We start from the raw sequence: 253,528 nt of genomic DNA on the forward strand, positions 1-253,528 counted from the left end.
GTCAGCTGAATGGTAAGAACAAGGTCCGAGCCATCAACATGTACGCACTACCAGTCATCAGATACCCCGCTGGTATCATAAGCTGGCCAAAGGAGGAGATAGAAGCCACAGATATCAAGACTAGAAAGCTCCTCACCATGCACGGAGGGTTCCACCCCAAGTCCAGCACCCTGAGGCTATACACTAAGCGGAAAGAGGGAGGCCGAGGACTAGTGAGCGTCAAGGCCACGGTCCAGGATGAAACATCGAGTGAATGCCTCAGGCAGCAGAACCCTGAAGAGAGTGCAGAGGAGGAGGAGCAGACAACCTGGAGGGACTAGCCCCTACATGGTATGTACCACCGTCAGATAGAGGAAGTGGCTGATATCAAGAAATCCTACCAGTGGCTGGAAAATGCTGGACTGACAGACAGCACAGAGGCACTAATCATGGCAGCACAAGAACAGGCCATAAGCACAAGAGCCATAGAGGCCAGGATCTACCAGAGTAGATCAGACCCAAGATGCAGACTGTGCAAAGAAGCCCCTGAGACAGTCCAGCACATAGTAGCAGGGTGTAAGATGCTAGCTGGATCAGCGTACATGGAGAGGCACAACCAAGTGACTGGGATATTACACAGGAACATCTGCAACCAGTATGGAATAGAAGCACCCAAATCCCAATGGGCCATACCACAGAAGGTGGCTGAGAACAGCAGGGCCAAGGTTCAGCGTCATAACAGCGGCACACCACTCCGAGGAACGGTATAAGAGTCTGGGGATCGGTATAAGCCGCTGAGTAGCAATCGACATACCTTTGGCCACCACTCCGAGGAACGGCATAAGGCTCTAGGCATCGGTATAAGCCGCTGAGCAGCAATCGACATACCTTTGGCCACTTTTCGATCTCGGCGTCACTCGAATTTTCATTAGATAAGTAAGGTTTTATCTTAACTTAAAATCACCTGTGAGTGTTGATGTGCAATATCTGTTTAGAATATCAGCTCATGAGGTACAATCAGCATCAACACAGCAAAGAATAGGACATGCTGAATGTATATGCTGTATAATTCAATCAATAATAAACAAACCTACTGTTGCCATGATGGTTGTTTGTGAATTTCTTCTTCTACTTTCTCTCTTTTTTGTAACTATTTTTCTACATACTTACAGCCATGTCCTGCTGGGAAGTGTGAGTTTGTACATACTTGTTTAATTAGGACGGTGAGTAAAACCAGCTGGAACAATAGTGTGGAATTTTCCTGTCATGTCATTTCCTGGTTTTTAAACTGTGTCACACATAATAAGTGAATAGTCATTTGAAAAATCACCCTTAACCTCGTTTTTAAATGCAAAAGAATTCTAACAGCACTGAAAATCAATTTGTAGAAAAAAAACAAAAAACATTTGTCTTCTCTCTGATACACCTTTGATTGCATATTTTAACATGTTTGTTCATGAGGAGATTTATAACAATTCACTGGTTCATTTGTCAAATAATGGAGTTATTATAACTACAGTTCAGGAACTGGACCACGCCGCTCATCCTCTCCGATCTGCCACGCAGGCCCAGCCAATCAAACCACCTGTGTCTCATCAATCAAACCACCTGTGTCTCATCAACCCAACCACCTGTGTCTCATTAACTCAACCACCTGTCGCCCTGATTCAATCACCTGTGAAATCTATCCACCTTATCCCTGGGGTCGTTGCTGTAGAAACGATTATGGGTGCAACTTCCAGTTCTCACCGGAAGTAGCAGTGAGCCATTGTTTGCTAGCGTTTTTTGTTTCCTGTAGTGGTTTATTTGAAAGTTGTCTCTTACTGTTTTCTTTTCTAAACGATGATCAGCTCCGGTGGCATTTAAAAATGTCCTTGCGCAGCTCGGGAACATGTTGCGCTGTTCGCGGTTGTACTAATAACCACACGAAGTTAAATCTGTGGCTACAAGAGCAATGTTTTGAACATGCACCCCGGACTAAGAGAGAATGTTGCTGTGAGAATCGGTACAGTTTCCACCGCCTACCGAAGGATGAGGAACCCAGAAGGATGTGGCTGAAAAAACTTAACTTGAAAAGTCCACCTTAAACATTATACATGTGCTCTTTTCACTTTGTTGACAAAAAATATTACTACTTACTTACTTATAAAATTATTATAATATATATTATATTATAATATTATAGTATATATAATATAATATAATATATTGTATTATATTATATTGTATATATAATATTATTACGAATTATTAATACTTACTTATTACTGTGCAGGCACTGATACGCCTCAGAGCTTTTCAGATTAATCATTGCCTCCCCGTCCGAAGCGACAGAGTTAAGAAAGTAGCAAAAAATGCAACTGTATGTTATCTTAGGCCACTTCTTCATGTCATCCTCCCACCCCTCTATATGAATAGGCAACGGAATTGTAATGTTGTCTCGTTTAAGCTCTGACAGCTGATGTTCCCACGTTTTACCTCTCTAACCCTCATGAAAACCGGATTAGCGTCTACCGTTACCATGTAAACAAATGCGACCGGAAATCGCGCCCATAATTCACGCAAGGCATCATGGGGGCTAGGAATAAGGTGGATATAGGCAAGCCTAACCATTTCTCTCCCATTCGTCTCAAGTTCCCCCCAGACCCTCTCCTTCTCCACTATCCTCTCTCACAGGATCACCGGCAGCCCAGCCTTCGAAATCGCCATCCCATGGCAAGAAGATCCTCCAGAACAGGGACCCAGGCCATTCCAGCACAGGAACCACGGGGGGATGATGAAACCACACCAACCAAGACGTGCGCCCATCGAGACGTACCCCGACTCTGAGTCTCAACCTCCCTGGTTCCTAGACGGTCCAGCCAATCCGCAACCCTACTCAAGCCCCCTTTTCATCCACCAACCTCGAACCCTTTCCCTCATCCAACAAGCAAGCTAATATAGGGGACCAGCTTTATAATGTTATGGGTTTTGGTGACCGTCCAACGAGACAACGTCCTTAACTGGACTGTTGGGTGAGGAGTCCTTATAATCACGTAATTTCAGTCTTATATTTCATTAGTTTTATGACAAATTGTGACCTTCTCAAATTGTCTTTTAAATTGACAAACATCATATGTGTAATTCGCGGCACAGTCCAAATGTGATCAAAGGATTATTTGTCTCTCACCATTCACCACCATACATATTTCTTTTGTTTTGGTGTGAGCTGCTGAGTTTTGGAGATGTCTGCCTTCTCCTGACTATAATGAAACTAGATGCCACTTGGCTTGTGGGGTTCAAAATGCTAAAAAATATACATTTAAAAAATGCAACAGCAATGTCTCTTTCCAGAAATGACGACCCTGTTACTCAAGAAAATCCACATAACGTGTTGTGAGCAGTTTCAGGTTGGAACTATTTTATGTGCACATGCAGGCAGGTACTTTAAAGTCAGTTAGAAATGTCTCAGCTAAGGTCCTTTATTAGCTGTTCTTGAGCTTTGACAATTATGACACAATCTTTAGAGTTAAGAAAGTTAAAGAACTTCCTGTCCATGCTGTTTCCATAAACTAAGCCAACGTAGACAAGAAGTTCTTAAAGGGCTCAGAAAAAAAGAATAATAGTACATCTCATTTTAAAGTGAAAATCTCTTTTCGTTTTCAGGTCAAAATCATTTTCAAATGCGTGCTCTAGGGGCAACATTACGGTAGCATTAAAATCGCTATTTATAAAACACTAAGAAGACTCGACACAACATGAACATGACACAAGCATTGATAACATTGTTTGTGTACACAGTTTACTAAAAAAGAAGGTTTTTGAACAACTCACGCTAGCAGTAGCTTGCTCCGCGTTTTCTTAATGTTTTGATGCTACCGTAATGTTGCCCCTAGCACGCAATTCAAAATGATTTTGACCCGAAAATGAAAATACGGTAAATCTTAAAAGTGGCTTTTTTGTTGTGATTATGCTTTTACACAAGGTTTGACTCGGGTTCCTTCACAAAAAAGCCTAGGTTGCATTTTGGCGAGAGTTTCACTTTAACTTGTGAGAGACAGCATCATGAGAGATTAAGTGCATAAACTGGTTTGAATCAGATATGACTGCCTTTTCTGTAGGCACAGTGTAGAATATGTTCCTGAATTACATGAAGCTTTAATTACTTTTTTTTGTCTCTTCCTGATTCAACTTCAGATTCCAGGAAGCACACACCTGAGAGAGAAATAAAAACAGGTGTGCTATTGTTCAGCTGTTGGCAGCTGTCAAGAAGGAATGTTCTGATGGATGCAATGGGGAAGGGATATATCGCTATTTAAGGGCCATTGTCACAGTGTCAGGTCATACTCTGCTCAGGACTCTAGCTGACTCCAGGAGCTCCCGACTGCAGGTGAGTTTAAGCATCTGTAAGCTGCAGCTTTAAACAAAGTGGGTCGTAACTCTTTTTAACGCTGTATTTACACAGATTTTAGATCAGATTGTTGAGTTAATACTTCTAATAACAAATCTCAGATTGGTTTCATGTCTAAAGAAGTTCATAGAGCTGTTTATAATTATATGATGATGATGATGATGATGATGATGATGAAGATGTTTAATGAATTGGTTTCTGATTCCAGTGTTGTCTCTGGACTCCCTCACAAATCAGAATGTTTTTCTTCCTGATCTTTGCTGTGCTCTGCACCAGCTCCGTGGCAGCACGTAAGAAACTGACCCAACTGTTGAGACCTTTTGACACCAGTTATATACTTTATACTTTTATACACAACATCAAGCTTTGAAGAAGATCTTTGTACATGGGTTAGGGTAGTTAGTCCAGAAGCAGTAGCTTCCTCTTGACCATCACATAAAACATTTTTTAACCCCTCTAGCTGCCATGGTGCCCAACTCCTACTCTGTTGCTGTTGGAGGTGGTAGTGGCACGTCCTTCTCCACAGTGGGAACAGGAAGGATCACAGCGGTCAGGGTTTGGGAGATTCCCAACACTTACATCACTGGGTCAGTCGCATATCCTTCTCAGCCATAGGTGCTTCGGGACTGTACGAATATTATCAGTGGGTAGAAGGGCTCAAAGAAAGGGAGGGGAGTATGTATTTGTTTTAGCTGAAGGGAGGGTGGTCTGAAATTTTTGTAAGAGCAGGCATTAGTCTTTATTTTTGTTCTACCCCAACATTAATATTTTAGCCCTCTCTTGACCTACAGCAAGCCTGTATCTAGTAACTGATGGTAGTCAAGACTGTTCAGCTTGGTTCAAAACAGGAACTATGATTAAATGAGTCGTATCAGTTCAATGCTGTTATATTACTTTGAGATATTAGTGGGGATGGTGTTACAGATGATCTTGTAAGGGGAACGTTTGAATAAAGATGAGGAAGGCATTCATTTATTAAAAAGTGAACCATTAGGTTCAGCCACCCCTCTCGCCAAAATCATTTTCATACAGTCCCTGAATGCTTTGGACAGTTTCAGTGTTTATATCTGCTTTCTATGCATTTGCTGTGCTGTCTAATTGTTCTTGTTCATTACAGCAGTCACAGTATGTATGGCTGTTCCTGTTGTCTCTCCGATCATTCTTCATACATTTAGTGCCTTCACGTCTTGTTGTCTTCTTTGGTGGTTAACAGTTTCCTCTCTGTGTCTTGCAGTATCCAACTGCGCTACGAATACATTTGGTCTGCAAGGGTTGGTCGTGAACAAAGCAGAGTGCATGAGCTGATCCTCTTTGACGATGAGGTCATTGTTCAGGTGAGGGACTTCACTGATACTAAAATATAATTAGGTTATGAATTATGATAAAAACACTGCCTCAGAAAAGAAACTTCCATTGTTAAAATCTTTTTTCATTTATTTAATTATGTTCATTTATTATCAAACCATCTAAATGTAATATTTATTTAACTGATATACATTTACAAACATTTTTAATACAGGTTCAGTAAAATAATAGTTGTAGGGTTAGGGTCTTTTAAATTGGTCACACTGTAATTTGTATCAAACTGTATTCAGCCATCATTTTGTATAAAATACATTAGTTTACTTACTGAGGATGAACCACCCTAACAACTGTGTTTATGTGCTCGCACTGTCTGCCTCAGATCTCTGGTAAATACCACCCCTCCCACTACATCTATCAGGTGATCTTTGTGACCTCCAGAGGGCGCTCTCTGGTCGTTGGCCAGCCAACACAGGTCTTTACCTTCTACCCTGTCCATTTCTTTCATTTATTGACACTAATACTCATGGTCATGTATTAACTGTTGATGCTGTGTTACAGATATCCTTTAACATGTACACAAACCACACGGACTCAGAGCTCAGACTGCTGAGTGGCCGGTACAATGGCAATGGGATTACCTCACTGGCGGCTCACTGGGGGGTGCTCTACATGAATCAAGGCAACAGCAGCAGCACAGAATGAACGACTGAAATGATGTTTTCTACTTGATTAGGGCAACATGTGTTGACAAAGGTGCACTGGATCATATTATACCACTTTTTGGATCAATTTAAAAAATACATTTATCAGGGAACAATGATTTTTTAACAATGATGAAATAAAACAAATGATACGATTTGTCACACTTAATCAACATCACACATACTCTGAGGAATGCTGACTGAAGGATTGGACACGTAGACCAGATTCACATGGCGGCCACTTGTCTCTGACATCACATTCAGGGTGGGACGCTCAAATGTCGTACTGCTGTGTTCTCTGGTGCAAGTCATAGAAACATGACAATCATGACAAATTGTCATTTCACTGCTTCCTGATTGATTAACAACTGTAAAGCAAATGGATAGTTTAATCCGGAGGGACATCGGACCATATTTCAAGTTAAACAAGAGGTTTGGTAACAGATTAGCTCCATTAAGCAACAACTAATGTTAGTATTCAACCATATTCCAGCTAAAGTTACTGTTTGATACGATATTCAGAAATATCATCACACATCTTGGAGACATTTTTTGGAAATATAATCTTGGAAATGAACCATACAGGACATAATGAAATGATATGATTAGCGTGATGAGGGAAATGGCCACCATGTGAATAAGGTCAATTTAATTTTTTACTTTTCCTTCTGTGTAATGAATAAAGTAATTCTTTTTAAAAATGAACTTATGATTTTTATTTCCGCATATTTCAAATGGTTAGAGAAATTTTCAATCTGAATCATTAAATTCTGTTGCATGCAGCATACTCTTGTATTTGACTTTTTTGACCTTGTGACGATAACCTAAAATCATAAAACAAGAAAAAAAAATCAACTTGGTTGTAATAATATTGAAGCTAAACATTTCAAGCAAAACATTTTTTAAAAGACTGACTCTGGACTTCAGTCTCACAATGTGTATACTGAATTACTATGAATACAAGGACAATATTCATTCAGTCTGATTGAAATCATTCTGATTAGAGAGTCAACCTTAACTGTTTACATCGATACTTAAAAAGTGATTAAAAAAGGGCCTGGGGGCTCCATGTTTGAAAAAAGTGGGACAGTGCCCTCTTGGATGCCCAACGTGGTGAAGGGCCCTCTCTTCACTATGAATATGTCACAACTTTCTGTGCGCTGGTGCCCCACTGCATATATTGGCCAACCATACTGACCTAGTCCACCACTGGTGAATATACATGTGTCACATGGTCCTGCCTGCTGTGAAGTGCCTAATCTGCTACAAATATAATAGAAAAGGTTAGATTTTACCCGCTTTAGTTATTCATTCATTTATTCATTCTGCATTCAAAATGATACAGTTTATCTCTGTCAGATTTCTATGTATTTAAACTGACTTGTCCACAATGAACTCAGCTTTACGACTGTGTAGTAACTGTGAGTCCACAAAGTTTGTTGAGAACGAAACCCCCCTCTGCCTGCAGCAAAGATATTCCATCACGATCATATTTACAGTCAGGATACAAGTTTTAATTCGACAGAAGCCTTGTTCTGGTCTGAAGTCAGGTCTCAGTCAAGATGCCCGGAGAAAAGTCTGAACAATGTCTTGATTTTATTGTCCCTCTTCTGTGGTTTTCCAGGCACGGTAGCTCAGGAAACTACTTCCTGCATAGCACAGTGTGGTGAGAAATGCAAAGAACTGAAGGCATGAAAAGTGGAGAACAGATGAGAAGAGAAGAACAAGAGGAAGTAGAAAGGGACAAGGAAACAGTGAGAAGGAATAAAAGTGACTTTTAATATGTTAAAAAACATTTAATCATAATCTACTCTCTGCAAGTCAAAGCACTGGTTAAACTTAAATGTCCACATAACACACAGGTAATGCAATAACCGTACATGGTAGCCTAGTACAGAAGAGCTGACGTGGCAGGTAAATGTCACATGTTTGAACCACTTCAGTCAGAAATGACAAAGTGAACCCTGGAGCTACAGAAGTCATTTGTTATTAACCAGGTGGTAAACAGCTCCTTTTGGTACAATGACAGAATGAGGACATTCCCCTCACTTTAGTAATTTACTGCTATGATGACAAATGTCATGTTATGATATTCCTCTTTAAATGTCAATCTTGCTGTGGCATGACAACTTAAAGTTATTGACATTGTCACATCTGGCGTTTTGGGTGCCGTAAATAAAATGTTCCCATTTGTACTTCTTTATTGCTTTATTTGTTTAGTTTATTTCCAAGTGTTTGTGGACAATCTACACACTAAAAAGGAACAGAAAATGTGCCACAATCACAATACCTCAATGGTCATGACCCAGTGAGCAAAAAGTGGTCTAGATCACGTCTTTTAGACGTCATTTATGGACATCCAAGACGTCTAAAAGACGTCCTCTGGGGAGCCAGAATGAAGGTTTTTTATACGCCTCTTTTCTGGACGTTGTATAGACGTGTATACGTCTATTCTCAACTAATTCTGGATGTCAGTGGATGTCTAGATTATGGCCTGACTGGACGTCTTTTCTCAACGTCATTTATCGACTAATTCTGGCTGTCAATGGACGTCCAGATCATGGCCTGGCACAACGGACATGATATCAATCTGTTTTGGACGTCCACAGACGTTGCTTGCTCAGTGGGACCTGGCCAATCCACAAATACCCATTCATTGTCAATATCATGATACAATTCATGATTTGTGCCATCAGTAACATTCATTCCATCATAACAGGCCACTGACTCAGGTTTTAGTCCGCATCATCACGAGAACAAATTACAGCAGCAAAACCCCACCACTGTAAATTTTGTCTATGGCCAACCAAAGCAGTTGGTAAAAATGTTGGATTTTGTCTCACGTTTATTTATTTAACTGTGCCATCACATTATATTTTCTTCAAAACACTATCCAGGCTTTTAGTATTATAGTTCTTCTGCAGACTAACCATAAAAATCAGAATACTTTTTGTTGGTCCTAAAAACACTTACAAAGGGCCATTCCACCAAGTCCAGTTTACACTTGACAGGGAATACTGCTCAGCATGTGAAAGCTGCTACATAATGTTTTATGCGTCACATAACAGGGGTTTCCAAAGTGTGTAAGGTCAGCCTGAAGAGGTCATTATCAGTCAAATCACCTAGTAAAGATGCATTATGGGAAATGTAGAAGCTACATGTGGAGCTACGCCCATACAAGACTAGTTAAGGATATCTTTGCTTTTTATTAAAAACATAAGTCTCTTCTTAGTCCAAAAAATCTAATCAGCTCCAAAAGCCACCATGTCTCAGATCAGACTTTTCTGCTTTTGCACAGTGCAGTCACTTATATGCTAAAATCCCAGATTACACTGTGGTTGTTGTAACAATCCTCTTTTTTTTTCTTGTCTTGTCTTGTTGTGTGTTATGTGAACCCATAAAACCTCCTTTATATTATTGATACGTACACAGATAATGACAAAAACCTTCTTTTTAGATGAACATTTCCCTCCACACATCATATAAACAGGAGTGCTCTTACTGCAGATGCTGCCCAGCAGTTGTAGTTGTGTCGCCCCCTGATGGCCTGGTTGACTGAGAGAGCATCTACTACTGCTGTCACCAGATACAGAGCAGCGGCACTACAGTTCACACACAGTGACTGGGAGACAGAAGACATGAAGAGTGAAATACAGATAAACAGTACAAAGCAGTCAGACTTTTCTCTAAAGCATGAAGCAGAAAACTGATAACTCTGTGTGTGTGTGTGTGTGTGTGTGTGTGTGTGTGTGTGTGTGTGTGTGTGTGTGTGTGTGTGTGTGTGTGTGTGTGTGTGTTACCAGGGTAGTCCAGGGGAACTGTGGTATCCTGTTGTGGACTCCAGTGAGGTAAACTATGAACAGGCAAACGGTCAGAACCCAACACAGGACGGCAACAAACATCACCCAGCAGAGAGCAGACAGCAGGAAATACTCTGTACCCCCGACCAGAATCCACACCAACATACCACACACCTGGAGGACAATAGAGAAATTTAAGACCTTAAAATACCTTTCGATTTACTTCAGAGTGAAAGAAGGAAATGAAAAACAAACACAGGTAAAAGATAAAACTAGAAACATGAGGAGAAAGAGACAAATGTGGTGTGACAGGTTTTTTTTGGTGTATTTTTCCATTGACTGGAGCAGAAAATATTTGGCACAGTTGTTCTCTACAGTATATGTCTATGTATACAGGTCAAAGCTACAGCAGTTACTGTAGATCTTAGAAGGAGATAGATATGGGAAATTAAATAAATCATTTTGAGGCAGTTATAGTCAGTGGAGTTATTACAAGAGTTATTGCATGCGAGTTTTTTATATTGTTTAATTTTTTTTTTAGTTTTAGTATAGTTTAGTATAGTGTTGTAAAAAAGTACCCAAAAGTCATATTATATCTCACATTTAATGTACATAAGACTCAAAATGATACACTACATTGTATATATGTCGACCAATCATCAGCCTGGCCAATTATCAGTCAATACTCAGCATTTTTATGATCATCAGAATCAGTGTTGTGCAATTAGTTTTTTTTATCTGATTGCTAATCAAAATAATTCATTTTAATGTGCTACTTTGACTCTGATGATTTAAAAAGTCCAACATTTGCCTCCAAAATGTGGTAGAGTGGAAGAAGTAGCAGAAAATGGAAATACGTAAGTATAATGCACTGGACTTAAGAACATGTAGGACTGCTTATAATCGATCACTGGTCTTTATAGCTTCAGTGTTAGTTGTTTTGTTTTTGATAATATTGGGAAGAGGTGGGGTATTCATCAGGAGCCAGATTTAAGAAGTTCAGAATAGCTAGTACAATACAAACACAGCACTTTGTGAAGCACTTCATGCTTTATTTGACCAAATATGCTCTATACTTTAATTGTAGGTATTTTGCAAAGTATCAATATTGTTTCAGTTACTTTTTTTGTTTTATTTTGTTTTAATTCCTGTTCTCTAAAATGTTTGTGGCATCTCATTTTAGTTTTTAGGTCAGTCTTAGTTAACTATACTAACCTTGCGCCCAACATGCCTCCATCTCCTCTGAATCTGAAGTGTTGTGTGGAGGAACTAAATCTCTTTCCTCTTACGCTAAACCAAACCCACCCTTCCTGTTTCACAACAAAAGATTCCTGCTGGATGTTTCATATCCAAGAAGAAAACATTTTCTGGTGAAAAACACGAGTTTAATTTTGAGTTCTGTTTAAATGAAATCCCTCATGGGTTATCTGCCGAGTCATGAGACGTTTCGGTGCACCTGTCATATTAATTTAACCCTGAATTAGCAGTCAAATGTGGTATTTACAGGATGTAACTTTCATTTTACCATCTTCTAATTTATCTATGAATTGAAAGTTATGATCCCACAATCTGTTATATAAATAGACACGTTTAGAGTGTGTCTGCAATAAAATTTCACTTAAAACTTGTTGCAGTCGTTTCCAATCAGAATAGTCTGACTGTGGCCTGCCCAGCCTCTGCATGGCAGCCAGCCAGACTGTATTTACAGAAAAACTGTCCAGACTTTTTCCCGCAGCTGATTTAGAAAGGAAGAGAGACAATAAGAGGGAGAGAGGAGGAAGAGTCGATTTGCTTGGCATTTTTTGGTTAACTTCCTATTTTCTTAGAAAAAAAGGTTAATAGTTCTTCTGTAACTCCATTAAATACAGTCAAAGGAATACTACATAAATCCTTTCATGCCATTTTTACTCATGTGAATTTCAGATCTTTTTCATAGAAAAGGATTAAAAAATCTCTTTTTTTCTAACACACAACCTGCCTTCATACATGTACTGCTGTACTACCCTAACAGAAACAAGCTTGTCTTCTCTATTCTTTTATTGTCTCTCATAAACATTATATTTATTGCCACTTCCGGACACTGCTCCTTAAATGTACAATCACTTGTTCTAAAATGAACTTCTTGCCATCAAATCAGGCACCGAACATCTTAAAATCCATATTCACACTTACTATCTCAGCCAGGAAGAGTAATCCTGTGGTGGTTGTGGTGAAGTGATGGTCAAAGGCCAGGGTGGAGGTTGAGATGTTGCATTCTGGTACTGAGGGAGTCCTGCGGGCCGACACCACCGCAGCTCTGTCCATGGTGCACTGGCGCTGACAGTCTGAGTGCTTTCAGTCAGGCTGTCGCTGGTGGAGAGGAAGCTGTGTTCCTGTCCCGGACTCTGACAAGGACACCCCTCTTTGAGCTGATAAATACTGTATATCAGCTCACATATTAACAACAATTGCCTAAATAAACATTTGAATTGTGCCCTGTCACACTCACTTTTATTACAAAATTACTGACTGAAGAAAAATGACTTCTCTCTATTGGGTGCTTTAAAGTGAACAAATCTACACTGTAGAGCCAATTTGGCACAAAAACAGTAGAAACAATAGAATGACAGAAGCCGTGCTGCTACATCACATGTTTGAATTGGCACAGAGGTGGCAATAAATAGGAAGGAAATGGAGATGATAGTCGTATAGAAGCTGATGATGACACATCTGCTACTGATGATAATTGAGGCTGATTGGCCAGAGGAAGAGGTGGTGTCTGTTAGGGGCCACAGTAGTGCTTCTTCTAGCACCCCAACTACAATTATTGATTATTTAGGCTGTTATGTTGTTGTTGCTGTTTTCAGCAATACAGTGAAATTCAGCTTAGCTTGAGTTAGCTAATGCACAACAATGAATGATTTATTTTTGCGGTGCATTTAAGAGGGCAGTTAAAACAGAAGGACAACATAAAAATACTGAATACAAACAAGGAAAAATTTAAAGGATAATGTGAAAACAGCCCACTAATCTTACTATTAATACGCTCTCATATGTGAGCTGGTGAATGGTGAAGCATCCTTGAAGACACCAGCAGGGAACATTTTCCCTCACACCTGAATCACAATTAATAATAACGCGACTTTGAAAATAAGGGGCGACACACTGTGATGCATTACTTATCTCGGGGTTTAATGTGCAAATCCAGCAGTTTCAGTGAAATGAAATGAAACCAACCGAGATCAATTTAAAGATCCCCTCTGTGTTTTGACACAAGCACTCTTTAAATAACAATATGTGCCTGATGTGATTTCTACATCCCACTTAAAAGTTCAGTTTCTATGTTAAAGATTCTTGAAAAAACATTTCAAGTTTAACTATAGAATACATTAAGAAGAGAAGAGATGCCCACTCTTGGTGTATGTGCACTGACACTTGTGTAAGGCGCATATTGGACCACCGTTGGCTCCAAACTTGTGATCATGTTCAAACATACACATGTTAAACTCAGATTTAAGTTGAGCACAGTGAAGCTCAAACATCCATGTGAACAAACAAAAGCCCCCAAAAGAGTCAAATCAATTATATTTATATAGCCTATAATCACAACTAACATTGCCTTAGTGGGCCATACAATCTGCACAGTGCACAACACACTCTGTCCTAAGACCCTTGATTCAAGTCAGGCAATGAAAACCCTTGTAGCAGGAGAGAAAAAAAAAAAGGAATGGAAAAAAATGACGGACAAGCAATACATTTCACATGTACAGAACAGACCAACAACATCAAACAGTATAAAAATTACAATGAGCTAAAATGTCTGACATAAGTAGATTATAAGATATATGTGAAGAGAGTGTATATATTCAGGAGGATGAGTAGGCCAAGGTGTAGCCACACGACCTCCTCTCTACCATGGTGACTTGGAAGGGGACAGGATCAATAATTATTGACAAAATACGTGTACAGATGGAGATTTTTTTTTACCCTCTTCTTTCCTCTTTTTTTTAAAAACATGATTGTAAAACAGAAGCAAGCAATGATCCATGAGGGGACCCTGAAGGTATGACGTTCCACATCCAGCATGTATGTGAGGCAGGAGAGTGGGAGGTTCCTGGCCGTCTGAGTGGAGCATGAAACAGAAACAAAAACAGAAGTTAGAGAAATGCAGAGTTTCTCAGAAGCAACAGGTTGTTGTGTTCTAGTACATGTTAGAGGAGAAGCGGGAACTCCTCTTGCTCAGAGCTTGCTGCTGCATTAAGTTGTTTTTGACCGCTAAGAGAGAAGAAAGATATGTGGCCTAATTAAAACCCTGCTGCAGTGCAGCTATAGGGGTAGTGAATGTCCTTGACCACTGGGGGGCAGTAGTCACACATCATAAGAAACAAGAGGAAAAATGGGGACAAAAGATGCACGGTTGAGGCCAACAAGAGGCACCGTCATCACTGAGGGCGTGTAAATAGTGGTTTTATTTATTAATCATTTAGCAGTGTGGTTAAGATAACATGGCTACTACCACATACTCCCAACATAAGCAGGCGTACTTTGGGCTCGCCTGCTTTTAACTTGGGTGACCCAATACATAACTGTGCATGGGTCTGTGTTCTTCCAGGATAGAGTAGAAAAGGTTAGAACAGAGGGAAATAAAGTGTTCCAAGGTTTGTATTGATAAACACAAAATAACCTTATATGATGAAACAGATTTTCATTTCATTTGTATTTGAATTTAGTCAGTGAGATTATATTGTGTCAGCTCTGGCAGCAGATCCCCGCGGAGGCAAGTCGAGCTTTAACTCTGATTGGACAGCAGTGATTGAAACAACCAGGCGACTATAAACTATTATCATTAGTTTCATTACAACAAAATCAATTGTCATTGAAGCCACTAGAACTTTTTGGAGTATAATCAAAGCAGCTCCTCCTCCCCTTCAACACATGCAAACAAATAGACCAATAACCTTCACATTGAGATGGTGCAGTCAATAGCCAGGGCAGTGCATTATCTGACTGGATATTTTACATGCTTTATCTTATTCTACTCGATAGACTAATTCTGCCCTGATGAGCACATTCTGCTCTGAACAGCGATCCATCCACTGCAGCAATCTATACTCTCCATTACTCTCTCTCTCCATTTACTGAACCAACAGTTTTTTCTTGACTATCCTGTGCTGTTCAACAGCTACATGTAGCCAATACAGTAAAAATAAAATGGCCAATCAAGGCATTTCTGTCTATGGATAGGCAGCCTGCACCCCAAGACATTAGTCTTTCTTGAGACCAATAGATTTTCTATATAAGCTGTCTAACAACTAATTATCACAGCAGGACTGGGGTCATTTCACTTTCATTCAATTAATTAAAAATGGAAACACAATCTCAATGTCATTTACTAATGTCAGAGCATATTCTTAATTATTTCTTGACAGATTGAGTGTGGCCACCTTCAGAAAGTTTTTCGATTTTATTCGTTTAGGAATTCCCTTTGTCACATTGTGGTTGCAGTCTATGTTGTGTGTTATATTTGGAAGGTTAATTATAGGTGATTCCTTAATAAAAGATAATTAATAAAGCGAATGAAAAAAAGTTAGTTAATTATAGTAAATTTCACCCTTTTTTTTACATTTTTGTGTGTAATATTCTGGTGTAGCTGTTCAGTGGCTTTTATGATGAATTTTATATTTATAGGTAAATCTCCAATATATAGTTTGTAATATAGTGCTGTGGTCTGACATGAACACCTGCATGTGTTTGTGTTTCCACTCTGCAGAATGACACACACACACACACACACACACAAAGTGCTGCCAACACAGTATCTGTGCTGAACGTATGAATAATAGAAGCCACTTGTCGATGTGCTCACATTTAGAGTGGACTCTCTCTTCAGCCACACACACAGGAAAAGCTTGATTGATGACGCTGTTTGGGAGAGTTGCTGTAAAGTTATTTGAAAGCATTGAATACAAGGTTGGTTTGAGTCCTTGTCCTCCTTGTCTTCCTGCTCCAGCTACTATAAAGCTTAATGACTCTTCTTTTTTACGTCTCCAATCATCCGGTGCCATTATTTGTCTACACTGCAGCCTTTATAACAATCTAGTGGGACTTCAGTTTACCATTAATCACTTGTAGCTTGCTAAAATAAACTTGCAATGCAACCTGGCTGCATGAATTTGAGTTTCATGTTTAAAGATTTTAAGAGATAGTTCGAGTTCTGCAAAATGACAAAAATCTACAAAGATTTGATGTTTCTATTAAATCTTGAAGAAACATGTACAGTAGTTTGGAAATATATGGGTAAAGTGGAGGAAAACCTTTTTTAGTACCAGGAAATCCTCTCATCACCGCTGAACATACAGTTATTAGTGGGATGGATCATATCAGTAGATATCTGGCAGCCAGCATGATCTCCCATAGCCCTAATCATTATAAATGACGATACAGCATTAATAACGTACTAAGTAAATATCATGCTCTTTTGTCTCAGCAGTTCAATTAAAATCCCACCAATTAAGACCACAAAGGCTCAGAAGCACACAGGTGATCAATGGTTATTTCCTGGTTGTTGTTTTTTTGTAAGCTTTCTCTGTGTAGGTTTGCACACACACATGCTCATCTCCATGGCCTCATCTGAGATTTGTGATCATTATAATGATAACAATAATAATAATGTTTTGCCTATTAATGTCATTATTAACCATATGTCTTATTAGGCTTTAGCCGACTTTAGCTTAAATACAATCCAAGTAGGAAACAACAGCAAACATCATGATACAGTTTCCAGACTTACGAGTAAAACAGAATCAGAGTCATACCTGCAGTAGATTAAGTATGGGGCAGAAATTAATTTCCTTACAAAAGTTATATAAAGTGAAATGAGAGAAAATAAATAAATAAAATATTTCTTGAAGGAAACCATAAATTCATGACAATATGTACATGAACTCATTGCAGGTACGTGCACAAGGCCAGGCTGAAGAACGGCCCACTCGCCCTCTTTGGCTGCAGCTACCCTTCTGGTTTTATTTTTTGCTGTTGTGGCTGCATAAATACAAGTAGCCCTTGAATGCTGTGTGCTGTGGCCCTGAAGGTCCAAAAATCATTTCAGAAAACACAACAACATTTTTGTCAAAAACACGACATTTCTCATAAACACGACATTACAGAAAACACATTTCACAAAAAAACAACAGCACGTCACAAAAGGCGATGACATTTCAGAAAACTCAGCAACTTTACAGTGTGTGTTTTGTGACATGTTGTTGTGTTTTGACCTTCAGGGCCACTGTAGAAGTGAGACCCGGTCGGAAATGCCTCAGTGAGGCACAGATTAGCAGATATGGCTGCTAAACTCAGTATTGTTGCCATTGTGTAAGGGCTCTGGGTGAGTCTTTTGAAGCTGTGGAAATAATTAATAAGGAATGGTATAACCAATGGGATACCCTGTGAATAGTAATCGCCACATAGGCTTCTGAACAATTCACAGCCATATTTAAATAAAATGAAATTGGATTGCAAAGAATGACACACATCACTTCAGTTTCATTGGCAGAGATGTTTATTTTCCTATTTTTGCACCTACTTTCAGGTTTGAGCAACAGTTCCTTAAAATGTCTTTGCACGTCCCTGACTTAGTATTTCACTTCCTGTGTTGTTTCAATTCATTTAAATGGAATTAAAGTGAGCCCCAGACTACCAAGGACTCACAAGCATCCGACAATTATTCAACCAGCCAAGTAATCACACTTCTAATTAAAGAAGAGACGATAAAATGAATAGAATTAGTTTTCCACAGACTCCAGGGGGAATTATGCAATAGACTAAAAATGTTCAGTTGTACCTTTTGTTCGAGCGGTCGTATTTTCACTCTACACCTTCTTTCCAGAGTGTGTGGAGAGAAAACCAGCGATGTCTCACATCTCTGCTGGAAACGGCGGAGCTTTTGTTTTATTTTTCTCCCCTACCTCCCAACCTTAAACTGTGTCTTTTCCGTTCTCACCATTGTCTACTTTGCCACTCTGTATTTACTCTTCTATCTTTCTCTCTAATTCTCTCTCCTCTGTTCTGTATTCTTCTTCATGGCGTGTGTTTGGATTCTGCTGCTGTGACACAAAGCCTCACCACTGCCACACACACCATGCACCATTTACTGAAACTCTGCATGCTAAGATGTAAATAACCTGAACTCCGCCTGAACCTCCCCATCCCCATCCCCTCCACACACACAAACATACACACACACACACGCACGCACGCACACACACACACACACGCACGCACGCACACACACACACACACACACACACACACACACACACACACACACACACATACACACACACACACACACTAATAAATGTGTGCAAGCCCAGATGCTGCACTGTAATTGGCCACTGTGGCTTCCTGCTGTGGTGAAGATATTTTTAATGCACACACTTAAAGACACACACAGACTAATCCTTGCCCCTGCAACATCTGCCACATCCCCCAACACATGTGCTGGTTAAACCACATACACACACACACCCATCATGCACGAACCCAGTGTCACCGTGCAGGCAGCCCCTCCCTGTTTAACCACCAGCTCTGACATCAGTTCTAAATAAAATCATGTGGTCGTTCACCGAAAGGCACAACCTCGCCCTCAGAGACTTTTTTCATCCTCAGCAGTGTTTTCCTTGGATGGTTTTTCTTGGCTGTGTGGAAAACTTGTAGTGAAAGTAAATGAATATGATTAGAAGGATATTGTGACACCAACATCTACCAGAGCCAAGTAACTATTTCTTGAAATGTGTGGGATAGCAAATAAACATTGTTTTCAGTCTTATGTCAGTCTTCTTTAAATGTCTTTCTTACCTTGATTTTCTCTCCTCATACTTGTCTTCTACTGTTTCAGATGTAATGCCTACAAACAAATGCAGAGACACATCTTACTGGGACCTGTAAAAGGGGTCACCTGACAGGTTGTGTGACTAGAAAAATAAAAAAAGGAATGCATAAAATAGTGAGCCTTGCAATTGTGCAATGAATCGTGTATTATTCATATGTATTGTATGTACAATATATTCTAAACCACCTAAATATACCATTATATTTGCTGTCACGAAACCAGAATTTTAAACTGGTAAACAGAGTATTAAAAAAAAAAATGTGATACCTCTTTCAATACCACAGCAAAAAGAAGAAAAAAAGGATATATTTTTCGTTGCACATAGTGCTGAACAGAAAAGTCACTAAACTTATCAAATACATTTGTAAAAATGTTAATATCTCTGCAGCCCTGGGATGAAAATGTGACTTATTTTCCTCCTTTTTTAATAGCTTTGGTATTTTCGATAATATCAAATGCAGATATTTGATCATTTTAAACATGTGCTTTTAAAAAAGTGTCAATGTATCAATACTTTTGTCAATCTTGTTCCATAACAGGATCGTAAGGTTAAAATTAACCATCATCTTGTCATGGCATATTGAGGAGAAAATGTCACTACTTACTAGAATGTTAAATGAACATATACTGCATAGTAAAAAAATTACCAATTTTTCACATGTAACTTCGGTCCAGTATGGAAGCCCAAAGTATGGAAGCCAAAAGCAGACTTTATTAAAATGATAATGTTAAGTTGCGAATGAAAATGTAATTCCACAATAGCACTATAATTTTCCAGATATGAATCTTATGGGGGTAAATATTCAAATGAAAATAATCAAATTAGGGTTTTCATTTTCACCTAGCACCTAGTATTTATTGAGTTTACTTTTTTATTCTTTACAATATCGGCCTGCTCAACATCTTGCTGGTTTTTTGTCAAAAAGACACAATTTCCCTAAAGATCATACCGGTGATGATCAGACAGAAGGTACTCTTCACTTATCTTTTTCTGTTGACCTTGACTGTTTCTGCTTGTATGTGTTCGGCTGCAGGTAAAACAGGCTTTGACAGTTATAATTCAATAGAAAATAACTGTGATGTGATGTCGAACTTGCTGGTAGCTATATCAGGTTGCAGCTTAGAACCAAATAACAATTGAATGCCCCTAATTAGGAATAGTTGAGGAGAAGCGATGGCAGCTTTTACATTGTCAACTCTGAGTTAATGAATAATAGAGTGAGCTGATATTAATTAAAATGGGTTCAACTTTCCGTTCTTTTAATTAACATCATGAACAGGTATATAGATATTGTATAAAAACTTCTCACAGTAGACAACATAATATTTAGCAAATATCACTTTAACCTCCTAATTTTGTAATGCAGCTTATGTTTCTGAAATGTGACCAGAAATGACAGGATTTCGTTTCCATTTTTTTTGTTTGTTTGTTTGTTTGTTCTGATAATATAAAATAGAGAGCTGATAGAAGATTACATGCATAAAATCTCAATCAGTATATCAATATATGTCATAATATCATACATTCAAAATATGTTGAGAACCTCCTAATTGATAGATTGTCTGTTTCTGTCTAATCTAGTGAACTAGTAAATACCTGACAAATTAAGATATTCATCCCACTTGTGAAAAAAATCATTTAAAGATCCACTATCAACATACAGCTGTCCTGCTCATTGGTCAGCAAACACCTATACACTGAGACATATTAAAGCGATAGCCACCACGATATAAACGATAAGACAAAATCACTGAAGGGAGACATATTTATATCATCTCCTGGTTCCTGGTTCCTGGTTCCTGGTCCTATTAATTAGAAATTTGATTGGGCCAAAATATTAAACCAGGATGGGCCAGACATTTCAGCAGCTTATTTATAAACATTTGTTTTTTTATCTTTTGGTAATGACAATTTTTACCCAAACACAAATGAGGGAAGTAAAAAGAATAACAGTGTTATTATATGATGACTACTATGTACACATCTATAAGAATATGTGCATGAGACATATATACACTACTTTTATTGTTTGTTGTTTACATATTTAGTCATATATCAGATTTATATATGGTCGGCCACTCAGAGGTGGCCTCTGGGCTGGATGCGGCCCACAGGCTGCCAATTGCACCAGCCAGGCTCATAGCCTCAGTGTTGGTCATTTAAGAGACTTAATTAGTATGCAAGTGAGACACGTATGCAGAAGCTTTGAATTCTAAAAGATTTGTTATATTTTTGGTAATATTGTGGAACACGAGAAAGCGGCGGGGCAGCACTACTTTGCCCTGGTTAGGCTAGAGATCGGCCCTCCAGCTCTGCATGAGCATTTACTATCCACTAACCTGACTAGTTAAGAAGAGAGACAGAGGGAGGCAGGGAGGGGGAAGGGAGGGAGGGGGCGAGAAAAGAGAGAGAGAGAGAGAGAGAGAGAGAGGGAGGGAGGGAGAGAGAGCGATGGATGTATCAAACAGCAGCCCCCTGCTGAGCGGGGAATGGAAAAGCTGCTGGCACCAACATGAATATTTCAGCAGATAGCTGCAGCTCTCTGTACCTCTCCCTCTCCCCCTCTCTCTCTCTCTCTCCCTCGCTCTCTCTCTCTCTCTCTCTCTCTGTCTCTCACCTTTTCCTTCTCTCCACTTCCCTCCCTCTTAACCCTCCACCAACCCCCCCATCCCTTGCTTTTCTACCTTTACTCTCTTGTGGAGTGGACAGTGATAATGAAGGGAGTGATAGAGGTGGAGAGAGCGAGAGAGAGAGAGCTGCACAGACTGAATTCTGGGTAGCAGAATCAGAAAATGGCTCCTGAATGTAAATCTGGGAGAGCAGCAGCCGAGTGTTGCCTCAACTTGGCTGCCTCCCCAACCCCCTCAACCCCCCAGTTAGACACTTGTGATGGTTTGGCCTGGGGTAGTTAGACAATAAAAACAGAACGAATGGAGCAAAACAAATATCAGCAGGCGGGGAGTTTCTCCAGAGACCCTAATAGATTTTTAACAGTCTGTTGTTTTTTAATTATTTTTTTTTTAACAATCATCTGTTGTTTATTTTTAGCAATCATTTCAATTTAGGGTGTGCGTTTATCTATATGTGAGCCTATAGAGCTGGTCTGTTTACTGGGGCGATGATAAAGACTAATGATTGATCAGTAGAAATCCCTTGATCAGTAATAAAATAGATCTAATAATTGCATATAGCTGTGATATGAAATTTGGATGCTGAACACACAATGAAGGTGAGCTGTAGCCTGGAGGAGCAGTCTGTGTGATCTGAAGTGAGAAAAAAAAGTAAAAATTTGTCTAGAAAGTGTATGTTTTAAGTTTGAGTAAAACAAGTCACTTGAGATTGGGAAATGTATTTGAATAATATTCAGACTTAATCTGTGCAGCAGGATCTAACTCGTATTTTTGGCATCATACCCAAAATAAACAAAACCCTTGGGTTGCCAGGAGTTTGTCATCAGAAACTTTTGGGGAATGGGGGATTTAAAGTGTCTCATGCATGTCGTTTGAAAAGCTCCTGTCACTGATGCGCTCAGGTTTATGAGGTAAGCCGTCACATAAAAAAATAATAATAAGGGTTGTTAATGATGATGATAAACATGTTATATATTTTTTTATATTTGAGATCTTGTTAAAGGTGCCATATGGATCTTTTTTAGTAGCAATTTTGGTTACATAATTCTGTATTCTTGAACTTTAAAGGTGCAAAGTGCTGTTTTTCACCACACCCAACACATGGTTGCTCTTCCATGCATCAATGTTTGTTTACATGCCTTTAAAGAAAAGATGCACAGTGCACCTTTAATTCCTCAGGATGGGTATAACACCTGCAATGCCCTGATGCCTTTAGGCCATATTGGTTTCTAATGATGAATCTATTATTAGTTTGCTGTTGTTTTGTTGTATCAACCTAATGGATGAGCTAATTCACGCTGTTTCTGTTGGGACTGTAACAGAGGCCTCGCTGATAGTGCCAATATAAGGAGCCAGCCAAATAGCCTCCAACCTAAATATCCTGTACAGACGTGTTATTTGTTTATTTTGCTCCATCAGTGTTTGTGCCAAGGTATGTGAAGCTGGCTGACACTTAGTTGGATAGCAATAAGGGGATCCTACACTTCCCGTAATGCAAATAACAGCACCTTTTCCCTCCACGACCCTCCATGTGAAGAAATTACCTGTATCTTTCAAACTTTAAACCCCTCAAATCTGTCGTCTCAATGCCCGAGCCAAGGCAATACTGATGACGTCATCTTAAGCTCATGCCAGGTAAAGAATGCTTTCACAGGCTGAGTAGTACCTCTTATGATGAGTAAACTGATACAAACAGTATATCACTGAAGAAAGCATGATTAAACTATGTGTTGATTTGAAGGAAAACTGTTCCAATAAAGAAACTATCAGAGGTGAGAGTAGCTAATTACAGCTGCTAAAACCACTCTTATTAAGTCTTTTTCTTTCTTTTTCTTTTTCTTTTTCCTTTTTTTTTTTTTTTTTGGTACTTCAGTATTTTTTCAAGTCAGTCAATTACATTTACACCATGAAATCCACTATTTTTAAAAGAAAATTAGTATAAATGAGTACTGAGGACAATTTGAATCTGCATTTTTTTAGCCAGTAAGGCTATCTGATCACAGACAGGCTAATGACATACGGACACAAAACACAAACTGTGCAGCAGGCACAGGTTTGGAGAGGTGACCACGACCACTGAGCACAACAGTGCATGAAGTCATTTAGACTGAAGATTCAACAGAAAACCCCTTTGATCCATTGCCTGCTATTGATAATGCATTAAACATCAACGGTAAAAAAGTAACTAATGCTACTTGAGTAGCATTTCAAAAAGAATACTTTGAACTTTTGAGGTATTATTTAAATACAAGAGGGTTTATTTGTTAATGAGTGATATTTAAGTAATGTAACTGTACTCATACTGGAGTACAGATTTTCACAGTACTCTTTCCACCACTGGAAACTACAGCTATAAAATAATGATGAGACCGGTTCTTCCAAACGAATAAAACCAAAGGCTTCTAAATCCACTGTTGTTTGGCGGCTGACTCTCAACTGTCAGATTTTGGACCACAAATAAATTCTCAACCATCTTTTTAATGTTCCGAGTTTTAGTTGAAGGCAAACAATGACGATGATGGGCACTCACAAGCCTCATGCAGGTAGATAATTGTTGTCTAAATCTGAAGATGGTGATGTCATAAGTCACTTATAATGGGCAACAGCGAGGTCATGATAGTATAACAGTTTGACATCCACTGTCTGGAAATTAGTGGAAAAAAATCTGCGTTTTTGTGAATTATGTTCTTGAATTTGAACTCGTCTTTGGCCCTCCAACAAAACCCTTGTCAATAAAAAATGATTTGGTGTGTTTTTAAGCATGATCCAGGTTTTTTTTTCCCATTTTTAAAAACATGCACTTGCCCAACACACCCTACTTCACTCCCTCTTTTCATCTGCCTTTTTTTCAAACACCCACATGCGGGCACAATGACTTCAGATTTTAGCAGAATAGTAGTGTTTTTGCAGCCTCGCTGGCCTTGTTTTTGTTTGAATCCTGTGCCAGTTTGAATGAATATCGCTCAGACTGCTCTTGCTTGTGTTCTCGGTGCTGCTCTCTGATTCATAGTTAATAACATGTTGAGTTTGCATCATGCAAAATGAAAAGGCCCCCACTGCTTCTCACATTAATACTGAACAAAAACACTCAAAGGAATCTGCAGATGTGCTGCCGAACGAACGCTCAGTTTAAATAATTAGTGCAAAGGCAATAATTAACTTTTGATAGAAACTACTCCAAAATTAAGAAGAAATGACAGCAAACGATGGGATATGGAAAACAAAAATCCATATTCTTTGGCTTGATGCTGATTCCAGCTTCACAGTGCTGCCTGCAGTCAACCTTGCTCCCGACCTGCCTGTTGGAGGGTGTGTGTGTCTTCACAGATCCATCATTGGGCTCCGACCAAGTTTTGAGTGTGTAGCGTGTGAGGCTGAGTGGAGAGCCATTGGCTGGTTAGTTTTCCATCTGCAGATATGGCTGTCATCATACAGGCCCAAGTGCTCACCCCTGGCCAAGATATGGACCAATAGTGACCTCCGATAACACCACTGCTATATGAGTATGTGTGTGTGTGGTGTGCGTAATTTAACAGATAAGAGTGAAAGTGTGTGTGGCTGGAAAGGATGTATGTGGATGTTTCTGTGTGTGTGTGTGTGTGTGTGTGTGTGTGTGTGTGTGTGTGTGTGTGTGTGTGTGTGTGTGTGTATCTGTGTGTTTAATAGTCCGCTTAGTGTTTCATGGTGGTAAATCGTTCGTTCTGTCTCATCTCACACACCGCTGGACAGCAGAGTCTGCACTACCCTGATAACACACACATGCACGCACACATTACACACACACACAAAGTCTGATGTACAAGCAGTAGCTTTCTCTTTCGCACACACACACACACACGCACCAAGGCCGTGCACAGCCTCCCACCTTGACTTTACAGACCAGTAAATACTGCAGCCTGTAGAGCATCAGCCAGTCTATTTGTCTGTCGGTCTGCTCCCTGCCCTGCCTGTCTATCCCCCGCTGCCAAGGTCAGTATTGTCGGGAAAAGCTTTTACATCTGTTAGCCACTGAGGCTCTGCGCTGCAGTGGGGTTATGTTATGTAGTAGGGTCTTTACCTGGCACACATATACATAAATATGACGTATCTTGGTATTGATTCATTATTATAACACTTCTAAAAACACTTATTACATTAAGTTCTTTACACAAAACAATAGAAACTAAGATAAAGGGTACAGTTATAAGGCTGAAGGCCTAAAGGAAGCCAGATGTGCAGTGTAAAATAAGGAAAAGATGTCAGCATATAAGACAAAGACTTTTCAGAGGCTAAATGACTTTGAATTAATTTGTTAGAAGAACATTACAGAGGTAAAACATGACTATGAGCTTGCTGACATGAGTGTTAAAATGTCTTAATTATCTATCAATTGGTGATAATAAGAAACAACATGGCTGCCTGATTGGCTGTTTTTATCCAGGTGGGGCTTAAGAAAGGAAACTTTACTGAAGTTAAGGGGTCAACTTGGCAATAAGGTGTGTTTAACATTTAAACATTTGATGCCATCATTCTTATGTGGATATCCAAGAAAGAAAGAAAGAAAGAAAGAAAGAAAGAAAGAAAATATGTAGGATGGGAGAGGAAACAGATAAGCAAACAGGAGGATTGGAGGATTGATAAGAGCAGAGGAGGTGGAGAGCGGCCGGCTGCAGGGAGCAGAAAATGGAGGCAGGAGCAGATGAGGAAGGAATAGATAGGTGAGTGGAGGAGACAGAGAGACCAATCAAATCTTTCCAACACGGAGGTTGTTAAGCTATTGAACTCACATAGAGCAGTAATAAATGGCAATGAACCGTGTGTGTGTTGTGTGTGTGGGTGGGTGTGTAAGAGAAAGAGAGTGTGTTGTATATGTAATAGAGGGGTAATACTGCTGCCTCTTAATGGTAATTTTGGCCTGTCACTCTTCTAAAGGCCATCGCTGTGGGCTATCAGACAGCCGCACACAACCACTGGCACACTGCAAATGTCACCATTATCACAGAGGGCTGTGCATGAGCATGTGTGTGTGTCTTAGTGCGTGCAAGTTGTGTGAATTACTTTCCTGTTTTTCGTCCAATCAGTCCTTGTTTCTTGCTTTTTCCCTCCAAGTTTCTCCATGTGTCTGTCTGTCTGTCTGTCTGTCTGTCTGTCTTTCGCTTTGTCCTCACATTCCCTCGCTCTTCCTCTCATTGTATTGACGAGTCGGCTGTAAATATTTACATGCACTGAAGCCCCGTGGATCGATCTCTGTCCACTTCTGTCTCCTATTGACAGGGATCACTTTCCCAGCTCCCTTTGTAATTGGCTTCTTATTTTTTCCAGCCATTGTTTTATTATTTATATTGTCTGTGTTTCCAACAACCATATCTCCAATTTTAACATTTCTTTTAAGTAACTGACAGCCAACATCGTCTCTCATGTGTAGAAAATGTTTTATCACCATGGGGCCGGGCTAAACCATTGATAATGCATGGGAACATGGTTGTCAAGAGAGAATTCAGTTTTTTTTTTCAAGAGAGAATTCAGTTTTTCTCTCTGGAAAAACATTGTTGTTTCAGGGTATTTTGGGAAACTGGTGGTTTCTGCAGAAAATGTACATTACAGAGCTGTTTTAGATGGTTGTTTTCCAACTAGAGATTTATATATTTGCTGTTTTATGAGGCACTTGCAGTCACCTTGAACCAGATAATAAAAATACTCACATGGCAGACTAGAGAGTGAAGGTTTGTTCCCTTTAGGCCACTTGATTTTGTCCCATTTATCATTCACAGCCTCGCCGTATGTCACAAACTAAAACATTTAAAACAGTCTCATTTTGGTTGTGGTACAATGTCTGTATGTCTTATTATTGAGGCCTTTTCACTTGACTGTACTAATTCATTTCAAATTGTATTCAAGAACACACACCCACATAAGTGTTGAGATGTATCCTTAGACATTCAGCATTTCAGAAACATATGGCATACATAATATAACGCTTAATAAACCGATGTCTTAGGTGCATTATGGTGTCAGTTAATTGATTAAAATGTCAGTTTTAGATCAGTATTATGAAATTATTGTTTTGCACTTTTAAGACTGTCAGGCCGGTGCTTTCCTTTAGATCAGTGAAACAGGTAGAGACGTCTTAAAGATGCAGGTCACATTTATTCTGATCTTCCTTGCCATATGTAAAACAACTGTATTTACGACGTGGGTAAACCTTTCATTTCAGTGGCTACCACTCTTCTTGACTTATGTGAAAGTATGACTGTGGAAATGACATACACATTCAGTTTATTACTGAAAGTTCTCAGCTATGTTGTGTAAACTGGCTGCCAGACATGTGATTCAAACTATTTTATCCAAGTCACAAGAAAGTCTCAAGTCATTTTTTCTTGGCCAGGTCAAGTCGAGTCAGTTCGAGTCCTTAATTAAGTCGAGTCAAGTCCAGAGTCGAGTCACTTTATCCCACCTAAAATACTGCATCCTTACCTGCAGTATCTGGTCAGAGAACTGACAGGGTATTAGTAACTGTGTGATAATGATATTATCATCTAACCTGTTCAAAAAGCATGAAAATCAACTGGGTTGTCATTATTTGTCAATAATTGGCATTAAAAATCCTACAAACACAAACGCATCCTAATAACACATGAAAATGGCCAAAGAAATGCAAACTGAACAACCTTTGTGTTTACTCTGACTGACCTGTAACCTCTGCTTTCAACTTTGACCCCATGATAAAAGTATACTAGACGATGGAGGGGATGCTGACATCTTTTTCAAATGTGCAATTTAGGTTATGAAATAGTCATGAAAGAGAGCCAAAGGAATGCATGGTGGTTATGTAGCCTGATGTGCTGTGTGGCATGCTGGGTAATGCTTCCTGACAATGACTCTCTATAGACTTAGACAGCTTCCAACTGACTGAATAGGAATTAGACTCTATTCACCACCACACCCAAAAGGTCTGACCCCTGTGTGTGTGTGTGTGTGTGTGTGTGTGTGTGTGTGTGTGTGTGTGTGTGTGTGTGTGTGTGTGTGTGTGTGTGTGTGTGTAGGGCTGCTGGTAACATTGCAGAGGGCCCAGTATTGTATTGTCCTCTGGGAGATCAATGACATTCCCCTCCTTTGAGTCCACAGATTATCTGTCTGCCCGCCTGTCTGAAAATCTCTCTGTTTTTCTGTCTCTCTGCCGGCTAAGCTTTCACTCGTCTACACTCCCCTCCTCTGTCCTTCATTCTGCTTTTCTACATGCAGTATTTGTCTTCCTGTGTGCTTCAGTGACAACATGCCCATTTCAGACGACTTGCTGATTTTATGAGGATTTAAAAGAAGTTAAACAAGGCAATCTTTAAAGGGCAACTCCATCAATGTTACACATTAAAGTGTGTTTACAAGTCTTGGGGAGTATATATGTGAAAAAAGAAGTATAAAGCCTTTTGTGGCTCCAGAGAAAGCTGTGATCTGATAAATTGCCTCCAGTGATGTCACTCGGTGGCGAGGTTGGATTTTGGGCCTTATAGGCACCATGTTTTCAAAAAGCAACGACCCATTATAGATTCGTTATGGGCAATTTAAAAACAAATGATCAAAATCAATACAGCAGAACCACGGAGATCACCCTATTTTTTCCATGCATTCTTTATCTTTTTTAAAACCTGACTCCTACATTACCCACAATGCAATTAACCACTGAGTGGCATCACTGCAGTTAATATATCAGAATACATGCAGCTTCCACTGGAGCTTTTTTCACAGATGTAGTAGTACTCCTCAAGACCTGTAAACACACTTTAATGTGTAAAATTGGTAGAGTTACCCTTTGAGACAAAACTTTATATATTATGCTGATGATGCAAATGTTTGATTTGAGCAAACTATGTATTTTACTGCAAGTATTGCAGTCATATGAAGTGTAAACACTGGCCTGCTGTCAAGTACTTCTGCTTGATTTTTATTGTCTCTGAATTAAAGGTGTTCTGTTTGACTTTTTGTGTTCTGTTTGTGCCAAGGTGCACACGGTAAAAGATTCCCCTTGTGGCTCCACTGTAATAAGAAAAACAGACAAGAATGGCTTGACCTCCTTGGAATATCCAAATATAATCCAAAAGCCCTACAGACCTCAGGTCAGACCAGACTAAGTCTACATCATTTCTACAGCGCAAAGATTCATGGGTGAAAGAGAACTGAAGTGTTTCTCTTTTTCTTTTTTTCCATTTCCACTTTAGTTCCTGCTGAGGTGTTTGCCTTGTTTGACTTGTTTGCTGGTATAGGATCAGTAAATGATTGTAAAAGTTACTGACATGGGTGGTTATGACCCCTGTTTCTGCAACCACATGTGTTCTCTTCTAGCTCCGAGGATCAAATCATCCCTCTTGCCGACCCCCTCTTCCCTCCTGCTGCTAAAGTATAAAGGATACAAATACCAATCATGACAAGATAACCCAATCTTTTTTAAAATAAAACTTGAAAACAACGAGGTCTATAGATTTATTCATGATGTCAACAAACTGAGCTGCAATGAAGCTGAAATTAAATATTTAAGAATGTATGTCTGTGTTTGCACCTGCTGGTGTCTGTACAGAACAATATATACCTGTGTGTGTTGGTGTGGAGGTGAGGTGAGGTAAAGATATTCAGTGACATCCATTGGTTATACTGCATATTCTGTCTGTTCTAGTCTTTCTAAATTTCAGATAAATGTGATAATAACTGGTGGTTAAAAGCAGTTTAAATAACAGTTTAAAGGCTGACTTCATTTTTCTGTTTCTAGTGACTCTTGAATACAGAAAAAAGCATCCTCACCTCACCTTTTGGTAATGAAGGAAAGGGACTGTCCTTTAATAAATGTCAGGAGAGAAAAAGTAAGGTGTATAAATGGAGCCTTTACTGTTAATTTGATGGCAGTTTGCCATTTAGGGGTCTTGTGTGAATGTGGAGGTTGTGGTTTTAACAAAAGAAATCCTTTTCAACAATGTGTTTGCTCAAGATGTAGTATTTACCACTGACTAACAGGGATGCCCCAATTGTGAAACTCTGGACCAATACCAATCTTTAAAATAACAATTTGGCAAACAGCTGACGCTAATGTGTTTTTGTATTTGCTGTTTGTATGTGCCAGGGAAACAAAGAAATCTTCATTATAAAAACTAACTGACATGTTTTAAAGTCATTCAGGCCTTTATTACACTGTCTTTGACAGTGAGCACAAATGAAACAACCTTTAATGTAACCTTTCTTTCAAAAAGATTCATTTTGCTGGTTTGCTTGGTTGGCTAAACACATAATTCTGTGGTGTAATTTTTGAATTTGCAGTCAGAGTGAAAAGCAGCAACAAGATATTGATGATAGTATGATTTTGATCTTCACAATGGAAGTTCGATATGAGGTAAACACTGAATCAGCTCGTACTGCATTTACCAGGCGTCAAACGATGTAAACACGGTCCACCTCTTCTCGTGCTGATTTCCTGTTGCTTAGCCAGCTCGGGCCCCATTTTGTTCATTACATTTTCGTGCGATGTGACATTAGCCTGGAGTAGCCTTAAACCCAAGCTGGATTAGCATGACTGCTATTCTTTCTATCTTCCACTTCTCCCTGGGGTGGTCCGGCCGATCAGGTTGGATGGTCAAAAGATGCTGTGAGCAGTGATCGCTGCTCTTCATCCAAAACCAAATGTATTTCTGTCATAGTTTTTTCGTTGTCATAGATTTTCAGTGAGGGGACATTACTGCATAGTGCTTTCTTCCTTTTAAATATATGAAGTTTACCAAATTTACATTCCTCTGTGCCGTAGAGCTCCATTGTAGTCCAAGAACTATTAAAAATATCATATTTCATATCAATGAACATTCATCACAGTGTTCCAATGTTCCCTCATTTTGATGAATGCAAACACTGTAGTTTATTGTGAGTCAGTCCCACATACAACATCCTGGTGTTGTGAAGACTCACCAGTGCACCACATCCACAGCTGAAGATAGTCCCCAACAAATTCACAGTTCACTCTTGGGTGAGTAACATTTGCCAAAAACAGCGGTGCACAGCTGTTTTATGAAATTGTTTCACATTCTTTAAAAGTAAAATTTTGTTTCTGTGACTTATTTCTAATATTCACGTCTTGATTCGGAAAAAATGGGCTTTGGACAGCCCCAGACAGACTGTGGAAGTCAGGAAGTACTAAGTCTAACACGTTGTTGTTGTTAGGTTATTTTTTTTGTGGCATTTATCAATATACAATAATGTCAGCATTATCTTTTAAGATGTCGCTTGTGTAAACAATAGAATCAACTGGTTTGGCTGAAACATGCATGTATTGTTAATCTTATGCACATGTGAATGGGCTGAAAGTGAGACAAAAGTGAGCTGAAGACAGAAAGACAGAAAGAAAATGCGAAGAAGAAGAGACAGCGGAAAGGGAGGAAGGAGAAGAGGGCATCTGCAGCTGATGCTACTCTCAGCCAGAGGGTTCCAGAAAAACACACAAAGTAGCCTTAGCTATGCACATGTGCACACACACACACGTTCTCCACACAGACACACACATAAACACACAAACACACGCAGGTGGGACTAAGGAGTGTAGTGTGCCAATTTGTTGTGCCCCTGGTCCCCTCTCAGGAGGCTCACAGACAGGCATCCAGCCATGCCAGGACTGGCAGTGGTCCCACTAACACACACACACACACACACTTACACACACACACACCTCCACTCTTACTGCACCGTGGCTGCAGGCACTGCAGTATCAGGGGTGCGTGTGTGTGTGTGTTGGCTTCCACTTTTCTCCATTTTCATAGACCACAAGAGACAAATGCTGAAGAAATGGGAGCATGTGAAAGACACTGCAGCCCTTTTCACTCATGGAAAATGGAACATTGCTTACTTCAAATATCTGTGTAAGGTTGTGGTTCACACTCAAGTCTCCCATATGTAACAATTTCATTTTGACTCATTTCACACATGACTGTTGTGGATAGAGTAGATTTTTTTTTTCTCCAGTCCACGGTGGCAGCACTGCCAAAGAACTGCAGCGAGTTGGAAAATAACACCATGCAGAAAGACGAAGTTTGTCTTGATTCTTTCACATGCTGACCCAGGGGTACATTTTACAAATCATTTTGCTGTCAAATGACTGTTAATATCCTTGCATTTATCAGTACTGAGATAAGGCTCAACCTCATTTCAGTTAACGGGACGATTGGTCTGCTGTATAAATACTGTAAAAGTCCACAGAGTCAAGCACACAACCCGTGTTCAGAAACTTCGCCTTCAGTCAAGCTGTCCGGATTTCTGTAAGGTTGTGATGTCACAAATATACATCATCAACGTCATCGCCCTTAGCTATGCCTTCATCACAGCTTTGGTTGTAAATAAAAAACAAGACGGCAGAGCTGATGCAGAAACACACTGGGCGTTGCCTGCCCAGCCCTGTGAGAGCTGACCAATCAGAGCAGACTGGGCTTTTCAGGAGAGGGTATGAAAGAAAAGATAGAGGGTGACTAGACAGGCTACAGCATGAGAAATATGAGGGTGTTCTTAAACACTGAGGCACGTAAATAGGTAGACACCAAATATAAAGTATAAACCTGGATATGAACGTACTATGGGACGTTATCTGCTGTCTTTTTATCTTTTGTCCGGATGAAAACCTGGTCAACAGTAAAAATAAGGCATTCATATTAAGTAATCAAGCAGAAATGTGCTCTTGCACATAACTGATTGGCCAACTAAGGGATGTAAGCAACTGGTGCACAGATTGGTTTACTTACTGAACATGAAATCATATTTCACTATGACCTATAACCTGACCCATGAAGATGACATGTGATGTGCCACTCCCAGGCCACTCTGCTGCGTGTTCTTTAACAATCTTGTGTTAAATATGCATGATAATTGACCACATGACTGCCAAACCAGTTATCAAGATGATAAGGTAGACACTAATTCTGCCACATGTAATTGTAAGGGTGAGAGAATGTTTCTTTATAGACATTAATTAAGCGACAATATGTAGAAATTGGTATGTAGTGAGATTTGATGCGCCCCACTGTTTCTGGGCACAACACAGCCGTCATAAATACAAATCTCAGGTTAGTGTAACAATTTGTCAGGTGTGATGTAATGTAATTTGCTAACTACAAACAAAACACTACACATCATAACAATCATATGTCTTGAAAAAAGCATGTCAAATGCATGCTGAGGCATTTTTGCCATGCTGCAGTCAGTCTGACAAGTGTTGCACACGGCTGAGAACAGTCATACCAAGCTAACGAAACCCGAACCAGAGACATTAACACCTGGCTAACAGGTTACCAGCTACACCTCTGTCGAAATGGGCTGACTTGGCTTCTGATCAAATACTAGTGAGTTGACAAATTTGCTTACACAGCTAAGCTTCAAGCAAGTGCAACAACACAAGACGTATAACTTAGCAAGCTAGCTAAAGTTACTTACTAGTCCAACAGCAACAAGCCCAGGTCGGTGTCTGTCTTGTAGCCTTTTATTTAGCAAACGACTGACAGCCAGTCTGAGATTGTCTCTTCCCTCTTGCTCGGTCAGTGTCTGTTTTTCACTTCTTAGCTTCGTCCTCTTCCGTCTCTTCAACTCTGTCATGATGTCCAAAATGGCTGCTGAACCTGGCACCATTGCCTGTTTGCCCGGCTCTGGCTCTGTTGCCCAAAGATGCTGTGAGAGCCGCAGAAAACATCAACACTCCCTGGCAGCTCGAAGCAGAGTCAGGGAGTCAGTCAAGCTAGCAGAGCTAACTTGCAGCTGCAGTATGCAGAAGTTGCAGGTTGCTTTCAGGAAACTCAGATTTGACAGATATTGAACAGATATCCTGCTCGCTCACTCAAGTCACATAGTGCATAAACAAGCAGAAGGGGGCAGAGTAGCTGACACAGAGACACCATTACCTTATTACACTGAGCCATCAAGATAATTTTGTAGCTGTTACTTTAAGGTGAAATGGTTACATACTTTAATTAGCTCATTTCAAACGCGTTTAACTATTTAAATTACCCAGCACTTGCCTGCCGTATCGAGCTCGTCCTTCACGGCAGATCGAGACATGTTGAAAGATTTCAGTGGAAGAACACAGCTGGCTGCTAATTTCTCCAAGTTCCAACTACAGGTTCAGCTGCACACTTTGAAAAACATTTCATCAAGTCTTCTTCAGGGACACTTCAACCTCTGAGGACGTAGTTTGCTGATCCAACAAGACATGTTTCTGCTGTTCAAACCTAATTTCTGAAACAAAAACCGCGAGTCCTGCTCCTCTGTTCACTTCTCTCTGCCGCTAATGTCATTGTCACTGTCCTCTGGGCCAATTATGCAGCGTGTATTGTCTGATTGGACAACATATTGTTTCAGCAATCAGTACCCCCGTGTGAGGGATTGTGTGTAAGTGTGTATGCATGTAATTCGTTATCTGATGTGATAAGTATCTGTGCAGTGGAGAGGAGAGGAGAGCAGAGATTTGATGATAAAGCGGAAAGAAAGAAAGACCTGACTCCTGTCTTTCTGTCTTTTCAGGGGCCCAGTCTGGCTCTAATCAGGGAGACGCAGGGCCGAGCGTACTCAATTATTCCCTCATTAGTCAGCAAACAGGAGAGGCCACTGAAAGCTGTGTTCCCTGCATGCTACTGTTCACAGAGCACATGCCTCCTTTTGTCTACTCATTTCTCTGTCACTTTTTAGACATGCAGTGTACTTGTTACATTTTCTAGCCTTCGTTTCCACACCATTGCTCGCTGACTTGGACTTGAGCAGTACAATAGCTCAGGAGCCTCAGTGATTAAAATGCCCTGTATAACGGATGACACTGCCAGCTGAAAAAACAAATCGGAAAAAAACATTGTACCTTTTCTACAAGGAGCTGGGAGATTGCAAAAAAAAAAAAAAAAAAATGTAAGTGCTGTTTTTCTCCTTTTGTTTTTTTATTTGTTTGTTTATGTTGTGTGCATTTTTTTTTTTTCCCTCCTTGACACCATCACAACTATTCAAGGGAATATAGCGAGACAGTATTGCCCTCAGCAAGGATGGGATTGGCAACTCAGACAAAATCAATGTCTATAACACAGTGGGCTGTAAGGGAGCAAAGTATCACGGAAAAACACTGTTGGTCATAATCGTTGGCTAAATTGCCCGTCTACTTTGGCTCCAAATGTTGTCTGGGTGTCATAGCCTTGACTTACCGCCTGTGGAAATTGTTGCTGTTAAGTTGGCACCCCTTTTGAGCCTGCCACTCATTTAGTTGGCATGGTTTACTGAACCCCATAGAATTCAGTGGATAGATGGACAGAAGAGGATGTGTGCTGGGCCCTCTGATGGCGGCCTCTTGAACTATGGGCTTGAAAAAATATGTCAGTTATATATTTATTTATTTATCTGTTTTTTTTTTATTAACTGCAGAACCTAAAGATACAGCCATAGGGGCAGATAAACAGAGAACCAAACAAAAAGGCACAGATGGCTTTGTTTTCCAGTGGGTTTTTCCTGTAGCTATAAGTTCAGAACATGTTACCACTAAGTTGGATGTTCAAATTATTTTTTTAACATGCGCAAATGGATTGTCAACACAAGCATTTTCATGTTATTATTTTAAAGACCCTCACCCATTTTGAAGTACCAGAGCAATGAAAGAAGCTTTTGATCGATATGCTGCAAATTACAGCAATCATCCAGGACAAGCAGGAGAGATGCAGCCCATTAAAGGACACGCTATGCTTTGACCTAAGTTTGTCATGAGATGTGTTATCCAACCAAGCCTACAGGTAAAGGTGTTTCACCTGTTTCAAAGTAAAAAGTCTGCTGTCATAGCTTCCTCCTGGCTGCATCCTAATGCCTCCGCCATCTCTTGCTTCACATAAGGAATCATACAAAAGGGAGTGACAGTGCACTTTTGGACTTTCCTTCATGGTGTTGCACTCAGTCGTACGATGGATGTATTAAAAATGAGTACCGGACTACAAGATGGTACCCATTCAGTTAATGAGAATTGGTTACCCAGCACCATAGACTGCATAAAACTTAGATATTCTCCATGATGTCACCCATAAGTTTCTGAGGAGCCATTGTGAAGCCGAGTATGGTGGCTCGGACAAGCCACAGGACAAGTGCCAGGCTCTGAGGCCAACTTCATAGTGGCCAAACCGTGTAATTACAACGCCATGGCCCAAAAAGACCCATAAGCTTACAATGTGAAAGAAGCGTCTGTAAAACAATGGATACATTTTTTTGAGTATCACAACCCCTGTGAATGATTCAGAGCCACATGACTAGATTGTTTTATCCCCATTCAAGTTAGCAAGGGGCTAAGCTGAAAGTTAGCAGCTCCGCTGGCAGGAGTCTTGAGTGTGCACTCTCTATGGGCCTCGCAACGCAGAAGATCTGGGTAATTCTACACCCGCAAAGTCAAGCTTTTTTGGCTTCACACACCACTCAGCAGCTTTCACAGGAAGGAACGGGGCTCAGCCTCCGACGCTGTATCCGGACTTCCTTTGTCAGATCCATGGGCTCCAGCCGTCGCCATCTTGGCAGTGCCTGACTTGGCTTAATTTACAGATAACCCAACAAAAAAAGAGGTGGAGAGTGGGTGGAGCTGAGGTGGGCTGAATGAAGCCCGGCTGCTGACAGACACCTAGACAGCCAGCGCCCAGCTAGCATCCAAGCAACTTAACAGCTCTTCAAAGGACACTTTGAAGAGCTGTTATCTGGGGCATTTTAAAAAGGGGGTCTATGGAGATTGATTCACTTTTCAAGCCAGCCTCAAGTGGCCATTTGAGGAACTGCAGTTTTTTGGATCTTGTGTTGGCTTCATTTTTCATACCCAGAGGTTGCCACCTGCCCAGCACATACAGTCAGTGTTGTTCAGTATCACCAGACATGCACATTAGTGTTGTACTTTCTGGCTGTACCCACTCAGCACTGCTCAGCCAATAGGTTTTACAGTGGGATGATGTCTCACACATAAAATTAACTTTTCTAGAGAAGGAAACTTTTGCAAAAAAATGATTTATTTTTATAGTATTTATAGTATGTAAATTTTTCTTATTTAACACGGTGGTGCAGTGGCTAACACTCACAAGGTCCTGGGTCAGGGCCTTTCTGTGTGGACTTTGCTCTCTCTGTGCTTGTGTGGGTTTCCTCCACCAACAAAATATGCACATTAGGTTAATTCTCCAGTCAGAGCCCTTGACCCCCGGGCGCTGTTGGCTGCCCACTGCTTCCTTGGGATGGGTTAAATGCGGCGAACCAGTTCCACCTTGTTGTTCATTTTCAGATTGTATGTAATTAATACAGATTTTTCCTCTTCTTCTGTTTTAATAAAGTATACACAACATGCCTCTTGTTTACAGAAGGTCTGTGTGCAGAAGAGTATGTTCTTCAAGGTGGATATAGCTGCCTTCTTGAGCCAAATGCTGGCTATATGTATGACTTGTGGTCCCCAGTGTATTCATCTTTATTATTCATCTTCACTCACCTGTATGATCTGTCTTCACTGAGGTCGTCATGATATCATGAATTAATCTCAACTCTTACTGTCAAGACTCACTGTCTTTGTCTTTCCTGCTTTTCCATCTCTCCATCCAGCGTTCTCTCTACCCTCTGCTTATTCTCTCTGTCTCTCTCTCTCTCCTGTGCACAGCCGTCACAACAGAGCTGTCAGCCAGGTGCGTTTGAGTGTGTCTGTGCGTTCGTGTGTGTGTGCGTGTGTGTGTAAGTGTGTTAGTTTGTGTGTGTGTGTGTTAATGAAACTGACAAATCCACTCTTGCTACTCCACCCACTCAAAACCAGACCTGACAAACAAATGAAATATGCATGCTCAGCAATTTGTTTCATATTCTCCTGGCAGTGGCCTTCTGCAGGAACTCCTACAGAAAAGTGCACTTTTAGACTGACAAACAGCGCCCAGTGCTTCGCTGCATGCTTTTCACATGGCACGGTGCATAATCTGTGGTTTGCCTTTATTCCAAGGTAATGAAACAGTATTTGCGTGTCACGTTGCTCATTTTTCACAATTTAAATTTGGGGAGATAGTTACACTGTAACAAAACAGAGGAGGTCTCTGTGGTTTCCTGCTTATATCATTTTAATGTCTAGTAACACACATGTAATCCACATACAGTGCAACTGCAGGATAACATTGTTATATCAATATTGTTTTTTTTACTATCTAAAGTCAAAGTCAAAACTCTCAGGACCTACAGCTGACAGATCCATGTCACTTGTTGTACTGGAACAGTTACACACGTCCAGTTCAGAACTGACAGCAACTTTTCACAGCGTTGCACTTTCCTGCCTCTTCCAGACACATGCCAAATGATACAAACCGCTCCACTGATCATCTTAGCTGTTGTTTTTGTACCCATGGTGCATCCTTGTCAGGTTCATAGGCTTTCAGCTTCCCTTCTTCTCTTGTTTATATGCAAATATATTATATCTGCAGACTACTTTTATTAATTGAATTTAATCTGAATGTAATTATAGTGTATTTTTTGGGTTGGGTTGGGTGATGCCGACCAAATTTTTTATATGACATTGTCCTAATACATAGCAGTTGCACACATCCTAAAACTATTAAGGCAGGTGCTGGAACAATACATGATTAAAATATAGAAAACTTTAAAAAAGACTGTACACTGTAGCTTCTATTTGCGTGCAATTTATTTGCACATCCACAAGTTCACAAGTGACGTTTCGAGCTACTTCAGACTCAACAGACATACAGAAAAGCCATTTTTAAATACACCTGTTAGAGTCACATGATGGTCACAGGATGATACCAAATGAAATACCAATTTAATTTGGTATCATCACTTGTGAACTTGTGTATGTGCCAACAAGTTGCACCTAAATGGGAGCTACAGTGTGCAGACGATGCCCACGTCAAGATGGACAATAAAACATTTTTTTTCCATGTTTCTGTATATGAGTTAGTGTCACCCCTCAGAGTTGCTGTAAGGCTGAAGTTGCTGACCATCTCATCACTGTAGTCACCGCCGTTTTCCGCTGTCACTCTGACAGCGACCTCCAACTGTCTCACCCAGCCAAGAAAATTGTCAAAGGGAGTCAGACCAACCCACACGCCTGTTGTCCGACGTACATCCTTGTGCTGAATTTGATAGTGTCTTCATCTCAGCACCACCTCTATAACTTAGCTGGCTTTACTGAGGGAGCAAAGTTTTGGAAATGCAAACCAGGTGAAACTGTTGTGAATCTCTCAGTTGTGTGCTCAGGTCAGTGATAAAACTTTTGGGGGAAGGGGCTGGACTTGTGTCACCTCTGGTGTTATGAGATTTTCTATTCAAAATGCTTTAAATAGTGCGTGTCCTCCCTTATAAGGTCTCTGATGCAAATAACATCAGTACGACTGAAGCGAACATTCTAACAGCGACCTGCAGTAAAGAAAAAACGCTGCCACCAACGTAACTGAATGCCTTGGGTTAGATTAGATAATAAACAGGACATAGAGATGTAGTGCACTGACCAGCAACAACAGCTCCTTTTTTTTTCTCTCTCCCACATGTGACAAACGCAGACAACTCCTACCTTACGGCAACTCTGATGATGAGGGGACACACTACTTGCCTTGTGCTCTCTGGTGGGGTCCCTTTTAAGCCATGATGTTAAGATGGTAGAGAGCTCAAAGGTTGATGACTGTCAGCCATCGGTGATGGATGATGGCTTTGTCTATCAGCCCAACCTGACTGTAGAAGTAATATCAGATAGACCAATATTCACATATTCACACACTAGCCCATACAGTATAGATTGCACTATAGGTGTAACTGCCTTACCAATGCAATGGGTGATTTAACTTCTGATTTCAAATTAAATCTCCTGATATCTTCTGTCATAAATTTTCCGCAAAAACACTCACAGATGCACTATGCACACTCGTGCTCACAGTGTGAAGCCTCGTTTGTATCCAAACACACACTTTCTGCCCTCAGCTATGCACTGTCAAACACCTGTGTGTATTTGTGTGCATGTGTGAGTGTATGTGTGTGTGTATTTGTGTGTAGAGGCAATGCGGAGGTCATGTCTAGCCCCACGGCAGTTCATTAAAATGCATGTGTTTTGAGGAATGTGTGTGTGTGTGTGTGTTTGTGTGTGTGTATTTGTGTGTGTGTGCGTTACAACTGTGTTCACATAACTGTTTACATAATTGATGAATATGATAATGACACAAGCTGGCACTGTGCTCATATGGGCATTTGTGTGTACGCTCGGGTGTAGGTCTGTGTGTGTGTGTGTGTTTGCACATGTTTGTGTGTCTGCTGGATGTTCAGGGCTAAGGCAGTGGATGCCCCAGTCGCATCACACGCCCATCATCTTGGCACTGACAGTTTGACCATTGACAGCACTTTGTTGTGTTGGCAGACAGACAGGGAGACAGACAGACAGGTAGACAGACATGCTGACAGCATATGGTGCAAGACAGGAGACCTGTGGACCCATGTGGTAGTTAGAAAAACACTCATCTCTCTCTCTCTCTCTCTCTCTCTCTCTCTCCCTCTCTCTCCTCCCCCCCCTTGGCATATGTTGTGTGTGGTTGGCTGTGCGCCACATGCCGATCCGATGCCCTCGGCACTGCCGGGGCTCTGTGCCACCTGTGCCACTCTCTCCCATAGCAGCCCCCCAGCTCCCAGTTCACACACACACATACACACACAGATACACACACCCAAACACTAGCTCTCAGTTTGCACCTGTGTCTGTGGGAGAGGATTTCAGACAGGAGAAACACAGACATCATATTGTCCTCTTGGTGAGTTCAGCGGCCTATCTGATGGGTTTTTTGACCCAAGTCTTAAAGATCTCAGATGGAGTAGGTTCACTGTTGAACACTTTTAGGTTTTCATATTCAGTGTAAAGGAGGCACACACCTGGATTTTTTATATATATAAATAAAATAAAGCTAAAAAAGTGCATTGTCTTGGGCTAGAATATACAGTACAGGTTCTGCTCTTATGGCTTTTATTTTTGGTTATTTATCCATGTTTATCTTCAATACTAAAATGGTTAAAGAAATGGATACTCCTGATTAATACTGGATTAAATATATATGTATATATATATAATCTGCAATCCCATTTGTAGTTTTATCCTATTTTTTCTTTTCTACATATCCTGGTGAAAATTAGATTCAACTTATCTTTTTAAAAATATTGGTATTTTACAAGATACTTTGATTATATCCACAGATTTACTTCAATACAACATGTATCAGTGCCACTACATTGTTAGATATGAACCATATAACTCTCTTTCTGCTCTGGACCAGTATCTTTTGGTTATTCAAACACATGCTGCACATGTTTAGTGACGGCTATGCATGCTCCATCCACCACACGACCTGATATCGGTGTTGTTTGTGTAACATTGTAATAAATGTTGCTCCAGGGCCATCATTAAACCTTTTCAAACAGGTGTTTAACATTGTGAGAGGGTCTATTTTAACCCAAAAATATTCTATTTTGTTTTACACCCCTCTGTGCTGCCGCTCCACTTGGTCTGACCGATCATAGGACGGCTTGTCAGTCTCCAAATTCTGATGCAGGACATTATACCAGCACAAGACAAGTATGTCTGGCAGCGTGTTTCAGAACTCTAAAGACTTTTTGCTGGATAAGTGTAATGTCAACGTACGTGTGTGTGGTATATGTTGTGTGCATATGAGTGTGTGACTGCATACATTTTAAAGGATAAGTCCAGTAAAGACCCATAAACAGTAAAATTAAAGGTCGAAATAAAATCAACATACTGCCATTAATATCTTATCTTCATCAATTCTAATGGCATCATTTATATTTTATTGTCTGTGGGGACAATGAATAACCAGCATATCTGGCCTAGAGTTTCAGGGTGGATTGTCCCCTGGGTTTCTGTGTCAGTCCAGATGTGCTGCCAACCGTATAGTGAGAGAGTACAGTCAGATTAGAGGATTTAGTACACACACACACACACACATGCACGCGCACGCACACACACACACACACGCACACACACACACACACACACACACACACACGCACACGCGCGCACACACACACACACACACACACACACACAAACAAACACACACTGACAAATACACACATATTAGTGGGTTCAATTAAAATGCTATTTCGCAGGTCATGATTTCCCAACTCATATCATACAGACTAAAGCTGGTTTTATATTTTTAATTTATTTAATATTCGGGTGCTCCTCTTTTGTTTTACCTTATTCAGGTCAGAAAAGGGAACAACATGAGTGAGATTTAAAAAATGATTGTGTGTGTGCGTGAGTGCGTGTCAGAGAGAGAGAAAGAGATGTAAAGGGAGAGATAAAGAGATAAAGCAACAGAGCTGCAGGTTGCAAACTGGGCAGCTTAACAGAAGGAGGAACAAAAACACTGTTATCGTACAGGCACTGCGGTCTGTCAGACACACACATGTACACAGCATAACTGCAGGCTACACCTTTGTTCAATCACTGCACCGTGGAACAAACTCTGGTGGGCCCGCATACAGCGTCGTGTAGTCGGTCTTCAGTGGAAACATGATTCATCTGATGGGCCTCAAGCAAACACACACTTTAAGAGACACACAAAATATGGTTATCATCATCGGAGATGGTCTGACCTGCCATTTTGTCATCATCTGTCAACCCCACGCTGTAAACAGTAAGTGCTCCAGATAAATCCGAGCTAATCCCCACATTCTCAGGTCGGCTACCACAGCTGACCCACACACATATGCACACACATTTCCAGCCAGGTTAGCCAGCTAGGCGGGAAGCAGCACACCTGACCCTACTCTGCGGTTTCCCAGGCCGGGCAATGCCAAGACTATAGGTTAACTCTTTACACACGCTTGACCACCCACACATATACACACAGACACACACACATTTTTTACTCCCTTGGAATAAGTCAGAATCTATCAAAATGGCTTGGCTGGGCTGGCACAGCCACACCTGACACTCTCAAACACACTCAGGTGTCCCTGCGATAGTCTCAGTTGGCCGGAGGATTCTGTGGAGAGATAACTGCATCAGCTGTTAGGTGAGGAGACTGAATGTAAGATGGACACGAGCCAGGATAGAGTGAGTGAGGGCAATGAAAAGTGAATGAAAAATGAGGCTGTTGAGGGAAAAACAAGTTAATAAGGGACACACAACCTATGAAACTGAAACACATACAACATTCATTTTGGTTCAATACTTTAATGGAGTAGAGCTGATGAAAACATATTTCTTCACCAGTAGTGAACACTACCACAAAGGTGCCAAATCAATTTTTTGCAAGGAAAACATGAAACATGAATCTTTACATGAAGCTTACCAACTAAGACCACCATATCACCACAACACAATGTTTATACATACATTTTATTTAGACATTATACATAAGGAGTGATAGCTAGAAGACTGTTATTACAATAAGTGGCTACAGTACAGCGTCTTCATTAGGCCTAAAGGGACCTCAGCTCAATTATGTGTTTCAACATTGAATGATGTCATCCAGTATAAGATAAATCAGAACTGTATCATCTTGATAAATGTACCTTTAACTGTGGCGCGCCATCAGAACTGCTGACTCTTTATATAAAGCCAAAATTCATTTCAGTGTTAGTAAAAAAACACTCATCATCCAGAAGAAATCAATTCAAGTGTTGTCAGCATGTGGCTCACTCATTCTTTTGTAAGTTACCTACAATTACCTTGTTTAGACGACCTCCATTTTCTCTTCTAATGTTTAATTTTACGGTTGCTTGTTTCGTACCTCTCCTGCCTCGAGGCTGTACTGCATTCATTACAGTTCATGTAGAGAATAACTGGCTTTACATGTAGCCTGCTGCAGTAATGTGTGTGACTGTCAGTACGGACACAATGCACTAGTAGGTGAACAGAATTCAATTGTGTTTATTTTATTATTTACACCTTAGCTTTCCCTACTGTGACATGCCCTCTGTCTAAAAGTCTATATTGTGTAACAGAACAACCTCTGTCCTTAAGTCTTGCTGTTGTCTGTTGTTGTCTCTCTTATTTTATTTTTCTCTCACATCAGTCTGTCTCTACCTCTTTCTCTTCCTGATTCTTATCTGTCTCTAAAACACTATGTAGTGTGAAATACTCCTACATACACAGTTTAAACACCCATAAACAAATATGGACACGCATGGAGAGGCATCACAGCTTGTAGGCACCGTTCAGCCCCCGTGAGCCACCATCCAAATAAACCACCCCACTTCTGCAGCGGTGATTTATCAGCCAATTAGACAAGTGGACAGGAAAAACATTGCACTCATAAATAAGAAACTGGAAGTCTATTAAAATTGATCAATATAAAAAAATAAAATAATAAACTTTAAAAGTGGCAATAAAGTTTATAGATGAGACAAATCGGTAGCCCGCTCTAGGCTGAGATGGCACAAGGCGAAATGGAAATAGAGAGGAATTGTACTGCTACAAATATCCATATTTACAGCAGTGTTAATCAATGTTTTAACCACGAGGAGCAACAAAAAAAAAAACTCCAGCAACAACAACATAGTCTTGGTTAATCAAGACTTTGTAGGTAACATGATTGCACTCAACTCCCTTTGTATACAGTCAGAGACACAGAATAAAATAAGAGATAAATATTTATTTAACCCAAAAGGGAAACTGAAGCATTATAGCAGCCAGGTTACACACTGATCACAAAACAAAACAAACCTGGTCATATTCTGCACAAGTCCTCAGACATTATTATGCTGAATTGGAAGCTGCTCTCTTCAGGAAATATCTGAGTTTTAAGTTTGCTCAACTTTCACAATCAACCTGTTTTGTTGTGTTTTTGGCTCATTGAAATTTTTGCTCCTCTAGTAGTGTAGAACAGTTTTATTATTTAAAAACAGTACCCTCAGAAAAAGGCCTTCATTTGCAGCGTTGATTTGTTTTTTTGCAGTGATTATGTAGGCTTTGGAGAATGTAAATTCAGACTGCACCCATGCTTTTATGTTGAAGGGACAGGGAGAGCCGAAATAAATCTACTTCTAACTTCCTTTTTATTTTTATTTTTTTTACAGGAAGTCATTGCAGTCGGTTTAGAGAATATTGCTTAGTGGGGCATTAAAAATATCTGAAACAACTCAAAATAACACGAGTAAAGATTGGTAAGTACTTTTGTCTCTTTGTTTCATGATAAACTGAAAAAATTAACTGCCGTTGAGTTGACTAGCTTGTTAGCTCACGCTAGCTATAGGGAAATGTATGCTAGCATAATTAATTACGCACAACTGAGGGGCAAAAACACATTCACATCAGCCTCCTGCTTGTCATTTTGAGTTAGAGATATAGGAATTTCTAAAAGAATAACTACACTGGAAGTTATTTTAATAACAAATCCCATATTAATCCAATATTAAAATGTTCACAATAGGTTTTAGCTCATTAAAACGGAGCTGACGCCACACTGTATGATTTCACTTGTCAACGAAATGCAAGGTTAACTGCTAAATATGACTAAAAAACATGACTTAAAAAAGGAGCTAATTTAGGGTTAATATCCCTTTTCCAGTGTGACTACAAGGCTAACAACACCCCATTTTGGAAAAACAGGAGGTTTTCCTGTTCTCCCCATCCTGCCAACATGTTGTGAATACAGCATTTTTTCAGGTAATTGTCTTTTCTTGTCAACACATCGCCATCATTTCAGTGTTAAAGCTACAGGTGACTAGCTAGCTGAATAGGAGCTGACTCAACAGCCAACTCAACAGACTCTTGCTACAGCTCATTAACAGAAGCAGGGCAACAGGTGTATGTTACAATGTTAATTAGGGCTGTTTCATTTAGGTGTCAAAGTAAGTCATACTTCTGTGCCAGCATGAACAACACCAAAGATCCTGGGACTCAAACAACAAAATGCAATGCCTCCTTCATTAACGTTATTTGTTGCATCTCCTGTCAGAAAGGTCTATTCCTAAGTTCCTGAAAGGCAAATTGCACACTACACACAACAGCCAGCATTTCACCATATTGTGCAGTGAACATTTATTTCTGGATTAAATGATTTGTTCAGGTGGACAGTCTTTTAGACTTTTACAGTAAAGGAGGAGGTAGGGCCCATGGAAGAAAGAATAGATTGAAGACCGAAAACATAAAAGGGGAGGAAAGTGTTGGGGCAAAACTTGTTTATGTTGTACTGTTTTTTTTAGAAAACTACACTTCTACTTGGAACATGTGCTGAATCATGAAGATGCTGAGATCAGTGCAGGTTTTGTTGTCTGTCACTAGCAAACTTCCATGGACACAAACAACACAAAGATATGTGTCTAGAATAAATAAGTGCATGTTTTTTTTTCTGGTAACTGAGGATAATATCTGAAACAGGAAAACACATTTCTGCATTTTTCTTATAATTTACCCTAACTATCCCAAGAATTGCAAGTTTTTAATTGTGTTAACTTTGTCTTATTGTGTTAACAACTGAGTGTTATGCTTAATTTTGTGAAGCAGCCAATGGTCTGTTTTACTTGGCATTTAGCCAGAAATAACAATGCATTAAAAAAAACAACAACTAGAGGTACTTCTTCCTTCAGGAAGTTATTATTGTGACAATCATTTGTCTTTTGTTGTAAATTGGACTAGCATTATATACTACTTTACAACAACACTTATCTCATACAGCCATTCAACTACTGGTAGCAGAGGCTAGCATGCAAGGTGCCGACCTGCTCATCAGGAGTGGTACAGCGCTCCACCATCCAAAGTATGTTTTAGTTTGTGTAGTTTGCCCTTTTAACTGAGTCGTAACCATGCACTGCATTCAGCAGCACACTACTCTTTCACATGAACAGATAATTTTTCACCTTCCCATCAAATTTGAATTCAGCAAGGCTGTGACACTGCATGCACTGTGCGTTCTCCCTTTACATGTGCGGCCTACACTACTGCCAACACCACTGCACTGTCTGAGCCAAAGGACTACATGCTTTCAATCAAAACTGAATTACATTACTGGAGTGAATATATTTTATATTTTTTATTATATTTCAGTTAATCAGCGGGTAGTATCCCCACATTAAAGTGAAGTAAAGTCCACAGTAAATAACCCCTATATTTCCATTTTATTCCAGTTATTTTCCCATCATTTCCATAAATTCCTGTTAAATCCCATTGAAAGTTTGAATATTCCCAGAATTTTGCAACCAAATTTCCGAGGCACCAGCAAAATGGTCATTATGCCATCATATAATGCGGAGAATTAATTTTTTCATAGGGATCAGTTACAGTTTGTGAAAACAGAAAATAAAAATAAGTGGGGCGATTAAAGTATGACGGTGTTACATACCTAATTTATAATGGTCACATAACATGTCCGATAAGGCCCAGAAATCTCATGACGTTCTCATTACTCACACATATCTCACACTCCAGAGCCGTCACTACCCTCTCAGCATGCCTTCCTGTCTGCTCATGAGGTTTGGGTCTGTTTGTACCCATCACAGTTTCTCTTCTCCCTCTCTCTCTCTTTCCATACAACATACCAGTGGAGTCAAAGTATCATACCAACACCTCACACACTGAAGTCACACACATGCCACAGCACACACATGTACACACACGCTCACACACACACACACACACACACACACACACACACACACACACACACACACACACACACACACACACTCACACACACACCATTTTTTTCAAGTTAGTGATGGCTCTCTCTGAATGGCTAGCCCCTGGTGTTTAAATAGACACACCTCTTATGGCATATCAGCTGACAGCCAGCCAAGCTGACACTGAGCAGTAATTCACCATCACTAAACCAACACTATAGGCTTCGTGGTCTTCTTACAGCTGTAGAAGCAGTGAGGACAAGCTGTTGATATTTTTGTAAGCTGTGAATTAAACCTCTGCTAATTGCTATATAGTCTGAAATCTTTATGGGACTTTGAATTAACATACATTATTTGCTTACAAAATGCTTATTATCGCAGGGAGGTACAATAGAAGAGATGCACTGTTTTGGCACAAAGAAACGAATGAATGCGTCCCGTAAATTGCTGTTTGTCAGTGATATACCTCCTGCTGCAATTACCAGGTGTTGCTATCTACCCAGAATAGCCACCAGTGATGTTTCCCTGTTCCTCAGTGAGGAGCACCTGCTACACAAAGGGACTAACACAATCAGCCACCTGTTTGTTTTTATGACTTTTCTCTCCAGGAGAGGTGGATAACTACTAGAAATGCAAGGCCCTCATGTTGCAAGATACCAACTCAGTCGAGCAACTTTTCAAAAGAAGTAGGCTGCAGTGGTTACACAACATAATCATATTGTCAGAGATATTTCTGGATTCTGCCTTGTCTCAGTCCTACTCTCCTGTTGGAAAATGACAAGAAACCAAACATTTTCCACACTGAGGCTTATAATAAGTAATGACCTCAAGGTAGAGAGGAGAAGCATTTAATTATACAGTAAAAGTGTAGAAAACTGTCCATATCACTTTCAGACACTAACAAATGCTGATTCTAATAATTTCCGTACAGCAATTAAAACATTTTAATCTCTTTTGTCTAGTGCTGAATACAGTCATCTGTACAGCCCCAATAACCTTACTGTGCAGGTCAAGATCAACAGCTATCTTTTCCACTCATAGAGGAAGAGGGATCGGGATAAGGGTGGGAATCTCTAGCCACCTCATTATTTGTTTTGATTCCAGCTATGGAAGGAACGTTCTGCCTGGTCTTAAAAATAGTTACGGGTATTCATGATGTTGAGAATTGAATTTAAAATTTCTGATTATTGACTTTTCTACATTGAAGAGTGATCTTTCAAGAGAGAATCGTGATGCATGTAGGAATTGTTTTTTTCCTCCATCCCTAGTTAGAGAACTGACTGCCATGATCAAGGTATTTCTGTAGCATGTAATAGACCACTCTCTTCCTTAATAGAAATCAAAGCTCTCTTTAACATCACAATACATTTAGAATGGGACTCAAATAGTAATGGTGAATAAGTGTGAATCTACAAGGTGCACAATATGACTTCTGTTGAACTGCATTTGTTAATCATATCAGTGGTTCTCCTTGAGTGGGTGTTTGGTCAAATGATATTTGTCAGTTGGTTTCTTACAGCTAATACATTTATTCATAGTTCAGTGCAGAATTTAACCTCTTCTCTGTCCTACCACCTCTGCAACAGATTGATGTGTTATGCATGATCAGGCAGCATGCATTCATTATTATTCTCATTTACTTTGTAACAGAGAGCAAAAACGATCCATAAGCCTTGCACTGACTACGCAAGATCACAAATATCTAATTCTCTTAACACTGCTAAACGTTGTTGGTCTTCAGAATCAACAAACCTTTTTGACCCCAGAAAAATTGTAAGAAAAAGGCACCAAACAGACTCATCACTGTTCTTGCAGTTTCCACATTAACTCACAAGCAAAATGCCAAAATGATTGCGAGTCGCATTGCTATCCAGATAATCATCAAAATATGTTTGAAAATCTTAAAATGGCACTTACATACGTACAAACATACTGGATTCACTTGGCCTTACATTTAAGAAACACATATTATATTGCATCACTCATCCCCCTGCATTAATCAGGGATAGACAAATGGTGGGCACCTGTTCTGCCTGTTGTCCCATAGTATTTTCACACATCTGATTAATATATATTTTTATTTTTGTGTGTGTGTGCGGGATACAATGGGCGAGCCAAATCTTCAGCTACCACAAAACCAATTATTCAGCTCTTTAAATAAGTATGACGTAGGGCGATAACCATTTAGTGATATCATAGTATCACTGTGTTACACAATTATTGTTATTTATTTATTTGATCAGTTATAATTACCCTTAAAGGAATTGAAACAGAAGTTTTTTGGGGGGTGTACTAACATTTTCATTTCACAAAATATAATGTCCCATATTTTTAATAACACTAATATGATAGAATTCAATACTGTAGATAAGCAAATGGCCACGGTATGATAACTGTCAGGTTGAACTTAATAGTATAAGGCTGGAGGCCTAGTATGAAGTGTAACTATCTTTCAAGGTTGCTGAATAAGACTTTGCAAAAGTTTCAAGAGATTTGGCTGACCAGCCTTCACACAGTGTGTCAGCCACAACCTTGCCATTTTGCCTGTGTGTCATATTTGATGTTGTTTTGAATGTACTGTCAGCCTGAGCAGTATGTGTTTGTGCTCATACTACAATCAGAAGCTTCTGGCTCTGGAAAGTTGCCTGTTTGCAGGGTAAATAGTGGAATTTGCACAATGCTAGAAGCTACACTCTACAGGTTATCTACACGGGATGCTCGTATTTTAACTGGCTAAAGCATAGTGTTGCTGGAATCATTGCATTGCAATGCAGCAAAGGTTGAACCGAGATCAACTGTCAGAGCCCTGAGCAGCGTAACCTCTGCTGCTCTAAAGACGTGGTATCATAGAAATGAGTGAGGAGGCAGTGACGCAGTGCTGCTGCCAGTCTGAACGCGGCCTATAGAAAAACAGAACGGCTGGTTTGTGTTTAACCTTGGTCTCAATGTCACTCACCAGCCTCATGCTTCTCCACAACCCAGCAGCCCTCCCCTCTTCCTCCAGCCCACACCACCACCACCACCACCAGCCCCCGCCCTCAGTTGGTGTGTTTGAGCTTCTCAGCAGGGGGCCTGCAGTTCCAGAGATATGTGGGGGTGGTGTGTGTGTGTGTGTGTGTGTGTGTGTGTGTGTGTGTGTGTGTGTGTGTAGCCTTTCGGCTTCTCCCTGGATGTGCTAATGTGATAATTGAGTATTCCAAGTTCTGCCTGCAACTGTGTCATGATGCACACACACACACACACACACACATACATCACACAGCTAGTTTGTCTCAGAATAGCTTCCTCACTTCTTGATGACATTCTTCAGCCTGAGCTGTGTTGAATAGTTAGTGATAACACAAGCAGAGATTAGTCTGTTCTTTATTTGTTGCCTTTGTGTTGTAGACATGTATGTGGCATCATGTAGAATTAGCTATGTATTTTTTCTCATGTGTATTTGCATGCAAACCCTGTAGCCAAAAACATGCAACCAGATTATTTAACGGTCATTTTGAGCATTTCCTATGAATTTATGCAAATAAAACAGTTTAAAAATCCCATTTCAATCTCTAATTATATCATGATTTCTGTATCGTTAAATGTAATAATTAAGTCCAGAAAAACGCAAACTGAACAGACAAGTTTGGGAAGACCTCTTGCCTATAAATAGAACATAATGTGCTCTCTCCCGCTCTTTCTCCCATCTTCATGGACTGTCTCACTTGCAGGAAGATAAAGCAGAAAGGCGTCTCAAGAATCCCTTTCAAAGAGCCACCAGTGCGCCCGGGGACCGGTGAGCAGCATCCAGAGACCAGCACTCGTCCCCTGCCCAGAGTCTGAGGAGCAGCGAACTGAAGAGTTGATGCGTTCAGAAGCCAGTAGGTCATAGCTGTACTCTGAGGCTCCAGGCAAACACATCACAGACAAACCAGAAAGGCACTCTGGCTTTCAATATTGATCACTTCTCACACATTCACAAACACACACACACACCGAGACACACATCACACGTCAGAGAAATCAATGAACAGACAAATTTACACTGGCTGTGAACCAAGTAATTCTCGTATTATTTGTGATTTTTGAGTTTATGTGAGATGGAGTGTATATGCATGTCTGAAAAACAAGAGGAGAGAGTTGAAAAGTTGAATCCAGAAAGTTCTGTGAACATTTTCAACGAACGATTGTTTGGGGGGGGGGGGGGATGACTATATAGAGAGGAGGAGAGGAGGCGTAGAGGAGGCGTTGACGAGGCGTTGTCGGAAGGAGAAGAGAGGAGGGGATTAGGGTTGGCGGTTCGCTGTCGAACCAGCATCGATACAACGGCAGCATTTGCCTAATCCCCTGGTAATGGGAGCTTAGCAGCCTCCTCGGACACACAAACACTCCCACTGCCTCCACCTCCGCTCTGCTCCTCTCTTCTCCTTTCCTGCCCTCTTCCCTACTCATTTACATAACATTAGAAACATTAAGGCGGCTCCAACAAGGCCCCATTATGTGCGTGTTGGTTTTGGGTCCCATTGCGTCGGCCTCGAGGCTTTGGAGAGGAGAGGAGCAGAATGAGTCAGGACATCACAGAGGCTTGTCTACTGTTTTGTCTGCTGGAGATGGTTTGTGTGCCTCTAAAGGACTTATTGAAAGGAGAGAGAGAGAGAAAGAGAGGAGGAGAAAGTGATTAATGGTTTTCTGAGAGTGCAGAGCTAGTGATCCGATCGCAGATGTGTGTCCAAAACATCAGCTGCAACATCTCGAAAATACACAGGCTTCAGTTAAGATTGGTGCTGTCTGCTTTTCTGATAATTAATTAGGCTGGAGTAACATTAGAAGCACCGTGGCAATGATGTTTCATGGACGGCTCTTGGCACCAGAGTTGTTTTTCAGAGTTCAGACATCAAGGTGACAGAACTGACAAACAGAACTGCGCTTTTCACCTAACAAAGTCACTGTTAACACTCTTAACAAATGTATTACTGTGAAAATATTCAATTTACAATTAAAGGCAGTAGCTTTTACCGTAACTTTCTAGTTTTAAGTTTGATGCTGATAAATATGATGATATACTGTGTGAAAGTGCCGCAAAATAGCTGTCTGAAAATTAAGAAAGATCATAAAACTGTTGATGCAAAACTTTCAACATTCTGTGATAGAAAAATAAAAAATACCGACCCATAAAATTTGTATTTATGATCGTATAAAAAGAAATCTGATTACTGTCGTACTCCTTGGCCAATAAGAATTTTTAATATTCATAGCAATAAAAGTAATTATAGGATGGTGCCAATCAGACAGATGCTAGATAATAATGTATGCTATGATATTCGAAATGGAAATAAATAAATGAAGAATGTATTTTTAAAAAATATTTAATCCTGAATATCATTTTCTAAATTCTAATTTTAGTCTGAGGCCCTTCATATGAAGAATTGTGGCCCTCTGAGTCCAACATTTCCTTTATTTTATAGCCCAGATCTATAGATCAAACCTGGAGCTGCAGGAAGAGTTCCAGTAGAGCTGGACTCTCTACATCATGTTCCACAGTAATAACATTTCATAATAAATATACCATAAATAATAGAAATATACTCACGGCACAGACATCATCACAACAGCTTTGTTCCACTTTTTTTTTTATAGCTGCTCAGCCTGTATACATATTCTGATGCATGTAAATATCAGCCATGTAGCTAATCAGAAAATGATATGAATTAAACACAGTCCAGACAAAATTTATACTGCACAAATGTGCTCCCTCCTGGATCATCATCATACAATTCAAATAAAAATAGCAGCCACAGTTTTCCTCCTAATAGTTTTGCATAAAACATAACATATCTTACCGTAGAGATGTAGTGACTTGTGATTAAATTTCAGTGTTTTGAGGAAATTTTTAAAAAGATTTCTTAAAAATTGACTTGATGTTATTAAATGATACTATTAACAAGCAACTGGTTAAAAGCAACAATCAGTTGTGTCTGAGATTGAAAGCAAATATGCTTTAACACAGACGGACAAACTTCAGTGTCACAACACCAAAGACCTCACGTATATTTATGAAAGTGACAAACACAGCCTGCAATTAATCCTCAACAACACACAAGCTTATAACCAGTAGAGAACGAACAGCAACAGTGCTCGATGTTTCTCTGCTTTTTATAACTTTCCTCTCTTCCTCGCTTTCATTTAGTCCCATAAAGCAGAGTTTTCAGTCGGCTTCAAAGCTCTGTGCCGAGCTCGGTTGGGGGCCTTCAAAGCCCCCTGTCTGTCGGCAGGTTTAGGCACAGAGAAAGCTTCTTGTTCTTTAAGGATTTGGCTCACAAATAACGCCCAGCCAGGGCCAAGGCAGCTAGCTTGCACCCTGACAGGATAGTAGACAGACTTCTGCATTTAAGTGATGTGTTTTGGGGGCTATTCCTGCATCTAACTGAGTGAGTACCTGCACGGTTTAGTTTTGTTCTACGCTGTTCTGATGTTTTCTTTGCTGTCCTCTTAGAGATGTTGCTGCAGAACATTTTCTTGTGAATGTTTACAATTACTGAAAGCTGTTTGCTTGAGACTAAAGAAATACATCTAAAATTATTTCTAATTTCAAAATATAATTTTCTTATTGCATTATTACTTGATGTTATTGGTGCATAAGTACACTAATAATAAAAAGTAGCTGTTAGTGCATATTAACTAACAAAATTATCTTTGAGCTATAATGGATATTATTTTTATGAATCTGAATTTAATCTTTTTTTTTTTTGCATCGTGGAGTGCAGTGTATGGGCCAACATTTTAATTTTGAGAGCAGTGCTTGTTTGGCTTGATAGTTTGTATGGATATGAGGTTTCAGAATAACCCCCAGAGTAATTATAACACTTAAGAGATCCTTTCCTGACAACATAACAGTGTGGTTAATACTTTACACTCTGTCCTCCTGAGTTAACACGTGTAGCATTGTGATGATAGCTGATGTTAGATTATTGGCATCAGATAACTGAAACGATACATTAACACTTTCATTTGCTATGTATCAGAGTGTTTATATCTTTGCCTTTGACCTTTGATGCTTCAAGTCTCCATTAAATGGATACCTACATAGAAACAAAACAACAGGTTTCCTTGTTATATACCATGAGCAGGGAGGAGACAAACTTGCTGTGGCCAATCATTGTCGGATTCAAGTTTGGTTCGAGACATTATTTTTAAGAGGATGTTTTTCTACCAGGCAAACATGTAAATAATTAATGCAAAATATAAATATAAGATATAAAGATAAGTACAGATAATATCTATTTTTATGTTAACTCTGTGTATACTGGACTAATTTTAACATTAGAACATTATTTGCAGTTGTAATCTATTATTCTGGTACATTTGCATTTAGTCAGATTTGTAATACTTTGCAGGGTTTGTACATTTTTATCTCTTTTTGTTGGTAATGATAATATATTCCCCATATAGAAAATAATAAATAATCACATGTAAGTGCAGTACAGGAAGATAACTTAAGAAGCTGGCAATGAGTGTGTGTGTGTGTGTGGGTGTGATGCTGTCGATCTTAGTGCTGTGTTAGTTGTCTCTTATGTGCATTACTATACTGTGCCCTCTACTGCAGAGGTTAATGAAACAACACTGCATCTGTCCATGTTACCAAACCTATACTGTAGATATAAGGACAGGCAGTCATTTACACAACAATATTAAACAATTGAAAATTGACACCAATACACAACGATCACCAATTTTCTTTTTAGCGCAGTGAGAAGATTGATGGCATTTGATCAGATTTAATGAGTGAAAAGAGCTGTGAGTTTATAGAGTCAGACTGCAGAGAAGAATATTAGCAGGAGCAACAGGAGAAGTGATCTTAGGGATTAATAACCTACTGGTTGTGTTCTTGATGTTTAAAGGTGGATTGGAGGAAATGATGTGCAGGTTATGGTGAGTGCTCAGTGTTAATGCAGCTTGACCTTGACAAAACCTTCACACTGTGAGTGTCATTATTTTTTAAGTGGTAGCTTGAGAGAATAGGATGGTGTCCTTTGGCCTGTCCTGGACTCCCTCTCATGTTTCCTTAGCTTTTGGACCAATATTATTCTGCAAATCTCTGAAATGTGATCAGTGTGTTTTATTATGAATGCATATGCCGGTGTATTCTACATCATAATCATGGTCTGGACTTTGCTGTGTCTGTAAACATTTCTAAAAATACGTGAGGAATGAATGACTATAGCTGAAAAATATGAATGAATATCATCATTTACAATATCATGTAAGCAAACACAGGACAGTCTCTACTGTCAGTGTGAGCTGTTAGGTTACTGAAGCCTGGCTGTGGTGTTTTTAAGGTCAGTTCATTTGGAATTAAAAGACAGCATCACTGTGGTTCTTCTATTCATGGGACGTGTTGATACATACTTCAGTATTGTACTGTTGTCTTGTTGTCTTCTCCGTCTTCCTTTCACTTGGTTGGCACTGCACCTGTTGTGGAGTTCTTCACATTGTGGTGTTGTCCACCACTGTTGCTCTTTACCAGGCCGCTGAGGATCACAGGATTCACAGACACCATAGCCTTTTCTACTGCTGCTCTTATTGTTGCTCGCTTTGGATAAGGGCGTCAGCTAAATGCCTAAATTGGAATTGTAAATGGTAGGCCTGCCCACATGTTAGCCCGCTAGTCACAGCACTCTTAAGAAAGCAGTGCTGAGAGGCAGACGGGACGAGATCGAAACAGGCAGCCATTATAATCAGTCATTCAGCCTTTTGGAGTAGACATTCACTGTTTGTGGTTTGTTCTAAATTCAAAGGGAACCTCTGTGACCTGCTGGCTTTCACAACGGCCTAAAACCACTCCGCTCTCCCTCCTTCCCTCCCTCCCTCCCTCCCTCCCTCCCTCTCTCTCTCCCTTCCTGTCTCTCTCTCTCCCTCTCATCTTTTCCTGCATTCCCTCATTCTCTCTCTTTCTCTCCCTCGCTCCCTGCCACTCTTTCTTTCATAAAAAATCCTCAATCCACTTCTAAAGATGCAACTAATAACAAACTTTTCGCACGCTCAATTGATGTTACTTGAAGTCATGACTTGTGATTGCATCTTCAGTTGATAATATTGTTTATGAATTATTTTATTTGTTTTCTTTCATATCAAAAATAGTTTCTGAGTTTTGCTGTGTCAAAGATTCAGCAGTGGCATGATCAATCCTCCAATTAGCCTTTAATTTAATGTTAATTTAATTCTTCAATGGTCACTGAGCTGCTAATTCAATTTCAAGCCCTTTCTCTATCAATACTTGTGTGATGCCCTTTCCTCTTGGATGAAGAGTTGATTTACAACTTCGTAAATCTTGAAATTTTTTTATGGTTGTTTGTGTTGCTCCTTTTATTTTTCACTGCAATGCGTATGTCTGTTAAAAAACTGTGTGTGTGCAGCTGTGCTCACAATGTGTTCAAATTTAAACACGGACAGGGGTTATTTGAGGAGAATTGTGGGAGTGTGCATTGCGTGAACGTTAACCAATGATTGATGCCCGGTACTACAGTCACAGTATTTTAGGTGGAGCCATAAAAAAACCATAACAATGAAGTTCTTATGAAATATGATTGCAGTGTTTAATGTAAATGTTCATTATCATCAAAAATTAGAAACATTAAGCTATGTTTAGTTACTTTTATATCATTTTTGTACCTTGTATTATCTCCTAAAACGTATGTATATTGCAGGATTTGGTCTAACTTATTCCTATTCACAGTAACAGTGGAGGGGGGAAAGGACTAGTGCCTTTCCCAGCATGCACTTAACAGAAGATGGGGAAACTCCCAAAGCAGGTCGCCAGTGGCATCATATGGTGAATATGGATAAACAAACACTCACATTCAGAGGCAATTTAGCCTCTCCGATCCCCTTGTGTATGTTTGGGCTGATGGAGAAAACCCAGGCGAACAGAAGGGGGGGGTATCAGACAAACTCCACACCAAAACTCACTAAATTAGCTAACCACTGCGTCGCTGTGCTGCCCTGGAATTATTATAGTTACACTCTGTCTCTCTGTCTCACCTTTCCTCCCTCCCCCGTTTCTTTCTTTCTTTCTTTCTTTCTTTCTTTCTTTCTTTCTTTCTTTCTTTCTCAGCACTGTGCAGTTGGGGAATAACGCCTGTGTATGTGTGTGTGACTTCTGCAGCAGACTGTGGTTCTCAGCTCTCCGCTGTGCTAATCATACTTCTTCTGGCAAGTTGTTAGCTGTAGCAGGAGGGAGGGAGGCAGGGGAGAGAGGAGATGGGGATGAACGAATAAAACAGTAGAGGGGAGAAAAGCAGAGGCACATGTGAAACGAAGAAAGATGGGAGGATGGAGAGTGCTGTAATTAGTCAAGTTTTGCCGAGGTTTCTAACTCTGACACATTGTAGAGACACGTTGTTGAAGGATACCTGAATCTCTCTCCCCCTTCCCCTCTCTCTCTCTTCTTGTCCCCTCTCCCTCCCCTCCTGTCTGCGTCTCCCTCTCTATCTTAAATAATGCAGTGCGAGAGATGGTTCTTACATACTGAGGAGGTGTCAGCAGACAGTTATGGGAGCGCCATCGCACCTACCAAATGACACATACACATGAGCACATCCACACACGCTTCTGTCACCTCTGTTTAGTGTGTAGCTCGACTCTGCCACACTGAGTGGATAATTAGACGGGTTTATACTGTTAACGTATAGCATTAAGGCCCGAAAACATCAAATGAGTGGTAATGCCAAACATTTATACAGAAACACATGCTGAAGAACAGACTGGAAATGCCAAATAAATGCAAATGTATTGAATAAAAACTAGGACATTACTAAATGTGTTTGTATTATTTGACAATTTCAATATTAGCTTTAAAATGTGTTATGATTAATGGCACAGATCCATGCTATTGATGTATTTTAACAAGAATATTAAGGATATTACAGCATGGAAAATACACAGGATGCAGTGGTTTATTATCCAAAACAATGTATAAATAAATTACATCTTGAATAAACTACAGCGTGTAGTTTATACTATGTTTAAAATGTGGTGAGACTGAGCATTTATATACACTAAATATGATGGTAAAATTATTATGTATAGCATTACAGAAGAGCTTATGTTTAACTTAATTGGAGGGATTATGTAACAACTAATTTTCACATGTCATTGTAAATACTGAAAATATTTTGCACTTCAAAATAAATATTTCTGGTTTAATGTTCATATAATAAGACTTGACAATATGTATAAGAATGTAAATCAATGCGCCTACTCCTGTCATCCGTATACAGTAGCTGTATGTATTTCTTAAAATTTCCCATGTTCACAGACAGCATAGATGGAGCAATGATCCAGTCTGTGTAAATGTCAAGATATGATAAACTATACAGCTTACAGTAGTCAAACTGACTGTGCTGTGAAGCACAGGAAGGCCATTTTCTTCCTGATTTCTTCCTGATTTAAGATCAAAAAAGCGCAAACCTGAAAGTAACTCTCATCCAACCTGTGGAGAATTGACTGAAAATGACAGAAGCAGCACTTTATGTTGACGAGATATCAACAGTATTTTGATAAGTATGACAAGCAGCAGGAATCACAACCACAGTTTGAGGATATTTTAGAAGACAATGTGAATAATCGTTAGTAACATTAGATTATGTGTGATTAGATGGATTAGTTGCAGTAAAGAACAAATTATCTGATCTATTCATTCGATTAATTAGGAAAGACGGACTCTCTGTAATATGGTCATTTGTTTTGCTTCAGGGTGTCTGGGATAAAAATGTTAACATCAGCCAAAATTTAATGCGATTTATATTAAACCATTAGATTATGGCTGGATGCTGCCAGTGAAATAAAACAGCTTTTGTTGTTCCAGTCATTGTGAGCCATTTATTTGTACACAGACTGTTTTGCCCATTGGCTAACCTGATACCTGCTGTATAGAAACAGCGTGGAGCCATATTGTAACCTTACAGTCGACTCTGTTTAACACAGCATGTACAGTACAGATTCCCCATGTTTCAAAAGCCTCTTGTGTTTTTATTTTCACTTCCAGGAACTGCTTTTTTATATATATATATAGCCAGACACTTTTTTGTGTCCGCCTGTCAACACTGGATCTGTTGCTACTTCAATAATCTCAATGTCAAATTTGTATTAGGCAAATATCTAATAATAGCCAGTGTGTTAGATAGATGGCTCTTGCCAGGGTTTCGACGCAGAGAGCTGTTTCATACTGTCTCTCTGTCAGGATCCGAGCTGATGAAACGTCTGCCTATAATAAAATTTGGACTTAATTTAAATAAACAATAGACAACATATTGACATTGTATTACATTTTTGCATGCCTATTATGCTCTCTCTCTGTGGGGATGTTTAATTGCACTGTGACCTTGGAGTGACACACTGATGAACATTAAGAAAAGCAAAGTCAGCAAAATATAATTACATTCACCCCCACTGCTGAAACATTTTATTAAAGGGCAATATTGGAATTAGCTCTGTGTCGCTGTGATTAGACTTGGAATATGAATGCAATGTTTCATCACTTATGCTAATTTTAAACACACAATGCAGTGTTTTCTGAATTTAATTTGTTAATGGTTTCATGTTCCGTGTGTTAAATACGTTCAACACCTAACAAATCACAAATCTATGAGGCAGTAATACAGCAGAGAATAATGTGGTAGAATAGATTATTATATTATTAATACTAAGGGGATATTTCCCATATCATTTGAAAGGAGAATATCACAACACACGGCTTTGTACCCACAGCCGAGGCGAGGCTGCCTTTATGCATAATTCATATTTCCATATCGTCATGGTGATCATGTGCGATGAGTGTTTGCTGTCACAGCAGGGGAGCTGGTTGGTGTAGTGTGTGAGTGTGTGTGTATGTGAGGTGAGCTGCAGGGAGGGTGTGTGTGCAAAGGGGGGGAGCAAGGTGTCAGGAGGGACAGAAAATGTCCTGAAAGACAGAAGGAGTGGGGAATGGAGAGGAAAAGTGTGACTGGTAAAAACACCAGCGCCGTATTCGTCTTAATTATTCTCCGTCTCACAGCGGCCCATTTTCAGATTTTTCTAACTCCAGTTATTTTTACACAGTGGAGATAGACAGCGGGGATGGGATGGGGAGGCTTCAGAACAGATCGGAAATAGCTTATGAGTCAGACTTATACTCAGAAAGATACACACATCTGCCCTGTGATCCCCAAGGATTTTACTAGGCATATTAATTGATTGCAACCCGCTGCTTTCGAATCATATCAGAAAAAGTCACATGATTATTTTGACATCTTCCTGAGTAAATATTAGCTTTTAAAGCATTAGCTGTTTTAATGCCATAATAGTGACAATTAAATAATTTTAACGTAAAGACTTTTTAACATTAAGTAACACACACCCTAATAGCATTCAGTATATTAACATGTGTTTACATACATTACCGCCAAATTACAATTACACTAAGTTTCCTAAAATGTGATTTCTCCTGCAAAGATGCCACATAATATGATATTCCTACACTTTTAAATTCATAATATTCTCATACTATTATTTAATTGTTGATATAATTATCTGTATTCACTTGTTATCTACAGTCAACTTAACTGGTGCAATCATTTCTTTTAATTGTAGTCATTTTCTATGCTCGAAAATACATTTTGTAATACCATCAGCGGCTGTTGAGTTACTGAGGCACCCCTACACACGATGGGAATGGGAATCTGCAGTCTTATAAAAATGTAACAGCAGTATAAAAGTCGAAAATAACAAAAGAAGAATCACCTATGTTCTCCATAAGAATTAACCACAATACCCACAAGATATAAAGAGGAAGCGAAATAGTGGTGAGGCTTGACTTCCTTCTTGGTTTGTGGTTTTTCCCATCAACAACCAGCTAATGACCTTTGTTGCACAACACACTGCTCACTTCCTCGTGATTATTGCCTCCTGACGCTGTACAAAAATGCAGAAATACTGTACGAATAATGCTACTGAAAGCACTCATTGACCTTCAAATTGACCTCCTGAGTCCCATGAGCCATAAGTTTAGATAAACCACTTTAAAAACATCAGTCACTCTTTCTTTTCATTTGCTAAGGTCATGAGTGTTTTAAGTTAAAGATTTCTTGCCTGGAGGTTAAAAAAGTTTTATAGCTTGAGTTAAGGTAAACAGCTGTAATTCAGTCCCAGGATTTTGTGGGAATGTGTGCGAGAGAAAAGTGAACAAAAGTTGTCCTTCTATTAACAACTACTGGCCAGGTGCCTTTGAGCAGTGCGTTTAACCTTCAGCTGTTCACTGTAGCTACTCCAAGAGCAGACCACATTGCTGGATTGTGATCTTTAAACGTCTGCTTCATAAATAAATGTTAAAATGAAATGTTAATGCTAATAGAAACAAATAGTAGAGAAGTGAAAACAAGTGATTATTATTATTCTCGCTCTCTTATTGTGTTTTGCTCTTGTTCACCCCCCTCTTCTCTCTATCCTTGGTGAACTTGAATCGATCCGGTTGCTGCTCTGAATCCTCTTGAGACTTCCCTACACACACACAAGCACACACACAAACACTTACATCTCTTGCTCAATCTTGATATTCCACTCTCCCAGCAGACACGATGGTCTAGAATTAATTAGCCCCACCCGTTATGGACACACACACCCACAAATAAAAAAGCACACAAACAAACACACACATTCAACCTTTATGTGTATGTGTGTGTGCCTATGTGTGCACACTGTTTATGCACCAAGGAGGAGTGTGAAGTTGCTCATACTTAGTATTCCCTTGGTGTCTTATGAAAAGATATTGCAAGGCTGTACGTGTGTGTGTGTGTGTGTGTGTGTGTGTGTGTGTGTGTGTGTGTGTGTGTGTGTGTGTGTGTGTGTGTGTGTGCGTGCATGCACATGTGTGAAGGCTGGAATTCAGAATGGTATTGATTAAACACAGCAGGGGGTGAGTGTGTGAGCACTGCAGATAGCTCACTCACCTGCCACTCTGCAGACACACACACACACACACAAACACACACAAACATCAAACTGTCCGCTGGCTTCATTAGAAAGAGGCTGCCTGGCTTTCGATATGATGAATAAAATGAATCAAGGAATTTTAATTCAGCTTTGAGGTACAAAATATCACATTTGTATTGAAAATGTGTTTACGAACCATTTTCCGGCAATACTGTCGTGCTAGACAGCAAACACTGACAAAGGGTAAGTTTTTGCTTGCAATCAATACATAAAACACTAAATAGGCTATCAGCGAGCTGTTGAGAGGTCCACAACTAGTGAATGCTTGCCCAATTAGCTGTTAGTCAGAAAAACATTGTTCCTTTAGTTTTGGTGATTTAGATTTTTTGTTTTTTCGACTGACAAGGTCCATTTTAGGGATGAGCGACGTTTCTTTCCTCCAAAGCTTATGAAAACACACACAGTGAAGTTTAGAAATTTTGGGGCCTGAACAGTAAACATGTTGAAGATAAGAAAAGGCTTTTACTCAACAGCAACAGTCACTAGCCTGTAATGTCAACCAGACTGAGCAAGTATATCCTGCTGCAGCTGCAGCACAAACGTGAAGAAAGTTGAAGGAAGTTGAAATATGGTTTGGGCAGGGCTTATAGACTGATTTGGTCACAGAAGAGACTAAAAACTACTTTTGAAATGCTCACAATGTAGCCCAGGGTTATAAATTGCGCCTTCTGTATATTTATGAAGATAGAAATAATAAAAATAATACAAGGCGCCTAAACGCCTTAGACAGTATACACTGGGTAACAGCTTCCGTAGGGAACTTTATGTATAAATATGTTTTAAGGGGTTAGCCTAACACAATTATTAGTTTATCCTCATTATTTCTTTGTAAACCTACTACAATACTATATTTATATACTATATTTAAATGTATTTTACTAATTATTTAACTTTCCTCAGCCATCTTTTCTTTGGATTTATTCATTGATTAAGAAGAAGAAGCAGCAGAAGAAGAAAGCATACTTTATTAATCACCTTTGGGGAATTCATTTACTTTTTTTTAATTAAATCACATTATTTGCATTGAAAGTCATATATTGTTGTGCTTCAGATGCATAGGTTATCATTATATCTTTGTTGGTTTGGACCATGGACATATTACAACTGGACACAGCCTTTCTTATGAAAGCTGCTCAGTGGCGCATGAAGCCAAAAGCGCATAGCTTCCGTATTGTAGGGACCACAGAGTGTGCGCACTAGAGACTTCCGCAGACCAAGCCGGCTTACTTCCGGTTTAACGCCTAGCTAACTTGAATGGGGATGAAATAATTTCCAAATGTTATTGGACGGATGGCTCAAATTATAATAGTGAAACAAGTCATTTCCAAGGGGCTGTGACGCTCCAAAAAAATTATCCACCGTTTTACAGACCCTTCTTTCAGAATGCTGGTTTATGGGAATACGTCTTTTTGGGCCACAGTGCGTCACGTGACAGTGTAATTACACAGTTTGGTCACTACTTCCTTGGCCACTGAGAAAATGGCCGTGTTTTGTCAGGGGCGGAATTTGTACGGGTGTGGTTTGTACAGTCTGCAGTGCTGACGCTGGACCCTTCTCAAATTTAGCAGCAGTGACAAGAAGAATTGAAAGTAATGTGTTGATTGTGTTTATTTGAATACGTCAATACCTGAATAATAATAAAACAGTGTATTGTTAATTGTTATAATCTTGTCATCTGTTGCATAGCCCTCGTTGATTAATTGAGACTTTCACAAACAAATGTGACAACACATTCTGGAATGATTATGTCCAAGAAGGATTTGTAACATTAAGCATCTAAATACGTGTTCAACTTTTTTAGAATTTGAGTTTTCATTTGTTTTCAATTTTTATAGTCCACCAAACACACTTATAAGTCTCTAAGGTATGAGGATGAGTTGCATTTTACAGTGAATGTGAGTCGTAGTTTTAATCACTGCATAGTCAACATTAGAGGATTTATTTCAGTGTTTGCATCCCATGTCAACACACGTTTCCTAAGCCTACAAAAATACCACATCTCCTGAATTTAAGTACGCCAGGAGGCTGATGTAAAAGGTGCTTCTCAGTAGGGAGCTTGTATCATCTGACACGACACAAATGCGGCACATGACTTCACATCATGACTAGAGGAAATGCAGTGGTTTTGTCTGTCCAACCCTGCAGACATTACTAGTGATACATTTGTTTAATTAAAGTGCTTCAGCCACTGACTTCTTTAAAGGTCCAGTGTAGGGGCAGAAATTGAATATTATATTAAGAATTATGTATTCATTACTGTATAATCACCTAAAAATAAGAACCTTTGTGTTCTTGTTTCTTAAGAATTAGCCTTTTAAATCTACATAGGGAGCAGTTCCTCTTCTACTGAGTCCACCATGCACTGCAGAGGGCCTGCAGGGGGGACTGCCACTGTAGGGGAGACTAGGAGGAGGACTGCCCTCATTCAAATGAATGAGATTATGTGCATTGTTGCCAGATTGCTGGATTTGGTGTGAATGTAGCCTCTTTTAACCTGTGTTGTTATTGAGAAAAGACTTTACTATCGATAATGAATGAGAGATCATCCACACTAGTGATACTCATAAATGCAAAGACCAGTTCAGACACAGCTTATGTACACATTTGTAAGAAACTGGAAAGCTGTAAGAAAGTTTTTGAGTCTCATTCTCAACTCAAAATACTGATGCTTTGTGTTTCCTTACTCGTCAAACACTGACGCGGTGGCCGACCTGACCTACACTCCCAAGACATCAGTATTTGATAAATTGGGAATGAGACTTTACTACAATGAGCCTGCTATTAATGGCTTCAATAAATGTAATGGCTGCAATTAATGTATTGCTAATGACAATGAGAATTTGATTATCTAAGCAGTATTGCTAATTGCATAGCATCCATTGTACTGCTATGTTTTTTCTTACTTCCTTGTCACTCTTGTTATTGTCTTCAACATATATTTTTTTCTCATCTATTCCTCTTGAACCACCTTCTCGTCCAGTGCTCTAATGTACCTCTCCTCTTTTGCAGCCACAGGCTCTAGTTTATGTGGTGAAGGCATACAGTTCATCAGCGGAGAGATGCAGCTGCCCCTGCTCCTTGATGCAAACTGTGAAATATCTTATCGATCACCCAGTCCTGACAAAGGGAAAGATACATTGGTACCATTCCCTTGTTTGTCATTCTGCCCCTTCCTCTGTTCTTTCTCTCCATTCACTCTTCTGCCTGATTCATTGCGAGGGGTTTCCGCCTTTCTCTCTGCCATACATTTTCTACCGTTAAGGCTGGTCAGATGTGGGAAATGCATAGGACAAGAGGCTGCAATGTGACTTGGCCACAGCCAGTCACTGAATGTGTGGACTGTTAAATCCCATGTCATGTCTTCCTCTCAGTATGGCTCGACTAAGCTTCACAGACAAAATTTAAAATGTTGTGACACAGCTTTAACCACAGAGGTAGCAGGAGTGGCTGGCTTAGTCTGAGGAAATGCACTTTGGTTCTGATTATCTGTTATTATCCTCCTTACAATAATGATGCTGGTTATTTTGACACATGCACTCACCTTTACAGAGATCCTACTCAGGTTTCATACAGAAAATAGCCTGAATCTTTGACTCAGACTGTCCACAAATATCACAACTGCAATTCTGTTACATTTATGGAAAAAGCTGCATGTGTAGGAACATGTTTGTGTCCTTGTTCATTGTAGCTCTGTCTGTCTGTCTTTCCGTACCCCTTTCTTTTTCTTTCTGTCTTCCTTCCTCCCTCTCTCACTCCCTCTTTCCACAGTACCGGGTTTTAATCACTGCTGTAATTGGCAACTCCCTGCTGTGCACACACACACACACACACACACACACACACACACACACACACACACATACACTCTCTTGCGCTCTGCCTAGCTGCTGCAAATCCCTCTGGCAATATACAGTATGTGTGTGTGTGTGTGTGTGTGTGTGTGTGTGTGTGTGTGTGTGTGTGTGTGTGTGTGTGTGTGTGTGTGTGTTGTGGGGGCAGGAGAGAGAGAGATATGGAGAGATAAGGATAATGAAAGAAGGAGAGTTTCAGAACTGCAGGCCAACTCACCAACACACCAATCTGTCTGCTGTGAAGCACTGTGAGGAAGAGGAGCTGTGCAGCCAAATTGTAATTATCTGAGAGAAAAAAGACATGGCTCAAGATTTATTACAGAACACAACAGTGTGTTGGAGTTACTGGAGAACGTGATGCTGCCTCAACTTAGTCAAATTAATAATTGGCCTCGTCGTACTGAGAGTGTGCCTGTTTATATAGGAACATATACTTGCATGAATAGATCACTATAAGGACTGCATAGATGAACAAATGGATAGATTACTGGGGGCAGACAGATTTCTGAGTTTGTTTGCACCAAGGAAAATGTTCAGTGACTAATACCACATTGGAGGACTTACAAGTTAGCCTCACTGAGCACATACATGAACTTTGTCATCTATTAGGTTATGAAATACAGCAAGGGAACAACATAAAAGCAAAACAGACTTGGCCTATTACTTCATAGCTGTTACATAGAAGAAGACTCAGGTCTGGATTTGTTTCGCACAGTTCGTGGACAAAGATGGAAGGTTCATTAATAATCTGGACTACAGTATAGGGATAAAGGAAAATAGACTAATTTACACACTATGGACATGACAGGCTTCTCCTTAGCTTGCACAGATATTTAAATGCCACAGTTATTAATATTAAAGTGTCAACTTTAATTTAAAAAATGAAATGAAAAGCAAAAAACCCTCCATCCATGTTACATGTAATGTATTCCCAGTAGGTGTGTGGGGGGGGGATTGATTCTTAGATTCTCTCTTGAAAGATTATGCCTTGATGCAGAAAGTCAATAACCGGAAATTTAAAACCCAATAGGATGGGGAAACATAACAGACGTAAGCATGTGCATCATGTTTACGAGCTGAGCTAGGCTACTTCTTGAGTTTTAGTGAGGGTGGCTGAGCGTTAGTAAAGATAATGGAGGTTATGGAGGTTCATTTGTTTTTAATCAAATTATGGATCATTACAAATATGCTATGTTTTAAAAGTAGCAAGTATTCACACACGAGAAATAATTAATCATGTATAGAAATCAAAGGTTTTGATGCATCAAAATGTATCAAAATGCATTGTTAATCGCTTTATAAATGAAATGATTGTTGAGTTGATGATGAGTTTCCCAGTCCAACATCTCAGTAACACTGCTGGATGAAGTGTATTTGTAGTTCTAAACCTGTGTTTGGTAAATATTTGTTAAGGTCCATCTATTATATATTTGGGCATGTATGACTTTCTGAAATGGACAGTTTAAACAGTGGTATATTTGACATGGTTTACACATTGTTGTGCTTTACAGTCCTGTTGTGTCTTATGTTTTTTTACACAATATGCTGTATTGTCTGTCAAGTCTGACCGACACTCAACTTTTGGGGCCAGTGCTGATACCCATAATAATAGGGGGTAAAAATAAGGAGAAAAATTACGATATCGGTTTATCGGCCGATACTGACACATTTTTTGCACTTACCCTTGAAATGGGGTTATTAAACACTTTTGACAAAGATCTGTAATGGAGCCAGGTTATTTTAAAGTTTAACAATCAACTTCATTGTCGAAAATGTTTCAGTGCACTGACACAGTGAACTTCAGTAGGAATTTAATAATGGTAAATCACCCCAAGCATCTTTTTCTACATTATAATGTCTAAAAAAAGTTTTCATATCAGCGAATATTGGACATCATATGTGCTGATACCGATATATCTTTGATTGGCCAATACCAGCCAACGATATCTGCCAACAGATATATTGGTCTGGCTTTACTTTTAAGTAATGCTCAATGAAAAATACATATTTGAAGCCAGTTTGCAGTGATAACTGTAGTTATTAGAAGGTAAAATGAAAGATTACAGGAGAGATGGTATCTTATTTTGAGAAATATGTTGATGTTAAAAAATGCCTGCGACAATAATTTTAGAGAATCAAATCACTTACTGCACATGCACAAGGAAAAATAACTTTCTGACAGTTTTACTTGACTTTGAGATTAGTGCTTGTGTAGGGTTGTGTAATACAATGTAATATAAAGTAATCCAATCCAATGAGACTTTCTGTGTCAGACAGGCCTTAATTAGTGATTTTGTGGCCATAATTTGTTGTGTTATTGCTAGTTGTATGTGCTGGAATGAAGCCCATATTCCCAGCCCACCACATGCTGTTCCTCCCCATCATATCATCACAAGACAGTCAATAAATGCTGACAGAATTACAGAAATTAGCCCTTCATGGCACAAGTGTATGCAGTGTGTGTTGAGACTTAGTACAGAGAAATACAGCAGAGCATCCACTGTGAGAAGTTTTCACTCAGAAAATTGAGCAGGAAGAATGTGTTTCATTGATGAAAAGGGTTTGTTGGATTTGTGCTGAATATATTGAGGCTTATTGGACCAGCAGTTGCCCACCAAATCCTACACTGTGAGAACCCGAGAACCATGTGACAATGGCCATGCTAAACCCAATGCAAAAGAATCCCGGCTTTATGGTTATCATGGCACATTGGCCGCAAAAAGGAAAGTTTCATGGTTGTGTGTGTGTGCTTGTGTGTGTGTGTGTCTTTTATGTGGGTCACCCCACCATGTCTAATGGCCCCTTGCTGTGTGCAGCGTCCTGCGCTGAGCTGCTCCCTGCTGTCACACTCACACACACACAAACAAACGCATACACGCAGCGGGGGAGATTTTGGGGTGTCCCTCACCCTAATACCCTCCACAATACACCACCACTGCATCTGTTGCTCCTGTTCTCAAAGTTGAAAGTTGATCAGTGAAGTGCTAGCATGCCTCCGCTCTCTCTCTCTTTTTACATTTTTTTTCCTCTTTCCTCAACACCTCTTTTCTCTCTACTCTACTCTTATCACTTTTTGATTTCACACCACACCAAAGATAGGAGACCATTTTTTACTATTTTACTTTGTAGTAAGGTTTCTTTTCTTTCTTTCTTTTTTAACCCTTAGTTGATGGGATTTTAAGGGTTAGCTGATGGCCCATTCTATGTCTATTGTCTGGCTTGGCCCTCTGCAGGCCTCCATCACACAGGTGAGCATCTGCACCACACACTATGACTTGTCTTATGCATACGCCGCTTCAGATTCAGGTTTTATAATGGTGGATAATACTAACGTCATTTGGTATATGTGTATAGCTGTGTCAATACACGGCTGCTGGACAGAAAATGACTTAGTATCAGTATTTTCTCATGAAATAGCTAGCTAACATGATCATTAAGAAGCTAACACTAAGCTAACCAATCAAATCATCTTAACACTATGTCTCATAGAAACAGCCGAATCCGTTCAGCTTGTATTGTAATGGTATAGTTTTATTAGTAGTATCATTAATGATAGTATGGTGGAGATAGATTCTGAATATGTTCTGCATGAATGTGTGTTGTTATCCTCAGAAAACGCCTCTGTGTGTCTGTCTAGGCAGAAACCAGACAATAGGGAAGAAGAGACCGTCATTAAAATTCTAGCTCTGCAATTTTATTTACAACCGGCACTGTGGAATAGTCTGAGGATAGGATGGGAGAGGAGAGGAGAAGAGAGGAGAGGAGAGGTATCGAGTGAGAAAAGGGGAAGGAAAGAAGAGCGAACACTGAGATGCTGGGAATTCAGATTGCTACAGCTACAACATGCCCATCCCCACTGTGCTCCTGAAACACACATGAACACACAAGAGCATATCAACAAAACACATGAAGAAGACATACATGCATATACAATCAGAACAGTGAACATTCATGCATACACATATACATAAACTCGCTGCATATTCAAAAGTAAAGTCACATGAACCTCCTGCACATGTGCACCCACTCCAAAACATAGCATGCATATTTGCTTCAATCCTAAAAGCATGGACACACACTCCCGCTCACACACACACACACACACAGACACACACACACACACACACACACACACACACACACACACACAGACCGATCTCAGCCACAGAGAAGCCAGCTACGTCAGTATATTTTCACACTGCGGTAGTGTCTCTTTGTCTGCCTGTCGGCCAGCCAGCTGTAAGATGGAGGGCGAGAAATATGCTTTTAGCGGACGGCTTCGTAAGACAGAAGACACAGCTTTGTCATTTTTGTTTCTAAAAGCCATTGTTGTAATATTGATTTTTGTCACGCGATTCTTTTATTTTGGCATTTGGAGTTGTTTTGTGTTTTTCCGTCAACGCGTGTATGTCCGATTATTTGTTCACAAGTTAGGAGGGTGTACGGGTGTGCGTGTTTGTGTGCATGTCGAACAATGCATTAATTGGAGTTACCAGCTCTGCACTCTGCACAGTTATATATGCTTAGTATGGGAGATTTGTGTCGACGCAAACATGCTAACACATACCTGGTGTGTGTCAAATGCTCGTGTGCACATTAGTGGGGAAGGGCGACCTTCTGTCCACCTGTCCACAGCATCAGCTGTTGTTTGTGTTGCCACACACACACACCTATACACACACACACACAGAGCAGGGGTAATTTGTTCCAAATCTGTCCCTGTCGAAAAGGAGAACTGCAAGCAGCCTAGCGGTTGTTATGTAGGAAGCATGTACAGATATATTGTGTGTTGACAAAACACAAGGATATGATTTAAGTCCTGCTGCAATCCATGCAGGACTATGCAATATGTAAAGCATATGATATAGACTTATAATATTTGTTTCTTTTTGCTATTTTTTGACAACTTATAGTTGTCTGTGCCATCGCTTGCTGTCCTTCTATTTTAATTTTAAAGCTAGCCTCAACTACTTGACCCCCCCTCAACAAACATACAGCAATGTCACAGCACTGTTAAATGCAAATACAATATATACTTTCCCCCTTACCCTACTCTTAAACCAGCATGCCATTGTAAGAGGTTAAACATGCCTTTTTACCCTGCACGAGCCCTACAGTCATTTTTTGTGCAGTTGACAGTGATGCACAGCTTAAAAAGAAAGCCATTTCAAGGGGAACGCACCGATATGTAACACACAACACACAAAATAAAATCCTGGAAATGCATGGCGAGGCAGAGAAAGACACAGAGCCGTAGAGAACGATTCAGATGTATAGAGGGCCTCAGTGAGAGAAGGTTTGCCATTGTGTGATAAACATAAACACAGATGCATTTAGGCTTTGATTTCAGGTTGCTTTTCACTGCTCGCAGTGGGAGCTGTCCTAAAGAAGCAAACCTCACACACACATACACACACACACACACACACACACACACACACACCATGGACCGGACTGATAGGATTAGAGACTGGTGCTATAGTCGCTCTCTCTTTCTCTTCCTCTCTCACCCCCTCTCTCTCGAGTCTGCCAAGCCTTGATTATTCACAAGGTTAGTTTCTGATTGCCTATAGCAGTAGCAGACACAGGTTCATTATCTCTCCACCTCTCTGCCTCTCTCCTCTCGCTCTATCTCTGTCCTTCTTGCAGTATGTTTATGCATGATGGTTGAGAGAGAGGGGCTTGACTTGTGCAAAACAACAAAAATCTACAGGCTCACAAAAGACCCACCAAAACACAGTGTGGCTAAAATGTCATGTGTCTAATTATCTTTTATTATTATTATTATTATCATCTTTCATTTTTAACAATGCAAAATTAAGCTTCCATGTCTATTACTGTATTATATTGATGTTATTTCATAATTGGGGAATGGATTGAGGATGATTAGAATGATTTTATTGTTAAAAAAAATCTAACATTTATTATAACATTATTCACCCTACTTTAGAAACATATCTATCTATCTATCTATCTATCTATCTATCTATCTATCTATCTATCTATCTGTCTATCTATCTATCTATCTATCTCAATTTTTTTACTTTATATTTTCAATGGTCTGGGTTGACTCCAGATATACAGTATCAACAGAATATTATTTTTGTATTTGATGATACTGTCAGCTGTCAATTATATTAATAAAATACAGCAGAAGTGGAGACAAGCAGGATTTGTAGACTACTGATGACACTGTATGTGTACGTGTGGTGGTGGATATCAGTGTTGCTGCAGCAGGCTTCAAAAGGTAGCTGTCGGCCAGCCCTCCGCTGTCACGGAGGAGCCGTCGTTATAAAACCTCCTCCAGTTGCTTCGATTTAATACAGCATACGAGAAACGGTTTTAAAAATACATCAACTAAAATTAAATAAATTGGTGCTTTTCCCTCAAACATTTTCTTGTGAGAATAATTATCTTGATATTTTCGCTGCAGATATCCTGACAATGACTGAAGCTTTATTTATCTGCTCCACATTTGTTGTCAGGATATCGAAGGAGTGTTAGTTTTTCCTTCTGTCTGTTGGACAATGTCCCCTTTCTGAGGAGAGTGTGAGTGTAGTGTTGACACATGTTAGTGCTGGCTGATTAGTCGACACATAAAGGAACATGCAGCTCCTCCATCACCATTCAGCCATTTTGTCTCCCTGTCTGTCACACTGGTGGAGTGGATGTATGTGTGTGTGTGAGTCTTTTGTTAAGGTAATGCAGAGGAGAGAGGAAAGAGCGAGGGAGAAGACACCGTGAAAAATTACACAGACCACAGCCAGGTCCCGATGACCCAGGGATGCTGTTTTCCTTTAGTGTCTGGACTTCAAAATCATGCGATTTCAGTCATTTTTACCCCAAAAGTCATGATTTTATAACAGCAGGGGAACACCTGAAATGAAACGTTTTTAATGATAAGTTGTTGGGAAGATGTAGCATGGGTCTGTTGTGTATTGTGTCTTAAGTGGATTAACAGAGCGGTCAGTGAGACAGAGAGCCAAAGTGGCAACCATGGCTGTTGTTTACAAGCTTGTGTCGCCTCTGTCGCTTCAGATTTTCATCCGATACTGATTTGTTTTCTTCGACTTTCCTCACAATAGCAGGGTGGAGTTTGTGCAAAATCGTTGTGTAATCTTTTTGATAAAAGCATGAAAGTTGGCACAGTCACATCTCCACATGTTTACATTTATACATTTAAAACTTCCTCAATATTGCTGCATGTGGTCAGGAGGGATTCAGTAGATTTTATTATAATCTAATTTTAATTTAAGATTTTATAAAAAATACAAATTCATATTACAAAATTCTGGATATCTGATTATGGGCAAAATAAAATACCATGAAGCCTGTTGAATAAAAACTACTGTAAGCTACATTTCCTTTCTACAGAACACTGCATATATTTTAAGATACAATTATTATTGTCAAATTATGTTAAGTGTCACAATGTAATCTCACTTTGCAGTAGTTGTTTTGTTATATTTTGAATATCCGCATACCATTAAACTGAAGCTTCACAACCTCTATTAAATAAGCACATTTCCAGTAATGTACAGTATTCCTGTCATTTTATTATATTATCTATTATATGATAATGAGGTATGTGAAAACATGTAGATATTAGTCATCTTATATAACATTCAAGGTTATCCAGCACAGAAACAAGTTGTATCTTTGAAATGAACTCGGTGAGAACAACAGTTGATTCATATCAACGTAGTTTAATACCAAGTTAAGTCAAATTAAATGTTATGGAATAACTAATTTCTGTTAAAATAAATAAATAATTTACTTTTTCAAATATAATAATAATGTTTTATTTAAATTTGGTTTAACACTGAAATATGTTATATATTGTAAATACTTCCTTAGACGTATTTAGTCAATACACCAAAATACTCTAAATAATTGATGATCAACATTAATATATTGTTTTAAGCTCAAAATGTAAACAATGGATTTTAGGATCTCAATGTGTCAAAGCATGAATAAAATCTCCAACAAATGTACGAACCATGTTACAGTAATAAACAACTATTTTAGTTTCAACCAAATAAATCTTTAGAATGGGTTGATTTATTATTATTATTATTATTGTTGTTGTTATTATTATTATCGTTATTATTATTATTATTATTATTATTATTATTGTATTTGTATATTGTATATTATTGTTGTTGTTGTTGTTATTACTACCACTACTATAATTATTATTATATTTGCAAAGATATGTTAGGAAGATTAGTGAAGTTAATTAGGACACTGATTGTTTTTACAATTCTTGCAGAAAATACAAACTAATAGATTATATCTTATAAACAGACTTTACGTGTTTGAACAGCATAGCTCCCCCTCTGGCTTTCAGGTGGTTTGACATCTTAACACACCTTATTTAATGGATCAAGTTTGTCTGCAAAGCCAAAAAGTATTGTGACAGTAAAGTGTGAGGTTTGCACTTTTTTTTTTCAATTTGGGCTCCACTCTGAGATGATTCATTCAAAAGTTATCATCCAAAAAAGTGCATTGCATATAATCAGTTCAAGTAAAACATGCAATAGTGTTGATCTCTTGCTCTGTCCTGAAGTCGATTGTGTTCTTCACACATCATTTCCTAGAAAATCAACCACTGAGCAGTCACCTGAAACAAACAGCTCATAATTAAATAGCTCGTGTTGTGATGTGACTCCATGTTTGTCGATTGTGTGTATGTGTGTGTGTGCTGGATCACATCAGTGTATGGCTGTAGATATACTAATAGCCAGAAAGCCATATGTTGACGAGACTTGTGATTAAATAATACATATATTCTAAGGCTTTTGATCAGACTATTCGAAGAGATGAAAATCATTTTAAGTGAAGCTTCTTTCATATTTATCATCACGCTGCATATTTCTTATCTCTCCAGATAACAAATACTCACATCTTTCAGATTTATTATCATGCTGCGTATTTCTTATCTCACCAGGTAATATATACCTCTATGCCTATACACTTAACCTTGCCTTCAACAGACCAAAATGATAAGATTTCTATAGTTGCTTAAGTACTGTGAATCAGCTGATGCTGTGATTCACCTTCAAGGCCTTGAAATCAATTCAAGACCAAGAGTGTGTTTCATTCTTCTTATTTCTCACAGATTTCTCCTCTTTTTTCTTTTGAAACAGATTTCAATAGACACGAACTGCCCAAGGTTGCGTGTGACTACATATGATCGTGTATTCAATAGTTAGGTGATGTGTGTGTTATGTTGTTCAAGTGCATTTGTGTATTTAGTGTTAGGGAAGATCCTGTATAGTGCATGTTGGAAAAAAATATAGTTGATCTGTTGTGATAATTTACAAAATAATTTAATGTAAGATGACTTTCAGTAGTGATGCACCACAATTAAATTTTGTGTTGAGGCTCAGTAGATTTTAGAATCAATTCAGATGTATGGTGCCAACTTAAACACAGTAAGACAGAACATAAATAACATCCACCTCTCCACTGGTGTCTGGTGGCTGTCTTACTTTCTTTTTTTCAACAGAAATGTAAACACCACCTGCTTTTGTTTGTTTTGGAGTAGCACTGACTACTGAGTTGTAGATCAAGAGCTTAGTGTGAAGGTGTAGAAGTCTATTAAAGCATTATTATTAGCGTGTTAAGCCACATTATCGTTTAACATTTAAAAGGAGCATCTCCTCATCATTGAATGCATCAATTCAGTCCTGTTAGCTCTGATTGTGGCCTGTGCTATGGGCTGCTATTCAAGTCCAACGGTCTATGTAAACAGAGAAGTGCTGTCCTGATGGTGTGTGTGTGTGTGTGCCACAGCCTTTTAATCTGACATTTAACATCCACAATACTCCCTCTCTGTTGTCTATTTTTCTCTCTTTCTTTTTCTGTCTATGTCAAGATTCTCCAAATCATGAACACACACACTGACACACACACACACACACACACACACACACACACACACACACACACACACACACACAGAGCCAGGCAGAGCTACAGAGGATCAGTCATGCTAGAGGTCGTCTATGGGCCAACCTGACATTGTTGTCTATAAGCTGCTTTGGAGCAAGAGGAGAAGTTTAAAGGACAATTCCAAATAATTTGAACAAGAAAAGGATTTCTCACTCCACATATAGCTCGGTGGAGCAGGCTTTGTGCGGGAGGGGGAGGGCGTCGATTTATTCTCGGTTCAGCCTTTTCCACACGTGAATAGAAAGTGCAATTGATTTGCTAATGATAGAGTATTCACTCTTAATAAGATGGATATAACAACCTTGTCCTTCCCAGTATTGGAATGTTTGGAAGAAAATTGGCTTCCTAAATTGATTAAGCTGAAGGTGAAGTGGAGGCAGCCGTGCAGGATGTTGTTTTGTGCTGCGGAAAGATGGTTTCAGATAAATGTGATACAGCTGTTTATGTCGCTGTTATTGCTTGAAATTGTTTGGGCTAACCAAATTATAATTATTGAATGGGTGGAAATGTACGCTCAGTCGTGATTTATTAGATTAATTTGAATGTAATCAATGCTCTCAGGGAGCGCTCTCCCCAGCTCAGGAAGGATGTCAGGCTCAGGCAGCCAATATTAGTGTCATCTTTTCATGTGCAGACTTTAACATGATGTAGTTTTACAATTTAAATCTAAAAGCTTTAGTTATTCCACTAATTTTATTTTAGCATTCATAATTGTTAAATTCCTTTACACTTTTCTTTGTAAAAAAGTGTGTGATTGTGTTTTATGAGGGACTTTTTATTGTCAGTTTATATTCTTATTCTATTAATGAAAAGAAATCCACTTTTTTAAAATGTATTTTGCTTGATTTATCAGATTAAAGTGGTCTGATAATATTAATCAGTAATTGTTTTATTTAACACAATCAACAGTTAATCATTAATGTTTATTTCTCACATTTGATCTTTTATTACCCCCTTTCCATACATCCAACAGTGGCTGTAATATACAGCACTGGCTGGCGTCATTTTAGCTTTGCATGATTTATGTTTTCTAGTACATCTATCCAAAGTAAACTACATCGGCTATATCATGACTGAAAATCAATGTAGAGCTATATTTGAAAGTGCACTTCCCCTGCTATTTCCCATCAAACTCACATTCACACTCTCTTGTGGCTTGTTGAAATTATTTCTGAGTTCATAATTATATGACAATAATAATGACAGTCATTAGGACATGCTGTGTATGTGACACAAATGGCATATAAATCCAGATGTGACTGGCTCTAATGAGCAGCTGTTGACGATAATCCAGCTGATAAATGACTTTTAGAAGCTCTAAACCCCTCGGCTGCAGCATCTCTCCATGTGAAGTTTAATTTGAACATGACATCATGAGATGTAATAAAATATCAGGGAGCAGTGTTAGAGCACCAGCCACATAGTGTCATGTTGATGGAAATCCAGGGTATGGCCTCCCTCTGTCTCTCCCTCCGTCTGTCCTGTTAAATATAACAGAGACATGCCATTTAAATTATCTTAAAAATAAAGTGTTAAGAACAATAAAGCTGCAGATATCTGTGAACACACCCTGTGGCCTTCCCTGACCGTAGGCTTGCTGTGCTAGTCGCCATGTCGTTACTTTGCAGTGAACGTGTGATGGATACATTGCAAGAAATCGCAGCGTGATTTCTCTAGTATATCTCAGTGCTAGTACATCACACAGCTGTATGTGTAACTGTGAATAGCTGTCATCGGGTTTCAGCTGTTTCTGACTCTCAGACCCTCAATTTCCTCCAGCAGAAATCGGTATGAGTGTTGCCTCTCTGTCTGGGCAGGATAGATGCGGGATGGAGGACTTTTTACCATGGCAACCACTAATGCAGTATAGATGCAGGGACTGAGCCTTGGCTACCGCTGTAATAATACAGGATTCATAGAAGGCAGGTGAAATGTCATCCGGGCTGTTGTTTTAAATGAGCAGGGAGTGCTTTTGATGTCTAGTGTGGTCAACACTAAATCCCACTTGGCTCTGCTGTGGAAATGAGGTTTCTCTATTAGTTCAGCACCACAGCATCCTTTCTATTCATTTTCCCTTCAGCAGTTTGGAGATGACAAAGGACTCTTTCTCCTCAACATGGCTTCCCATATTGCATTATAGCGCCACTATATAGCACCACTCTGCCAATATTGTCAAGTGTCTCCTTCACATTGTTTCCTATATCGGCTTATGCTGGCCAATCCTCGTAATCCCACTGTAGCCTGAGTCAAATATCTGGTCCCTGCAGTGTCCTTTCACCTTCTTCTAGGATGTCATTTCTGTATCCTCCTCTTCACACACTGGATTACAACTTTGAAAAGTGACACCTAACAGGTTAGCACTTCGTTTTGATTGAAGTAACGTTGTGGGTAATGATCTTGTCGTGTTTTTGCTGTCAAAAAAAAGAAAGAAGTGGCGGATAAGGTAATGTTTAGATGATGCAATGTTTGCATGTTGTGTGTAAAACAAATTTTCAGTGAACCGAAACACATAGCAAACTATATAAATTAGGCCATTCACGATCTATTTTATATTTTATAAAGAATACACTCTGACTCATTTGTCTCATTTTCCACTTTCAAATTGGTGAAATTTCATATTATATTCATAACAAAAGTGGATTTATTACCTTGAGAAATAAATAGAGGACATGTTTGACATCAGACATCTCCAGCTGTACAATTTCTTTAAAATAATTGATATGTTTGGTTTGTCCTGCTGTGTGAGAGCTATTTTACAAGGAGGCCATAAGTCACAACCCTCTACAGGAGAGTGTCAGTCCAAAACAAACATTCCTTCCATGTTGCCGCTTCCTTGACCTGCGCTACTGTCGCCGCACGCACGTGTGTGTGTGTGTGTCCGTGTGTGTGTGTGGGGGTGTTTGTTTTGTCTGCCCCTATCTATAGCTGTGTCCTGCCCCTTTCTTTCACAGTTAAAGAAAGGAACCACACCCCTCAGGCCCTGGCCCAGTGTATGTGTGTGTGTGGCGCTTCGCTCTCTTAGGATCTTAGGATTCTTACCGCAGTCTCTGTTCCTCAGAAATACACAACATTGAACACATATGCTTATGCATAAAATCAAGAAAGGACATTCTAAGAAAGCTATATGCATCACATAAAGGTACGCAGGCTTACAAATGTATATATATGTGTGTATTTGTATCAAAAATACCCATATTTGGGCACACACACTACTGTATATCCTTTACTGCTCTTTCTACAAACAGCATACACAAATCCATATAGCAAGGGAAAGCGTTCACACTAAGTCGTACACGCATGCATATGTAAACAGCTCGAATGTGACCTGTGCTTCCCTCGTGAATATTAACCCCCAGGGAGACCAAAACCTCCCCGTTTTTTCACGTGTTTGTGTGTTATTTGTGTCATTCCGGGCTCTGTGTTATCATGGGCTCGTCCTCGGTTTACTGAGAGCAGGAGCCACATACACACATATGCAGTTTCGTGCATTAAGCCGGATGAGTGAACAAGTGAGGATAATTATTGGGTCTGCACAGGTGTGTGTGTGTAAAAATGTATGCAATCCCTTATATTGTTTGCATATGTGTGCTGGTCTGTATTATAATTTTTAATCTACTTTTATTTATTCAGTCAATATGTACGTGGGATTATTTTCAATATTTAGACCCTGATAGTATTTGAGTATGGCTGTGTTGTCAGACCAGCTCCATGGAGAAATTATTAAAAATGAAGGTTTCATCTCCACCCACTGAACAGATTTATACTATTAGCTGATTGCTTAAAGTGAATTGACCTCAGCCCAGCAAGGTGTATAACATTGGAGAGCAGCCAAATATTACCAGCAAAGATTCAAAATAATTCAATCTGTACGGAAAATCCATCTAGAAATCCATCTTAACATGTCTTGTTTGCATTTGAGACATTTCTGTCTACTTGTAATAAATATTCACTACTCCATCAATCATGTGCTTTAAATAAAGGCAAGCTTTTTATGTACCACATTTGTTTACGTACACACAAATCTTTCATAACAGTTACATTATGCTGTCTCTAAAATATGCTGTCTTGATGTCCATACCAATCTACATTTATCAATAAATTGCAGGTGTAAATGCTCATCCAGCGAGCGCCTCACGCTGCCACGATGGAAAATGAAACGGCCTCTCCAGCTGGAAGAACAAGTGCTGTGTGGGCTCCCTGAAGTGGTGCAACATTGGGTCATTGGAGAGCCACAGCGTGTTTGGGAACAGAACAGTCTGTGTTATTTCAGCACAGCCTGTTGGATGAAGGGCCATTTCACAGGCATTATGGATTAATCTTTGGCAGGATCTCTCCAGGATCAAACAAAACTGGATGTTTAACCTCATGTGTCCTAGAGCTGAGAGATCTCTTGTGATAAACCCGGATAGAGAGGATTGAATGTGACCCATATTGGGTTAAGCATCACATACGAAATATATTTAAACTGACTCCTGAATAAAAAGATGAAAATATAGTTAGTATACACATCCTTCTACAGGTGAGTGTAATCTAACCTTGAAAAAATAAATAAACTAAACAATCTGCTTTATTATCTTTGTCCTAAATAAAGTAATTTTGAATATACAGTAGTTTTGTACTCGCTTGATGTAAAACTACCCCTCCACAAGCAGAAAAAAAGAAAACGATTTTGAAACTTTTGAGCAAGCCATGCAAACACCTGATTGTGTTCCTGTTGAGGGAAAAAAAGAAAAGAAACATTTTTTGTATTGTATTTATTTCTCCACCTTGCTGTTTTTATTAGCCACACAGATTCTTCCCTCACATATTATAAACTGTTTGTTATATTGGGTTGAGTGTACAAATATCACCAAGTTCAGTTTGACAGGAGCAGTGATTGGCAGGTCTAAATTTAACAGACAGGGTCTATTTTCACATGCAGAAGGAGTTGTTGTATTGGCCTAGAGATGAGGATATAATAGATTTTTATGTAAACAATAAAATGCACACTGTCAACAGAAATACATGCATGTGATCTGTTTTATTGTGTTAACAGACACAAGCATACAAAGTGAAAAACTTTGACAAAGATATGCTGAATGCAGAGGCAGCGTGCTTGATGCAGAGTGAGTTTCATCAGAGATTAGACTTCAGTGGGATTTTCACAGACTGTAAATCAGATTGTTAACCCTGTGTTCTTAATCCAGACCCAGTGGTCACAGGAGGATATATGCTGACAATCTGCTTGTGATTAAAACTTTATTGTAACTAAAGCCTAACTGTCTAACCGCAGTGTTGCACCATCTCTTGAAACACTTTCAATCCTCAACTGTCAAAGTTTAAAGAAGACATTTTATTACTTTACTTATTCATTGGGCTTTTAGAATAAGTACAGGCATTGTGTGACAGAAATAACATACAGTTTTGATTAATAATAAATCTGTCACAGACATTTACATTTTGAAAGGTTTGTAAACAGTGATTTATGATGGGTTAACACAGTATACAATATAAATGCACTGGAGGGGGGAACAGACTGTATGACATTATCTCTTCAGCTCTCATATATACTCTTCTGATTTTTGTGTTGTACTTGTAAATGCAAGGTGGGAAACAATCAACTTGATTTATCTATATTCATTATAATAACCACAAAGATAAACAGCTGCATTTTGAGAATGTTTTTTGGAAGTGAAATACTTTGATTAGTGTTGGCTCTGTTTCACAAATAGAAAGGTGGGTATACCTTGTTATATAAAGAAACTGTACATGCATTTTACAAGAGAGTGCATCTGTGAGCAGGTGAACTGCTTTAAGGCTCACCATCTAACACCAGTGTGATTATGTCAGGATTGACATGTACCTGCCTCTCTGTTCAGAGACACTGTTTTCATTATGATATGTTTTAATGAATTTTATCCTTGATTCTTTTTTTAACATCAGCACCCACACCCACAGTCTGTAGCATGTAATATTAAAAATACATATTGGAGTAGTTGGAGGCTAAGAGCTCTGCTCAAGGACAATAAAGAGGAGTGTACATGTCTTATTCAACTCTCTTCAGCAATATTTGAAATGCAAACCAACAAACCTCACCTCGTAACCGTGAAACTACCTTTGCACTGATATGTGTTTTGGAATATAATCAAAATACCTGCAACCCAGAATGTCGTGTCATCCTGTTGAAATGTTGTCTCAGTCCTTGAAGTCACTGACTGTGCCATGATTTCGTACCTGTTTGCTCATATCAACGTGCTCCTGTGAAATCACGTGACTACATCAACTACGCCATCTGATTTCACAAATCACGGCTCTATATTAAACTGACTGACAGCAGTAATTCTCACTGTGGTTTGAAAGACCGTCAAAATAAAATCAATCATGCTCACTTACAGTAATTTTCCATGTTGCAATCTAATGACGCAGGGTGGACTCATGTGCTCACATATTGTGTATAGAGGCTGTGTTGGTATAATTCCCGTATATCCCATCCAGGGAATGCTGCATTGACTGTTTTGAATTAGAGTTTGGCTTTCGGTAACCTATTCCACCCACATACTGTAAATAACGGCAAATGAAATAGCCTGTAGGCAGATGACAAGAGAGGATTTTACCTTTGTTTGCCTATGACATTGTTGGATGTGAAATGAAGGGACAGTGTGAAGGTGGCACGTTACCTGATCTCCACTTTTTATAACGCGGAGATTAAGGGCCCAAATACCGACTAAAGGACTTGTAATGCATATTTAAATTTCCTACGTGGCCTCTCCACTAACTTACTTTTTATTTAGCCAAATAGAAAGTCATCTGAAAATTAACAGCTAAAACTGTGTGATCTGAGAATAAAGGGGAGATCACACTGTTCACTTGAAGGACCTTGGCTATGCCCACAGATCACTAATCATTTTAATGAATGAATCTGCTTTCTAATGGAGTCAGGAAATATGATTAATCTAATTCTACAATATTTTGAAGAAATAATCCTTTTAGCAATGCATGTATTGTTTGATCAATTAAGTCTATAATACAACTGCCTGACTGAACTCAGATTTTCTCCAACTCAAATTATGAAAACAATAGTAATGAGTCCCTTCATTAAAATGTTATCCTAATATGTGAGATTTGATTGAATTCACAGACCTAGCTTTGTCTATTTTAGTGATCAGCAGCTCTCCAGGGATCCAGGGATGTATCACTTAATTCATTACTTTGAACACAAGCAAGCAAGGTGCTCCAATCTGCTGACTATTGCTCTATTACCTGTCGGCCTAACAACAGTTTTGTTATGCAAGCTCACAGCTCGTGAACTGTTTGCTGAACCTAAATATGCAGGCTACAATAACAGTAAGAATATATCCAATGTCTATTGATTGACTGCCAGTGCAATAATAAAAACATCTATGTTGTTGATGAGTTGTTGTGTGTTGTCTTCATTATTGTGTTAGTTTTCATCACAGTTTGACCTTTGGCATCACCTAGATTTTATGAGAAGCAAACAACTATAGATACATGGAAGCTCATGAAAACCAACTTGTCTCTTGTTAAGGACTTTTCATTACTTTGTTTATAACTGTATTTTGTGGACTACCATAACTTGTGTTGTTTCATCTGTGAGGTTATTTATTTGCTCTTTCATGTTAGGGGACTTCTGGTGTTAGGAATGATGCTGTTGACATTGAAACTCTCACTGCCTCACCATGGACAGGCTAGGTGGGGGGAAATTATCTGTTTTTTCAGTCCAAGAGGTTTTAACTTGGGGAAAGGAATCGGATTTCCCTTTTCTAGTCCGCCGGAACTTCATTCAATTGTGTATTCATACTCATGCTGTAGACACTGATTTTGGCTGGCTTTTCTTTCCCTAATCAACTAAAACTCACAACAAAGGCATATAATCGCTATAGTAGGTAAATATATATGGAGAAGTGTGAGAGCGGCGCGAATTAAAGATTGGTCTTATTTTAGTTTCTATTTTATTCGAGCGCACGGCAGGATACGTGACCACTAGAGGTGTGCTCCGGTCTATATAAATGCGCCGCCATCTTACATTTTTCAGTCTCCACTGTTCCGGCCAAGTTACTACTGATTGACTGCGGAGGGAGTGGACGAGGGCTCCCCGCTGACGCTCGTCCTCACATTTTCCTCGACTTTTTCCATTTCTGAGTGGGCTTTACTCTCCAGGACCCGAGTGGACGGACTTTCTGTGTTGACAAGGGTAGGCTTCAACGTTCAAACTATCGGCTCCACTCAGTTTCTCCCTCTTTTCTTGTCGGGGTCTCCCTGAATGCCAGCAGGAATGGAGACGGTTGTTGTGTGCGGGCCGGTCGGGGATGCTGCTGCTGCTGCTGTTGCCGCAGCTAGCCAGCCAGCCAGCCAGCTGCTTTCACGGCAGATATTTGGGATATGTCAGCCACCGTCTAATGGGAACATGCCTATTTTACAGACGATACTCATTGACTTTATCATAGAACGAGGTTTGCGTTTACTTAAATAGGCAGTAGTTCGCTAACGTTAGATGTATCCGATGGATTTCATTGCCAGGCAATTTATTCGGAAACCTCTGGGAGTAAGCGCCGATGTCGTGTCCTCACTTGTTTGAATAGTTAGCTAACCAAGGTTAGTTAGCTTTACTTACTAGTAGCCCACTTGCTGCTGTTCACATTCCACTGTTCTGACTCATGTTTGCTCGGCTTGAGTTTCGCCTTTTGGTGGGTTGTTTTTGCAGCTGGTTTAGCTTAACAGACACTTAATATGGGGTGACGGGTACGCGTGTGAAGCTCGGTGGCCATGTGAACTGCTTTACATTGTAAAACTAAGTTAGCAATGTTAATTAACGCTAGCTTGCTTATGAAAACCGTTGAAGTGCGGTCACGTTAGCGTCAACGTTCCATCCAAAGTTTAGTTGGAACTTCGTAAAACTGAAAACCGCTGGAAAGTTCAGTGTTAAATCGAGCTCTTCGCTAGTAGCATCGTTTTAAACGAATGTTTGTAGCGTGTATTTAAGTTTATTTCAGGTAAAGAGCTAGTGAGAGTGTGTTTTCCTCTCGTCCTTTTAAACAAAGACCGACAAATTCCTCCCAGCCGTTGTGCTTTGGGAGGAAGACGAGGAGGAGCCAGAGTGTGAAATTTGAGTCAGTGGTGTTGGAGCAAGAAAGTCAGGGGCAGCCAGCAGCTGTGGGGGAGAGGAGAGGGGGTGCAGCGCACTATTATTTGGATAGTTTAGCGTGTGTAGATATGATTTTTTTGTGGTAAATGTCATGTAGGGTGTTTACTTTTCCGTATGCTCACATTGCACAGGGAAAGGTGTGCTTGTTTGCTGCTGTAGAGGGACAGGCGGGTACCTACGGGGGGGAAAAGTTGCCTGCCTCACTGCTTTTCGCCATCCTGCCGATACAGAGAACAAGCGATATGATGGCGTCGATTAAAACGCTGATTGTTGAACGTGGTTTAGATTTAAAGATATATTTTATATGTCATTATGTTCTGGCTGCATTGGAAAAAAGAGCGAGTTTGTAAGAAGAGATGGAGAGATTAAACCGCGGCTGGAGGATGTTGACATCCAGCGGCTCCACATTTTTTTTTCTCCATCAACGGTTATAAACAATTTAACAACAGGTTTATATTAAATGATAAAGACACGAGAGCATGGTCTAATTTTGTACAAACTTACTGAGCTGAGATTTTCAGTTTTGGGTGTTTTCGTGCCACGGAAATCACTGCAGCATCTTTGAGTCACGGTTTGTTTTTCTAATTGGTTCAAATATATATTTTTCTGTTCTTCTTGTGAAATCCCCCGAACATCAGATTACACAACGGAACATAAACGTGAAAAAAACAGTCCTCTCGTCAGCAACATTTTCTTCTAACGGTGCGTTACGATATTTGGGACGGAAGCGCGGGTGGAGGCTGCATCCGAGACCGGTAGTGGTTTGAGGTTGTTACATGAACCTTTTCTGTGTTATTGTCATTTCCTAAATCTCTACATTTTATCATTTGACCCATTGACGTGTACGCATTTCGACGGAAATTCGTATGCGCCCTACAGATCTTTTTTTTTTAATACAGCCGTGTTGATGGTCATTCAAATTTTATGATATGTCTGATAAAATCACCTCCATGAAGTAGTGAGGAAAGGATTCATCACCTTGTTTAATTACAGGCTCAGTTTAAGTTTGAAGTGTCTTCTTCTTGAAGGATTTCTGTGTGACTTTGTGCTAATCTCTGTCCAAGCGACCTTGTGTTTTTCCATTTTATATAGATCGATAAATAATGAGCAGAACAAGGGAGAAGTCATGATCATCATCATCATTGTGTGGAAGTTTCTTGGATGTTTCCTGGAGCTCCTGTGTCTCCACGGGCATCCATCACTTTGCTGTTGAGAGACACAGAGCAAACACTGCAGCGGCTACAGGCATTGAGCTCATTGTATTGTTGGCAGCCGGCAGTGAGTGCTGCTGACCCTGCACATTAGGTGGCTAGCACTGAAGCCTGTGGCAGCTCCTGTCTCTGTGTTTGTGCCGATAATGCAGCTTGTTTGGGTCATTTACTCATATGGATGTATTGAACTAGTGTTTTTTTTGTTTGTTTTTTTTTTTTTCGCTTGAGAGGAAATGGGCTGTGCAGGAGTTGAGATGGATTTAGCTCTTTTGAAGTCCTGTTCTCTATAAATACTTTCCCCCCCTCTAACCCACACACTGTATATTTCCTCTAACAAATTAATTTTGTTATTTAAATGCCACAGCATGCTCGGAAGAGACTGTAAAATTAAGCCACAGATGTCTGCAGGCCAAAAGGGTGAAATGTAATTTAGAGGAAGTGTGTTTCATACGCTGTATTTTTTTTTAATGGCAAAATGATGCTCTTCTTTACACAAAGTAAACCCCAAGGCTCACCTGAACTCACTTTGTGCCAGTCTGGCTCAAATTTGCTGACAGAATGGCTGTGTTTTCTACTTCATTGAGAGGAAATGGGATTGAAGAGTTTAGATGTGCTTAGCTACTTTGAATTCCAGCTATGAATAAATGCATACAATTCAGTCATCCTGTGATTGGGTTATTTAAAGTTTCCAGAAATTATTAAGGAAAGAGACAACATTCACACAGCAGGATTTTTTTCTGTCACTACATTCGTAATTAATATTTTCCTCTGCTTGAAGGTTTTTTGAGCTGAGTTTACAGGTTTTTTCACGCTTGCTTAGCTAGATGCAGATGGTTATATATAATTGGTTAAACTTAGGCATATTGGACTATGAGGACTAACTGTGTTTTTAATTGATTTGAAAACTATCAATTCAGTACAGAACTTCATTTCAAGTCCCACAGTCATCCGGCTTGTGTTGTTACAAAGAGCTAAGCTTCATGTCATGTATGTGATACATGTCAAGTCTTCCTCAGAACATTTTTATATATATATATATATATATATATATATTTATATTTATCAAAGCCATACCTCTGTGTGTCAAGTTGAGCTTCATCCAGCTCGGTCCATGGATGTTGGTTGTATTCTCTATGCCCTGAGTAGAGTCAGCCTAACCAACTAAATTAGTACCCTTGTCTGTTCTGTGAGGCAGTGTTAAACCAATCCTTCTCTTAACAGAAATCACCTCATCTTCTGGTGTTTGTGTTTATCATTCACACGTTAACAAACTCTAGCTCCCACTATGAACAGCTTGTTGTTCATTATATTCAGGGCAGAGAGACTAAAGTGCACTATTCCTGGACATCCTGCTCTGTGCTGGAACAGTAAGCCTATCATTTGAGTGCTGTCCTGGGACAGCGGCGCTGTGATTACACTGCACTTCATAGGGCTTTGTGTGCCTGCATGCACACGCATTACCTCGTCATCTACCTTCACATTTGTGTGTGCCAAGAGTATAAAATACCTATTTGATGAATAACTCAGAGCAGAGCTTCATGTGACTTCCTTTTTCTCCACAGCTCCCCATGGGGGCACATACCTTGACTCAGCCCACACACTGCAGCCAAGACAACCATCTGACTCCGGTGACTGGTGTGTCACTCATTAGTCATCTGGTTTCAGTTATATGGGTTTCAACTGAACTAGGCACAACTCTACATATAAGATTTCACATCTGGCTTCAAAGAAAGCTCTCGTTCAGATTTTTGTGGCCAGGCTGCGAGCCTCATAACAAGGAACTCTTACTGTGATGAGTTTTTTTGTTTAAACATTCAGAGTCTGACTTTATAGTAAAGCTGCCATTTGTGTCTCAATTGGAGAGCAGACTTTGCTTGTTTGCCCTTCAGAAAAACTATCATCAGCTCAGCTTCCAAAGCCAGATGTAAAGAGCCACATTTTCCACCAGTGTAAATGATAAATGGCTCCACTGTGCGCTTTGATTGAATGTTTGATTTGTATGCACCCTTGTATGGGACATATGGCTCCCATTAGGGCAGGGCTAGGTTATGTGAGGGCAGGCCTGGAAAGCTTGGGAGGATGGCGTGTGAACAGTGAGTTTGAGTTGGTGTGTTTGTGGTTAGAAACGGCAGTCTTGGAGCCTGACTCAAGATTGTGTTTTAATGACACAGCTGAGCTGGGGTGGTGTGGGTGTGAGAGGAGGAAAGTAGTCCAGAGCAGTAGTTTAGTTTAGCTCTCCTTGGGTGTATTTGCATTTTGGCCTCCCTTAACTCCATAAAACTCCTACACATTCATTGGTTATCCCGGCAGACAGTTTACCTCGATACAGTTTGCATGGCTGCTTTATATTTCTGTATCTCCACATCTGTTACTTGGCCATTAGTCTATTTGTGCTTTATCATTTTCATTTGGTTTTAATGATAATATTGTTTTTGACAATTCATAATATAGAGCCTTTTGCAGGCAGGATAGTTAAAGTCCCCCAAAAAAGCTTTTCTCCTGCAGTGATCATAAATATCTGTTTGTACGATTTCTGTGTTCAAAAATTGCACCCTGTCTTGTTTTGGGATGTGAAAACGTGGACTGTTTTTTGTATCTCAGAAACTGCTGAGGTGAGTCTTTACAGAAACAATCAAGGTGAACACATCACATAATAAGACAGCTTGTTGAGTAGGCAGCTATGGTTGATGTGTCTGAAGCAGGACCTTCAAGATCTTGTATTATGAGGTAGCATTTCCTCTCAGTATGTTAACCAAAAGTTGTCTCACACCTTGAGAAAGCGAATGTTTAATTGGATGTCACTCAGATTTCATTATCTAAAATCAAAATTCGGTGGGCCTCTCTGAATGATTACACAGGACCTTGAAATATCAAATGATTTTTTTTCATGGCCTTTTTTTAAAAAATACATTTCTTTCAAAACCCAAAATTGAAGTTGCCAATGTCGCTACATCATACCACAGCACTAGCGCTCATACCCATTGTGTCGAGCCTTGGGGCAAGAAGTTGCTATTCAGAATTTGAATCTTAACATATTAACTTTACATGGGGACAAATGAAAAGTCCACCATAACTGCTTTCATAAGAGAAAAGTTGATTTTGGTATGAGTAGCAATATTAGTTTATAAGTTGCTGTAGAGTCTTTGGGTTTCGGACTGTTGGTTGGACAAAAGAAGCAATCGAAGATGTTGCTTTGGGATATTGCGATAGGCTAAATGATTAATTGCAAACATAATGGGCAGATTAATCAACAATGAAAACGGTCGTTATTTGCAGCCCTATTTGCTGACACAATGTTGGAATTAAAAGTTTATAGTCTAACACATTTTAGCCCATCGTACTGCGATTTCTCTGTCAGGCATGAACAGCATGCTGATGTTTGAACAGCTTATTTTTCCTGAATGTCATAATAGAAACGCACAAAGTATAAACTTGTTTGTACTTTATTCAGTGTGACAGTGTGTTGTTTTAATGCGTTTTCTCAAACAAATGTGGGCACAACAATCTAAGTTCAGGTAAATTGTTTTTTTTGTACTTTAAGAACATGTAGTTTTGTATATTTTCGTATGTGCTGTAGATTATCTAGAACCAACATACTGTGTCAGCAGGTCTGTGGTTTTAACCTGGTTAGTTCACTGTAGGAAAGTCTGTCTTGTTGTGAGTCACCTCTACTTTCTCTACTGAGGTATGACTCAATTCACGGCTGTTTATTTTCCATACCATTGTTTTGCTTCAGTGTTTGTTTAGTATTAAAACGTGTCCAGACTGGTATGCCATGATTGAAAAGGATTTAGTCTGTTTTCCTGTTGGATCTATCGAGGAATTACCGCTGATGTCCTTTTTTAAAAGGGTTTGTCAAAAGGATTTCTGATTGTGTGGACACACAGCCCCTGTTTCTGTGTCTCATTTTAGCCAGGATTTTCTTCAGCATTTTCCCCATTTCCTGCCTTCATGCGTTACTGTCATAACATTTATCTTTGAATATGAATTGAAAATACCATTGTTTCAATTTTACTTGTTTTTTTTTTCTGAATTAATCCCCTCCCGTCCGCTCTACCTCTCTCCTGCCATCGCTAGTGTTTACTTTCCCGCAGAGTGTGGTTTCAGCTTCAAAGCCAGCGCAGGAATGCGTATGCCCTCCTCCCCCTCTTTTCTCTCCACCCAATGCTCCACTTCCCCTGTCCTTCCTCACCTAAATAGTGGCTAGCTGCTTCGCTTAATGGTGGCTTTGTGTGTGAACTGCTGCTGTTTGCACGTCTGGCTGTAACAGAAGAGGAAATCCAAGGAGGGGAGGAGGCAGGAAAGGGAAAAAGTCATTGGTCTGGACTGTTAGTTTTGAACCCACACTGCCGTTCATTTCCAATGGTCTGTTTTTCTACCTTTACCTCTGCTGTGATCTTTCTGTGTTAAAGTAAAATGGCTGATGTTGGACTGGCAGTGAGCAGGGTAGAGGGTAGGAATGATGGATGGTGAGATTCCACTAAGACAGTTTGACTGACTGCTTTTTTTCTGTTTCAGATCAGGAAGCTGTGTCGGCCGCGGTTTGAGAAAGGAACATGGCTTCCCAAGGTGAGTTAATAGTATTTAAGACACACACTCAAACTCCATACCTCACCGCTCACTGCAGCGTCTACATAATCTGTCTGCATCACTCTCTTTCTCACCGCACATGCATGAGTATTACATGGTGTGTTAAACTTTGCAGCAGCTCTTCTCCTGGTGTAGATTTATGTTCTCATTAGAGCAAAGTGAATTAGTTATTGATTTCAATTTGAAACTTGAAGTCAAACTTTATGCTTCACCAGACCTTCTCTGGTAAATCACACATATCACTGAACTATGACAATGTAGGAAAATAATGGAATGAGAAGCAGGTTAGAAATCCATTTGTTGCAGTGCTAAAAAAACATTGTTGAGGCAGTTTGTACTTTGTGCCACTCATAAAACATACAACAATAATAGGTGAGGAAATGTTCTAGTGTTGAAGGACTTATATTGTATAAAGGCATCCCTTTGTTCGACATAAAAATGGGACAGTTGTAATCAAATTTAGGATCCTTTTAAACTTTTGTAAGTGTCATTAAATCTGACTTAATACTTCGTTTTCATTCCTTGTCAGCTCATCTAAAATTAACTCCACACCCTTCCTTAGAAATGAGAAGTGGACAAACCTGTTTCTCTATATTATGATACTGACATTTCACAAAGCAGAAATTATAGAAGTAGTATTTTAAGTTTTGCCAAATTGCATATGTTGATCTCTTTTTATACTTGTCTACTGCAATGAAGATTAGACTGACTTTTCCCAGTTGTTTTTTTCCCTATTTTATAGATGTACTTTGTCTCTTTCCAGCTGATCTGATGGAACTCGACATGGCCATGGAGCCGGACCGTAAGGCAGCAGTCAGTCACTGGCAGCAACAGTCTTACCTGGATTCAGGCATCCATTCAGGGGCCACCACAACTGCTCCGTCCCTCAGTGGGAAGGGCAACCCTGAGGAAGATGATGTGGACAACCAGGTCATGTATGAGTGGGAACAGGGCTTCAACCAGAACTTCTCCCAGGAACAAGTACAGGGTATGTCAATTAGTCGATCTGTACTGCACAAAAACATCTTGGACATGCACGACCCAAATAGCATCTCAAGTCCCATATAATAAACAATTCTTTTGTCTCTGTTAGACATCGATGGTCAGTATGCCATGACTCGTGCACAGCGGGTGCGTGCAGCAATGTTCCCAGAGACTCTTGAGGAGGGCGTGCAGATCCCCTCCACACAGTATGACGCAGCGAACCCCACCAACGTTCAGAGGCTGGCAGAGCCCTCGCAAATGCTCAAACATGCTGTGGTCAATCTGATCAACTACCAAGACGATGCTGAGCTGGCGACCAGAGCCATACCAGAACTCACCAAACTACTCAACGATGAGGACCAGGTAGTTACCCATGAAACCTTTGGCTCAACATTAGCTCTGTATTGTTATCCTTTTAGTTTTTCCTACTATAATTCCCTAACATTTGTGCCTGTCTTGTCCAGGTTGTAGTAAACAAAGCAGCAGTGATGGTCCACCAGCTTTCAAAGAAAGAGGCTTCTCGCCACGCCATCATGCGCTCCCCTCAGATGGTGTCTGCTATTGTCAGGACCATGCAGAACACAAATGATGTGGAGACAGCTCGCTGCACCGCAGGAACACTCCACAACCTGTCCCACCACAGAGAGGGTCTGCTGGCTATTTTCAAGTCTGGAGGAATCCCAGCTCTAGTTAAAATGCTTGGGTATGTGAAAGGAGGATGAATAGATACTTCATGTGGAAGTCTTTATTTCTTTCTTGTACTGTAACTCATCAGTACAGGAAGCCAGAAATTACTATGGTAGGATGTTTTTGGTTGGCTACCCTTGACACACAGACCTACCTACTATGTTTAGAGAAACGTGAAAATTGTAATTGGCTGTTAATTCATCAAAGGCAGAGGATGTGGAGAGGAAGGACCTCTGAGAGACCTGATCTAATAAAAATATAGTTCTGGTTATTTCCCAGTGGGGAAATAATCTAATAAGCCTTTGTTTGTTCTGCAGTTCACCAGTGGACTCTGTCCTGTTCTACGCCATTACCACCCTCCACAACCTCCTCCTGCACCAGGAAGGAGCCAAGATGGCTGTCCGTTTAGCTGGGGGTTTACAGAAAATGGTGGCCCTGCTCAACAAGACAAATGTCAAGTTCCTGGCTATCACTACTGACTGTCTCCAGATTCTGGCCTATGGAAACCAGGAAAGCAAGGTGAGGAGTTGGATAATACTGTTAAAACACACACACGTGTTCTTTGTGGTTAATTGGTCTGTTTTTTATTGTTTGGCAAAGCTACTCCTAACCTAAGCCTTTACTTTTTTTTGTGATCTGTTCTTGTGTAGTTGATAATCCTGGCCAGCGGAGGCCCCCAGGCGTTGGTCAACATCATGAGGACTTACACCTACGAGAAACTGTTGTGGACCACAAGCCGCGTTCTCAAAGTTCTGTCAGTCTGCTCCAGTAACAAGCCTGCCATTGTAGAAGCTGGTACGTTTGGTCTAATATCATTTTACATACACCTTGTATTCATAGGTGAAGGTCTTTCTTTTGGCTTATTTGAAGTGCACTAATAATGGCAACCACTGCAATGAAAACAGACTTGTGTTTTGAAATGTCTTATGATTTGTTCACACAACATATGTAATGTTACCTTTTTTTTCTCCATATGTCCAGGAGGCATGCAGGCTCTGGGACTCCACCTGACAGACCCCAGCCAGAGACTGGTCCAGAATTGTCTCTGGACTCTCAGGAACTTATCTGATGCTGCCACCAAACAGGTGATGAACTGGCCCATGGACCAACATCGTGTTTTTGTCAGTAAAAGCCAGTGATAATATCGTTATAGACTCTGCAGCCGACCTCTTGTTGTGCTTTCTGAAATGCATTTCTCAGCAGAGTGACTAGACAGAAACTCATTTAAACGTTTTAGTTGAAATTAATCGTACATACTGTGGACCCATCGTTCATTTTTATACTAACTTCACCCTTGTCTTTCTCTCAGGAGGGAATGGAGGGTCTGCTAGGAACTCTGGTGCAGCTGCTCGGTAGTGACGACATTAATGTGGTGACCTGTGCTGCTGGCATCCTGTCTAACCTGACCTGTAACAACTACAAGAACAAGATGATGGTCTGCCAGGTGAGTGCACACACACAGTTCATGTACACTTAAATCAATGTTGAAATTAGTCACTTATTAAATTAGTTTCTGATTTCAATACTGTGGTTTCTTTTTGGTCTGTGGGTTTTTATAAAGACTCTCTAATGTTTTAACATTATCCACCCAGTAAAACTGACTAATGATCTGTAATGTCATCCGTCCTCTGCAGGTCGGCGGTATCGAGGCATTGGTTCGCACAGTGCTTCGGGCAGGAGACAGAGAAGACATCACCGAACCAGCTATCTGTGCCCTGCGTCACCTCACATCTCGACACCAGGACGCTGAGATGGCACAGAACGCTGTCAGACTGCACTACGGGCTGCCTGTGGTCGTCAAATTACTGCATCCGCCATCACACTGGCCACTCATTAAGGTACACTCACACACTGACTCACCAGCAGCAGTGAGCAAAATAAGCAGCTCTTCATGCTGGTGTTTTAGTGTTGAAAATCAGGTCACACTGACTGACTTGAATCTAAATAGTGGGCCAAACCTGGTTTTTAATGTGTATTTGGCTACTAATTTACAGGCAGCTCAACTCCTTCAGGTCTCTGAGGCCTGAATGTGTTGTCATGAGTTGAGAATACAATGTCTCACTACTAGAAATTGATTAAACCTGTAGCACATTGGGCTTGTTTTAGGCCCAGTTCAATGTAAAAGCTTCAAAATACACCTGGGTGAGTCCTGGCCTCCCTTTTTATATTGTAGCATATTTGTACCGATGGACACAGAAAATAAGCATTGGTACAGTTATGCTAAGGTCAGACAAAGCTTTGACAGGACTTGTCAAATTATAAAATGTCTTGTAACAATGCATTTTAAGATCTTTTGACCATAAATGTATACCCCGGGCAAACAGCTTTTGGTTGTGTTTCTTGATCAGATGTATTTGATGGCTACTTTAAGTTTTAAACTGGCATAACTGACATGTAAATATCTTCATCCATCAGGCTACAGTGGGTCTTATTCGTAACCTGGCTCTGTGTCCTGCAAACCACGCTCCTCTGAGGGAGCAGGGGGCCATCCCCAGACTGGTTCAGCTGCTGGTCAGGGCACATCAAGACACACAGAGACGCACCAGCATGGGAGGCACACAGCAGCAGTTTGTGGTGAGAGCAAACACACTGCCCAGTTACACTGTTGGTCACTTCAAAACAATGAGATCAACAATCTCAATCTACAACATTCTGAGGAAGAGCAGATAATGGTGAGTCCTAACATGGTTTTCTTTTGTCAATAGGAGGGAGTTCGTATGGAGGAGATTGTGGAGGGCTGCACAGGAGCACTCCACATCCTGGCCAGAGACGTCCACAACAGAATAGTCATCAGAGGACTCAACACCATTCCACTCTTTGTACAGGTCAGAAAAAAAGCTTCATTTTGCCTCTTGTGTTGTGCTTCTCATCATGCTGCAGTTAAAGTGAACCCAAATAATGGAGACTGTTGATTTTAAGTCATTCAGTTTCAGGTGTAATTTTTAATGTCATAGGGACTATAGATATTAAGTGTCTTCCAAAGTCACATTGAGGTAGTTTGGAAGAACACTGTCTACCTTGGTTGCTGCTTGGTGCTTAGAAGTTACATTTATTTTATCAGCTTGTGTGAGTGTGCTTGCACTCCTTGACTCTCACTGAAGGTTAAGATCATGTTTGTAAGCATATTGTCCGTGTTTGTGTGCAGCTGTTGTATTCTCCCATCGAGAACATCCAGCGTGTAGCAGCAGGCGTCCTGTGTGAGCTGGCTCAGGATAAAGAGGCTGCTGAGGCCATTGAGGCTGAGGGAGCCACCGCCCCACTCACAGAGCTATTGCACAGCCGCAACGAAGGAGTCGGTATGTTCACAAAATCACTCATTTACATACTGTCGTCATTCACATAATGACTACTCTTGGGCTATGCAGATGTTCAGAAGAGCCAGTCCAACAGAGAAATTAGTGTCTATGATTGGATAAAACACTGGCTCTTGAAAATGATCGTTTTTGTACAAGTTTCCAATGGTATACATTAATGTTGTAAGCGTAATCATGGCAGTATCTGACCTCTTATTTGTCTCTTCTCTGTGATAGCAGTAGGACTTTTTTGTAATAAGTTGTTTTTGACTAACACGTCAACTGTCCATCCTTCTTCAGCCACCTACGCTGCAGCAGTTTTGTTCCGTATGTCAGAGGACAAACCCCAAGACTACAAGAAACGCCTCTCTGTAGAGCTCACCAGCTCGCTCTTCAGGACGGAACCAATGGCCTGGAACGAGGTATGAAGCACTCTGCATCAACTGAAATTGTTAATCAGTATATTTGTACACAAAACACTCAGGTGCTTGTGCACTGATGTTAACTTTATAAGATGTAAATAAGGTTGTGGACTGCTGTCCCTTGCTCATCCTTGTGTGTGTGTGTGTGTTGCTTTGCAGACCGGAGACCTGGGTCTGGACATCGGAGCTCAGGGAGAGCCTCTGGGCTACAGACAGGAAGGTAAGTCACCTCTTCACCTCTGGCAGGCTGGGAGGCTCTCAGGAGAAACATGGGGCGATAAGGATGTTATAAATGTCAGCTGCAACAAAAAACATTTTTAGCTGATCAGTTTTTTCTTTTACTAATTGGGCATACAGTGAAACAGCCACCACCTCGACCCCGCCTTATTGATACACAACCAAATGTTATCACAGTCCAATAACTGAGCTCCATCTTTCCATTGTTATAACCGCTGATGACAGGATTGACTGTTAAACGGTTGAGATAGCAGGGAAATCAATCTCTATTCTAAACTTGAAAGCATTATTGCCCTTCACTGCGGTCTCAAGTTGCCTTTCTACTGCTGCTGTCACTCAGATTAACACAGAAATACAATCGAGCTCGATTTACTTATTGTCACAGTTGGCCATCTGAATGTTACGGGTGTAATAGGACCTTGGACTGTGTATTGATCAGTAGGCTAAGAGGTGACGGCTGGTGGGTGTTTTGTTATATTCACTGCTCTCCATTCCTCCAGCTCGAACAGCTTTAATTGGCTCTTGGCCAGCTAAAAGAAAGACTTGAAGCTGTTCACTGCACTGCAGATGAATCTGTTGTTGGAACCAAATTGAACAGTGAACTGAGTTCAGCAGAATCCAGTTCACAGACCTGAACAGCTGCAGTTTGAAGTGATTGTTCTGTGCGCTGGAGGATGGACAGTGTGCTGTGTTGCTGTGCAGTGTTCTGTTTGAATGATCATACTACCGTGTGACCGCTTGGTTTGTTAACATGCTTCTAACAACTGCTCTGCTTCCCCTGCCTCTCCTCCATCCACTCCTCCCTCCCCCCAGACCCAAGCTACCGTTCCTTCCATTCGGGAGGTTACGGAGGGGACACAATGGGTATGGAGCCCATGATGGACCACGACCTGGGCGGCCACCACCCCGGCCAGGACTACCCCCCTGTAGAGGGGCTGCCTGACCTGGGACATGCCCAGGAACTGATAGAGGGCCTGCCACCTGGTGACTCCAACCAACTGGCCTGGTTTGATACCGACCTGTAAATACCAAGACCAACATTACACTACACTTTCTACTAGGTAAGAATATGAACACACTCGATAAGCCATGTGCTCGCTGAAATGAATGAGAGCTGTTTTTTGGGCGGGCTGTGAAGTAAAAGCAGTTGGGAGGTCTTCTGTCTGGGGGGGAGAGGAGAGTGGGTTTACTCACTGTGGCTGCTGCATGTTCAGACTGCTCCTAATTGCAGAGTTGTGTGATGTGGCGTGTGTGATGTTACATGATGTTTGATCTGTCTGTGTGGTCTCAACCAACGCCTGTGCCCTGTCTTTTTCCCCTCATTCCTCCTTTCTTTTTTAACTCCATCTCTCCTCCCTTCGCAGCTGTATCATGTGATCTGGATGAACCTGCATCGTGATTCGCCCATATGGAGGAGGCGGGGTTTCAGAAAGTGCCTGAAGATGACTCAACAACAGCAAGCAGAGTTTCCTGTCTATGGGAACTCCATTGGGACAAACTAGATTTAAGTGCGGTTCTGTTCTGGTCTCTCAGCCTGACGGAGGGCTGACTCTAATCCTGACATGACACACGGATTTGGATCTCAACAGTTGATTTTTGAAAAAACCCTTTTTATGTATTTGTTTTTCATTTTTACTTATTTTGGTTGTTTTACTTTTTTTTTATTCCGTTTTCCTCAAGTCTGTAATGGTACAAACTGATTCTAGCTTGCTTTTTTTCATTATTCTGAATTATGATACTCATCTCTTGTTTTTGCAGTCCCTTGTATTTTAAGTCTGATAGTGTTGAGTTTTTTTAGTGGTAATGCTCCATCAAAGTAAAGAATCTGATCACATTTTAAATGGTGTCCAAACACTAAAGTTAATCAGTTGAATTGTATTCTGATGATCAAGTGTAACATTGTGTAGCTTTTGTATAAAAAAACATGAATTGGAAATCATGGTCCAAATATCAAGCTATTTTCTTGCTTTAAAGGTGGACACTGATGTGTCTCAGCTGTTCCAAAGGTGGTGTAGCTGACCTAGCTGGATGGGTGTGGCTGTGGAAGGACAGGGGTGGAGGAGGGCTCTTATTGGTCTGCTGTTACTATGGGGTGGGGTAGTGGGAGGAGCTGGTTGCTGTAGCCTGCTGTGTTCTGAAACAATAAAATGGACTGTCATTTCACCTGGACGCCTCCACGTCTCATTTCACCAACACCTTCAGTCCAGGAGGACAAGTGTTACACAGCAACACAACACATTGTGTGTGGCTAATTTCTGAAGAGTGTTTTGACTGAATCCCACAGCCCTCTACAACAAAGTGGATACAGTAGAAATGTAAGTGATTACAAATGTGTTCCAATACTCATACTACCATACATTCCTTATGCCAGAAAGAGATTTAGTGTGTCAAATGCAGTATACCAAAAAATACCAGGATGTCCTGCATCCGCTCACATGTTGCAGTGTGCAAGCCAGCATGTTTTTCTGGCGAATCTGACCCATAATCCTCTGCACAGCAGGAGCGCTATCACATGGGCTGAGCTGCCGAGGGCACAGACCGATAACAGTCATGCAAGTTTAAACACTACATGTTTTTGGAATGTGTGTAATTATAACTGACTGGGACATATGTATACTCTAAGTATAGTGGAGTATATTCTAATGGCATGCATACGTGCAACAGTACTATGTAAAGGCAACTGCAACATGTACTAAATGTAAAAACCCCAAAATGGGTAAAGGCATGTCTCAGTAAAACAAAGCTTGTATTCTCTGCTTTAAGATGGCAGAGTCGGGACATCAGTATGAGCTGAACACATTCCAGACCACAAAGGTTTCAGATGACAAGTGGTGTGAGCCTCAGTTTTGCACATCAAATGACAGCGAGGTAGTGAGGTGACAATAACTGACGATCCACCAACTGTGAAAACAAGTGTCCACATCCACCTGCAGAGGCCATGCAGCTTGGCAGGGTGCCAGTTCAGCTCACTTCTCCTCCTCAGGAGAATTACAGTTATTATAACTTGGTGGATGTTATTACACAACTGATCAGCGACAGCTGTGTTTGCTGCAGCTTTAGTGAGATTAGTAAGATTTGCATACAAAATGAGAACCTGGAGTGAAGAACTAAAAGCCTGCAAGTGGTGACCGTGTGTGGATGGCCACCATTTTGTTTCTCCAGAGGACATGATGTCATGTGTAGGACAGCTGAGGTGGTTAGAGGGCATTTCCCAGGACTAAACACAACCTTTGCAATAAGACCCATGACTTGCCTCACCTTCAACTATCCCTGACCTCATCCAGTCTCTCAACAACATACTTGGCACACCCGCTTTCATGCAGACAACCCCTGTAATGGTTTATTAGTCTATTCTATATGAAGATGTCCAACTTCTACAGATAAACCCATTGAGAATCTAATGGTAGATATCAGACGTACCTGGGATCAAGAAAATATAGTAGTAGTAGTAGAGAATAACCTCAGTCTTAACCTAAACTCATGGCACTGGTCGCTGCTGCAGCATGTTATCCAGTTAAATGGCATCATAATTCCTGATAACGAGATCCATTCCAGTGTGTGGTGGCATTAAAGTAAAGTGAAAAGATGGCAGTAGCTGAGCAGCGTGTTGCTCAGAGCTGAAATCACCATCAGGCAGAGTCCAAATTTGTGATTATGTCACATTACAGACACATATGACACATGATGGCAGACAAGTGAACTAACAAGTTAATGTCCCTCCATTAATGCTGACTGGAAGTGTCTATACAAACCCAGAGGCCAGCGCTGAGACGCCTCTGACAGCCTAAATTAACTCCCATGCAGTAATCCGCTGCATTCTGGACACTGGATGGATGCTTTGATTGAACTGTCAAATTATTTTAGTGACACAGCAATATTTATTAATGTCATTGATCCAATTTGCACATTTGAGAGAATCATGTGGAGGGCTACACTAACCAAGTGCTCTGATACCAGATTCACTCATGTCTCAAAGCTTTTAGGAGCTACAAAACTATAAATTAAAACAGTCCCCAACATACATACATATTACATTATTGTATTTACATACAGTTCAGTTTCTTTATTTTCTAAAATATACATTTTATTTAAAAACTGACAACAGTCCTCTAAAATGATAGAGAGACTACCAATCATAAGTGTCTTCAAGTTCTGAAAAGGTTCTGGTTTGCTTCAGGTTTGAAGACGAAATGCTTTTAGGATCCAGAGATCTCTTTGAGGATTTCAGCAGCCAGTGGAACCACATCAACATGACACCTGGGAGAGAGAAAAGAAAAGTCATTCACCACATCAATCTTATGTTTTTAGCTGGAGACCGGAAACATTGTCCCTAAAAAATGTGCAAATGATTGGTGTCCTTGCCTCCCGGTTGAGTCATACAACATACACGACATCGTCAACGCTTCGATGCCAACTGAGAATCTATGTCGCCAGTCATACCAATTTCTCTTCCCTTGTTCCCTGTCTGCCTCTATACTGTCCCGTTTAATAAAAGGAACAATGTCATGCAATTTGTAAAGGATTCATGCATTGTTTACATCAATTTTTATAACTCGTCTCAGTCTTTCTACATCTCTGATGGGGCTCCACATTTTCTCACCTTCTTCTGAATTCTGAATATGGAATTAATGTCTGTAATCCTGGCAAAACTACCCACATGTACACCAGGAAATGGTTCAGTGTTGGCCAGACTGAAATAGATCAAGTGAGCACCAAAGCCATCTCTCTGGCTTGTAACTGACCTATTCTGAACATTGGCAGTGCGATCTGAAATCTAGATCATCCTCAACATCAGGCCTTTGACATATTCTGTGCACTCCTGAACTAGTAGACGTGCAGCTGTCTGATTTTAGTTTCATCATCATTATTTGTTGGAGACTGTGCGTGACATGCTGTCTGACCTACATAATGCAGACACAAACCGAACAAAAACCCACAGCTCAAAGGTCTCAGTGACCCTGTGTGCATGTAAACTGCACTGGTGACTCCAATTTGGCTGCTTATTTGCTGAACCAGAGTCTATTGATACTTTGAGTGCTACTCATCATGTGTAACTGTTGTGATGTCTCAGTTCTATATTAAAGATCCGTGGATACAGAGTTGATCCACTTTATTAACAAATGAGGAGGTTAAAAGTAAAAGTCGAGATGTAGCTATTGCCATTAAATCCTGAATAGGGCCGCTGAGGGGTGAAAACTACCAATTGTTTATTGTAAGGGGAAGCTTGCTGTTGAAAATGGCTGCTGAGAGTCTATTTCTGTACTGTTGTTTCTTTTGTCTGTGGCCTTGTTGAGTTGGCTCATATTCATCTCAGATTAAATGCTCAGATTTTTATGATTTCCGATTTAAGCTGTTGCCATGGAACAATTACAGTTAATACTTGATAGTTGTAACTGAGATCAAATGCAAACATACATTTACAGTATAATACTGTGGCTTGGTGAACACGTCCAATGTGCTCAGATCCTCCAGGCTGTCTGTAATCTACCTCTCCTCTCTATCCCTCTCTTATCTCTCTCCCTCCCTCCCTCACCCTCCTCCCCTTCTCTCTTCCTCCCAGGTGTCTTTGAGGGCAGCCTGACAGCCAGGCCGGCAGAAGCCCATCCCCTTACTTGATTAAAACCTACATAATTAACCTAATTAACACAGCTCCCCGAGGCCTATGAAATCCTTGAAAGTTTGTGAATTTGGATGGCATAAATTGGATGCATAAAAGTTTTAGACCAACTTTCACAGTGCCAAATTGACACTCAGCAGCTGCACGGTGGAGAGCGGAAAATGAAATAATTGGTTTCAGATTACAGTGAATGGCTATTACAGAATCACCATTAGCCTCACGCTCGGCTTACACCAACATTGTTCTGTCGTTGGCACTTTTCCATGTATAGTGGGGATGTTTATTTTTATAGGTTTACACGACTTGTGAACAATAAACTCAATCAGCATTTTTGCTGGTATGTAACTTTTTTGTAGTATATTTTGTATAATTTTGTATAATTTAGTATCACATGTACATTGTCCATTTAATCTTTTTTTTTACAAAGTAGTCTGAACTAATTTCTTCAGTAGCTTTAGTTAACCAAACTAGATTCATCCCTAAGGCAGCTGTACTGTAGTTCCACTTCTACCAGTGTGAAGTAGCTTCCCCAGCACTGCCTGTAGCAGAGGTTCACACCCTACCCCCCTGAGCTGAGCTTAAGTAGCCCTTCATAATGTTCCAGATGTGTTCTTTTAATTGGATTTCTTCACACCAGACGCAGTGATCCTAGAATTGTCTTTTTATTTCCTATAGGTTTTCATTTGTACTCAATGCATCCCCGGTAACTGCTGAAGTACTCACTTGGGTGCTTGAGTGCTGTGCTGCTGTTAAGCAGCGACCTACTACTTCACAGTGCAGTTTTTAGGCATAAATGTTGGCATTTTGGTAACATTTCAGATAGAAGAATGACTGCAGAGGAGCTTTCTGAGCAGGTATTATTGGGCTCTGCTGCTGATGGCTTCATGTTTGACTGAATGCAGCAATAAACTAAGGATCAGGTTTTGGGCCTCAAGGCTTTTCTTCAGGATGGAGGACTATGAGTGACGCTCCTCCCCTCCTCCCCTTCTTCGACACTCGGTCAGGCTAGAGGGTTTGAAAAGGCATTCCTCAGGTTGCCATGGTACGGGCTGAATGACATCATTTGGGTTAGGATCTCAGCCCAGACCTCCCCTCTCCTCCCCACTCTTCTTCCGTCTCCTCTCTCTGCTCCAACTCCTCTCATCCTCTCAATTAAACCCCCCCTCCTCCGATCCCTTCCTCTCCTCTTCTCTCTCCTCATAACTCCTTTCATCTCCTGCCCTTTCTCCTAAAACCTCTGCTCCCCTCCTCCTACCGCTAAACCAGTGGGAGTGTGCCAGTCTCAGCCACTTCAAAGGCTAGAGCTGATCTCTGCTTTCATCTGCCAGAGAGGGAGAGGAGAGAGAGGAGATGAGGGGAGAGGAGAGGAGAAGTGGGAGAGAGAAAGAGGTGAAAAAGAAAGAAACTGAGGGAAAAGGAAAGAAAATGGAGGAGGAGAGATGGTTATAGAAAAGGGGTGACCGAAGAGAAAAGAGGGGGAGTGGGAGGGGAGAGTAGGAGAGGCCTCTATAGCGGGACAACAATACACCTTTATTATCGATCTGACAGGGTGTGTGTGTGATTGAGAGACAGAGGGTTTGTATATAGAAGGGGGTGAAAGCGTCTATTTGAGTGTATTCATTTTCTGTGTGTGTGTGTGAGTGTGTGTCTGTGTTTGTGTGTGACAGGTCGCTGGTCTCATACATCAAGAGATCAAAGGAAGCATGGGTGCCACGGCGACAAAACCCTTGGCTCAAAGAGGGAACACACATTCGGCCCACATACTCATAAAAGGCAGCCAGATGCAAAGATACAGGTGCACACATGAACACACACACATACACACACTGCATTTCACAGTGATTTTTCTTTGCTAAATAGGTAGTCAAAACAATTTGTCTCCTGTTTCTAGCACACTTTTAAGTATATCACACCAACCTAATCATTTGGTCTGATTCAATGTTGTAATGAGAGGGATATTTACTGGATGAGTGTCTGAGATGTTACGGTCTTTATTGCAGCCACCTGCTTCCCAGTAGATCTCACAGCTTGTCAATAACACGGAGAAAATGAACAATGTTGTTCTCGATAGGTGTTGAGTGGACAACACAGTTTCTTAAACAATGAGGGAGTAAAATCCCTTTCAGCTTTAAGATTGATTCTGTTTTTCCAAAAGTTGGGATGTTGTGTAAATAAAACAGAATGTTGTAATGCTAATCCAAAGACTGGGAAAGTGTTAGGAAATAAACACGTGTTTGGAACATGCCACAGGTAAACAGGTTCACAGGTAACAGGTGATAGTATCGTGATCGGGTAAAAGGGGCATCTACAAAAAGGCTCAGCAAGGATGGGGTGAAGTGAAACACAGTTGTCCAAATAATTTTACAACATGGGCTCGGGAACACTTTGTAAACTTATCTCAGCCTTACCTTACCTTGCAATAAGTCATTAAACAGAGAATCACAGCTGGAGAGTGTTTCCTGTACATTTCTAGTGATTGAGGTTGAGTTGATCTTGATTCAGAGTTTCTATCATCTTAACATCTCCACACAAACCTCACTGACTCCCAGAGTCATAAATCCTAGAAATAAGAAGCTGTTACTTTGTAGGGTGTGTAAGGGTGGAGCAGGTCACATTTCCTGCCATTGATATGAAATCTCAAGAGACTCCCAAACAAAGATGAAGTTTTGTTTTTAATATATGTATATATTTTATCTCTGAGCCCTTTGTGAGGCATTAAGCTGACACTTGTCCTTTCAGAAGCTCGAATCCTTTCAATTAACAACTAGAAAAAGATCAGTTTGACATGTGTAATGCAAAGACATGTTCAAACATGCATAAAAATAATAAGATGAAGGAAAGGGCTGAAGGAGACATAACAAAATCCACAAAGATTTGTTACTGCTATCCTTTGAGGTATGGTTTTGACACTGACTTACACTACTGACAGAAATGAGCGCCTTATATGAACAGCCATATATCTTAGTGACAGTTATTAGGAAGAATATTATTATTTTGTCAATCTGAGATCTATGCAACATGTTATATCAAAGTGGAACAATAGTGGGAATATTCCCTTTGGAGCTGATATTTTATACAGCACACAAACATTTAAACAGCAGAAACTTGCACCTGTTGGATGTCGTTATATCCTCCAGTAGACTCTTTAACCCCGCTCCTTCAGGACATTCTAACCAATCAGATCGCTCTGTAGTTTGCACCTGGAGACAGAATGAGCGAGGAGGAACAAAGTGAGTGAGACAGAATAAAGATACGGTCACATTAGTCTTTGGTTAAATGGCAGGGGTCCACACTTGACAAAAGGGTGTGATGATGTGGGTCTGACACAGGTAATAAATACTGAGCAGTGTATGAGAGCACTGCTGTGATTTGTAATCTGGCAGTGTAACATTGTAAAAACAGGAAGATGACACACTGAATAATGACCTCCATTTCCAAACACAATGCATCACTGTTTCTGCTGGCCAACTGTGCAGACTCACATGTTCAAAGTGGGGGGAAAAAAGTGAACTTTGACCTGTGAGGAAACCAAAAAAAGGAAACATGTTTTTGTGTTTTTGGTTTAGAATAGGTTGTTTATGCAGTTTTGCCAACTACCATGTGGTCCTGGCTGACTCCAAGAGCCTAAAAGTCAATATTTATTTCCCAATCCCCCTGCATGCTTCCGTTCATCCTGCTAAAGGTCGATAAATTACACTTACAACTATCTCAAATGCTACACCTTAGTGTGGCTCAGTGCAGCATGACTTTGTATGATGTCATGTTTCAAAGCCCTATAGTCAGGACAGACACATGATGATATATCATTGTTTTTAAACAAAGAAATACCAGTCATGATGCTTAAAACATGCAAGATGATTTTTGTTTTATGTTTTTTTCCGTCCACTTTTTCAGGCTACTGGACTAATGAATCAGAGGACGAAGACGAGTAGCTATAACTATTGTTTGATCAATGATAAGAAACCTATGATGATTAATTTGTACATTAAAAATATAATTTTCACATTCTTTGCTATCTTTTCACAGTGCCACTCTAAATCATCCCACGTACCACTACATTATCAGAACCACTGATGTGTGTTATCATCACAGAATCATTTTGCAAGTTAGCCACGACCAACTGCTGAGTGACATCACACTCATTTGTCAATGCCGTTTCAAAGTAAGTTGATCAAAGAGCTCATTTGCCAGAAATTGCCTTGAATGCACACGCACATACACACTCATTGGTGCTTTTTCACATAAATCCGTCATTTTGATTCTCTGTGATTCTCACCCTCCTTACGAGTCCTGCATGTGTTCCTTGATTCTGCTGCTGAACTTGTTCACCTCTCTGGATTTAAGTATCCCTCTCTCTCCCTTCACTGAATTTCCTCACTACATCATTTGTTTCTTCTCTTTGTCATCTCTCTGTTTTTATTCCTGTCCTGACACGTCTCCCCACACGCACCCAGGAACACCTGGTTCTCAGACCTCTGTGTTTGAGTGTGTGTGTGTGAGGGTTTTCACTTCAAAAGGGGGTATTTACAGAGTTTAAACTGATAGCCAAGTTAAGTTCTGAGTTAAGACCCGATTTATTATCACAGTGATAGTTTGATGTGGAAATAAACAATAAAAACTTGTTTTTTTTTCAGTGTGTCTTCAGGGTGTGTGTGTCAGTGAACATGCATGTGTGTGTATGTGCGTGTGTGCATGCATGTGTGACTGAGTGGATTTGTGTCTGTGTGTTTGGTGAACGTGTTCTCTCTGATCTCCGGTGACATCATCACCTCTGTCTCTGCGGCGACACAGCATGGTTGTTGCTAGGCAACGGGGTTAGGAAGAGACAAAGACGCTCCCCTCACTCGCTTACTTTTCTCACACACACACACACACACAAACACACACACACTTCGCCTTCCCCATCAGGATGAAGGGACATTTATGTGTGCCTGCCAACCAACCACTAAACACACACACACACCTACTTATCATCCCTTCTCCAACCCTGCTCTCCACCATATCCTCACCCTCTCTGCCCCCTTCGTCCTCCTCTCTCCTCATCTCTGCCTGACCAACACCCTGACTTTGCATGTCTGAATCTGTATGTCTATTTGCGTCTCATTTGACACTGTTCAGATTTATAGTGCTGTCATAACAGATATTAACTTCAAACAAGTGAAAATACCCGACAGCAGAACGGAGTACATTTCGCAGGATAACATAGATCATGCATGAGTTAGACATTACATATTTGTATTTGTGTGTTTAAACCCTTTGTGCAGATGTCTCTGGTCATAAACACCTTCTAGCACTGATTCTTGGTCCCACATAGGGAAAATGTCTTGATGAAATTGTAAACTTGTTGACACTGAATGTGTTTCACAGTACAATTCATGTATTTTCATTCGTGTCTGACCCTTATGGTCACTCCTTCAGATACACTTAGCCAGCTCACCACAGTCTCATTGAGCACTGCAGCTGAGCGATTGATGGGGGGATGAAGGATAAATAAATATCCTTGTTGGCGGCTCAAACATGTAAAAGGTCACAATAATTGGAAATAATATGCTTTGACATTTTGGAGACTCGCGCTGAGATATTTCAGCCTCTGGAGATGTGAGAGGAGGAAGCTTCTAGACACAACACTGGGATTAACATGCAGCATAAGGAGAAACACAGGACAGCATTGACAAAAAATATCTAAACATCCTGCCTTAGATCACAGATCCATGTGCACAATTTACATACAAATAATACATATTAATGATCATTATTTCTGCTGGACAAGTTAACATTACAGTATTATGGGGTTTTGTGTGTGAGAAAGAAAGAATTGAAAAAATTGTGCATATGTATTAAGGGACAAATCACTGAGCACAATACATTTTATGTTGCCAGAGGCAACTAAGTTTGAAAAACGTTGTACACGGACAAATCAAACTGCTGTAGAAGAAATACTAAATGCTTATTTCTCTGACAACTTCTTCTGAATCCCTTTGCATTTAATTAGCATTCCCCATTTGAGTCTTCCTAAGTTGCATGTGTTGAAAAAAAAAGACAAGTTGAAAATTTCACTAATTCGGACTTGATTCATTCTCCCTCTCTCCTCCTTTGCAGTTTCCAAGCTATTAGCGGGATCTTTGATTGAGATTAACAGCACCCTGAAATCAATGAAAGATAATTAAAAAGCCTTTGTTGAAGGGCAGGCACTCGTCTGGGTGTGTAGGTGTGTGTTTGAGGGAGAATGTGTGAGTCATTGTGTTTCTGTGAAGAAGTGTGTGTTGTGGATAATAAATGTCTGTTGCATTCTTTCAAAAATGCACATTGTTCTCTGCCAAGTGATTGGCTCACTGATAATGAGATTTAAGAAAACTCAACATAGCAAATGGTTAGAAGATGGTGATTTCTGTTTTCCTTTAAAACTTTTAAAACAGTTGCTTAAAACTTGAGCTACTGGACTCCAGTGGAAAAAGTACAAGGTGGGGGAAGAGTATTACAACAGTTCTCTGATGGAACTTCAACATTTAAATCTTCTAAATCAAATCATGTGCATTGATGTAAATGACTAAATGTTCAGACTGGTACATGGGTATTCTGTTGAGCAAATAAATTAGTTCTGCTTTTAGCACTGAGCTGCTTAGTGACTCATCCACTAGGTACGAGGAAATGGCTGAAACACACACAGTTTTGTCTGTGTTGCTCAGGGTGGTGCGCAGGATAGAGAATACACACCTCCATGTTACTGTAGCTCTAAGCACAGGGGGTAATGAGGGAGTTTGCACAAGAGGACAAATTTGCTACAACAGACAGAAAAAGGATAGAGGGAAGTCTGTGAGTGAGTGTGTGTGACAGAGTTTGTGTGTGGGTGGTTCAGGTGGCTGGAACTAATTAGTGAGAGGACGAATCAAAAATACACACACGCACACTGTTGCACACGCAAAATATCTCTCTCTCTCTCTCTCTCTCTCTCTCTCTCTCTCTCACACACACACACACACACACACACACACACACACACACACACACACACACACACACACACACACACACACACACACTAAAAATGTAAAGCAGCTCTCAGGCACAGCCTTCAGTCAGATCATAAGATCTTGGGGTGACAGCTGACCTTGTGTCCCACGTACAGAACTATTTCTTGACCCTGCGGCCGAGCCAAAACATTAGGAATGCATTTTACATAATTCATAGATGTCTCCAGAAAAATCAGCCAATTTTTCAAACTGGTCCTGTTGACTTTTTAAGATGAATTTTCACTTGACTGCCCTGAACAACCCTGCCTCTCTTTTACAGACCTGACCAAATTAATATTGGACAATTCTGCAAAGCCCTGGATTAAAATCAATGGCTCCAACTTGTTCCTTCAGTTATTTTACCACCACAACTTAAGTATGGTTACGTTTATCTCCTCAACATGCTGCCATCATTGTTTCACAGCCTGAGAAAGGATACAAACCCTGGTCTTTGGTGTCAGTGAAATGCTCTACTTCAACTTTCCCCCATACTACATAAACAGCATACAGCTTCCTGATTTAGCACTGTGTGGGCACGAGGCGTAAATCTTGTATCGCAGAATCATCCAATATACATTTATTTCCAGGGAAAGCTAGGCTGCAGAATGTATACCAAATATTTGACTGTTTCACAGCTGGTTTTGTCGACTGTGGCAGCAGTTTAGTTGACTTTTTTATTGGATAAGTAGGGCTGCCAGCTAAAATTTCTATCTGAATTAGTGAATTATCGCACTGTTGTTTTATTGTTGTGTTTTTCAGTTGGGGCAAGAAACTGCCACCTTGTTAACACCTGCCTAATACTGGTGAATGTTAGCTGCAGCTGCTTCAGTTTACTCCATGTCACCACATTGAGCAAATATTATTTAGTACAACTGGAGAGAAGAAGCTTCACTAAATCTCCACCTACTTTACTGCAGTGTGCTCTCTTACGAGTCAGCCGTCTTTGGCCTGTACTACAAATCATTTTGACTATCAGACAAAATTGGACAGACACTCGAACAGAGAGTGACAGGCAGATACAAACCAACACTTTTTCTCCCGCTCTGGTTTGCTCCCTCTGTCAGTCTAGTTGTGGTGAAACTACACTCTATTTTCAGAGCAGCAGCACAGCAGGGCTGTCTATCTGAGTGTGTGTGTGTGTCTCCACTGAGTCTGTTTCCATTATTCCAATATTTTCATTCTGCAGTGGCGGCTGTTAATATTTCAACCCCCAAAATGCAAACAAACACAAGACCAAGATTCTTGAATAATACAGAGGTATTCAGAGTGCTTCAGTGCTGAGATATGACCCATAAAGGCACCTGAAAAGGGACACACATAGACCAAAAGTTGATATCTGATGAAATGACAGACAAGCAAAGTTGTCTATGCACTATACTCACCAGTCGTTTGATGATCCTTAATGTTGTGCGTTGGATTCGGGGGGTCTCTGTGTGCATGTGTGTGCGGAGCACATGTGAAAAGCTTTGCAAACAGGAAGGTGACAGACAGTCATGACCCTCTCCTCCATACAGCTGGACCAGTAGAGACAAACAGTGAATAGACTCCTCCCAAACCTCCTGGTTTTCAGCTGATAGCTACAAGGAGAGAAAATTAGCTAATAAATGAACGATCAAATAAATCCATGCACCATGTTTCTGTTTACATTACTGTGGGTACAATGGGTCATGGGCTGAAATTAAGGATGCACAATATTGGATTTTTATCTGATATGCTGATATTTTCCAACCCGTTACAGTAAATGCATGTTTTTTCCCCACCGTACTGCAGAGAACATCAAGTCTCTCCTGTAATAGAATTAACATATTATTATGCCTACTCTTATTGTGGGGGCCTACTGCAGGTGCAGACATACACTATTTTTCAAAATGTGCACATTCACTGAGCAAAATAAGAAAACTACTTAGTTAATGGGTCGTGTGGCATGCACATAATTAAAGCCTCTTATCTGCCTGTCATATCAGCACAAATGTTCATTCTGGGCTGATGCCGATTTCATTTTAAAGCCTTTATTGGGCGATATCCATAATGTACCAAAATTATCATGCATCCCTAGCATAAATTAAAGACTGACTGAATTCTCCTTCTCCTTCCAGGTGTACAGTACACACAGGTTAGTATATCTACAGTGGGTGATTCAAAAAACACCCAGAAAATCCTTGGAATGCATCTACTGAGCATCAGTGATATTGGTGAAGTGAGATGTCTGCGCAGAGCACAAAGGATACTAAAAGACCAAAACACCAACCCCTGCCAAAGTCTGTCCTTCTGACAAAAGATACAGAGGTTTCCGCTGCCATATCACCAGACTACGGAGTAGCCTCTTTCCAAAGTCTATGAGACTCCTCACTCTTTTGTCTTTTGGTTTATTTTGTAGCATAAATGGGATTTGAAACTCATATTTCGTTTTTAACCCTGGTGTTGTAAAATAATACATGAACCTTTTTAATCTTTAACCTTTAAAGTGCACATTCAAGACTAATTATTACTAATATTAATAATAACAGCTTGTATTAAAAAAAAATGTGTTTTGTAGCTTTGTAATTATAACACAAAGAAGATTGTGCAAAAACACTGCTAGAAGTTATTTACTGTATTTGGATATATCAATTCATTTGGAGGCTGAATGTACCACAGAAGCTTTCAGGATCAATGTTCACTGTAAACCGGGAGCAAGATTGCTCCTGGTAACTGAGCTTTGCCAAAGTTACTAATTTAATGCACTGAGTAAATCATAATATTTGACCATGCATCAATGATTAGCCCATTCCTCTTTAGAACTGTATTCTTTTGGCACAAGCAATTTTTGCAGTCTTAATGATATTAGATTCAGGGATCATATTGACGCTCCTGCTCTTTCTATCCCACTAATCTCCCTTGGGGCAAAGGGGCTGCGTAGAGACCGGGGGTGTGTCAGCTGCCCCTTCAACCCTCTCATACACAAACACACACACAGACGCCCACCCAACATTCAGTGTGTCAAGGATAAGTAAAAACCTCTATTGTGTCCCTCGAGACCTCCTCTTCTCCTCCTCCCACTCGCCCCTCCTTCCTTTACGTCTTCAATTTCCCAGGACGCCTCACAGCACCTTCTCTCTTTTGCATGAATTGTCTCTAATCTTTAAATGTATAGAAAGTTGTAGAAGGCAAGAGACTAAGACCATCATTCAAGTACTTAAACGTTCTCTGATGCTTAAGTACCTCAATCGTAATTCTGAGATTTTGAGTTATTTTGCACCACATTACTCTTTAATATCTGATTTTAGGTGATTATTCAGTGCTCAGTGGTGTGTATAGAGGCAGAAGGTGTGGATGTATAGATGGCTATTGCAACAGTTCCATATTTCCCTCAGCAGAATGGCCCAAACTGTCCCCGCTCTTATCTTCCTGTTTTTCAGACTGCATCTTGTTTTCTGCTGGCACATTATAATATGTGTGGTATATTTACTTCAGTAAACTGGAAATAATCATCTATATTGAACAGATGGCCAATTTGCAAGAAGCATACTGCTTTTATTCACATGACATTCCTACAATGAAATCACATGTAGCATAGTCAGAGCATCTGCAGAAAACTACATAACCTGTAACTTGATTACTTAAACAGAAGTAGTTGAAGGAATATGGACTTGTCTGACACTGAAAGTGCATTTCAAGCATGTTACTTGTCTCTTTGAAACCAGTGTACTGTTGGGCTGCTTGATTAACTTCATTACCATACACTCTTCAGTGGAAGACAGCTAATTAAGTAAGAACTTTTAAACAAGCTTGATGTTTACAGTGCAGTCAGACATGGGAGGAGGTTTGAAATTTGACATACATAGTCTGAGAGGGAGCTCTAGTTACCGGTCTAAATAGATTCAACCAGTGTTAAAAAAAACAAAACTCTCATTTTACAGAATTGGTGTCACTCTCTCGTGAAATCACTGTTCTACCTTTAGACGTAAGTTACTTTACTTTACTCTACCTTCCTACAAGCTAGCTTGTTATAAGCAGGTCAAACTCACTTGTGGAACGAACTATGAACTCTCTAAATGATACAAAATATTACACATGGGTTAAAGGCATACCCAGAAATTTATACCTGACACATCATGAAGAATAACATGAGCATGCTCTCTGTTTACCTATCTCAGTCTCTCTCTCTCTCTCTCACACACACACACAAACACAAACACACAAAACCTCCCATGCATAAATAAGCATACATACAGTTGGTCTCACTGTATCAGGCTTACATTTAGACATACAGTACACACACACGAATGCAGAAAATATTTATGTATTTATGCATGGCATTCACACACACACACACACACACACACACACACACACACACACACACACACACACACACACAGTTAGTGTTGGTCTCACCATGTGAATGAGGTGTGTGCTGAGTTGGCTCAGGGGTCGGTTTTCTAGGAGCAGCTTCTCTGCTGCCTCCATCTCTACTGCTGGACAAGATAGCCTCTGGCTCTATTCACACACACGTAAAGACACACACACAGACACACACACACGTTAAATCATTTATAGAGATTTGACAGTCAATAATGACGGATCCAGAGACCTGCCAAGACACATTCTGACAGACTGATAGATAGACTAAGAGAGAAAATAGGTTTTCTGCATACGTCCTGCTATTTTCTTTTCTTTAACACAGGATGTGCTCAGGACAACACAGGTTCAACTATTTTCTTTTCATTTTTGCATCTCATTAAGACTTTAGTCTTCTCACCTCCTCCTTTTTTTCTGCATCCCCCTCATTAGCACCTCTGTTCCTCACTTTGGCTTATTTTAGTTCAGTTCATGCCTACAGTGGAACTTCAGGCCAATTAGCAGTGGAATAATGTGATTAATACTGGCACATATTTTCTCTCTCTCTTTCCCAAAGTCACTTTTGCTCTGTTACGCTCTCTCTCTCCTTCTCTTTTTTCTTCTGTAGTATATATAATCTCTGACTCTCTCTCTCTTGACCAGCGGAGTAATAGTTTGGGGAGAGCGGTCTAGTCACGTCCTCTCTCCTTATCAGACCTTATTACCCAAATGAATTTGGTTTGGGCAGAAGTTTTCTTTTTAATGAGCTTTGCATTTCTTGCAGAATTGATTTCCGCTGCACATTCTGCTTGCTCCCTTTCCCAGCTCTGTCTCTCCTTCAATCTCTCCATCCTTCCCTCTTCTTCTTCTGTCCTCCTCTCTTCCACCCAGTCTTTTACCCTGCCTCCCCTTAGTACCCCCCCTCATCCAGGCATTAATATGTATGCGTTGGGCTGTGGTGCACACTATGGGGAGATGGGGGCTGGTGTGAATGTCTATATGTGAGTGTGTGTGTGTGTGTGTATGTGTGTATGTGTTGGGAGGCAAGCTGAGGACAAAGCCAGTGGTGATAATGAGGCCGCAGGGACATAGCCAGACAGGCCCCTCTGTGTATGCCTGTGAGTATGAGCTCGGTGTGTGTGTGTGTGTGTGTGTGTGTGTGTGTGTGTGTGTGTGTGTATGTGTGTCCCAGGGACTCGGGACCTCATCCGCTTTCTCCTGAGTCCACAACTTCAATATTGCAATTGCTTAAAACTGCTAGCTTCCACTGCACACATCAATGAACACACAAACTCACAAATACACGCACACACACACACCACACACACACACACACACACACACACACACACACACACACACACACACACAAACACGCCTTCAGGGACATGATACAAGGGCAACATTTTGAGGGAGTTGACTTTGTGATTCTGTGCTCAACAGAGATGAAACTGGTAAATAGAAGTGAATCAATGTGGGAAAATACATGAGCCTATAAGGTCCAAATGTGTCATGATACAGCAAAACAACTGACACATGGCCAACAACCATATGGAAAATCTAAAAAAAATACACAACAGGGCCAGAGTTTGGTTTGTCCAATCTAGGCTCCTGTAGAAACACGGCCGTGCAACATGGTGGACTCCGTGGCAGAGGACTTCTGCACATATAAAAGGCTCAGTGCTCAGTTGCTTTAGGGGATTATACACTGATGAAAACATAATAATGAAAATTAGATTGCATTCCTGCCCTTAAATCCCCTTAAATCCTGCAAACTGGACCATTAACAAAGCAACAAGATACAGAGCAGAGATCACATCCACATGAAACTCTGATTAATCAGCAGGATGATTAAGGGCCATTTATGTGCCTTATCACTAGGTTTTTATTCATGAAACACTAGAATGTGAGAGAAAGAAGTGAGCATGTTCTGAAGTGTTCTGTGCCTTGCTCAAAGGCAGCTTGGTGACCCTTTGTTTAAAACAGAGTCTCATTAGCTACGTTTAAGTGTTCATACCTGCAGTGCTGAGCGAACAACAACAGATGTTTGTTTTAGGATGTTGTGAAGCAGTTCTAAAAGGGCTTGTAACACAAGATGGCTGACTTTCCTCCCAGCATGACCCTCTCCATCCAGGTGGACAAGTGCAGCTTCTGACAGGGTGTTCACCACCACCTCTATTAAGCCTGTGCAGAGGAAGAAAAAATCACTGATTTGTTACTGGACTTTTGGATACAACGACTTGTTGGTACTAAAACTTAGTATCATACACTCTGGTGACAGTCTATACAGCCAAGTACCATGAACATTGCACAAGTAACATCATAAAAGACCCTGAAGTGGAACACTAGCTACCCGTTTCTCCATTGTCATGATGAAATATCAAATTTAGAAAAACATCTGTTTGCTCAGAAAGCCCATTAATTCATTAATGTGAGCTCACATTATAGATTATAACCAATCAAACCAACCTACTTCAACATTCCAAACAACCAACACACCTCCTCTCTCTCCTACATGTATGTCAGAAGTAAATGTCTGTAGCTGCAGGCTCTAGTTCGTCTCCACAGTGGATCAATAGCACCTGCACAAGATGAGGGACACTCTCCCTCTTAGGTCGATTAGCATTTCATTGTCAACAATTGCCAAGCAGAGAAAAATAGTTGAATTTGACATTTAACTATTTAAAGGGAACTCGAAGCTGTGCAGGCTGAATTCATCTGTGAAAATCTGATAGTCCACAGAATGGTGACACAAACAGCAACAACAAAAGACAACTCGATTTAGATGCTCATCTAAAAACACATTTTGCTTATCTCTTTGTCTCATTTCACTCTATCCTTCCCAAGAAAACTGTCCAATGTAGAACATGTTGTAAAGCTGCTAACCCCTGCTAAGCCATGAATAAATAGCTCTCACTAAAGTGCAAAACCATGTTCCATTGCTCATTAAATTTAACATGACACAGCAGCTACTCTCCGTTTTGCAGCTCTATCTGTGTAGTTAGCTATTGAAGGCTTCTGTCCCTTAGGCGTTCTCACCATAAGACTCTGCATGTAAATCTAGATAGAATCTGCCCTGACTAGGTTGACATGACAATCCAATAAATGTGCACTGTGCCTATCAATATGTCCAAAGCTGTACTTCATTTTCATTTCTGTACAAAAAAAAGTAACAGTTAAATAACAAATGAATTAAATAAATCAGTCTTCACTGGGGAAACGCACCTGGTGTTATTTTCTATTCAATAGATCTTTATTTAGAATGTAGATGCTGTGTGTGTGTGTGTGTGTGTGTGTGTGTGTGTGTGTGTGTTTATTTGTGTGAGTGAAAGTGCAACACTGCAGACACTAGAAAGATATTAAGTTAGCCTGCTGTCAGTGAGATGTACTGTTACTTTGTCAAGCTGCCTCATAATTAAATAAACACACTGCTCTACTTTAGACTGTTCAGTCAAACAAAGACCTCCTCTGCTGCGAATGTGATCCGACAACGCAGTCCTGTTCAGATGAAAACTCTGTGCTAGATACATGTATATGTTTATGATATTATTCTATTATCATCGGTTGAGGACAGCAGCCATCACTATACATGGCTGTATCAAATCAAACGAAAAAAAAACACAAATCAAATCCATTTTCTAAGCTTTCCTGATATTTTAGCCACCCATTAACCTGGCCTATAATCAATCAAAGCTAAACTTACTCTCTGTTTGTGTATCAAAAAATGTAAGCATATGCTCATGTTGGGAATATACATAAATATCAATGAGTATAATAAATAACAGGTGATCATATGGACTATTGTGATATAAATTATCCTAATATTGTAACTAGCTGAGTTTTTTATGTAGACAAAACAGCACGAAACAAGCCAATATATAGGTTTTATGTTAACACTCTATACACACTCTACCATGAGAAGATGACACTAACATTGCTCATCGATTTAACAACCAAGAACCATGCTTGTTTTTAGTACAATGCCACTCATTTGACCGAATTTCACCTGGAATGGTGAACTAAATCCAGTTACATATTAAAGCTCAACAATATGGATAAACAAATTACTTCAACCCGAAGAAACATTGAGATCCACATCAATACTACAAAAGAAAGATGACTACGGTACTGCATTGTAGATTGACAGATATTTAGATTGCTGACTAAATGCCTCGTTGTCTGAAAGTCATGGGACAGGACATTTTCCGACTGTAGTATCCATTTCCAATGCACAAGACATTTCTGCATGCTTGACAATCTGTGGGTACCCTCGATTAAATTATTACTTATTATTATTAACAACTACCGAGCTGCAGCTCTCATACAAACATATAACTCCATATTCTACACAGACATATCCTGATAATGTACTGATCACAAGTCCAATGAAAAATGATTTAAAGAATGATGTGAGCGGTAACTGTAATGACCATTCTATTCATAGAACTGAGCAAAAATAGTAAATGTGGTTGAATATGCACTTAGGTTCGTTGCACACATGACATATATATTATGAATATAAAACAGGGAGCTACATTTATTACCACTGTAGATTCATTATAGATTACAACGGCCACTGTATTTGTCTCAACAGGAATATTATGAGAGTGTCATAAAGACACTCCATGATCCAGTCTTATCTTGGTTTGGCTCCTTTCTAGTATTCAGTCAGATATACATCAGGAAATGCTGGTTGGTGCATTCTGTCAGAAATCAATCATGTTCTGACCTTACCCCATTCAGGCTCTGTGCACGCATTAGTGTGAGTAATGCAATGATGAGTACTGCTGTCACTGACAGGTATGGAACTGTATGCATCTCTACATTGTGTGCGAGTGTGTGTGGGTCTGTGCACTTGTGAGGTGAGGACAAGTACAGTTCAGTCAATCCTAACAGTCAATTTTTAAAACGTTACATATGTACAAATGTTACTTTGTCATTTTCAGACTGGAGGAATCATTTATGAGTGAAAACCACTGTGCTATGTCCTATTTTGGAGTCTGGACTTTTACTAGGTTAAAAATAGACATTCTACAATGCTCAGCAGTATTATCTATTTATAAACCACTGTGAATTGAGTACTGTTGGGAATCAACAGGATGGATGGCTCAGAGCATCGCTGCATATGCAAAGTGGGACTGTTTCCTGGGGAAAGAAAGAAAAACCAAAAAATATGTTGCAATTGATTTAAATAAAGTTCAATTAAAATGTGTACATGGTTTTTCAATGATGAGATTTTTCCAAATAATATATGCAGGTTAGTCTTCTTTAGGATAGAGTGAAGCATGGTATGATCAAATCATGTGTGTGTTTAATGTGCTTGATACTTAAATGAAAATGGATTTATTCTCCATATTGATGTGCCCCTACAGGCCCAGGTCTTCAACTGGTCAGGCTGGGGCACCCTGGGACTGATTTTGTGCAAGCCCTTTAATTCACTTCTATCATGAAATTAACAGAAAAGATTTTATTCACTATACACGTTTTCTGGAATGTATGCAACAATTTTTCGGTCACATCCTATTGCTGATAGAAGTGGCCATGACCACTGTATTCTGTAGTGCACTCCTGATTCACGAATTGGTTAAGAAAACTACCTAACTGAATCCAAGGAACCTAAAAAAGAAAGAAGAATAAGGAAGGGTCATCAAATCTCTGAATCATGCTTTTGTGCCAGACTGTGGTGACAGCTGCATTGAAGTCTTTGGGAGATGAGAAACACACTAAAACCCAACATATCTACTTTGTATGACTTCTGATAAGAAAATGCCTCCAGAAAATTGAAGAACAAATGTTAGAGAGTAGGTTAACGACTGTTTTTTTTTTTAATCAACATATTTGTCCCTTGGTTTTTTTTGGAATGGCCCCCAGTTCACAGTGGAATTGCAGACTCATCAGTGATAATTGGTCGGTCCTGCCCCTTGGCCACAATATTATTAGTCCTGTCAATCATTTTGACATACAAAATAGCAGCAAAACGGTCACCAAAATGTTGCATTCTTCTTAAAACCGTAAATAGACCTAATACCCAAATGAGTGTCAATGCCTTCCAAAAATGTTTGTTCCGAAAAATAATTCAAAAGCCTTTTCTTATCTACAAGCCTAAGGATAATATGTAGTTACGTTTAGGGAACTGAAATTAATTAGTCTCAGTTAGGCAAAGGTTGTGGTCATGTTTAAAGTTAGGGAAAGATCACCACATTGCCACATATTTAAATATGTTAATATCTGACATGTTATGATTTTTACTTCCATTTGTTGTATGACAAAACACATTAATACTTAATAATTACAAATCTTAATACATCAATAACTTTTCATTTGGTATCCAGGGACTACAATGCAAACTGCACAACTATGCAATGTATGCACAGCAAAACTTACTGTCAAAACTGTCTCATTGATTGCCTTTCTGTTAAATTGTCAATCTACTGACCTCTTGGGTGCTTGCTAATATGAAAATAATAATATGGAAGGCAGATTTTTGTGGTATTAATTATACCTGGGGGCATTCTATTGATTGGACACATATGGACATGGTGTGGAAGAACCATTATAGAATTCTTTAGACACCGTTTGGGGAAATGAGTGAAAACCTGAAACTAATTTCAAATAGCAATTTATAGATGCAAGATCCACAGAAACTAGATAACACCGGCGCAGAGGCAATTACCTCAAAGATTCCTCTGAGCTTCTCACAGAAGGTCAAGAGAAATAACAAAGATTGGTGCGGGTCAAACCCGGAGAGGAACCTCAAAGACCTTTAAGGATTCTGAAGACACATGGAGCCCCTGAAGATTCCTTTAATTAATTAAAGGACAAGCATGCTTTCATTAACTGGCACCAAACTCGGGTTACTGTGGATGCGAAAACTTCTGAATTGTTGGGGTGAATTTTTGCTGCTCTACATGTGTCGATTTCCTTATCAAATCACACAGTCTGCTTGTCAATGTGCCTACAAAATGAGTCTTAGATTCACTCTCAGTAGAGAAGCTTGAGGCTTTGTAGCCTTATGTAATCAGATTTCAACCTAGACCTTCTACGTTAGTTGGGTACATGTTCAGAAATTAAAACCAAGCCATCCACAATCATATTAAACAATAATAACTTTGTTAAGGAAGTGTGTCTTACTCCACCATCAAGTTATTATCCCCTCCCGCCTCTCTCTATCTCTCCCTCTATCAAATTGTCACTCACTTCAACCTCATATTTTCTCTCCTATCATCTCATCCCTCCTTCTCGTCTCCTCACCCAAATGCACCACACTCTCTCTCCGTGTATCCCATTCTGCCTCTCTGTCACCTATCTGCTACCCTTTTTACCTCCCATTTGGCTTTCCTGCCTCTATCATCTTTTCCCTCTCTCTTCTTTCTCATGCTTTTTTGCCATCTTCTTTTTCTTTCTGTTGTTCTGTTCTCCCTCCCTATCTCTGCCTTTCTCTCTCTTTGCTCCCTCAGTCTTCATTCCCCAGGGGGTATTATCTCAGTCGGAGGCAAATCTGCCCAATTATAAACCTCATCTCCTCTCTCTCTCTTACACTCTCTCTCATACACACACTGACACACACATATACTGGGTGCTACTGCATCCAACCCCCCCACACATACACATTTCTTCTCTGTCTCACACATACACAGAAGCGTAAGCACAAATACATTCACACTAGCACAAAAAACACCTCCCTATTTTGGTCTTCTTCACTGTCTTTTTCATTGCCTCCCAACACACACACACACACACACACACACACACACACACATACAAGCTCACACACCACCTCCCCTCCTCTCTCTGTCACACCTTAAAAAGCCAATTATACACGCTTCCTCCCTTCTCCTCTTCTCTTCCCTCTCCCTTCGTTCTTGCCATCGCCACACTCATCTGGAGTGAACCACAACTAAAAGAAGGGAGAAGGAGGAGAGGGGAAGATAGAAGAGGAGCCCAAAATAGAGGAGAGGGGAAAAGGTAAAAATGGGAACAAGGAAGGAGAGGAGTCAATGAAGAAGCTGAGCAGATTGGAAAGTGGAAGTAGGGGAAGAGGAGAAGGAGGGACAAGAGGAGGTGAAGAAGTTCATACAGTGAAGGGCAACAGGGTGAGGAGAGGAGAGGAGAGGAGAGGAGAGGAGAGGAGAGGAGAGGAGAGGAGAGGAGAGGAGAGGAGAGGAGAGGAAGGAGAGGGAGATAGCGTTAATTGCCCGGCCAGTATTAGTGCTGGGTTGACAGTTTCTTCTTGAGAGGAGAGCTGATTGGACGATAATGATGCTGACTACTGAACTGCCGCACTGCTGACCCAATGGAAATAGAGGGAGAGGAAGGGGTGATAGTGGTGATGGTTTTGGGGAGGCAGGGGGTGGATGGGCGGAATGATGAGTGAAAGAGAGACAGAACGAGAGAAGGAAATGAAGACATCGCTAAATAGAAATTTGAGAAAGCAAGTATTATTGTGTTGCCTTCTCATTGCCGCTGAGAGTTGCAATTACAGTGTTGAACTGTGGGTCCCGAAATATTTGCATATACACACACACACACTCACAGAGGCAGCAGTGTTTGTAAATGTTTTCTTGCAAACACCTTTAATTTATTTCATTCATTCTATAAAGCTAGGTTAAGACTGCATCCCTACATCCACAGGCTTTGTGCCTTACTACTCCCTCCTTCTAATTAAAGTCCTAATCCTAAACTAGCTCTTGGGTGTTAAATGGGCCAAAAATGACCTACCTTCTGACAAAAATCATTACTCCAAGAGGACACACTCCCCCCTCTGGATCCACTGGAATCATTTGCAAAAGACAGGAAATTCTAATATTATTGAGTTTCGCCATAGCTGAAGGACAAAAAACATTGCCTCCGCCTCACACACGCACACACAGAGCCAAGGTTGTTGACCCGAATAAGCATTATGCTGCAGCAGGACAGCGAGCTGGGGAAAACAAGATGTCAACGAGTAACATGACATTAACTAATGCTAGCAGAGTAGATACATGATACCGACACTCCGGGTCAATGACAGATGGGCCTGTGGGACAGACTTAACTCACTCATTTATAATAGTACTAGTGTTAGAGGCAGTACAAAACAAGAAGAGTAGAGAAGGACAGAATTATTATTTTTTAAGCAGAGAAAAGTTAAATCTTCCTTATCGGCATACAGATACTGTATGCAGACATACTGCACCTTGTTGGTGGGGTGGCTCCAGGTCCAACATTGTGTCTCCACTAAGATTACACAGCAAGGCAACTGCATTCTGGATCAACCCACTGTTAACATTACTACTGTTAGCCTACAGAGAGAAAGAGGAAGAACTAGGTCACAGGTCAGCTAACAGCATCTTGCATTTCATCATTAGTCCAAGGTTCAAAGATTTGCTATGCAGATTTTTTTACATTAAAAAACATCAAACTAAATGTAAAGATTTGAGAGAGATAATAAATGATGTATATATGAGCACTGTTGATTGATGAAGCAACATTTCTGTCATAGACATCCTGCATTAAACTCAGAACACAAACGGCACACCTGTAACAACTAATCAGAGAAGATGAGTGCAGGAGTGGAGTAATGTTAATCTTCCATGTTATCTTTAAAATGTCCTGCAATGTACTGTATGGTTAAGGTTGAACACGACACAGACGCACCATTATTGACCGTAATCAATCTTTGAATCTGTTTTGAGAACATCAATCATTCAGCATATTGAACATAAAGAGAAAAAAACTGTCTTGTATAAGCACTGATTGGATTTCTTTATCACCATTTTGTCATAGAAAACTTATATTTTCTCCTGAAAAATCACTGGTTTGGTGAGCAGCTGCATTTTCCATGTTTTATGAACTGTGAATGTTGTTACCTAAAATATACTATTTTTTCAAATGGTCTTTTTGTTGTTATTCCAGGTCAGCTTGGTTTCTTGTAACATATCTGGCTGGTTTTCATGACATTTCTATTGTAAGAAACACAGTAATATTGCCAAATATTTTTTACACATGGGAGACACAGAGAAGAATTAGATATTCTATCTGAGAGGAATGATGTTATACCTACTGTGGAAATAGTTACTGAGGCACAATGTTGAGCTAATGGATCGAACTAACTGGGTCTATTAGAGGATAGCGTAGTTGTGACCTGTGATAATGAATTAGTTTTGAAGAGAAACAAGGAGTAAGACTGCAGTCTCCACTTTCCTGTTACTCCTCTTATCTCTCCATCCACTCCCTTCTCCTACTTTCCCCTTACACTCTTCTTCTTCCCTTTCCCCTCCTTACAAAACCATCTCTCTTCCTCCGACAGTACTTCACTTCTCCCTCTCTCTCCTGCCCTCATTTCACTATTTGATCCTCTCTGAGATACATCAGCTCTGCCTGCGGGGTCTATGTGCATCAGTGTGATCTGTGCACGGGGGTTGATAAGCCTGGCTGATGCTCATCATGTGCAGTAGCCTGAGGCTGAAGACAATGACATCAATTTGCACCTCGGACAACCTGCCCGTCAGTAACAACAAATGACAAAGCTCAATTATTTTGATCTTTATGGACTAATAAGCTGTGAAAGGACTATCATGTACACCACTGAAAGCATACACCTGACGAGAGCAATGAGGAATGAATGGCAAAGTAAAATGAATTTTAACTCACTGACTCCCTGTCCAGCACCTTAACTCATAGATTATTAAATGTGTATTTGTGGTATATCTACAGAATGTACAGTGTATGTGAGGCAGGATTTCTAAAAGTATTTGACTGCAACCCATTCTGAGATCAGTTGTCTGCCTCCTCAGGCACAGCAACCGGCCAGTTATAGAACCATGGTCTTGCCAGCTTCCTGAGGTCCTTTCATGTCTGAAGCAGAACTACTTCATCATTGAGACAAATACAATTAGGTGAGTTTCTCCATGACAAGTGTGATCAGCAGTGACAGGTGTAATCAATCCAGATCAGAGTGTTTCAGGCAGCATAAATCAATCCAAATGTGAGCAATACAGACGGCACTAATGGATCCTGACATGACTGGTTCAGACAGGAGTAAACAATCAGGAGAGGAGTTAATCAGGCTGTTGGATAACAGTGTTTAACATTCTGCATCAGCTAGTCGGGGCTGGACAGTCAGCCATGCAGAACACTGATTATTTAGTGAGTACGTGTGCGTGCATGCATGTGCGTGCACGTGTGTGTGTCTGTGTGTCTGTGTGTGTGTGTGTGTGTGTGTGTGTGAGTGTGAGTGTGTGTGTGTGTGTGTGTGTGTGTGTGTGTGCACGCAAAAACATAAATTGTTTGCTGCAGCTCAAGTACTTTGGTTTTCAGAAAACAGATTGTGCTGTATGTGTTTGTGTGTTTATTAGATTGTGCATATGCAAAAAGGGTCAGGTGAAATAAATTGTTTACTGGAAACACTGTTATGCTTCACTGATAACAGACAAGTGCTGTGTGTTAGTGTGCATGTGTTTGGATCGTAATAGTGGAGTTCATGTTCTCACTCTATTAACCCTTCCTGCTCTCTGAGGCCGACCTGCCAGTCAATTACACCAGCCCTCTAATAGGTCAACACAACCCAGACTAATTTACATAAATACATCTATGAGGGTTTGATGTAGCGAGTGAGAGAGGAAAGAAAAGGCAGGAGACAGAGTGCAACTGAGCTGTCATAAAATACGGCAGAAATGCCATAAAATAATACAGACTGTTATAACTGGGTCTTATTAGCTGATTGTAAGAAACTGATTCTTTGACTAGCTGAATGGCGATTTGCTGATTGGCTGGCTAAAAGCTGATTAAGTGAGAGTGGTTTCTTACCATAATGAGCTGAAAAACTGTTGGTAGGATCCTACTGTGTTTGATCAACCTGAAAAGGAAAGGCAAAAATACATATTAGAGCAGAGGTAGAAAGATGTGGGTGAGAAATTAATTTAATTTAAAGGCAATTCAGTGCACTGTTCACACATGCACACACACACACACACACACACACACACACACACTCACACACACTGGACTGTTTCATCTTCATTAAGGCTGGAGTTCCGCTACAACGACTTCTGTCTGGTACCAGTGGAATTGAGGGAAACAGAGAGACGAAAAGAAGAGACACGATGGGAACAGATGAAGGGAGAGGAGGTGAGAGAGGAGAGGGAAGGACAAGGGAAGAGGAGATGAGAGTTCAGGAGAAGATGAGGTGAGAGAAGATTACATTTGGTGAATAGGAGAAAGGACGGGGGAGATTAGAGGAAAGGGGAAAAGATTTGGGCAGAGAATAGAGGCAGGACAGAGGGGTGGAGGGACAAATGGATGGAAGGCGTGAAAACAAAAGAGTGATGTGGATGAATCCACATTGAAAACTTTGAAGAAAAGCAGAAAGGCAGAGTAGAAGAGAGAGGGAGAGAGATGGATGTCTATAGAGGCAATGACATTCTGTCTACTGGCTGATTAAGGTTCTTTGATTTGCAACCAATCACTGTGTGGTTGGAAAGTCAACACATATGCACACAAACCTTATGTATGTATGTGTCTGTATGCATTTGTGTGTATAAGAAAGCATTCAAGGTGTAATGGGAACAAAGCCAGCTGAAGTCAGACTGCTGTTAATATGCTGAAGATAAAGCCCGTCCACTCATTTATAAAACTGTCCTCATGTTAACTATGATTTATAGTTTGTCTGGCAAGCTTCAGACCACTTATGGAAACCTTTATTTAAACAAGCTGAATCAACCGTGTCTATCATTTTTTAGCAGGAACATTGCGTTCCACCTCTGAACAGGGAGTGAAATTTTGTTAATGTGATGTTCTTTGTGTATCAACTGGGAATCTTAATTTAGTAAAAGTTAGATGTTCCAGTAGACATACATTTGTTCAGCAAAAAGAGTAACAAATTACCATCAAGGAGTGTTACCAAACCCTAAAAACCTTTTACGGTAAATGTTCCTGCTCTAATGTTTCTCTTTTAATTGTCAATTGCTTTCTTTTTGGTTTGTATGTGTGCTCAGATTCATTCTGTCTTTTCCTTGGTGTACCTCATTACTTTTGCTGCAGAGCTACAACCTACTTTTTATGCTGAAATCAATACCTGTTTCATTCTATCTTAAAGGGTGCTGAGAAAATATTCCCAACATTGTTACACCAACTTCTGAGCAAAACCATCAGCATCTGCAAGAGAAATTAGGATTAATTGGACCAAGCAGTAGTTCCAGACTTCAGCAGGTCATGCACCTGACATTTTCATGCAACCAACATGCTTCAACAGTAGCATTGTTGTGCTTAGCTTTTTTTTTTTGCATTCTTTGTTACCTTGACTGGATTCAAGGGCATTGAAAACATATTTGTTCTTGGTTGAACTACTGAGCAGGTTGCTTGTAGAAACATGGAGTTGTGGACACTGACTTTGTCTGTAATAGCTGTTTTTTTTTACTTGCCATGATGAATGAATGATCAATGATGTACTGTATCTTAAGTTCTATACCCTAAGATAGGCCTATTATGAAGGGGTTAATATGTGTGTTTGTGGATTTGTGTGTGTGTGTGTGCTCTGTGTGTGTGTGTGTGTGTTTGTAGATGTGATGGATGGCCTCCCATTAGATAGGTGACAGGCTGAGAGATGAGAGGACAGGCCCGGCCAGCACGACATGATAAACTGGACCACCTTTAAACTACCAGCCATACATCAAAAGACACAGTGCACAACACCAGACATCGAACAAACCAGAGCACAACAGGCTGCCTGTAATGGAGCAGAGGAGACAACCTTCACTGCATTAGTCATACATCATCAGTATTAGCTTTATAACAGAGAATATAAAACTATCACATTATGAACAGCCAATAAGCTAGATTAACCTCTGCTCTACTAGTCATATAATTGTGCTGTCAGCTCTCAAGCTTAATCTTGGATGATTTTGGACCTTGTTATTTCAAGTGAAAATATAATGAACACCAAAGATAAAGTCAGGAGGTTATGTCTTAGCATTTGGAAGTTTTAGTCAAATATCTACTGTACATCATAGGGTGCCAGAAAGTTCTTCCCTTGAGGGTGCTCCAATTATTCCTAAGTGACACACCTTAATGAGTTTTGTATCATCTAAAGAATATCTAAAAATATTTTTCATGCATTTATTCACACCACAGAGCAGCCCAGTAAAAGAGGCTGTTACAGGCAATTACAGAATTTTAGCGTGGGAAAACGGCCACCTTAGTGTTGTTAACACCTAATGATTCCACTTTTCTCTGGCTTAGGTGTCCAAATAACTACAGCAGTTTGATGATGTCATGGTTTTACAGGGTTGAGTCTATGTCAAGGTATTAACTAATGATAAAAGAAAAAAAGAGGCAAGAATTATGAGCTGTTTAAGATAGAGATTCTTCTACAATCACAATAAAATTGCCAACCCAGTTTAACTAAGAGAACAAGCTACCTGATACTTGGCTGATAAGCATGGCTAGGCCACATCCACTCACATTTGGCAGACAGACATACATATAAGGACACTGACACACACATGTAACCACACAGCGTAAGGTTCTTTGGCTAAAGGTCATAGTAAATGTAGTTGTTTGAAGGTGTGTCTGGGCTGTGATAATGCCGAGAGAAACAGCAGGCTGCCTTCCCAACGTTAATGTCCCCAATTTACCATCTAATTACCGCTCGGCTGGCTTCATAGCCACACTTATCTAACCAAGACCCAGGCAATTTAATTTCTGATTGTATAACCGCAGTGATGGAGGGAGAGTTGTGGAGAGAGGGCACAGAGAAAGAGGGAGATGTGGACTAATGTTAATAAATTAGAGATGGTGAGAGAAAGAGAATGAGGGAGACAGAGAAAAAATGGGAAATATTGTTAATAATGTCAGAGGGAAAGGAGTGAAAGAAAAACAGATGTAGAGAGAAGAGTGCTGACACCAATTTGAAAAGTTCACGTCACTCTACTTGTGTCAAGGAAAGAGGGGGTTGAGGAGAGGTGGAGGAAGAGGAGGATGGAGACGAGAGGGGGGTAAAATTACTGATAAGAGAAGTATGGGCGTATTCAGCTATGAGGGTGAACTTTGAACTCTCAGAGGGATGGATGGAGATGGAACGAGAGTGGGATATTAGTGATAAGAGGTTTGTTGAGTTATTATTGCTCAAGAAGATAAAATAAGTGGATGGAATTGGGGAAAGAAATAAGGGAAGGACAAAACAGAAGCTTAACAATCCTGGTTGTTGTACAGTAATACTAAATGACTAAAGATGGAACATAAAACTATGGATGAGCTAAAATATTTTGCCATGAACATTTCCATGTCTATGACCACTTAATTTTCCATTGTTATAGACCATTTTCACAGGGTAGCCATCTTCCTCTGATGTCACACTCAAAGTTGGAATCTTGAATGTTGCACCACTGTGTTCCAGGTTGCATTTCATATAGCATAGGGAATACGACAAGTGGTTGTGGCAGTGAAATGTTAACAATTTGTCTGATTCTCTAAGTTTAAATGAGTTGCAACCTTGAACGTACAGTACATTATTTGACCTTCCCACCGTGAGCATGAACTCAGAGAAAAAATGCTGCCATGTGAATATGGTCTATTGATAATTACTTTTTTATTTTTAAGGCTAAGTGACCAAAATGTACATTTTGCCTAGAGCTCCTGATTCCCTAATTTGGCTATCCTACAGCTCAAACAACTGCTTGTGAGTGCAAATGCACCCTTTCATCTCCTACTTTCAAGCACCTTCTCGATTCATGCTACCTTACCCATTAACACTCTGTCAACATTTTCTCTCCTTCCCAATGTTACCATTCCCCCATCCATCAAACTCAATCTCCCTGCCTATCTCTTTCCCACTTCATTCTGCTATCCGTTCTCCCACCCCTCCATCCACTGTCCACTTCTCGACTTCCTCATTCTCTCTCTGCCTCCTCTTTTTCACCCTCACTTTCTGTCTCTGTCAACAGCTGAAAAGAGAAGACAGATGACCAGAGAATCAAGACTTACTGACAGCTGCTGTCAGAACACATCTATCAAACACACATGCATCCGGCACACAAGTGAGCGCACACACACACACACACACACACACACACACACACACACACACACACACACACACACACACACACACACACACACACACAGGTGAGTCATCTCATGGTTAGCCTGGGGATCAGCAGATTCTCTGTGCAACCGAACCAGGAAACACATCATTACCTCTTTTTATTTTGGTGTCAGATGACTGCTACCTCAAGACATGTTTTTAAATTCCTGAATAGCGAATTACTTCAACATTATGCAGTTGTGAATTTTACTTTAATGCCAGCAATAACTTTGTCTTGTAGTGTATACTTGAAGAGTGTGCAGTACACGTTTTAACAAAGCTTTTCAGGAGTAGATAGTGCGCAAAGATATATCAGCACAATATGTCATGTCTTTACACATCTTAGCTGATACAGCACCTCATGACTGCCACTAAACTGATTACTAGTGTAGAAAACACTGGCTTTAAGACAGGTGAAAAAGGTATTGTTGAGCTTAGATTACCAGTGGTGGTCAGATGTGCTGATGTTGGTATTAGCTCGGAATGTGCATAAGCTACATTAATGAATAAATGATCATTTGTGTGTATCGGTGTCTATTGCAGTGGGTAAGAACCACTGCTTAAAGTAAGTGTGTGTGGGTGTGTATATTTGTCTGTGTATGCGTGTGTGCTGTGTGTGTGTGTGTGTGTGTGTGTGTGTGTGTGTGTGTGTGTGTGTGTGTATGTGGGTTTGTGTGTGTGCAAGGTTGTGAATAGAAAAACAGTTAATCGTGATTCACAGTACTGAACTGGGAATGACTGGCCTTGGCATTAATACATTACACACTGAGCACCTAAAATGTGCCTGTGTGTATTTGTGTGTGTGTGCCTGCAAGGACTCCAGAACACTTCAATACTACCAAAGCTTGGTCTTGGATAGAGAACCAGAACAATAACGTCTAAAGTATCTCCAGTTAACAGTAATCTATAGAGCAGGTTTGATTGTACGTTTTTGCTTACATAGGATAGCTTCAGTGTCAGGGTAATACACAGATATCTGGACTATTCATTGTACTTTATTGTGCTAATAATACTTAGGATTGTACTGTACAGTGGTACAGTAAGTTCACATTTTGTATTACAATGACTTAACAGCGTTTTGTTGTGTCTATGTGTGATTGAAGTGTGCGTACACTACCTGCAGATATGCGTGCTGTGTTCAGTCATCGATACCAGGAGTTTGAGTGCGTACAGTGGGATGGGCTCTGCTGCTCGAAGAAGAGACTCATACCTAGACATAAACATGCATGTGTTCAACATTTGGCTTTTGTAGTGTTAATAATTAATGTACTGTTCTGATCATTAGTAACAGAGTGTAAACTGGAACAGATCTGGAGAGAGGGATGGAGAAGAGGGGGAGGGGAGAACAAGAGTCATAATAAGAGTGGGAGCGAAAAGGAAATGTGGGAAGAATTTAAGAGGCAAAGGGGGGAGGAGGAGGAGAGATATGAGTGTGAGGTGGAGAAATGGGGGGTGGAAATAAAGGTGAACAAGAGATAACACATGAGGCAACCATGAGAGAAAAGAACATTTTAAAGAGGGAGATAAAAATAATAATGGTATAGGAGGAGACAGTATAGATCCACATAGAGGATGTGAATGCAGGTGAGAAAAACACACCACAAATGTCAATGTCTATTCTAAATTTTTCTCACTCTGCCATGATGTGAAATTCTGCAAACTGTATTTGAGTGTCTCTGCTCTCCATAGATTGTACAATCATTTGATGCAACACTCATAAAGACAGACACTTGTCAGTTAGCTGGATCCAACAAGTACTCGGATGTGATGTGGACCCACAGAAGCAGGACGCAAGACACAAAATACTCCATATATTCCATTTTAAAGTGCTGGAGGTTTCAATAAATCATTCTCACATTACTAGTATCCATAACAAGACTGTCACTTGGCCAAAAAAACCCAAGAAAGAATTCATGATGGATGGATATTCCTGTTTCCATTTCAACAAATCTGGGTCTTACTTTCTCTAAAGATCAGCTCTGACATAATCACCTGCTCTCACTGAACTGTAAAGGCTTAAACTTTTATTGAACTGGCTGCCACTGCCACTCCAGCTGTTTTGGCTGAAAAAATGTCTTGGTTGTCAAAGGAAAATTTGAGAAATTGATAAACAAATCAATTTCAATACCATTGACACCTAACAGAGGGTAGGAATAAGTTTGATGATGGTCTCATTTACACTAATATTGCTATTTTGAAATGCTCCTCATAGAACCTTTAACTGTTTTCTGTTCCTACAGATACAAAAAGTCAAAGGACGAAACCAGAGACAGTAAGACTGATACTTAGAAAGAGTCAGACCAACCTTGGAAGCAGGGCTTTAAGGATGAGAGTTAACATTTGACTACAGGAGCTTCCATCAACTACTCCTTCTGCTGCTCTTCCTCCTTCATCTCCCCTCTCTTTCTTTTCCTCTGTTTTCTCATCGTCCTCAGTCCCATCACTCTCCTGAACCAGCAGGACAAGACTGAGTTCAGACAGCACCCTCAGAACAAACACAGACCAGTCCACTGGAACGCACACACACAGAAAGAAGGAGAGCATTAATATAAGATACAAGAAATGTTTAGTATACTGTATGAGTGCATAGTCAGTTGTAGCTTCGTTTCTTAGTTGCATTTTTGTTTCCAAGGGGACCATACTATAATAACCATCGTGATGTCCATTACTCTAAGTGGAAATTGTTGATTTAGAGGCAATACTAATGCCAGAATGTAAGAATTAACTTAAGGATGTCCATTACCACTATATACCAATATATCTAAATGTTCAAATAAAGCAGAGGCGGACTCAAGGTTACAAACTGTTTTTGAGTAACATAGGATGACATGATAACAAGTCATAAGTAAACACAGTATTAATGGCCCACACACACCAAGGATGTTATTTAACCCTGAGAAACTGGCTCCATAAAACATCCTCCTACTCTGCCGTGCTGGGACCCACAGAAACCAAACATAATGACTCAGTGAGGGTCAAAAATCAAAACACTGTAGAGGATAATTACAATGGCGCTTTTCATACTGCAGAGATTTTTACGACCTTAAACATTCAAGGTTTGCTTCTTTTGCTCACCATCTCCCTTGTTCTTTGTCATGTCTTTTCTCTACACACACCTGTCTTCATCAATCTATTATCTGTCATTCTGATATGAATCTGTCTATCTATCTATTGAGGAATGTATGTTCAGTATCTATTTAAGTATCTTTCTAAGATAATTTTTTGGCATTTTGTCTTGGTTTGACAGAAATAAGGGGAAAGAAAGGGGGATGTGTCAGGCAACAAAGGTCCTCAGTTGAAGTCTTGTACTCTTTCCCATTTGCAGTCTCTCTGTTCTTTTTTTCTTCCTCCTACTCCTCCTCCTCCCTCACTCTGACATTTGCTTCTATTTCCACTTTGTCTCATTCCCTCTTCCCTCACTCAAATATGGCCAACTTACCATTTCTGCTGAAAGCCAGTCTTGTCAGAGGAGGCAGGATGGCATTCACAACCTGTGAGAGACATAAATGGATAAAAATAAAACTTCACACATCACACTGTATTGCTCTGCTAGTAAAAGCAAACATCTGGCAGACTCAATTACAATCTGGTGTCATATACTGTAAGTCCATCTGCACATGATGTCTGAGTGCTGAATCATACATGCTGCATGAAACAACGCAGGTGAAAACAGGCTGAAACTCTGTAGCAGTAGAAAATTACATGTAGAAAATGTACCAGCATGTGTCCATGTGCTAAAGACTTCAATACATAAAAAAAGTTCATATTCAATGTCACTGTTGGACATATACAGCATAAGTATTATTAATGGTTCAATTTGGTCCAATGTTCTCTCCTTCGAGGGAAAAAATATATATATTAAAGAAAGTAATTTCAGCTTTTCTTCTAAAAATCTACTAAACATACAGCAAATCTGAAAACAGGATCTAGTTTTACATTGAACTAAAAAGAAGACACTGCACTTTATTAATTCAGTGGGCATCAACCTCACAGACCACTGCCACAGAGGATCAAATTACTATGGAAATGCATTGTTGAATGATCTCTTTGATCAAACACACACACACACACACACACACACACACACACACACACACACACACAAATGTACTTCCACAACTGTCAAAGCCCTTATTTAGGCATGAATGTGTATTGCATGAATTTGCATGATTACTAATATTACCATAGAAACAACACTAATGCTGAGTGAGTGTGTGAGGTCATTACATCGAAAGCCAGAGAAAGGAAACTACAAAGGATGTTGTCCACCACTTAATGGCATGTGTATTAATATCACAACCATCAAAAGACTGGACGGAGAGTGTGTGTGTGTGTATGTGTGTGTGTGTGTGTGTGTGTGTAGAGGGGGGGAGGATTGGGATGCTTGGTGCAATTTGGTGCAATTTCTCTGAGCTGTGAACTATGGGTGACATGTCCTTTCACGGTCTGAAATCCTTTTCTTTTCCCCATTTTCCTTTTTTTTCTTTTGCTCTCTTACCTAGTTATCCCTCTACCTATTGTACAAGCTGTGCAAAAAAGAAACATTTCCTCTCACCACCATTGCAACTAGAGATGAATTTCCTTCACTTGCAGTCAAGACAAAAATAGTAATATATAAAAAAAATGATTGAATGCTGTATGCTGTGTTGTACTTGCAAATTACAGACAATAGGTGGTTTTCTATAATTCTACTTCTGTTTCTGCTGGTAAACAAACTAACAAACCTAACGTGTTCATTGTTGTTTAGGCAGTACACAAAACTACCTTTTCTCCATAGTACCTGCTGTGTTAGAGCAACTAGATATCATTAATTCATCAACAAACAGGCTATTGTTAGCATGCAGCTCCTAGATACAAACATGTTCAATATATCCTGGTAGGAGACTGAATGATTGTCACTGCAGAAGAGAATAGTGGTTTTCTGTATTTGCCAAAGTGGGGCATTAGCACTTCCTGCTAATAAACTTTGTTAATTAACTCAATTCCATAATGTTTAATAACACCAGCTGGCCGTTCCTGTAACTAATTAATTGTTACTCATTGTCTGGTGGTCTGGTGTACTCCATTTATTTTATCAGAGCTACGTGGCAAGCTTGAAAAATTGGTTCATTGCTGTGTGTTGTGTTGCTGTTTTATCCCTTTTTTCCCACTCAAAATGAATGGTCAACACTTTTTCTCTGAATTTAAAAATATGCTAACATAATGCAAAATGAAATGAACCAACCTTTGTGATTGAAAGCACATTAAGTGAAATAACATCATGCTCAGTGAATCAAGTCAGTTTTAAATTTACAGCTGTAGCTTCAGATTATTAAGGGCCTGTGTAGCCTGTAAAGAGTTTTAACTGTTTTTCAATAACAAAATTTAATGACACATTCAATCAACTGGGAGACTTCAATTTCTCCCCAACACTACTTTGTTTAAACAGGTTATGCTTACATAGCTGAACTTTTTAAGATGACTAAAGAACAAATTTAACGTTTACCATGGTGAAAGCAGTTTGTCTAAAACCAAAGGGCTGTGGATGCAAAACTTGCTGCAAACTTTACTTCGTGACAAGGATTCAGAGACATAAACTAACTCAAACATGACTGCGTGTCCTTGTCCAGCGGGCAATAAAAGTTAATCTGAGCTGGCTGGTGGTAATTAAAGTGTCTTCCCGTGTTATTGACTATCAGCAGCAGCAAACCTCCTCTTTGCTCCTTTCGTCTATTCCTCATCTCTTTTCTTTTCTCTCCCTCCATCCTGTCTGCTTCCTGCTGCTCTCCACTTCCATACGTCAATACTCATTAAACACAATCTCATTGTCCCATTCCATGCACACACAAGAAGGCACACACACAAACAGAAAAACACACAAACAGATTTGATGAGGCTCAGTTGGTTCAATAGTTGATTAGTGTCTTTCCTAATAGCGCACACCTTGACCCTCTGTCCTTTCACAACTAATGTACAGGTTTAGTAGACTGGAAGACAAACACTGAATATAAAACCACAACATGAAAATGTTGATGGAGACTCTTTAAATAAATCTTTTATAGTCTTCACTTTGCAAATTTTCTATCACAACAAAGCAACTAATGTATCACTTATGTTTTTCTAAATGAGTAAAGAGTAAAAAAAAATCTGTCAGTCTGAAGTGACAGCCTGAAGTATAACAGAAGGATGATGAAAGGTCTACCCATCAGAGGAAATGTACTGACATTTGTTGAGTGTCACAAGATACCTGTCCTATATTTGAATATCATAAGTCAGTCAGACACTTAAACAGACAGACGGATAGACACACAAACATCCAGTCAGCTATATCAGACAGGAAGTCAGTTGCATATTTGCTTGCATTAATACTTACAGCACTATGATGTGGAGAGGTGAGAGCATGGTGCTGGCTAAAGACTTCCACAATGGACAGAGATGTCCTAATCAGCTCCTCACATACTGTTGCACCTAACAGGGAATCACATCATCATCATCATTCGGCTCCACTGAATCATCTCCTCAGTAACAGTGCAGGATGACTTACAGGCTGACCAGTAACTCAACTCCCTGCACTGACAGCTGGCTGGATTCCATTTATAAGCTAGCAACTGGAGTGGTGTTGATTTTATTGGCACTGAGCAGCCCCAGCTTCTCCAGATGCAGTGCACTGTGGCCAACCATGCATTCTGCCCCTTACCTTGTGCACAAGCATTTGAAATTCAATGCCACATCTGTCTCTTTAAGGCTGTATGTATGGACCTGTGTCTCTCCTCATCTTCCACGTAAATATTTATTTTGATGATGCAAAGATGACCTGAGGACCCACAACTAAACTTCACATGCCAAAAATATGAATTTTTTACAAGGTGGCAACATTACTTTTATCTTATTGAACATGTCCAGTGTAAACATTTTAGTAATTGAGAAAGTAACTCACCCAAAGCACTGGCCAGATTTGTTTCATTCGACTCTATAGAGGTGATATAGTTCTGTGAGAAAGAGAGAATATACACCAGAGAACAACTAAATACTACAGCAACACTTGGTCAGCATAGCAATATATTAATTTGTCAAATAAATCTAAATTTAAAATACCAATGCATTCCAGTTTTAACAGCTTTATTTTTTGCCTTCAGTTTGTAAAGAAATCACTCAGATGAGGAGACAGATAAAGAGTCCTTATCCATGACCATTGCTAATACTGTATTACCAAACACTCACCAGGAGGAGTCCAATTTGAGCCAGAAACTCTTCAGTTACTATTTGAGATCTAAAGACCTGTAAGAAGACAGGGAGTAGGTCACACTGGCAAATGGACAACAAGAAAAAAGGAAGGGTGAAGAGCAGGAATAAACATTTTTCTTGAGGGCTTTTTATACACAAACCCAAATTATACACAGTGTCACAGCACCTGGCCAATACTTTGCTGAACAAGGCAAGCTACCTGTGATGAAAGAAGTTCCAGCACTATGGACATTGTAGGCAAAGTGTGTTTAAGCTGTCTGCTTTGAGCTGTAGATGGGTGTCTCCTCCCGATCACACCTCGTAATGCACACAAGACATCCTCTAGAGAAGGGAGATGAGACAAGACCAGGGGACAAAGGAGGAAATTAAATGGACTGAGACTAGAGTCTCAAAGGGTTACTTACTGGAATGCATAGTACATTTTTATAAAAACTTATTTTGTGCTCTTAAAATGCAAATCAAAGAGAAGAACATTTTACCACAGCTGGTTTTCCTATTAACCTGAACCTCCCCAGTGAGCAAAAAGTGGTCTAGATCACGTCTTTTAGACGTCATTTATGGACATCCAAGACGTCTAAAAGACGTCCTCTGGGGAGCCAGAATGAAGGTTTTTTATACGCCTCTTTTCTGGACGTTGTATAGACGTCTATACGTCTATTCTCAACTAATTCTGGATGTCAGTGGATGTCTAGATTATGGCCTGACTGGACGTCTTTTCTCAACGTCATTTATCTACTAATTCTGGCTGTCAATGGACGTCCAGATCATGGCCTGGCACGACGGACATGATATCAATCTGTTTTGGATGTCCACAGACGTTGCCTGCTCAGTGGGTCCATGAATCTATTTATAGGAATGGGAAAAGGAGAATGATGAGTTGCTGAATTGATTTGCAAATTCAAATCAGCATGTTAGCGACATGTACACTCATGTAGAGGGGTGTGTGTGTTTGTGCGTGTGTGTGTGTGTGTACCCAGTATTAGTGGAGCAGTGCTACTCATATATACAATCAGTAGATCGAGACACTGAGACAGGTATCCTGATTGGCTGGGAATTTCTCTGAGGGGCGTGGCTTTGCGGAGGTCTCTCTCCACGTACATCACAAGTCTGGATGGAAGACACACATGCATTGCACATCACAAAAAGTATGTATCATTACTGATAAATGAATGTTGTGGATGTGGATGGAGTTTTGGGGGTGGTTTATTCTACTCTTCCACCCATTGTTATTAAAAGTTTGACAAGATGAAGAAAAAGAAGAGACAGGGAGGGAGGCAAACAGACAAGCCCTGAGTTTGAGAACATTTTCATTCTCGTCAGACTGTTTGTATTGACCAGTAATCAATAATATTCTATTCACAAATTCAGAGCAGCAAGGGAAGGTTACCACTGCTAACTGATATTCATTACTGACACACAAACACACCCACACATGTGTGTACAAGCACAAACAGTATGAATGCAGATACATGCAGAGAGATTCAGAGGTCATATTAGTTAACAAATATTGATTCTAAGCTTTAGAGTAGTACAGGGGCAGTGGGGGATTACTAATTCAGTATTTTTCTTCATAATGCTGCATAAGAGATTAGCAGGCAGGGTTTACAGTTTTGTGGAATACAGCACGGCTAATGTTAGTGTACTTTGGGTGCAGTGCATTTCAGAGGTGCTCTAATAGTAATTGCTGGATTTTCTGTTATTGTTATGGGTTTAGTGCAAAGCAAAGCCTAGTTTGTACCACCAATGTTAGACCCTCAGGTTTGAAAATAATTTCTCCCAACAATACCTTAATAGCATGTTGTAAACATTTAAAACAATGACTGAATTAACAATAACAACGGAAAGTGAAAACACATTCAAAAAAGACAAAAATGAAAGATAGAAAAGAAGGATTTCAAATAGATAAGCCATCATAAGCATCATAGGGCCATGTTTAGTTCCAGTTCTATGAAGGTCATCTACTGTATATGAATAATTTCAATTTAACAACTTTAAACCACATTGAGTTAACCACAATATTCAGCTTCCATATCCAAAGTCCAAGCATATCTTCAACTCGCATTTCCAAAACAATCAGGGCTGTTCTGGTCCACTATGTGTTACCTCTGAAGAAGTGGTATGCAACAAGCTTAACGGTGGGACTGATTTCAACTGTAAACTTGGCAGAGGACATATGTATTAGGAGCCAAACTCTGGTCAGTACGGCAACCAGCGGTGGGTGGCTTAACTATTCCAAATGCACTGGTTAAACTATGTGTAAATTTAAACAAAACACTAATAATAACTAGATTCAGCTGGTAAAATTTTAATATCAAGGTTTCTATGTTTCAAGTTTGCCAAATGCTAATTCCACAGTAATAGTTATAGTGTAGACTGTGGGTGAAATCTGCCAAAAATATCTTTTGTTGTTTTGTGAGTAAATGCTTTAGTTAACATGTTCTAACATGTCTGGACTGTTTTAAGATGTCTCATATGTGCCATGAACTTTATCTGGAGGGAGTATTTTTGAGAAGGAGGAAGCAGTGAGGCAGTGGGTCTATGTCTATTTTGTTTTGTTGTATTTTCAGAATTGTTGCTTATTTTTCACAAGTTGACAAATGCAGATTTAAAGATCTGTGTAAAGCAGCTTAACAAAAAGTTAAGGGATCACTAAAGTTGGACGTCTGCAGCTAAAAGCCCAGCTAATCAGCCAAGACCTGAGGAGGCGTTGTCAACTTTGCTGTCCAACTCTGAGAGAGGTGTCCAGCAGAGTCAATAGATGCCTCATCTTAAAGCTGTCATGTGAAAACAATATTATTGTAGATTACAACAAACGTGAAAGGCAATGTAGTTGGATAAATGTTTTGTTTTTGTAATATTTATGTATTGAAAAGATGCAGCTTTTATTTTGTAGACTGCTGTAGTCTGATTATTGGAAGGACTCTCTGAATAAAAGTAGAATTTAAATGATGAAAAAGTAGCCATGTGCAGTGATATAGATCATTGAGGAAACCATACACTGATGCGATGCTTCGAGAATAGTTTTGCAGTTGAATCGTGAGGCCAGTGAAGATTCACACCTCTAATATACACCGATCAGGCATAACATTATGATCACCTGCCTAATATTGTGAAGGTTCCCCTTGTGCAGCCAAAACAGCTCTGACCTGTCAAGACATAGACTTAAGACCTCTGAGGGTGTCAGAGGGTGTGGTGTCTGGCACCAATATATAGTGGAATATAGTGGATCCTATGGGTCCTGTATGTCAGGGGGTGGGGCCTTCATGGATCAGACCTGCTCCAGCACATCTTACAGATGCTCGATCAGATTGGGATCTGGGGAATTTGGAGGCCCGGTCAACACCTTGCGCCCTTTATTGTCTTCCTCGAGCTGTTCCTGAGCAGTGTTTGCGGTGTGTCAGGGCACATTGTCCTGCTGGGGGGCCATCAGGTAGTGTTGTTGTGATGAGGGGGTGTACTTGGTCCACAACAGTGTTTGGATGAGTGGTGCGTGTCAAGTGGCATTCACATTAATGCCAGCACCCAAGGTTTCCCAGCAGAACATCATATTGTGATGAGATGATTAATGTTATTCACGTCACCTGTCAGTGGTTTTAATGTTGTGGCTGATCGGTGTATTTATATATTAGGGCTGTCAATCGATTAAAATATTTAATCGCGATTAATTATATGATATGACCATTTTACAAATAAATTGTGATGATGATGTAAGCAAACCATTAACATTAGGCATTATTAACTAAGATTTAGCCGTTTCCCTTTCATTCAAGCATAAATCTATCTTCGACAACACAACGGTCAACATTATCAGAAGACCACACTAACCTCGAATATAATGCAACTTCTTTTTAAATACAAAATGCATTGTATCTATCCATCTACTGTACATGTATGTCTGTCTGGCTAGTTACTTCCCTTTCTCTTTCTCTCACCAGCTCTTTGCCCGCTTGCTGTCTGTCTCTCTATTCGTCTCCCTGCTAGACTTCTGCCTGTGTGTTCCTCTATTAGTCTTGCAGCCATTTTTTTCCTATTGCTAAATAAAGAGACAAACTTGCCACCTCTCTGTCAGTCACTGTGGGAGACTCACAAAGTATTCACACACAACTGACCTACAAGTGGCCTGCTCTGTGTGTGTGTGACTGCCTCTGTTGAAAGCCATCACACTCCACTCCCAATGGCAATCTTGACACTTCCTTAGTGAGGCCTGCACAAGTTTATCTCATAGAGACACACACACATGAACACACATATTTTCACGCCACTGAGGAGCTAATTAAACACAACGTGCCTGGGTGAGAGCAGGACTGAGGGAAAGACGTGTGTCTGTGTGTGTGGTTGAATCATGCAGAGTGCTCGGTGGGAGAGAGACAGGCAGGTCAACTCTGACAGCTCTAACACAGTGAACAGAGGGAGAGCAAGTGAGAGAGATAGAAAGTGTGTGTATGAGAGCGAGGCAGAGAATAAGAGCTGAAAGAAAGTTAGAAATAAATACACCTTCATTCTGTTTTGGAGTCACATGTACAAGATGTCTGTGTTCAGATTTTCAGGAATTCAGTTATTCTAATAACTATTCAAAAGTAAGCAAAGCCATTATAAGAAAAGATCAAGCATATGATGCTCTGACATAGTGCTATAATGTCAGAGAAAATGGTCCAATCAAAAAGATGCTAAATGAGGTAATCATGCTGCTTCATTTTCATTTCCTATTGCAGACTATACCCCCTTTTACACGCCTGTTCAAGGCAGGAATGTTGTGCTGATATTCCGCCTTGCTGTTATATATAAAACACTTCTGTGTAAAAAGGGAGAGACAGCACAACAGAACACATGCTGTTAGACCCGCTGTTGTATTACACGCCTCGCCTCTTTTGCTTCCAAAACACTGGCACGCTATCTTATATCACACACTGGATCAGCATTATGCTGGCATTTTTTGGTTCAGTGTAAATAAGCAAAGCTGGAATAATGGTGAGTCTCTGTTGTCGTAACATTGCGGGATCTTTGTGTAAAAAGGCTGTCAATGTCCCAGTTTCATATGACATAGGCATATTATAATTAGTATATGGTATCTACTACTTCTTTTATTATCCATTCTTCATGGTTCAGTGTTCAGGCAGATAGTGTAGTGGAAGGTAATGCAGATATACACTGACAAACTGCACCTATGGAAGGCTACTGCCGATTCAAAATTTGGAAACAACCTATTTTCCCAAAAATCACTTCATTTTTGTTTGCTGTCCACAAGCAATTTGTTTTAATTATTTGCAATGGAGACTACCTCCTTTATTTCCTCTGTGAATTGATTGCATTGTGGGACTTAAGTGTTCATGAACACAACTCACAAAAAGAAAGTTAATTTACTGTCAGAGTATGAACTCACAAAATACTCAAAGTGCAATTAAGACTGTTATGTATGATAAAACATTTTAACTTGTGTATGGTATTATAAAACAGTTACAACAAATAATGACTTGTATTGCTGAGGACAAAAGAGAGCTCCACAGTAGAGGCCCAGGAGAGGTTTTGTGGTTATTTTATGGTAAGAAGTGGTGAATTAAGATTGGCACTTCATTTTTGTAACATAAAATAATCATACAGCAATGTGAATAACTGGTTGTGTTGACCAGCCATATACTGTATATAACCTATATATATGACCAGCCTATATATATAACAAAAATGTAAACATTCTATTTTTATGGAGAGGTGAATCTGGCAGTTCACGCATGTAAAATGTGGAGGAATGATGGCTGAAAAAGAATAAAAGAAAACAAACAGTGAGAAAGAGAGAGAGAGAGAGACAGAGAGAGAGAGACAGAGAGAGAGGGGGGAGGCAGGAAGGAGAGAGACAGTTGTAAGGATCCATATGTCAGTAATCTAGGGCATCTTTTTCAAACTGAAATACCAACTGGTCATAAATTATCAAGGGAACTGGCTGTGTATATACAGTATATATCATGCATATGCAACTGATCATGTGGGCTTTTCACATTCACAGCTGCACTGCAAGTTGGTGTGGGGTGAAACACAGGACAACCAGCTAATGAACCATTTGAAGTTCCAGTAAAGTTGCAACATACAGCAGCACAAACTTAATGTCCAGGGTACATAAATTTATATTATCATTCCCACAGCTGCTGTGCTAGTTAACGCAAAGGTTACGGAGAGTATGAACAGTAGTCTCTGAGTGCTTGTAACAGAATGTGAAGCCTTTGCTGTAAATCACTCCACAAAAGCATGCATGCACAAATTTGTTGGTGTAATCATCTAATAAATCTTTAAATCAAGTGTATTCGATAGTATGTCAAAACTAAGTCATGTCTAAACTCTATTGTCTTTAACCCTCAAACAACCTGAAAATGGTAGTGTGGACACAAGTCACTTTCACAAGTTAACAGCGTTTTCAGATTTAGTGGATTACCATGAATATAGTGGGCTACTACACACCACATGATTAAAGTGAAAGGCTCTTAAACTGACAAAAGTGAGCAATCTTCCCACCCCAGCAATCAATAAAACACACTAATGAGACTCTCATGCTAACAGTACGGCTTAGCTGGAACTAGACATTGTACAATATATATACATTAACTATGTAAAGTTACTGATATGGTAGTGAGTACAAATGCCAATTTCTCAACAAAAACAAAAACATGGAGCACAATTTTGGACTTGGCCCAGCACACTGTATATTGAAGAGGGAATTTAGTTTTCAACTATAGTGTAGCAGGGTAGGAGAACAAACGCTGAAACATACAGCTAAATAATTAAAGGGGAATCCTACCCTGAAATGGAATTCACAAATGCTATTTGTTTGTTCTATTAGTTTGTTCAGTCTATGTGTGAACATGGGCAACTAAATTCCAGAGAAACTAATTAGCAGTGGTCTCACACCCTGAGTGGAGTTATGAGTAAGCATCCCTGGTCCAAACCTCAGTACAGTCAGTCAGTAGGAGGCTGAAGGAGTATATTTGCATCCTGACTGGAAACATCCCAAACTGGCCTGGGATGTACATGGCCCAGGACAGGAAGGCTCTGCAGCAGGTGATTTAAACCCAGAAAATCATTGCTACCAATCTACCGAGGATTTGTGATATCGGTGAGGTAGAGTGCCTGCGCAGAACCCAAAGGATACTTAATGACAACAGTTGCAGCCTACTGACCTACTACACAACAGCTTCTTTCCACAGACTGTGAGACTCCTCAATTCACCCTCCACAATCGATCATAAAAATAGTTTTGTTTATATGACTTATTACTTATCCATCCATTTATATAGTTTTTGTTTTGAGAGTAGCATAAAGGGACTACAACTAGCATTATGATCAGTTAAAAAGACTGCGACTCTTTAATCAACAAAATGTTGTTATAATTGAGATTTGCAGCCTTTTTCATAGATGTCTATTGTATCAGACGGTTTATCATGAATTCCAGAGCTGCTTCTATGCTGGTAGGGTCACATGGACAACATGTCACTTCCAACTGAAGAACAGCTAAATGTGTTTGCTTTCACAAAGAAAGTCAGTTCATCTAACACTAAAAGCTGTTGATGAAGATCTTTAAATATCCATTAGAAATACTGTATGAAATGGGACAATTTTTATACCATACTTGGTCACAGTCTGTGACTAAATATGAGCTGCTTTCTAGTTGTTGTCAGTTAGTAAGATAAAACTAATGTAGGCATAATGACCTGGCTAGGAGTGCATGTGAATGCATGTGCGCACTGGTGTGTGCATGTGTGCAGGTGTGAGTGAGTGTGTTTTTACCTGTGTTGACAGCAGAAAAGCAGTGTGTGTGTGTTGTCCTGTATGAGCAGTAGCAGGAGTAGTGATGCTTTGGCTCTTGTTACTGTGGATGGACTCTCTAGACAGCGCAGCACCTTCAACACCAAATCCTACAAGACATCAAACACACAAATGAATACAGTGAATGTCTTCCTGACTGGTTGTGAATGTTTCTGCTGGTGCACAGTACGAGATATGATACTTTGCAATTCAAATAGTCAGTTATAGAGAAAAGACTGACAACAACTTAATGCTTATATGGAAACATCCCAACTCAGCAGTTCGATTCAGAGTATGAAGAGATAACATGTTTGCACTCTGTACATAACATTATAAGCTATGAGTTTATTTTATCAACATTATTGCAACATATTTATATAATGTATTTAAATAAATAAGAAATTATTCAATTTTACATTTTCTCTACCTCCCTGTCCAAAATCATTCTGACACTACATCATCTAACAGGATAAATCTTAATCAGCTCAGACTCCACATTATCACACAGCATGTCCGCAGCACACACACACAAACACTCACGCACACACACACTTACAAAACAAACATGCCCGCCTACAGCTACTTTAGACATCCATTCACTTAGCATAAACTCAGTGACGGTAACTGGTTGGAAAAATTTGTGACTGGCCAACATCCATTACCATTATCATTATCACCAACACCATACACTTCTTACTCTGTATGTGTGTGGGAGAGAATGTGCATGCATGTGTGTCTATGGGACGATACACCAAGTTAATTAATTTCAAAGCCCAGTAGTGTGTGCCTAGCTGATAAGTCCCTCCCCACTACCCATAATGCTTTGCTGAAGTAGAGGGCTGCAGCGCGTTCATTCAGCCAATTAGCCCAGATACTGACACACTCTACAAATTAGTGTTTGTGCCTGCGCTCACACACACACACAGCCACTCTCTCACATGCATGGACTGAAACACACACACTCTAACAGACAGAGTTCTGTGTAAACAAACTCTTGGACTGTCTGTCTTTGTGCCAGGGGAGAGAGAGAGAGGGGAGAGAGAAGGGGGGTGAATGCATATCAGTGTATAATTAGAGCAGAGTTGAAGTACTAAGTTTGTATTCTGGTGTTAAATTGGAAATGCTCAATGCAAATAAATTCAGTTCAGAGTCAATTACCAATGCTAGACTCCAACTTAAAAACCTTCAAATCAATTTTAAAACCCCTGCCTTACCAAGATTAGCACTTTGCATACACACTAGATGGGCTGTCTTATGAAAAATTAAATAAGCAATTCCTGACAAATTAGTTCATGCACAGTTCAGCATCAGTTCGTGAACTGTACAGAAGAAAGAGACACATACTGACAGAGTGAGATAGACAGAGACAGAGAGAGAGAGAGAGAGAGACAGAGAGAGAGTGTAGAAAGTAAAGATTTAGCAAATTTGAAGAGAGTTTCATTTGTTTCTCTCATTGTTATGTTTACATCCCTTGGCCCTTATGTAGAAACCTGCCTATTCGTGATTTTCTCACATAAACTTATAAAATAAAAATCAAACCCTACCCAGTTATGTTACCACCTCAATCTCCTGTAGCATTTCTCTATAGTAATATCAATAAAATACAACATTAAGACAATATGATTGTTTGTGTGTGGCTTTCTCTCTGTATTTGTGTTCAACTCTCTGCAATATATTCTTAGATTCATATGCAGAAGTGCATAAGAGTAAAAACATACCCTGTTTTGTGTGACGCGGTGTGTGTGAATGCGTGAGGTGAGCAAGGCAGTGGCCATAGCTGTAAGCAGGTGCTGCTGGACTTGGGCCCCTGCTCCACCCACACCATCCAAGATAGCCGCAGGGCCACAGGTGTCAATCACTGCCAAGAAGACTGCTGGGACCATCCGGGTTAGCCTCGAAAGAGACTGGAGACAGAGACAGACAGATAAACATGTATGCACATACAGTACTGAGCCAGTGAAAGTCATTCATGGATTGAGTTCCCATTCCCTTGTAATGTCATGTTGCACATGAAGTCCCTGATGTTAAGCTAGAACTTAAAAAAAATGTTTTCCCCCTCCTGATTTGTATCAACAGCTTGCCTTTTCAAGGTCACCTACTGGAGTTAATCACCATGTTTTGGCCGTCTATGTGTTTGTTTTCATGCATGTGAACTTACGGAGATGGCAGTGGCTCTGACAGCCTCAACAGTGGAGTGAGTAAACAGGTACCACAGGGCAGAGCCTATCTCTGTGGTAAACAGGTGGTGGGAGGGGCCAGACACAGTAGTGGAGATGTTCTCTATGACTTTTGCAGCCATGTGATGAACTATGGAATCATCCTGTAAGACAGACACACAAACCATAAGTATAAATTATTAACTGAAATGATGAATTTAAGTTGGCATTGACAACTAGATCTGATAAACCCGACAAAAACTTCTCATTATCTCTTAATACAGTAAATGAAACATTTGTAGTGTTTTACTTCAATATATCATACAGATGGCTACTGTAATGGTATAGTCCATTATGAAAAATCCCAACTGAAAAAACCTTTAATATAACACAACAAGAACATTCGCCAGACAACTTTTGCCTTAAAAATATTCGAACTCTTTGAAATATTGATTTTCTGGTTGTCCTGCAAGAGGATTAGGGACCATGAGTTGGTCAAGAATCTTGTGGCTTAAACACAAGGTCCTTAATGCCAACTTTATGACACTGACCCCAATGACCTTCCTTAGCATAATTACATGTATTTTATAGAGACAATACAGACAAAAGAACATACTGTTGTATTCCAGTACATTCTGAAAGCTTCTCATCATTAGGAGAATGAAGTGGTAAATGTTTTTTATTTGTACTAATATAAAGATTAGCTTTCATACTTGTGCAATGTGCAAATGCATACTAATAGCAGAGCATATTGCAGCACTTTGAGTCCAGGAATGTTTTTCTTTCTTGTGTAAAATATAATGCCATTGTGAATAACACATTTTCTTGTTCATTGTCAAGTTACAAACTCAAAGATCGACTAGTCATACACCAAAAGAAAGAAATGAACAAAGAATTAATGCAATCACAAAACCGACAATTAGATTAGCTCTCAACATCGCCTCAATACAAAATGAGAGAGAAGTTGCATGTGTGTATGTGTGTGCATGTGTGAGTGTGTTTGAGTTGGTGTGCAAGTGTTGGTGCGTGTTACTTGTATACTGTATTTGCCCACACACCTTTGCCTCACTAGAGAATAGTTGTTTGTGTTCAGACAATGGGGCCGGGCTAATGAAATCTCTGTGGCTGAGGAAATGAGTTTTTCCAGGAAAGTCATTGTGGAGAAAGACAGGAAGTAGAACAGAAGTGATTGCCTCTGTCAGGTTATTATTATGTTTCACTCTGTTACATCACTTAGACTCTACTCTCCCTAGATATGAGATACAATAGAGACTATTCATAAAACACAGTTAACTGTATTCTGCTGTAAAGGTTAATAATAACAGCTGAAACATTAATTTAAGCATGGTAATTTAATTACCTAACTGTACTGACTGTCTATGCATTTGTATATATATGCAATGCCTAACATTTAATGAATGAGAGACTAAATGTTCATGTTATCCCCCTCCTCAAAGACAATAAAAAATATTTTTTGCAATATCCTCAGTCTATGGATGGACAGCAGATGTACATTATGTGGATTCTGCTGTGGGAATGGTTTGAAAGGTCGGTGCTGGACATTTGGATTAACTCCTGCCATGAAAATTGATCAACATGAGAAAATACTGTATTGTAATAGACAAGAATTCAAACTAACTATAGCTGCTGTTCTTCAGAGGAAGCAGACTGTCAGTTTCTATCCTTTACTCTACATATCTACCTCAATCCCATCTGCCTAAATATATGCACTTTGCAATAACAGCAAATTAATGTCCCTACTGTTCTGTGGAGACCTTGAGTCCAAAACAATGTGAACCTTTTGAAATTGAGAAAAATCTTGATTCTTTCATGGAGACATACAATGCTTCAATGGTCAGGCTGTGATCTGTGGTTATTTAACATTTTATAGAAATTAAAGTCCCATTCTATTCAACCACATGGGGACTCTAATCATAACTGATCGCTTAAATAACCATCTATTAATCCAATATAGGACATCACATTGTGGTTTTAATACCAAGGGACAACGTAGTACGACAAGATAATGAATCCTCTGGCACACCTCCGGGAACCAGTAGAATGGTCTGTTCCAGCATTCCCCAGGCCGTGCGGGCCAGCTCACTAATGAGCCCACGGGGGAGCACCCACTGTCTGTGTGTTTAATAGACTGTAGCCCTGCCAGGAACTACACAGAGAAAAGGAAAGAGGGGGGGACTGAAAGAAAGAGAAAGAGAGAGATGGAGTGTGAGAGAGATAACTTACATGTGGTGAGAAACAAGTAGCTCATGCAGAAACTCCATCATTATGATGCAGACAGAGAAATGCAGGAGACAGAGGAAGTTATTCTCATTATAACACACTCATTATATTATACTCCATGTCCTACTTAAACCTCACATCTCCAGAAAGTCAACTTTAAAGAAATTGAATCCAAATTTTTGCAATGCCTTTCCCGGTTACTTGGCTACCAAGGTCATCGAAGATTGTTTTTTCTTTACACGCAAAACTTTGTCAAGTTTGAACAATTTTACTTGACACGGTCAAAACTATACAATTACAGTATAGTTGCAATTTTTTTTTCTCAAAATACCACAACTCGGAGCAGATTTGAACTTTCTCGCCCTTTCTCTCTTCACTGTACATGAACATATTATGGTATTTTTTTACTAAATGGTTTTAGGGCAAGACTAAAAGTCTAATATTCTCACAATGACAGCGCTTAACATGCTCACATGTTCACCATCTCTGTTTACCATGTTAGCGTGCAATCAACATAAACATGCTCACAGACGTCACAGCAGTAAAACACAGGTGTAATTTATACATTTACAAAAACTGCATTCCATTAGGTGAACCACTTCCAGCGTATTGTGCATGCTGGCTCACTGACGTGGCTTTCTGAGACACTTAATGGAACTGAGCCATCGTTACCAAACTTTGTTTCACCTGTACTTTTCCTGCTTTGACATGTTAAAATGTTAGTCGTAAAAGGGTCTTGTAGCTCTTGATGCAGTTAGGGGATCATGAAATGATCAAATTATTAAGACCAATAAGGTTCATTCTCTTGGGACACTGAATATCTGAACCAAATTTCATGGCAATCCATCCAGTATTTGTCAAGATATTTTGCTCAAAACCAAAAGTGTCAACTTCATGTTTGTGATGAAGGAAAAGGCAGAGGATCAGAAAAGTCATTAGACTGGAATAATATGGTACGTTAGGTCTTATTTTAGCATAATTATTTTAAATATTCATAACTCTAAATCATGTCCCAACCATCCTGAATTATTTTACAGCTTACTTGAGTGACTACACTGCACCATGCCTTCACTTGACTGTACTCCCACTCTGAAGATCTCACTGTGCTGTACTGCTTGTTGATACAGTAGCATTAATATGTTTGCTAGCATCTTTTTCAGTGATTTTCAGTGGGGGGGGCATCAGTTAGGATGGAGTAAATCAGATTCAGGGGGTTAAATTAACTCAAAGAATTACTGAGAGAATAATAATGGCGAATATGGTTCTAGCAATACATTAACAGAAACTGTAGACAAAAAGAATACAAACCTTATTAATTAAGTAGTTGAGCCTAAAGTACTAAATAAGTATTGCAGTGTATAGTAAGTATAAAAGATATTCGAACATTCTGATATAAGGATGCAGAAAATGTTTGGACAATCCATGTATTAGTTATTAAACTGGCAATGGACACGTTTTTTTCCTTCAATGTATAATTATGAAGTAAATGTTGATGGCACAATGTAATGGATATAGAATAATGAAACCACCAAATTTACATTGGTTCCCTATAAACAATGCTATCACTATACAATTTTGTCTGCCACTGGGCATGCGGTCACCTGGGAAATGGAAGGTTGAATGGCCATCCATTCCTATTATAGACTAAATGATAGAGTAAACTCACTTTTGTTTTTGAGAATTGCAGAAAAAACAACCGCTAGATCCCTTTCTTTTATCTTACTGATATATCTAGCTTAAACAGGATTTCCTTTTTTTTTTTACCCAGGTTTCAACAGGCTTCCTGGCAAATGGGTTAAATTAAAAATCTCCCTTATTCTGTAGCTCAGTGCTGTCAGATAAGATTTACACACTTTGAACCTCTGGCTAAAAAAAGTTGGAAAAACCTGTTTTCAGATGAAAAGAGTTAAAAGGCTCAGCGGATATGGAACAATAAAATCCTGTCTTCAAGTGTCGATCAGTAGATTAGTTTTGTATCCAAACATGTTTGCACCTGGCCTCTGAGTCTCAAGAAGAAAGAGGCGCACATCACAAAAACTATATCACATGACTTGATGCAGGATTTGTATGTCTGCCTGTGTGTGCACAAGTGCATGTGCTCACATGTCTGATGTGATTCCCTCTGTAATTAAAGTCCTTTAGAAGCCAGTGCACCTGGCTTTCAATGAGCCCCTATGGCAGAGACACAGAGACCATCTATTAGCCTCAAACAGCACATCTAACACCACTAATAGCCACACTCAAAGAGAGGGACAGGCTCTCTGATTAACAGGCTAACAGAAAGACAGACAGGTAGAAGAGGAGGAGACATGTGGACAAAACAGCAGAAAACAGCAACAGGTAGAGTTGCAAATAGACAAACGGGACAAAAAACGGCCAGCAGACAGACACATGTGAACTATGAGGCATCAACATGCACCTTGGGTGATCCACTCACAAATAGACAGCTCTGAGGACAGTTGTGAATGCACCCAAGATTGAGGAGGATGCACAGATCAGATCACTCGGACCACATTCTGTAGTCTGGGCCAAATATGATCACATTCTTTTAGCAGTCTGCACACGAATGTGTTGACCTATTCATCTGACATCCTATATGAAACAACAAGAAGAAGCTACAACAAAAGATTAAATGGATTCTCGTACAAAAAGCATGCTGTATGATTTCCAATTTGTCCACTGCTGTGACATGTTCAGGCTTTCTTACCTAACAAGGTTAGCAGCAGATGTTTGTGAACACTGATTTCACCATTGAACTAGTGACCACAATATCCCCAGACTCCCTTAAAAAACTGCACAACTTTAAGAGTTGAGGTGAGGGAACACTTTTACAAAGGGCCACAGCAAATTCTTCAGGTTGTTGTTTCTTTCCTTGTAAAAAGTTTCAGTTTGTCACAGCATCGCTGTACCAGTCCATCAGCTACTCTGTGTCTTACCTGCCAACATTTTTTTTTGGCCTTTCATGGCTTTATTGACAGGAGGGGTCAGAGAGGTGACAGGAGACAGGATGAGAGAGAGGGTGATTGATATGCAGCAAAGTGCCACAGGTCAGACTCGAAACCCTGGGCCGCTGCAGCGAGGACAAAGCCTGTGTACATGTAACATGTGCTCTGCCAACATTTAGCAACTGTTTGAACACACTGTTTCAACTGATTTCACCATTTACACTTAATTTATGAAGAAGATAAAAAAATCATGCAATTTTGTGTTTTTACATTAGCAGAAAGTAACTTTCTAAGAAAATAAACAATTCTTAATTAGCCCTAACCCACTTCTTGTAAATTCTGCAAATGTTATACTTTAAGTTATTTCTTTGTGTAAAAAAAAGTTGTTTCTGTTTGTCCCAGTGATGTACATATTTGTCTGCACACAGAGCAGGAGTGAGATCAAACCACAAGTGGTCACTTGAGATCCATGTCAAGACGTATTCTAATGCCAGCTGTGACTGACATACTTAGAGCTGTCCACTTGTGATCGGATCACCCATGACACAGGTGTAAACAGCCTCGAATAAGTAAACAAGAAGACAAGGAGACAAACAAATAAAAAAACAGGGATACAGACAGGTAAAGAGAGGCCTTAGAGACAAATGCTAGTCAGAAAGACAATCTGACATAGGACAAAGGTCAGGCTAATACAAAAGGAGAAAGAGAAAAGACAGGTAGACCGACAGACAGGCATAAAGATGTACACTGTTATTTGTCATCATCCATTTTCTGTCAGTGGCACTCGCATTTGAAAAAAAAATTCTAATCAATACAACACAGTAGCTGTATATAATTATATTATACAATGGCTTGCACTCTGTGCGTGCATGTATGAGTGTGTCTATGTGTGTGTGGAGTGGTCAACTTATGTTAGAGACACAAGGGTAGGACCCATGACTGTCTTAGAGAGTCCCCCTCTGTTCTCCTCTCCTTTGTGGAAGATAGTGATAAATCATTAATAGGCTCACCAGTGTGTGTGTGTGTGTGTGTGTGTGTGTGTGTGTGTGTGTGTATGTGCATGTGCATGTGCGTGCGTGTCTGTGCGTGTATATGTAAGGGGGATTTCTGCCTTCTGCCCCCTGGCTTCTATCACTGTAATACTGTTCACACATCATTTCTGCGGCACACACGCACACACTCACACACGCACGCACATACACACACACACACACACAGATTTTTCATCATAGGCAGCAGAAGCATCATCTTGTTCAGGCTCATAAATAATTTCCTGCAGCTCAAGTCTGGCCTGGAAACCTGCCTTTCACTCCATGCCATCCACTCCCCCTCTCCAAGTACAACTCTCTCTCTTTCTCCCTCTGACTCTATGCCATCTCCTCTCCCCCTCCCTCTACACTGATCCCTCTCTCCTTTCCTCTCTGTCACTCCCTGCCATCCCCCACTATCCCCCTCTCCCTAGCTAAAACCACCATGCTCGCTTTGGCTCTGTGCCCTCCCAGTCGACCCGTTCTTCTAGTACAACGATCTCTATCCCTCTCTCCAGTGCTTTACTTGTAAATCAGGGAAACTCTCAACAGCAGCGGAGGGGGCTGGGGTGATCCAGGGGGTCAGGAAATGCATCAAAACCACACTGCCTGGAGCGCATTGGACAAGGTCTTGGCGCTGTATCTCAACGCTGTCATGCAATAAACAGTGTGTGGCACTGGATTTACATTTAGCACATTGGTAGACAATCTCCTTTTCCAGACAGCACTACAAGAGAAATGTATGACTAAATTTTAGAGACACCACTGAAGCAATAAACTAATAATAATGACAGATTATTGTAACAATAAGGATATAGCTGGTCACTTATTGAATCAGACAATATAGGCTCTGAAAAGGTCTTCAGTGGTAGGTAAAAAGAGTAGTTCAAACTTCATATTTGTTAATTATGCTCATGTGCTATTTGAGAGAAAATTTATTTTGAGTGTTTTCACTATCACCTCACATGATTGAATATGCTCACATTTTGTCTTGTGTTTTTATTTGCGAGGAGGAAAATGGAAATGAGCCAGTTGTCTTTGCACCAGAGGCGGCAACAATAATGTCATTTGGATAAGCTAGGGGGATAAGTTGTCTGTTGCCAGTTTAAAGCTGCAATAACTAATATTTTTTTATATTAAAACGGATCAAATTAATATGTGTAAGAATGTATTGTGAAAAAAAGGTATTGCCTGTTGTGAGAAAACTGCACACAAATTCCATTATCAAAATTAGATTGTCCCCTGTTTTGCTCTCAAAGCTTATCATCAGGGGGCATGGAGCAGTTAATCGAATATTTTCCATCATTGACTGAATGTTTTTAACAATGACAGAAAAACCTTAAGGCTGACCACCATTCTGAAAGAACACTGAGGGCAATCTATTGTTATGTTAGTAACTGACACGAAACACTGTCAATAACCACGTTAGACCACCTGTAGTAGGCCCACCTCTCTATCCGGTCTTGTAATGCTGTGGACTGAGAGCCTTGGAGCGCATCTGTGACCACTATGGGTCACAGTAGGGAGCAGCCGCGCACCTGGTGCAGAAGGAGTGCATGCTGCAAGATTTCCATCCAGTGAAGCTAGTGCTTGCAGGACCGACTTAAAACCTCTGGCTGAAGTGGTGATGGTAATTACAGTCTCCAGTTTGGCAGCAGAGCGCAGGTTCATAACACAATTAAAAAGGCCATGGGAACTCGTCTGTCTGAGGCCAAGACACAAAATCTAATGACAATCGCCTCTGCAGCATTCTCCCTTGATGAGTTTGACTATGCTCAAGTGTTTGAAGGTTTGAATTCAGGCTATGCTACAGCAGGTCAATTGAGTTCAATTTAATTTCTTTTACATGGTTTGTTAATATTTTAAGTGTAATAATCTCATTCTGTAAAACTGCATCATTCATATTCTCCTGTTTAGGCAGAATGGCTGCTGTGTTTTCGTGCCCTCTGCTTTAATTGCGTGGGAAAAAAATGTAATCTGCTTTGTGTTTTGTTGACATGAAAGGTGACCACATGGTTGGTGTCTCTGTTCATTTTTTCTCTCTATGGCAAATTTACAGACTAAATTATGTATCTATAATGCATAACCATGTCTGTGTGTGAACATGCTTTCAGATTCTATTTCTTTCTTCAAAATATTGATTTACATAGACACAAAGTATGTGTGAGCATTATACATAATCTGTGTGTATTCAATCATCCCACTCTCATTTTTACATAATAAAAAGAGTAAGTAATTAAACTTTCACCATACTCCATACCACCATATAAATTCATAGGACTGCATATAACTACAAACAAGTATTTTCATCGTAAATTAATCTCTCAGTTACTTTAACAAAGGATCCATCACTATTTTGTCTATAAAATGCCAGAAAATAATGACTGCTTGTTTTGTCTGAGATTTTGTCACCACCAGTCCAAAACAGGGAACAATCTTGCCTACATTCAAGAGTAATGCCTGTCATGGAAACACAAAACAGATCTAGGGTTGGGGCACAGTAACTATGTTACGTACGGGTCCCAAAGGGTACTATACCAAAAGCACTTTGGGGGAAACTAGGCTTAACGTGCAAGCTAGCAGGGACTCGCACTAGTCACAGGTCACCAAATTGGATGATAAGTTACAGCCACACTGTTAATTCACGAGATATCTTGTTTCATCAACTTCTGTTTCACAATTGTCTAAAAAAAAACACCCTAGCCCTAACCCTGTCTCCGGGAGCAAATCCAACAATAGCAGTGATTCCAATGTAATGCAATAAATTTAACTTGTTATGATTGCTAGTGTGACCTTCACCCTGAAACTGACTTGGACATCAAGTTTTTCTGGATGCCTAAAATGTCCCCAAAAATATTGTTTATTATTTCTGAATTAGGATTTATAAAGTTACAGTATATCTCAACAGTACAGCTAAGTATAGTAAGCTATGTTATAGTGTGGCCACCTTGTTAAAGAAAAGTAATACCCATGAGACAAAGACTATTTAGACAGCGCTGTAATGTAACAGCAAATACATTATATATTTGTGCATCCAAGGGAAAAACAGCCAGTCAGGGAGAGGTAGAAACAGAGAGAGGAAGAGGGTAGGAAGGTGAGAAGGGGAGATGGAAAGAGAGGGAGGCAGGTTGGGTCTGGGGATGAGTGGTTGGTCCCTAAGGCTGTGTGTGTGTGTGTGTGTGTGTGTGTGTGTGTGTGTGTGTGTGTGTGTGTGTGTGTGTGTGTGTGTGTGTGTGTGTGTGTGTGTGTGTGTGTTTCCGACAGCCTACTCTCACAGCTCAATAATGATAAATAAGTCAACCTCCTCTATCCTCCCCTCAACCCCTCTCCCTGCTCCTGTCACACACACCCCTCCTCTGTTCATCTACCCCTCCACTACACTCCCAGTGGTAATGAAGCAACAGTAGGTACTAGCTGACAACTGTGCAGACCAGAGTTTCATCTATATTCATTCAGCTACATTGGGCCACCACAGTAAGACCCTGTCTACCTCTGAGAGACAAAACAACATCCATCCATCTCCTTCTCTCCCTCTACCTTTTCACTGTGTCCATCAGTCTTACCACCCCAAAATCTCATTCAATCCTCACCAATGGCCCACCCTGTAGGAACACTGCAAAGAGCAACACTATAATATCTCATGATGTGATAGAGAAGCACTTCTCAGAAATGAAAAATAATATTAACAGGAATGGAATCTGATATTCAGAAATAGTGTATAATCACCTGAAACTAAGAATAGCTGTATAGCCGTTTTCCCACCATAGCAGAGGGTCAGACAAGAGGTATGTGGTTGGTTGCAATCTGCAACTTCACCCCTACAGTAGATTCCACTAAATCCTACACACTGGACTTTTAAGCAGATAGAGCCAATGTTAAAACCTTACCATCTCTACAATCATTTCAGGAGGAAACACTAAGCACTTAAAGGATAACTACCGTTTTTTACAACCTGGACCTTATTTCTAGCAAAATATATGATCATTTACTCACCCAGATAACTTTGGTGTCATTTGAAGTGGTTCGGACGAAATTAGATCCGGTGTAGCGCCGATATATCCATATAATGCGAGTGACGGGGCATCGACACACAGCCTCTATATAACGCTGTTAACGCTGATGTTGACAATAGACGAGCCCGGACTCAGAGGAGAATAGCACTAGCATATCGTAACAAAATATTGGTGAAATGAACTAGTTTCGTGGCAGATAATGCGTTATATAGAGGCTGTGTGTTGATGCCCCGTCACTCGCATTATATGGATATATCGGCGCTACACTGGATCTAATTTCGTCGGAACGACGCCAAATGACACCAAAGTTATCTGGGTGAGTAAATGATCATATATTTTGCTGGAAATAAGGTCCAGGTTGTAAAAAACGGTAGTTATCCTTTAATGCTGAAAATTAAGGAGCACACAGTCCAAACCAAAATAAAACCAGATCAATCTCTAATCGTGAGCAGTGTTCTAGTATCGCATAACCAGACCTCAACAGCGCTGTATCATCGCTGGAGAAAGGTCTGGTCATTCTGGTGTAGGGGAAAAAACTTTCTGGTTTGTTTGCATTTTTTAAAACCCAATAGCAATCGTCTTGGCAGTAGCTAGACCTAGGACAGTGCGACGGTGCACGCCTCCCCACATGCACATTGTTGTCATGTGTGGTGGTGAGTCCTGGCATTAAAATGGCTAAATCCCTGGAAAATAAAAGCGGCTAGCTTGTTGAGGTTTGTACCGTTAGCGGCCAGGTCAGTGTGAGGGTAACTTATCAGCTTGTAGCTTGCGAGCACAAAGTTTGTTGTTGGTTCAAGTAGCACAGAGATTTTGAAAGAAGTAACACACAGTTAGCGGAAGGAAGAGGGGAGGCCCTGTAATGGATGCCCAATGACAGGCTTATACCAAGAGGCTAAGTCAGACTAGCATTATGCAAACACTGATACATTACCCTTATATTTCTTTACATTACAGGACATTTATCACTGGAGATATACAGTATATGTCATTTTCTTAAACAATTATTCAAAAAAGTAATGTATTTATCTTTTTATTTGTTGAGGAGCATAATTAAATAGAGACAGGAAAAAAAATAAACATAGCAAAAAAAAAAAAAGGAAGTAAAAAGGAGCTACCTATATTTCTGCTCGTATTTCTGCTCCATCTACTGCATGCGTGTGTCTGGAGGGTCCTAATTGCTGCTGAGGTCAGGCTGCTGAGCGGTAAAGGGTTGTGTTTGATGCAGGTAAGAGTGTGTGTGCGTGCATGTGTGTGCGACTGCTCTGCATGCCCTTGACTTGCAGCTGGCAAACAACGCTTTAGGCCCCCACAGCTGCCTCATCATTACTGTTCACAGGGATCCCCTGCCACACACTCGCACACACACACTCGCAGGCACACACAGTGAGAGAGACTTAGTCACAGCTACACAGGCACAGACACAAAAACAGACACACGCAGACATACACAGAGACACTCACCCCTTCCCGCAGGCTCCTCATTAAGCCAGTGTAGGCGGCAGCGGGAACGAACCACAGTCCCTCTGGGGAGCCTCTCTTCTCCTCCTGATAGAGAGACATAGCAAAGACAGGGAGAAAGGGTGAGAGGAGAGAGGAGGAGGGGGTACAGATTTGGGGGGGCGGGGGCAGTGGAGGAGTAGAGTGGGAGTGAGAGAAAGGCAGAGAGATAACGTGGAGGAGATGCAAGTAGAGAGGAGTGAGGGAAAGGGCAAGAAAGGGCCAGGTCGGGCAGGGGAGATGGGAGCAAAGAGAAGCCATGACATCTTGATTACTTGGTTACCATGTCTGTGTGTGAACATGCTTTCAGATTCTATTTCTTTCTTCAAAATATTGATTTTACGTAGACACACAGTATGTGTGAGCATTATACATAATCTGTGTGTATTCAATCATCTCACTCTCATTTTAACATAATAAAAAAAGAAAGTAACTAAACTTTCACCATACCAAAAGTTTTAATTTAACATTCATAGGACTGCAAATAACTGCAAATAACATATCAATTAATCTCTCAGTTACTTTAACAAATGAGTCATCATTATCTTGTCTATAAAATGTTGGAAAATAATGATTTTGTCACCACCAGTCCAAAACCCAAGTTATTTAATTTAAACTGAGAAAAACAGCAGATCCTCATATTTGACAAGTTGGGGGAAAAAATAGTTTGAAAAGTTTTTGTTGATTGATTCTTAAATTATTCATCTGACAATGATGCATATATGTTCTTCTTTTACTAACAAAATACACTACAAATAATGCCATGCCTTGTCTTACATAAAAAAAAAAATCTAATTTTTTCAACGAATATTTTTTTTATGTTTTCATGAAACAATGCCCAACTCCATTCCTACTGTGCTAGGCTCTAGGCTATATCTAACCTTGAGGGTAAAGACAGCACTGGAGGCTATAGCTAATCGTTGTCATTGACTGGTGCTGCAGAAGAAGAGAGGAGCAAAGCAGATGATTTTATCTGGGGCCATTAAAAGGACCATTCCATATTACTCAAATAAACCAGTTTCTCTTGCCATTAAAAAGGCAAAGTGATTCCAGCTGTCAGGAGGAGTTGTGATAATATTAGCTACTGCTGATGCTCTTTAAAGAATATTATTGTGCATGATTAATATTAGTGAAGGGTGTCATCATCATGCAATTCAAATGATCCAAGAAATGAATTGCTATGACCTTAAATGTTTTCTGTGGTCATGTACTACCTTGTGTTGTCGTTTGTGTTCATGTACTACTTTAGAAACCATTCCATCATACCCAATTGTACTCATCATAGAGGAATAGTCTAATAACTTTTTATTCCAATCTTGAAACTATCAGTCCAAAGTCCAATAAAGGTTCATTTTGCTGTGGTGTTTGTCAAGGTTGTAAGTTATATGTAACCTTGAGAATAGAGGCAGCAATGCAGCTGATCATTGACAGCAAAACCCCACCAGACAGCCAACCTGGCCATCCACCAGGAGACTCTTAAAAGACTCACTACAAATCAAATAACTACTGCTATCAATTCCTTGACTGGTGCTGCTGGAGAAACAGATTCTTAAGTCAAAACTGAAATAAGGGTTAGGTCTGAGACGGGGGCTCAAACAACACCAATCACTGTCATTGACTACAAAACACAAACAGGCGGAGATTTTTCAAATCTAGTCCTCGGTCCAAAGCCAATAAGCAGGTGGACTGTAAACCTCTAATCACTACCATCACTTCACATAAGAAAGAAACTCTCTAACTATAGATAAAAATTGTCCCAATCCTAAATTAAAATAACAGAACACCTAGTAGGCACTACCAGGCAACCAGTAAAAGCAGCCATTCATAGCAGTGCAAAGCTGTCTGTGGCTCTTAGAGCTCTACCAGGGACATTTTTTGGCAGCATATCAGCAATACAGTCAGGGGCAAGTCCATGAAAATATTTATAAACAAGTAAAAGCATCTTTTACTATCTATTCTAAAAATAACAGCCAGTACAGAGACTGTACAACACAAGTACAAGTCTTCTTTGCTTCAGTTAGCACTTCCTGCACAAGTCATAATTGTATTACAGATTGTTGTTTAGAATTGTTGTTACAAAAGCATGCAATCATATTTGTGTAGCAGATAGAGAGAGGAGAGGCCAGAACTTTTTGATTGCCTTTAAGTGAAATAATGCCGTTCTTTACTCCTGAGGTACAAATATACACTCAATAAAAACATTAATGTAACACTTTTGTTTTTGTTTTGAAAGATTTTTTTATGCACACAAAATGAATATTTCTCTCTCTATTAAAATCCATGCTAGTGAACACTTCTTCGTTGCCAGGATAATCAATTCACCTGACAGGTGTGGCATATCAAGATGCTGATTAAACAGCATGATTAGTGTACAGGTGTGCTTCGGACTGGACACAATAAAAGGCCACTCTTAGTCCACACGAACACAGGTATTTTTGGAAACATCCAGATGAGCCTTTTAGCACCATTTCAGAAATAATCTTCGTCCATACTATCACTTTTAAATACGTATATCCCATGGCCATTCATGTACACTGGCCATGAGCGTACCGTTGTGAACAGGAAGCAGATTGTATACCCTGGTCGGTTGCTTAGCTACAGAAAATACTATGAACTAGGGAGGGAAACATGACTGCTCTTCACAGAATCTTTTTGGTTTTGTCTGCAAAACATTGTAAGCAGCCGTTTTGTCTCTCTTTTCTATCCTTGTATTATCATGTCCTTTTGTGTCTTTCTATATATAGACAAGATAATATCCATTCTGTCAATGTACAAATTCAAGTACTATACTGTTTCCAAAAATCTCCGTTTCTCTTCGTCCAGACATGAGCACCACCAAGGCAGTTTCTTAATATCTTCACCCTGGATGTGTATGTGTGTATGAATGCAGTTTTATCACAGAACACAATGCCACAAATGTCGCAAGTTTTGAGCAAACCTGCAGTTGTTATGCTGGCTGCAGCAATGTCCATCAGAGCTGTTGCCCATTAATTTAATGTTCATTTTACTACGATAAGCCATCTCCAATTGCGTTTCTGAGAATTTGGCAGTGCATCCAACCGGCCTCACAACTGCATACCATGTGAAACCATGCCACCCCAGGACCTCCTCATCACCTGCAGGACCTTAACCTGCATGATTGTCTGAGAACGGCCACCCGGACAGCTGATGCAACAGTTGGTTTGCACAACCAAAGAATTTCTGCACAAACAGTGGAAGTGAAGTCCATCTGTGCTGTGCTCATCATCCTCACCAGGGTCTTGATCTGACTTCAGTTTGTTGTGGTAATGGAATTGAGTGGACAGATGATCACCTATGATGGTTTTGATTGAAGCGACAACCCTCTGGTCATAAGCTTGCTTCTCTAACTTTTACACCACTACTGCCACTTTAACCAGCATCAAGATATGCCACACCTGTCAGGTGAATGGATTATCTTCGCAAAGGAGAAAGGCTCATTAACACAAATTTGAAAAAAGAAAAATTTGCTCAAAATCTGAGAGAAATAATTATTTTGTATGCATAAAAACGTCTTAAATCTTTTACTTTAACTTGTGAAAAATAAGAGCAAAAGCAAAAGTGTTTATATTTTCATTGAGTGTATTTAATGGTTGGCAGCAGCTATCAATACATTGAGGTAAGTCTTCCATTATTCCTTAATTTCATCTTCATTTACTATATTACACCTGATGCCACATTCACTACATTCCTGAATTACTCAAATCAAGTATACTTTGTCACCCTGACACTTCATTTTCATTGAAAACAACACCACCCCCATTTATTTTACCAATTTAGCCTCAGTATTTCATTCTCTTACCATTTCTAACTGACAAACAGTTAAACTTTTGAGACGTTTTTCAACAAATGGTCCTGATCTCAGAGGGAGGTACAGGAATCAGTTAGCTATCGGGTTATTATTTGTTAAGAACACTCTGGCAACAATGGAGATCTGGCGAACCCTGCTCTTGCAGGAGAAGAAAAGTCAGTTTCTTAGGATCTTCTACAGGGAACTGATGAGATTTTCCATGGCTTCAGCAGAGTAATAAGTGTAATCAGGCAGGGTGATTGATTTTTTAAGCTTATCCATCAGTCGTGTAAATAAAAATCTTGCACTTAATTGACTTGCCTGGCGAGACTGAGGTTAACCAGAAATAAATTGGGATCACCTTTTCTAATGAAGTCAAACGAGGCCGCCTCCTCACTTTCTCTTGTAATTGTAAAGGGCAGGTGGGTCAATTCGCTTTCAATTCAATTTAGTCAACACGCAAATTTAATCTCCATTACCTAATGACAGAGCACTCAGTTTCATTCATTTTACTCAAAATTGGCATTTCTGACTGAAGTAATAAGAAAATGTCTTTTGATGTCTCTTGCATCTGGCATCTGTGTTGTGTTTCATTCGCTTAGACTCATTAACTCAAAAGAAAGCAGTCATTCCACATTAATTACTTAAGAGAAACTTTTCTTGGAAATATGATTTCCACTACCCATATTTAGGAGGCCATCTCTTGAGGGCATCCTGGTGGCCTTGAAGGTGCATACTACTTGAACACAAAGTTATGGGCTAGTTTGTTTTAAGTGTGGGTTGCACATTATTTATAGATCAAACTAGAGGTGAGCTACTTCCCAGTTTACTAGCCTACTGCTGTTATTATTTATGAGCAAGGTGAGCAACAAATAATTCACTATATTCATTGTTTTTCAGCAGGATGTAAAGATATGGGGGGGAAAAACAAAAACAAAAAAAACACTGAATTTAATTACTTTTTCATATTATTTCATTAGCACCTCTGGTTTGCAGTAGTAGCCTCATAAATATTGAGAGCACTTGTCTTGATTTATTAATGACCCTGACACACTACAGGATGCCGATTACATCAAAATGTTTGATTGAAATCAATAGTGCCTGAGAAGCCCAGATAACTTTTCACCTTTGATTTCTTCTACTCTAGTGACTTACAAAAAGCAAAATGCCAAATTCAATACCCTAATTAGACTAATAATAACAGTAAGGAATACTTTACCAAAGATCTGGCATAAGTCAGTGAATTATAAATAGCTATAATAGCTGGACCATCTTTACTTACTTCAAACCACTGTGTAGTATATTATCTGCTGAAAAAGTACCTGAGAAAATGATTGCACGTTCACATGTTCAAAGTAAAAGCATTAGTGGTTTTCATTTTTTGCCTTCACATCTCTGCATTTTCCTGAATCTTTCGTTTGACTTCCCAACAACAGTTGGTCAGATTTTCACATGAACCAAATAACAGAAATATTACAAATCTGCCCCACACGCTGTTTTGCCTTGTCTAAGAAAAGAACATAACAGAAAAACAACCTTTCAAGGAAAGAACAAAAAATAATCAGCTATGTAACTACTGCAAACAGTATCTTTTATGTGCATGCAGGTAAGTTCACATGTAGATTTAAATAGTGTGTGTTTGGATCCAAATATGTTGTCCTTTATAACAATCAACTGCGGTATGTCTATCTTTCTATATGTGTCTCTTGATATTGCCTTCTGTCATGTAGAGTCTACCTGAGAGGTGATGAGGTAGAGGAACTCCCCAAGTGGTGGCAGCAGGAGCTGCTTTATTTTACTATTCCTCAGGTTGTCTCTCAACAGATCAGTTAGCGTGGACACAACCTGGAAAGAGAGGAGAGAGGGAGAGACTTTTTTATTGGTGCAATATAAAATGAAGTAATAATAATAAAAACATGCTCTATAAAACTGAAATGTATTTATGAAAATCTGTTGTCAATAAGTAATTGTTATAATTTTACAAACGTAGTATTCCTATAAAAGGGTTTTGGGGGCGAATTGAGGTAACATCTTTAACTTCCTATTTAATTTTGTGATTTTAAATATATGATTACAATTTGCCTTCAACATTCACACCTCTGCATAATCTCAATACTGAATAGTGACAAGACAAAATGTGTTCAAGAACCCATAATTGCAGTGCAAATCTCCCTGCCATCCATAAATTTAGTAGAACTGAAATTGTCCTATCTTATCAATTGGCGAGAAATTGGCGAGACAGCAGTTTCCCTTCTAAACAGCACTTGGAGCAACTGGCATAGAAACTAGATAAGGAATGTTTTTTGTATCAGAATAAAGAATGCTTCTAGCTTGACATCAGGAAAAGCATCATACAGTCAGCCATCATGTCTGTGTTTTGCTACAGAGATATTCTTTATTCTCATGCTGCTCACTCAACCTTAAAACAACTTGATGCAGTTTTGCCTTTCATCACAGCAGACAAATATTGTAATCATCACTGTGTGTGATATGAGAAATAGACTGGCCATCCCTAACAAAAAGTAAACGTAATTCTTTAATTTGTATTCATAAAGGTCTGATGCCATAGCTGCCTTTTCCACTCAAATGTAGAACCACTTCTCAACAGAAAAGATCTCAGGCTTGTTTAACTCTAGTTACCCCTCAGGTAAATACTGAACTTGGGAAGGCTGCCTTCCACTAGTTTGCACCTTAAAAATGGAATTAATTAAGAGGATTTTAAAATTTGAATGTCTTACCCCACTAGCTGACTTTAAATTTTCTATGAGCTGTACTTTGGTCTCTCTTGCAAAAGAGATATTGATCCAAATGAGACTGCCTGATTAAGTAAAGGTTATTTAAATAATATGTAATAGATGACTGCCTACATAGATGACCCACAGACATCAGCAGAGTGATTCTCTGCCAGGTCTGCACTGCAGCCATCTGCACTTTTTACTTGATTCGGGGCATTTTGTTGCCTTCAGTTTGGTCTTTAGCAAGTTAGACTGAGATCAGGTGGATGACCTGGCCTGTCAAGAACACTACACTGACCCCAAAAAACTCATTGGAGGGTTTGCCTGTATGTTTAGAACAAAAATTGGAGGACCATATCATATCACAAAATATACTGTGTGACATGCAACTATTAGGACAAATCTGTTTTGTATACAACCAAAAAATGAAAGAAACTAAAGAGAACTAACTAATGAGGAGGAAAGGATAGAGAGGAAGAGGAAGAGGGGGTGTATAAAACAGAGACACAATGATAAATGAAGACAGTAAAGATACAGTATATAGGGAACAGAAAAATGTTGGGAAAGAGGCAAAGAGACAAAAAGGGAAAGAGAAAGATATAAGCCAGGCAGCAGCAACAGCAATCTCACTGAAAACCACTTAAAATGCATACACACACACCAAAACACATGGTAAGGTATACACATGCATGTATACACAAACACACGTATACAAAGCATTAAGTATATGCACACACATAACTAGGTGCATAAATGCGTGCAATCATATGTAAGAAACGCATACTGCACTCACACGTGAAACACACACACACACACACACACACTCATACACACACAGTTAAGTATATGCAGAGACAGCCTTGCTGGCTGGCTGCTTCCTGGCATTAGCATTACTGCCAGCTTCCCTCCTCTGTGATCTGATGCAAGTTGTGCCTCACTCCTCTATCTCTCCCTCTCTCTTCTCCACTTCTCTTTTTCCATCTCTATCTGTTCTCCAGCTCTCCTTCTTCTATTGTTACTCTATCTACTTCTGTCTTTACTCTTTCTGCTCCGCTTTGAATTGCCCTCTGTGTATCACACAATAAACAATTTCATTTATTTTTGCCCAAGAACCGTGGTTTATCCACATGCTGAGCCATCGATGAGCATGGTAAGGTGTCAGTTTGCCACTGATATCCTGAGTAGGTCTGAATATAAGTTCCAGTAAACTTTAAGACTAGGACAGACTAAACTTATTTATACATAAACTATAAACTCATCCATGTTGTGTTGCTATTAAGCCAGTATGTGAATGTTGCACATTGGCTGTAAGAGACTCTGCTCTCGGTTTTCAGCCTCTTTCCCACATTATTGCTCTACGTTCTTCTCCTGCACTCCCCTTCTGAGCTGAACCCACTAATAACATAAATGGCTGAGTGGGGAGTTGAGATTCTGGGGTGTGTTTTAAACTGGTCACGCAGCTGCTCTCAGGCAGAGGGTGCTGTAATGCACCACTGTACAACGAGCCAGCAAACACACGCACACACACACACACACACACACACACACACACACCATCATTATCTCAGCATCAACATTCCCTAAGATGAAATGATGCACATAAGAAAACATATGCAATCAATTTACATGCATAAACAACAGAGAAGAGAAAGATGTCTCAACATATATTAGCAGACCAAGGTTTTGCACTTAGACACACAAATAGTGCACATGAGCAACTACTGCATGTCTACACTTGGGACAGACAGATATGTTAGTACAGAGAACAGTTTGACAGATTATCTGTCCAATAAAGACGAAACTGCACATGACTTAACAGTTAATACAAGGCTTGAGGTGAGAGAAGAGACTGGCATGTAGAGCAGTAGTGCAGCATTGCAATCAGATGTAACACTTTTATCTTCAAATGTCTGGCATCCCAACCAAACTTGTGAAACTTTCTTAAATTTACATGTTAACTTTTTACTGAGATGTCCTATAGAAGTGTCACAGCAGATGTGACACACTGTATGTTAAATGTTAAAGATATAATATATAGGAATTATGTATTAAAATGTCTGAAAACTCCTAGGTCTTTGGTATATATTTTGCTGTTGTGTACTTTCATAATCCCAAATGTTTCCAACAGCCATCAAACCCAGAGAAATCCACAAGTTTACTCAATGTTGTATTTCAACGTTTCAATGTGTTTATCTGCTCTGTCTGAGCAGCTGTGAAGCGACTCTTCTCCACAAAACACTTGGCAAATGTCTCATGTTTTGTTTTGATAGAGGGTCTCCTACAGGGGAATATTAAATATTGTATGTTTACATCAGAAGAACAAATGAATGGCTTAATTATACAAAGCAAGTATGTATTATAATTAAAATGCTCTATTGATTAATCAAACACCTAATTTAAGAGATGTACATATTCATGCACATACATAAACTACTTGAAGAGCAAAGAAAACTTAAGTGTCCTGAATGTCATGGAGCGGATGAATCTATACTGTATTGTAGTTGAAACGCTATTTTTTTCCTTGCGAGAAGTATTCAGAAATGTTTTCGAATAATGTCTTCCTAAAAGCCAGTGCCCTCTGAATTTGTGTTCCTAAAGATTGCTGTGAGCTTTGAGAATGTGTTAAGACTCCATATCCCCATGAAACACCCTGCACAGTGGAAGCTTTACCGGCCAAACCACTGTAAAAGCCACAGAAAACTTTAGAAGTGATGATAAGTGAAGGGGCAAATCATATCAAGCTGGTTTTGAAAGCACAGCTTCACTACTTGGCATTAGGAAAGCAGCAAGGTTGCATTAGTAACATTAACCCAGAAAATGTTATTCTCATTTTATTCTCTCCATGGAGAGAGAAAGAGAAAGTGTGGGACAAAGACAGGTGGGCAAGAGACAAGAGAAAGCAGTTGGACAGACAGAAAGAGAGTGAGACAGAATGAATGACAGACGTGTGTGTGTGTGTGTGTCATTTGGGGGGCATGGGTGTGTGTGTGGGGGGGTATGATCGAAGCATATAGCAGTTACCATGGTAACTAAGCCCAGCCCTAACACTCCAATCAGCAAGACTGCAGCAGGAGAACCCCTGCTGAGAGAACGTGCACATGCGGGTGCGCGCACACACACACACGCACATAGAAAGATGCAAGTATGTGCTGTTTTACTGGTCATCTGTTAGCATGACTATAATATATTACACACAAACACAGAATACTTGAAAACGCACGCGCGTGCACACAAATACACACACAAATAAATTAGGAAACAGAAAAGCAGATACACAGAAAACTACATACACAGGACCCCTGCTGAGTGTACACACAAACATATCTCAAAGAAGCCCATGCACGCTTAAAAACACACACACACACACACACACACACACACACACATACAAAACCCCTGCTGAGTCTATAGATGGACACACACTCACACAAACAGGCAGACACACAAAGACACACAGGCTCAAACGTACAGCTTTGTCCTATTCTTAACAATTTGTCATCCTACGGTAGCTGCAGGGAGGTAAGGAGGGTAGCGGAAAAAATGTTCCGCCATTTGTCTTTAACAACAAGCGCACCGAAAAACACTGCTATGCCACAGTCGGCCATTTTGTAAATTGCCGTGACGACTCGGTAGCAGTGAAGTGTCAGACCAAGTGCAGAACGAGAATAGAAAAAGACAAACAAGGGAAGGAAGCGGATGTGGGATCAGAGCTACTACAGCCAGAATGGATTTCATCCAGTGTAAATAGATGTGATCGAGCAGACGAAGAGACAAAAGAAAAGTATAGAGACGGTAGAAAAAAGAGAGACAGGAAAAAGGTGTTTAGTTCTGTTCAGGATGAAAGGATCTAATGTGGGAGAGAGGCTCTAGGTCTCACCTCCATGCTAAACTGCTTTTACGTTGAATTAGTTCAGCATCACTGTTTGAACTGATGTGTGTGTGTGTGTCTGTGTGTGTTGTGGGGGGGCTCAGTTAAGTATATGGATTGCCTATGTGTGTCTCTGTCAAGGAAATTGTGTGTAGGCAAGTGAGTCCTATCACCTTACCGCACTTTCTTTAATATTATCATGGATATTAGGTAATCAGTCGCCACAAATACACAGCTGTCTTTTATGAGGTTAAAACTAACGTAGTACAATAGTCCTGTAATAAATCATCACTTCGGGAGAGTAATAGCATTCATTCTTTGTTAAAACTCTATTAGAAAGGTGTTGATTCATACAGCCACCAAAATGAGCTGCAGTTTGTTTATGGTAGTTGAATTGTACTTTGATATAGTGACAGGTGATACTATTATTGTGTCCATCCTATTTACATCAGTTAGGGTAGGCCAAATAACAGCATCACCTCTCTGTCTAATGCAATACATAGCACCACAAACTACGTCCTCCAAAATGATGAGAAAGCAGAATCTACACCACTCTCTTCTTCATGGTTACAATCCATCTATACTTTTGTCAAATTAATTGTCTGTTCTGTTTACACCACATCTATTCCGTCTATCTGTCCTAACAGAGGGACCACTCCTCTGTTGCTCTTCCTGAGGTTCCTAAGGGGGTTTGGTAAAGGCCCTTGAGGCCTTGAGTTTGGGATTTGTGATCATGGCTATAGAAATAAAATCAACTTGACCTAGCTATTAAGAAGCATTAGTTTTGCTAGTTGTACCTAAAAAAATATATTTGATATACGTACAGCAGTTTCTTGAATCAATGATGATAACAAAGAATGTCTCCCGTTTGTGATATTATGACTATGATGCAGTTAACAATTAAAGTTTACACATATGAATAAAAACATAGATTCTGTAAAATCAATGCACAATAAAAAAATGAAAAAAACTCACCTGCAACTACCTACATAGTTACCACAGAAGTAACAATAGCATTCGCACCATTTCCAGGTGTCATATAAGCATTTTCATGAGCAGAAATTCTATATCTAAACAGTTTATGATTATGTGAAACCATTTAAACTCATCACAATAAACAGCAAGCTATGAGAGCCTGTTTACCAAACTGTAAAATGCAATCCAGTAAAAAACTTATTAAGTAAACCCAAAGTAGCCAAAGGTTTAAACCTAAAGTGTGTGTGTGTGAGAGAGGGAGACAGAGAGAGAGAGAGAGAGAGAGAGAGTATGAGAGAGTGCTGTTACAGCACCTCTTAGGCTAATGGTAGACTTGTTGTCTTGTAGGTTTTTAATGCCACCTGCTGGTACAGACTAGTACTATAAAGTTAGAGTGGACAGAACCTGAATTTTTGTAACGTTCACATGGTGGGCTGCTGCTGGTATGTACTGCCACCTCATGGTGAATACTGGTGCTGCAGTTTTTAGGTCCTCAAAAGTTTTGTGAAGTTTTGAGAATTCTCCTATCTCTTTGTTATTGACCATTTACCTTGTTTTGGAGATATAATGACAACCAATTTGAATGATTTCTTTTGTTCCTTTTCTACAGCATCAGTGCTGCTCCTGTTCAAGCCATTAAAGGCTGAATGAACAGATGTATACTGTAACTCCAATTTGAATGAAATTCAACACTAAACATGAGTTTAAGTAAAATAAATACATTACCATTTACATAACAACACTGCGTGTGTGAGTGTGTGTACTGACCTCAGACACTGGAACGTCCTCTCTGAGTTCAGTACAGTGTAGAGCAAGTAGACCCATCATTCTGAGAACCTTGCTCCGCCTAGAAAACATTTGTATTTTTAATTGATAAAAAGCATGAAAGTTGTTTCCTTCGGATATGAAAGATTTTCAGTTTCAATCACTACAATTCTTAAAGCTGTCCTAGTGGAAAGGAAAAACATGGTTAGGAAAAGGAGGATATCAGTCTCTATAGTTTATGTCAAAGTGGCTTTCCATCAGCAACCTTTCCATCGAAGATAAGTTCGGCCACATCTCGCATCTTTGGCATCAATAATTATCACTTCTCCAACAGTCTAGCTAATTTGGAGGACACAATCATGTTCCCTGGTATATACAAAGAAACATACATAATGTACTTACACATCCCAGTTAGGAGATCGTCGTAATTGTTGGGTCAATAATGGAAGCTGAAAGAAGGAGGGAGAAAATTAGAAAGACAGATATGGAAATAAAAATGAAAGACAAACAAGATTAAGAGCATAATCTGTAAGAAATTATGAAATATGACAGCAAAACATTAATTTTAGATTCATTATGACTTTTAATCAGCCTGTTCAAATCAAATTTGCTACATTTGTTAACACAACAGCTATACACTATCTAAAGTGTATATGGGTAAATAAAACAGATTAGAAGTATGACACCATGGTATATCACAAATGATATGTCTTGAAAGGAATCAAAGTCAAAAAGATTTTGAGTCATTTTTTGATAAATATGTATGTTCTCAGTTATTTAATGTTCAAAGTCAGACAAAAGACAAGTCACTTTTAGCCCTGAATAATTCTATGGGATTATATCCTTGTCACTTCACTAACAACTCCCATTTGACTAATCACTAGCTGGGAGAGATAACAACATCTTTATGCACGTTACATCCTCCAAGTGGAGCTGGTGAAAACAAATGGCTGGCAAATGCGTCACAGAGGGAGTACAAGAACTGAGAAATCTGAGGAAAAAATGATATATATGATACTTTAAAACCTCATTTCCACACAGCGAGTTGAAGTGTTGAAGTCTAAAATCTCCCTCAAACTTGCTAAATTAAAACCAAGCCAATAGTGATGCAAAAATGTTTCAACAGGGATCCTAAATAAATACAGGCTTCCTACCAGTGTTGAGTTAATCAGCCTGTTGGCAATAACTTTATGTCCAACCACACAGCAGAGGTAGCACAGCAGGTTGAGCTTGGCTCGAACTATGGTGGAGGGAGGAGGAGCAGTGGAGGAGGTCGAGAGAGGAGCTGAGAGGTTCTGTTCTCCAAGGGATGAATGGAGTTGTACGAGGAAGACTGCCCACTCCTCATCACTCAGGGACTGCAACTTCTCAACTGAAGGAGAATAGGGAAGAAAAAATTAGTCTCAAGGCTGATGGGGACCAATCATCTATTATTTCTGCGAGACACTGATGAAATCTGACTTGAAACAAATGTACTATACCTGAATAGGCTGGGACACAAAGGGTTTTCGAATCGAATCGTACAGGCAGACTCTTAAGAATCTGGTAAATAAAAAGAGAATACCACACAGTCTCAGTATGAGCTGTCTGATCCTTATATCACAATTCCCAGGTAGCCCCTTTTCTTACTTCTAGTAACCATATCTCACTGAATTCCATATGCAAGTATTTTCTTTACAGGGACAACCATTTTTAGAAATATTTTTGTTAGCTTATACAATTTACTTACGTGAAAAGGTTATAGTAAAACATGAACAGCAGTAAAGGCTCCTTACAAGGACACTTACTACTGAAGATCATTAAAAGTCCAATAATTATATTTTAAGTATCTGAAAACACCCTGAAATCTGAAATAGCTGGTGTCGATAATATTATAGGTACAAAACCTTGGGGTTGTCTATGATTGGGGTGACAATTAGATCAGAGTCAGTATGGAGAAGAGCTTTCACACAGGATGTGATGTCAGAACCAGATCTGGCCTAGGGTGAGGGGAGAGGAAAGAGAGAAGAGCAGAAGAGGTATTTAGTATGACTAATTTGGTATTTAAATATTTACCAGGCACACCAACACAGTGCAGTATTAACATTCTTTAATGTAAGACCTTCAAGTAAATGTATTTAAGTCTTTGGTTGGAATAAAAATAGCATAGAGTTATTGGATATGCGTAGTTACTTAGTTGCCATATAATCTGTTACTTGTGATTTTATTTTAGCATGAACCACTCCTGTCTGCAGTGTACATGTTCCTACAGATTTCAGAGTATATTGTGACAATTACCTGGGGTGCAGGCGACTGGTTCAGAGAGTCTGAGATACTGCAGCTTCTCCTTGAGTTGACACAGGAGCTAAAAAGACACACCAGGGAGAAAATGTTAAGAAATAGGGCTAGTTGTTTATGGCTAGCAGTTGAGGCTGATCGCCTGTAGCTTAATTTGTAGAGCACAGTGTTGGATAGCAGTTAGATATGCGATATGACTACCACTGGGAGAACCAGTAAAATGACACATATACTGTATTACAGTGTGTACCAGGGATGCAAACGGGTCAGGACAAAAAAGAGAGTAATTGTCTGGCGGGGGGGGGGGGGGGGGGGTGTGTGTGTGTGTGTGTGGAGGTGCTCACCATTAACAAATAATTACATTATAGGATCACGGAAAAGTCCATTTCCAGTAGTTCAACCCCAACCAAGTATTGAGTGCATTTAGATGGACATAGTTTTCAGAAGGCCAACATTTCTTTATTAACAATGCTTTAAAAAAAAAAAGTTCCTTTGTAATATTTACATTTTTGGGGATACTGAATTTTAGGTCCTCATTGAATGTTAGCCATAATTATTACTATTAAAATAAACTGAATAAATAAAGACATGGGATGTTTCATTCGGTGTGTAATGGACATACACATAATGTATTAGTTTCACTTTTTGAATTGAATTAGTGACATAGGCCTTAATAAACTCTTCCATAACATTCTGCACCTGTACATCAGAAACAATAGGAGTGATAGGTACAGTAGGATATGCAATAATTAACTACTGCATACATCTTGACAGCTCTACTTTACACTGTTGATTTGTATAATCCCAACAGACATGTCCAGTGATTTTCAGCTTTCTGTGTTTACATGTGTCTGTTCTGATGTTACAAGTCAGCGGTCCTGAAATGTGTGTTTCTCTTCTATAAAACACATTCTACATCGCGGAGGCAACGTCTTTCCACTTAGGGCTTCCTTCACCTTTGAAACGGGGCAGAGCTCCGTGGGAAACACCTGCCTGACACAGCAACGTAGGGAACCGTGCACGTCTGCGGCGCACAGCTCCACGGACACGCACGGGGGGAAAAAACGGCGTCGCCGTCGCACCGAATGCACGCGGCTACGCACCGCTTTGGGTTGTGAGCGCGCATGTCGCGCGTCTACATTGGAGGCTAATAGGTAGGCTATTATCAGTATAGTCAGAGGCAACCATGAATGAGTTCGCCTCAGTTTCACCTGATTGTCACTGTCAGCCTGTTCATTTTACTGACCCGAGCTGAGACGGGTCAGTAAAATCTATCTAACACTTTTGAGATTTATGTTCCTCAGAAATAAAAAAATAAGGCCATCGCTTAACTTACTAGGGTAAAACCTATACACAACATGTCTAACCCTTTAACCCTGTGACTCTGGCAAACCCTGGACAAATGGGTGGACAGGCAGCAGATAGACTGAACTCAATACCTGAGCAGAAAAATGGCCTCAGTGTTGTCCTCATCCACGCCACTCTTTGGCCTGAGCTCTGATACGTTATCTGGAAAGAAAGCACACAAGATACAGAATCAGATTTCTGAGGTTAAATGACACGTATTTCAAAGACATGTGCCTAGTAAAGGCCATACAGGTGAAAGATGGTGCACACAATTTAATCTGGGATGAGACTTGTACAATAGCAATTACAGCAAACAGTGCAGTGAAAAATCCAAATGTTTCCCATTTCCAGTTGAAGCAAAAGCAATAGGACAAACATTTGGCTTGGAAACCAGATTACTACAGCTACACTACTGTATGTCCATAAAACTCTAACAACAACATATATTAGGGAATGTGTTACCTAGTTTGAATGACTTATGAGGCTGCAGTATGGTGAACTGCTGGGCCCCAGTAAGCTTGGGGTCATCTTCTGTCTTTGCCTCCCCTTCTCCTCTTCTCTCCTTCCCCATCTCCCTATCCAAGCCCTGGTTATTCCTTGAGGCTCCACAGGTTGTGTGTCTGACAGCTTGTTCGCAACCAGTCCTTCTGTCAGATGGTCTGTGAGTTATGGCAGTTGTTGTCTCTGATGAGATGAGTTTGTGAGAAATCATATAGGCTGGCTGTGTGATGGCTGAGTGGCTGTCGGGAAGCTTGTCTGCCTGCCCTGGGGAGACAGGGTCATGGACCCTTGTGTATCTGTGGAGGAAAAAATACACACACCAACACAAACTATTCAACTGAGGGGAAAAAAAATGTTTTAAATGCAGCATAAACTGTAATCTGTATTGTAATTGTGCAGGCTGCTTGTTGTTCTGTTAAAATGTATTGTATGATATTAAAATGTGTTCCAAAAATGTTGGCCCCCCTTAGGGGATTAAAGGAGGCTGGACTGGGCTTGAACAAAACTTTGTCTTTCACAAAAAAGCTGTATGCAGTAAAATGGTTTCAACAAAATTTCTGTAGATTTCTGTAGGAGCTGTAAAGAAATTTTAATATATCAACACACCTCAAGCTAGTTATTTCCTCATGATGTCGTTCTTCGTCGTCCTCCTCCCCTGCCACATCCTCTTCCTCTTTAAGAACTTGTGTCCAGAGAGGGTGCTCGAGTAACTCTGGCCAGTCCATCCTAAAGAACAAAAAAACGACAAAGATAAACATTATGACAAAAGAAACGCGGCACTAAGGTCAACATGGGATAAAAAGTAGCAGTCTGAAGTAATTAAACATTGAAGATGTTGTAAATTTCACTATCTTAGACAGTCTCTCGCTGTCCTTTTTTTGAGTCAACAACTAGATTTGTTTAGTTAATGAAACTTCTTTTTGAACGTGCAGTAAAAGATTATAGGCTCTATGTTAAGATAACAGATTAAATAACACCAGTAAATTTGTTCATGAACTGGACTGGATGAATGTTATTATGATACTAGTAACAGCAGTACTAGAGTAGACAGTGTGCTGTGTGTCTCTATGAACCTGACCTTTTATCTGGGTTTTTATTGAGCAACCTTTTCAGGAGATTCTGGAAATCCTCACTGGGCGGACTGGATGAAAACACTGTAACAAACATCACAGAAGATAACTTCATGAATTAAAAACACACAAACGACTCCATAACAGCAACCTATAAGGGAAACTTGCCCTCAATGAGACATCACACATGCAAATATTTCAATTACTAAACAGCAAAAATATATTTATGTTAACAATCACATCTGTGTCTGTGTTTGAGCAAGCATGTGTGTATGTGTGTATGTATGTGAGTGTTAATTACTTGTCTGTCTTGGAGGGGGTGGTTCCTGATGTAAAATCATGTCTGTCAGTTCAGTGTTACTATCAGAACTGAATGGAGGTTTACCTGGGAAACAATAACAGTTAGGATTTAGGATGTTGAGGTCACTGCTAGCACTGAATTGCCTATTAACTGCTGTGCTGTTTCACTGATTTTGCATTTCGTTTTTTCAGGGTTCAATCATCAGTGACAGCACACTACGTCTGTTATCATCATAATCATCATGAATTACAGGTACCCAACAGAGTACAATAGAGAACAAAATAGGCCCAAAAACATTGTTAAATTCATTTGTACTTATGTGCCAAATTATATTCAGTATATGCATGTATCAGTGTGTGTGTTTGTATGTGGATACCAGTGTACATGTAGTAGAGTATACAACCCAGAGCCCAGAGATCAGAACTCATGTTGGTTTCTGATCCCTGCAAAACCTCTGGAGCACTGTAAGTTGGAGAACCTGAAAATATACAAAAACATACATACAGTAATTAGGAAAGACAAAAATATTAAAAGAAGAGAAGCATCCTCATCATGAACAAAACAAGTTTTGATGTAGAGTTTTAGCCAAATTGTACATATTAATGAGTATTTGCATTCTTGGTAGTGTTGAGGTAAATTGCGAAGAATAATCAATATGCTGTCTATTGTTAAACTATTTAGTGAAATTACGAATGGATAGTGGACTTAGAATAAAAGGTATCATACAGTTCCCTTACTCCTCAATGTATAACATGTTTCTGATATGACATGTCATTAAAAACCCCTGCCTGCCTTTTCACATGTTCCCCTGCTGCCAATGCGTTCCCCCCAGCAAATATAAACTGTGTTCTCATTTACTCTATCAAAATGTGTACGTCCATTGACTTCTCTTGGCTAATCTACTGGTTAGCCTCTACATCAGTCAAGAACGCAATGTATATAGGACCAACATGATGAAAAAATAATCGTCTGACCTTGTAGCCTTTTACTTATGTTTTCAAAGCGCTCCTTGCCATCTTCTTCCCTTGCCTCATCTGATGTAGAGAGCATGGCAAAGAAATCCTCCAGTGTCTCTCCCTCTGCCTTGGACATACAGAAGTTACCAAACTTCAGAATGCCACTGCCATCAAGTTGGATCTATGGGGAAAAGGAGAGATACTGTATTCATATGGTAATGATAATTTCGCTGTTATTCTGTTAGTCCTACATACACATGAATGCAGATACAAACCTTAGCAGGGGTCAAGTCAGAGAAAATGATTCCTGATTCATGGATGTGTTTCAGTCCTTTGACCAAGTCCCATCCAAATCCCCTCACCACATCTTCTGACAGACATCCATCATGACTTATCACAGACTCAAGGGATCCACCTGATGGATGAACAGAAAGAGGGAGCAAAGAAATTAGAGAGCAAGCAGGAGCATGAGACAGTGCCTGACACATGTTGCATTGTTTTTAAAACCAACAATCCCATATGCATAAAAAAAATAATTACATGACAGATACTATACTATACTTGAAGATGAATATCTCTCACTAATCAATAAAAGGTATATAAGGGTATTAACTTTTGTAATAAATTATCAGTTTGAAGCTGTTATAAGATGCAATTCTCAACATCCTTTGATGGCTGAAAACCAGCAGTAAGTTATTATGTCAAATGGTGCATGACTGACCTGTACAAAGCTCCACTACCAACCAGAGGTGGTTACTTGTCTCATACCACTCATAGAAGCATACTATGTTCGGATGATTCAGATCATGTGCAAGACGTACCTAACAGGGGACAGAAACAAGACATCATTAAATGTGTACAGTAGGTATACTTTGTTACAAGGCCCAAAGCAAAATGAATCCTAAAAAGAGTTCTTGTCCAGTATCCCTATGATCTCCGGACTGTTTGGTAGACAATGCTGATTGAAATTTGGGGAAACTCGGACACAGACACAGGGCCCACATCTCCAATGTCTAAGTATACATCTGCAATGTTGTTTGTTCTTGTTTGCCTGATGACAACATAGTTAGTAGTATTTTAGGTCAATATTACTGTTAAAAATCTTTAAACCATCTTATCATAGTTGCTGATTTTAGGTGTCTTCCGGTTGCGTAAAGCAATTATATTATTAATATAATGAAAATGCAACAGATGTCTTACAACAGGTTTATACAGCTTAATGGCATTATCTTACATGGTTAGTGATGTGAGGTCTCTTGGCTTTGTCGGCGCAGATGATGGCTACATAGTTGAGATTGCCCTTCTTTCTTCCTTTATAGACCACAGAGCTACTGCCTGCCCAAAGCTCCTCATACAGAATAAAGTTCTCCATCGACTGTGGGAAAGAGGGAGGCGTCAGACTGTAATCATTAAACATTTTAAGAAGCTCAACAAAATAAGCGAGGGCCTGCCATCAATGGGGGAAAGTAGCAGGGGAAAGTAGCAGAGGAATATCAGATTAAACCAAACATACAGTACTAGTGCATTTGCTGAACCGATATTTAGTCTAGCAGGATACAGGATATTTGAATTACACAGTTATTAAGTACACAATTAAATACCATAAACTGAACACTGTTGAAATGCTTTGACATTGGCCATCATCAGTCTTTGTAATATATACATATATATATATATATAAACAACACAAGACTATATATTAAAACTGTGTCTTGTGTCTTGTGTCACGGCTCAAACAAATATAAATATATGTTTAATATTTGTAATTTGTTATACATATGTACACTCGACCTGTTACCATACGAGGTAATTTACTTATTTATATTTACAGGTTTATATTTTTGCACAACTAGCTACAGCAGCCTGTAAATTTGCTGCCTGTAAATTTAACCAGCTGATTACAATTAACGTAATGGCTAATTAAACTAGCTGCAGAACACCTGGCTGGACTAGATGGGAAAACGTTTCTTCAAAGAATTTTAACTTGCAGCGCAGATAGGACGCCAGTGGCTAAAATAAATGGGCATGTTTGAAAAAGATACTAAGCTTTAAGGTTATGAATAAAATACTTAGCGTTAACTTCAAACTGTCAAATAAGAAGCTAACGGTTGGCTTTGTATGTAGTTCATCAACCGCTAACGTTATCGTCTAACGTTAACGTTATTCAGAAGTACAGTTTGTTCGCTTGTAACTCGACAGAAGTTGACTGCAAAACCCCAAAACTGGCGGAATTACATGGAAACTGAATGCAACTTTACACACAGCCACACAAAAAAACGTGGTTAATAATGTTTGCTATTCCTCACTTCTCATACTAAAGTATTTTGTAACTTACCTCCTCAACAGCCCGCTGTTTGATGGCGGAAGAGTGATGGGCCACGTAATTCCAACTGGAAGAGGGAAGTCTGGGATGCTTCAGATAAAATGAAATGTAATTCTATTCACTAAAATGATTATATGTGTATAAAGAAGTGCATTTGTGTTAGTTAAATATTCCAACGTACACGTGATTCAAGAAAAAACGTCGGTTTGATTGTTAAAGGTTTTTTGGTTTTAACTTGACCACCTCCAAATGGCATATTCCTGCGTTGCTAGGCTACAAGAGTGCATACAACAGACTGCGCACCTCGGAGCGCGTGGAGTGCAGCAATAACTGTTGACTGTAAGACATTTTAAAAAGTAGGATATGTTAAACAAATGTAATCCAATCCAAATGTAAGACCAATAAATTGCAAAATACACACAATTCCAACCCTCGGCGTGGTTTCTCTCATTCTGAATCTGATTCTCTGTACATTGTAGAGGCTTATATTTTCTTTTTTTCTTCAAAATTGAATTGTATTAATTTCAATAATATGTTAGGGTGTTGTTCTGTCTTCTTGCTAGGCCAAAAAAACCTAATGCAACTGCATGATTCTTGTATTGCTCACTGTGTAGTCACAAACGACCCCCACCTCTCTCTCTCTATCTCTCTCTCTCTCACACACACACACACACACACACACACACACACACACACACACACACACACACACACACACACTATCCGAATACAATTACGTCATGCATTGAATGAAACCGGCAGCAGGACACAAGGCACCCGTGACACTGCTGAATGGATTTTATGCAGTCTGCAACTGGCGGAAAGTTTGGAGCCATGTGGGGGTTAGATGACCAAAAACTGTTGAACTAGAAGCAACAAACAATATAATTTACCGTTTCCTTACAGGATCCGTCAGTATAATCTCCGACCAAGCAATTCATAATACAGATAAAAAAGTTCTTTACACTGAGTGCCTGGTGAAGCCATTAATCAACGTTAGCCTATAGAAGTTACGTTTTTCCAATTATAGAATAAAACTTTCACACAATCATGTAGGTCTAATAAAACCCCAATAGAACATGTTAAAATAAGGGGGGGACCTATAAAGCAAAAACAAGCACGGTGAAAAGGGGTCGATGACATTATAAGACAGCCTGTATGGTTACAGAATATGTTATAGATGCAGAGGGACTGAACAACAGGGGACAGTGGAAATCCTCTCTCAGTATACAGAACTTGAAACTTCCTAACCTGTAAGGTTACATACAATTGCTATTAGTACCGTTTCCGGTAACCTCATTTTGGTCTACAAAATAAAAGCAAGAAATTCAATTCAATTCAAAAAATGTTCTCCACCACATTTGCCTCTTACAACATTGTGTAACCTAATTAAAAAATAATAATAATAACGAACACAAAGGCTCTTTTCATGATTGGCGATGTTATGCTGTCTCAAAGATAGCCCTTTCTGTGTGGTGATGTTGCCACACCCAGATTACTCTAACCATCAAGAATTTAGTTAATTAAGCAGAATTACAAAATTAAATGTATGTCTTCCCTTCAAGTCAGAAGGGCTAAGCACATAGCCAGTCTCCTACTGTCGACCACCAAGGCAGCTGCAAGTTAGAGTCTAGAGTCTGACACAGATAATGTCACAATTTAAACTGAAAACATTTCAAACCTTGCTTTGGATTGGTGTAAGTGGTTATTGTTTTAGTTTGAAAATATATTATGTAAAAAAAATCACATTCCCATAATGACAAACTACCCCGTTACTTTAATGTTCTGAATAGTTAAATGAAAATATTGTTATATCCAATTATTTAAAAATGTTCTTGCCACAATCACGTTACAATGTAATATTTACAAGTTATTAATCATTGTTTCTAAGAAAAAAAATCTCATCCAGGCCAGCAGTTTCAGCCTGACACTGTGGTAATGTTCAAGAGGTTTTGTCATTTCAAAAGTTCTCCACATCACCACACTTTCCAGATAAGTATATTTTACATCTACTTATGGTATTTATATGGTCTATTAAGCTCAATACACTTGTTGTGTACATAAGAGCCTACTAAAAATAGTCAAGTGAAATCAGATATTTTGAACCACCTCTTTTAATGCAGGTTATTTTGAAATCACTCCCACCGGATGTGGCTCCACATTGTTTCTACTTTGACTCGGCTCACCTCAGCAGCTTTGTTTCGATCAAGCGATTCAGTCAGCTCTGCTCAGGAAACAAAAAAAAAGCTGCTGAAGTTGTGTGAACAGGCTCAGGACTGACTGAATTATTCTTTCCGATTCTTGATATCCTGACACCGGTGTTGTGTTGAAGTCTGTTCTCCTGTCAGATAGTGGTTGCTGTAGTGGCGGTTGGGGAACAGGGTTTAGGTTTAGGCGTAGCAGAGACAACTGTTTGGGGGGTGAGGGTACGCTCGGGGTCAGGTTAAGCATCTCAGAAACCTACTTGTTGTGTTTAGGATTAAGTTTAGGTTGAGGTGAAGGTAAGGGGGAACCAATATCGACGGGGAAACACACGTTTTCAGTCGGCTGTATCGTCGCATTTTGGCTCAACCATTTAACGCTGGTGAGCGGAGTCACGCTGCGTGAACCGACGGTAGTCTTTGGCTAGTCGCCTAACAGAAAACGGGATTGTGTCTGCCTCTCCAGAGAAGTCTGCACTGTCTGCTAAACAGGTAAGAAGTCTTTTTATTGAGTTTGTGAACGTCTCAGATTTAAAGTTGTATGATTCGGGTGATCCTGGAGCAGGTGCACCGCGCCACACAGTTCGGTGTAACGTGCAGCGGTTACTCAATGATAGCATCTGTTCATACGACACAACTAGTCAAGCTTTAAATGAGTGAAACTTGTGAGTCTCTTCCTCATCTGGTACTTTATCTTGCTGGCTTTGCTGGCTCAGCTGGCTCGGCTCTATTAGATGGCCCACGCGGTTTTGCATGAGAACCACCCTTTGGTTTGATCTAATAAGTAGTTGGCAGTAGTTTGTGTGACTCAGAAGCGAAAATGTAGAGCCTGGGGAGTGTGTCACAGCAGCTTGAGGGCTGTGGGCACCTTTTAATAAGATTGATTTCAGGCTTAGGTATACCTAATCCTATCCACTAAATCTGCCTCCACTCATTAAAAGTGACTGAAGTCCCCTCAGTGTCTACAAGCAGTCTGACTGATTATCACAGCTATATTACCTCTCAGACACTGTGAACAGACCATATCCACTAATGTCAATGGACATGTTTATTGTCACTCCTCTGGTCAGTCAGTGGGGTCATTATATTCTCAGACTTGAGTGTTTTTGAATTTGTTTTTTTTTCAGCCATTCACTGAAAAGGTACTATGTCAAACATGCAAATCACACTATGTAAATAGCAGATTCAAATAAATCAGTTGGCCTATAGTATCAGTCCTGTGTGCAATTAAAGCATTCGTGTCAAAGGTATTTATGTATTTACATAAAATGCAATTATGATGTGAATTCAAGTTAAACCCATAATCTCTTAGTTACATAGAATTAGCTTTTACTTATTAGATTTCCCTTCAGAATCCAATCACAAAGACAAAATGATGGTCGGAGTCTCAGGTTAGTTGAAGTTGGCCTGTGAGGCTTTACTGAGATGTGGATCCCGAAGAGGCTGCAACACAGTATCATACATTCAGTGTGAAAGGCATTGAACTTCAGCTTCTTCGCTGAGGAGGAGGAGGAGGGTTTCTCAGCCAGTCCAGAGAGGCTAAATAAGGTTCCAGTTGGTTTTGCCAACAAACAGCACATGATCTGTGGAAGGCCAGTGTACAGTCTCACTGCTTCACACACACACACACACACACACACACACACACACACACACACTCAGACTCAGACTCCTGAGAACTTTCACACAACCAGAAGCTGGACCTGAACTGATAGTTCACATGTCTGCCTGCCTGGCGGACAGAGCGACTGACAGATGGGCTGCGCGGGGTGTTTGTTCTTATCTGACCTCTCTGTCCCACCTTGCACACACGCGCGTGCGCTCATGCACACACACACACACACACACACACTCAAAGCCTTGTAGCATATGGTAAATCATTTATAATCATTAGACATGTGTTATATTAGCGTTTTGTAACCCTAGCACCTCCTGTTAATGAGCCAAAATGAGTCTCCTCCTTCTAAAAGATTGAACAGTATGCATTCATTTACTTTGGTATGACATTCTACAGAATAATATGTTGTATGTTTTACTTTGCCAGCACAAAGACTTTCATGTAAGTGTGCTAGAGACTCTAGAAAGAGAAATCCTTTTGAAAAGACAGAAAAAGTCAAAGGTTGCTTTCAATGAGGGCCTCAATATCAATATCAACTCCAAAGCTGCACACTATCTGTGATGAGTAACTTTATGAATTTATGGCCAGTTAGTTTCTGACACTTGAAAAGAAAGTCACGTGGAACGATGATAACATGTGTGGCACAATACATACAACAGTATATATTGTGTGTGAGTGCATCAGTTTACACTGGTTGAGGTTTGAGGAGAATTTATCAAAAACTCACTTAAGCAACACTGACTTTTATACAGCCTTAAGGTTGTCATACCTGTTACACATTAATTCCACAAACAGAAGTTACAAGAAATTCTAAACAAAATCTCAAATATGAACCAGCTTTAGGTTTTTTAAAATTGAATCTAAGAGTTAAAATAACAAAATGATATAACCAAAAATAAATAATAAACTGGCAGATTTCCTCATTTAATATTGTGTCACACTATAACTGCAATCAAAGTGAAGTTGGTGTAATCATAAATATAGAAGTAAACATAATTATATCGTTCTATATCTATGGGTGTAATGCTCATAACTGGCAGAGTATTTCTTGCATACAATGAGGAATAAAAAAGTAAAAACCCAAATGAATTCCTTAATGATACCTGTGATCTGATACAGCACAATATAGTGTGATACTGTTAACCAAATTGTAATTTTGATGCAACCATTTGGATGTGAAAAAAGCCTGTAAATGTACAAACAAGAGGAGTTATTTTTAGTGTCAGCGTTACAGTTCATTGAGCTAAGCCGCAGTGATGCAGCGGTCTGTGCGTAGCGTATGAACTGGAGGTTATAGTGAATTGAGCTGAAGTGTGTCAGACTCAGGACCATTACAAACTTCCAATATATTTAATGCGCAACTGCACTAGACCTTTTACACACAGCACTCCAGTCAGAATGTCTTTTATGTGACTGCCAGAAGTTTCACTTTGTCAGTCTTTCTCTTCCCTCATGTGGGAAAGCGCCGCTATGGAATTGATAAGTGTAAAAACAGCACTATCAAAATTTTAACCCGTCTTTGCAGACACTGTGTCTCATTGCCAGGCTGCATGCTTGATAAAATCAACAGAGCTGAAGGCTGAGAGATTTAGGAAGACTCCTCTGCTGACTGTGCCAGCTTTGTTCAATCCCAACAGGATGAGCCAAACAGCCTAACACCATGTATGGCTTTCTGAGCCATAGTAACAACAGTGTCTGTGCTCTCTGCCATGTTTTTGTTTTTTTACCTTATCTCTCTGCCTTCCTGTTGTCTTATAGAACATTAACTGTCAATGACAGACCTTGTTCCTGCTCCACTCATCTTATCACTTGTCTTTCTTACACTACTGCCTCTATTCCTCCATCCCTTTATCTCTCTCTCCTCTTTCATCTCTTTCTTCCTCCACCTCTCTCATCATATCCTCCCCCTTTCGTCCGTCTTCTTCCTGGATGTGATTTCCTCCTTTCTGCTTGGTGTGATATGAGAGCAGGCACAGTTTATACTTTCACATACAGTCATGAACACACATCAGCCCTTTCCACACCATTTTTTACTTGAAGAACAAGGTACATTCTCTCTTTACTAGTACAACGCTCTTCAGCCAGGAGGTGTTCAGCTCTGACATTACATGAACGGTTTTAAAGGAATTCGGAAAGGATGTCTCAACCTCCTTTGACAGATCATGTGACTCGTTGGTCTTTAAATCCAGGTTCCTTCTTCTCTGTTTGTCTTCCTCTTTGTGTCTCCTTCCTGTGAAGTAGTTGAACTGAGACGGTGTGAGTAATGGTGTAGTTTTTTTCTGACAGCAAGCCTGCTAGATTTTAAGTTTGTAGGAAAACTGTGCCATGTGCATTTGCAAGTGGTATGTCAGACGGATGCAGTGAATAGGAATCGAAAGAATAGAAGAGATGTTATCCTTTTATGCCCGTTCTTTTTGTCTTCTCCACTCACCATCAACCAATCACGTCACAGAGACCACAAGTGTTCAAACATGCTTCAGTGATGCGATAAGCTCGTTGCGGCAGGGCGGGTGCGTTCTGCAACTTTACTCACCAGATTTTAAAGTTGAACTGACCAAGCAGAGTTTGTCATTTATGCCTTCCCTCTGTTTATCTGTCATGCTGTGAAAGTGATGCGTTTGGGTTTGCCCCTCAACAGATGTGATTGGAAAGACCCTGCACACCCAAACAGTTGTTTGCAGTTATTAGCTGATTAGATGACTGTGGTGTGGTGTGTGCAAGCTGAGGAGAGAGAGATGTCAGTAAAGCTCAGCCTGTACTCGCCCACACTCTCAAGAGAGAGGACATCTAATAAGTGAAAGTGAAAACACCTGTGGTGGGTGTGTTTTGTGTCCTCGCAAAATGAAGCACGTGTAATAAAAGAGAACTGTCCAAAATTAAAGTAGATAACCATGTGATTAAAGGAGATCAAAGGGCACACAATCATTTACAACATTTATCAACCTTTGACAGGTTGACTAAAGAGTTTAAACAACACGTTGCACTGATCTGTCTTTGAAATAACGTAAGATCATAATGGCCACAAAATAGTACAATTAACAACCAACAAATAATAATGTAGATGATAAAATAGCTAACTGGGCATGGGCAAGCACACTGTGAAACAAAAATTTGACTTTATTTTTCTTTTGTTTGTCTTTATTAAGGACAGAATGTCTTGTCTAAAGGAATACAATAAAAAATCCTCCTTTCCATGCTGCTGCTTCTCTTCAAGATACTCTGTAGGTCTGAGTTCTAGAGAGCAGAGAGGGAGTGTGGTGTGTGTGTGTGTGTGTGTGTGTGTGTGTGTGTGTGTGTGTGTGTGTGTGTGTGTGTGTGTGTGTGTGTGTGTGTGTGTGTGTGTGTGTGTGTGTGTGTGTGTGTGTGTGTGTGTTAAGGGGCCATGCACTGAAGACCATTTCCTACAGCCAGAAAAAAAAGTGGATGTATTGTTGGAGACAGTTAATGTAAGCTGAATGTTAAGTGATAGTGAGGCACAGCATTACTAATGAACAACCAAGCAACTAACTCTATGCCACAGCAAGGTTTTCTTTTTTTTCTTTTTTTCTGAGATACAATCGCCTCTGAACTTTCCTCTGTTTCATTAATCACCACTGCCATATAGTTGTTGAGCTAGCTAATAAGTGTGCACAGTTATTTGAAATCTGTAAAACAGCGATGAGAGTTGCAGAGTGTTGCTTAAGTTTCACACATTGGTCGTTTTAACCTTAATGATAGAAATTAGGATTTTAATATATAATGGTTAAAGGCTTTAAAAGACGAAAATATTAGTAATATTATTGTCTCCATCTCTCTCCTCTGGTCTGTCTGTATGAGTTGCAGGGCGGTGTTGAACTGCACACACACACACACACACACACACACACACACACACACACACACACACACACACACAGAGCTGAGAGGTAAATAGCAGACATGATGATGTGTGTGCTTCGGCTGAATTCTAACAAATTCCAGCAATGCAGCACCTTCCTGCATAGTTATTCAGAGGTGTGGGCATTTTTATTTGTGCTTTAGAATATAACCGACGTGGAACTAAAATTATATTTTATTCTCTGATTCATTGCTTTGTTTATGCTAATGCTGCTCCCTCTGGGCGGAGGGGGAGGATGGGCCAACTTTTAGTGGTTTGTTTTCAAACAGCAAACAACTAATGCTGCATGGTATGCTGTAAACAAAGTTGTAATGAATTAGTAATATTTCTTTACTCAATCTTTGTCCTGAACTTTGAATGCTAAAATGTTTTCGATATCATGAAAAAAGTCTGATTAAAAAGATAAAATTTAAGGGTAATCAAATCAGTTCTTTAATCAGTTCTGTATTATAAATTTGTTTTCTAAGTTTCATCTCATGAGTCTTTTTTTTTCTTCTTTTTTTGCTTTTGAGTGAAATTTCTTCCAATTGATTATATCTCAGGTCAAACAGAGGATATTGGTATATTGATCGGATCCATTGATCATAAAGAGGCTGAACAGAAGGCCGTAGTCTGCTCTGACCTTCATTTACAACCTCACTCAATTTTGGTGGATGTTAGAATGTCTATTAAGTTTTCAAAAAGAAAAGCTGTATTGTTAAATTCACAAAAACACTTTTACTTAACAGTTACCGTTTACTATAAGTTATGTTGTTAAACAGACACTGACACTTTACGTAAACACTATGATATGATATATAGAAGACATTTTCCTATGCACGCAATATTGTGCTGTATGTTAGGGCTGCACAACAGTTGAAATGTTATCGCAATACGGCCAAAGAAGACAAAAAAAGTGTCTATAATATTTCTTGACGGTGATTTGAGATTCTTGAACTCATGAATCATCCCCCAACAGTCAGAGGAAGTAGCTTGTGAGTACACAGAGTTTCCTGTGTTATAGCTCCAGCTTATAGCTAGTCAGTCAAAGCATGTGCACACAGACAGATGACCACTGGAAACGGTTACCCATCAGCATGTCCTTTTCAATTCCATTAGCCGGGACACATACAGACACACTCATTAAATGGCTGAAGTCCAGCCCTAGTCCAAGTCAAAGTGCTCTAAATGATCAGCTGTTGAAAGTAAGGAAATCCCCTCCAGCAAGGACTGACCCGAGCACTCAGCTGCTAAAAACTGCTGCAGAGGCATGTTTTGTGAATTGATGAATTGACTGTAATAGCACCCAGCTGTAGGCAGAGTAATGCTTTAAAACATTTGGGCAAACCAGCTGCAAACCCTCATAGGCTAACTAATAAGATGCCCATAATTGTGCTGTCCTGTACTGAGGCCCGCTTCAGGATAAACTGCTACAACAGTGGACTAATTGGAAAATTGCAGTAGGGTGTATTCCTGAGTTCTGCCAATTACTAGATAGATAATTGCTTTATTGCTGAATGTATATGCATAATCAAAAGTACCCTTCCACATATTTCTGTGTAGGTTGCCGTGTAAACTATTTTCTTGCAGTTGATTGGCAGTTGATCAACAGATGGTACTTTGTGGCTGCAATATCAAACATGCATCTAGTAACTGAATTGGCAGCCACACTCTTCTATGCCAGTCTGTTTTTTTTTTAAATTAGATTTTGTACAACAGCAAGAGAGGATCAATCTCCTGAAGATAAATCATGATCCTGCAAAACTGAATTCATGTAATAATAACTGTAATAATTGCTGTAACAGTTAAGCCCTGACTGAACAGCTCTACAAGGACAGATACTAGCACAAAACATACAGGTTAATACGGTTTGTTCATTCATTCATTCATTCATTCATTCATTTAAATCCCTCATTTACAATGGTGCCGAGGTACAGACATACAATAAAGCAAATAATTATTAAAAAATGGTAAAATTCACAATGTTAATTGATAAATCATAATGTCAGATTTAAAATCTTTCAGCTCTTTCTTCATTTTACAATTATTATATATATATATATGTATATATATATACACACATATATATGTATGTATGTATATATATATATATATATATATATATAATGTATCATTAAATAAAATGTGTTCCTACCACAGAGGATAGACTTGGAGACTGTTTTCCATGTATTTTGATTTGAATGTGATAAAAGAGGACAACACACAAACCCACCCACCCACTATTGTGAGTGTAGGTGCTGCTGTCACATGTGCCACAGAGCATCAAGCATACTGTTGTGATCATTGCTGTAGGGTTCACACATTAAAACTCGCACTTCCTGTGTGAGTCTGAATTTTCCCTCGCCGCGAGGAATAACATTTCTTATAATGTGTTTGCACATCGCCACCTTTTTCTATTTGCATGTATTACTGCATATTTGTGGATGTGTGACAACATCATTACATTACAACAAATTTTGTCATTTAAACATCATTCATTGTGTGATGATATGGATACATAATTTTACTAGTGTGTATAAACAGCTGAACCTCGCTTGAGTGGATTGGTCTTTATGTATCAGGTGTGTTTCATGGCCTTATTGTTCCTAGAAAGAAACCCATTCAAGATATGATGCAGAGATTGAAAATACATTTGAAAATGGATGTTGGCCCATTTTTAGGCTTTTGGGTTTTGTGTGTGTCTAGTTTAAGGGAGATGACCAGGTCTTATGATCTAAAGGTCTTGAGGAAGTCAGAACACTCCTCAAAACAAACACTGAGCTGGGCTTTGACTCAGTCTTCATGGAGTTGATGTTTGCTGTTGCTGGAAAACGTTTTCAGCGTTTTGAGGTGTGGGTGGTGTAACTCTGATTCCCTTTCTGAGCAGAGAATGAATAGTTGTGGTCTGTGTTGTAATGTCCATATTGTTGCAGTTTAAAGAACAGTCAGGAGTAACTGATTAACAGGATGCATTGAGAAATCATCAGTGGGAGTCTGGGAGGGGAACATCATTGTTTGACAGTCTCTTCCCAGACTAAGATTGAACGGACATATAATAATTCCGGGTGGTCATAATTAAGAACCAATTAGACTGTTTGAGAGACTGATTTGATCCATTATTCTTTGAGTATGTCATTCAAAAACAAAAACAATGTCCAGACCAAAACTAAAATGAAGTCACACAAATAAAGCTTACTGTACTCATGACTCACCATAAGGCATTCATTTTAATTTCCAATCATGATCCGTGTTTTTGTTTTTTTGTTTTGTGTTTTTTTTTTTTTTTTTAACTTGTCTTGGAGGTAGAATGGATTCAGTGTCATCAGAGAGGATGCCAGGGGCTTGAATACAGGTCCTCTTCCTACTGATGACATCATCTGCTACATGTAGTATATTCCAGTGCCCTACTGTAGTTAGGAAATAAGTTACATGTTAGAAACACAGCATGGTGTCATTTTAGACTAAGGACAAAAAAAGTGCATGTACAAATGAACATGCATTGAACCAACAATGTTAAACTTTTCAATTGGAATGTCAAGAGAAAAAAATGGAAGAAAGTGGAAAACCACACCTTCTCCCCAGGAGAGAAACTTCTGTTGCTATTGTGTCCATTGAAATGTTTCACTTCCTGTAAACGCAACCCAACCCTGTTATTGCGAGCCCTGCTGGAGGGCAAGACAGGACAGGCTGAGACTGTTGTAGCCATCACACATCAGATCCTGGTACTGTTGATCGTGGTACTGTTCAACTTTAATTTGGAAATATAGTATTGTTTAGTCAGCATAATGATTCTAATAACGATTTTAATGATGTCATTATTTCAGGGCACTGGCAGAGACTTTTATTTACAAAACAAGTTATTAATCACCTCTTGTAATTCTGAAAAGGGTTGGTGTTATGGGGGTGTTATGAAGAAACAACAATTTAAGTTAACTTTTTTAAGGCTGGTACCACTCTGCAATTTCCATTAATATTTTGATAAACTGTTCACCCCTGGTGCCCTCCTTTCAGTCGTCAGAAAGATATGTTCTGCTGTACGACTGTATGGTTTGTTGTCATTAGCAACAGTGTTTGGGCATTTGGTTGTCCTTGATAATGGAAACTTTCTGACCTAAATAACTACTCCCACAAGGCACTGGGATCTGACTCAGTTTGTCTGTAAGAGGAGGCTGTGGTGGAAGAAGAAAGATGGTGAGAAATAGAGAGATGAGTGTAGATGAATACAGTCAAGGAGGATAGTATATAGACAGAATACAGATAGAAGAGGAGGGTAAAAAAACACAGCTGTGTTTATAATGATGATAGAGAGTAAGTCGACATAGCAAGCAGCACTTCTTGAGGGTTGTGTGTGACTATTAATAGTAAGTTCTTCTTTAATGCTGGGCTGGCAGCCTGCTGAGTGATTTGACTTTGTTATACTTTTGTTACGCCTTTTAGCTCATCAGCAGCGTTTTTTTTTATCATTGACATTTATTTGCTTATTAGTTGTTCTTTTCAGTTCACACAGTGCCTTGTTAAATACTCATCCAGAAAACTTGGCTCCAAACACCGTTCAATTATACCTGTACTCTAATTCCATTTCTTTCAGCTATATTGTATAGTTTCTCTACCAAACTATATATATCTTTTATTGTACTTGGACAATCATGTTTCATTAGATCTACTGAGGTTTATGTGCTTTAAGTGACTGTACTTTGCTATTCCATTATATTAAAAAATACACTGAGCCAAGAGCACCATCATTCGGAGCACCTGTCACATGTTATTCACAACAGCTTTGCAATAATGAAATTATATCTTTGTGTGGTTCTTTTGTTTTGTTGCAGCAGAAGTTACATACTTTGCATTTAATAAAAGAAATGTATCAGCAGATCAATCAATAATGAAAATAATCATTGGTTGCAGCCATAGTAGACAGTAACACTGACTGCTCAGTCTAATGCAATTTCAGAGTAGACTTGACTCATTCTGCCACATGTCAGCAAGCACATAACGTTGTAAGTCTCTCAAAGACATGATTTGTGACAGGACTGCTGTATTGGATTAGATTATATGCCTTATAAACTGAAAACACCGTGTCTATAATTACCTACACTTGTGTGCTGTTTATGAACCAGTCAGCCAACATTCAGATGAGTGTGACACCGTATCTATAAATACCACTGTTTGTCTTAGTGTGAGTGAGGAAAACAGAGAGGTGTTTCAATTAAATCATTGTATAATTTCATTTATTTTTCTGCCACACATAATTGGAATCTTTTGTATTTTTATGTATTTTTCAACTAAAAATGTTGTATTTTGTATCTTATTTAGAAAAATGTGTGCAAACTAAATCCTCTCTTGTCTTTTGCTGTCTCTCTTTTATTGTCTTTCAGGTATGCAGTGAAAATAACCTCTGTGCATCCAAGTGTGTGGTTGCTGGAGACATCCTGACCTGGTTTAACAGCTCCAATCCAATAATGCACTCAAGACAAATCTAATTTGGTTTTGCCTGATTTCTGTTTTGGCAAGTCCAAGTTTTGTCCATGGCTGTTTTAAATCGGTAACCACTCAGCGCCAAGCTGGACCCGAAGATCTTGCCTCCCCACACCGGCTCCTCTGCCCCACCCCCGAAACAGTTTCCAGAACACACAACTCGGCTCTACGATCCAGGGCTCCGACTGGTCAACAAGGAAGAGGAGGAAGAGGAGGAGTATGTCAGTGAAGCAAGTCTGTCGGCTGCCCTGCAGGAGTTCACAGCCACCTACAGAGATGCAGAGACCATTACTGGTAATGTTACATGCATATGTTATAATCAAAGGTCGACAAAACTTCCTGGAATCCATTCGTCAGTGTTGAATCAGCAGTAGATGCATAATTCACCTGCCACAAATGCTCTCTACATGAGTCAATACAACAGAGTTGTGTATCAAAGAAGTTCTACATCAGAGTAAACATGATTAAATGTTTACACTAGTAACAGCCCACAATCTCTAATGGTTAAAGGCTAAAAGAACACTGTAGTCTTTAGAAGATGGGGTATGAGAGTGAGGCATGTGCAGCTGTGAGAAACAGTCCCTCTCTGTGACCCTTTCTAATGTCACATCCTGTCAGTGAAGCAGCTCCAGGGGACCTCAGTGCTGTATAGAAGCCAGCCTGTGGAAAGAGCTCCCAGCAGACTGCCTCTGTCAACTCTTTCACTCATCTCCCCTTCTCTTTTTTTTCTCTACCCGCTCATCCTTCTCTCTGAGGGAGCAGAGGGACTCTAATGTCCTGTCTCCAGTGCTCACAACTTAAAATGTGCTGTCGCAGACACATTTAACAACTGAAGTGATAATGCATGAAAGATTAATGGATATTGATTCAATGTTTTTCTCCCAGTGCTAATCATACAGCAGTCTAGATTGTCCCGCCCTGGAAACAACAAAACCAAGAGAGACAAATCTTTTAGAATCATAGTTTTATGACTGGGCAGAGCTGAGCGTTCAGCACTACAATTTATGGCCATTGCAATAAGTGGCGAGGCTAATTTGGACTTCTAAAAACAACTGTAAAGTGCAACAGTGCTAAGCCACTGTTTACCAAGAAGCTTAGGACCCTAAGGAACAGTAGGGATTGGTCCAGTAGAGGGAACAGGGAGCTGTATTCAGTCTGGTCAAAAGCCACTTCAGCAAGGCCATAAGGGTGGCTGAGCACTTGTATAGAACCAGCCTAACGAGGCAGTTCAGAGAGTTTCTTATACACACAAACAACAGGAAAAGGGCCTTTCCTATAGCATTCACCCTACATCCCTTGACAATTATCTCAGTTCCTTGTATTATTGCCAAAGCTTAACCCATAACAGCCACGAAGAAAGGCATTACATATCTGGAGCTTCTGATAGACGACTGTTCATCCATCCATCCATCTATTCAGTTCTCAAACCAGTGTATCCTCTCCCGAGGTCCTGCACCTGGAGCCTACACCAGTAAAGGTTCATTACATATAGGCAAATTTGGGTTGTCAGTTTACCAGTTGGAGGAAACTGTAGGACTGGAGGAAACAAACACGTCCTCATACCTTAACTACGGAAAAGGTCAATTGCAAATGACTCCCAAAATGACAAATATAAATGATGGAGAGTACCATTGACAGGCGTACCCGACTTTTGTTCTCAAGTGGTTAATGTTGTAAAACCGTTGTTGTTTAGTTAGATTTAGGTAACAAAACTAATTTAGGAAAAGATCATGGTTTCAGTTAAAGCGAGTACATTAGTTACGTAAAAGTTATGATAATTTATGACGATTATTAGACACGTTATGCAAGTAGTATTAGCAAAAGTTGGTACTTGCCAATGCTACAGCTGGCACGGCGCAGTGGTTTACCGACTTCACATACTAAGGGATGTCTTGGCAGCATTACTGCATCTTCATATTCTTCCCCCTTGACATCACCACTCAGCAGTGGTGGTTGCTGCTTACTTACCACAAATTGACATGGGAAAGTCTGACTGACTGGCTTTGAATCTATAGTATAATTTGTTGATTTTAGCTTTAATTTCAGCACCATGATGCCGGAGCATCTTTAGGACAATCATCTGCTGAATGTTGTGTTTTCTTGTAGATTTGAGAGTTGCCAGCTTTCCTCATGGTCACTGGATCTGTGTAATAATGGCTACTTCATAATGCATGCTGCTCAACCATGCTTAGGTAAGCAGGTAGTGGACAAAATAAAAAGGAACAAGGTAGAGTGCAGTATAGTGAAGTCAGTTACAATAGGCTTTTTGAAGCCCATTAGTTTCAGTTTTTTAAGAGGCATTTGCAGAACCTGTATGAGCTTGTCTTTAATATTTACAATTTTAAATTGATTGATCACAAAATAGGCACCTTGAGAAGAATAACATTACAGTCACTGTTTCACTTCTCTCTTCTTTCACTGCTGAAACTATATTTAGATTCCAGGTTCACAAACGTTGCTTGTTATTTCAAGTCTGTTTTTCATCAAGTACTCGTGTGACTTACAAAGACAAAACATTAAACTCTTGATTTCAACCTTGGATTAAGAATCGGACAAACTGAACAGAAGCAGATTGCTGACATGTGATTGCAACAACCAGCGGTGTAACACTTGTATTTTGCAAAATCAAATGATGAAATTACATGTTGTGGTAATATCCACAATAGTCATGTGTCCTCAACACTGAAGTCATATAAGGGCAGGTCGGTAGAGGAGGTCAGGTTAGTGCTGCCATCTGCTGGTATGATAGGAATACTATAACAAACTTGACATTGAAAGTTAGATGTATAATCTGTTACATTTTAACATTCCTTCTTCCTTCTGTCCTTCATCTTCCTCTGTCTGTTAGGTCTCCCTGCCTCACTCGCTAGTTGAACACTTCCTGTGTGTGAGTGTGTGAGTGTGTATAATTTCACTGAGTCTAGAGGCTGAATGAGCACAAAGAGCTGAATAGAGCAGCTCATTGCCACTGGGCAGTTCCTGGGCGTGAGGTTAATTCTCCGTGGTTACCAGCCAGCAGTGATGCAAAGAGTTGAGTAACTGTGGAAATTATGGGATGCTTGGTGAGGAGGGTGAGATCAGGAACAAACATTCAGACAGAGAGGAGAAGGAGGACAGAGAACTTGAGTGAAGTTACGTAAGTGGACGAACAGAGTAGAATCCAAATTGCTGAGTGTGCTGCCTGACTCTGATCCAATCACGCATGCGGGCACAACCATTGTGCTGTAATGTTCTTGGTTCTTGTTCACTGTTGGCATTATCTCACACACACACACACAGTAGAGTTAGAGCAAAGTACTATATACGTATAAGTAACCGATTTAAACTGTGTTGACCCAGTGCAGTCCGTCTGTCAGCGTTGTCGATTCTACTGGAGAAGTGCAGTCATTTTGCAGGATTTTAAGTGAACTTAGAGTTTGTCAGATGTATGTTTCACACATTAACTTACAGTGTTGCCATGGACACAGTGCCTAGGTGTTCATGTACGTGAAAAGTTGACAAGTAGACTGGTTGGCTGCATACTTGAAGTAATACGCAGAACTGTTTTAGTTTGTTCATTGCAGAAACATTTCCACTGCATTGCATAATAATGATCACATTATTTAATCAACTTGAGAAAGGAGTGCACAATAGTAGCTTGTTTTCTCTCTTTGTCGTTCTGGCTCATGAAAGGGGTGTTGCTCGCACATGACGTTGCATGTTTACATATCTGATACGGCCACATGTCCTGTCATGTCCATGCCTCCTCACTTAATTGTCTCCAGCTCTTGCATCCATCTCATACAACACAAGGGGAACTCTAAAAAATTGCAGCCATATGTAGAAAGGACTTTCAAATGGTCAGCTTTGCTCAAAAAGCATGTCCATCTTGATCTTGATCGACAAAACCCAACACATGGGTTTATCTTGAGCAATCATAAAGCTTTAAAATCACATGTTCATTACCCTGTCAGTGTAAGCTGTTGTAACCAGCAGTGCTGTCATATCTGGCAGTTTGTAATATAAGGTGCTGGACTGACTCAGAGTCCAGGCCACAGTGAGGCTATTAGTTCACCAAAGTGTGGCAGGCTCTGTAATGTCATTTTGATAACACAGTAGAAAATAATCATTCTTATGTAAGTGGTGCAATGAATATATTGGGCAACAGAATGCCAAGCAAATATTATGAAGTATTTTTCATTCTCTGTATTTTTTTCCCCGTTCCAAATCAAAGTGGACCTGAGATTTACATGCTTAGTGACATTTGAACACCTCGGTACAGCAGGTCTCACAGGCTTCCAGTGATATTTGACCATGTTGATGTACTCTGCTGTAGGTCATGTGCGTACCTCTGCTGTGACCAGTGGCAGCTTTCAACTGTAGCACAGTCTAATTCTGGACAGTGTTGTGCTGCAGCTCCATGTGAAATGTATTGAAGTATTTGGTTGAAAAAGTGAATTCAAATGATCCAAAATGTGATTATTCATGAATTAAATCAGTTGAAATCATAAAGTGTTTCTAGATGAAATTGAAAACATCCTCTCACCAGGAGAGTACCTGAATAACCTCGAGGACAGAATGATGTAAAGTTCTGAAATTGTTGCTATTGTCCAGAAATACCTTTCACCGGTATCTGATTGTTTCTCTGGATTGGTTTTAGCAGACAAGTCATCAGTTGTGCTGCATAGATTCAAGCAACATTTCCATTCAATAATTACTCCTAATGAATCTTTTGATCACTGATCCCTTTCTCAGTATCAGTTTCTATGTCTTGTGAAACTCCCAAACCACTTAAATTAACTAGAAATTTAGCAACTAGTAATTATAAAGTGATTAGTGTAAGACCTTTTTTACACAAGCGGAACAGATTTACTCATATCAGGTTCCATTCCGTGCCAAACATGCTAGGATCTGAGGGATTACATGAAAAACACACTGAGTGGGTTTTTGGCAGCTCTTCTCCTGCAGCTTTGCTCGTGTTGTACAGGCGGTGATTACTGCTGTAACTGGGCTAAATCTGTTCCACGACCTGTTGCTCTGCCAGTTTTACACATGCATATGCTTTCTTTAATCAAATAGTATCCTTCATCAGGTCTGTATCTCTCCGTGTGAGAGTGTAACGTAGAGGGACTGTCTAATGGGGCAACTAGAAAGACATTAAGACAGTGGGAACAGCTTCAGGCCTGCTGTTACACAGAGTGTGTTTACAATGAAGCAGGATAGTAAGACAGAGGGCGAGTGTGTTTAGTTAGCACAGCTCAAGTCCAGCTGGGTTTGTTGGCTGTCAGAGTGACGAAGAGGGAGAAAGAGGGGGAGCAAGTGAGGGGCGGTCCATGTGAATACCGTCATTGGCATGTCAGGCATGACGAGCCAGTTTGGCTCGGGTCTCTCCTCCCTCCCTCCTCTCTTTCTGTCTCTTACACCAAGTGTCGTCCTCTACTCCTAAACTTTTAGCACTCTCTCTCTCTTGTTCTTCCTGTCCCTCGCCCTCCCAACACTTGTTCTCTCTCTCCTCTCTGTGTCTTTTCTTACGACCTTGCCCTCTCCTGGTCCAGTGGAAAATGTGATTGGAGGGCAGGAGAGTCGGTGGTTGTCGGGCTTCAGGCACCATGAGTGAGTACACTGTGCGCGGCGTAGTTTTCTGCCAGTTTCAGCTGGTCTATAGTCTAGGTCTTTAGTTTATGACAGCCTGGCTAACATCTGGATAGTGTTTCTCTCGCTGCCTCTATCTCCTTGTCTTCTCTTTGTTTGTCTTTTGGTCTGACTTCCTGTCTATCTGTGAATCACTCAGCTGTCTTCTCCCTTTGTGAAGGGAGCTTCAGGGACTTGCCTCTACCAGTTATTTTAGGCTTAGCTTGAAAATGCAAACTTTATTTAAACCTTACAATGTCTCCATTCGCACAATTTAAGGGTTTGGTTTTAATGGTTAAAAGCAGTAACTTGTAGGAGGTAGCCATGTTTGACACAAGAGGTGTTGCACTTAAATTTGTCCTATTCTGTTTAGCAATATTTCTAAACTCTTATCCACACCAACCACAGTGTGTGGTGGGTATGACTCTATGGAGCCCATGTTCCTGTATAGATACCCCTCTTCTCTAAGGTGACCTAATTTTAGGTGTCAGTTCAGTGATACTACATGTAGTTATACTTGACATAAGTGCAGTGTTGGTCCTTGTGTGGGTCAAAATGCAGTTAGTAATTTGATTTTAAATACTGGCACTTCTGCTTGATCTGTGTTGTTTCGCCCCTGTTTGATTAAACTCTGGTTGTTTTTAGTTCTGTGCAGTTGTCCTTTATTATTAGTGTGTGTGTCCATAAGCTACAGAATGACCTGAACTTTATCGTGAGACTTTCTATGTTTCTGACTCTGCACATGTTGTTGTGTTTACTGCCCAGTCTGACAGTGTGAGAGTGACCTATTCTTACATTTGAACTTGAACTTTCTTGCTCTGGTGCCTATTAGCTGCTGCTAATGACAGTGTGACCCTGCAGGTTTGTATTCTGTGTGCCAGCAGTCTATATTTACTTTTGAGCGTCGAACTTAGACTTGAATTTCTCTTGGTCAGATTTAAACTCATTGATCCCAAATATCCATTAAGTTAAAGCTTTCCTGCTCAATGTAACGCTGTCCTGTTAGTCATCACTGTTGTTCTGTACGAGAGATCATGTGATACAGTTCATTGTCTCCAAGGAAAGTCTGAGAAGTGGAAATAAAGAACAACAAGTCAACAACACTTAACCACACAGTCTGTTTACTTTGTACTTTGAACAGTTCTGTTTAACATTTTTGCTCTTTGCAACTTTTCTGCAAAGTTTCTGTTTGAATTTTGCAAAAATAACATAAGTAATAGTTACGTAACTGTTACGTTTGTTTTACTAAATACAACATACACACACTTTTTACTGTCTCCATTGACCTTTTGTCAGCAGACACGGCACAGTGTTTGTGCTATTATTATCTTCATCCATGTCCTACCAGTACTCATTTTAGGAGCTGAAGTGAATCGTTCATAGTAATGTTGTCACAAAAACACAAAAAAAGGCTATATTTTCTTTTTTTGATTAACAACCTGCACTGGTTTTGTAATACTGGCACAGAAAATGTCACTAAACACTTACCAATACATTTTTAATAACAGTTATTGACATTATTATCACTATTCCTTAATGTTTTCCTTACCTTAGGCCAGATATTCATTGTGTTGTTAATATTGCTTTTGTGTTACAGAATCAAAACAGACGGAGGCAGAAACATTAGATCCACAGCTTAAAATGTTTTTTTTGTAATATGTGCACCAATAATGCTTCAAACAAATAGCTTGTTTTTGTTGGCATGATGATCAAGATGAAGTCACGAGTCAAACTAATTTAGGATACATGCAGTGTTATAATGCTTAACCACAGCTGTCACAGTGTACAACATAATTCAATTTACTAGTGTCAGATATGTTATCTAACCAATGCAGAAACTAACCAGCTAACGTTAGCTGTGCTCTGAGGTAAAAAGCTTGGTAGCTAATTCTTACATGGTGGAGGATAATGTTAACATTAAGATAAGATAAGATAGCTGCTGATGCTTTGGGGCAACTTCCTGAGCTCAACAGCATCACATGGCAGTATCATGAGCCACTTGGTTTTTCATTAATAACAATAACTGTACACCTTTTAAATATAGCTGTCACAATATCAACAATAATGCCTTAAAAAACTTTTGATATCACAAAAAAAAGAAAAAAAAGTTGTAGGCTTACAAAATTGTATCATTTTTTAACAACCTGCTTAGTGTTGGTACAGAAAAAGACACTTGGCACATCCTTACACATTTATAATAATGTTAGTATCTGTGCAGACCTGCAGTGAAAATCTGATTGTAGATCTTTTTTTTACCCCTTTTTTTTAAATAGTTTTGGTACTTTTGAGAACATTGTAAACAATATTATCGTATACGTTGTATATATATTGTCATTTTTAAACACATTATCGAAAAAGCAACAATTGGCAACCTTGCTATGAAAGCATTTATCCAACAACTTACTGTTGACATTCACTCACATGGTGCTGCCTGTGTGTGCCTCTGCCTCAGGCCACACTGTGGGTTTGTCGCTGGAAAGGATGCTAGGACAGCCACAGGTTGAGGACCAGTAAATCTTTCTTCCCCATTGTTTCACACGTGCAGCCTTAGGTTGGAAATCTGATTGTAGATCAGTTGTTTCGCACACAAATGTCTGATCAGCCAGACACAATATTAAATATCTTTTTCTGGGAATCATCACACCATAATGTCCCTTTACTAATGACACTGCGAGGAAATGCAATTCAGTACATCTGTGTTTAAACCTCATTGGCTCCCTAAATGATTCCCCAGCTGCTCTGTGTGTGTGTGTGTGTGTGTGCGCGCGCGCTTGTGCTTGTGTGTGTTTTTCCCTTTTTCAGCACAGTCAGTCATTCAGTCTGGATTAGCAAAGCAAGCATTGTTAGAGGGACATACATTTAGACAGACAGAGAGACAGACAGACAGCAGAGGGGAGCGACAGAGCCACAAATAGAGGGAGGGCAGAGAAACAAAGGACTTTCATTTTTACTGTATGTTAATTCTCACATGTCGGCTAATTCTGTCTATTCACGAGCTTCTCAGTTTGACGCTTCTGTAGAAAAAGCGACTAAAACCTCAATTCTGTGCACTGGAGTCCTAAATGGATGATCCCTTTTAATAGCACACTGAAAAGATGTGTGAACAGGGAGGCACATAGCTGAAAGCTTAGGTAAGATTATTTAGTTTTCCACAGCAGCACACAAAGTGGCTCTCTGTGGTTTACCGCTGTTGACTTTGCTAAAGAGAGAAAGACTTTGTAGGCTGGTTTAGCTACAATGTCAAAGATGACTTCTTGGGATGCCTCTTGCAAAGACACTTAAAACTAAAGACTCTTGGACACTTTATGAATCTTCGTTCTTCGTAAACTTTACTGCTTTAACTGTTTCATTGATCTGTATGGTTGTTTTCCCCATGGTATGGTTTGTGGATTTGTATATTTGTATTTTTTGGAACCTGACTGATGTATCGGTTTGCTGTTATTATTGGCCTATTACAGATATTTCTGTATTGGCTTATATGTTGTCTGATACAGTATGTGTCGTAATGAAACGTTTTTTTTTTTCTTGGGGTAATTTTTAATTATTAAATCCCCAAACACAGTTTACTGTTGAGGTACACTGATGTTCTTTTATACAACTGCCTTCGTTACATGCCTCTCTCACAAGTGTTATAACCACATTAGATGGATCGTTGCATCTGATTTTTACTTCCTAATGTCAGTACTGGCATTGGCCCCAAACATCAAGTATCGGTCGGGGTCTAGTATTTTTCCATGGTGTAATCTCAGCAACATTGTAAATGTAGGTCACCCTCAGTGATTTCTCCGAGAGTCCTAAATAAAGAAATGAAGTAAAAATTAATAAAATGAAATGCAATCAAATGAATGATTGCAACGCAGTAGCTGTTAGTCTACAGAATCGTCTTCATTTTCTGTTCTGAAGTGCCTTTGAGAACATTATTGAACTCTCTATAATCAGAAATTACAGTAGAATCTGATATATGTTCAAAAACCCTCCTAATATAGGCACTATAGACACAAAAGAGACAAAAACATGCTGTTGGGTTTGCATTGCTGTTGCATTACTATCTTTTCTTTTTGAGTAATTAAAGTAAGTAAGTAAAGCATTATGCAGCCAGTATCCAGATAAGGTTGTGAAACAGTTAACACACACAGGGGATGAAATGTCTAGCCCAAACCCAAGTAAGCATCTGATTCATTTAATTGAGGATGCAAATGTATACAAATGAACCCGACCTTCAGTTGGTCTCCATTTTTTGAGTGGTGGTGGGTAAGTTCCTCAATTATTCACTAGAGGGCATTATAGGCTTTCAGTTCATTGAACTGATGAAAGTAAGTCTTGTTTGGGTGGACAATGAAGGGTGAGGAGAGATCCACTAATTTATATTACAGATACCCAGAAATTATATTTTTTTGTGCACTGCTAATAGGTTATGGTTATGTATCACGAATCTTGAATTTTTTTTGCCATAGAAATGAACAAACACTGTACAAACATCTGTCTTTCTCTCTCTGCAGATGTGTGTAACAGTACTGATTTGCCGGAGCTTGAGATCATCAGCTTATTGGAGGAACAGCTGCCGGTCTACAAGCTGAGGGCCGACACCATCTTTGCCTACGAGCAAGATGATTGGCTGCACACCCCGCTGGTGGAACCCGATGCCGCCCTCGACCTGACCACTGAACAGATAGAGGAGACCCTCAAGTACTTCTGTAAGTTCATCGCATACTGTTGTCTAAGATGAGTCTATATAGAAATTCAGTGTCCAGTTTTCTTATGAATATGATGATGATTGTTGAAGAATTTTACTTTCTAATACAGAAATGTAATTCTGTTAAAGCAAAAAGGATTTAATCGTAATTTGGTCCCACATCAGACAAACAAAGACAACTTGTCCTGCTTTGTATTACTGGCCCTTCTTAAATGGGCATCAGACACTAGAGACAGAAAATGAGTTTTCTGGATTTAGACTTTAGGAAACTGTTACTAAAGAGTGACAATGAGGATTTAAGATTCAGAGGTGACAGATTTAATTTTACTGACCTTGAGCGACTAGGAATCAGAGAGAGAGATGACCATCTGCCTGTAAGAGTACAGGCGCGACAGCTGGCCATGGTTGCTACAACAAACATATCTGATGGGTCTGTCTCTCTCTGGCTGTCTGTTAGTTGACGTTTTGCTTCCTCTAGCACTCTCCCTCTGTAGTGCACGTGTCTTCTCTTGTCTTATCTCACTAAGTGCTGCCCTGTGGTTAACATCTATGCCAGCTGTAAACCACATACACCCTCTTGTACAAAATTAATAAACACACGGGCTGACGTAAAACACGTGCACCCACTGCACACGGCAAACCGAGGGAACGTTAAGTGGGTTTCTTTACCATCAATAATTCAGTTGTAATTCATGTCGGCTTGATATGTGACTCAGGGTAAAAAAGACGCTTCTAAAAATAGATCAAGCGTCTTATAAATAGGCTTACGCAAGAACTGTAACTTCACCTTGATGACCTGTGCCAGCGTGGTCACTTTGGTCGTGACATTCATCACAGACCGACAGGCTAAGAGGAAACGACAAGGTCATGTTACATAACGGACAGTATGAGGTGGTCTGTAAGAGCTGTTTATTATCAGCTGTATTTTCCACGCATTTTTTTTTTTTTTTCATTTTCACAGTTATCCTCGATTCGACCGGAGGCATGTTGCTCCTCATTATTGCCTCAAACAGATGGCCAGGTATTGACACCCTGAGGGTCCTGAATGAGCAGGGATGGTCATTTAATCCTGCTCATAAAGCTTTGTTTCACTGGAGCTGTATTGAGATCTAGGGATATTTTCTCTATGATAAAATACCACATAATAACCACCTTAAAACAACATTTTTTATGAACCTTCTTGTCCTGTCCAACATTCATCTCTACCTGTCCAGCAGATATCAGCTCCTGTTTGTTAAATGATTTAATGGCAATCTGAATTAACGGTCTTCCACTGCCCGCTGTTACATCACCCACGTGGTTATGGATGTATTTAATAACCTGTTTCATGAGAAGGACATGTTGGAGGAGGAGATGATGACACGGAGGCAACTGACCAATAGGGAGCAACTTCATGTTGTGATGACATCACACCCACATGTCTCGCTAAACAGAGAAGACGTGTTGTCTGATTGATGGATGTTCCCACAGCTCTTCTAGCAATTATGCAGCTGGTGTATTAGTGTTGACAACTACATGAAAAATATCAATTAATGCACAGTCAATATGGATGAAGAGTCATAAACAGATTTTAAGTTATTATTATTTTTTTTAACTAGAAATAGATTCTATACGTATGTGATACACAGATGTTACCAGTGTAGCCTTTTTTATAGACAACTGTTTTCATACTGACAGTATTTTTTCTTCTTATAGTATCATTTCATCTTTTTTTGGTATAGCAAATGCTAACATGCCCAAAGATTTAACAATATTTTTGAGTGTTTATTTCTATTTATCAAAATCTAGATATGTAATTATATAATGATTATTCTTTATATGAGGGCTTCATGGTAATGGGGAAAAAAATTATATTGCAATAACTGTCATTATTTTCTGCGATATGAATAAAATCCCAAATTTCCACCAGAAACCTTTAATGATTATCATTATTCATCGTATTCATTAGATGCTGCAGTCTTAACATCTAAATTGAAAGCTGAAACACACACACATACACAAAAAAACCCATCTAAAATGTAAAAGCAGAGTTAATTTTCCTTACATGACATTACACATACTGTGCTGTGACTAATGGACATTCACAAATTACAAAGTCGGTGTTGAAACAATATATTGTGCAGCTCTAGTATATATGTAGTCATCCTATACAGTACGAAGAAATGATGAAATGTAACTGAATCTGTGGTCCGGGGCTGATGCAACCTCACTGCATTACACAAGTAAAATCTGGAGCCGTTATGTGACCCCCTCTAGCTTGTTAACATTGAATTGTGTATAAGTCACTTAATTAGCAGTAGAATTATTGAGCATCAGTTTGTCAGTCTGCCATTAGCCTGTTAGCTATTGGTCATGGCCTAGCTTCCCTCTGCAAACATTAAAATATATTGAGCTCTATCTCTCCATAATATGCATCCTAGCCGTCTCTGTTAGCACTTTCAAGCTGCTTGATATTGGATTTTGCTCGTATTGTCATTGAACGTGACCTTATTTAGCATTTTCCTTTTGCTCCGATGACACAACATGTTTCGGTCTGCCATGCACTGTGCATGTGCTTATTTCATCACACCCCACCTAAATCGACCAATCCTCGAATACCCTCAGCGTTCATTCATTATGGGGTTTGCCACGCCACCCTTGCCAACGCTGCACTGCTTTCCTGCTAGCAGCTTTTGCATGCTGCTCAGCCTCTGAGTCTGAGCCTGTTACTATAGAAACCACACAGAAGGACAAAGTAGAGGAGAGGAGGGAGAGATGCTTACATCAAGTGGAGGGTGGGAGTAAGCCAGTGATGCTGCTCCCTCTGATTGGCTGCAGGAATCCTTTAACCCCGCCCACCCCCACTGTGTCATGATTATCATCATTTCTGCTGCAAAACTCGTGACTGCTGCTGCTGCTGGCTCTCTCTCACTCTCTGTATCTCTGTTTATTGAGTCATTGTCAGAGATGCTGTGGTCCATGTGCAGAGCTAGAGCTGTGACTGAGTAAGGCTTGCTCAACAGGAGAAGACTTTGGTTATAATATGATCTCAGGAAGACTGGACCACACTGGCAGGGGCACAGGAGATAAATTGACGGGAAGCTTTAAATGGACGGAGACATGAGAGGTTAGAATCTGGCACGTTTGCTGAAGCTTTGGAGTGACTAATGCAAACTGATGGACAGAAAACAAAGAGGACAAGAACAGAGGGATGGCACAGATTGATGAAGATGGCAGGTTCCAACTGACGCTGAACCCGTTAAGAATTAACGATGGAGAAAAGGGACAATACTGACAATGTTTTTCTTTTTTGCTGACAACTGATGATGCCAGTAACGGTTCATTGAGATGACAGGCAGAAACGGCACCACAACAAATATGGAGCGTAACACGCTGACAGTTTGCTGCTAATGAGTGCAGGACAGAAAGGACATATGATGAGAATGGGCAGCCTGTCATCAATAACAACCGTGCGCCAGCTGGTAACTGCTAAACATGCTGGGATAGCAGAACTGGACTGACCTAACGGACACTATCTGTAACTAGTTTGTCTCTAAGCATGCTGGGACGCTGGAAACAATACAACTGTGAGTCAGAGCAGTGAGGATGAATAGACGAGGCCTTGCCAGAGGCCAGAGGTTTGTCAAGGCAGACTACTACGAACTGGATTGGTACTATGAAGAGTGTACTGATGGTAAGACAACAGGCTGCTAGAGTTTGATGTAGTGATGCCTACGACTAGTAGTATCAACTAAGGGCACTGATTTTACTGGTTATGTAGAGACAGGTAAGATATTTAGAGTACTGTCTTTTTAACTGAATTGTGGGAGACACAGAAAAACAAACGGAAGGAATTGCTTTGGTGTAGCTGTTGTTGTACACTATAAAATGACAGTAATAAAAGAAGACACAAGCTGTCTAGAAACTACACTGACATAACAAGCAAACTGTTGTCTGCACAGTGCCATCGATCCAGATCCCAACTTTTGTATAATGTAGCTATGAAGAAGCTGATTCCAATTTGCACCTCAAGACTGGGTGACCTCGCAGTCATGATCCATAATCTAAATCTGCAAGCTTTTTTTCTCAATTTTGAAGTTCCTCATCTGCCACACCACTAGCTGTAGCTCATGTTGCATTATTTACAACACATCACCCAAAGAAGAGCCATGTGAAGTAATTTGTCCAATCAGCACAGCAATCTCTTTATCTCTACATTTCTGCAATCTTACTACATCACTCAATTGTAAAGTTGTAGCGTGGATCTGCCCGTCAATGAGGTTATATAAAGTTTAGAAACAGATGTAAGAGGGCATTATACTCGGCAGTCTCTGCCATTTACCTTGAAAGTAGATTGTGGATGTCTTCTAGATCAATCATGATCTGAGTTCATAAATGTAAGACATGCTTCGCATATGTGTTGTAACACTGTTTTGTAACTGGTGGCGAGGCTTTATAATGTCTCCTGTTCTGACACACACACTCTGAGGTTAAAGGACAGAGAGGTAGTAGCAGTAGCTTTATTGGCCAATATTCAACAAGGTGGGTGAATAAGTTGACATTCCACCCCATCAGTATAATAGAACAAGTGGATAATAAGATGAAAATACCTTTATTATCCCCCAACTAATCCCATAGTGGAGTCAGTTTAAACTGATTTCTTTTAGTCATAGACAACCCAGAGAATGTGACCTTGTGGGATAGCATTGGCAATATGAGAAAATATGATGGCAGATGTTCCAGGTAGCACTAACACACAACATTAAAGCTGTGGCTGCAGGATACCATAGATGTTGTAACAGGTGCTCTGGCAGCTGAGTCAGTGTGGCTTTTAAAAAAAGCCAAAGCGGAGTAGCTTATGTGACTAGCTGTATGTGTGCTAAAAAAAGGGGGAGAGACTCACTCAAATGAGTTTGTTGAGAGAAAGTGATTTTGCCATTTTAGTAGGATTTGAGACTGACTAAAGCAAAGCAAAAAAGGAGGAACAAATAACTAATGAATTTTAAAAAATGGCTGCGAAGCTCAAAAATGTCCCTTTGATCACAGTCTGGTGCAGTGATGTGCAATTATGTAACAGCAGTGTACCCCAGTTTCTTACGACAGCTTGGTGTGTTGTCTCACTGTAGCTACAGTATGAAACCTAATCAACCTACACATTGATCCACACACACACAGCCGAGACATGATGGTGCCTGCTCCTGTGACATGTGTGACTAACGGCAGGTTAGAGCAGGTGCTGGTTTTTTCCCAGCCTGTTGGCACTGCCTCTGGCTCTGTCTCCCTTCTCTGTCTCTACATTTTTCGACCATCATCTTGTAAGGCAGCTTCTTTTTTGTGTGTATGACATCAGTACATTTTGGGATAAAATGAGCCATGAGTTTAATGTGAAGGTCTGCTCCATAAAGGGAGAAAATATCATCCATCAATGTGGTTGTTATGTGCACTATGCTGTGCGTTTGGTTCAGGGATGCTCTGTCGAAGGTCTTACATAACAGTTTGAGACGCCTCAGCACCTCCCAAATGTGAGCTGTGCAGCTTAAAACGTCTGCAGTGTTCTTGAGCTGAGGCAGCTAACCCAGGTTTGATATCCTGCTATACAACAATTGTGCTTGATGCTGTAATGATCAAATAACCAAATGAGAGCGGAGGTGAAGTTTCTTTGATAAATCTTCTGGTGGAGTGTAGAGGCAGAAATAGAATTCAGCTGGTTTGGTGTTATTCTGAGAGATGCAAGGGAGGGATGTGGAAGTAGGTTGGCTTATATTTAGCCCAATGATTTCCATGCTGCTCTCAGGCACCCTGGTCGATAGCAGCCTGCCAAATGTGCTTTGGCTCTTTCAAAAGCCTTCAAAACAAATGGCTGCACGGATGGAGGACAACCAGGACAGAGGGCTGGGGGAAAGGGGATGAATGGATATGTTGTGTGATAGGATAGTTAAAGGATCAAAAAAGATGAAAGCATTTAAGTGAGGGAAAATTGATTCTTAAATGCATCATGATTCTCTCTTTAAAGATTTAAAAATAAATAAAGTTTAATGTTCTGGATGTGAACGTGTGTGTTGTGTTTACGCTCTAAGCTAGGCTACGTCTTGAGGTTTGGTGAGGATGGCTGAGCGTGAGCAAAGATCATGGAAGTAAATGTATCTGTTTATTTTAAATTCTGGATAATTACAAGTATGTAGATAGTAGTTCCCCCCTGTTGGTAATGTTGCTACAGTTTCTGTGGAAAATGGTGAAATCCAAGAGGCTTGAAGGACAAAAGAAGAGAGATGTGGAGCCTTGAGCGAGAGCAGACAATTGTCGTTTTAGCCAGGTGGATTTCTACAACAGCGTGCAACATGCAACCGTTGCAATGTTTGTAAAAAATCCCTTGCCTTAACTACTGCGAAAAGCACACCAACAGAGAATGACCAACCAACCCAGATGAAAAGACAGAAGGGTGTGTGAAAGGGAAAGTGGAAAAACAAGTGGAGTGTAAAGAGTGAATGTGACCAGAAAAGCAATGGGAGAAGGAGAAAGAAGCACTGAGTGGTGTTTGTCCAGGACTCCTTTGTTGCCTGCAGCACTGCATCCATAGGACCATTGAGTGGAGTTACTCAAGCATGCAGAACGGTCCTGAGCTGGCATCAGTTTTCTCCACCAATTACAGTAATTATAACACTTGAGCAGTGTCTAATGAGCAGAACATTAGCCGCTTCGGCCCATATTCGTTTATGAAAGAATCGGGTGTTGCGGGTCTCGTGACATTGACTACCGTACAGTATAGACAGGTAGTTCCTATATGTCTTCATGAATAGAAAAGTCTGGAAAGCATGATGGTATGTTCTGGTGTGAATTTCTCAAAACTAGGAACAGCATTCTTCATACACCACTAAATACTGTACTGAATAATGTACATGGTCCAGCACCCAGTGGCTTTTTTGAGCCGTGTCAGTGATCTCCTGTTGATGTGTAACCACTTGGCCTCAACTGCCCCATTTGAATGATGTGATAAAGGTTATAATCTACAAGGAAGTCTTTGACACTGAATGGTTAACTAAAGTGGAATAACAAACAAAACATGCTGCAGGGTGAAAATACTCGTTTTATTTACAGTATGTACCTTTTACAAACACTCAACTCTCCTGTTGTGTCCATTTTCCAGGAACTCCTGTTGAACGTGCTGCACAGTCTGATCAGCTTGACCCAGTTCTGTCTTTTCTTGTGCCTAAAGTTGACACTAACAGTGCCAGTTTTCAAAGCAGTAGTTTGAAAAAAGCTTTTCCTGTATTTAAAATAGTTTGCATTGGAATTGGAGCTTAATAAGTATTTTAGGATCTGAGGAAACAAAAGTCAAGATTCCCTTCACTGCAGTTCACCTAATAATAAATCACTGAACTTTACTCCTCTTGTTTGATCTGGATCGGCCCAGTGGTTAGCTCAGTGGATTCCAAACTTTGGCCCTGTTGTTCTTCCATCATCCGCTTGCTGTACGTCTCCACTTTAGGAATGAAGTGAATGTAGAAGATGATATCAGCATTTTTATCATAGCTCTCACCTTGTTTGTGCTGTTCATAGAGAACACAGGGTGTACAGTCACTTTTTATGGCTGTAGTTGTACTAAGAGGTGAGAGTATAGTGTCTCTATAACAGCATGAGCTGGAGCCCTCCAACTCATCTCACTCCAGTCAATGTTTATGTAAACATTACAGCCCTACTGAGATATTGGTTTGCCGATATTATTGACTGATATTGGCCTGGCATAGATAACATCTTTGTTGTCTAGAATGTGCCAATATTAATAATTTTTTACTGGAATATAAAGCAGAACAGATACTTGGGGTGAGTTATAATTATTCAATTTCAAATGAAGTGAACTGTTTTCAGGGCAGTCATTTAACTGTATGTATCTTTTTCACTGTATGTACCGTATAAAGGGTTTCACTGTGACTGGCCCCACCCTGGAAACAGGTGCAGCTCTGTTATTGTTCCCTCTGCCCTGTTGTCACCATAGAGGCCGGACAGGACTGTACCAAGTTACTGTCACTTGAGGGGAGCTGTGAAAATGACTCACTTTCATTGGATTTCAAGCCTACCTGAGAAACGGGTGTCTCTCTCAGCTCTGATTTGATCCTGTTGGTGCCATCCTGAACTTTCTCAACTTTTTATAAATGGATAGTAAGTTGAGAGGTGGAGGATCACAGGGATAAAAAAAAAAGACAGATTATTTTAAATACACTCATCTGTTGTGTTAAAACTATTTTAACCTAGTTTAATGACTTTAAACAGCTTGTGGACAGCCTCCCTTATAAGTGTCTGTCTGTGTGTGTCTACCCCCCTGTCTGTGGTAAAGTAGAGTAGGCCGTTCACTGTCCAGTCACAGAGGAGACGGGGAGGAGTCAGGTTATCTGGTTGAGCTACCACCGGGGACAAATGATACACACACTTTCAGAAACTCCCATGGCAGACATTATTATTTTCTCAACAGATATACACACACAGACTTTGACACTCACGTACAATGGAGTGTTCAGAGAGACAGACTATACACTCTGACTATCCTCTTCGAACAAACACGTTGCTAGACTTTCATACAGAGGCACACACAGATCAGGAATTGATCCGTAGTTTAAAGCACACAGTACTGATAGGAGCCATGGCGTTGCACCTGCAGGCTTTGTGGTTTAGCTGTTAGCCTCAGTGCCAGAGTGGAGGATGGCACTGCTCACAGCTGCTGGCACCAAGGACGAACTGGAGCACTCCAACCAGACAGAGGAGGATGACGAATGTGTTTGTCTACCCAGTCATGGAAGTACGATGCTGGAGGGAGAAGGAGAAGGAGAAGAAGAAGGAGAGGAGGAAGAGGAATTTGTCTGTCTTCCCAGTCATGGAAGCACAGAGCAGGAGGAGGAAGAAGAGATGGATGAAGTGCAACAAGTTCTGTGTGAAGGTAGTCTGTGGTCCTCTATGCTCTTCTTCTGGGCTCTAGGTAGTCTGTGCGCTAGCTTGCTCAGTTCTTTGGATCTTTGTTCATATTTAATTCATTAGTTTGTTGATTATTGGATATTTTGTGTAACATTTTCAAGGGCATATTGTCACCTGTTGGCTGTGGCGTTGTTGTAGTGTATCTGCTCTGTGCACATCATCTGTCTGCTGAGTTGACAAGTTCAAATATGGGCTTGGCTCTTTATCCAAGCTGTCATTTTAGTGTTGTTTAAAGTGCGAGCATGCCACTTTATATTCGCACAAAGATTCATACTGGATATTTACGTTTCTAGCTTGTGTTTGATTACTTAGGGAAGTGTTTCAGGGTTGAATAACCATTCAGAATTTCTTCTCTGAAGTGGTTCCAAAGACAGAGACGGGCTGATGATGACACAGAACTTCATACATTTTGAGAGATGTGCACATAAACTAAAGTTACTGTATCATGCAGGTACAACGGAGAATTCCTCTGTGATCTGACTCCTAAAAGTGAGTTTTTATTACGAAATATGCATGAAGAGAAGAGAAATTAAGTGCATGCAGTTCAGATTGATATCAACCTAGATATCAAGTCCAATAAGGAAATGATACTCAGTCCTACGCCCTTAGATTATATTACATCGTACCACACAGGCTTTGTTTGGGGTATTGATTTGAACAACAAGGACGCCACTCTCTCTGTTGTCTTGGCATTTGTTGCAGTTGAACCTGTGTGTTGTCTGTTACTCAGTAGCAACACGGGGGCTGACGGAGCCAGAACTCCAGACTTCAGGCTCCATCAGCTCCCCTGCTGCAAAGCAGACAGACAGAAAACCAGAAGTCTGCTAATAGGTTCTTACTGAGCTTTAATGACATTTCAATTCAGAACTCTGAGCGGCCAAACTTATCTACAAAGGGAGGTTTTAACATTATGTCTGTTGTGAGGAAGGGAGAGCAAGCAAGTCCGTCTGTCTTAAGTTACCTGCTGTCTGTACAAAACACCAAGAGAACATCCTGATCGCCTTCCAGTATTAAGTTACACCTCTTATCCAGGTTACAGTTATTTTCTCTGACCTGTGTTTTCACCTTTTCCTTCACCACACATTTCTGACCAAAGTGGATTAATAAAGTAAATCACTAAGAGCCTGACCTCATTGATAGAGCAGGAAGTCCTGCTATTCCTTGATCAATGACGTCAACTAATTGCTGGAATTTTTTGTACTGCAGATAAGAGGCAGTTTGCATCGGGTCATAGCTATGCTATTGTTTTATTAAAACTGATATGATGTGTTTCAGTAACTCTGCTTCCTTCTAAGCTTGGATACTATCTCTATATAGCAACAACAGGTAGAAGACTATTGTCTCTCTATTGGTATATGAGCTTCCATTAGTTGTACCCAATTATTAATCCAACTTGGGTGGGGCGTTACCATGGAAACAAACTAACATGTTCTTCAATAGGAAGCACACACACACAGAGCGCATGACAGGTAAACTGGCTGCACCCTGTGCTATCAAGTGTACAATCACATTGTAGGCCAGATAGCAAATATATACGTAACGTGATATAAGTGATGCATTTTGTGTGTGTGTGTGCCTGCATACACACATCTTTCTTGGTTATTATTATGCTGATTTGTTCCCTCTGTGCCTTAACAACACACCCAGGAGAGAAGTTTTTCCAGCGTGTGTGAATTTTGTATTTTTTTTTTTACTAGCTTATTTTTATTGCATGCTAATATCTGCGTGTCTTTAATGTGAGCCTGTGTATCACATTCATATCAGACAGATTTTTATTATCATCTAAATGTTTAAAGTTGGAAACAACCCAAAAGGCTTTTATGATCAAACTGCCTGAATTATGACTATTGCGCAGTTTGTTTTGAGCCATGTCAGTATCTTAGCTTTATGGTTGGCAGTGTCAGTCAGTCCACCACTTTGGTCCAGAAGACATCAACAACTACTGGATGGATTGTAGTTCGTTCAGTCTAAAGTGAATTGTCATGACAACAACTAGGTTTATGGCCAAATACCTGCAAAACTTAGAGGTGTTCGTGCAATTGAGCAAATGTTTGTATACTAACAAGCTAAACTAAGATGGAGAACATGTTAAACATTGTATTGCTGCAAAGCAGCATGATAGCGTGACCATGTTAGCATGCTGACATTAGTACTTTTTAGCTCAAAGTACTGCTGTTCCTCAGTGTAGCCTCAAAGATCCATTCAGCATGACTCTAGATGTTTAGTGTAGACTCACGTTCAAGTAGATTTTTTTTACGCATCATGTCTTTGCAATCCAGAGTTGTCGGGTTGTTGTCACGTGATGGGTTCATAAAGGAAAACTATTGAAATTCTACACCACCTTGGAAGTCTGGGGAAAAAAATTAACTACAAACAAGTTGAGGTGGCCTTATTTGATCCGACAAACTACCTCTGTGAAGCTGCTCAGTGTCATGCACGCTCATTCAACCTTGAAAGAGAAAAGAGCAACTTGTTTAATAATGGATGTTAATGATGGGAAATATCCTTAACTAAAGTGCAGCCAGCTGAGGCCTTAGTTGTGTCTTTGTTTCCAGCTGCCGCGCGCTGCCTGTGTTGTATGAGGACATGGAAATATGTAGTTTGCATTGGCAAGCTCTGTTTTGCATTCTGGGAGGCCTCTGAATGAGCACTGTTGTCTGTATTCCTCCTAACCTGCCCCGAGTGAAATCTGATTTCTGTGGAAAGTGAAATAATTAAACTGCTCCGTGTTGTAATGTTTTGCATCATATTATCTGGCAGTTCCCCTGGCATTACACCTCCACACAGTACCACGTCACCTTCTCTCTCCAGCTGACAGTGTTAAAAGTGACTAATAAGACTGTTAAAAAATAAACACCTTCACTCAGTGGTGATATCCACACCAAGTTATTTTATCTACATTGAAGTGTAACACGCTCAAATTGAGCAACAAATCAAGAACCACAATGAAACTCAATGATGGAAACCAGTAACTCTTAATGAGCAGAGAAAATAGCATTGTTTGTGTCAGAATGCCCCTCATGGCTGTTTTGCCCACACACAGGGTCATACTGTAAAGTCAAATGTGTTGTAATCCGTCAACAAGCCTCTGTTTGAATTTTGACCTCTGAGTAAATAATACTAGTCTCGACTACAAGCTGATTAATTGAATTCAGAGTTTGGTGTGCCAGTGACAGGAGTTGATAATGAACCTGCGCTCATGTAACTGGGTTGTTCCCCTCTTATTATGTCTCCTTTCAATATCTTATCTTTTTTGGATGACTAGGCAGGAAGGTTTTTGAATAGGTGGGTTGGCATCAGGTGTTGTATGTGGGTGTGAACTTCTTAGGAATTTGATTCATGAAATCCAACACGTAGCAGCTTTGTGTGTTCAAAACACTGAGAGTCTTGTATAATCTTGAGATGGATCATCTGGAATTATATTTTTAACAAATATTGATACTCTTTAAATTATGTTGCAGCTGAGATGTATCCCCTGAATTTAGTTACCTACAGACATTACAAATTACAGAAGTCTGAGCATGAAACACATTGTAAGCTCTTGCAACATATTCTCAGCCATCTATAGTCGAAAGCTCACCAAAATATATTTTGGATATCTTGATATGGCAAAAGTGTTGTGTTTTCCTGGTTTTAAAGGCTGCATTGACGTGATGTCATTTTCTGAACTTAGCAGACTGTTCTACTTGTTCTAATAGTTGCATTTGCCCACTTAGTCATTATATCAACATAACTGATGATTATTTGTCAGGAATCTCATTGTGTTCATATTTTGTGAAAGTATGAATAGCCATTCTTACGACAATGTTGCAATATCGATACTGAGGGATTTGGTCTAAAAATATTGTCATATTAGATTTTGTCACCCAGTCCTCGCATTTATGAAGTACTTTTGATTTCAAAATTTTAACACATACCGTATATCGTGTATCACAATACAGTCTAAAAGTATTGCCACATCACTTTCAGGCCATATTACCCAGCTCCTGCGATTTATAATTGAGCGCATGGACTGTTATCTTCACTCTAGGATTAAATATTGAGACTTAAAGACTCTTTCTTTCTATCTTTGTTTCCGTGCAGTACTGTGTGCTGACAGAGTGGGCCAGATGACGAAGACCTACAGTGACATTGATGCCGTCACTCGACTACTTGAAGAGGTAAGATCGTGACGAGTAAAATCAGCTAAAGTAGAAAAAACACAAAGGACCACAGTACATACTCAAAGTGCTAAGAGGCACTTTGGTCAAATGGTATTATGTGGTCTGACTGTATAAACAGAGGTTGTTTCATGACGTTTGATGGAACCACATCATAAAACGTATTATGCAGCTGATATTCAAATATAAGTCATCCACCACATCAGATCAGCCAGCTCTCTCCAAGCATGAATACAAAAACTGTGAAGATAGAACGCTGCCATTCATTGTTAATGAATCATTAAACTTAACAGCCAGCCAGCCGTCCAATTCTTGATTAATGATGGTGTAAAAAAATATCACACCATTAACAAACAGACCGGATAACTGTTGCATATGAGACATCATTGTGCTGACCTCCATTTCTGTGAAGATGTTACTTCCTTTGGTTGACAATTCATCAGTATTCTCTTTAGAGTTCACACTAAGCTGAACCGCCTGGTCTAAATACAGTACAGTGGACTATGTGTTGCCTACATGCATCCACGTTTTCCTTCCTTGTTGTTTAAAATGTGCCTCTGCTGCATAGAGGAGGACAAATTAGCACTTAACATGCTAAAGGAATAGTTCAACAGTTTGGGAACAATGCTTACTTGCTTTCTTGCACAGGGTGATGGAAAGAGCTATACTACTCCCATATCTGTCTGTTAAATATAAGGTTGGAGTCAGAAGCCAGTTAGCTTAGCATAAAGACCAGGGGAAACTGCTAGCCTGGCTCTTTCCTTGGGCAAGAGTGGTATCAATCTTATCTTCTCAACTCACGACAAGAAAGCAAATAAGGGTATAATTATTTTAACATCTGTCATGCTTCAGCTGTTTGCTGTTAAAAGACTAAAAAAACCCTTTGTGTCTGTGCAGAAAGAGCGTGACCTGGAGTTAGCAGCACGCATCGGACAGTCACTGCTGAAGAAAAACAAAACCCTCAGTGAGAGGAACGAACTGCTGGAGGAGCAAGTAGAGCACATACGAGAGGAGGTACACAATGATTGTGTGTGTGTGTGTGTGTGTGTGTGTGTGTGTGTGTGTGTGTGTGTGTGTGTGTGTGTGTGTGTGTGTGTGTGTGTGTGTGTGTGTGTGTGTGTGTGTGTGTGTGTGTGTGTGTGTGTGTGTGTGTGTGCGTGTGCATGTGTGTGTGTGTTGATTAAATGTGACAGTGTTTGGAAGATATCTTTATAAATAAAGTACATATGTCATTGTCATCTTTATAGGACCATACTGGTGGATGGGTTTGTCTCAGAATGTGCAAAGTCATTGTTATTGTCTCCATCCTCTTTAACTCTTCCCTTTTCTACATGTAGGTTTCTCAGCTGCGTCATGACTTGTCCATGAAAGATGAGCTGTTACAGTTCTATACCAGCGCTGCTGAGGAGAGTGAAGGGGAGTCGACCACCTCCACACCGTAAGTCTCCTTTCATTCACCTCCTCTCCTCATCTTCATCACCTCTTCTCCCATTCTAGTTGAAAATTATGCAGTGCAGTTTTATACTGGAGCTGATAATGAAATCTCCTTTCCTTATAAAAAAACAATCTTTTCATTGCTCTTTTAATGAATTTCTATTTCTAGTATTTGTAAAGTGTGACAGAGTAGTAGACTAATAATATATTTCACACTGTGTCATAGCATAGTAATGGCTGATTGATTGACCTACTGATGGACAAGTTTCTCTAATGTGTGTGTTTACAGTGTGCGTCCCACTGAAACCAGTGTATCAACACCCACTTTTTTCCCCTTGGACTCCTTGCAGAAGAAACTCAAAGATCTTGAGGAAGAAAACAAATCGTTGCGATTTGAGGTACACACACACATACACACACACACACACATGCACATAAGCCAACATACACATACAATATTTTTACAGTCAATGTAGCATGTAAATATTTTATCCAAAAAGGATTAAAAACCCATGTTATAGTTAGAAATGTTAAAGTTCTAACAGAGAATAAGGATCTAAATCTAATTTGTCGCATTTATATATTAGTTTATTTATATGAGACAGTGCTCATTAATCAACACTGATATTAACAAAATCAATGTAAATGTGCCGAGGTTAGCTTAGCATGACAGCTAATTTGTTTTCATTAGAATGTCTTCCACTGTGAACATGACCTTCTGGTTATTTTTTAGAAGACGCTTTGCTTTGGGGTTTGTACTGGTGTTTTGATTAGTAATGTCTGTTATTGTTTTGTTTTGTCAGGCAAGTCATTTGGAGACAGAAACTATCTCCTATGAGGAAAAAGAGCAGCAACTTGTCAATGACTGTGTCAAAGAACTACGTGAGTATTGGACCGACTGGAGTCATGTTATGCTCTATGTCGTATCTGTCACCTGCTGTTTCACTCTTAAGTAGAGAGGCAGGTTTTTTGGGGACAGATTCCCACTTTTGATGAACACCTGTCCTGTTGATGTTTCCAGGTAATTCCAACCTGCAGATTTCCACTCTGGCTGAAGAGCTGGCCAGAAAAAGTGACGACGCCTCCAGACAGCAGGAGGAGATCACACACCTCCTCTCACAGATAGTCGACCTCCAGAAGAAGGCCAAGCTGGTAAGAAACACCTCCTGACATCTCTAATACTGTTTTCAAATATCTTCTGTTTGTCTAATTAATGCCTGCCTTCAGTGCAACATAGCATATGCTACCAGAGCACATTGGATACAATGTTTTCCTATATGTCCTGTTTTTCTGGCGTGTTTGTAGTATGCCGTGGAGAACGAGGAGCTGACTCAGCACTTGGGTGCAGCCAAGGACGCCCAGCGACAACTCACTGCTGAGGTGAGGTGATCCACAACCCACTGACCGTGACTTCATCATTTTCTGCAGTGGTAGCTTCTTCTCAATGAATACGTTGCCAAGACAGCCTGCCTTGGACCAAATCCTGTTTCAGATTCAGATTAGTTTATTGTCATTCAACATGTCAAAAACGTGAAGGAACAAAATTCGTTACCCAGGTCCAGCAGCGTACAGAATAAATAACAGTGACAGTGTAATAACTAAAATAGACCTAGTAACTACATTTCCTAAATCCTATAATAAATAAAACACAAAGTTAAAAACCAAGCAGCATTTTGAGGTTCCTTCGTGTTATGTGCTGCTTCAGAAGTATAATCTCATAATGGAAACTTAATGAAAACAGAGCTTCATGTGCATGTTGTTGCAGTTTTGGGGGTTTTTTCTTTCTCTTTTTCTCAATTTCTTTCCATCTTATCCTTGACTCCTGCTCTTTCTTTTCCCTTCCTCCAGCTGAGAGAGTTACAGGACAAGTATGCAGAGTGCATGGAGATGCTTCATGAGGCTCAGGAGGAGCTCAAGAACCTGAGAAATAAAACCCTACCACTCGGCACATCGAGGCGTTTCCATTCTCTGGGTCTGTTCCCGATGGTGAGCTAATATTCATGAACATATCAGTCAGCATTTCCATGCTTCCAACAGCTGCAAAATCCATTTACACTTTCTTTTTGCCTTCTTCTCCAGGACTCTTTGGCAGCAGAAATAGAGGGCACCATGAGGAAGGAACTGCAAATGGATGATCCAGACGTAGAGGAGCAGAGGTATCAGGCTTTAATAGAAAACAGAGATAAAGTGTTGTTAATCATTTGGTCTAACGTCATATTGAAATGTTCCGGTTGATGGTCAATGGGATATTTATGTCACCATGTTTGTCCAGACTACAACCAAAGCGAGTGTTCCAGACAGTGAAAAACCTGAACCTGATGCGTCAGCGTTCATCGCAGGCCCCCTCCCCCCTCAACATCCCAGGCTCCAACCAGACATCATGCTTCACCTCAGGGCGCTCCAGCAGGGTGGGCACGCCACGCTGCAACTCCATATATGGTAGCGAGAAAGGAAGTGGGATCTTCCTGGACAACAGGACCAGCAGTATCATGGAGAGTCCAGACGATGGGTACGCACAGATCCACTCTGCAGCACCCATTTTAGATTTTTATATATTAGCTGCTGCCTTTTTATTAGAAACTACCAACCGAGCTTCACAAAATAACAAAACTGAGAAAGAGATGCATTCTGCTTTTAAAAATCAATGTCATCAATGTCCGCAGGTCGGAAGACTCAAACAGGCGCCCCCCTGGTACCCCAGGAACCCCGGGCAGCAGGGACCTGGAGGCAGCCCTGCGGCGTCTGTCCCTCCGCCGCGACAACTACCTCTCAGAAAAACGCTTCTTCGAGGAGGAGAGGGAGAGGAAGCTGGCTTACCTGGCCAAAGAGGATGAAAAAGGAGGTGAAGGGAGTAGCGGAGGCCCAGGGACGCCGACGGAGAGCCTGCTGTCGCTGTGTTCGCATCCCTCCCTTGGAAGCATCTGGTCGGGATACTCATTCACAGCCAGATCGTACCTGCCGGAGAAGCTGCAAATTGTAAAGCCGCTAGAAGGTGATTATTCCTCTCAGAGACATGAGTCCTCTGATCCTCAGAATGCCTCACACAATGAAAATGAAAGTTCTCTGAAACATCAACAGAATCAGAGAAATTCAAATCCTTTATTTCTACATACTCCCCAAAAGTACACTCACCAGAAACAGCAGCAGAATCAGTATCTGTTTTTTCATAACCACAGTCCAGCCAGAATCTGGCTGAGTGCCTCACAGGGTCCTAAGACCCTGCAGAGGAGCTCCAGTTTGTTGGAGCTGAGCTCACAGTCTCACCTCAGAGCTCCGCTGACGTTAGTCACGGGCCTGCTGGAGGTGTTGGAACAACAGGAGGGCAGTTTAAATCTGCAGCACTCCTTTTACTTCAGACACACACAGCCACGCTGCTGGTTTGAATTATAGAACACCTGACAGTCTGCGGTGTGCTGCTCGTTTGAAGCATATAGTTTGTCAGAAAGACACCTCGACTATGTTACATATAGATTTGTGCTGTATATTTTATTCAAAGCTGATTTGACAGGTATGAAAATATATACCATACCATAAAGGATTATTGCCTTAATGTCAGCTTTAGTTTAGGAGAGACAAACATGACATGTTTCCAGTGTTACATTTATCCCAAGTACTTCACAAATGATGAGCACTTTGCACTTCTATTTTTTGCAGCAAATTAGTCAGTCTGTGGTATTTTAAATGCCACAGAGTGAAGTTTTCTTAAGCCTTGTTTTTTTTTTAATAGAGGATGCTATACTTTAAGTTTTTATTATTTCTGTATTGGTAGCGGAGTGTGTAGAGTTGGATTGTGAATGTTTGCTGTCAGATATTTATCCACACTATGGTACTTTTACGGATACAAAGCAAGTACATAGCAGTTAAGAATCTGAACATTGATAGCTCGGCCAAAAAAGAAACAACAGCCTTAAACCTGATGTTTTTCCTAAATTGTACATGTGAGAAATGTGGCCTTTAAAGCATTCATCACTTTTTCAAAGCTATAGCTTCTCAAGTGGACGTAATATTAAAACTGTTGCATCACAGAGATATTTTCTGTTTCGTGGCACCACCTAGTGTTCAATTTCAGTTGCACCACTTGTACTGTAACTAACTTGTAACTGATGTATAAATGAGGTGTACATACTAAAACTATGCAGGCACCTTTTTAATACACATAAACTAGTATTTATAAAAAATCTTTCAAATTTTCATTGGAGCCATTACTTCCATGCTCGTTATTATGAGTTTGCATTGTATGCATCTGGCCTCAGATAATCTGTTTGAAAGTTACAGCCAAAAAAAATGAGCATGTGAAATGTTAACATCCCCTGTTGCTTGACAAAAAAACTCCTGGCAATATTTGATTTCAAGTCTAATGATGGTTGTTGTACTATATTTATTTCTTGGTAACCTCAGATTATCTGTGATTATCTGTGCCTCCTTGATTAGATTTAATAATTCTGGGCACCGTCACATGACTATACTGTACTTTTTAAAAATGCATTTCAATGCATTGAATTTTAATAGTATTCTTACAGTTGTATGGCAGTAATATAATCTCTGTCTCTACACTGAAGTCTCATACAGTATGTACTGTTCATCCCTTTCACTCCTCTTTTGTTCAACTTTTAATTTTCTTCATTTTGGTTTTGTCGTCTTTGCACTTTACTTATTTTTCTGTTCAACATGTCTGTTTTCTTTGTTGATTAATTCTTGAATAAAATCATACTAATTTTCTCACCTTCCCTTTTTCTCTCATTCTTTCGGTGTTCGTCTTATGGGTTTGTGCACTGACATCTCTTAGAGACCCTTCATGTGTCATGAGAAAACAACCATTGGACTTGAAATTAGACAATTTACTTAGTGCAAGGACAAAACAGAAAGACATTGCAGGATACGTGACATGTCTGTATGTGCTGCATGAAGTGACAATCTGAGAATATGCCTCTGCCTGTCGTCCTGTCTGTGTAAGTGCATGAATGTGTGACATGGATTGTGTGACTGTGTATGTGAGCGTGCCCAATGATATAATGTCTGCCAGTAAACAGCTGAACTTTATTTTGATCTATTTTTAAATGTTTAAACATAGAATGACATTTACTGAACAGATATTATGTCCGAATGTCTACATACATAGACGATACAGCATATAATAATGTAATAGAATGTAAAGCTTATTGTGAGTCGGCATGTTAAGCTGTATTTGACACCACAGACAAATTGTACCTTAAGTACTACATATTAATTTTTAGATATGATCTAACAAAAGATAAGTGTAGAACTCGACTTTTTAAGTTTCAGTGATTGTAATCACTAACACTGTCAATATGCCCTTGAAATCACGAAAGGCATTATAATCAAATATCCTTATATGTTGGTATGAAAAACGTGAATAGGTAGATTTAACGACACCTCTGAGGGCATTACACTAACTTCATGAGATGCAAACATCTAACATTTCTCTGACTTTTTTTCCAGGCTCTGCTACTCTCCATGCTTGGCAGCAGCTGGCTCAACCCCACATGGGCGCTCTGCTGGATCATCGGCCCGGTGTGGTCACAAAGGGCTTCCGCACTTTAGCGCACGAGGAACAGGAAGACGGCTGGCAGCTGGACCAACCAGAGGAGGATGAACTTTCATGTGACTCATTCACTGGCCTGTCAGGAGAGAGCCCTGCTCCCACAGATCTGCCTCGCTCTACCTCTTCTCCCTCTGTCTGCTGCAGCAGAATCGGAGACGTCGATGACAACAGCCAGTCAGAAACACTGCAAGGAGAAATATGCATGGCTAGAGAAGGGATTCAAGTTAAAGATGGACATGTTGCAAACATGCCCCTTTCCTTCTCCACACCCTCCCCTTCTTCCTCTCCTCTCCCCTCATCTTCAGAGATGAACGGGCACGTGGACCTCAAGGAGCTCCAGGCCTTACAGGCCGCCGCAATGGACCGTAAGCCTGGTGAGGGAGCGCTTAGCTGAAGTCACTGCACTGCATCCACCATCCCTTGTAACCCTGGAGCATGGGGATAAAGGGGAGGGGGGGTGAAGAGGAGGGGTGGGAGGGTGCGGGATTAGGGAGGGCATTCACAGGACATCTCACAACCCCAATGTGACGTCCCTTCCTGCACCATCACGCTCATGTGCACACACCTGCACACCCACCCGTCCCACCGGCAGACAGTCCTCATGTGTGCAGCCATCGAACCCCATCCGAACAGAGTACATCTTTTATTTTTGTTCATTCACTTACATCTCCCTTCTCAGTTCACGCCTTCTTTCACTGCGGCACTTTGCTTTATTTCAACCAATCATACTCATTTTTTACTCTTCAGTGATGCCTTTCCTCTTCATCACATCTTCTCCAGTCTATAACTTTTGGTTAAATGATTATAAATTCATTCTAATAATCTCAATCTCAGAGGGTGACCTGCAGCACAGAATTGTATCTTGTTTTAGTGCGATTCATAGAAATTTAGAAAATATTTGGACACTCAACACTCGCACCACACAAACGCATGCAGAAATATCCTGGCTCAGATCTAGTATGAGGGCACGTACAAGCATATCAGGTGTTACTAGTGCAGCTGTCCAAGTCACATGAACACGTGACACCCACTGCTGGTTAATAGTGGAGCTGACCTGTAGCTTCTTCCACACATGATGATATATTTAGTTATGGACTGCAGACATAATAGAAACATGTCAAACACTTATTTCCAGCACTTTAACCATTTCCTACACTTTGGATTCCTCACTTAAACATGAGTTCAAGGGAATGCATTTAATTAATAGTGAATAATATTTTGCATCACCTGTGTCTGCTCTTAAATTTAGATGTCAAACCACCATACCAAGCAGAACAGTCCCACAATATTAAGTAAAGAAATAAAAGACAATAGTTCAGTGTGTTGGTGTATTGTGTTTGGAAACAGTGAGAGATCTCTCAATGACCAGTATGAACAGGAATGATCAAAGCTGTGCCAATGTTCATGTTGGCACCTGACTGTGGTTTTTAGAAACTTGACAAATGTGAACATATGCTATAACAATGACCAAAACACATGCTTTCAGAGTGAATCTAACCACTGTGAATGTGATATGATAATCTTTCCGTTTCATGGAATAAGCACACCCTTCAGTATCAGTATTACTTCAGTATCTCTAAAATCAGGGCGCTCATATGCTGGTGCTTCTGCTTGGGGCTTAAATTTGCGATCATGGCCTATTTTTCCTCCACTTTGTTGTCTACAGTGTTTTCTGGTGCTTTTTGTCTTGGTACTCACATCCTGTTGTCGTCTGTTCTATTCTCCTCCTCCTTTCCTCTGCTCTAGTTAATTTCCCGGGGAAGTGTATGTCCCAAACAAGCTCTACATACACCTTCACCACCTGCAGGATCCTCCACCCCTCTGATCAGCTGACCTCTGTGTCCCCAAGGTAACCATCTTAAACATCTGACTTCCTTTTGTAACCATTTTACTGCATTTCATTTTTAAATGTCTTTAGCAATATTGTTTAGTCCTCAATGTGACTGTAGTGCACTGTTATGAACACAAGATGGAGTCATTTATCTTCTTGGAGTCCATTTTTGCATTGAAGCTTCATCAAAGGGCACAATATGGGGAGGGAGCTGCTTTAGCCTTGCATAAAAAACACCTACTGTGGTAACAGATGGTGTAACTTGATCATAACTTGCACAAAAATGTATTGTGAACCATAAATCAAATAGCTGTTTCTCAGCCAATGAGCAAATTCCCCTCTAATAGATTTTGAATCAGGGCCACTTTGATACCACAGCACCTGGCTGACGTCTGTCTCTCTAAGTCCCTGCTGTCTGATTGGCCTTGGCAGGTCAAGTGATGAGGAAGATGAAGTGGAGTTGTATCATATGGTTGTCATGGCCGGAGTAGAGCAGAGCCATTGAGTGCTCCCTGTGGGGTGAGGCACTGCATGGGGGTGCAATCCTGAAGACTGTGGGTGTGTGTAAACCAGAATAACGTCAGCAGTTTGTCTCTAATGTTCCTTGTTGACGTGTTCCTGACTAACAATCCAACTTCTGACACAGTGATGTGTCTCCAAGCACTGATCAAATCTAACTTTTAGGGTTTAAGCATGGGTGGTAATTCTTGCACTGAGAAGAGTATACACCGATCAGCCACAACATGATAATGATCTTGTTACAATGCAATGTAATGAGTACACCCCCTCATAGCGAAGGCATACCCTGATGGCAGTGGATCAGATACCATGATAATGCACCCTGCCACAGCCCAAAAACTGCTCAGGACTGGTCTGAAGAACATGACAAAGACCTCAGCAGCCATCCAGCCTCCAAATACCCCTGATCCCAGTTAGATTGAGCATCCATGAGATGTGCTGTAGGTCTGATCCACGAAGGCCCACCTGATGATCTTACATGGCTCTGACATACTGTAGATGCATTGACACAGGACCTCCATGGATCAGACTTGTTCTGGCATGTCCCACAGATGCTCAATCCAATTGGGATCTGTGGAGTTGTAGGCCATGTCGACGCCTTGAGCTCTGAGTCATGTTCCTCGGGCCTCTCCTGAGCAGTTTTTGCAGTGTGGCAGGGTGTATTGTCCTGCTAGGGAGGCACTGCCATGGGGTAGTGCTGTTGTAATGAGGGGGTATACTTGGTCTGTAACAGTGTTTGACTGCCAGGACCAAAGGTTTTCCAGTGGAGCATTGCATTGCAAGATGATCAATGTTAATAACTTCACCTACTGTTAGTCCTTTTAATGCTGCGGCTGATTTGTGTATATAACAAGTGGTCTTATACAGGGGGAGATCGTACTGTAACCCCTGTCTGAATTTGGTCTTTGGCATCCGATGCCAGGGATTCAGCATCTACAACAAGCTGTTCAACATTCTGCTGGTATACCCAAAAGACTAGTCCTGAGTCCTCACTGTTTACAAATCCAGAGACTGAACAAACCCCTGAAGCAGACAACAGCAGCTGTCTCAACACCAGATCCAAAACTGTTCTCAGCACTGGCAAGAGATCAGTCACATCTGACACCAAAGGTCTGCTTTAAATCAAAAGAGGGGTTACGATATCCTTCTTGTATATGACCACTTTGCCAATGTGGTCCATGGACCAGATAAAGGTCTTGTTGACACCTGATTCAGCTCCATTTGCTTAATGAAGACCAGAAAGTGGACTTTTCACTGTTTACCTACTCAGGGCGCTTATAATTAACCTATTGTGTGGTAAATAGTCTAATGTTTGTAAAAATTTGTCAGAATGCCTTAATGCTCCTCCTGACGGCAGTTATAAGTTATATGTCACAGACAACGGAGCAGTTGGTAAAAGCAAAGTATGAAGACTTGATAAATCATGAATATTAATTTCTGTCCTTGCACCCCTGCTATTTTTCATGCTTCCTGCACACCCATTACCCCCCGATCCTCCTCTCTTTCCCTTTTCACTTTCTCCTCCGCCATCCTTCTCTCCGTCTCCAGCCCAGCTCTAGCTTCTTGTCAGAGCAGTGCTTACATCAGCACCCATACCCCCATTTCCTCTCCTATACCCTTCTCTTCCCCACCTACACCTTCCTACACTCCCAGCTGCACCCCACGCCGCCTGTCCCTCTCACTTTCACTAGCAGAGTCCTCCACCAACCTTAGGGACTCCACCAAGACCACCAGCACCTCTCTAGGCCTGGTGCGCCTGCTGCTGGAGCATGGGATTTCTGCCTCAGTGTATGACCCACTCAGCTGGGACCGAGGGTTGGATGCCAGTGGAGCTTCAACACCTGTAGCGCAGAGAATCAGCGAAATGCCACTGGAGACCGAACCCACACGACTGAGGAAACGACCGGACACCCTCCTCCTCCAGCCCTCCACCCCGCCCAACTCGCCTCGTTCCAAATCGGCCTCCTCTTCCAGCACCCGTCCAGTCTTTCAGTTCAGCCCCTCCGACGAAGACCCGCCGTTTTACGACACCTTTCTCGCCTCTAAGCCAGCTCGTACCATCCTGAGGGAAGTGCTGGGGGAGGCAGAGAGGGAGCGAGGGGGGCAAACCGATGATGACAGCCAAACAGAGATGCTGAAGCTGCGACTTGTGGACAAACTAAAATGTTTCCGAACCCTGCCCCCTAATGCCGCCTCTGCTTCATCTGGCAGTACTCTGTTGGCCCCCTTTGGATCTACCGGACTGGGAAACAGTACACTGGGTGGGGGCCTACCAGGTTTGAACGCAGGGCTGAGAAGGAATCGTAGCTATCCTGCCATGGTAGGAGCCAGTATGGCCATGAAAGACCCAGGGGGGCCCCCCAACACAGAGATACTCATACCGCATACGATGCAACACACACAGGAAATGGGCAAAATGCAAACAAATAACACACTGGTCTCGAAGACCATACACATACCACAGACTCTACATGCACTGGAAACAGTCACACCACACACGATAGTACAGAGACACACTAGGCCAAACAGCGGACAGCAGGATTCAACAAGCGATGACCAACATGACACTGGGACATAATGGAGGATATTATGACACATGTGATATACAACACACATACAAATTTATTTACAGAGCCAAATACCCCATCATAATAACTATACAGACATCCTTCAGCTGTGGAGTACAGACAGTCCAGTCCAGACTTCAGCTGATTTATTTAGATAATCATGAGTTTGATCAATATAAGTGAATGAAATGGAATAAACCAGAAGTGGCTGACACTGTTACACTGTGTTATACCCATATACTGTCACACCAGACTAATGATGATGATGATGATGATGGAGTATGTTGCCTTCCTCAGTGTCCATCATAACTATATTGTATATGATGTATATGCAATATACCTTGTCATACATAGTGTAATATCAGAAGGCCCAATCTGGTGAAAGTACTGCAGAGATTTCTCACACTCCTCTTTTGGTCTCATTTTGCTTCTCAGCCTGAATGAAAAAAGGCAACACATTAATTTCAAATGTACTGTATTGGCCCAAATATAAGACTGTTTTTTTTTATTCACATTATGTATGAAAAAAAAAAAGGGGGTTCATATATTTCCAAACTACACAGTTACACATTCACTACAGCAGATGTTACTTTAAAGGTGCAGTATGTAAGAATTGGCCAACCAATAGGGGGAAGGATATCACCCGGGTATCCACTAATTGCTGCTAACTGTAGCAAAAGAAGAAAATCTCTTCCATTGTAAAGATACAGCCATAGTAAAGGTGGCTGCTAGTTCTGAACGAGGCAGACTTATTACCAGAGCCTTTATTTAGCTAAAAAAAAATGTACCCATATTTTACTATATTTTTATGCAAACATGATAAATTTGTCTGCCTTGTTTCAGTCAAAGTGCAAAACATTGTGCTCTTATATTCAGGCCGCTGTAGTATTCTTAACCCCTTACTTGTTTTTGTGTCTGCATTGTATTGCACTGAAGGTAAATCGAAGTTATGATGTTGGCATTAGAAATTTGTTCCACCAGCGACTCTCTTTTTTTCCCGTCTCTTCGTGTGTCATCTGCATTTACAAAAAGAATCCAGATTGTGACTTAATGTGTTATCCTGCTGTGACTTACTGTTCTTATGTGCCTAAAAACAGCTAACATACTGTATCTCATTGGAATATGTTTTGTTGAATTACTTTATTATTTAGATGCAGTAGAGAGAGTAAATCTGAATAATTGCACAAATTCATGTATTTGCATCTGAACCTGCTGAGGGTCCCCACACGTGGTCATTTGTGTCTATGGCTTTTGTTTTCATCTGTCAATGAGTTCCCTTCATTCATCCACATGTAGCACATAAACAGTAGTACAAAGCAGGTCCAGCTACACAGACACCTGTTAAAACACTGTGACGAGAATGCCAGAGGCAGACCTGCGGAAAACAACAATGTAGTGTCATTTGATTCTATTGTGTATGAGGCATGACATCCTAATTCAACTAAAATGTAAATGGGAGCTGTAACATCAGAAGTAGAGTCTGCCATCCTGAGCTGTCACTCAAAACCAAAGTTGCATCCTAGTAAAGAGTGGGTGGGACCACGACACCTGCACCTATTGAAGCAAGACTGCTGTCCAATGTAAACCTGGATCATGCGTACATACTGTCGCCATATAATTTAATTTATATGAAATCAAGTGTGTGGGTGAAAAAATAGCAATATAAGGCATTATAAAACATGTATGTTTCTGAATGTAAATGTCAAAGATTCGAATGTTGGTTTTTAGAGCAAGAGACTGAACTTTTATCACAGTTTGTCGCTGAAGGGGAGTTTTTAGTATCACTGACCCAGTTCCAGTGTCCATCCTCAGGAACACCCATGAGACATCTTGTACAGTTCCCATAGATACATAATACATGACTTTACTGGCAACAGAAACACCTATGTCCTTGTGAAGTGATTCCTCCTACAGCATTTCGATGAAAGTCTGAAGGTGGATGTTGGGACTGGGCCACTGACTGCTTTTCTGACTGACAGTGAATGAATAGAAGTGGCTGGCTCTGTTGCTGGCAGTGATCTGATGAAATCCTTAATGATTAAGGGGCTAAACTAGCAATGTTACTGAGTGGGATGATTAATAATCATTAAATATATTTATTGAATACTTGTGATTATTAGAAGCACGCTTATAACTGATTGTCCATTGTACATGTTTGAGTGCAGATTGTATTTATACTTTGAACTGTCACACGGACATTTTGAATCATTTCTCATTATTATGATTAACTGATAAACGTTTATCTGGTTTCACAGAAACATTTCCATTTTAAAACCATTAATTCATAACAGATTTGGGAGGAAAAAAATCAGTCAACAATTTGCAGTATTTATGAACCATACCAAGTGCTGAGACCGAAGGCAGTGGTGTGTGTGTGTGTGTGTGTGTGCGCTTGTTTTTTGTGTGTTAACTGAATTATCTGAATGTAAGTTATTACAAACAGTAATCCTGCTGTAGGGCCATATATTTGTGTACAGTATGTTGATTTATCTTCATCAGTTTGTGTTAACCTCAGAAGGAGTGCTATTATTACATTGTAAATGTATACAACACATATGGTCATGCTAACTTTTTTAAAGAAAAAAAAGAAACTGTAACACTAGAAGACAAAAACAGGGAATTAAGTTGTTTATTTTTAGTAAAGCGGGAAAGAAACTTTTCTGTTCAGAGACTGAAGTGTTCTATTCTACAGAACGGGCTGTACTGTCAATAAAAAATGAATACATGAAGACTGACTGGTTTGCCTTATTCAGTGTTGATTGGTCAGCTCACACAAGCCTGAGCCAGCTCCACTAACAACAGAGCAGCTGTGCTAAACCAGTTCTTACATGCCTGTCATGTTGACAGTGTGATGTCACAAAGTCACAGAATTAAAGGCGGGACTACTGACTATTCAGGAGCAGCGTTTTAAACTGGAGGGTGGAGCTTCTGTTGGTGCGGAATTTGACTTTTTGTAACTTTCGAGGTCTTTCATAGGTCTCCTTTAAATGTTCCATATGAGACATTCACTGCCACTAGATGTTGCTCTAGAGCACCAGGACCTCAGACCAAAACAATTGGGCGAAACGCTGCACCTTCCAAAAGCCAGAAACAGCCTCTCTTCTCAAAGACTCCATTGACAAAAACATTCATCAAAAACACTTGATTCCAAGCTGTTACAGTAGATGCAGGATAAAATTCACTGAAACCTTCTTGGTTAGTCCCCACATCATTCTCCTTTTGGATCCAAATAAGCAGTACACAGGTTGATTCTCATGATACAGACGCTGACTAAAAAGCATTAACCCTTGCATTTAACTGATTTTGATGAATCATTTTTATATTCAGTGATTTATATTCATTAAAGTACTAATAATGACAATCATTGAGACAAAAAAATAAAGTCTGCTAATCAAAATAAGACACTGGTGGTGAGTCTGCTTTCTTTTCTTTTAGCAGTGATGACAAGAAATTACTTAAAGTTAAATTAAATTAAACAAGCTGACAGTGACATGTAGTAACACTGGTATGGTGCTTGAAACATGCTGACACTTGTGTCTGTTACTGCACAAAGTAGTTTTTAGTTGTGGTTGTTGGCTTCGTTGAATAGCTCAGGAGACTTAAAGAGTGCTGCTGCACTTTTGAGCTCCGGCTATTCCACTTACGTCTCTATTCCACAGGGAGGCAGTGTGTCACAGAGAAAAGAAGTGACAGCTGGTGTAAACACAAACCACGGCCAACTCAAAGTCTAGAAGAGAAAAGAAAGCAAACCGGCACAAAAAAGATAATGAAATGTCCAGTGTTGGTCTAACAAACCCATATGTGCCACAGGATGAAGCTCAGTAGATCTTTCTCTTGGGGCCCCTCCATCCTGTCTCTTCTGCAGGGTTTCTCACTGAAGACGACACTCTGAGGGGACCAGCACTCTGCCTAATCATAAACTAATATTAATGATGCGAAGGAAATACATTATCAAATTAAAGGGATTAGTATGTCCTCTTCAGTAAAAATTGCTTCCCAAATCAGAAGTTTTAAAAGTACAGACAGACATCAAGACTGCTGCTCTCACTCTAAATGATGTTAAAAATGAAAAGGGAGGACAGATGGATGCAGGCAGCACTGGCTGGTTGTGAAATGGTTTTCGATGCTGAGTGGAGGACCAGCAGGTGTGTGTGGTCCCACAGGGGAAATGAGAACATTCTGCACGGTTGAGTCAGGACAGAACAGTGAAGACGAGCAGGATGAATGAGATGATAGAAGAGGAAACTTTTTGTTTTTCCCCTTGGCATTTCTTGGTCAGCTTGTTTACTGATGTTATTTTCTGTACAGATTAATATTGGTCCGTCTGTTACATGTTATGATCCGTGGAGGAAGGTCAGATGGAGCAACAAGAATGCAGCAGACTTGAAGATTATAGCTGCAATGAGTCCACAAAGTTCTGTAGACGATTGTTGCTACCAAGTGAGTGGGCATCATAGAGGAACGATATCAACAGAATATGCCCTTTAAACTGATATGTTTCCTGGGCTCATCTACTTCAGCTGCTGTGCATGCTCATAGGCTTGGATCACCGAGGAGACTCTTGGGCACGCAGTAGTAAACAGCAGCTCCACTTCACTGGTGGGATGTGGAATCAGGTCCTCAAGAGGTTGAGGCATGATGGGCTGCAGAGCAAACATCCTTCAGCTGCAATCCTTCAACTGGTGACCAGAAGGAGGGTTTTCAGCTTGTGCAATTGAGCCAAATGCTGCCAGAGACCTCAGACACAGCCTTTGGAGACTGAACACGTTCTGCATTTTTGGCAGTGCCCATCTTTTGTGATAATCTGCTGAGTTCATAGGTTCGTTTCTGTTATTTCTGAAGAAAGGCTGATTTAGATTCAACTGTTCCTCTGCCAACTGATCATTTGGAGAAAATAAATCCAACTGGTGGAATGAGGTCATGATGTAGGAGCAATTATTTTGACTTTTCATTTAGGCCACCTGCAGGTAAAAGTTTCCACTTATTCTATGAAGATTCTCAACATCTGCTAATCTGCACGACCTAGAGTTTGCAATATACAGTATGGTTTTAAGTGACATCGCTCAACAACTTTTGGATTCCCATGATATTGGTTTCAGGCCTTGATCTTGACCCTTGATTAGATGGATGAGGTCGTCAAAAACAATAACACATCCGACCTGAGCTGCCAACCCAAAGCGTCAAAGCCCAAATGTAGGTATTACTCAATAATCAACTGTCTTTCTCCAGGAGGTGACATGTTGATGCTTTGATGTCGATCATTCCTGAGCTTGTCACAAATTTATTGTATTTTTCAAATACTTTGGTTTCTGACCAAATAACTGGAAAAAACTAATGAAATACCAGTCTGATCTGTAAGTTCTGCCTAGTGCTAAGTAGGAAATGTTAGCATGCTAACACACCAAAGTAATGATAGTACGTAGTATGTACGGAGATTTTGTGTCTGCACATGCTCACTGCCCTAAAATACATTATGTTTTCATTCAATGGTAGCTCACAGTTACAGAAGCTCTAAAGGGCCATGCATTCATACATTTTATTTCCCTCATTTTCCTGTGATAACGAGTTAATTTCATTTCGGAGGGAAATAAAATGTATGAATGCATGGCCCTTTAGGGCTTCCGTACACAGTGGTAATGTTGTGAACGATACAGTCACATGACTTTTACTTGAGTAAACTTCAGTGTGAACAGTCTGCTGGTAATGGCATGCTTAAGTATGCAGTACATTCTGACTGAATATGTAGTAGGCAGCAAGTTAGTATGCAATTTAGATTTTTTTGTGTGTGTTAGCATTTAGTTCAAAGCACTGCTGTGACTAATTGAAGCTTCACAGAGCTGCAAGTGTGGCAGAAGACTGCTGTTACACTGCTGTTAGCTTAGCATTTATGTTCACCAAAGAGGCTAAAAGCTAGACATGCTGCATGTAGGAGACATTTTCCTTGTTTTAGTGCAGCACTGTTCACCTCTACAGTCACTGAACAGGCTTCCGATTTTCCCAATTCACACATTTCTGGAGAATTCATTCCACACTGAATTGTGTTTTTTTAGGGTTTTGCTGTTGTTATTTTTTCCTGACTGACGTCAGTCTTCTGACGGTGGCTCTGAGCTGTGAAGCAGGTTCTGCCTTTGGAGGTTTACTTGATCGATTGACTTGGTCACTCATTCTGTTTGACACACACACACACACACACACACACACACACACACACACACACACACACGCCAGCTGTAGGGTTTAAAGTGCAGGTTTTCTACTCCTGTGTAAACAAATGAAACGTTCTCTGGACAATCAGAAGTAATAAATCTGTTAGAGTGAATGTTTAAGATACTCAGTGTTTCTTTAGGTGACATTAATTATTCAGTCAACTTGCAGAGTTCATACATATCATTCACACATAGTCAATTCTTACATACTCATATATCAAGTTAGATTATTTTACTTAATCTGAAGTTTTAACGTTTAAGTGTTGACCACACATTTTACTTCTCATGGTGTCTATCTGTACATCTATGTCAGTGAAATTCCATTATACATTCACCGATTTTAACATTTTGAAGATGGCACACAAACACATATCCTCATGTCATCAACTCCCATCCCCGCTACTTCTAAAGAAAACACAGAAACCTGCTCATCTCTGCATAGACTGACTCAATATTTATCAGTGACTTTGAGGACTTTCAGCCTGACTCACTAAATGCGGCTTCTGACTTTGTGGTGACAAACTGGATCATAAGAAGTCTGAGATAGTTTCTACAATTCTGAATTGAAATAAGTACGTTTTAAATTAATACATGCATTTACTTTGACTGTGCTGGACTACAGGGTCAACACCAATTATTCTTTTATATTATTGTTTAAATTGCTTCTTATATTGTTGCCCGAAAGTGCTTCTACTCACCATGCATATCCACACGTAATATAATGAGATCTCATGTTTGTTAACCTCACTCAGAGCTTTCGTCTCATTCATATTTATATTGGCATAGTAAGGATATGAATCTTTTATGTTTCTCACTCTGTAAGTTTTCTGCAGCAAACAGCTGGAAAAAGTTTCATGTTTATGAGTTGTTTATTTCCCCCTTGGCAGCCATTTATTATGAATATCCTGCACAGCATAACCAATGATTTAGTTTGGTTACAACAACAGGAAACATCTTGAATACACAGCAGACCATGGGTGATCTCAAGATGTGGGATTGATTTGGGAGGAAGCTACTGGAGAGGATACAAACAGTGATTACAAAAAGTCATTGAGGTCATTAGTTCTTTTCTTTAATCCAGACATCATCTGTAGCTGTATCCCTAAAGGTGGTTGCAGTTGCATTGAGGGAAGAATTATGAATCATCTTTGAGATCAGCTCAAAGCAAATAGTGCCTCTTCACTGCTGAATATTGTACATTTACTCTCCATAAATCAATACTAATATGATTTCCAAGCTTGTTTATGTTTGTTAACTTGTACAAAAAGGTCTAACACACAAACACAAATCCCTATGCACGAACCTACATGTGGGTTTACACACAAAAACAGTATTTTTTGACACAAAATGGACATTTATTCCATTCTCTTCCTCTTTTCTAAACAGGTTTAGTGTTTGAGACTCTACACTAATAAACCAAAAGTCTGTTATTTGAACTAAAACTAAACTTAATAAACTATAGGGTGTGGAAATAGGTAATGCTCGGGATGAAAACATTGTGTGTAGTTGTGGTGGTGTAAAATGAAAAGTAAATGAAGGATGGATGCCAGCTGGTAAAAGAGAGTGAATGTGCTGATGGATCAGCTTTTAAAGCTTTAAAAATGATTGGTCAATCAGGGGGCTTTTTAAAGCTTTTTAAAGCCCCCTGATTGACATATCAGAACAACTCTCCCACCACAGTGGAAGGGACATCCCAACCATTATAAATACAAATTAGTTTTTACTCATCAAATATTGTGGTAAAAATGTCAAGGGAAAAGGGCCTAAAACCTGCAGTGAAACCCTGATTACAGGGCCCATACTTTCAGGTAATCTCACAATAACATGAGAAAAAAAGAAGTAAAACTGACTAATACTCTCTTTCACCTTCAAATTGCCTGAATCGTGTTTAAAAGATGAGGGTCCTCCAGGCACTTGTCAAGCCATCAGCTGAGCGTGACACCTGCTGTTCATCCCTGTCCTCTTTAAAAAGACACTTCTGCTATATGCTGCTGCTATCACGCATCTCTATATCTGCTGCCTATAATTACCATTGATTACGAACAGTAGCTGATGATATGGCAAGTTTTTCCTCACTTGAGTCGAGGGTCTAAGGACAGAGGATGTCGTTCACTGATTGTAAAGCCCACTGAGGCAATGTGATTGTGATTTTGGGCTGTATAAATAAAATGGATTTGATTTGATAAACATGTATTTTAAAATCATGAACTACACAGTAAGGAGACATAGAACAACACTTATTTACAGGTGCTGTCATCACACTGGTGGTTATCTGGAATATAACTGGATAATTGGTTTGTACTTGTTGCTGTAATTGGGTGCTTATGCAGTGTAACTGTAGCTGAACAGCAGCCACTGTGGCCACCAGTAACACCATTTCAATACTTAAACCAGTGCATATATGTGGGTATTTTAAACGTGGGTAAACCCACTTGAAAAAGGACTTTTGCGTTTTGCGTACCTCTTTGGTATTGCTGTGCAGCATCACTTAGCATTCCCCCATAATCACATGTAGCTTTTTAATTAAGTCTGGTTTTCGTTGTTCAACTGTGAAAAAGATTATTGTGTATTATTGTGTATTAGGTCACTGTGTTTACATAAAGTCATAATAATATCCTGCATATTTTTGCATCTTGACAGTTCAGCCATGACACACATTGACCCTTGATTGGATGGATGAGGTCGTCAAAAACAATGACACGTCCGACCTGAGCTGCCAACCCAAAGCGTCAAAGCCCAAATCTAGGTATTACTCAACAATCAACTGTCTTTCTCCAGGAGGTGACAGGAGGGTTCACTCGCGTTTTATAAATTGTGACTTCAATATGAAAATGTGCATCAGTTGCCTTGTGTGTGAAGTGAAACATAAACCATTATGTAAAATACTGCTGCATCTTTGAAGAGCATTTCTCACGCTTTTATGTAATAACTGTAATATTGTGATTGTATTGAGACAATACGAGCACAGGATAAGCATCTTCAATTTATCCATTAGCAGCAGGTCCTGCAGGAACAACTAAATGAGAGTTAATGTCTTCCACTGTGTGCAGCCGATCTTCTTCCTCCTCTCCTCCTCCCCCGCTCCACTCATTACAATTTCATTGTGACATTTTTAACAATATTTACATCCGATTATTAGAATTTGTGAGACGGAAAATTGAATCAAGTCAAATGAAGCAGAATTGCATTTCTCTCAGTCTGCCTGGGAAACAAACACGACACCAGACAACACCAGCCGTCTCCGGGTAGAACCATTTTGTTTACTTACTAATACTAATCTAAGTGACAACCAAACAACCACATGACACACAGAAACAAAAAATTTAAAGCATGATAAAACGGCACCATTTGTGCCATGTTGCAGCTTTTCTCCTCCACTACACTGTGGAATAATTGAATAAAATTATACATGGAAAAGAAGGAGAATAACTTCCAGCCACTTTGAAATTCTGGTTATTTACCCTGAATGTGAGCAGCATAGAAGCAAGTAAAAAGTAGAACACAGAGGACACCTCCTGATGTGGTATGATAATCTCCTTCTGCAGTGTAACAGAGAAATTAGCATTTAGGATTAGTAGGATTCTTCACTGGCTGCCAATCAATGTGCTGCCAAACAATGTCTGCCTCTGTAGCAGGTCTGTCATGTGTTGTGTAATGAGTCAACATGGCAACTTTGCATATCCACGACCTTTATTTGACATCCCCAGAAGTCACAAAACCCAGCAATGAGAAGTATTCCAGGTCAGATGGCATTCAGCTCGTAGTGCTCAGTGTGTTGAATAACTCAACTGCAATGTCTCTTTCCAGAAAACATGCCCCGTTTACTCAAGATAATCCAAACACCTAAACTATATTTTTCTACCCAGCTATGCCTGTCAATATGGCAGCACCAAGAAAGCATGCATCAAGAGGCTAGTTAACTAAGCTAACTAACATTATGTACATAGCTAACTTTACAACTAAGCCGAGCAGGACACCATTAATGTTTACATCCCTCTCATTTGCTCGAGCCCCTCTTCCATGAGTAGATGCACACTTTCCTTCTGCACTGCGATACGGTTAGAGCTGCACCTTGGAGCAGAAGCACTTGCTCCGTCATCTGAAACTTACCCATGTTGCAGGACACGATGAATGCATTGTCTGAAAAGGAGAAGATTCAGAAAACCACACACTTGACCCGGGCATGTTCCCTCACTGTCCTGCAGACGGAACAAGGCAGCAGAAATTATAAATGTCTTATTAAGACTTATTTACAGACAGAATCAGTGAGATGTCACGCTAGCAACAACAATAACATGCGGATAGGAAACTGGCAATTCATTTTCATTGTCGAGATATGTAACTTTTTAATTTCTGTTGTCATTATCTGCATGGTTCGTCCTAACTGATGTTTTTGCTGTTCTTATTTCATTTACTTTATTGCTTAGCCAGCGTCTTTGATATCCAGCTGACACAACAGCTGTCATTTTCTTTAACAGGTAAATTAGGTCTCCAACCAAACTCTAGTGAAGGTGTTGTTATTAATGAGATACGAAAGCATCAAAAATTCATTTTAGATGAATTGCATGCACTTTGAAATTACATCATAATCTGCCTTTCTGTTAATTGAAAAAAGGTTAAAAAAGAGATTAAAAAGGTCAATGGTTGAACATAAAATCTCAACAAATGTTTGCCTCATCACTGCACTGAGTCAGTGACCAGGTTAAACCCCTCTCTACCCAAGATTGGTTGTTTCCTGCTGTTAATCACACACACACCCTTGTGCATTATTTGAATTTCTTTCATGTTGAATTATCCAGTAGTACACAACAAAGACAGAGAATAGAAGGTGGTGACTGATGTTGCTGCTGATGATGATAAAATGATAGTTTTAGTCTTGTTTTGTTTTCTAAGTTGACTCTGGGCCACCAGACTGTAACCAGCGTACATGTGAATCTGTGGTGAGGCATGTATTTAGGAATGTGACAGTGATGACATTTCCAGTGCAAGGTTATATTTAGCCGCCCCTGCTCGCATCACCTGCGTCATCAGAAGGATGTAGAACAAGATGACATGACATGAAGACGGAGATGTCGCGTTTATTCAATTATGTGTCTGTCTGCGTGTGTGAAGAGTTTACGTTTGTCAGAAAGTATTTTTTTCAACATTTTCATCAGATTGATTCTTTCAAGATACATTAAAATCAAACTGTTTTAATGACACAGCAGCTTAAATGTAATATTGTTCTAGTAATTCATGTTTTGGTTTATTCTCAAACAAAAGCTCATATCTGCCAAAAAATGTACATGATCATAATGTTTCAAAGTGCGCTGAAGATTTGTTAACTATAGACATAGAGATTCATTTTTGTGTGTTCAAGCCGAGATATTACATTTGCTTAAGTAGCCAAAGATCCCCGAGAAGTAATAATTTGTAAATCACTTCAAGAGTCTTGAGATAATTTCCTGTATTAAGCAATAACCCCAGCTCTCTCTAAATCCCCTCCACACCCGGCAGTAACCTTACCAGTGTTCACATATCCCTGTGCTGTTATGATGACTGGGCTGCCAGGTCAGATTGATGTCATTTGGATAGCAGATACTCAAGTCTGGCGCGACAGCAGGAGACTAAACACTACAATTAACCATAGATGCTGCACATCAGTCCATAGCACTGAAGAAGGTAGTATGAGACAATAATGAAGAAGTCTTATATTTTTTCTTGCGACCGTAATCCCTGAAATGTTCTCTGCTGGTTTGTTATCTGCTATTTCTCTTTTGAATCCTTGCCAAATTAACCCTCAGGGTTGCTGGAGGTTGTGATCAAGTGGAATATCTTAAAGGTCTTTGTCCTCGTCTGAAAGAGAAAAACCCTCCATCCTCTAAATGGTCATGGTCTCTGAGTGCTGGGTATCAAGAGGCTGTGATTCTCCCACTACGCATAATTTTTCACAGTAATTTAAACTGGTGTCATCCATTTATCTTCTGAGATGACTCACACCAGCAGATGCAAATGTAACAACCATAAAAGCTTCACATTGTGTTTATCATCATCAGCGCCCTGTCAAAGACTGGTTTAGTGTTTGAGACTCTAAACAGATAAACCAGAATATCGCTTATTTGAATTAAAGCTAACCCAAATAAACTATAGGGTGTAGAAATAAGTAATGTTAGGGATGAAAACATAGTGTGCATTTGCGGTGGTGTAAATGAAAATTAATGAAGGATGGATGCCAGCTGGATAAAGAGAGTAAATGTGCTGATGGATCAGCTGTTAAAGCCCTGAGGACCCTGATTGACCAATCGGGACAACCCCTCAAACACAGAGAGAGGGACCTCCCAACCAGTACAAATACAAATTAGTCTTTGCTCCTCAAATATCATGAAAACATAAAAATGTTTCAAGGGAACGGGCGTAAAACCAGCAGTACAGGGCCCATACTTTCAGGTAATCTCACAATAAAATGAGAAACTATGAAGTGAAACTGAGTAATGTTTTTGTTCATTATAAAAGTTTACAAATGTGCAAAATAATCAGCACAGCACAGATGTTTCTCATCATTGAACATGGAAAATTAATGTTTGTCCTGTTTTGCAAGTCAATATAATTAAAGTTGCACTGATGATGACTACAGAGTTTACAGGTTGGAAGCAAGCTAGTTGTCTGGTGATAACACTGTCTCACCAAAATAACATTCAATAAATCCTAACTTAACCAATTAATAATGATATGTGATGTTTTATTGTATATTAAAAAACACACAGATTGTCATGTCTAATCTACACCATAGGAATACGGCAATGACTGAAGCATGTTGGCTTTCTTATCTGTCCCCCTCTCTGCCCATGTGGATATCCTGCTGATCTGTGTACTTTATACACATTAGAGTCACATTTTACTGTATGTGTGTGGCACGCGTTTGTGTTTTTATGGCCTCTATCTCCTGTAGTTGTACCCTAATGTCTTTATGGCTGCTTGCAATAGTCAACAACAGAGGAAACTGAAAAGGAGACTGATTGCTCTGTGTGTTAACAGTCTGTTATAGTTATTCATCTCTGTTGTCTGTTGTGGGTCACCTTTGACGTAACTTTTTGGAGGGTTAAGATTTCAGGGTCTGTTCGTACGCAACCTCTTGAGTCAGACCACCTCACTCTAGTGGGAAAGTGCTGACATCAAGTCTGCACGGACCGACACACACTTATTTATAGCAGGAGATGCTGTAACCCACAGAGAGCTGTCAGACAGCCTGATGTAAATCTGAAGTAAACGATGTCAAACAGCTCTACAACGAACCTCAACCACTTTCTGTTTCAAGGTTTTATCAGTTACATGTTGCAGTGTTATGTATTAATATCATGTTTCGAGGGGATGTTATTGGCAGTAAGGGAACAGGAAAGAAGCTGCAAACACCACACTGACATACAGTAGTATCACCTTATAAAGCCGCTATAGCAAATGTGTAAGCAAACAGTGGCTTTACTTAAATGAGTTAGTCATTCAGACTATACACAGGACAAAATTATGTTGCATCCAGCTCAAACTGTAATTAAGAAAGGGTTAGGGTTAAGCCTTGGCCAAGCAGTGTTTATGTGAAATATCCTAAATGGATGGGAGTGAAGTCCCAATGATTTTCACATCCAGCAGCCACATTAGCGTTTATGTGCAGTCATGTTTCCATCCACCTGATGATTGTAAGTTTCTATTTGCACTAATTTGGTTTCCACTAATTCCTACTTGGGAAATAATCATCTGTTTGGCATTTAAATGCTCCACTAAGGTCAGGCTGCTAACTTCGTCTGCCGTACGTTTGGTGCTGTGCAGGTAGTGTGCAGTGGGTTTTATTTGCTGAAAACAGCTGTCTGCTGCACCTGGAAGCAACACTGTGAGAGTGATGAAACAGGAAAGCTGCAGCTTTAAACTGAAAACAATGAGCTGAAAGGGGATCATCTGAGTCATTAGTGAATATACCAAAGAAAAAAGACTTCTTTTATTGATGCATGATCTGCTGTGTCCCCTAAAAACAATAAAATACAACCTTTTATTCTTTTGTCAATGAGAATGTGCAGTCATCTTTTATCTGAACAGTTTCATACACGGACACTATTATCTGCGGTTACACAACGGAAGTTTGAGATGTTGGTCTGAATCTGTGTGTGCGCGTTTGTACTGTATGTGTGTTCCAGACAATAGCTCAAAGGCTTTGTGCAGTGATTCTAATTGTTGAGAGCTGGAGCAGTTATTGGACTATTTGCATGATGAGTTTTGGCACCATGATTACCATTTTCAGGCTGCTCGACTCTAACAAGAAGTGGCATTCTAATAAGAAATGTCCCCTGTTACTATTGAGCAATGTCATGCCAATATCCTACTATCAATTTATTTATTTATTTATATATCCTATTGTAAACCAGGAACGTCTCATTGAGAAACACGACTTCCTCTTCCAGGGAGGGAAATGTATTCCCTCTGGAGTCAAGGATTATGTAAAACAGCAACAAGTTTCCTTCGTGGCTGTAAAAAACTTTTAAAAGTGTTCAAAGAAGGGAGTGCTTCGATGGTAATGGTATCTTGCAGCTCGTTCCATGCCGAGGGTGTATACAAAAAGAAAATAGTTTAGCCTATCAAGATTATTAATAGGCCTAAATGAGCATGCATTAATATTTTCACATCATGTGGCAACTCTGCAGTGGGCTACTTGTGCTCTCAGTATAAGAACTTGAGCTTTTCATTTCCATTTCAATGATGCCATGTTTTGGTGCATCTATGAAACAAAGAACTAGCCTACAATAAATACAAATAGAGGAGCAATACAGAACTATATATGCAGAACTACTCAAGTCCTCCCTGTGTTGTGAAAATGTACAAAATAAAAAGTAGCCTATTTGATAATAAATAAAACACATAGCAGCAGCCTGGATTTAAAAACAGCTAAAAAAAATAAATTAATAAAAAAAAACAGAAATTTTATTTGAGTCCATTTCAGTGAGTTAATCCTTCTTTTTTTTAATCCTCAGACACATACAACAATCAACCCTCGGGCTTGAGCATAAAACACAATGATATTAACTCAGGATAATTCAGTTAATCACAACTTGATAGAACAGACACAATTCTGTGTGTTGGCATTTTTACTGTCGGAGAATGTAAGAATCACTGTAGGCCTAAAACAGTGACGATGATAAAAAAATATATATATTCATTTCCATGTAAAATGTCAAAGCCACAGGGAGCCGGTGCAGAGGGGCCAAACAGCCGCATGCGGCTCCAGAGCTGCAGGTTGCAGAGCCCCGCTCTAGGCATACATTTTTGAACATTTTCCTCTCCTATCAGATTTTATTCACTGTGGTGTAGTAGTCTCACAGAGCTGACAAAAGTTAGATAAAAAAAGATGTTCTCATTTGAATGTGTGTGTGTGTGTTTGTGTGTGTTTGTGTGTGTGTGTGTGTGTGTGTGTGTCCTACCCCCATTGTGAAATCCCCTCATGACATCATATGCTACGCAAGTTCATAAGCACCACACTGACGCCAACACACTCATCCCTCCGGCCTTACATACACGTTTACACACATAAATAGCGCCCTACAACACACACACTTAAAACCTCACCATCATAGATAGATTCAAATAAAAGCATAAAAGAAAGTGACGCAAACACGTACAAACATGCGTTTGTTTTATTGTTTATTGCGTCCACTTGACTTTGAGTTCATGATGGTTGTTAATATGCACGGGCACGCCGCTCTGCTAATCACGACTGCTCACATCACGAGTGCACTCTGCTTCTCTCCATCTGTCTCTGTAAAAACAGGGAGGGTCGCAACCACAGCCCTACACCACTCTCTTATTACGTCTGGTTTTCTTTCTAGGTGACGATGCTTATGACTGCTTTCATAGCCAGTTTGCTATAAAACAGCAAACTGGCTATGAAGGCGTTTTAAAAATTGTAATACAACAGTTTGAACGTTCTGTGTACTAGAGAGGTCAAATTTTCATACTTGCACTACACACGCACACTCACACACAACAATAAAGCTTCATAATTTTCAGTTGAGATGATTAATCAAACAGGGTCCTCGGTGTGAAGCTCGGGGGATCAGCACTCTAATGGCCACTGCTATTAAATCAGAAGTGTTTTCCACTTGAACTGTTCGAATACGTCCTATGAATAAAGAGGATTTGAGGCATGAGAGGTCATCTAAATCATGATATGATAACTCAAAAATGTATCTTAATTAAAAAGACACACCACTGTCCGATTCAGCCGGTCAAAACGTCCTCATTTCATTTAATCAGTAAGGATGACAAACAGTGGGTGCTTCTGCACACAGCATGCCACTGAAGAGGGAGACATCAGGGATGGAGTGAATCACCCTTTCTGTCTTTTAAGTTTTGAAAAACCTTCAAAAACTTTTCACAAACAGAAACAGATGTGGGGGAGCGCCATCATTGTTAAAACACCTGCAACTTCTGTTTACGTTCTGAAAGATATACTGACATTATGTCCTCCCCTGGGGTTAAAACCAGAGATTTAAGATGCATGGTGATGTGACGTGGAATATTCTGCGGCAACGCAGAGACGGAGCATAATCGGGAGTTCAGATTTATCTGACTGCTCGTTTTGACTGAAGAAAAAGTAGCCATGTGCAGTGATATAGAAAATGGAGGATGCAATACACCAAGATGCATCCAGAATTGTTGTGCGCTCGCATCGTTGACAGGTGAATCGTAATCAAATCGACTCATGAGAACAATGAAGACTAATATTTAATGTGCGTCTATCCATCTTGGACACTGCAATGAGACATGAGAGTGAAGGCATCATTATTTTATTATGATTCATCTATTACTATTCTTAATCACTAATTCTATAAAATGTCAGAAACAAAAGATGTTTAATTTACAAAGATATAAAGTCAAGAATAGCAGTATACCTTCACATTTGAATGACTACAAAGTGCAAATGTTTGACATTATTGCTTGATAAGTTACTTGAAAGATTGATCAATGATCAAAATAGCTGGTAATTATTTTCAAATTGATCAACTAAACCAACAATTGACTTTCAGTACAAGAGTCTCTTTTGATATAACAGGACATCTAAAGATGTTTTAGCGGTGTATTTTACAGGGACCTGACTTTCAAACATTTCCAAAGCAACAAAACAAACGTTTAACATTTGTTCCTGAATGCACTGAGTCCGTGCGATTAATCATTCAGCCCCATGTCCCATGTGTCCCATTCACTCTCAAACTGCCCCCATGTTGATAGAATTAAGACATCTTTTACACCTGATGCAGTCAAAACAGAGCTCGGTTACATAAGCTGCAAGCAATTCTTCATATTGAGCAAGTTTTGGGTGGAGGAATATTTTGTTCTTCCTTCATGTAACAGTGGATAATATCATTCATGCAGGGCAAGTTTTACATTGCAGAAATTCTGAAACAGAAAGATACGATGATAAAGCTTTCTTCTCTACTTTTGTACGTTTGCAGGTATTGTTAGATTTGCAGCATGTTGCATAAGTGGACACATGCAGTCTGCTATTGATTTTTTGTGTGCGGTTATCATTAATGAAAAGTTCAACAGTGTTAAATGTGATTTATGATCCCACCTGTGTCACTAATGACTCTTACCCATCACGCTACTCAGCAATCTTACAGGAAGCCATTATGGTAATAATCACAGGAAACAGCAGGTAGTATGTGTAAGCTGGTGTGTTTGCTAGACACAAAAGTGTGTGTGTTTGTGTGTGTGTGTTACTGTTGATGTGTGGTTCTGTTCTTGTCGTCAGAGCAGTATTTAGGATTATAGATGGGGCTCATTATAAATTAAGTACATATAAACGGGCAAAGATACAATTTTGTTCCTGTTTTTTGATTAATAGTGATTAATTAGTGAGCCTACTATCAATGTGTGCTTGTGGATGTGCGTGCATATTTGTGTATGCTCTCTGTGGGAGGCTGCTTGATAACAGGCTCCTGGCTGTATTTACTGACCAACAGAAGAGTTACTGATTATTATTTGATGATTGCCAGTCGGAGCTTTTGCTGCCATCTAAGGCCTTGTCCACACTTTTATGGATGTTTCTAAACAAATATTTTCCCACTGCATTTAAAAGAAGAAAATATGTGTAAATGACCTCTGTTGTACAAAACATCTTTTTACATATGAGAATGCAAAAACTCTTTCAAACGCTCAAGCAGTAATGCCAGGCCAGTAGGAGCAATTAAGTCTACATCAGAGAAGAACATTCTGAGCATGAGAAGTGAGTTTATTCTAGTTCCTGAATATAAAATGATCCAAATCATAGAAAACCACCAAGATGTACACTTGTAATTGCAGTGCTAACAAAGCTCTTTAATTGATGCATACCAAACTTCAACCAATAGTCCACCATTTTTGTTTTTTTCAGGCGCATCAGTAGACAAAAACACTCGACAGACATGAATTGACAAACATTTTTGAGTTTTGTAAAAAGTGCACTTGAGAAGGGCAGTGTTTCCCACAAAGACTTTACCGGGATGGACACCCAGGTATATTGATGGCTGCCCAAGTACATTAGGCAACCCATGTTAGCATTTTTAACTTTCTCTATTTTTATATGTCTGAGAGAATGACACCATATGTTATTAGTTAACTCGTGTACTTCCTGCCCTGGCTCTTCCCCTCCCATGCTATTTGCACATCAGAATCAGAATCAGAATCAGAAATACTTTATTATCCCCTAGGGGAAATTGTTCGTGTTACAGCTGCTCCCATTCAAAATTCAGAATATGCAGAAATAATAATAATAATAATAATAATAATAATAATAATATCAATATCAACAAAACAAAAACAAAAATACAAGAAATGTACATATATACAGAAAAGCAATAATGCCGCACTCAGAGTGAGGAATTAAACAGTTTGATAGCCACAGGCAGGAATGATTTTCTGTGGCACTCTGTGGTGCATCTTGGTGGAATCAGTCTAGTGTTGAATGTACTCCTGTGGCTGAACACCACGTCATGGAGTGGATGAGAGCCATGCTCTGGTACTAACCCCCCCTAAAACGCAGAGGAAAATATGTGAATTGTAGACAGTGCCTGAAAATTTCAGGGCGCTTTAGCATCTAGAGTCAAAATGATCCACAGCTGCTATTGATGTAAAACTACACTCTGGCTGGTTTGATCGCCCATTAGACTGTGGGCTGGCATCGAAGCAGGTGGTAAAAACATCACTAATTTGCAGTTTGAGAAAAAGCAACATATGGTGATAAAACACTGAAACATTTTGTCTGGGACACGGAGGTTGTTGCTCAGTCAAATTAAGCTCTAATACTTGAGTTAAGGAAATGACATTGAAGCAAAACTGCTCTTCTGTCTGGTGACTTCTCCTCTGTGACCGGTGTAAGGCACACAGATCCTGACACATATCGTCTCGTCACAGATTTAATAAGAAAAAATTACACACATGGCATTTGCTGTCTGGAATAAATGTTCATTATATTAACGGAGGGTGTCACCTCTGCTACACAACACAGGAAGCCGTTGTTTTCCTAATCCTGAAAGGACGTAAAACTGGCTACACGAGCATCAGCCTTTAAGGTTCACTGGGTTATGTGAAGCCTTGCTTTTCTTTAATTTTTTCAGTCTCATGTTATATATTTGAAAGAATAGATCCAGCACAATTAAGGCTATTTTCACTGATGTGGATTATGGTACCTCCTGATTATATAAGATTACATGGTTAATCCCCACAGGGAGTCTACAGAAAAAGAGAAACTGCACCGCTGATCAGCCTGTGTGTGTCTAAACCTGCCTGCAGAAAGCAGGAATTAAGATGTTATGAGGGCAATTGTTTATGCTGTCGTGGTGATGAATGGACTGTGGCAGTGATTCTCATTAGTTCTGCACTCTCAGGTCAAAGGTGCTGGTACAGGAGCGTGCTGGAATTAAGATCCTAACTAATTACAATTCGTAAAATGATCTAAATGTACCTCTAACCACATCAAACATCATAGTTTCAAACATGGCTTGGACCTATTTCATTAATCTTCTTTGAATATCAGCTCATTATGCTATTTTTATCCCATCAATTAGGTTTTACACACCGAAATGTTTGAAGCAGCCACAAACGTTACGGCCAAGGTAAACTCGTTGCGATTTTTTCCAGTATCATACGCTGGGTTTTAAAAAAACTGTGAGGTTGCTCTTGGTTTCAACAGTAAGAGGATTTAAATGGATGAGTACTCTGAGGGGAAGTTAACACCGATTCTTGGCCGCTTTTACAAAGAATCAGACAAATCTGACAAAGAGCGCTCTATTTTTTTCAGATCTGATCATCTCACAACAGTCTATCTGGATGGACAGATCCCCTGAAACAGATGACGATTAGAATGAGAAACGGAAAATTGCACAACTGGGTGGACAGATGATGACGACTAACGATTAGTTCCACACAGATGAATCAGTGGAGAAAATCTACAGCTTAATAAAAAAAACTGGCTACAATCTTTACTCGGGGGTAATGAATTCTCAGCTTAAAATTCACAACAGCAGAGTGGAAGATAATGATAAATCTAAAACCAAAAGTTCAAAATTGACAAACTAGAGCCTGATAACCATGATATATCACTATCACAATGTTTTACTTTCTGATATCAATATGGGCATCGGCCTCAAAAAGTGGTCCAGCTCTAACACAGACATTTACACGTTTAACATTCACACGAGCATGGAGGATTGGACAGATGACAGGACTTATTTATACAAATGTTCTTAGATTTATACTGAACGTAGTTTTAAGATTCAAGATTTAAGATTAGATTTCAGCTACATAACCAGCTGCAAAATCCCTTACGTCAAGTTATAACTCTGCTAAGAGATAGGATCATAACTATGAAAGAAGAAATAACTATGATGGTATGAAACTGTGTTTCATACCGTCAGGTGCTGACATCGTTGTGACTGATCTCTACTTAGTGGGTAAAAGACTTAACGATTTCTGTGCAAAGAAAAAAACATAGTCAGATTCACATTAGATGCTAGTGGTGAATTGCAGTATGTCATGGAAGATGGCAGGTGGTTAATGCCGAATGTTAAACAATAATTAATTATAAATGATATAGATTTTCTGCCATTTCAGGAGCGACAACCAAAATCCTTGTGGAGATGGCGTCTGTTTATCCACCAACTCACTCACTTCTGGGTTTGGAAGGGTTCACTTAAAATAGAGCTTCCTTTAATTTTCTCTGGTGGTCTGAACCCCTCCATTGTTTTTGCCTGTAGATGGGATTCACTTACAGAAGTTTTCTCCTGACTAAACTGTGTGGCACAGTGTGAGATGCAGGGGAGCTGCGGATGGTAGATGTGGAATAAAGATATAACATGAGGTGAAAGTGTCAGCTGCATGATGCGGTTCCTAAACAGCCGGTAGGTCAGTCAGGGTAATTTGGTCCCCTCGTCAACACACGCATTAAAGTACTTAACCCTTAACACTTGATAACTGCAATCTGCATCATCGGAGTCATAACCCCTATATTATTCTAAATAATGGGATTATAGGTCAGGCGGCTGGCCTGACCTATAATCCCAAACTGTCAGTACTGTATTTGACAAGTTGGGAATGGGACTATAAAATCAACTTTCTTACAAATTGGACCTTTAAGTATTAAAGTAATCAAGTGACGGTTGATGGGGGGCGTTTTGCTTGACAGGATCATTTCAATGGTGCATTTTTTGCCATGTTGAACATTGGTAGAAAGATAATGTTGGAATGAACTCGTTTCATGAATTACAAGAACCTTTCTGAGGAAATACTCTGCAAATACTTTGTAATAAGTTTTGATTTTGACAACTGGACTCAGATGTTGATGGCACAATTTAAGAAAACTCAGTGTGACCAACATTAATTTCATCTATCCATTTTTTTTTAGATTGCCTGCATCCCATCAGACCTGCAGTTGTTTAGTTTGGAGTGCACAGTTCACACTGCAGTACAGACCATACTCATTAAAGCAGACTGTATACCAAAAACCTTTATCTTTAACATTTCTCCTTATTTTAGTTGAGACATCATAGGCCTTCTGGTACAGCAATAAAATATGGCCCTGTATAATAAAAACCTGCTTAAAATGAATCTGTGATATGGATCTGGGACACACTGCTGTGGTACAGTATTGCCTCCTGTTCTTATTTGTTTTCTTTATGTCCACTGTCTCTGACTTTTCTTGACATAAGAAGCACATTAGATGCTCGGGGCATCTTGTGTTGTTTGACTTGCTGTACTGTACATCGATTGTCATTTTACCCCTGGGAACCACTGTAAGTTATTTTCATATATTGTTTATAAAGAACTGTGTTTCTGCCCTTGCTTTATTGATTTGCTGCACAGTCAATATAAACACTAAGCCTGCAGGCGGCTAATAAACTCAACTACTGTATTTTTCTATCACTCTTATTGTATTCTGTCTTTCAATAACTATTTTGTTTAATTGAATCTTTAGCAGTATACAGAAAAAGGATGGAGTGTATTTTACCTGCATTCCAACACAGATACCAACACAAGGTTAAAAGAGGGACAATCAAAAAGTAAGGATCAAAATAACATTTGAAAAATGAAGAGTCTCGATGATAAACTAAAAAAAATACAGAATAGTTCAGGCCATGGGGTGAGACATGAAACATGTCTACAGGGGAGTAAAATTCAGCTTGAGAAATGAGTCTTTCAAGGCTCTTCACTGGGTGGAGTGGCCACATTTATTTTACTAAAAAACATTCCCAAATGATCAGGTGATGGGTCAATCACTGCAGAACATAGTAATAACATTTCTTGAATCTTTTTAACAATATCTTAAAATGACTTTCATATTTCACCACTTTCCAATTTAATTGCATGTAGCTTTCGATGCTTCCCAGACTGTTGAAAAGTACTTCACTGATTCACTAATCAAAAACGTTTTATGTTTACTATTAAAGGTCCATATTATTTTCATTTTCAGATTCATACTTTTGTTTTGGGTGTCCACTAGAAAATGTTTACATGCTTTAATGTTAGGAAAAACTTTGTTTTTTTCAGACGGTCTGTTGCTGCAGCACCTATATTCACGCTCTGTTCTTAATACTCACTTTCAGTGCCTGTCTCTTTAAGGCCCCTCTGCTGAGGTCAGCTCTGACAGGTCTGAGCAGGGATCGCCCACCATGCTTTACCATCAGCTCTGCTGGTATTTTGGCAACCACAGTACTGGGTGTGGCTCAGGGTGTTGACTGTGTATTTGTGACATCACAAACTCACAGGTCCTAATGGCTTTTTTAAAGGTACAGTTTCTGAGTGTTTTGAAACTTTCATGGTATTTATATAGCACCAAGACCTGCTTTAGGATCAAAAAAGACATGGAGATGTAACTTTCTACAATATGGGACCTAATCATTTCACTCATAGTGTCATCTAAGAGTGAAGCATTACCGTATTTCCACATAGAGGTGAATGCTGTGGTGGATGGATGGAGAGAAGACCAATGTTATGGGGCAGTGGTCACTATAAGTTGTGATAAATTTAGGAGCTCCAGACACTGGAATGTACTTTTTGAGTAACCCCAAAATGCACCTGTTCTTGAGTATGATTTGTGTGGTTTTGTATAGAAATAGATTTCCACACATCAAACAATCCAACATTTTTGCATCAATTGGAAAGAGCAGCAGGAACAGGTTTTCTCCTGTATAGTTTGGGTTTAGGAAAAGGTTTCAAATGGGTTTACCTGCACATTGTGAGAAAATAGTATTAAAACTACAGAAAAAGGGAACAGACGTTATACTTAGACCACAAAAATGTACAAAAGCTTTCAGCTATTTTTCAATAACCTTGAGTGAGTCCCCTCTCTTCCTGTTTATCTTTCTGCCCCTCCGTCACTCCCTCCCTGCTCTGTTTGTCCCCTCTAAACCTTTTACCCGCAAATTGGTCACGGATTATTTGAATGAAACAAAAATCGCCATTTCTTTGGGCTTTCCGTTCCACAAGGGAAAATCCCAGACTAACTGTATTAACGCTCAGAGAGATTGTTAGTCAAACTGAAAGGCAGACAAGGTCAACACACCAACACTCCAACCTGATGTGGCAGACGCTGATTATACCACCGTGTGTGTTGGTGTGTTTTAAATGACTATTGCCGTCTGTGTGTTTTTAAGACAAGTGTCTGTCTTTGTTCCTAATGAAAGACAAGTGACTCTGCAGAGTGACTCAGACCCAATTAAACCTCTCTCCTAGCTGTGCCTTTCTTCCTCGAGCCTCCCCAATCATCCATCTCACCAATCAGAACCTGAGGCTGTGTGCTTCCAGTCCTCTGGATTAGGACCAGCAATCCTCCATCACAAATATGTGTAATAAATGAAAAGAACCTAAAAATATAATAGAGCACATCAGTGTATAACATGTCACATTGGAGG

At 39.9% G+C, this 253,528-nt stretch overlaps 5 protein-coding genes and 1 long non-coding RNA gene across 12 annotated transcripts; 4 read left to right on the forward strand and 2 right to left on the reverse strand.

Annotated features, from left to right (window-relative positions):
• Positions 1–4,277: 4,277 nt before the first annotated feature.
• LOC311259433 (zymogen granule membrane protein 16-like) lies at positions 4,278–7,252 on the forward strand. The gene is made up of 6 exons (XM_084356579.1): positions 4,278–4,348; positions 4,578–4,659; positions 4,830–4,956; positions 5,604–5,703; positions 6,054–6,146; positions 6,233–7,252. The coding sequence occupies exons 2-6, from the start codon at positions 4,608–4,610 to the stop codon at positions 6,374–6,376; spliced, it is 516 nt and encodes a 171-aa protein (XP_084212705.1). The 5' UTR covers positions 4,278–4,348; positions 4,578–4,607; the 3' UTR covers positions 6,377–7,252.
• A 428-nt stretch (positions 7,253–7,680) lies between these two features.
• cmtm8b (CKLF-like MARVEL transmembrane domain containing 8b) lies at positions 7,681–12,479 on the reverse strand (the record flags this gene model as incomplete). The annotated part of the gene is made up of 4 exons (XM_084356580.1): positions 7,681–8,058; positions 9,878–9,997; positions 10,176–10,349; positions 12,348–12,479. The coding sequence occupies 4 exons, from the start codon at positions 12,477–12,479 to the stop codon at positions 7,972–7,974; spliced, it is 513 nt and encodes a 170-aa protein (XP_084212706.1). The 3' UTR covers positions 7,681–7,971.
• A 33,207-nt stretch (positions 12,480–45,686) lies between these two features.
• On the forward strand, positions 45,687–84,452 carry LOC311260392. The gene is made up of 4 exons (XR_014623008.1): positions 45,687–45,795; positions 46,200–46,297; positions 51,960–52,109; positions 81,166–84,452. It is a non-coding gene; the product is annotated as an uncharacterized lncRNA (long non-coding RNA).
• Positions 84,453–85,099: 647 nt separating this feature from the next.
• ctnnb1 (catenin (cadherin-associated protein), beta 1) lies at positions 85,100–99,789 on the forward strand. 2 transcript variants are annotated; one of them, XM_084357057.1, is made up of 17 exons: positions 85,100–85,251; positions 91,932–91,982; positions 92,746–92,991; positions 93,097–93,350; positions 93,452–93,690; positions 93,992–94,193; positions 94,325–94,469; positions 94,656–94,759; positions 94,984–95,118; positions 95,309–95,512; positions 96,090–96,248; positions 96,380–96,499; positions 96,820–96,970; positions 97,268–97,389; positions 97,549–97,609; positions 98,440–98,687; positions 98,991–99,789. In XM_084357057.1, exons 2-16 carry the CDS (start codon positions 91,970–91,972, stop codon positions 98,649–98,651), a joined length of 2,367 nt encoding a protein of 788 aa, XP_084213183.1. In that variant the 5' UTR covers positions 85,100–85,251; positions 91,932–91,969; the 3' UTR covers positions 98,652–98,687; positions 98,991–99,789. The 2 variants fall into 2 exon arrangements, with proteins under 2 accessions (XP_084213183.1, XP_084213184.1); XM_084357058.1 differs by having other exon boundaries at positions 92,767–92,991.
• A 1,885-nt stretch (positions 99,790–101,674) lies between these two features.
• Positions 101,675–180,682, reverse strand: ulk4 (unc-51 like kinase 4). 2 transcript variants are annotated; one of them, XM_084358661.1, is made up of 37 exons: positions 180,461–180,682; positions 179,360–179,500; positions 178,847–178,946; positions 178,401–178,540; positions 178,144–178,306; positions 177,546–177,647; positions 177,170–177,253; positions 176,877–176,952; positions 176,405–176,524; positions 175,760–176,094; positions 175,390–175,459; positions 173,951–174,017; positions 173,560–173,652; positions 173,155–173,215; positions 172,828–173,045; positions 172,076–172,122; positions 171,677–171,755; positions 165,068–165,175; positions 159,487–159,570; positions 147,802–147,963; positions 147,362–147,547; positions 145,626–145,753; positions 138,830–138,963; positions 138,056–138,177; positions 137,833–137,889; positions 137,549–137,600; positions 136,985–137,070; positions 134,072–134,123; positions 132,938–133,142; positions 131,750–131,842; positions 126,360–126,408; positions 123,748–123,853; positions 116,591–116,757; positions 114,631–114,732; positions 111,636–111,830; positions 106,355–106,443; positions 101,675–101,883 (listed from the first exon to the last, which is right to left on the reverse strand). In XM_084358661.1, exons 2-37 carry the CDS (start codon positions 179,495–179,497, stop codon positions 101,823–101,825), a joined length of 4,131 nt encoding a protein of 1,376 aa, XP_084214787.1. In that variant the 5' UTR covers positions 179,498–179,500; positions 180,461–180,682; the 3' UTR covers positions 101,675–101,822. The 2 variants fall into 2 exon arrangements, with proteins under 2 accessions (XP_084214787.1, XP_084214786.1); XM_084358660.1 differs by having other exon boundaries at positions 136,985–137,079; positions 180,461–180,681.
• Positions 180,683–193,683: 13,001 nt separating this feature from the next.
• trak1a (trafficking protein, kinesin binding 1a) lies at positions 193,684–231,653 on the forward strand. Of its 5 annotated transcripts, none has more exons than XM_084358213.1 (16): positions 193,684–193,892; positions 203,708–203,902; positions 216,928–217,004; positions 217,902–218,018; positions 218,342–218,442; positions 218,728–218,836; positions 219,242–219,320; positions 219,460–219,590; positions 219,744–219,818; positions 220,287–220,424; positions 220,518–220,594; positions 220,711–220,947; positions 221,102–221,430; positions 223,899–224,375; positions 225,748–225,850; positions 227,900–231,653. In XM_084358213.1, the coding sequence occupies exons 3-16, from the start codon at positions 216,954–216,956 to the stop codon at positions 228,927–228,929; spliced, it is 3,054 nt and encodes a 1,017-aa protein (XP_084214339.1). In that variant the 5' UTR covers positions 193,684–193,892; positions 203,708–203,902; positions 216,928–216,953; the 3' UTR covers positions 228,930–231,653. The 5 variants fall into 5 exon arrangements, with proteins under 5 accessions (XP_084214339.1, XP_084214337.1, XP_084214338.1 ...); XM_084358211.1 differs by lacking the exon at positions 193,684–193,892 and adding an exon at positions 199,046–199,190; XM_084358214.1 differs by lacking the exons at positions 193,684–193,892; positions 203,708–203,902 and adding exons at positions 212,381–212,809; positions 226,265–226,351 and having other exon boundaries at positions 227,900–228,038.
• The last annotated feature ends 21,875 nt before the right edge of the window (positions 231,654–253,528 follow it).

Source organism: Pagrus pagrus (genome assembly GCF_965226575.1).
Source record: "Pagrus pagrus genome assembly, chromosome: 7".
Lineage (NCBI taxonomy): Eukaryota > Metazoa > Chordata > Actinopteri > Spariformes > Sparidae > Pagrus > Pagrus pagrus.

What these genes read in the sequence shown, in the direction of transcription:
- LOC311259433 (XM_084356579.1), top strand. Translation starts at nt 4,608, where the DNA reads ATGTTTTTCTTCCTGATCTTTGCTGTGCTCTGCACCAGCTCCGTGGCA. An exon ending in CCCAACACTTACATCACTGG is followed by an intron (nt 4,957 to 5,603) that starts GTCAGTCGCATA and finishes TGTGTCTTGCAG; the next exon opens with TATCCAACTGCGCTACGAAT. An exon ending in TCGTTGGCCAGCCAACACAG is followed by an intron (nt 6,147 to 6,232) that starts GTCTTTACCTTC and finishes GCTGTGTTACAG; the next exon opens with ATATCCTTTAACATGTACAC.
- ctnnb1 (XM_084357057.1), top strand. An exon ending in GCTCTAGTTAAAATGCTTGG is followed by an intron (nt 93,691 to 93,991) that starts GTATGTGAAAGG and finishes TTTGTTCTGCAG; the next exon opens with TTCACCAGTGGACTCTGTCC. An exon ending in CAGCCGCAACGAAGGAGTCG is followed by an intron (nt 96,971 to 97,267) that starts GTATGTTCACAA and finishes ATCCTTCTTCAG; the next exon opens with CCACCTACGCTGCAGCAGTT.
- ulk4 (XM_084358660.1), bottom strand. Translation starts at nt 179,497, where the DNA reads ATGGAGAACTTTATTCTGTATGAGGAGCTTTGGGCAGGCAGTAGCTCT. An exon ending in AATAAAAACCCAGATAAAAG is followed by an intron (nt 176,525 to 176,876) that starts GTCAGGTTCATA and finishes TTTGTTCTTTAG; the next exon opens with GATGGACTGGCCAGAGTTAC. An exon ending in TTGTTCGCTCAGCACTGCAG is followed by an intron (nt 114,733 to 116,590) that starts GTATGAACACTT and finishes GTGTGTGAATAG; the next exon opens with AGCCAGAGGCTATCTTGTCC.
- trak1a (XM_084358210.1), top strand. Translation starts at nt 212,575, where the DNA reads ATGGCACTGCTCACAGCTGCTGGCACCAAGGACGAACTGGAGCACTCC. An exon ending in TCCAGAAGAAGGCCAAGCTG is followed by an intron (nt 219,591 to 219,743) that starts GTAAGAAACACC and finishes GCGTGTTTGTAG; the next exon opens with TATGCCGTGGAGAACGAGGA. An exon ending in ATGGAGAGTCCAGACGATGG is followed by an intron (nt 220,948 to 221,101) that starts GTACGCACAGAT and finishes CAATGTCCGCAG; the next exon opens with GTCGGAAGACTCAAACAGGC.